General features: G+C 49.1%; 77 protein-coding genes across 77 annotated transcripts; 37 read left to right on the top strand and 40 right to left on the bottom strand.

Annotated features, from left to right (window-relative positions):
- Positions 1-2792: 2792 nt before the first annotated feature.
- On the top strand, positions 2793-6443 carry clcA (putative C6 finger domain protein; the record flags this gene model as incomplete). The annotated part of the gene is given in 5 exon segments (XM_056883082.1): positions 2793-2970; positions 2985-3343; positions 3398-3510; positions 3572-6175; positions 6236-6443. The coding sequence occupies 5 exon segments, from the start codon at positions 2793-2795 to the stop codon at positions 6441-6443; spliced, it is 3462 nt and encodes a 1153-aa protein (XP_056744923.1).
- Positions 6444-7213: 770 nt separating this feature from the next.
- Positions 7214-12622, bottom strand: N7443_003025 (uncharacterized protein; the record flags this gene model as incomplete). The annotated part of the gene is made up of 15 exons (XM_056883081.1): positions 7214-7430; positions 7501-7893; positions 7968-8561; positions 8626-8767; positions 8830-8945; positions 8993-9064; positions 9127-9244; positions 9345-9686; positions 9736-9898; positions 9967-10499; positions 10614-10844; positions 10926-11159; positions 11225-11507; positions 11565-12317; positions 12398-12622. The coding sequence occupies 15 exons, from the start codon at positions 12620-12622 to the stop codon at positions 7214-7216; spliced, it is 4416 nt and encodes a 1471-aa protein (XP_056744922.1).
- A 1391-nt stretch (positions 12623-14013) lies between these two features.
- On the bottom strand, positions 14014-14431 carry N7443_003024 (uncharacterized protein; the record flags this gene model as incomplete). The annotated part of the gene is made up of 2 exons (XM_056883080.1): positions 14014-14294; positions 14362-14431. The coding sequence occupies 2 exons, from the start codon at positions 14429-14431 to the stop codon at positions 14014-14016; spliced, it is 351 nt and encodes a 116-aa protein (XP_056744921.1).
- An 814-nt stretch (positions 14432-15245) lies between these two features.
- Positions 15246-16332, top strand: N7443_003023 (oxidase ustYa family protein; the record flags this gene model as incomplete). The annotated part of the gene is made up of 5 exons (XM_056883079.1): positions 15246-15528; positions 15584-15748; positions 15816-15895; positions 15954-16077; positions 16130-16332. 5 exons carry the CDS (start codon positions 15246-15248, stop codon positions 16330-16332), a joined length of 855 nt encoding a protein of 284 aa, XP_056744920.1.
- Positions 16333-16926: 594 nt separating this feature from the next.
- Positions 16927-18067, top strand: N7443_003022 (oxidase ustYa family protein; the record flags this gene model as incomplete). Its single annotated transcript, XM_056883078.1, has 5 exons — positions 16927-17203; positions 17272-17433; positions 17486-17598; positions 17657-17732; positions 17784-18067. 5 exons carry the CDS (start codon positions 16927-16929, stop codon positions 18065-18067), a joined length of 912 nt encoding a protein of 303 aa, XP_056744919.1.
- Positions 18068-18123: 56 nt separating this feature from the next.
- N7443_003021 (uncharacterized protein) lies at positions 18124-19716 on the bottom strand (the record flags this gene model as incomplete). The annotated part of the gene is made up of 4 exons (XM_056883077.1): positions 18124-19030; positions 19089-19295; positions 19348-19387; positions 19449-19716. The coding sequence occupies 4 exons, from the start codon at positions 19714-19716 to the stop codon at positions 18124-18126; spliced, it is 1422 nt and encodes a 473-aa protein (XP_056744918.1).
- A 2791-nt stretch (positions 19717-22507) lies between these two features.
- Positions 22508-23343, top strand: N7443_003020 (cutinase family protein; the record flags this gene model as incomplete). The annotated part of the gene is made up of 3 exons (XM_056883076.1): positions 22508-22864; positions 22932-23111; positions 23173-23343. The coding sequence occupies 3 exons, from the start codon at positions 22508-22510 to the stop codon at positions 23341-23343; spliced, it is 708 nt and encodes a 235-aa protein (XP_056744917.1).
- Positions 23344-25073: 1730 nt separating this feature from the next.
- Positions 25074-26342, bottom strand: N7443_003019 (TauD/TfdA dioxygenase family protein; the record flags this gene model as incomplete). The annotated part of the gene is made up of 4 exons (XM_056883075.1): positions 25074-25237; positions 25318-25692; positions 25751-26074; positions 26132-26342. The coding sequence occupies 4 exons, from the start codon at positions 26340-26342 to the stop codon at positions 25074-25076; spliced, it is 1074 nt and encodes a 357-aa protein (XP_056744916.1).
- A 417-nt stretch (positions 26343-26759) lies between these two features.
- N7443_003018 (O-methyltransferase) lies at positions 26760-27029 on the top strand (the record flags this gene model as incomplete). Its single annotated transcript, XM_056883074.1, has 2 exons — positions 26760-26815; positions 26870-27029. The coding sequence occupies 2 exons, from the start codon at positions 26760-26762 to the stop codon at positions 27027-27029; spliced, it is 216 nt and encodes a 71-aa protein (XP_056744915.1).
- Positions 27030-27043: 14 nt separating this feature from the next.
- N7443_003017 (aminotransferase) lies at positions 27044-27396 on the top strand (the record flags this gene model as incomplete). The annotated part of the gene is made up of 2 exons (XM_056883073.1): positions 27044-27130; positions 27172-27396. 2 exons carry the CDS (start codon positions 27044-27046, stop codon positions 27394-27396), a joined length of 312 nt encoding a protein of 103 aa, XP_056744914.1.
- A 283-nt stretch (positions 27397-27679) lies between these two features.
- N7443_003016 (uncharacterized protein) lies at positions 27680-29054 on the bottom strand (the record flags this gene model as incomplete). Its single annotated transcript, XM_056883072.1, has 3 exons — positions 27680-28656; positions 28724-28857; positions 28924-29054. The coding sequence occupies 3 exons, from the start codon at positions 29052-29054 to the stop codon at positions 27680-27682; spliced, it is 1242 nt and encodes a 413-aa protein (XP_056744913.1).
- Positions 29055-30424: 1370 nt separating this feature from the next.
- On the top strand, positions 30425-31219 carry N7443_003015 (2OG-Fe(II) oxygenase family oxidoreductase; the record flags this gene model as incomplete). The annotated part of the gene is made up of 1 exon (XM_056883071.1): positions 30425-31219. The coding sequence occupies one exon, from the start codon at positions 30425-30427 to the stop codon at positions 31217-31219; it is 795 nt and encodes a 264-aa protein (XP_056744912.1).
- A 900-nt stretch (positions 31220-32119) lies between these two features.
- N7443_003014 (HpcH/HpaI aldolase/citrate lyase family protein) lies at positions 32120-33234 on the bottom strand (the record flags this gene model as incomplete). The annotated part of the gene is made up of 3 exons (XM_056883070.1): positions 32120-32797; positions 32849-32915; positions 32969-33234. 3 exons carry the CDS (start codon positions 33232-33234, stop codon positions 32120-32122), a joined length of 1011 nt encoding a protein of 336 aa, XP_056744911.1.
- A 411-nt stretch (positions 33235-33645) lies between these two features.
- N7443_003013 (HpcH/HpaI aldolase family protein) lies at positions 33646-34704 on the top strand (the record flags this gene model as incomplete). The annotated part of the gene is made up of 3 exons (XM_056883069.1): positions 33646-33831; positions 33881-34265; positions 34352-34704. Coding segments are annotated over 3 exons (924 nt in total), but the record flags the coding sequence as incomplete, so codon positions are not given.
- A 998-nt stretch (positions 34705-35702) lies between these two features.
- On the top strand, positions 35703-37014 carry N7443_003012 (uncharacterized protein; the record flags this gene model as incomplete). The annotated part of the gene is made up of 2 exons (XM_056883068.1): positions 35703-36003; positions 36080-37014. The coding sequence occupies 2 exons, from the start codon at positions 35703-35705 to the stop codon at positions 37012-37014; spliced, it is 1236 nt and encodes a 411-aa protein (XP_056744909.1).
- Positions 37015-37180: 166 nt separating this feature from the next.
- On the top strand, positions 37181-37703 carry N7443_003011 (uncharacterized protein; the record flags this gene model as incomplete). Its single annotated transcript, XM_056883067.1, has 2 exons — positions 37181-37187; positions 37264-37703. 2 exons carry the CDS (start codon positions 37181-37183, stop codon positions 37701-37703), a joined length of 447 nt encoding a protein of 148 aa, XP_056744908.1.
- Positions 37704-37928: 225 nt separating this feature from the next.
- Positions 37929-39471, bottom strand: N7443_003010 (aryl-alcohol dehydrogenase; the record flags this gene model as incomplete). The annotated part of the gene is made up of 3 exons (XM_056883066.1): positions 37929-38060; positions 38131-38907; positions 38980-39471. 3 exons carry the CDS (start codon positions 39469-39471, stop codon positions 37929-37931), a joined length of 1401 nt encoding a protein of 466 aa, XP_056744907.1.
- A 4933-nt stretch (positions 39472-44404) lies between these two features.
- On the top strand, positions 44405-45297 carry N7443_003009 (Intradiol ring-cleavage dioxygenase; the record flags this gene model as incomplete). Its single annotated transcript, XM_056883065.1, has 2 exons — positions 44405-45013; positions 45067-45297. 2 exons carry the CDS (start codon positions 44405-44407, stop codon positions 45295-45297), a joined length of 840 nt encoding a protein of 279 aa, XP_056744906.1.
- Positions 45298-46396: 1099 nt separating this feature from the next.
- Positions 46397-46819, bottom strand: N7443_003008 (uncharacterized protein; the record flags this gene model as incomplete). Its single annotated transcript, XM_056883064.1, has 2 exons — positions 46397-46479; positions 46507-46819. 2 exons carry the CDS (start codon positions 46817-46819, stop codon positions 46397-46399), a joined length of 396 nt encoding a protein of 131 aa, XP_056744905.1.
- Positions 46820-48719: 1900 nt separating this feature from the next.
- Positions 48720-49382, bottom strand: N7443_003007 (Sodium/calcium exchanger membrane region; the record flags this gene model as incomplete). The annotated part of the gene is made up of 1 exon (XM_056883063.1): positions 48720-49382. The coding sequence occupies one exon, from the start codon at positions 49380-49382 to the stop codon at positions 48720-48722; it is 663 nt and encodes a 220-aa protein (XP_056744904.1).
- Positions 49383-52102: 2720 nt separating this feature from the next.
- On the top strand, positions 52103-54015 carry N7443_003006 (uncharacterized protein; the record flags this gene model as incomplete). Its single annotated transcript, XM_056883062.1, has 3 exons — positions 52103-52127; positions 52216-53708; positions 53761-54015. 3 exons carry the CDS (start codon positions 52103-52105, stop codon positions 54013-54015), a joined length of 1773 nt encoding a protein of 590 aa, XP_056744903.1.
- An 833-nt stretch (positions 54016-54848) lies between these two features.
- On the top strand, positions 54849-55873 carry N7443_003005 (sodium:calcium antiporter; the record flags this gene model as incomplete). Its single annotated transcript, XM_056883061.1, has 2 exons — positions 54849-55016; positions 55073-55873. 2 exons carry the CDS (start codon positions 54849-54851, stop codon positions 55871-55873), a joined length of 969 nt encoding a protein of 322 aa, XP_056744902.1.
- A 2762-nt stretch (positions 55874-58635) lies between these two features.
- N7443_003004 (putative translational activator) lies at positions 58636-68242 on the bottom strand (the record flags this gene model as incomplete). The annotated part of the gene is made up of 6 exons (XM_056883060.1): positions 58636-58785; positions 58875-59295; positions 59453-59608; positions 60122-60675; positions 60727-68069; positions 68122-68242. The coding sequence occupies 6 exons, from the start codon at positions 68240-68242 to the stop codon at positions 58636-58638; spliced, it is 8745 nt and encodes a 2914-aa protein (XP_056744901.1).
- A 246-nt stretch (positions 68243-68488) lies between these two features.
- N7443_003003 (putative ATP dependent RNA helicase) lies at positions 68489-73145 on the top strand (the record flags this gene model as incomplete). The annotated part of the gene is made up of 6 exons (XM_056883059.1): positions 68489-69251; positions 69304-70846; positions 70903-72206; positions 72258-72471; positions 72537-72867; positions 72936-73145. The coding sequence occupies 6 exons, from the start codon at positions 68489-68491 to the stop codon at positions 73143-73145; spliced, it is 4365 nt and encodes a 1454-aa protein (XP_056744900.1).
- A 1104-nt stretch (positions 73146-74249) lies between these two features.
- N7443_003002 (KilA-N domain-containing protein) lies at positions 74250-76930 on the bottom strand (the record flags this gene model as incomplete). Its single annotated transcript, XM_056883058.1, has 4 exons — positions 74250-75682; positions 75734-75928; positions 75983-76702; positions 76927-76930. The coding sequence occupies 4 exons, from the start codon at positions 76928-76930 to the stop codon at positions 74250-74252; spliced, it is 2352 nt and encodes a 783-aa protein (XP_056744899.1).
- A 1984-nt stretch (positions 76931-78914) lies between these two features.
- On the top strand, positions 78915-79957 carry N7443_003001 (uncharacterized protein; the record flags this gene model as incomplete). Its single annotated transcript, XM_056883057.1, has 2 exons — positions 78915-79795; positions 79849-79957. The coding sequence occupies 2 exons, from the start codon at positions 78915-78917 to the stop codon at positions 79955-79957; spliced, it is 990 nt and encodes a 329-aa protein (XP_056744898.1).
- Positions 79958-80374: 417 nt separating this feature from the next.
- N7443_003000 (DUF803 domain membrane protein) lies at positions 80375-82851 on the bottom strand (the record flags this gene model as incomplete). The annotated part of the gene is made up of 2 exons (XM_056883056.1): positions 80375-82054; positions 82108-82851. The coding sequence occupies 2 exons, from the start codon at positions 82849-82851 to the stop codon at positions 80375-80377; spliced, it is 2424 nt and encodes an 807-aa protein (XP_056744897.1).
- An 882-nt stretch (positions 82852-83733) lies between these two features.
- On the bottom strand, positions 83734-85704 carry N7443_002999 (putative Patatin-like serine hydrolase; the record flags this gene model as incomplete). The annotated part of the gene is made up of 3 exons (XM_056883055.1): positions 83734-84961; positions 85015-85591; positions 85638-85704. The coding sequence occupies 3 exons, from the start codon at positions 85702-85704 to the stop codon at positions 83734-83736; spliced, it is 1872 nt and encodes a 623-aa protein (XP_056744896.1).
- Positions 85705-86528: 824 nt separating this feature from the next.
- N7443_002998 (MOSC domain protein) lies at positions 86529-87868 on the bottom strand (the record flags this gene model as incomplete). Its single annotated transcript, XM_056883054.1, has 3 exons — positions 86529-86551; positions 86653-87802; positions 87854-87868. 3 exons carry the CDS (start codon positions 87866-87868, stop codon positions 86529-86531), a joined length of 1188 nt encoding a protein of 395 aa, XP_056744895.1.
- Positions 87869-88210: 342 nt separating this feature from the next.
- On the bottom strand, positions 88211-90008 carry N7443_002997 (serine hydroxymethyltransferase; the record flags this gene model as incomplete). Its single annotated transcript, XM_056883053.1, has 5 exons — positions 88211-89355; positions 89412-89549; positions 89603-89696; positions 89747-89803; positions 89865-90008. 5 exons carry the CDS (start codon positions 90006-90008, stop codon positions 88211-88213), a joined length of 1578 nt encoding a protein of 525 aa, XP_056744894.1.
- A 2223-nt stretch (positions 90009-92231) lies between these two features.
- Positions 92232-92762, top strand: N7443_002996 (putative GPI anchored protein; the record flags this gene model as incomplete). Its single annotated transcript, XM_056883052.1, has 2 exons — positions 92232-92455; positions 92519-92762. The coding sequence occupies 2 exons, from the start codon at positions 92232-92234 to the stop codon at positions 92760-92762; spliced, it is 468 nt and encodes a 155-aa protein (XP_056744893.1).
- Positions 92763-94109: 1347 nt separating this feature from the next.
- Positions 94110-96415, bottom strand: N7443_002995 (putative acyl-CoA synthetase; the record flags this gene model as incomplete). The annotated part of the gene is made up of 4 exons (XM_056883051.1): positions 94110-94615; positions 94680-95546; positions 95593-95988; positions 96040-96415. The coding sequence occupies 4 exons, from the start codon at positions 96413-96415 to the stop codon at positions 94110-94112; spliced, it is 2145 nt and encodes a 714-aa protein (XP_056744892.1).
- Positions 96416-97395: 980 nt separating this feature from the next.
- rasB (Ras small monomeric GTPase RasB) lies at positions 97396-98179 on the bottom strand (the record flags this gene model as incomplete). Its single annotated transcript, XM_056883050.1, has 3 exons — positions 97396-97767; positions 97809-98048; positions 98102-98179. The coding sequence occupies 3 exons, from the start codon at positions 98177-98179 to the stop codon at positions 97396-97398; spliced, it is 690 nt and encodes a 229-aa protein (XP_056744891.1).
- Positions 98180-101581: 3402 nt separating this feature from the next.
- Positions 101582-102692, bottom strand: N7443_002993 (uncharacterized protein; the record flags this gene model as incomplete). Its single annotated transcript, XM_056883049.1, has 2 exons — positions 101582-102580; positions 102633-102692. The coding sequence occupies 2 exons, from the start codon at positions 102690-102692 to the stop codon at positions 101582-101584; spliced, it is 1059 nt and encodes a 352-aa protein (XP_056744890.1).
- A 597-nt stretch (positions 102693-103289) lies between these two features.
- Positions 103290-109579, bottom strand: N7443_002992 (uncharacterized protein; the record flags this gene model as incomplete). Its single annotated transcript, XM_056883048.1, has 2 exons — positions 103290-109091; positions 109148-109579. The coding sequence occupies 2 exons, from the start codon at positions 109577-109579 to the stop codon at positions 103290-103292; spliced, it is 6234 nt and encodes a 2077-aa protein (XP_056744889.1).
- Positions 109580-110547: 968 nt separating this feature from the next.
- Positions 110548-111831, top strand: N7443_002991 (GNAT family N-acetyltransferase; the record flags this gene model as incomplete). The annotated part of the gene is made up of 1 exon (XM_056883047.1): positions 110548-111831. The coding sequence occupies one exon, from the start codon at positions 110548-110550 to the stop codon at positions 111829-111831; it is 1284 nt and encodes a 427-aa protein (XP_056744888.1).
- Positions 111832-113745: 1914 nt separating this feature from the next.
- N7443_002990 (enoyl-CoA hydratase/isomerase family protein) lies at positions 113746-114615 on the top strand (the record flags this gene model as incomplete). Its single annotated transcript, XM_056883046.1, has 1 exon — positions 113746-114615. One exon carries the CDS (start codon positions 113746-113748, stop codon positions 114613-114615), a length of 870 nt encoding a protein of 289 aa, XP_056744887.1.
- A 1579-nt stretch (positions 114616-116194) lies between these two features.
- Positions 116195-118133, top strand: N7443_002989 (uncharacterized protein; the record flags this gene model as incomplete). The annotated part of the gene is made up of 4 exons (XM_056883045.1): positions 116195-116412; positions 116475-116745; positions 116801-117140; positions 117202-118133. 4 exons carry the CDS (start codon positions 116195-116197, stop codon positions 118131-118133), a joined length of 1761 nt encoding a protein of 586 aa, XP_056744886.1.
- A 292-nt stretch (positions 118134-118425) lies between these two features.
- Positions 118426-119541, bottom strand: N7443_002988 (glutathione S-transferase family protein; the record flags this gene model as incomplete). The annotated part of the gene is made up of 3 exons (XM_056883044.1): positions 118426-118533; positions 118584-119465; positions 119530-119541. 3 exons carry the CDS (start codon positions 119539-119541, stop codon positions 118426-118428), a joined length of 1002 nt encoding a protein of 333 aa, XP_056744885.1.
- A 310-nt stretch (positions 119542-119851) lies between these two features.
- N7443_002987 (haloacid dehalogenase, type II) lies at positions 119852-120631 on the bottom strand (the record flags this gene model as incomplete). Its single annotated transcript, XM_056883043.1, has 1 exon — positions 119852-120631. One exon carries the CDS (start codon positions 120629-120631, stop codon positions 119852-119854), a length of 780 nt encoding a protein of 259 aa, XP_056744884.1.
- Positions 120632-124498: 3867 nt separating this feature from the next.
- N7443_002986 (putative nuclear migration protein) lies at positions 124499-128460 on the top strand (the record flags this gene model as incomplete). The annotated part of the gene is made up of 3 exons (XM_056883042.1): positions 124499-124767; positions 124839-127540; positions 127598-128460. The coding sequence occupies 3 exons, from the start codon at positions 124499-124501 to the stop codon at positions 128458-128460; spliced, it is 3834 nt and encodes a 1277-aa protein (XP_056744883.1).
- Positions 128461-128902: 442 nt separating this feature from the next.
- On the bottom strand, positions 128903-129285 carry N7443_002985 (cytochrome b5-like heme/steroid binding domain-containing protein; the record flags this gene model as incomplete). Its single annotated transcript, XM_056883041.1, has 2 exons — positions 128903-128980; positions 129109-129285. 2 exons carry the CDS (start codon positions 129283-129285, stop codon positions 128903-128905), a joined length of 255 nt encoding a protein of 84 aa, XP_056744882.1.
- Positions 129286-129701: 416 nt separating this feature from the next.
- Positions 129702-133103, bottom strand: N7443_002984 (putative mRNA splicing factor RNA helicase (Cdc28); the record flags this gene model as incomplete). The annotated part of the gene is made up of 1 exon (XM_056883040.1): positions 129702-133103. The coding sequence occupies one exon, from the start codon at positions 133101-133103 to the stop codon at positions 129702-129704; it is 3402 nt and encodes a 1133-aa protein (XP_056744881.1).
- Positions 133104-135009: 1906 nt separating this feature from the next.
- Positions 135010-138204, bottom strand: N7443_002983 (tyrosine protein kinase SWE1; the record flags this gene model as incomplete). Its single annotated transcript, XM_056883039.1, has 1 exon — positions 135010-138204. One exon carries the CDS (start codon positions 138202-138204, stop codon positions 135010-135012), a length of 3195 nt encoding a protein of 1064 aa, XP_056744880.1.
- A 1778-nt stretch (positions 138205-139982) lies between these two features.
- Positions 139983-154293, bottom strand: N7443_002982 (uncharacterized protein; the record flags this gene model as incomplete). The annotated part of the gene is made up of 6 exons (XM_056883038.1): positions 139983-140138; positions 140207-144918; positions 144968-146996; positions 147066-148262; positions 148317-150701; positions 150754-154293. The coding sequence occupies 6 exons, from the start codon at positions 154291-154293 to the stop codon at positions 139983-139985; spliced, it is 14019 nt and encodes a 4672-aa protein (XP_056744879.1).
- Positions 154294-156417: 2124 nt separating this feature from the next.
- Positions 156418-157983, top strand: N7443_002981 (lysine N(6)-hydroxylase/L-ornithine N(5)-oxygenase family protein; the record flags this gene model as incomplete). Its single annotated transcript, XM_056883037.1, has 2 exons — positions 156418-157271; positions 157362-157983. 2 exons carry the CDS (start codon positions 156418-156420, stop codon positions 157981-157983), a joined length of 1476 nt encoding a protein of 491 aa, XP_056744878.1.
- Positions 157984-159544: 1561 nt separating this feature from the next.
- On the bottom strand, positions 159545-162040 carry N7443_002980 (palmitoyltransferase AKR1; the record flags this gene model as incomplete). The annotated part of the gene is made up of 6 exons (XM_056883036.1): positions 159545-160206; positions 160259-160371; positions 160431-160695; positions 160744-160816; positions 160870-161673; positions 161762-162040. 6 exons carry the CDS (start codon positions 162038-162040, stop codon positions 159545-159547), a joined length of 2196 nt encoding a protein of 731 aa, XP_056744877.1.
- Positions 162041-162880: 840 nt separating this feature from the next.
- On the bottom strand, positions 162881-163636 carry N7443_002979 (putative cyclin-dependent protein kinase complex component; the record flags this gene model as incomplete). Its single annotated transcript, XM_056883035.1, has 1 exon — positions 162881-163636. One exon carries the CDS (start codon positions 163634-163636, stop codon positions 162881-162883), a length of 756 nt encoding a protein of 251 aa, XP_056744876.1.
- A 777-nt stretch (positions 163637-164413) lies between these two features.
- N7443_002978 (uncharacterized protein) lies at positions 164414-165120 on the bottom strand (the record flags this gene model as incomplete). The annotated part of the gene is made up of 2 exons (XM_056883034.1): positions 164414-164890; positions 164944-165120. The coding sequence occupies 2 exons, from the start codon at positions 165118-165120 to the stop codon at positions 164414-164416; spliced, it is 654 nt and encodes a 217-aa protein (XP_056744875.1).
- A 1856-nt stretch (positions 165121-166976) lies between these two features.
- N7443_002977 (uncharacterized protein) lies at positions 166977-168693 on the bottom strand (the record flags this gene model as incomplete). Its single annotated transcript, XM_056883033.1, has 4 exons — positions 166977-167591; positions 167648-168124; positions 168178-168457; positions 168515-168693. The coding sequence occupies 4 exons, from the start codon at positions 168691-168693 to the stop codon at positions 166977-166979; spliced, it is 1551 nt and encodes a 516-aa protein (XP_056744874.1).
- A 367-nt stretch (positions 168694-169060) lies between these two features.
- N7443_002976 (hydrogen/calcium exchanger domain-containing protein) lies at positions 169061-170518 on the bottom strand (the record flags this gene model as incomplete). The annotated part of the gene is made up of 3 exons (XM_056883032.1): positions 169061-169468; positions 169491-169653; positions 169716-170518. The coding sequence occupies 3 exons, from the start codon at positions 170516-170518 to the stop codon at positions 169061-169063; spliced, it is 1374 nt and encodes a 457-aa protein (XP_056744873.1).
- Positions 170519-171601: 1083 nt separating this feature from the next.
- N7443_002975 (cystathionine beta-synthase CYS4) lies at positions 171602-173364 on the top strand (the record flags this gene model as incomplete). Its single annotated transcript, XM_056883031.1, has 4 exons — positions 171602-171858; positions 171915-171949; positions 172011-172687; positions 172741-173364. 4 exons carry the CDS (start codon positions 171602-171604, stop codon positions 173362-173364), a joined length of 1593 nt encoding a protein of 530 aa, XP_056744872.1.
- A 543-nt stretch (positions 173365-173907) lies between these two features.
- N7443_002974 (signal recognition particle receptor subunit beta) lies at positions 173908-174920 on the bottom strand (the record flags this gene model as incomplete). Its single annotated transcript, XM_056883030.1, has 2 exons — positions 173908-174648; positions 174708-174920. 2 exons carry the CDS (start codon positions 174918-174920, stop codon positions 173908-173910), a joined length of 954 nt encoding a protein of 317 aa, XP_056744871.1.
- Positions 174921-175215: 295 nt separating this feature from the next.
- N7443_002973 (putative beta-1,6-glucan biosynthesis protein (Knh1)) lies at positions 175216-176278 on the top strand (the record flags this gene model as incomplete). Its single annotated transcript, XM_056883029.1, has 4 exons — positions 175216-175398; positions 175464-175564; positions 175627-176155; positions 176210-176278. The coding sequence occupies 4 exons, from the start codon at positions 175216-175218 to the stop codon at positions 176276-176278; spliced, it is 882 nt and encodes a 293-aa protein (XP_056744870.1).
- Positions 176279-176618: 340 nt separating this feature from the next.
- On the bottom strand, positions 176619-178093 carry N7443_002972 (glutamate 5-kinase; the record flags this gene model as incomplete). The annotated part of the gene is made up of 5 exons (XM_056883028.1): positions 176619-177425; positions 177489-177584; positions 177638-177748; positions 177815-178002; positions 178057-178093. The coding sequence occupies 5 exons, from the start codon at positions 178091-178093 to the stop codon at positions 176619-176621; spliced, it is 1239 nt and encodes a 412-aa protein (XP_056744869.1).
- Positions 178094-178302: 209 nt separating this feature from the next.
- On the top strand, positions 178303-179136 carry N7443_002971 (mitochondrial inner membrane protease ATP23; the record flags this gene model as incomplete). The annotated part of the gene is made up of 3 exons (XM_056883027.1): positions 178303-178531; positions 178592-178851; positions 178909-179136. 3 exons carry the CDS (start codon positions 178303-178305, stop codon positions 179134-179136), a joined length of 717 nt encoding a protein of 238 aa, XP_056744868.1.
- A 308-nt stretch (positions 179137-179444) lies between these two features.
- On the bottom strand, positions 179445-180717 carry N7443_002970 (aurora family serine/threonine-protein kinase; the record flags this gene model as incomplete). The annotated part of the gene is made up of 2 exons (XM_056883026.1): positions 179445-179570; positions 179623-180717. 2 exons carry the CDS (start codon positions 180715-180717, stop codon positions 179445-179447), a joined length of 1221 nt encoding a protein of 406 aa, XP_056744867.1.
- A 102-nt stretch (positions 180718-180819) lies between these two features.
- On the top strand, positions 180820-181960 carry N7443_002969 (TIP41 family protein; the record flags this gene model as incomplete). Its single annotated transcript, XM_056883025.1, has 4 exons — positions 180820-180822; positions 180876-181333; positions 181405-181795; positions 181847-181960. The coding sequence occupies 4 exons, from the start codon at positions 180820-180822 to the stop codon at positions 181958-181960; spliced, it is 966 nt and encodes a 321-aa protein (XP_056744866.1).
- A 417-nt stretch (positions 181961-182377) lies between these two features.
- On the top strand, positions 182378-183454 carry N7443_002968 (uncharacterized protein; the record flags this gene model as incomplete). The annotated part of the gene is made up of 3 exons (XM_056883024.1): positions 182378-182446; positions 182501-182867; positions 182937-183454. The coding sequence occupies 3 exons, from the start codon at positions 182378-182380 to the stop codon at positions 183452-183454; spliced, it is 954 nt and encodes a 317-aa protein (XP_056744865.1).
- Positions 183455-183674: 220 nt separating this feature from the next.
- On the bottom strand, positions 183675-186113 carry N7443_002967 (bifunctional aminopeptidase/epoxide hydrolase; the record flags this gene model as incomplete). Its single annotated transcript, XM_056883023.1, has 10 exons — positions 183675-183795; positions 183854-184341; positions 184399-184627; positions 184681-184694; positions 184747-184872; positions 184942-185061; positions 185117-185234; positions 185288-185507; positions 185564-185648; positions 185715-186113. 10 exons carry the CDS (start codon positions 186111-186113, stop codon positions 183675-183677), a joined length of 1920 nt encoding a protein of 639 aa, XP_056744864.1.
- An 840-nt stretch (positions 186114-186953) lies between these two features.
- Positions 186954-190476, top strand: N7443_002966 (uncharacterized protein; the record flags this gene model as incomplete). Its single annotated transcript, XM_056883022.1, has 2 exons — positions 186954-187748; positions 187804-190476. The coding sequence occupies 2 exons, from the start codon at positions 186954-186956 to the stop codon at positions 190474-190476; spliced, it is 3468 nt and encodes a 1155-aa protein (XP_056744863.1).
- Positions 190477-191058: 582 nt separating this feature from the next.
- Positions 191059-193040, bottom strand: N7443_002965 (Zn(II)2Cys6 transcription factor; the record flags this gene model as incomplete). The annotated part of the gene is made up of 2 exons (XM_056883021.1): positions 191059-192849; positions 192927-193040. The coding sequence occupies 2 exons, from the start codon at positions 193038-193040 to the stop codon at positions 191059-191061; spliced, it is 1905 nt and encodes a 634-aa protein (XP_056744862.1).
- A 665-nt stretch (positions 193041-193705) lies between these two features.
- On the top strand, positions 193706-195085 carry N7443_002964 (uncharacterized protein; the record flags this gene model as incomplete). Its single annotated transcript, XM_056883020.1, has 1 exon — positions 193706-195085. One exon carries the CDS (start codon positions 193706-193708, stop codon positions 195083-195085), a length of 1380 nt encoding a protein of 459 aa, XP_056744861.1.
- A 174-nt stretch (positions 195086-195259) lies between these two features.
- On the top strand, positions 195260-196754 carry N7443_002963 (aminopeptidase P family protein; the record flags this gene model as incomplete). Its single annotated transcript, XM_056883019.1, has 3 exons — positions 195260-195420; positions 195468-196500; positions 196554-196754. 3 exons carry the CDS (start codon positions 195260-195262, stop codon positions 196752-196754), a joined length of 1395 nt encoding a protein of 464 aa, XP_056744860.1.
- A 133-nt stretch (positions 196755-196887) lies between these two features.
- On the bottom strand, positions 196888-197934 carry N7443_002962 (uncharacterized protein; the record flags this gene model as incomplete). Its single annotated transcript, XM_056883018.1, has 3 exons — positions 196888-197385; positions 197463-197557; positions 197691-197934. The coding sequence occupies 3 exons, from the start codon at positions 197932-197934 to the stop codon at positions 196888-196890; spliced, it is 837 nt and encodes a 278-aa protein (XP_056744859.1).
- Positions 197935-198348: 414 nt separating this feature from the next.
- Positions 198349-201579, top strand: N7443_002961 (uncharacterized protein; the record flags this gene model as incomplete). The annotated part of the gene is made up of 7 exons (XM_056883017.1): positions 198349-198900; positions 198957-199098; positions 199153-199820; positions 199880-200264; positions 200675-200740; positions 200793-201118; positions 201187-201579. 7 exons carry the CDS (start codon positions 198349-198351, stop codon positions 201577-201579), a joined length of 2532 nt encoding a protein of 843 aa, XP_056744858.1.
- A 256-nt stretch (positions 201580-201835) lies between these two features.
- Positions 201836-204067, bottom strand: sac6 (fimbrin; the record flags this gene model as incomplete). The annotated part of the gene is made up of 5 exons (XM_056883016.1): positions 201836-201867; positions 201920-202902; positions 202979-203682; positions 203747-203957; positions 204045-204067. 5 exons carry the CDS (start codon positions 204065-204067, stop codon positions 201836-201838), a joined length of 1953 nt encoding a protein of 650 aa, XP_056744857.1.
- Positions 204068-205164: 1097 nt separating this feature from the next.
- N7443_002959 (DDHD family phospholipase) lies at positions 205165-207906 on the top strand (the record flags this gene model as incomplete). The annotated part of the gene is made up of 3 exons (XM_056883015.1): positions 205165-206609; positions 206668-207097; positions 207160-207906. The coding sequence occupies 3 exons, from the start codon at positions 205165-205167 to the stop codon at positions 207904-207906; spliced, it is 2622 nt and encodes an 873-aa protein (XP_056744856.1).
- Positions 207907-208462: 556 nt separating this feature from the next.
- On the top strand, positions 208463-208897 carry N7443_002958 (PaaI family thioesterase; the record flags this gene model as incomplete). The annotated part of the gene is made up of 1 exon (XM_056883014.1): positions 208463-208897. One exon carries the CDS (start codon positions 208463-208465, stop codon positions 208895-208897), a length of 435 nt encoding a protein of 144 aa, XP_056744855.1.
- Positions 208898-209358: 461 nt separating this feature from the next.
- Positions 209359-212418, top strand: N7443_002957 (uncharacterized protein; the record flags this gene model as incomplete). Its single annotated transcript, XM_056883013.1, has 2 exons — positions 209359-209912; positions 209973-212418. 2 exons carry the CDS (start codon positions 209359-209361, stop codon positions 212416-212418), a joined length of 3000 nt encoding a protein of 999 aa, XP_056744854.1.
- Positions 212419-212593: 175 nt separating this feature from the next.
- Positions 212594-213124, top strand: N7443_002956 (transcriptional coactivator p15/PC4 family protein; the record flags this gene model as incomplete). The annotated part of the gene is made up of 2 exons (XM_056883012.1): positions 212594-212830; positions 212912-213124. 2 exons carry the CDS (start codon positions 212594-212596, stop codon positions 213122-213124), a joined length of 450 nt encoding a protein of 149 aa, XP_056744853.1.
- Positions 213125-213534: 410 nt separating this feature from the next.
- Positions 213535-217800, bottom strand: N7443_002955 (uncharacterized protein; the record flags this gene model as incomplete). Its single annotated transcript, XM_056883011.1, has 5 exons — positions 213535-214209; positions 214275-214456; positions 214515-215000; positions 215054-217700; positions 217759-217800. The coding sequence occupies 5 exons, from the start codon at positions 217798-217800 to the stop codon at positions 213535-213537; spliced, it is 4032 nt and encodes a 1343-aa protein (XP_056744852.1).
- An 858-nt stretch (positions 217801-218658) lies between these two features.
- On the bottom strand, positions 218659-219819 carry N7443_002954 (RNA-binding protein; the record flags this gene model as incomplete). The annotated part of the gene is made up of 5 exons (XM_056883010.1): positions 218659-218711; positions 218764-219199; positions 219253-219352; positions 219407-219463; positions 219737-219819. 5 exons carry the CDS (start codon positions 219817-219819, stop codon positions 218659-218661), a joined length of 729 nt encoding a protein of 242 aa, XP_056744851.1.
- Positions 219820-220681: 862 nt separating this feature from the next.
- On the top strand, positions 220682-221979 carry N7443_002953 (putative mitochondrial carrier protein; the record flags this gene model as incomplete). The annotated part of the gene is made up of 4 exons (XM_056883009.1): positions 220682-220786; positions 220841-221500; positions 221556-221692; positions 221754-221979. 4 exons carry the CDS (start codon positions 220682-220684, stop codon positions 221977-221979), a joined length of 1128 nt encoding a protein of 375 aa, XP_056744850.1.
- A 394-nt stretch (positions 221980-222373) lies between these two features.
- On the top strand, positions 222374-223211 carry N7443_002952 (60S ribosomal protein eL18; the record flags this gene model as incomplete). Its single annotated transcript, XM_056883008.1, has 4 exons — positions 222374-222377; positions 222481-222585; positions 222692-223059; positions 223134-223211. 4 exons carry the CDS (start codon positions 222374-222376, stop codon positions 223209-223211), a joined length of 555 nt encoding a protein of 184 aa, XP_056744849.1.
- Positions 223212-223522: 311 nt separating this feature from the next.
- On the bottom strand, positions 223523-225016 carry N7443_002951 (glutamate-5-semialdehyde dehydrogenase; the record flags this gene model as incomplete). The annotated part of the gene is made up of 3 exons (XM_056883007.1): positions 223523-224436; positions 224498-224650; positions 224716-225016. The coding sequence occupies 3 exons, from the start codon at positions 225014-225016 to the stop codon at positions 223523-223525; spliced, it is 1368 nt and encodes a 455-aa protein (XP_056744848.1).
- A 283-nt stretch (positions 225017-225299) lies between these two features.
- N7443_002950 (putative COP9 subunit 3) lies at positions 225300-227060 on the top strand (the record flags this gene model as incomplete). The annotated part of the gene is made up of 5 exons (XM_056883006.1): positions 225300-225518; positions 225577-225827; positions 226139-226316; positions 226375-226527; positions 226581-227060. Coding segments are annotated over 5 exons (1281 nt in total), but the record flags the coding sequence as incomplete, so codon positions are not given.
- Positions 227061-243793: the final 16733 nt, after the last annotated feature.

Genomic DNA, 243793 nt, shown 5'->3' with positions numbered 1-243793 from the left:
AATGGAGTCAATGGAGATATTTCTAAAATAGTGCAATTCTGAGGACACGTCAAATAATAAGTCTGAAAAGTAGAGTGGAAAAAATAGGGAATAGCTTGCCTAAGATGGGGCCGGGTCAGAACTATTGTACTGTAACTTGCCGCGCATGCGGGTATCATCGCCATCACGACTCCACCGAGCCCACCCCGAATCCTTCGTCCTGCCTGGATTTTGATCCTCATTATGGGCGGCTGCACATACAGCCAACGGCCAGAAGGAAGCAATAGCCAGTCTCTGGGTTTCTGTGTGACTTGATTTTGAGATTTCAATGTGCCGAAGGGCTGAAGGTTGGAATGGGTCTTTTTTCGGGTGATCTTCTGTGCCACCGTTGCTTTGTCTGGTGCCCCCCTTTAGTTGCTGGTGGGTTTGATGGCCGGATTCTTTAGATTAGGCTCCAGTTCTGAAATCATGGTTGTTGAGGTGTAGGCCAATAATAGGGGAGATCACCGTGGTGGACACACCGCGGGTATGAAGTCATCCTTGGTTCAGTTCGGGTCGCTCCTTATTCTGCTACTAGGGACATGATTCGGTCTTTCTTGGCTAGGGCTCTATATAGATGGTGGCTTGTGCTCACGGTTAGACAGATTATTTGGATTAACCCTCTTGAAGTTTTTTCCCAAGTCCTCGGCAATTTCAAGGGTTACAAGGTCTAGGACGACGTCTAGGTGCTGTAGAGTCGATATGGACACGATATATATGCTTAGCAAGCTTGGACTGAGACCGGGCCATAATTACATGTCGTTGCTCCACAGCTAGCCGTTCAAATGTGACCTAAATACTGTTAACATCATCCTCCACATTATTGTTTACTCTCTCGGATTCTTTGTGGAGACTCCCGTGGCTCAACCCATGGGCGAAGTTACGGGTCCCTGGATGCAACCATGGACGGTAAACCCTTCGGACTTGACCTGTCTTGATCCAAATTATGAAATAAGATTCGAATTTTCACACTCAGATCAACCGAGATGCTGGGTCAACCACACCCGTTGATCTGCCAGAAACCACACTCCTGGAGCCGCCCTTGGGAGAGGACGGCACGGGATTCGCCGGGTGTTTTCGAGAACTTGGCCGATCTGGAGTTGTATCCACTTGATTTGTGAATCGAGAGTCCAATAGAGTTCGCTCAATGCCCAGCGCCCCTTGCGGTGCGGTAATCGAACTTTGATCTCTTCGCTTCGCACCGTGTGCAGGATCCCCGAGCCCTGATCGAGATGAGATCGGACACTTCGTGAAGACGATTGGACGAATGTGTTGATATTAATTGTCTATCTCTTGTAAGGTGTTCCCAAGGACTGGGTCTTGGAAAGTGATCCCTGCTCTTCTCGTGGTAAATGCGATGATAGGCCGGAGAATGGAATACCGCAGAACACTAGGACTGGAGCACGGAGCAGGCAATGGTCTTGGTCTTCCTCGGTAGAACGGAGACGAAGCAGAACACTCTGACTAGCCCTGCCACCTGGGAAGGCGCGACTTAAAAAAGCAGTCTAAATACCGTATACCGTATAGCAAGTCTAGGAAATCGGGCGACTACGAAGCTAGGTAGAAGATGGTCTCACTGTAGCATTACACTTGCATTTCATTTATTCCAAATGTCAAGAAAAATAGAAAAAAAAAAAAAAAATCCTCCACCTGGACCCACCGTGCGGTCTGTCATGAGGCAAAAAAGGAACGGGAAAAGACCTGTCAACTCTGGCGTTTGCGATCTCATCAGGGACTGGACTGACTGGACCAGGGACTAGAGGAGTGTACTGCATCCTATGAGTTAATCGAAAAGGAGCAGACCATGGAAGGGAGGGGCAAACACCGGGCCGATCCCACGTAATTAAGATGATAATGACCATGTTAGGCTGTACTTATGTCCTTTCCCCCCAGTTATATTCCCGCTCCCTCGCTTCTTTACCTTTTCCTTTCCTTCCTGACCCAAACTGCTGGAACCTCGTTGTTTTGCTCGCCTTGAGGACCCGCCAGCCTGGCTTAGCTTTCCTCCCACTACACTAGAGCCTTCGAACCCAAGGATCTGGGTTCCACTGGGATTAAGAGACTATTGGGTTTTACGATCAAAGGTAATTTGACTAACATTTTTGTTTGCTTGAACTTGAGTCCATGGACCCCATCCGATCCCATCCCCCATCACCCGTCACCCGTCACCCATCACCGCCCCCCCCCAATTCAATACCCGTTACATACCAATACGCGGTACATCACGCGTACGGAGCGTACACTTGTACACTCCGAGTGCTCAGATGCTCCACATCCACCTTCCCTGTACAAGCTTCCCTTTTCCCCTCCTCCACCTGTGCGATCTATCTGATACGTCCTGGAACCTTTTCCTCCCGTTTCTTGTTTCTCGTCATTTTTCAAGGTTACTCTACATCTCTACCTTTGGCTCGATCATCCTATCTGACTTCTTATTCTTGTTGTTTCTAGCTCCACCCGCTTAACAAAGAGCTTCCAACGGGCATCCCGACCCGCACCCAATTTTTGCGCCAACACCCCGGCTCACCGATCTTGTAACCGGTGCGGCTAATCTCACCCTCGATCTTGAACTCGACCTCGACCATCTCGACTATTTCGGCCTGGTTCTCTCCCTTGGTCTCGTCATGTTCATCTAAGCGATCTTTTCAAGCTATATTGCTTCTGTAAACGGTATGCGACCTTGCATCACTGGGTGATTTGAGCCGAATCATTGCGCCTGACACTGGGCTCAGAATTCTACCATCTTCGGACGAGGACTCGACTTCCAACTCAACCCGATGCAACGCATGCCACCTCCCGATGGGCACCATGTGCCTCCCGGCCCGCATGGTGTCTACGAGCATGCATGGCGCCCTCCATACCATCCTGCACCCTACGACGGCCACGCGCCGGATTCCCGCCGTACCTCAACCGCCTCAGCACCGTTGCCTCCCCAATACCCAGTCAACCCCAACCGTGAGCTACCGCAGCTTCCCCCTCCGGACCAGAGGGTCCCTACGGCCGACCCAGTAGCTTATCAGGCCCTCCTCCCCACCCGGCACAAGACTTAAGTCCAGTACACGCAAGCTATCGTCCGATAAATGGAACACCACACGAGTCATCGCCACACTCTGCCCCACCAGACTATCGGGCGCGCATGGGCTTTCAACCGCCCGAGCAGCTCACCCCCACTGAGTCAACACCGACATCTGCTTCTCTACCTCCATCATCTCAATTTATGACACCGGCGCCACCAGTCCCTCCGGGCACGCCTGGTCCCTATGACCCGGGATATTATCAGAACCCGGCTTACGGGGCGCGCCAGCGCAAGGCGGCGCGAGCAACCCAAGTCAGTTTTGTGAGCATGCTGTTATGATGATCGACTAATTTGAGATCGCTGTAGGCTTGCGATCAATGTCGTGCGAGAAAGGCTAAATGCGACGAGGGACGACCGGCTTGTAGTCACTGCAAAGAAAACAACTTGATTTGCGTGTACAAAGAAGTACCACCTCACAAGTCTGTGCCCTCCCCAAACGATGAGGCAAAACCGGAAAATTAACATTAATTCAATGAACAGGCAGGAGAAAACGGCTCAGTTGTTATTGGATCGACTGATGGAGATGGAGGACAAATTCATCGATCGTATTGGCAGAGTGGAGAAGTACCAGGCTGATCAGGGCCAGATCCTCGAACAGCTTCTGGGTCAGGGGCCGAGTGAGACAACCCGCGCGCTGAAATACCGCGCAAATGCTCCTATCCCGCCTCGAGACCCGGTCTTGAAGACCGAAGCCCCCGCTATGCAGGCCATGCAAAGCATGCAGGCTATGCAGACTATGCAGCCCATTCAACCGGACATAGTTGACGACAAGAGTCCATTCTTCGGACAGCCAGCACAGCCTGCTCTGAACCCTAACTCGAGTTTCGACGATGTGAAGAATGACAATGAGGGAGAGCTTTCGATACCGGTGGAGCATACAACCGCCGCACACAAACTTTTGATGTGGCCCTCTATTAAGAGACTAATTGTCCCTCACGAGTATGACGAGGACTACGTTATGAGATTGGAGGAAGAGCGCGGCCTTATCAGTGTATATGGACAGGGCGAGATTTCGTCGACAGCCGATGACACCCAACTTCCTTCAACCCCAATTACTCGCGACGGCGGTAGCTTTGATGAGACCCGTATCAACGGAGACTCCAATGTTCTGACAGGTGCGACATCGGATCCGGTTGACGTTGATATTGACAGCTTCGGCCGGCTGAGCCTAGATGCGAAAACGGCTCGACGGTACTACCAAACTTACCTGGAAAAGATTCATCAGCTTCATCCTTTCCTCAACAAGCCAGAGCTTGATGGAAAGGTTGAAGCTTTCATCAGATCTTTCTGCCCCCGGGACACCTCGCCACTTCAACAGAACTCTACTCTTTGCCGAGAGAACTCTCGTCCGATGAAACGAAAGCGTTCCCATGAAGATCTGCAGGGTATCCGCGGTGGGTCTGTGGACGCTGCTGCTGCCTCCGTTCGGCCACGCGTGGGCCGGAATATCGACAATGCTATCATTCTGCTGCTTTTTGCGCTCGGTGCTATCTGCGAGACCAAGTCTCCCCTTCCGGGGCCCATAATGAACAGACCCGACTATCTCGACGAAAGAATCCCTAAACCCCTTCCGCCTATTGGGCCCCCTCCTGCCGTGAATGGCACCCATGTCCATAATGGTGTTCCCTCCCCTGCAAATTCGGATTCTGCTCTGCCAACATCAGCATCGTTCTATAACTCGCAACTTCATTCTACGAGCCAGTCCTTCCCGTCCTCAGTAACTGAAATTCGAGGTCAGAACTACGCGTCAAAACGATCTATTCCACGTACGAGGAATGAATTTGGTCATGTCAAAAATCTGCAGGTTATTCCAGGCTTGTCCCTTTATGGTTACGCAACCACCGTCCTAGGTCTTCTCCAAGGCGGCGTTGAGCTAGAGCATGTACAGGCAGGGTTACTTGCTGGACTCTATGCTGGCCAGCTAGCACACCCTTTCCAAAGCCATGGCTGGATCTGCCAGGCTGCAAGAGCGTGTCAAGTCCTCGTTCGACAAAAGCGATATGAGCGACTTGACGATAACAACACCATAAAGGATCTCTACAACTTTGCCTATTGGACGTGCCTGCAACTGGAGAGTGATCTGCTCGCGGAGCTCGATATTCCCGCAAGTGGTATTTCCCGTTCCGAGGGTCGGATGGGTCTTCCTAAGGGGGTATTCATTCCTCTACCCGACGAGAGTGGCGCACCTTCAACCATCATGATGATGTTTTACTCGGCCCAGATTCACCTTCGAAAAGTTCTCAACCGAGTACATACAGATCTATACAAAGTTGAAAAGCAGGGTCAAACGCGCTGGTCATCCAATGTGCAGGAAGCTCTTAGCATGAACCTCGACCTCTGGCGAACTAGTCTCCCCACCACCATGAGCTGGACCGACAAGGAACCGCCCGCCAAGGACATCAACGCTGCGCGTATGAGAGCCAAGTACTACGGAGCTCGGTATATCATTCACCGACCTCTGCTATACCATGCGCTCCACTATGGTCAGACAGGCGCCCGCGTCGGGTCCGTTGCCCAGACCTCAGTCGATTCACCCACCGGATCTGCCAACAATTCGCAAACACAGCAGATGTCGCCTTCAATGACGCAGGCCGGCCAGCGCGCCCCAGGCATGACCCGGATGAGCTGGACCGACAAGGAACCGCCCGCCAAGGACATCAACGCTGCGCGTATGAGAGCCAAGTACTACGGAGCTCGGTATATCATTCACCGACCTCTGCTATACCATGCGCTCCACTATGGTCAGACAGGCGCCCGCGTCGGGTCCGTTGCCCAGACCTCAGTCGATTCACCCACCGGATCTGCCAACAATTCGCAAACACAGCAGATGTCGCCTTCAATGACGCAGGCCGGCCAGCGCGCCCCAGGCATGACCCGGATCATGAGCAACATAGGCAATCCGCCCGCCGAATTCAGTTCCTTTGCAAACGGCTGGACCCCACCCACCGTTGCCTTGCGCGAACTTCCACAGAAACTCCGCCGCGCTTGCAAAGTCTGCATCGAGTCCGCAATCCTAAGTACCACAGCATTCGACGGAATCCCCGATCGCCTCGTCGTGACCAATATCTTCGGCACAGCCCATGCGTAAGCGCCTCATCTCTACCACCCTAACTAAAACTACCCAGTAGTACTAACTCGACCCAGTCAATTCGGAAATATGCTTGTCCTCTCCGCAACATATATGTCCAGCCTCTCCGAGCTCGTTGAACGCTCCGTTCTTGAACGCCTTCTCAAACGCACAATCCGCTTCCTCCTCCGCAGCGAAAACATCTCACCTACCCTCCGCGCCGACGCAAAGATCCTCACCGAAATATATAGGAAGATCTTCGGCAATGACCCCGTTCTCAACTAGCCTCGCTTTTCCACGATGATACCATAGCCCTGTTTCTTGATTTAGGTTCCTGGTGTTCAGTGTTCAACCGGCGTGTATAACCCTTTATCTTCACTTCCCCTTTTCATTACCTCGAATGTGGAATGTGCAGGGTGGCCCCTTCTGCGTTTTTACTTTCCTTTCGTCCTATCTGTCGATACGGACTGGATATTCCATTGGAAATGGATATACCGAGGGATCTTCCTCGACTTTGGATTTTCTCTCGGAGTTGGAATCCCACTAAGGCCATTATACTTTTTGCATTGCGATAAACCATCGGTCTGAGATACATTTTTCTTCTTTTTCTTTTCTATATTTGGGTTGCATTTTGATATCTCTGGTTGGTTTTGGTGTTACGTTTTTTTTCATATATATCTATTCCCAATGAGACTGCCGATGCAGGTACCAGTTATTGAAACTTTGAATTTGAATCTTCTTTGACGTGCCTTAGTAGATTGTGGTGCCAGTAATGGATTCATGAATCGCAAGAGTGATGGATGAAAACAGTAAGAAACATGGCATAAACAAGATGAGGAAAACATTACTCTATTAAAAAATGTTGACTAGAGGAACCACTCGACTGAAAAAGCAATTGATTTCAATGACGAATGATGGCTATCAAAAGCGAATTGCATGTTTATCTTTTGAGTATTCCAAGACCAGATAACGCAAATTAAATAGAAAAGCAAGAATAAAAAGAAACCCGGTTGCAAAAGCAAAACCCGAAAGGCAATGCCCTAGAGCTCTGGATGTCACGGCTCGAGGCTCAGCAGCTTCGAAAATTCCCCATCAGGCTTATCGAGTAGATCATGAGGATTTCCGACCTCCACAATTTCACCACTTTTCAGAACAGCAACCTGATCGAAGTCAAGCAATGTGTGGATTCTATGCGCCACCATTATTACGGTGCAGCCATGGAACGACTCCCGTATGACATTCTGTACCTTGGCATCTGTTTCAGAGTCCAGGCTACATGGTTTCTCGTCAGCTACCACACAATGAATGGAATGAAAAACAAGTCAAAACAACACAAACGTACCTGCTTGTTGGCTCATCCAAAATCAATATCTTGCTCCTCTTCAGCAGAGCTCTGGCAAGACAGAACAGCTGCTTCTGGCCCAGGGATAGGATGCTGTCATCTAATTTTGAATCCAGCACCTCTTCGTCGGTACCACTGTGGCTTGCTGCCAGGATGCTCCAAATCCGCACAGATTGCAGAGCAGCAACAATCTGCGCATTCAAGACCTTGCCCAAGGGATCGGCATTTTCCTTGACTGTACCGGGGAAAATGAAGGGTTCTTGGCTGAGACAGCTAATGCGTTGTCGAATTGATGATCCGGGCACTAAGGAAATATCTTGTCCATCAATGCGGATTTGGCCGGATACAATCTCATTGAGACGAAGGAGGGACAGTGCCAATGTACTCTTGCCACTAGCTCGAAGTAATCTGTCAGCCCAATTGTTGGATAATGAAAAAGGATGAATTCCACTGAGGACAATTATCACCTTCCGGTTCTGCCACACAAGCCAAACTTCTGTCCGGCTCCAATTCGAAGATTAATGCCGTTGAGTAGAGGTTTCGTCTCACCAAAATTCCAAGCAATTCCTGCATCTAAAAATTCGACCTCGCCGCTTGTCGGCCATTCCGAGACTTCATCATAAGTCTGAGTGGCCATGTTACTCTTTTCATGAGGGGTTTCCTCGGCAAATTCTTTGATGCGTGAAATGGCTCCCAGTGACGTTTCAAGCAATGTCCAGTTTTGGATCAGCTCTGATAGAACCAGTCCCAGATCCATCATCAAGACAAGGGCAATCCCTAGTAGACCCGGGTCCAAGTGAGAGTGAAGAACGACGGATGCTCCAACCAGAAGCAATGTTATGCCGGCCACAATCAGGTTCAGCACAAGACTCAGCCAGCGTTGGATACACAGGAGGAGGTAGTATGGTCTTTGGGCGCTGTCTAATATAGAAAGCATTCGATTTGTCGTAGCATGAGTCCAGGAAAAGGCACGAATAGTGGTGAGTCCCGCCAGTGACTCGATGAAGTGGGTGTAAAGGGGGCTCTTGAGCTCAATTCTGTAGATGATTTGCATGAGTTTTCTGAATCGTATAATCAAACATATGAAGCATGTTAGTGTTAGGAAAGCACATAAAAGCAACATACTCTAGTAGTCGCAGCTGACGAGATGTTTGAAGATAAAACCTCTGAATCAGATAGAGGACTGCAATTATAATAGGTAAAGCGGCTGCTAAATAGGGCAATGAGGCTATGGCAGTGGCGCCCTGAGCAATAGCTCCGAAAAACTCTAGAGGTTGGCAAAGTTAGCATACCAAACATTTTTCTTTCAAGCTTCATCGCTGCACTGACGGAACCCTGTAGATATGAAGCCTCGAGGCAGGATCATATCAACTAGCCTCATGTCCTGACTGAAACGTGTTACTAGAACTCCCGTATCGAGGTTAGAAAGAAAGGATAAGGGAGCACTACCATTATTAGCTAATTATCGCAACGAGTATTTAGAGATACTCACCCAATACAAGTCTTCAGCACGGTTGTATGAAGGTTCCTGGAGGCCAATGGGACAATAATAACCCATGTCCAGCTATAACTAGGTTAGAGAGCTCATCGAACGCACACATTGATCGAAGGGGATATTGAACACACAATACAGCAAGTACAAGCGCAAGGGCTTGGACCACAGAGAATGCTCCATACAGTCCAAGCCAGTAGCCTAGGCGCGAATCGTTGTCACTGCTGGAGGACCAGATGCTGACCCAGACATCTGAGAAAGAATCAGTTTCAAGTTGCCGAGTGCACAATCTCCGTCGCGATTGGGTAGTTCTTGTCAACGACGCACTGTGGGGCATTTTATTATAACTTACAGCGGAATCCGCCCATACCGGCATCTGTAACTAGGAAGAGAAGCAACGAAGCAATTCGTGACCAACCCAGTGCAGAAAAATAATACTTATATACAGCAAGGTCGGTTGTCCGTCGACTGTTATATGTGGAAGAAGAAGCACTAAAAGCGGCAGTCGGAGGCTCTACCACCACATCTGCGGACTTCTTGCCTTCTTCTGCCTCATCTGTTTGTGTGAGTTGAGCATCATTCAGCTGAATGAAGCCATCAATGCCGTCTCGAATTTGGGCATAGCTGCCTTGCTTGGCCACTTGACCATTGTCCCCGAACACCATGATCAAGTCAGCCTGGGGCAAATTATGGGCTAGAATGTGGTTAATCAGGTCAATAGTCTGGAAACAAGGTATACATACCAGTGTGAGTAGCCAAAAAAACAGTACAGCCCAGCTGACGCAGGAGCCCAGCTGTGCCGAAGACATTTTTAAATACAATTCGGGCCGTGACATTGTCCAGGCTACCTAGAACGTCGTCAAAGCAAGCGATGCGTCTACGAGCATAGACCGCTCGTGCGATGGCCTATACACACCAGAATTTAATTGAGAGGCCGAATCTTTCTGGATGTATAGACATAAGTCATCACTCACGATTCTTTGTCTCTGTCCTCCACTCAGCTTAGAACCTTTACTGCCGACTAGTGTTTTGTCGTTCGCCGGCATCTTCTCAAGATCGAAGTCCAGCGCACATGCGCTTACAACGGTGCGATACCAGTCAGGATCAAAGGTAGAAGATGAATATTCGCCAACAATATTACTCCGTATTGAAGAATTTGATAGCCATGGTGTGTCTTCACAGAAGGCCAAGTCTGGGTACTTCACGAAGAGCTCCCCTTCCAACACAGGCGTGTCACCTGCCAGACCCTTGAGAAAGGTAGATTTTCCGCAGCCGACTGGACCAACAAGGATGACAAGTTGGCCAGAATCGGCATCATTCAGAGTGAATGTTACACCATTTCCCTCTGATATAGAAAGAGGTTTCCAGCCAAATTTGACATTCCGTAGAGATAGGACTACATCTCTCTCGCCGTGTGGAAGCTGTGAGAGGGGAGACAATTCAATACCAGAGATGTTGCTGGATGATGTGGAGCGAGCCAACAATGGACGGAGAAGCTGTCTCTTCTCTGTGTTATTCAGGGTCCTATTAGCTCTCGTTGACAAACTTAAGAGTCTGATTCAGGATCCGGGAAATCCAGAAAACAGTCAAACAATTTAAAATTGGGGATTGAAGCTCTCACCACGGCGCTTCTGACTCTTAAGGAACTCCTGTATTCTATGCAGGCATCCTACTGAAGCAAATGTGTCTGGAATCGCCAACAAGAGGTAGCTTAGTGGTGTGATCATCAAGCTAATAAGCGACAACGAGGAGATGGCTTGATTTACAGCAAGGCCCCCAGAGCCCTGCAGTAATGCTACTATCGCATATGCAGCCAATGTAGCAAGCTGGCCGATTATTATGGGGGAGTTGACTGGAGTTGAACATCAGTACGATCATGTGCTGATCAGAGTAATCCAATGGGCTTAGGATAGGGGCGAATGTAAGCACGCACCCATGCAGACACGAATTGACTGGATCCGGCGGAACCTCTTCGAAACCTCAAGCTCCTCCACGCGCAATGCCTCGATCTTGGAACTCATTATCTCGGCTAAACCGAGAAACTTAACGTTGCGAATAGACCCAAGGATGGAAGTTGTGAAGTTGATCCGCTTCTCGGTGGCCCGAAGCCATTCCTTTTGCCGAGTGGAAACAGCATTGCCCATCGCAAATGAGGAAGCTGTGAATACTAACATGATGTTGTCAGATGATTGGAAGTCTGGGAGACTGGTCAGGGAAATGGACAGAACTAACTGGTCACTACCAAAATCGGAGCAATGCAAACCGCACCGACCTGGGTTTTTAGCAACCACGTAGCCAGTGCTAACTGGAGCGCGTTTGCCCAAGTCTCACAGACGACCGAATAAAAATATTCGGCAAGCATTTCTATGTCAGAGCCTATAAGCGACATTGCACTGGATTCGTCTGTGCTGCCCAGTGGCAGATCCATCATATGCTGGAACACAAGACTCATCAGACCTCCTCGGATCATAGTTGTAGCACGGTATCCCAGGTGCTCATAAGAAGCTCTAGAAACCTATAAGGCAATGTCAGTGTTACCTCCAGCAGTGCGACGAGATGACAACAAGCTTACAGCAATCCCGACAAAGACGATTGCAGTGGCTCCAATTAAGCCATAGCTGGTGTCGAGTGAGAAAGAGTCAGTCCGTTGTAAGACACTGACCACTTTTCCAATGAGGAATGGCTGCGCAATACTAAATCCCACTACGCAAAGCCGCGGGAAGGCGATCGCTACCATTTCCCAGCGGAGGCACTTGATCACTGCCCAAAGTAACGCATTTTGTCCAGCCTTGTTGGAGCAGACCCACGCATCTGCAAATCGGACAGACAACCGCGAAGACAATAGCTTCTCGTGAACGGCAGGGAGATCACCTTCAGCCAGTGACGCTAAGTGCCCTCTCCACAGCAGCCCATTCAGCCAGGTAAATAAGCCTCGGGTGAAAGGCCCACTCACGCTCTCAGTGGAATAATACTTCTCGGTAGTTAGAAGCCATTTTTGCTTTTCAACGCTAGCTAGCAATAAAAGAACTAATTTGATGGCCAAAGAAGTAGAAAGAAAAGCAGAGTAGACCTTATTTTCCGGTAGCAGCCACGCTGTGCGCACACGCGCAAGGTCAAAGAACAGTGTGATGAACAGATTCGCAGAGACAAGGAAAGATGGCCGAATTGACCGGACGTGCTCTAGGTCAAGAAGCAGTATAACTCCCAGCGCCGATAATAGGTCGAGAACGGCACTTGCAAGCAGTGTGCGCCCTCCAACGGGGTGGTTTTTCGCAACAAGCACAAGCAATGCAACTTGAATAGCTGCAAAAATCACAGAGACACTCTAGTTTAAGATAAATCTTAATACTTGGTCGTCCCCGTATTGAGACCACACATAGGTAGTGGGAAGAGGGGATTACTCACCAGTGTGACCACTCGGACTGTCGAAGAGAGCACCTTCCGAGGCTGTCTGAGCAAGTGGGGCAGATGAATAGATGCCACAAGGAGAAAACAAACGGCCGGAACGAGGCTCAGGATACCGGCCTCGAAAATGACAGTGAAGTCGAATCCTCCGCGACAGTCCGCTGCAGTGACGATAGGCCCAAATTGGTCATCGTCGCATGTGCCCGTGGCCCGCGTCAAAAACATGGCGAGACCAGAGTGCGGGCAGGGAAAGGGAGAATAGAACGTTGAATTGAGAGAGCTGATGGAGGTCCGGTAAGAATTAGCAAGGAAGTTGCTCTCATCTACGAAAAATGGTGCATTTGACGACTCCGAAAATGATCAGCTGCTGCCCCAGGACCCTTTGCACAGTGATCTGCAGCTTTGTTATCGTCTTACAAACAGCTCGCAGTTTGTCTTTTGAGACCCTGATAAATGCGGGCTCTGTGCTAGTGTTACGATGCAGGTGTAGCCCGCTAAGTATTGGGGACAAAAAAGTAGCCTGCTAGAGAGGTTATATTAAGGAGAGGTCCAAGGTGGGAGCTAAGCACCTTTATCTGGCACAACTCACTAGCTCAGTTCTGGCTAGTTTTGATAATTTTCGTCTCGATTTTATAGTAGATTAACAATATAAACTTGGGGAGAGAGTCTCCGATTGGCCGATAAGATACATAGTGAATTTGATGGTTATAAGTCCGGTTATTGCAACAATATTGACGAAATATTGTACTTTGTGAGCGAGATCTGTCAGTTGGCATGTATATAGGCAATCATGATCTCATTCACATTTTATGTGGTCATTCGGTATCCTGGGGTTTACACAAAGACCCAAATGTGCCAAGGCCGTGACGACCAATCGAAGGCTCTTGGCACAGGAACCTGAGGTTCGCCGCCGGAGATCCGACAGCACCCCGAGTCCAGACCCAGAGCTGTATACGGGGCACATCTTGACAGCCAATCATTCCTATATCGACGGCATATGCATATGTGTATACCCTGGTCAATTTGGTTATGTTGTATCCATGGCCCCCAAAAGTTCGCCTCCTCTTTACTCTATCAGTGGCGGGTCTTTTGCCAAGTCTCACTTAGATTCGACTGTGCAGAATGCCCCGCCGGGGCATTGGTGTTCCGGATTGCTCCAGGTCGATGTAACAGGATATTATTAAGTTCATGTGACCGTTCGCTTTCACCCGCATATTCTGATGCTCGAACGCGGCCAACTGAACAAGGCTGGCTCGATAGGAGAAAATGAGCTCAGACCTTAAATTTATACCTAGCCTTGAAACGTAAACTGTTTTCTAGGAAAAAGGAACATGTAGCGTAGAGGCAAAGAGGTATTTTGCAACACTGAAGGAATTCAAGTGATTTCAGGCCGAAAGGTAAGACCCCCGAGGAAAAAAAAAGAATAACAACTTTAGAAGAACATGTTGAATGCTTTCTTGCTAAAGTTAACATGGACTAAAAACTAAGTAGAAAAAATTCCTATATTGCTCCCAGGGGCTGCAATGAAACGTTGATGAACCCCGCCAAACAAATCTAGGAATTGATGATCAGAGACCCTTGCGGATGATCCCGCACCCTAGAATTTAAGCCGCAGGCTAGGGGGTCTCAGTGTATTTTCCGTAGAAAGCCTGACCCACAGCTGAATCCTCCTCTGCATCCTCACGCTTGCGCTCCTCCTTGTATTTTCCGTAGAACGCCTGGCCTACAGCTGAATCCTCCTTTGCATCCTCACGCTTGCGCTGCTCCGTATATTTTCCGTAGAAAGCCTGGCCCACAGCTGAATCCTCCTCGGCCTCCCCACGCTTGTGTGCCTCCTTGTATTTGTCGTAGAAAGCCTGTCCAACGGTTGAATCCGCGTCTGCAACCTGAACTGAATCTGTGAATATCTTCATCAGCAATGCAAAGAGCCGCAGCAAGAACGAAATAAAAAGCATGGATAGTACATTCGACAGGCGCAGCCAGACTAAGACTGGCGACAAGAGAAGCAGTGAGGGCAATGAGCTTGAGATGCATCTTGTCAGGCTATCAGAATATGTCTGACCTAATGAAGATTTGAGGAAGTTGGAATTTATGGGATTGAGATTTAGACACTTTATATTTTCTCAAGTGGTTGCTGGTTGCCCATCTGCCTTTATAGAATACGGGCTGCTTTAACTACTAATATCGAATGGCTTGGGCTTACTGCTGATCAACAACCGGTGCAATCAACCAAGCCCCGCACACTCAACTGTTTGTCGCTTTTGGCCTAACACAGAAAGTGATAATAGCGCAGAGGCCCATGGGGACAAGGTTGTGCAAGTCATCATCGATATGCTGACAGGAACTGCTAGATTAAGTGCCCCTCTCGTGAGGTGAAGATGCATCTCCCTGGGCGGGGCTCGATGCAAGCGTATATGCAAGTCTCAGCCAACGAGATGGGGAATTCAAGACGGGAAAATTGTGTCACGCTGCGAACCAGAGGCAAAGAACACTCCGAGGTTGTGATCGGCAACGCTCAGGCAGGGTGAGTTAGCTGGTTGATGGTATGCCTGACGCAACCCCTGTGTGGCAATTGCTCATCTCAACATCCTCGTAGCGGTCTACATTGACCGAAGTATATTGACCGGGGTCAAAATAATGCCATTTATACCTCTGCCTTGAGCGGGGGTAGCATTAGCCAAGGAAAGGCCTCCAAAGTATGGCATGCTTACTTGGGCTCTCGAGGAGAGATTGAATACCCCCCTTTTGCTTCTCCTGATTTGCGAAATTGTCTCTTCTTTCTCTTCTTAAGTCTCGTTCAAAGCTACCTATTACTCTTCTCTCTGTCCACCTAACTACAAGTAGCATCATGTTTCAAATTCGGCATGGAAATGATCCGGTGCTATCCTATTTGAACGGAGAAGAACATGAGGATTCGATTGGTATCAGGGCATCTGAAGAAGATGGTTTCATCTCGGGAGAAAAACGACACAATTCGTCTCGAAACACCTCGAGGCAATATTACGTCCGGTGGTTGACACATCTCTTGTTTGCCGTGGTATGGATTCTATCCATTTTTGTTTCAATGTACATCTCAGGGCATAGAGGACACCATTGCGAGGGCCTATCTGATGTTGTTTCCACGGAGCTATGTGAGTGAGCGAATTGACAGTTCAGTCTTCATGATCAAAGCTGATTATTTTCTAGGGTCTGTGCAGCCTGCAATCGAAGTCACGAAAGTCCGTTTCAGTGGCACGCTCCAGTTCGATAATAAGAGTAATCTCATTTCTACATATTGGAACCCCGATGCACCAAAATATACCGGCGAGCCGAGTGAAGAGCTAGACAATCTCTGGAATACTCTGATACATCGTAGGTGAACCAGTGAAAACAACCGGTTCCTGAATGAAACAACTTATAATTGGTGACTGAGCGACAGCCGACGGGGTGGATCTTCGCGGGGAGGAAGCCAAGTCAATATACGGAAAGACTTTTGAGAAACCGGGAGGTTGGTCGATTGTAAGTCTAGATGTCTTTCATCAGCTACATTGCCTGGTAAGTATGCACCTGTTTGTAGCCTTTGCTTGACCGGAAAGCATCTAATGAAAAACTTCGTCGCATAAAGAACCTACTCCGTCAAGCTTTGCGCCCAGATTACTATACCAGACATGATCCAGAGCCCGAATACACGACACATATACGTAAGTTCTTATACTATAACGAAGGCTTCACTAGGCTGAATTTCTCACCTAGACCATTGCCTTGACCATCTACGTCAGGCACTGATGTGCAACGTTGATGTGACGCCAATCCCCGTCCTGTGGGCTGAGAAAGAAGATCGTCCTCTGAATGACTTTCAGGTGGAGCACACATGTCGAAACTTTTGGAAGATCAAAGATTGGGCTAAACAGCGTAGTGCGCACAAGCATGGGTACAAGGGTCTTCAGCCTCATTAGCTCGTGTGACCTCGGTCAAGCGTGCATATTTAACTTCATGTAGATTGCTTGGCGAGAGATACGAGAGTTGAATACTACCTAGAGTTTAGACATGAATTTATTGCTTCCCATCGCCGCCAACGCTTGAGCGTTCACGCAAAATGACCCCACAAGCACCAAAGACGTCTACCTAAGTACGTTGGCAGCGTTACATCGAATTGCTGCATGCACTAAGCCCTGCATCTGGGCTCGACATGAACTGAATGAAATTTTCCACCAAGCCTAAATTGTATGGCTTGTAAGAAAATCAAATTTGGGGCCGCCATAGTTGTGACCTAAAGTACGTGCAGATGGCCGAGGCTCCCTGTGGATCATCAGAACCCGATGCGTCGCTTTCCCCTCTCTTATGCAATTTGCCTCATACCGGCACAAAGACGGAAATTAATCCCAACTCTTCGGGGTATTTGCTTGGGCAGGCTGGCTACCTGAGTAAAAAGCTCAGATCCCGAAGCCGTTGGCAAACAGGTCTTCTACACTCTCTTGTCACAGTTCTTCTACCTATCAACACGTATCTCTTTGCTTGATCTTAGACTCAAGCTGTGCAGATGTACTAAAATGGCACTCAACTTTCAAGATATTAAGTTGTGGTTGAAATCTCCCCGCCCTTTATGGGTCCGCCTTCCATCCTCGGATGAGGAGACAGAGAATGAAAAAGCCCCAACACACAATGTCCTCAAGCGCCAATTGATTCAGGAGTATTTACTCTACCACTGGCCTTGGATTTTATCTACATTTTTCTTCGCATGTCTTACTGTGATCCTATACATTGTCTCTCTATCGGACAATGGGCCAGCCTGTGCACCAGCTTGCAGGTGGCGAAAGACAGATCTGGGTGGGTGATGCTCAATACAAATAAGACTGCGAACGTACGCTTGAACTAATTATGCTATTGGTTTATAGAATCGGCATCAGAACAATTGAAGGAACAGGAAATGAGATTCAGCGGAGCCCTCGCATACAATGAAACTGGGAACTTGGTAATAGAGTTTACTCCTGGTGAAAAGAAATGGGTGGGAAATCCCACTCCTGAGATAGACGCTCTTTGGGATCGAGTGGAATCAGGTAGGAACTCAACTGAATTATCTCACGCAGATCTGACCTGCTAAACTGCAAGGATCGATTATCCTACTCGAGGGTTCGGAATCCGACACCGTGAGAGATAAAACCTTGCTATTCGACGGGTACTGGCTTACGGGTCTTGATGTAATCCATCAAATTCATTGCCTGGTGTGATCAAATCTATCAACGGGATACTTGACGAGAACTAATCTTGGTTCCGATGCAGAACAAGATCCGGAAGGCCTTATATCCCGAATACTACAAACCCGAGCAGTCAGCATCTACCGAAATGCTTCATGTTGGTAAGCGTGAGCATCCCGTGGGTACTTTGAGTCCTGAATTGATCATTTTAGAACACTGTCTCGACTACATCCGGCAAGCCGTCATGTGCAACTCCGACATCACCCCAGTCCCACTCACTTGGTACCAAAGTGCCCAAACATTCGGTCCCGATTTTCGCACGACACATACATGTCGTGACTTTGAGGCATTGCTACAATGGTCCTTGGAGAGGACTTCAAAAGCATTGAAAGGGAAAGGTACTGGGATGGAACATGCCAAGGACCATTCACTGAAGATGCCGGGGAGTTTACAGAGGTCAGATGGGCTGAGTCATGGGGACCATCATGGACAGTGAAAAGTTTGATCCATCTGGAATTGAACTCTAGCACATTGTCCGGACTTTTTCGTAAACTAGTCACTGGCACTCGCCCCTTCCGAGGAAGGGATCTGGACAAACAATAGATCTATTAGGCAGAAGACGAACGACCCTGCAAGACCAAAATAAGGCAACCCAAGTGACATACCTCCCAACCTCATTCCCGTCTCAAACAACCAGGCAAGGGCAGGCCCAGCCAACAGCGAGCCTGTTGTTTCAACTATACCAATGGCCGTGTTCAGTTTAGACGTGTCCTGCGGTGCCACATAGCTTGTTGCTAGTGACCGACACAGCGCGGTCAGACCCGACCCTAAACTATGCACTGCCAGCCCGACCATTACCATCCCTATCTGTGGTGCCGCCATGCAAAGTGCCCCGACAGCGGCAAAGGCAACCGATGCACGTGCGAGTATTAGATCCTTGACGGCTGGATTGCGATATTGCAAAAGCAGCTTGGAGAGCAAAGGAAGTATGAACAGGAGGACGACCATGTGAATGACTCCACGGAGAGTCAGTAGATAGCCCGTTCTAGCGAGTGATAAACCAAATCGCTTGCTTATGTACTGGGCCATGAACTGAGAAGTGCCCAGAATCTCGGGTGCAACCGTGAGAAATGTGGCCAAGACGAGGATTATGGAGTAAGACTTAAGCGACGCAAAGGAAACGATGAGGAGTTGAAAGGACTGAGATAGACAGAACTTAAACGTGTTGGGATGTGATTCTTCCGAACCGATATTATCGTTGGCGGTGGTAGAAGCCGGCTTTAATATAGATAGTGTTTCGGGTATAAAAAATAGCGGAATCAAAGCGATCAGGTTGACAAAGAAACTGGCGAAGGCTGCAACCCAAGGAGAGAATGTTTCCATAAGCTTTACGGAAAGCGCTGGGCCAAGAGAGGCTCCCGCTAGGCTAGAAAATGCCATCAGGAAGAAAGCGGATGCCCTTATAATTATATTAGTTAACTCACAGTTTAGTGAAATTAGTGTCCTTAAGAGGGTACCTGTCTGATTGAGTCACCAAATCCGATGCGATCGAGTACAGATTAGCGAGGAGCACTGTATTTCCACCCCCAACTACCGTAAACAGCGGACCAGCCAAAATTGCCTGGACTCGAACTATCTTTGGAAACGCTATAACAGCTAATTCCCAGGCTAAGGCAAGTGAAGCTCCTATTACCGATAGAATCATAACGGGTTTTCGCCCAACTCTGCGAAGTAAGTTCCTAGTCCCCTATAAGTGAATTCGAATATCGCTCTCACCTATCGGCCAAGACACCAAATGGAAATGCAACAAAAAGACCTTAGGTAATAAGTCAGATCGGAAGTCTTCCTGCAAATGTCGATACTAGGGCGATCTATACCGACTACTGCCTCCACGAGGGAGAGGTTGCCATTGAGATAGGCTAACTCGGACTGTATATCATCAGTTTTGCAGTGCCTTTCAGTTGGAGTGCCTTGTTGAGCATATCGACTGCAAATGTTGTCCTCGATGAGTTGCGTTAGAGGAACATTGAGAATGGACCCCGCAGTGGACAGGCAAAAGACGACGGTGGACAGCCAGTAGATTGATACCCACTTCGGCGTCGCTTTCTGCTGTCCACCAAGTAATGGGGAGGCCTCTTCAAGCATCGTCGCCACCTGATCGTGTTGTGCGAGAAGAGAGTGTCGGTGAAGCATGCGACCTGGGATGCGACCGTGACCCTTCACACCCTGCCAAGTTGGGCGCTAGCTAATATTGGAACATGGAAATTCCAATTCCTGATTGGAAGTTGAACCTCTGCTTATCTCTTTCTTCTTTTGTTTTTGAAAGCTCAATTCTTATTCCGATGTCTTTGTAGATGACAGAGCCCTCGAGCGTGCTCAAATCTAGAAGTACACTTATACTCTTTCTTCAAGGACACGTATACGCGCCCGTCAAAGAACCGTCTACTCACCTTTCAGCTTCCTCTGCGAAGGGCACATTGCCGATGGGCCTAGGGGCGCAGCCGTCGCAACCAATTTCGCCGGTGCTCTTTGCGCGCTGAGGTTCTTGTTGTGGACGCCCTCCAAGGAGTCCACCATGCCTCCGAACTCACGGAATTATGCAACAGCAGCAATGAAAGAGTGGTTTGCGCCTGATCGCGTCGCGGTCGTATCGATTTCTTTCCGGGCGCCCGGTTGCTGCTTGTACCGTTGCGACGGGTTTTCTCATCGGCCGGTTCCAGCAGAGGCACAGTGTTAGTAGCGTTGCCGTTGCTTTTGCGCCCTGTCTGGCAGGGAAAAAAGGCCATATTCTGTGTAGCAATTGAGGACATCATGGGATACTCGTACAGTGTGGGCATGATACCCCCTATGTATCCCGAGAACGTGCGACATGATTTACGCGGCTTGAGACTATTTGTCTCTCGGTGCCTTCAACGTTTGAACGGTGAGATTTGATAGTGTTAGTGATTTATCCTATATGAGTCTATCCAGGAATAAAAGAACGACACTTGTCTTTCACCGTCCGATGATTACAATGGCTATGTCAAGCAGCGAAAAGCGCGCATTGGAGAGAACCAAATGCCGAGAAGCTTTAGCGGCGCACATCCGTAAGTCCAAATTGAATCCAGTCGACTGGTGAGGCTGACAACCCCAGATTTGCGACTTGGTCTCGTCGTCGCTCCCAACCAGATCCGTCTCCAGCCACGAGCCAAGGACGGATACGCCTGGTCCGTGACCGAGCCCAATAAGTATCTCTTGAAGTCGAGCCTCAGTAGTGGGAACGTTCGCCTGTACCGATCTATATCCAAGGAACTCGCACGATCGCTCGAGGCCGTTACGCCAGTCACTCTACAGAACTCCCCTTTGGCTCCGGGGATAAGTTTGGACTTGACTTATTTTCCGCTTGAAAAGTGCCCAGTTATCCCTGTTCGCTGTGAATGAGGGATTCTGTCCCTATTCACCGCATCCCTTGCCTTAGCCTCCATGATAGATCTATATCCATAGCTTCTATCTCCAGAATCTATATCTCTCTCTTTTTCTCCTTCCTTCTTCCTAGTCCCAACCCCTATTATGTTGATAATAAGTCTACAATTTGGACATCAGGGTCATCCCCCAAGTTAATGACCTTAAAACAGTACCTGGATTAGCCTGCGCTTTGCTTGGCATCTCAAACGTAAGTGGCTTTCGGACATATTAGTAAATGACCCTTATTCTGCGCCGCACTAATGCAATTGTCACCCGAGTTTTGGCACATTTCCCTTCACTTGTGTCACGCGTGCTAATGCAACGATGTGGAGAGCCCTGCCTGGATCAAGTTCATAGCCCTGCATGATTTCTATTCCGTCACACGACGATGGTTGAAGCAGAGAAGCTAGGCTCCAACAAATGACTCGCCAAGGGATCATCGTCCGCCGGAGAACTTGCAATTCCAGGGTAAAACCATTCTCGTCTAGAAAGTAGCGCATGTAGCCAAAGCGACGTCAAAGAGTTTTACATGTACTCAGGGAATTATTCAACTTTAATTTCGGCAACAAAACCAATCGTTTTTGTCACGGCCCTACGGACTCTTCAAAGTCTAAAAAAGAAGCATATTTCCTCTTTAGGTTGTGATGCATGTATTAGTCAAACACATGTTTCAGCGAACATGGCTCTGTTTTTAACGTTGAAATACAGATACATAGGTAACGAACAACCTTTTTCACGTAGATGTGGCACGTTCCTTCTTCCACTTTCTTTCTCTTAATAACAAAGACTTGAATGACTTCATCCAATTATTATTCACAGAATTCGGCTCTGCTCTGCAAGGGCGCATTTTGTGCTTGAGTTGACTAATAGCCGACCTGATATCAGGCCCACGTTCCTTTGTGGGTCTCCCTTTCGGCAAATCCTCAAGCTTCATATTTAGAGGAGCGGGATCTATATGCCCCGTACCTAGTGCAAAAAAGTCGTTAGGTTGAATCATAACCAGCAAATCATGATTCGTCTCCACCAGATCATCCGGATCGGAAAATTTCGGCTGCCCAATCGGGAGGATCTGCGAATTCATTACTCGAAATAATGCGGGGGATTTCGAAAATTGGCATAGTTTTGCGTCACATAAGATAACAATAGCCTGAAACAGGCCGGCCATCTATACTAAAACATCTTGGCCGGCACGCGCCGAAACGTCAACCGTTTCAGGCTAATTTTGATGCTGCTAATCCTCCGGCTAAACTTGACACATCGTCCTTGAAACCTCACACTTGCCTCGACATTAGGCAAGTCTCTGTCTTCGGGCCAGAGGATTACGCTTCGTATCCTGATAATAGAGCTCTGCGGAAACAAGGAACGGCTTTGTACTCCGAGACTCGTTGATTATTTAAGTGACCGCCTCCGTTACTCAAGAATCGCATTAAATTCACCACAATACCAGCACTGCGATAGCATATTGCATCGTTTGAATTTTCTTATAGAAAAAATGCTTTCCAATCTTGTCGCGCTATCCTTACTTGTCAGTAGCAGTCTGGCTATTCCACTTGACGTCGACCTTGAGAAGCGTCAAAGCTGCCCTGGCGTCCATGTCTTCGGTGCTCGCGGGACCACTGTGCCTCCGGGTTACGGTTTAACCATCACAATTGTCAATGAGGTTCTGAGTGCTTATCCAGGCTCCACGTCCGAGGCCATCAGCTACCCTGCATGCGGTGGACAATCCTCCTGCGGAGGCGCCAGCTATTCTAGCTCAGTTTCTCAAGGCATCCAAGCTGTCGCGTCAGCTGTCAACTCCTTCAACTCGAAATGCCCCCAGACAAAGCTTATTTTAGTTGGATACTCCCAGGTCAGCTATTAGATAGCCGCTTACATTGAAAGTGAAATTTTCTGACGTGACTTGATTCCTATTATAGGGTGGTGAAATCATAGACGCAGCTTTGTGTGGCGGTGGTGTGCCCAACCAGGGATACACTGACACGGCGATCCCGTTGTCTTCTTCGGCCGTAAATATGGTAAAGGCAGCCATCTTCATGGGTGACCCACTGTTCAAGGCTGGCTTGCCGTACGATGTTGGAACTTGCGCTGCAGGAGGTGTAAGTCTTTTGCTCCCTACCTACCCGTTCTTGAAAGTTGAGTCTGATAATTGGAATTCAGTTTGACGCACGCCCCGCCGGCTTTTCATGCCCGTCAGCTAGTAAGATCCAGTCGTACTGTGACGCTGGCGATCCGTACTGCTGCAACGGCAATAACGCCGCAACTCACGCGGGCTATATAAACGAGTACGGATCACGGGCATTAACCTTTGTTACAGCCCAGTTATCCTAGGTTATATTGCAGTAGGGGAATATTTTTCCCTAGAATGGTTCACATAGTTCAATGCCACCATCACAATGCCGAAGAGGTTGAGATTTCATGTCACCGGCCTGAAGGGCTGGGGGTCAAGTAACCTTGTCAAATTCTCGAGAAGATAGAACAGGGAGTAGAGGTATCGCTGACGCACTAGTCGTCAGTCTTTTACAGTAGAGCCTCTTCAAATAAGTGGAAAGCTAGTTAGAGTACTGCCAATGAACCTCCGCACCTTTCTTTGACAACCAGAAAAGTGGCCAAAAATAATTTCAAAAATGGACATCAGAGCAGAAAGACAACAAAAGATGAAGCGATATATTGAGTCGGAGTCGCGTTGATTTTAGACATGGTCCAAATACTTCATGAGTGACACTTTCTACACATTTGTGTATCGCGTTGTCCTGGTACTGCATCTGTCCCCTGAGGGGGGATAGTGGCGTCCGTTTGTTGGACTCCTCTTTGGAGCTTGGAAGGACTGACAAGATGACACTTGACCCATGGAATTTTGAAGGCTCATTACTTGTGGGGCGCACGAGGAGGCTTTGGCGGCTGTATTAGTTGGCAGAATATCTCGACCTAAGCAAAGACGTTTTACGTTAAGAGCTCCAGGGTGTAGGCCATAATGCTTTTCGTGATATCGATATGGCCAGAGCAGGGCTTCGAAACCATTGATACACAATCAAGTTTATATATTTTTGTACGCTTGAGAAGCAGAATTGGTAGAGCGAATCGTTGAAGCTGATTAGGTTGTAAGTTCAAATCTCATCTCGAGCAAAATATAGTAACATGGGTATGCTGAAATTGATAACCGAGCACTGTATGCTCACTGGAGCTTACAAAAACATAAGCGGACTCATCATGATGCTCTCGAATCTGGGAGTATCTTCTTAGAATTTTTGGGTAATATTGTCCCTGCCTAAATTACGCCGGCCTTGAGGCATTGATCTCTGTGTCCTGTGACACTCGCGTAGTCCCGACATATTTTCAACGGTTGATCTAGCCACCTAAAGGAAGTCGTTGTGATATCGTTTCCCTGAAGGCGGTATAACACCTGGCATTAAGTATGTACTGAGAGCTTCTCTTCCGGCTAAGCCCCCGTGTTCCCAACGGTAAAGACCGTTATTTTTCCTACAAGTGTACTATTGTATTATATTGAAGCACATGAGAAATGGCCAAAGCCAGGAATAATGACAAACGAAACGTGAGACCCTGCATCAAACACCATGCATCCTGCGGCGCATATCCATTAACAGTACACACCACTATGGCAATGGAGAGCTGTCTCAGGGAAATTGATTGACAAAAGGCACTGCATAAATGAAATTCAAGCTAGCTATTTGGCAAGGCATTAATCCGCTCCCAACCGAGTTTCTAGCAGGAGAGATACTCGCACCCTCGGATTCCGGAAGTTCATGGGCAGTCTGCTTCCTGGCTCGAATAGTACGTTTAAGAAGTATGGGCTAAAAATGGAGCTATGTTAAATCTACGTTTCAAATGGTCAACAGTAAACGGTCATGCCCATTAGGATAATCCGACGAGGCCAGTGTCATACTACGGTTTACCAGTGGATCTGCATGTTGTATATTGCGAAACAAGTTTCCTCTTCGATAAATTCAGATTCATTCAAACAGAAAGATGAACATCCTTCACGAAATAGATAGGCTCTGCTCGGCAGAAAAACAAAACAATTGCTGGCTAATTACTTAGAACTAGCAGCCCACTCCTTCCTCAGCAAGTGCCTCGCGCCGGGTCTTGCTGTTCGGGTCGAAGTAAGGTTTCTCGCCGATGCCAACCGCCCGATGACCGGTCCGAGCACCTAAGCCAGCGAAATCGAAAAGGGCAGTGTGGTAGACGGTGCGGTTATCCCAGATAGCTGCGTGCATGATTAGTGTTAGATCCATACGTGCAAGTTGTACGAGATGGGATGAAGGACCTAGTAAAGTAAGTACTGACCGATATCATACTGATTTTCCCACCGATGCCTCAGCTGAGCATCATGCTCTTCCACGATCATCTGCAGGAACCAGTCGTGCAGCCGCTTGCTTTCGCCAGGGGTCACATCGTTGATATGTTCGACGTGGTTTCCCACGGCAAAAAGACTCTTCCACCCGGTAACCGGGTTGGTGCGAACAACTGGGTGGATGGTACGAAGGGAAGTGCCGACGTTATTTGGGGACCCACGAGGCTTAGAATAGAGCTCAAAGCCCTTTGCAGCAGCGGAAGCGGGGAGTCTGGACTGGGAGAAGGTGGCGGTTAGGCCTTCGAGGAAACAGCGGTAGGCGGGGGAGATCTTGTCGTAAATTTCGCAGGATGAAGCCCACATGGTGTCTGCATGCTAACTATCAGGATGCGTATCATATAGATCATTGTGGCAGATAATAAATACCTCCGCCAGTTTCGGGCAGCTTGATGAGCTTCAAGATCGAGTAGTCGGCGGGATTAGGCTCGTAGCTGGTATCCGTATGCCAGCTGTTTCTGATGTCGGCGGGTCTGTTTTTCCAAAGGTCTTCTGCAGGATTTGCAGCTTGGTCGGTCGTGATAACGTTAAGTTCTGGATCCTTGTCAAGGTTGTGGTAGGTCAGAGGGTGGATGTGCAGTCTTGAGGAGTCTGGTTTGCCTGTGAGAACACCTAGACGTTGGGCCAACTCTTTCTGAAGCTCGTCAGTAAGGTCATTTTGGGCACGAAAGAAAACAACGCCTCGACGAGAGACTGCCTCTCATTAGCTATACGCTATATTGCTATTAAACGAAAGATGTGTATGCTTACTGGTGACAGCCAAGTCGCGGAGGAGCTCATCTTTGTTTGCAGCTTTCATCCAATCTACCACGTTGGCGTCTGGAAACTCTGTTCCGATTGTGGGTGTGACGTTGAAAGACTTGTAGTTGTCCAGGAGACCCTTCAGCTTTAGCGGTTCCCTGAGACATGTTTTCTGGCCGTGGACATTCGGTGCCGGGGGCACGTCCTGAGTGACGGTCATAGTGAAACAAGTTGAAGTGACAACCCCATAGAGAGGAAGAATGTTGTTATCTTCCAAGAAACATCGGGCCCCTCTTCCGATCGAGTTCTATTTATGCTTGAGGTGGAGATGACATGAGGTCATGATGCAAGTCGCCATACAGCCACGGGCTTTCTCACTTCCCCCCCCCCCCCCCCCCCAGTGTGGCGGGAAGCAAGGATAAAATATGTACCACTAAATTCAAATAAATGGTGAAAGGACAACTATAAATTTGGACTACTTTTCCATCTATTGGCCTTCAAACAGTCTAGTAAGTCCTGGCTTCATGCACAATAATTACCAAGTCGCGCGCCCCGCCAAGCACCCGAATTGCTTTAGTATGTTATGACTAGTCACTTTAAATTGATTTCCCACCGTATTCATGATATCGAAGATAGGATGGCCTCGAGATTGATCTCCTCCATTACATCTACTCCCGGCCAGATCTTAAATAAGTGCGTGCAAGTCCAATAAAAGTCATCTCAGCCATTGATGACTACACGAATCAGTTCAACAAACTCCAATGATGACCATTGGTCCAGTCAACGCCCCTTCATCAAGAAACTGATCTCTGAGTGCCGGCCCTCTTCGATGATGGAGCTAGACACCTGCATTGGCTATTCAGTCATTTTATTTAGTGAATCTGTCGTCGCTCATGGTGGCAGGTGAATACCTAAGCATTGATGAAAGCCCATAACTGGCGGTGGTGGCAAACCAGCTTGTTGACCTGGCCAGACTGCGCGATCATGTTCGGATTCATGTCTGCTCGCGTACTGAGGTACTGGAGGAGCCGAATTGAGACCGGAAAGAGATTAAGCAGATCGATTTTATTCTGATCTACCATTGCAAGGAGGCGTATTTGCCGGATCTGTGGTGGCTGATTGACGAATTAGATATCTTGACACCAGGGCACTTTATGTTTATCGCTGATAATACGATCAATCCTGGTAATCCGGAGTATTTTGACTGGGTGCAGGCGAGTCCGGAACCGAAGGGGGAAATTGTGAAGATTTCCACGTCTGCGGTTGGACCTTGAAGGTCGAATACAGATCTAGTATACCGGACGGTTTTGCCTGACTTTGATACCAGTTTTGGAAGGTATGTTGTAATATTTTAATTTCTTCCGAGTGACAGAAATGGCTAACGAAGTCTACTAGGATGGGATTTTAGTTACTGAAGTCGTCTAGTGAGCAATGGACAGTGGGTTGTACCTACATAGATCTGTTAGTTTTATACCTTGCTTACTGTCTACCGATGTCCATGCTTTGATTTGCATATGTACATCATAAAAGCTAACAGTCATTGCACCGAGGTGACAGTCATTGCATCAAGGTACGTACTACCTGATCCAATGTTTGTATAAAGGCCTTCATCTCACCCACAGTATTATAATGGACCAAGCTTGTCCGAATGATACCAAAATCCGGCAGTCCAAGAACATCATTAACAGTACGAGGAGACCAACAATCACCAGTGATTAGCCGAAAGCTGGAGGTTTCATGAATCATCTCTGCCACTTTGTCAGACGCAAGTCCATTCGCTGTAAAGCTGATCAAGGAAACCCGGACGTCCGGGTTTGCTGACTGCGATCCATACACGGTGTAAAGGTCTGGATGCGCCGTCAAGTAGCCGAGAATCTCTGCTGTAATGACTTGCTCGTGCATGATGAGAGAATCCCAACCAACCTGGTCGACGAGATAACTGATAATCGGGGTAACAGCATGTTCGAGCTCAATGCAGCTGTTCCCCAAGCCCAGTCTCACGTGTAAAGCGGTAGGGTCAAAGAAGTAGTGATTGAGACTGGTCAGGTAGCGCTTCTGAACGCCCCGGCGAGCATAGACCTGTGCAATATGAGGGCCAAATACCTTGTACCAACTAAAAATGTAGAAGTCAACGCCCAGGTCTTTCACGTCGATTGGGCGATGAGGAGCCCATGCCACTCCATCCACGGAGATCAACGCGTCAGGGATTTTGTGGACAAGGTCTACAATCTCTTTGATAGGCTCGATGGTTCCGGTAATGTTTGAAACATGTCCACAGCATACAAGGCGGGTCTTGGGGGAGAGGAGAGGTCGAAGTGTTTCTAGGTCGAGCTTAGGATCTCTGTTATTTCCCATCCCTCCGGCTGGCATCCACCACTTGATGGAGATCCCCAGGCTCTTTGCCAAGGCAACCCACGCCGTTACGCCGGCCTCATGGCAGAGAACAGATACTATGATCTCTGAGTCTGCATTGAGATTTGGACGGAGAGCGGCGGCAAGATTTCTTGAAAGGCCCGTCGTGGAAGGTCCAAAGGCTAGTAAGAGGTGATCAGCCGCCGTCAAGGGCTGTAAGAAACTTTCACTATAGAAGGGATCTCTTACCAATTTCATCCGGGTCAGCATTCATAAATGAAGCGAGCTTCGCGTATTGGGCAGTACGCTCCTTTACGTCCACCAAGCTTTTTGAGTCCAGACCTCGCAGATTCATATGAGGTGCAGACATGGTACGAACAATACTATGTATTGTTGATTGTCAATTAATACAACATTCATTCTGTATCATAATAAAGGGAAGAACTTACCTCTCAATGGCGCCTTTGTACACAAGAGCACCAGAGCCATTGTTCAGGCAGATGAGTCCTTTGTCAAGGCCCGGAAATTGGTTCCGAACCGCCTCGATGTCAAAGCTGGGCAGGTGTTTGGTGATAGCCATGATTAAACAAACGGCGATAAACTGAGCAAGATATCAATAAGATTTTAAATACTTGTGCTGACCAAATAAATCTTACAATAGTTTAAAAGGAGTAAAAGGTTTATAAATAGGGCTGCACACTGAATGCAAAGAAATTATGTCGGAACGTGGTCATTACAGTACGGACTAGTACGTGCATATCCAATTAAGTACTTGAGAGTGTGATGATGACAATACTATAGAACGTACATTATAAGCTGGAAGTGGGTTTATCAAGGTTGTTGAGGGCCTTACGGACCATTGTTGAAGTCAGGCAGAGTAGCGAAGACAGATAATCAAGCTCTTTATCGTATATATTGTAGAGGGTCAAAGGAGTACCGTAATGATGTCGTATTGTTCTCATACAACTTGTGTAAACGTGATGTTTTAAATGAGTAACTTCCTGTCTCTTTCACCGCCCTAACCGGTAGTATCCAATATGGACCGTACCGCATGTAAATGCCCGTAAACCCATCATGCAAATCACGACAACACTAGTGTGGAAATACTGAATATTCATCGGGCACACTAGCAGTACATTATGTAATTAAGGGCTCCCGGGGCGGGCCGGAGGGGAGGGGGCACCAACACTTCGGAGGGGTCACCGTCTAACCGGCCACTTTCGTAAATTACATATATTACCGGACCCTCGCCCAGGGCCGGTTGAGCACTAGAGAAACGTGCTGAGAGGAATAGGAGACGTGGAAGCAGATCTGAGCATCCAAGTGATCGGCCTCAGCCTGCAGCTTCTGGCCGAGCCTATCTTCAGCCATCGACGGTTGAAGGCCCCACATACTCATGATTTTGCTCCAGATTCATGCATAAGTGGGTTTACGAAGTGATGAGTACTGCCTGCGTACAGACATAGATGAAGGTGATTCATCAGACACACGAGATCTGTCTTTTGCCTTGCGCCACCTCCTCAGATAATCACCGATCGTCCTCTTGGGGGAACATCGGTGGCTGGCTGGAGGGATTGTGAGGAACTTTGCAATCAATTTAACAGATGGCGATAACGACTGTGGAGCTGGGGTTTCTCAAGTTCTCAGGATGAGCTCGGAAACAGAGCTACAAGACCTGCTTGTCCAACTCGCTAGATTCTACAGGGCGAACGAGACCAACATCTCGGCTGATCAAGTATCGAAATGCCTGGAGCTTCTTCCAGCGAGGGAGAGCGCAGCTTTAGATCGCCTGCTCGGCTTATTGTTAGACCACAATTGGGTCAGTGCTCCTTCTTTCCTCTGTATCAGTTCCCTATCTTGGACTCTAACTCTAGCTCGAAATGATAGAGCCAGACTATCACCTGCCCTTCTTCAGCTGTAAGGCGAGACAATGCGCCTTCGGTGGCGAAAATGGCATCTGCAAGGGCATCCAATGACCCTGTCCAAGAACAGCAGTCTCTTCCTATTTTGCATGCTACATGCGACCGTCAACAAAGGTCGCTCGAAGACCATCGTGCCTTCTCTTCGATTTCTGGAAGAGATAGAGACCAGCAAGATATGTCCATTGGTAGCTCGAGGCCAGAAGAGTTCGATACTAGTAGCCAGAGCACCACTGCCTGTTCGAATTTTGATCAAAATACCATTACAACAACTCCAGCTACCAGTACAACACTGCCGACTGCAGGAGAAACGACGACCCTCCATGTTTCAACCGAAGATGACACCTTTGGCACACTCAAATTCGCACCAATGATGAAACGGCTCTTTCAGGACTGTAAGACAGATCGCGGAGAATTCTTGCGTGCAATCAGAGAAGCAAAAGCGGCCTTCCCAACCGGGCAAGGCTGGGAAGCCGCGATAGCCACCAAGGAGGAGAATGCTGACATGCGCGACCGTATGAAGATCTACCATAGATTTGAATGTTATAACATTTATTGGCACGTTGTTGAGGCCGGGTTCCATACGGGCACATACTGGATCAGGGACATGCGCACTGCATTGGCGAACAAGCTCTGCCAAGACTTCCCCAAGCGGTTCCAGAACCAGAAGACCGCGAATAAGTGCTTGAACTGGGTTGATCAGGGCTGCAAATATCATGAGTGGGCTGGACTGTTCAGTAGTAGAACAACAGACTTGGGATATCTCATCGCATTGCCTCTAGATGTGCCTCACTCAGCGTATGCCTTCCCCCTCCAAGCAACTTAAGACTCACCCCGAGCAACGCAAGCTTAGCAAGTCGATCCAGGTACACATCCAGATGCACCAAAGAGCGAATGCACGCAGCCGCCCTCAGACTTAAAAGCCAGGGCATCGATGAGCTCGTGAAAAGCTTAGAACTATCAGAATTGGGCAATCACATGGCAACGACTTTGAGGGCAATGACAAGTAGGAAGCGGAAGGATGTTGGCAAGCTCTTCAGTCCTTGGGGTGATACATCACGATGCTTATACCTACCCAATTTAGGAGAGACAACTCAGAGTCTTCGCAAATTATCACGGTTGATGTCGGGCTCGAGTACACCACCGGCCCCTCTTGCCCTTGCTGGTCATCCCAGGCAAAACCCTACGCCCCCAAGGTCGCTGGCAGCCAGTACCGACGGAAACCCCACGCTGGCAACGGAATACTCAGTTGACCACCGCCCCGGCGGTCATTCTACCAGCACAAATCCAAGCAGGTCTATAGCAGATGGTTGTGCAGTTGCATATGGTGAATCTCTCAACAATAGTACGCATGATCTTTCTTCGTGTTCAAATTCTGTACGCTAATGGAAGTAGTTGATTTGAGCCAATCTACGTATTCAGGAGTTTTGCTCAGTCCGGGGCTTAGTGCCTCCTTGACACCATTCTTTGAGTGGTATCAGGATTCATTATACGGTGGATTTGCTGCGAATTAGCATGAGTCCTTAAGGTCATCTACAAAATACGAATTTCCTCCCATAGCGGACAATAAAACCATGACCATGCTGTTCCGATTCTAAAGCGCTATATCCTCAGGGCTTGTATTTGATCAGAACTTTACTGCAAGTTTCACTCGAAAGCCGATATATTGAACATGAATTGACACTTGATTAATAGCCAACAACAATGTAGAATAGCCAACTCACTACTAGACATTCTGAGCAGATGCCCCAAGATACCCGTTGCGCCCCGTCAACATCGCCCCATGCTGCTTCGCATCAAGACTTGCCTCCCGAAACAGAGCATACTTCTTATTATGCCACTCCACGCTATTAATCTCTTTCCCAGCATGGTCCGTAAACTTGGCTTCGAACTCCGGCCGCAGGAAGTAGATGCACGAAAACTTATCCTTGCCGGGCGAATGGGGCGGAGGCGGCACAACACGGTGCAGAGACGAGGTCAGAGCCCCCTTGGACAGAAAGCGTAGCGAATCGCCCACATTGACCACAGCATGCCCGGGGTGGGGTGGGATGTACGACCACTCATCCGTCCCCGAACTTCCAGGCAGTAACGCCTGCAACCCTTCAGACTGAGTGAAAACAACAGTCAACGTCCCCATGTCGGTATGTGCCATGTTCCCGACTTTCTCATCGCTGCTACTCCAAGGGAGGTATTTGAGCATGGCCATGTTGGCGGACGAGGGCTTATCTTTGTGATGGCAGTCTTTCAAGTCAGAAGGAAGATCAAGGGCTTTTGATAGGATCGACAGAATCCGCTCGGTGTAGTTGTGCACTTCGTTCATGAAGGTCGTCACCAGCTGTAGGTTTTCTTCAAAGGCCTGCGGGAGTTGCAAAGTGTCCTGGCCAAAGATGCCGTTGTTGTGAATCTACATGTTAAGTTAGATAACCTGCGGTTGGGAGGAATGAGTGGGATATACCGAGAAGCTCTCATAGCCATCCTTCTTCTCAGCAAATGGTCCAACTGAACAGCCGGCCCGTTTGTATCTAGACTTTTACTTTAGCCTCACAGAAATTGCAAAGGGAAGGAGTGAACACACCCCTGAAGCCTTGATGGCAGGTGTTTCTCAGTGCTATACCTCTCCTTTTCTTCCAACGGTAGCTTGAACACTTTGTTTCCAACGACGACAAGGTCTTCGACGTCCTTCAATGTCTTGCAAGTGGAATCATCACGGAAATCGAGATAAAAGAATCCGTTTTCTTTACAGGCAGACACGAGATTGTTCACGGCATCGATGTTGCCCTCCAGAAGGCCGGCCAGCGAGATCGACTTCAGCTCTGCTTGTTTGCTTATGGAAGACGCCATTTTCGAAAATGATTCAGTTGGTGACGTTAGAAAGAAGTATAGTGAGTGGTTGAATTGGAAACTTGAAGAGATATCTGCTTTAAATCCTCACGCCTGTTCATTCTCTCCATGATTTTCTTTGACAGCACGCATAGTCTTTCAATTGTTCTCGGTAATAGTGATGTGGGCCAGCAGCCCTGGTTTACCGTGCTATTGCATATTCGTTGCGCGTTATCATCGCCTCATGTGGCCACAATCTACCCACCAGTGGGATATCAAAGAAACTTACGTGCCGGAGCATTACAAGAATGAGGTAGAAGATCGTCCATTCTTTCTGGGAGAGTGTCAGTCCAAGATCATACATACATAAATGAAAGGGTACGCTTAGTCTCTCGAGATCCAACGAATAATCACTATTCTCACCAGAACACAATGCAGCAGAAAGCCAAAATGCTCAACACAAAGGACTACAATGCCTTGAGCTTGGCTCAGCCCACTAATTTCAAGGCCATGTTGAACTCCGGCGAGCTACTCTGGGGCACTGGATGCCGAATCCCCCATCCAGAAGCGGCGCGAGTTGTTGCTGCCACGCCATTTCATTTCTGTTTCTTAGACGCCGTAAGTGCTTATTAACATAGTTTACTATTAAGTCTAATTGACTGTATAGGAACACGCGCCTCTTAACGCGACTTTACTCGTCAGTCTCATCCGAACGATCCAATACCACTCAAATGGCTCGATGGTACCATGTGTCCGGATCCCGAGATGCTCACCGGAACTATACAATTATGCTCTGGGAGCGGGGGCCGGTGGGGTGGTCATGCCTCACATCCAGAATGCTCAGCAGGCAGAGGAATTGGTGCGCCTGTGTCGGTTTCCGCCACAAGGGGACAGGAGCTTTCCTCCAGCCGCTCTGATTGGCGATTTGCAGAATCTAACGCCAGAAGGCAAAACGACGTATAACGTGTGGAACGAGCATTGTGCTGTGATTTGCCAGATTGAAGATCTGGAGGGGCTGGAGAATATTGAAGAGATCTGCAAAGTCCCCGGTGGTGTGTACTGCCATCCCATTCCAAGTTTTAAGCAAAACAAATTTCAAGGATATTTATGCGCTGATACCCCATCTTCTCCACTGCAGTTGACGGTCTGTTTATCGGCACCGGCGATCTACGCATGTGCCTGCAATTAGCCCATGGGTCTCTCGACGGTGACGAACCAGTCTTTCTCTCTGCCCTTCGCAAGATCAGGGACACAGCCAAAACCAATAATCTTCCAATTATGGGATTCGGCATCTCACCTTCCGGCGTGGAGCTTCGGCTCGAAATGGGTTGGAATGCATTCATCATCCACGGGGACATTGATGCCATATGCACATCGGCGGTTCAGTCTCTGCAGACATACACCAATTCTGTCTGTGAAGCTGGATCTGTCTGTGAAGCTGGAGCCAATGGCCATCAACGCGGGCAAAATAATAATGGTGCTCCGGCTCTTAAGTAGGTTAACGGGAAGTGCAGCTGCAGCTAGCGAAGTCGAATGAAATTATTGCCAATTGTATGCATTATTTGGTAGACGTTACTTTACTGTTTTGAGCTACATCAGTGTTGTCATATAGCGTTACCATACTATTTGCTTAAATAGGCCCAATGTAAAGTGTGTTTATCTGAGTATCTGCGATTCTCCTCTTTGCTACTTTAGAATCTCAGAACATCCATCGTGGGCTTTTGATTTACAAAAATGGCTTTTCCAGAAATGGCGAATCTCGAGAGCAACATGAGAGCTATCATTGCACAACAGACCAACGTGCCCGTCGATGAGGTATGAAGCTTTATTGCTCTAAAATTTAACCACCAGAGCAGTGCTGAGGATGATCTCCGTCTAGGTGACCACCAACGCCAACATGAAAGATGACCTGACCGTAGACAATCAGAGAAGGTCGCGGATATTAGCCGCAATTCGAGATGTTTGTTGTCTAACACGGGTGAATTCTTTAGGGGATATCTTGCTGACCTCGAAATTAGAGGTTTGACATATACATCACAGACGAAGATATGGACAAATTTACGACAAGTATGGCATATTTCATTCCACTTCTTTTGTTATGGTGGCTAAGTTGACACACTTTCTGTCTTTAAAGCTCAGGATGTCATCGACTATGTTGGAACAAAGCTGTGGTGGTACAGCATTTAGAAGGTGATAAAGATGGAGGTGGAGGTACTTCATAGTGTCTGTCAACTGGTGGTCTGATTAGTTAAATTTATTTTCTTGAAATGGTGGTATTCTTGCAAAATATAGTGATGAATTCATATACAGGATACGAGCTGTAGGCTGGAAGCACTGGAAGGCGAACACCACTGTTCCTACTTCACGGCATGATGTAATTTTACTGGAGCACGTGTCCTGGTCCATATAAACATTTATAAATCCGCAAGTCTTTCGGTTTTATTGAACCCTTATAGCTGAATCATTACAATTGCATACCTCTTGCGACCATGACGGTCCCACAAACCCCTACCCTCCCAAAGGACCCTCTCTTTTCCAGACTCCTGGAAATAGCTGCTCAAAAAGATGACAAAATAATCGTCAATGACTGCAGCCGTGGCACACAGTTCGGCTATCGTCGAATCCTTGATGGCACTGTGAAACTTCAACAAAGGCTGCAAAGGCTCCTCGACAAGTCTATATTGGACAACCCCGGCGGCTTCTACATCGCTCTCTTAGCCCCGAATGGCTATGAATTCATCACTGGGGTTCTTGCTGTGTTGGCGATTGGTGGAGTAGTTGTGCCTATGCGTGAGTCCCTGTCATAAAGGGTGTATGTTTTGACTGGCATGGAAAGTTAACTAACAACGACTCTACTCCATAACAGCAACAGGCGCACTTCCAGCCGAAGCGTCGTACATCCTTCAGCAATGCGATGCTCGCTGCCTTCTTGTTACCTCAGAGCTAGTCAGTCTCGCTGCACAGATCAGAGAGGAAATCAATATTCCTTCGCTTCTCATCGACGAGAGCACTAGTGATGACGCCAAAAGTCTGTTTCCGGTCACAAGCTATATCCTCGATCCAGCGCTCGCAGTTTCCGAAGAGATCCCTAGTATATTATTCTTCACGTCAGGAACGACAGGTCCTCCCAAAGGCGTTCTGCACGCCCGTCGCACAATAAACAAGTATGCCCGACAGAAAGAATGGCCCGAGCCAAACGACGAGCTATGCATAATCCCCCGAGGCGCATTCTGGTCCATTTACTTCACAAAGCTATTCCAGATGCTTCTCACAGGTGTTCGCATTGAGGTCCACAATTTCGGACGCAACTACAATCTCATCTGGGAGAAGCTTCGTGAGCAAACGGCCACCAAGATCGTCTTGTCTCCGACTTTCTGGTATGGAATGATGAAATACTTCCAGAATCATATTTCGGTCGAATTGCCGGAGGATGTGGTTGCTGAGTATATTAATGGAGCCCGTTACCTGCGCGATGCGTGCGCAACGGGGGCCATGCCTTCGAGTCGAATCAAGGAATTCTGGCAAGATATGAATGGTGGGCGGCCGCTCAAGGTGTTGTATGGGTCTACGGAAACGCAGGAGATAGCTGTTTGTGGTATGGGGTTGAAAGGTCTAGAGGTGAGGCATTGCCGTCATCGCCATCGCCATTTGGCTCTGGGACGCTATCTATACGAAACGGCTAATAGCTGGATGCAGGATGACTTGGGAACGCCTCTTCCAAATGTAGTTATGAAGCTGTCCGAAGGAGAAGAGGGAGAGGTTCTTGTCAAGACGGCGTCTCTATTTCTTGGGTGCGTGTAGATTTTCTTGAAATTTGGTCAAAAAAAGACACTCATAAAGGTTCTACTACAGGTACTTGAATTCCCCCGATGCCACGGCTAAACGTTTAGATCCAGAGGGATTTTTCAAGACTGGAGACCTCGCCATCCTCCAGAACGGGCGTTATATCTTCAAAGGAAGGGCTAACATGGATTGTCAGTATTCCCATCTCTCTCTCTCATTCGGCCTGTTTTATACAGTATGCAGCTGACATCCATTCATTTTTGACAGTATTCAAATTCTACACATACAAAGTTCCCCGAGGAGAAGTCGAGGCTGCTCTAACTGCCCTCCCATACGTCGCAGAGGGGTATATCCTGCCAGTCGCAGATCCACAGTGCGACACGCGAACAGCTGCGCTTGTACGATTCCACGCCAGCAATAACTGCCTGGATAATAAGAAAATAGATTTGCATACTCTTCGATGCGACCTAGCCATGAACTCACGCATCCCGGCGTACCAATTACCCACTGTGCTGAGGATTTTGAAGGAGCACGAATCTGTTCCCCGGACATGGTCGGATAAGACTGCTATGGCGAAGGCGGTTCAGGCATTTTTCCCGCAAGATAGCGAGGACCAGATTTGTGGGGAGGAGACAGAGGTTATGGATGTTAGTGGTTTCATGAAGATGAAAACTACGAAGTTGTGGGAGTTGTCGGGGATGCGGTAGGACATCTTTAAAGATTATTAGTCCAGAATAAAAACCGGTATGCTGGAAATGTCATGGAGATTTCTGGTACTAAGATATTCTATATTTTCCTTGGCGGTTTACAAATGTCTTTGTTCAGGGAAATTTAATTGGTAGCTTATGTACTGTTTCTTTGGCGTCCCAAGGAAACGCATCTCCAATGTCACTGCCCCTAAGCCTCCATCCTGTCAGGAGGCTGATTCGGTTCTACGTGTCTCTGGGGAGGCTAGAAAATTCCTCTATGGATTCCTTGATAATCCCGAGCGCCCGCCCGAGCTCATCCTCGGAAATGACAAGGGGAGGCGCGATGCGGATGACGCCTGTCCGGCTGGATTTGAGCTAAAGACAAGCACCATGAACCAGATATACTAATTGAAGAGATGAAGAGCAGAGAAGGGTGGCTGCTTACCAATAGACCCTTTTGTTTCATCATCTCGCACAGTTCTATGCCAGTATGTCCATTGGTCTTAGTCTGATCAATAAGGAATGCGTTGAGCAGCCCTCTTCCGCGCACTGTTTGGATAATGGGGCCCGGAACCTGGGCTTGAATGGCCTTCAGACCATTGCGGAGGATATGACCAAAGCGATCCGCGCGTTCGACAAGGTTTTCCTCCTCGACGACTTGGAGAGCACGCATGGCGACTGCCGCTCCAAGCGGGTTCCCACCGTAGGTTGAGCCGTGGGTCCCGGGCTCGACGGTGAGCATCACCTCGTTATTGCCTAGAACACAGGAGACGGGGTACATGCCACCAGTCATGGTCTTGCCTAATAATATCATGTCAGGCATATTTAACACACAGGAGGACAGCGCGGCATAGATAGTCTTACCTAGTAGCACCATGTCAGGTTTGATCCCACTCCAGTAGTGACCAAGTAGCTTTCCGGTTCGCGCAATACCAGTCTGGATTTCGTCGCAGACTAGCAGACTATTATACCTGTCACAGAGGGCTCTTGCCTCTTGGAGATAATCATCATCGGCAACAATGACGCCTGCATCTCCTTGAATTGGTTCAATCACGAAAGCAGCCAGGTTGAAGCCCGCTGCCTCAAAGGCTTCCCGTAGTACTGCCTTATCGTTAAAGGCGATTGGCTTGTTGGTTCCAGGAACGAAACAGCTGATATTAGGAACTAGTGGGCCATAGCTTTCGCGCGACATAGCATCAGAAGCTAAGGAAATTGAGGCCAACTAGAAGGACATGTCGATGTTAATGATCTCCCACCCAGATTGCATTTTGTGAAGGCAAGCTAAATTACTCACTGTCCTTCCATGGTGATTGCCTGCCGCACCAAGAATAATAGCTTCATTCTGAGGAACACCCTTGACCTTATAAGCCCATTTCCTCGCCACCTTAATTGCAGTTTCAGATGCCTCCGCACCTGTGCTCGAAGGCAGGACTCTATCGTAGCCAAAGACCTTGGTCACCATCTCTGCAAACTGAGGGTATACGTCGTTGTGAAAGGCGCGGGAGGTAAGGGTTAGCCTTGAGGCCTGTTCGACGAGCGCGGCAACGAGTTTCGGGTGACAATGGCCATGATTGAGGGCGGTGGAAGCAGAGTGGAAGTCGAGGTAATGATTTCCCTCGGGATCCCAGACAGAGGCGCCCTGAGCGCGAGCAAATACTATAGGAAGCGATTGATAGTTCTTGGCCGAGAAGTTCTCCTCAGCTAGGAGGGCGTGTCTGGAGGTGGCAGCTCGGTTGTTTAGGAGGCTGGCATTTATGTGTTCGCCGTTGGGACTCTTGGAGCCCATGATGAGGATATGAATGTGGCAGATTCAGAGGCAGGGGAAACAGATTGAGGTGAGGGTAAAAGAAAAGAGGCAGGACTTAAGAGACTTAAGAGGGAGAGGAAACGGAAATTCATACTGCGGCAGAACTCTTCACCATCCACTCGCTTGCGTATCGTAACTTGATTGCTACATTTGACAGGTGCATTAGCCCAACAGCCAGCGCACTGGCTGCGATTATCGGCGCTAGACTACTTGGGATTTTCTGCCGGCCTGCAGCTTGGAGGATGTTTCGGAATACGTAGGAGGACACTCAGGCTAGTAATTAGTTAAAGGGCCAAGAGAGTGTGGGTTAAATGATCGTTGTTGCGGGGTCTTTCCTGGTGGAGCTAGAATTATTACACTGGCGCTCCTTTGTCCCGTTGAGACCCGATTCACAATACAAAACAGATTCCTTTCACATGATTCGTCGAATAGATATGGAATGTATTACTCTTCGACGTTATCGATCAATTTGACTTTGTCGATCAACGCGAGGGTCGTTTAATGAATTTGAGGGCCTTTATTTCCAGCTTGACGCAAGGGTGGCTTCACTGTGCTCAACCGCGGAGTGTGCGGAGTGTCTATCTTGGCTATCTTTTATGACGAATATATCCTGTCTACTTAAGCTGTCATTCACTCAGCCAAAGCCGCGATATCTACTTCTGCAGAGCACTCGGTCATCTGTGGATAGCGTTCCTCGGTTATTATTCCTCTAATATTAGCGAACAGATATTGTTCCATATAGGTTCCCGGTACCGAGTCTTCCCTATATACTATATCAGCCCCTTCTTAAATACCCATCCGAAACGCCCAATACCGCCGCCAAACTGCTGAGTGTCCACGATTTTGTGATCTTCATCTGTTCCCCTGTTCTTGTCACTCATTCGATAAATGCTGGGCCCATTGCTGGCCGGCTTCCTTTTGGAAACATCGGGTATTATTACATCAACATTTTTTCTGATAGGTGGTGACAAGTTTCTTGCTTTCCAATGTGCCTTTGTTAATATGTGCTCTAGCTGCTATCTGCCTGGTCGTGGCATTCATCACGATTCTTTCCAATCAAGTTGGTTTCTCGTATAAACACCTCGAGACTTAATTCCGATGGTGCAGCTTGGTACCTGATTCGCACCAGCCTCTATCAAAACAGAAATTAACCACTTGGTTGCACAATTGGTGTCCAGGTTGGCTAACACCAATGCCTCGTGCTGCATATTCATATTGTACCATTGACCATCAATTATTCAAGTCCGCCAGATTGTGTCCCCTAAGATTCATGTAAATTGCTATATGGTAATATTAATTTTGTGGCCCGTAAGTAAGCTTATTAATTAGCTCATGTCTCTGTTTCTCTTATGCAACTATTTCGCCTTGATCTCTCATTCCTCCCTCGTCCAGACTCAGCCTGCAGCATCATTTTTGGCTGTATCCTCACTACTTATCATCTGCTACTACTTCAATCCTCAAAAAACGTAACCGCGCTAAAGAAGGCTACATCATCACTCTTTGAGGGGGTTTTCTTCCGACAAGCTTGCGAAATTGGCACCTGGCAATTACTTCCCTGTAATGCGATAACATCGCGACAATGAGCAGCACATGATGACAGTTTATTGCCGCGAGTACGATATTTTGGTCAATAAACGGTAGAAACAACTCTATTTTACTATCTTCTTAAACTAGCAGTCTTTAACTCACGTAATTCAAATGCAGTGAACTGCCTTCCACCAATGTTCTAGAATATAGGCTAACGGTGGATCATTTGAAATACTATCTCGTACCCTCGGGAACTTCAGTATAGGTGCTAGACTTTGATCCGAACAGAATAATGACTGTGGATGTGAAAGCAGTGGAGGAAGCTGTTGCTGCTTTTTGGGTCTATGGAGATAGAAGGAGGAAAAGAGAGAGATGTAGATTCTGGAGAAGGAGGAAAAGAGAGAGATGTAGATTCTGGAGATGGAAGCTATGGAGCTAGATCTATCATGAAGACTCGAGGCAAGGGATGCGGTGAAGAGGGGCAGAAGCCCTCATTCACTGCGAACAGGGTCAATGAGGCTCTTGTCGCTTACCCCATATACCGCGGTGAATACTCAGTGAAATTGTAGATTCCAAAGCTTCAATTACCGTCACTATAAAGTATTTCTCGTTTGATGCACCATCGCCGATGCCAACCATCGGGCCTATTCTGACGTTGGGAAAGCTGTTCAACATGCTCGTTGCTACGCTGGCTGCGGATACTGTTCTATATTCACCACTTGGCAAAGCAGCGAGGATGACATTATGTTTTCCCATTTTGCCTAATGCGTAGTTGTCCGTATCATTTGACGATAAAGAATCTGGCCCTTCGGGCTCTTCATCAATAAAATTTTGCGCAACAACATATTCGGTGGTTATGCCTGGTCGCGCGACGCTAAAGCGGCTCTCACCCTACATTCAGTGTTAGTATACTGATCAATACTTATAGATATGTTTAGAGTATGCAAGTACATACGACCATAGGGTGTGGAGAACAGGGCTTCCCGTCCGCTCAGCCGTACTTAAGCCACACGCCGGCAGGTTAGTAGTTGGGTGGGTGACCACCAGCGAATCCCTGCTGTTGTATGTTTTTTTTTGGGTCCTTTCTTTATCTATTTTCTTTTTCGCTTGGATCCAATCAAACATGATTCGAAGTGCCTCTTCGTCGGAAGTTGGCGCCCAAATGGAGGCTAGATATTCGAGGTCTACCCTGGAATTTCATAAAATCCATTTCTCATTGGATTGGATCACCTTGTGACTTTTGTGAACTTTCTAACTCACTCAACCAGGACACGAAGGTAAGTATACTCAGTAGCCTAATTATCTGTTTCTGGCTTTACTTCGTTGTAGTTCGGGTTGACCACTGGCTGGGTTGCCATAATCGAGGAAAATAGGTCCGGCACGTATACGAACTGCCCCTTCAAGGTTTCTGGCGGCTGAAAACATGCATCGTTAGTAAAGTTTGAGCAGAGCTCGCAGGCGATGAAATGAATGAGCTCGATCCATGAAAAGAAGCCTCCGAAGGCTTCAGCTCATGCTGACGCCTGTCATTCTGTCCGCAAGTCACCATGATCGGCCTTCTCGCTCTCCTTCTATTGGAGCTGCTTCCACAATTTCCTTGAGCAAGTTTGCACAAAATAATTTGTCAAGTCTGATCTCCAAACGTCTGACGACCGTACCCTCTCCGGGGACTACCATTGATAAGAGTTCCGTGCCTGCCAGCAACTACTCAGTCGTGGATGCAATCTTCTGAGGAAACAGGGTTGTTTATTTTTGTGAAGTTTCGTTCGCATACTCCTACGATAATCAGAGCGTCCGAATGGTTGTCGAGTACTAGTGTTTCCTTGCCGAGAACTTCTAAATAGGTTTCTGCCATTGGTGGTACCGGATCAGCAATAGATCTGGCGAAGCCGACATTTCAGGTGGCGTTCGTTGCCTACGGAGCTGTCACTGGTCGACTTGGTCGTGGCCTCACTTATTGGGTAAGTACCGAATTTGATTACGTTGTCCACCTTAGCAACGGCACTTCGAAATGGTCTGCCATCTACAACTTCACCTACCAGTCAGCCCGTTGCCAAGATTGAGATTGGAAAGATTTGCGATTTCCGGAAGATCGAACACTCACGTTTCTGGTTGGAGTTGGCTCGATCAATTGCCTCTTGTGAATGGACTAAACCAGTCTTGAGCAATTTGCAGTGAACCTTTCAAATAATTGAACATAAATTTTAGTTATTCTTAGTCGTGTAGCTTTGAGGATGCTTACGTGCCTCGTGAAATACACTCCTGATTCTCCTTTTCCAGAATGCTCCCAGAACAACGAGTCATGAAGTTTACTTTGGAAAAAGAGAAGCAAAGAAGGACAAAAAAAACATACAACAGCAGGGATTCGCTGGTGGTCACCCACCCAACTACTAACCTGCCGGCGTGTGGCTTAAGTACGGCTGAGCGGACGGGAAGCCCTGTTCTCCACACCCTATGGTCGTATGTACTAGCATATCCTGAAAAATCATTGTAACCTTCAGGACGGAGATCCGAGAAAAGAGAGAAATATCTTGCTGGTGCCATTTTTGACAGTCATGCGCTGCTGGACTTCATCGAGTGCGTGCATTCTTCTTTCCAAATCAATTGAATAGAATGAACGCCAAGCTATGGTTATGTCACCTACAAGTTGTTGGCTCGACTAGGTTTCAATCCGTATGTACGTTCATATTGAGTTTCTCTTCACGTCACTTCATATACGTAGATAACTATCTATAACCGTGAGACGCGATAGATACCATTCCCGACATCTTTGTTACTGTTGGTCCGATATTGCTGAGCCGGCTTCCGTTCCGCACCCGGTGATCCTACAAACACTCAGAGCCATCTGGGTAGCTAAGCAGATACTAAGATTCCATATCGGCCTGCCAGCCTGCCAACAGGTACAAGCTACGTCTCCTGGAATGGAATATTCAAAATTGCTACGGAGTACATTATCTTTCACCATAGTGACTTGCAACAATTCACAGGGGAAAAAAAATCCTTAGCTTCCATGCATATTATTACCATTTATTAATCTTTCAATCACCAGACACTAGGAACGGAGCTTTTACCGCGCAGACTACAAACCCCTTTTTATATTCCTACACAAATCACATTACACTTTATGCACATATGTGCAAAGTATAACATTTGAGTCCCACTTTAGCATCGCCTGACGGAAAGTGATGGGGACCGCAGTTACCGCACTGTATGTACGAGGGCGGGGTCCAGGTGTTTGCGCGGCCCGAGTTCTAGTTAAAGAAGGTATCGGCATCCCGCATTACCGAGGTAGGCAGTTCCGAGCGAAATGATGTCATAGCTTCGATTTAAATAAACACGCTGGCATTTTTAGGGAGAGATTGCAATACCATTATCATTCTTCGAAATGATACCTCGTCGGGTCTTGAAGCCCTATCTGGCTGAATTTCTCGGGACAGCCCTGCTAATTGTCATCGGGGATGGAGTCGTCGCCCAATGCTTGCTGTCCGACTACCAGTACGGCACCTGGCTGTCCATCAACATCGCCTGGGCAGCTGCTGTCTGCCTATCAAGCTTCTTGTCTGATCCCAGTCCGACTATTAACCCGGCCGTGACTATCTGCTTGGCTCTTGTACGCCCATCGGCGGGACAGTGGAAGACAATCCCGGGCAAGCTGCTTGCGCAGTTCCTCGGTGGGTTCGTCGGCGCTGTCCTGGTGTATGTGAACTACCGGTCGGCTATCAATGCTTGGGATCCCGAGTATACCATTCCCGGCGGGTCAATCTTGAGCCCTACCGGTCACCACTCAGCGGGCATCTTCTCGACCTACCCAGCTGCCGTATTCGCGTCGAACTGGGAGGCTGTGTTTTCCGAGGTGCTGGGCTCAGCTGTGCTGATGTTTGGTTGTCTCAGTATCTCGGATCCAGGAAATGCCCATCGATTCCCTTCTCCGCATCTCTCTCTTTTCCTGCTCCTGCTTATGATCGGTGCGGCATTGGGCTGGCAGACCGGCTACGTATGTTCGCCGGACTGTCAGGTTATGAAGTCATGCTAACAAATATGTATTAGGCTCTTAACCCTGCTAGAGATTTCGGCCCGAGACTTTTCTCTGCTATTGTCTACGGCTCAGAAGTGTTCACGGCGGCCAACTACTATTTCGTTGTTCCCATTTTCGGCCCTATTCTCGGCTGTGTTATTGGCGCGTTGACTTATGACGGGTTTCTTTTTGAGGGAGAGGGGTCGCGCATTGCCGATGCGCTGGACAAGGCCGAGGCTCACGGGTCTCTCCGCCTGGACTGATGTGTGGTCTTTGAAGATCGAACGATAGATATACCAGAATAGGTAGAAGAAGAACCGGAAGTATGTAGAATGGACAAATACCTTAAACAGGTAGATGCTATATGGAATAAGCAAGGACAGTTAAGTGACAGTATAAGATTGATATAGAAAATGATTATGCAAACCTTGGAATCATTAAAGGTTCCAAGGTTCAATGAAAGATTATATCGAGATTCCAAGATTCCGGAAGTCAAATCCTATTCTGTAATTTATAAAACAGTATGACAGCTGTTATTCAAAAAGCTGCTTGTACTCCACTTTGTCAAAGTTCTCCATCAGTCCTAGCCATGAAATAGATTGATGTAGAGAGTAGACTTATCGCTCGGTAGGACGGCCTCATCGGCCATCTCCAAGGTTGAGTGGAAATAGATAATGTCACACTCGCCCCTTTGATATATCAATTCTAGATACAAATAATTTTAAGCTGAGCTAATTGGTTAATGCTCCGCCGCAATGATATCTTAGTACAACCTCACTCTTGGCTGTTACCGTTTGTTGGATACCATCCTTGCCAAAGAATTGAACCCCCATGGCAACAAAATCCTTGTCACTCATGTTTTCAAGAAGAACCTTTTTCTACTACTGCCTCAGTAATGACTCGCAAATTTGCTCTCTTGGCCACTTCTTCGTTGTAGTATGTCACATCAGCATGGCTGCGCGTTCTGGTAATGGGGTGAATCCTCCCTGTGTCACAAAAGGCTCCTTTCGAGACACCAGTTATAGGATGGCCAGTGATCGGTAACTTGAGGTTCTCAAAAACCTTGGGCCAAGCTCCCAAGAAAGTCGGAAATGGACCATCGCCAAATGAGACCTGGAGCGGACCGGCGGTTCCCTGAACAGCTTGGTCGATATAGTGCAGAGAAAATTCCACCTTAGTCTGGAGAGAAGGCGGAATAAGAGTCTGCGACTTTTTCAGATATGGCGAAAGTGATTCTCGGTTCCACCCTCCATTCCATCATTTCTCCCTCATTTCTCCCACGAGTTGAGATCGGCTCGGCTGGGGTAGATCACCATCCCAGGGTTGATGGCAGAATAACTGCCCAGTGACCGTCCACAAGGCTCAGCGAGACATCATCCATTCATATGTTCCTATATGCACACGATAGTCAGTTAAGAGGAACATGCCTTCGGATTGCGACTGGCCTGGAAGCTTAGAAAAGGAGTATTTACCTGGTTGGAGTGGTAATACACCAATCGAAGTAATAATCGAAGTAAGTGATCGCCACAAGGCCAGGAGCGGCAATTCTGGGATCATTGACACGGTTGGCTCCAGCTTCGAGAACAAGGACACTGATGGAGTGTTCTCGGTCAAGCAAATGGCAATTACTAGGCCAGACGTGCCGCCACCGACAACAACGTAGTCATACTGCTGACGTATTCCTTCACTTGAAGAGCTGTCGCTGCAATTACCTGTGGCCATAGGCGTCGTCATGGGGACCACCACATATGCCTTGAATACGCCGTTGACTCGAAGTCCGGTCATTGCGGTGACGTTTCTGGGTGCCATTGCCACAATAACCATCATTCTCCGGCTTGTTGCACTTCACTCAAGACGAGTAAATCTCGGAGTGCCCGAGTATCTCATCATCGCCGGAGCATTGATAAGTCATCTTCTGACCCTAGTCGAATCATGCGCTCTAACTTTCACTCGCAATCAATTGTTGACGTGGATATTGCCATTATGTTCATTCGTGAGTGTACTTCTTTGCTGGCGTGTCCTGTTTTCTGCCTCTTCAATATAGCTGACATCAATTTGAACAACCTACAGGGTCTGAATTATCAGCGTCATTCGTCTCATATCGTTGATGGAGATTGACATCCGACATCACATATTCGGTTCAGATGGTTGTTATGTGGACAACAATTGAGCCTGAACTCGCTATAATTTGCGCAAATATGCCTTTCCTGAAAACAAATTTGTCAAGAATGATTCCTGGCTTATTCTCGACTGGGCGCGCCAAGCAGAGTATGTCCGGTCAGCAAACGTTCGAACAACTCGATGAACAGCAGTCGAACAACAAATATTCGATGAATCGAATGGGCCACCCGGCAGTCCGCATAAACATCTCTCGCACGAATATTACCGAATATAAAAGAGATTTTTGCAATAAGGATGATGAATAACTTGTCTCTTCGAAAGAAAGTCACGAAGATCTTCGATCAGAAGGGAAACACGGCCGCAAACCTTCTGCATCGGGCGGCACTAATGTGACTCGAAATTTCGTTATACGTATCGTTCTTGGTGAAGACAACCATAGAACTATCGAGTTCCTTCTATTTCATAATATTGGACTGATTATGGCAAGCTATACTTTGGCAGTCACGTGGACGTTACGGTATTTTTACGGCCATCTGCTGTGTCACTGTAGTTACGTTCGAGGGATAGATAGGTATCCTGGGCCATACTTTCACATCTCCGGCTCTTAGCTTATTTTACATTTCTGATTGGGCCACGAATTATGACCTTGATGGCCAATAAGGCTATCGGTATCATGAAGGAGAAGTTCGGGCGCTGATGCAGCCTTATTATCACAACAATGACGAAGGGGAGGCAACTAGATAGTCTGTTCGGAGTCAAACACGTTCGCGTACGTCATTTTTGCAGGGGAGTCAACTGTTTATCGCAATGTACTTGTATTAAGACCCCGGGAGCCGATTTTCTGACACATTTTCATACTCAATAAGTCGAAGCCTATAGCGCCCGAGTATTCTAGGAGTACCCTGTCATCGTATCTTGAGTGAACCCTAACTTCTGAAAAGGGAATTTGTCTTAGGATTGGTTGAAGTTATTTCCGGTCGCGGTTACATAAGAAATGGGCCGTTAGTATAGTGGTAGTATGCGCCGTTCGGATTATTAATTATCCAGCTGGGTTCACTCAGTGTGATTCGGCGCGACCCGGGTTCGATCCCCGGATGGCCCCCTTTTTTGGTTCTTTGTATCCATGGATCGACAAAACTTTCAATTGTTACAGAGTATTTACGGCGTATTTACGGAGGGCTAACTGAGTATCTCTGATTTCACCTTGCTTTTTACATCTGACTGGTCTAGGTGCCTTGCATGTCGTGGAAAGACTAGAGCCAACATCTTTCTAACAAAACCTAGTATAGATCATCTCCCCCCACCTGTATGTCTAGATCGCTTGCTTCTTTCTGCCTTGTGGTGGAGCCAGAAGTCTCGATTGCAGATAGTAAGCACCTGGAGAGAATGAAGCAAGCATTTCTCCTAATTACCTCGGCACTTTAGCAGAATGTTTGTTCGGTACTCACATAGTTACCTGTTGAGGAGAACGTCACAGTTTCTATACCTATCATAAGGCTATGTATAGGTATCTCGCCAAAAAAAAGTTGAAAAAGTTCTCACTTGCGGTACCAAATACTGAAAGTTAGGAGTCGCCAACATAGTTGTCACCGTGCTTAATAGCAGTAGTATCCTTGCCAAGAGTAATGTAACCAATCATTCCATTCGTAACATTCTTTACATCAACAGGGATCACATCAATGGGAGGACTAAAGCCACCAACAGTGTCATACGAGTACATAGAATCCCCGGCATTGGTAGGGCGGTTGATTTGGGTATGGGAAGAATAAGGCTCCAGAGACATTATGTTCTCCTCAAGGGCTTCATCGAAGCCAAGCTGGCCAGTGCTAACTGTATTTCCAGTAGTGAGAGTTCCATTCTCGCGCAGATTCCAGTCAGTGTGCACCTGGACATGGATGTGGATAGATCGTTCGATGTAGAAACCGGGGAAGATGGTCTTCATTTCCATCATGCCGTTTCGGTTGATGGGCCACATTACTCGCAGCCAGGTGGGTTTATCGGTGTGCGGGTCTGTAACTCCAATCTCGTAGTCGGACTCGTTGATGTTGAGCTGCCGAAGGAGTTCAAGGAAGGATGCATTAGGCGAGAGCCCGGTAAAGCCGGAGTAAGATCCAGTGGCGTTGCAATGCCACATATCGACCAAGAAATCCTCAAGAGGCTCGCAAGTGGCCATGTCTAGGACTCCAATATCCAACCAAAGGGGAACACCGACCTGGTCTTCAGTCATATCCTGACGGAGGGTCTGTCAGGGAGGATATACGTAAGGACCCTGGGTAACCTCAGGGGTCAAACCACAGGTATCGTTCCGGGTGGTGCTGAAGAACGGTGTCTCAGTGTGGATCAAGTATGTGGTGTTCTGGCCGTGCCATCTACGCTCAATGTTACGCTTCCAGCGACATTCATGGAATTGAGAGACCTTGTCCCGACACTTCAGACTCGGCACCTTGGCCGGGGTCAATGGCCATAATTATATTAAGCATTCTCCATATATTGTTTTCCAGCGAACCTAAGGATCGAAGATCAATTCTTCCTGGCTCCTTCTGGGCACATCATCAGTTTGAGTCGGTGGGTATCATTTTGGGGATAGTAGATTGAAGAAGTGCCGGAATTCTCGGCTCCAGGATATACGGCCTGAACGAAAGTGGCTATCGACACGGAATTGAGACCCATAGGTTGCCCTCATACCGAATCTGTCCTATCCTCGCCTCATATGTTCAAGCTTTCCAAGTTATCGGAAGAATACATCTTGGCAGGCGGAGACGCTAAGACCTCAGACTTATGAAATTAGAAGGTGATTCAATGACCATGCTGTACGATGCTGACGACGCTGAGCTGCGTGGCCACGTCTCTTATGATTCGATGGGTATCCTATCAGATTGAACCCCGCAGAGAAGCATGCAGAGTTACTAACCTTGTTAATTGAAGCGCTTTCAGTCCCTTCACGGTATGTACGAACTAATGTCAGCCCGGTACAGTCTGGCTGTGGAAATTGTTTGGTCTCACCGCCGTTTCCTTCTGACTTGCTTTCTTGATAGATTGTAGCTTCTTCTCTTCTCTTCTTCCTTCCTCAGAGCATCAATCTATCGCTTTCTTTTCTTTTTCTTGCTCCTTTTCAGAAATCATTAAGAGCTCAAAGACACGACACTCAAGCGTTGTAGGAATATGCTAGGTTTCGAATTCAAAATACTGGGCTACGTACCTGCAGCGAAGCCCCAGCGGCGATCCTTGATACTGAGCGTTATTGTCGATCCTCCCCAGCCTATATTCCGCTGAATCAGAATTGGCACTCTAAGCCGAACCAATCATGTGTCTTAACTATGAAATTATCGACATCAGTCCCGCTTTGATTCACAAGTAGAGTCAACCCTAGGCACGCTTGGTCTAATTGATGGGCATTCTAGCTCTGGTCAGGCTACTACTTAGACAACGCAGCATCTAGACTAATTTCGCTTGATAAGAACTATCTATGTGTCAGGCACCAGTTACGCAACGAGTTAGTCAGCTGTCGCAATCCAGAACTGAACTTCCGAGTAAATATTCATGTTTAAAAGCGAGAAAGGGGGTCGCGGGTGGCCGGGTACAAACCTCACCCGGGAAACTCCGGTTGTTGCAAGTAGAGAACCAAGGCTGATGCCATGGAAAGTATTTTGTTTTCCAACTACCTATAGACTTCAGAATAACTGCAGCGTCATGGAATTACAACAGATACGACCCAATTATGTGTGTGTGTCAAAGCAAGCCCCGTGAAATTTGACAGCGCCCATCAAGGTCATCTGTCCCACTGAATGAACATTCTCGGAGTTTGTCCAGCGACACTCACATGGGAGTCCTTATATAGCTCAATACTTCACTTGTTCTGACTTTCCGGGCTCAATTTGCCAATTGTTCTACACTGAGTTCCAGACTAAGCAGAAACGGATACTATGAAGCTCGATTTCATCGACCTTACCTCCATAGGAATCTATGCAATTTTCACGAAGACCTTTGTCGCCTCTAAGAACTTCCCAGATGCACACTCAAACGATCAATGAACCAAATCCTGGCCTAATTGCCTTAGAAGAGATCTATTACTGGACAAGATACCTGCCCTGCCTTGTATCTGCTACCTAGAATAAGCATGAAGTCAAGTCGCTAATCTATTATCGCCTACAAGTACGTGCACGTGCCGAGGTACTGCCGCAATCAATGCAATACTATGTTGGTACATTATTCGGTCTCTGCTGGGCCTTTTTCGTTCGCATTTGTCAAATTGATCAGCCTCCAGCGATTGGACACGAGGGAAGAAGAGGGCCTGCGTTCTTCCTCTCCTTCCTGACAGTTGACGTAGCTAGGACCTATGGACGACGGTCAGCGGATGTATTTTGAGCTGCCTCCCGGTCATCTTATATCCATTCCTTACAGGATGCTTCCTCCATCGGGTATTCTGGCCCCCAAGTTTTGATTTTTTAATTTTTTTTAACAAATGTTAATTGATTTGTGGGCTCCCATTTGAGTTCGCATATTACTTTTAGTTATCCGAAGCTGATGCATTCTCAGAGTACGAAGTATCTACTGGTAGTTCTATCCCCGCGAATGAGATATCGCTAAAATGCCGATGTCTCGGTCAACTAGTGGCTTCATGATTTTGGGACGTAAGTGGACATGCGACCCCTCCTGGGGTACATGTGACCTTGGAGTTTCTTCTCAATGGGCGCCTATAGAGGTGCACCTCCGTACTCTAATCTAAGATACAGGATCGTGGACCAGTCTCGCGCAGGTGTAGAATGGAATAGTTGACATACCAGATTGTGACGGAATGGGAATGTGGTCTCAGTGCATCACGCGGGATTACATTCGTTCCCCACTTGACAAAGTACCGCGGGTCCAAATAGGAACAACCTTTGTTCCTGACCTCTTGTCTCCTACCCCTCGCTCTCGAGCATGTTCATGTCGACATAATCTCTCATCATGTTTGGCTGGGGTCCTGGATTGGGTATGTTTCTTCTTGGCTTCCTGGAATGTGGCGCCGTGTTCCCCTCATTGTCCACCGCGACACACCAACGCTAACCCACGTTCTTCAGCCTTGTCTTCGGCCTCCTCAGAACCTGAGAAGGAACGCACTCCTCCTACAGACGCTACACCCCTTGACTTCCCCGCTTACCGTCTCCCCGATGTCGTCCCTAACGACTCTGCCTCGACCCTCCGCGACCTGTTCGTCCAACTAGCCTCCATTAAGCGACCCCAGGATATCTCCATTGATCGCTTCAAGTCCCTCAACCTCCATGTCGACTCCGATGTCGACGTCCAGCAGATGTTTCCCGCTGACCCGGCCGGCTCTTTGCCCCCGCTGCCCTGGGAGGAGGAGCCGGAGATCAAGTCCGCTGAGGAGGGCGAGGATCAAGCGCGCCCGCTGATGAGCAATGGACTCCCCTACCCTCCCAGAGACCGATTCGAAATCCTCCGTACCGAGTTGTTGCTTGATCAAGATGATACCTTCCGCGAAGTGGCTCGTCTTCCACCCCGCGAAGGCCGGAGCCGTGTCCGGATAACACAGTCCAGGAAGTTCTGGACTGGCTTGGAGCGCATGGCGCAGTACTGGGATACAAGTATCGATAATTACTTCGAACGACCCGTTACGCCGGAGCCGACGCCGCAGCAGACTTCGCCCGCGGAGTGTGAGGACCAGGGAGACGAGATGCAGACCGATGGGCCTGTGCTCGATACAGTTCAAACCGACTCGGTGGACGTGATGGACGTGGACGGATCTGAAATCAATGCTGGCACACCTTCCGCTGGTAGGGCGCCCGAGGCAAAGATTCTTCATCCAACAGTGCCTATGTACACGGGTCGCCGTATTGGAGCCGGCACGGAGATGCCCGACGACGTGCGGGATGAAACCATTCGTTCCTTTATTGAGATGGCCGCATGGCCTTTTGGGTGCCAGGTTACCATTCCAACATTACCGCCCCGTCTGACGGTGGGAAATCTGCTTTTTCCTGTGCGGCAGTCCTTCCAAGTAGCCCGCTCTCCCAGAGACCGGCAGATCGCCCGACAGGGTATTCTGGAGGGGCCCGTCCTGATTGCGCAGTGCCGTGCCGAGACCACCTTCCGAGCCACTGGTGACGAGAAGGGCAAGGGAATTGGCGAGGTGTGTGATCTATTCCGCGAAGTTGGAGGCATGCTTCTTGCCGCACAGGAACGTGCTCGCGAAGGCGCAGCTGAGCTGCGTCCTGGTGAGAATCAATGGTGGACTACAAAGCCCCGGTTTGGCGGTGCTCCTAACGACGGGATCCTGGATGATCTAGTCAGGAATGCGGGAATCCCCATTCCTGACTCTATGCTTGGGGACAACTCGTCCGCCACACCCGCCCCGGAGGCGGAGACTGCTCGCAAGCGGCACAAGTTTGAACACTCCCAGGGCTCGTATTCTACGTCTCTGGCGCGTCGGCCTAGTGCCATGCGCAAGCTCTCAAACAGTGAAAAGTGGAAGATCCTGCAGCCGGGTCCGAGTCTGTGGGATAAGCGCATGGTCTATCAGCAGATTGGCAGAGCGATGGACAGCCCTTACGACAATGTACATTCCCTCATATCCACATATTCTTTATAACCTACTAACCTCCATCCAGGTATACATGGTCTCCTCGATTAACCACCACATCGCCATCCTGCACCTCCGGGTCCACCGCCGCTACCTCGAAGTCTTCACCCGAGGCGACAGCACATACCCCACCGACTCCGACCCTGACCAGCTATGGCACATCCTTAAGCTCCAGCGTACCAGATGGTATGATCTGTTTGATGCAAACGACCGCATCGAGGCCCTGAAAGCCACTTGGAGTCTCTTCCACTACCAGCTGCGTACGACTCACCGCGAGGGTTGATCATGAGTTCCATTCGCCACCAATTTTTTCTTAGATCCCACCCACGCCTTTCATGAAGATTTGATGCAGCGCATCATGTACATACATGGCCTCGAGCGACGGCCAGCATCTGAGGCTGCGTCCTGCTTGGTGACGACTCGGTCATAGCGAGCTTGATGTTCCGATTACTACGTTGTACATAGAACATTGGCCATTCTTCTTTCAACATTGATCGCATGAAGCATTGTTCATGAATAGACTACCAATTTCTTGTTTTTCCTGAAGATTTCATGGGTAAAGAGTGTCGTGATAGAGGCGTAGCTCCCCGTAAATGGACGAATTAGCCCGAGATCTCCAGCCTCAACGAAGATCGGAGTCAATACTTTAGGTGAGAGGGCTCGAAATGACCAGTATAAGTAAACATATGGTCAGAATATTGGTTCTGGAGATACAGTACGTCCCATAACTGGTGTCACCGTCTACACTCTTCGATTCTTTCTCAACCCCTAATTGCCAAGACACTCTAGACCATATTAGGATTTTTCGAATTATCCCTGTCAGTGGGGTCTGTGTTGTTTTTTATAGAGTAACCAGGACATATGGCGGGGTGTATTCACTTCTACCTTCGATACACTTAAGAAAGTACTCAGGATGCCATAAGTAAGCGAAATGAACCAATGAAAGGGCTAGCATGATATATCATGGGAGCTGAAAGCGATGCGTTGAGAGCGGTAGCCGCGGATCAAACTTGTTCCGCCTGCTCACAACTATGTCCAATCGAGCACTCGATAAATCTTCACTGGAATACAAGTTTTGAACGACTTTGCAGAACTAAACATACCGACACCTATGTAATGGATTGGGATAGTCTATTCTTTAACACAGCAGCGTTGATTGCCGGGGTCTTTGTCCTTGACTATGGTGCAGACAAATTTATCGATCACACTGTGATCATAGGACAGCGACTGGGCATCTCACCGACTCTTATTGCCCTTTTGACTGCTGGAGCTGAATATGAAGAGGTATATTGGTTCGAGCTCCACTCTCTATCTGGTCGGTGCTAATAAGATCTCCCTAGCTCGCTGTCGTTATCGCTGCAATCCTAGAAGGCCGCACTCCTTTAGCCCTGGGCAATGTTATGGGATCTGCAATTTCCAATATCCTCGGTGCCTTTTCGCTGGGGCTTTTATGTTATCCGGGCCAGGGCCCTTTTGATAGCAGTGCGAAGATATACTCTGCGCTCCAATTCTTTGTCACTACTCTTTTCGTCATCTTGGCATATTTTCAGCAACTAAATAGAGTTACCGGCGGCCTTCTCATTGCTCTCTTCGCACTCTATATCATGTCTATTTGCTATACCATCTATAGAGGTATCAGTGAACCATCTCAGCTGCCAGATAGTGAAAGCGACGATGAATCAACCGTTGTTTGCGCTGAACAAACACCAGGGCAAAGTGCCGGACCGTCAGCTTCAGAGGCTTCTCCTCTGTTAATAAATACGAATACGACGCAGGAAGTAGCGAGTGCACCCGTGGATAAGGGCAAAAAGCTTCCGCAACCGCTTTATCATCATGTTCTCCAGCTTATTTTTGGACTGCTCGCACTCTCGTTGTCGGGATATATTCTTGCCCGGAGCGCAGGCACTATCGCTGATTCTCTCCATCTGTCAGGAACTGTCTTTGGCTTGACCGTGATCGCTTTTGCCACAACCCTGCCAGAAAAGTTAATTGCTATGCTCAGCGGCTTTCGTGGACAAGGAGGCATAATTGTTGCAACCACAGCAGGGAGTAATATCTTCCTGCTAACGCTATGTGCCGGTATTGTCGCGGTGACGGGAAACCCCTCGATCGGTCAGATACCTTTATTCTGTTTGATCTAGTGACAGTTTGGGTGTCCTCTGTGTCCCTTCTGGCGGTCGTCTTTCTGGGGCCCCACCGAATTGCTGGCCTAGTACTTCTCGCTGTCTACGTAATTTTTCTAGTCATGGAGTTCACCGTGTATAGTCGTTAAATCAAGGCACTCCTCATCGACACAATAATCGCAAGCCTAATTCGGCATAAACACCTAAGTGTACAAAGTAATATATATATCGTCTCCCCGAAGGTGAGTTATGCGATAGATTCAAATAGAGCCAGTAAAATGATATTACAGTATGATTTTGAAAATTATACAAATATATAAAAATCAGTTTGCTAATATAGGCTATTCTCTATTTACTGGATTGTCTCTAGGTAGGATTAAAGTGATTTCTCTACATCGCTTCACCTAAAGACTGATATCGCGTACGAACCACTGGGTGGCACCTACTTTCATACCACGCTTAACGAAGAAATCCGGATCCTAATCCTGATAGATCTACGTGAGTCGTGGGCTTTCTTATTGCCTCGCGTAACTGCTACTATTCGGTACATTCCTCTATAGCTATATTAAGCAGCCCGTGAATAGTGATTGGTTCAATAAAGGCGGACTTAGAAGATATAGTTTTATTAGCAGGACTGGTAGGAACCGGTTGTTCAGATACTCTGGCCGAGAGGAAATTGGGATATTGATCGAAGGATATATTAACCTAATAGTGGAATTATCTGAGCTTTTCTTTCTTTTTTTAAGTCGTTAATTCTCCTCAGTATAAAGCTACTCGCGAAGGCTATCGGGAACGTTATCATAGGTATTGAAGACTCTTCCTTATTCCACGTATTTAACGAGGGCTTGATCATACAAGGGCGAGACATGAGTCATATAATTGTAGAAGTATAATACTATTTAGGTAACGATACTGGAAAATAGCTATTCCGAGACTGTCCTTAAAGTAGTATGGTAGGTTTGACATTAAGGTTCGAGAAACAATCGAAGAGTGTAGGTGGTGACACCCGTTCCGGGACGTACTGTAAAGATACTGCCATTCACTAAAGTTGACGCGTGTGTGTGAGTGTGAGTGTGTGTGTGTGTGTGTGTGTGTGTGCCTTGGGACTCTACGGCTCTACATACAGTGTCTGCAGCTCAGCCTCTCTCAAAAGCGTTTTAGTTTTACCCGACTTTTACTCTCCGAGTCCTGGTTGTAGTTTTGTTCTATTCTATTCACTTGAGCTCGTGACAGCGGCATTTGAAATAGATCATCCCATACACAATTTTTACCGCCGGTTTGACTGCAATCTCCTCAGACATTCTAGTCTGTATCAAACGAAGACGTCTAATTTTCCGGCGCCTAGTTTACCGATCCTCGTAGTGATTTTAATATGAGTGAACCATACGCATCATCGGTCTGAGAGAAGGAGGCGAAATTAAGAGTCATACCTTTACCCCCAAAAGAGGCACTGAACAATGGACTCAGCTTGTTCCTACGACTGATCTTCAGTCGATTTCCTCATCATCGCCTCTACACCTTTCCCTTATCCATCATATAAAAGGCGGAAGCGAGCCAAATCATTGAGTACTCTTTTTTATTCATGAGACTGAAGTTGGTAATATCTACCCCAAGTCAAAGGAGATGCAGGGCATATAACATCAGAACCCTCGGATGAAACGATTGATTGTGTTCTAGTGGAGGCTTGTCCGCATCTATATAACTTGGCCAGATTGACTTGAGAGCAGGGAGAGATTGTGAGGCAGGTCACGGAAAAGGAGATTCCTTCGAGCGCACCGGGTCGTCGTTTTGTTCGGGAGAATTCTCAGGGGTGGTCGCGTGTTATTAGCCAGCTGATGGATATGGAGTCTGTTCAGCGGGAGAAACACATATGGTGAAAGATATGCTACAGCCTTTTTGAGGAGAACGAGCAGATGGTTGTTCTCTTGTTCTTATTGCCGTCTTTCTCTATGTCTTTCTCAACGAGCGCGAGGTCATGTACCTAAGCCGCCAGTTTCGCCAGCACTTGAGACCCAGTACGGATGTCTTCAGTCTAGATCTGTTGTACTGCAAGTTCCAAGATTTTTGTCCTACTTCTGTAGTGATGAGTGAATCCTTGGTACTTTCACATGCGCTGGTGGGTGTATATAGTATGTAGTACTGTTCTGCAATCAAGTCCTTGGAGCATCTCCTGATCCAAAACTTAACGACACGCCCGGGCATGACGTGCGGAACGAAAATATATCCCCGCACCCCAAGATCAGCATTCCAACGAAAGCCGTGATGTATTGGGATCATGACAGAAGTCTAGAACCTATGGCACATTTCCGACACAGGCAGCACAGCACCACTTGACATCTAGATGGTCTGGGAATATGAGAGATGGACAGACACCCATGGCATGCACTACAGATAGATCTACGACAGCCAGCATGGCAGTTGTCTGGGTCAGACTGAAACCTTGCAAAGGAAACGATCACATTCGTAACAGACAAGCGCCGTGCCGAAAGAGAGAGAGATTTTAGTTATTTTTGTTTTTGAAAAGAATTTCCTTTTGCCTTCTCGTTATCAACAAGAAAAGCTTGAGTATCACATCATGCATCTTCCTGCCCCCAAGACCCATTTCCCATCGCTCCCAGAAGCCCAAACCCCACGCGAAACCGAGAAATGAGTAGGCGTGTCGTAAATAAAACAGGGCTTGTAGGAAGAAGTCGAAGGCCGACCTTTATTTCGGGGGGCATCCCAGAAAGTTTTTTAAACCTCCAACCTCCGCACCGAGAAAAACATCATGCTAGAGTAATTTACTCCTGGGTCTCCTCGACCAGAGCGTTGCGCTTGGCCTCAACACGCTCCGCCCGACGCTCACGGAGAGCCTTGTTCTTGGCACGCTTAGCGTCCATCTCCTCCTTGAGGACACGCTCACGGGCGCGCTCAGCCTTGGCCTTCTGGATCTGTAGTGGTGAAGACGAGTCAGTCTTGTTCATCTCCCAAGGAATCGAGACAGGTGGGTATGTGGCCCAATTCGAGGGGTGTAACTTACGTGCTCAACCAGAGCGCGCTTGTGCTTGAAGGTGTTACCCTTGCTCAAGTGGTACAGCTCGTGGTAAAGGTGCTTGTCGATCTTGCCGGCGGCACGGTAGCGGACGAGCAGACGACGGAGGACACGCATGCGGCGCATCCAGAGGACCTGGGAGGGCATACGGGCGTCCTTGGTACCCTTGCGCTTACCCAGACCGCGGTGACGACCGATGCGGCGGGCCTCGTTGAGCTCACGGGCGCGGGCACGCGAGTGCATGGTGACGGGCTTGCGGATGATGAGGCCATCGCTGACGAGCTTGCGGACGGTCTGACGGGAGTTGGCGTTGGAGATCTCGTTCATCTCATTGGGGTCGAGCCAAATCTTACGCTTGCCGCAGCCGACCACGGAGGCGGCGAGGCGCTTCTGGGTGCGAAGGTTGACCCTGTTGGAAGGAAAATGTCATGGTCAGCCTTTGCACACAATCGACTCTCCACTCAGTTGTTTCCTCCAGGCGTGCCCTGCTCGTAGGCGACGAGTGCGGGGAACATGGTTCACGGTGTGTGTTTTTCGGGATGGTGAATGCAGGGAATGAGACTCACATCTTGATGTCGGCGTATGGTCGTTGGCGGATGAAGTTCTCGTAGCACTCGACGGGAAATCCAGACGGTGAGGAGTTTGGGGCGGGCCGATTAGCTAATGTGCTGTAAGCGAGTCCGTCCACTTTGAGGGCTTGGAGTGCGCTTAGGGCTGATACCCTGATTAGTAAGGTGACAAACCGGACTTGCCGCGATGACGAGGAGAATGACAGTTATGGTGGTTGTAGTGGTTTTGGAGAAACTTTGGAAGTAAAATGACTCTTTTAAAATCCCTCGAATGATTTTTTATTCCTCCCAATCTGCCTAGTATGTAGCATCGCAAGGAAGAAGCGATCTACGATCTCAATCACGTGACTATAATCATGTCTCTAGGTCACATGATCTATAATGCCCAATCAGGAAGTGACTTTGTATACACTGGAGAAGTGGATGCAAGCCCCTACCTAGATCCATCTTGATCTACCGAGCTATCCACATGCTCTTTACAGTGTAAAATGAACAAAAAGTATATGCATAGCACTCCAGCCAAAGACCAGGGAATATCAACATTCAGCCATAACAACTTTTTATGCGAATAACAAACAAGAACAAAAGGAGCCCAAGGGTATATCTATAGACACAAGAGATGCGTGTAGATGCAGCCTTGGGATGCTCATCAAAACATATCATCACTCATCGCCAAACGAATCATCCGTCAGATCCACTTTGCCAATACTCCACACTTCCTTCTCATCATCCACCTCATCCTGAGACAGTCCAAGACCACCCTCGCCACCTTCAGCAGCTTTGCGCTCACGAGCCTGGGTAGCAAGTCGGATAGCAACACGCTTAAAGTAGTCCGACATGCTGCGCTTTGGGCCGGGGGGCAACGAGGCACCAGGTCCGGCCATATACTTGTCGAAGACTTCGCTCTCGGAATCCTCCACGGAGAAGAGAGACAGGAAGGCGGCTTCCGCGGCCAGTTTCACGGGGATGACTAGGTCGCGGACACTGGCGAAAATTGGCGGTGCCAGCATGGCCAGGTGAGGGCGAGTCAACTCGGGGTGCAGACGGCTGACCGTTCGGATGACAACGAGGGTCAACCGGCGGGTATCGGCATTGGCGCCGGGGGGGATGACGAGCGACAGAGCTTCGAAGATGGTTTTGTGTGTCTCGAAGCTGTGGTTGCCATCCTCAGAGAGAAGGAACTTACCAGCAGCGAGAACGCTGTTGTCGGCCACATAGGGCTGTTTATATGTTAGCAACTTGATCGTGCAATCGCAAGAGAATCAACTTACATCTTTGTCCGCAACACCCTGGCAAATAGCTGTGATGGTCTCGCTGGGGAAATGCTCCATCAGAGTGGCAGGAGCTTCCGCCAAGAGAGCATTAAGGCCAAGCACAGAAGCGTGCGAGTACTCTCCGTTAAGAATGCGGCTCTTGATCAGGGAGACAGCACTCGCCTCGGGGAGGACCTTGACGAGGGCACCGAGGAGGCGGGCGTTGGTCATTGCGATCGCATCATTCTGCTCGCTGGAATCATCGTCAATCAAAGCGAGAATGGCCGTGCGAGATGCCTCGCTCATATTGCTACCGGCCTTGCCGACAACCTCTTTAAGAGCCTTCATCATAGCATTCTTAACACCGATATCAGTGGTCTTAGATCCTGTGATCAGCTCCGCGATAAGCGGGTCGACTCTGGGTGTCAGAGTGATCAGGATACCAAGACCCTTGGCGGCACGGTTGCGCAGAGTCTCGCTAGACGGATCAGCCAGACCACGGGCAAAAGTACGCTGAAGCTGGGGCAAGAAAGGCTTGACGGCCAATGGAATTTTCTCCAAGAGCTTGTTAAGGGTGAAGAAGATGGCACACTTGATGTCAGTGGAACGCTCAGACACGACACGAATGAGCGGACCAGTGATTTGGGTGACGAAGGGCTTGAGCGAGTCAGAGCCAGTACGGTCAATGACATCGGAGATGGCAAGGGCTGACTGGGTACGCTGGTCGGGATTTCCGTTGAGCAGACCCTGCAAGAAGATCGGCAAGATGGCCATGATACCCTTGGGCAAACTGAATCCAGGCAGATCCGCACCAGGCACGCCGACTTGGCGCAGGATCTGGCGGGTGGGAATGGCCAGAACCTCCATCTCCTCCTTGCGCATGGAAGAGATGAGACCACTGAGGGCGGCCCATGCTGCCTTCACAACGTCCTTGTCCGAGTCGTCGAAGGAAATCAGCAAGACGCGGATCAAGTCGGGGTAATAACGCGAGAAGTCGGCCTCGGCATCCGAGAAGAATGTCTTGAGCTGAAGAGCGGCCTTGGCGCGGCGACGGTGATCGTCGTGCTTGACAAGACCGATCATCACGTTCATCGCCACGTTCAGACCATCATACTCATCCACAGAGCGCAACACGGTATCGAAAGAAGTGCTGAGTTCCTCGCGAAGCTCTTCGTCCTTGGTCTCGATAATTCCATCCATGAGAGAGTTGAGGATGTTGGGCAGTCTCCTCGTCATGGCTGAGCCAGCAACCTCGGCCAAAGATGCCAGGGCTCTGGCATTGAAAGCGGAAACAGGAGGAGTAAGCAGCGTGGGAATGAGGTTGGGGAGAATGATATTGGCACGGGTTTGCTCGGTCAAGAGAGTCAGCAGAGCAGACAACGCTTGCTCGGCATCCTCGTCGTTTCTCAACAGGTGAAGAAGGTAAGGCAGAACCTGGTCCACGGCCTTCTTGCCCAGAATCTGCTGCAAAGCATCGAAGGCTTCGGCAGCAGCATCTCGCACGTCCTCGTCGTGGTCGACCAGAGCCACTCGCACAGTAGAGATAAGAATCTTCTCAAAGTCCTCCAGACCTTCGGGGGTGGCAGCAGTGATAAGCTCACGCAGAGCAATACAGATACCCTGCTTAACGTCCACATCGGGCGAGGTCTGAAGACCCTCCTCAAGCAACGGCAACAAGGTGGCCAACACAGACTCGCCAGCCTTCTTGATAAGGTCGCCAAGAGCGTTGCTGGCAATAACCTTCTGCTCCATGTTGGAGGATCCGAGGCGGCGAATGATGAGCTGAGCTAAAGTAGGCACCATGTCCTTGAGGGTCTTGGGGGAGGCAACAAGGGCCTTCCACACAGCCATGGCGGCACTCTTGACGAGACCAGAGGTATCGCAGCGACAGATGAACAGGGCAGAGAGGACCTTGTCTCTCCGCTCCTCTCCAAGAACCTCCAACAAGGACTGGCCAGCCTGGGTTGCTTCCTCCTCCTCTTCCTCAGCATCGGTCTTGCCGGAAATACCAGTAAGACTGAAGAGAAGATCTCCAACCAGCTCGACGGAGCTGAGACGGATGCGGTAGCTGTCGTCCGCCAAACCACGCTCCAGCTCGGGAAGAAGAAGGTCGATGGCCTTGGTGGCGAAGTTCTTGACGAGCAGACGACCAGCGCGAAGAGAGGTCTCACGGATCGACTCGATATCATCAGCCAGACCAGCAAGGATCGGGGGAATGATCTTGCTGAGATAGTTGGCGAAGCTGTTACCGAAGCAAGCGGGCAAGAAGATGAAGAGGGTCATGAAGCCTTCACGAACGGCGGGCTTAGAGCTGGAAACGTTCTGGAGGATGGTAGGCAGGGTCTCCTCGAGTCTGGCAGTACCCAGACCAGCAAGAACTTCCGAAAGGGCCTGGGCGGATCCAAGGCGATCGCCAGCGCCAGTGTCTGACTTGAGAGTAGTCATAAGGTTGGGGATGAGGTCAGGCAGAGCATCCTCTCCAAGCTTCTCGATGAGCGAACCAAGAGCCTTTGAAGCAGTAGCACGAGTGGTAGGAACAGGGTCGATAATAGCCATGTTGAGACCAGCCACGATGATAGGCAAGTGTGCGATAAGATCCTTGCGTTCGGTAAGATGAGCCAAGCTGCCAATAATCTGTGCAGACTTGCGCTTCGTGGCAGACCGGTCTCCAAGACCACGCTCGAGGATGCGCACAACAAGAGCCAGGGAGGGAGCATCCAAGTAGTGAACGAAGGACACCTTGATAAGGGAGTCCAGCGCCTCGTCGGTGTACTTCGTGGGGTCACTCAGGGCCTTCAGAAGCACGTTGACCAGGCTCTTAACTTCAGGGTTGCTAATGACCTCTCCAAATCGCTGCAGACTGCGGTTTGCTGCGTTACGGACTTCCTTGTGCGTATCGTTAAGGACAATGGTAAGAGGCGGGATGATATCAGGCAGACTAGCAGCAAGCTGTTGCGGGTCGAGATAAGCCATGGCTCCGAGAAGGTCGCAAGCACCTTTCTGACTACGCCATTGAGTATCGTCCAGACCGTCGAGCAGTGTAGGAAGAATCTTCTTCACACCATACGAGCTGAGGTTCTGGAAGCAAGCCTTGGAAGCATCGAGACAGGCATCACGGACATCAATGTTGACGTCGCCGAATCCTGCAAGAAGCTGGGGAACGATCTGGACGACATAGGGCTCAAAGGTACGTCCAAGGACGAAGGCGAAGAGCTCATATGCCAATAGAGCTCCCTGTCTCTGATGAGGCTCCTTCTTGTTTTCGGTGGCATCGGTTAACAGACTCATGATTCGGAACTCCCGTAGTGTTGAAATGCCCTTGCCAGCCACAATACCTGCGAGACCGTAGGCAGCACCGCGCTGAGTGGCGTAATTCTTGGCATTAAGGAGTGAATCAATCATTTCCTTGACATATTCTGCCGTTTTGGGACCAGAAAGTCTGATCAACGGAGGCAGACACTCTGACACAGCGGATTGAACGCTTTCGGAGGGAGTAGGGAGGGTAGCAAGAAGCTTCTTGACGACGGTCTGCAGACGAGGGTCCTCGGCCTTCAAATGCCGGGCCAGAGATCCGTAGAGTACCACGACCGCCTCGTTCAGCAGGTCAGAGCTCTGGGTCGCCTTATCAGAGGTTTCTAGTGTGGTCTCAAGGAGCTTCATGAGATCCTCAACCTTTTGCTGGGCACGTTCAGCAATAATGGACTTGCCACTCTCCTGCATCTGAGATCGGACAGAAGGATTCTTGTCGATAAGAGGGCCTCTCTCTATCAAGAATTGAAGGAAAGAAATGATCTGCTCGCCTTCGAAGAAGCCGGTCATGGCACTGAATGCAAGAGCGATACCGCTTCGGGGCTCCCAAACGTCGGTGTTGTCAACCTTCTTGGGCATGCCATAAGCATCCTTTTCGGGAGCCTTGGGTTTAACCTCGTTCGAATACTTGGCCTGGAGTTCAGCCAAGATACCGTCGAATTTGCTCTTGTCGGTCTCGATCGCAGCAGCCAGGGCACGGGCGGCGGCACCCCGGAGTTGACTGTCCTTGGAGTCCAAGTATTTCATGATCTGAGCGTAGGCAGTCTCATCCACCTCCAAGGCGTTCTCCTCCCAGATCGAGTCTGCGATCACAGCATTCTCTTCCACGTGGTCGTGGCGGCTCAGCCAGATGTGCTCGGAGAAGTCAAGATCTGTCAGATCGATTTCGTCGTCGATCACTTGGAGAACAGATGTCCTGACAGAGGCTTCGGAGACAATAGTACCCTCCAGGAGAACATTCAGTTCCTCGCTGGTGAGATTGGGAGAAATACAGCGGCAGATGTCAAACAGAGTATCCTTGATCAACTTGTAGTGCTGAGTATATCTCTGCATAGCGGAGAGAAGCTGCTGGAGAACTTCAACACGAGGCAGGCGGACATCAGCAAAGGAACTGGAGTGGAAGGACAGGAATTCAAGAGCAAGTAGGACCTGCTCGCCTTCGGTGTCACCCTTGACTTCGTTGATTCCATTCCGAGTCAGGATCAATGAGATCAAGGGGAACACATAGGCGAGGGACGGGATGTCCAGAGGACGCTGTTCAGATGCGAATCGCAAGCGGTACAGAATTCGTGTAACAAGTTCTCCAAGCTGCTCTCTCTCCATATCCGCGGGCAGATTGGTATTTCCGATGGCGCGCAGGGTTGCAATTCCCACGAACGGCCGGGTGTTGCCCAGGCGCGACGACAGCTCGTTGGCACAGACGATATACGCCTGAGACACAACATCGCCAACAAACAGGCCAGCGCCAGCATCAGCAAGAGAGAGAAGGCAGCTAACAGCGGCGTTGATCCACCCTTCGGGGTCATTGGCAGGACCAGTCGCAAGACCGCGGATGAGGCCAGCTCCTCGTTCGATTCGCTTGACTTCTTGAAGGACTTCCTTTCGGATCTCTGCTTCCTTCTTAAGTTGAGCATTGACCTTGGATTGCTCCTCCGCAGTGAGCTTCTTTGCCTTCTGGCCCTTCTTCTCTGCCAGCTGTGCCCGGAGCTCTTCCTCCCATTTCAAAGTATCGTAGTCCTTGGTGCTTCTGTTGAAAGTAGGCTGCTTAGACTTGCTGCTCAACACATCAACAAAGACGGTCCCCTCGGGAGTACGGGAGATAGCGGCGTCGGTGGCAGTAAACTTGGCAAGACGAGCGCCGTCCAGGTCTTTTTTGATTTGCTCGACGAGACGGGGGATCATGACATCGGGAGCAACGAACGCCAGATCACCTGCGGCAGACCACACAGCGACGTTGATGTTCGGTACAGCTGACTGGACAGGGTCTGTGTTGATACGGACTAATTGCTCGATGCACTCTGCGGGGTGAGCGCGGACTAGGTTACCGGGATCGGTGCTTGTCCTCAAGCACAAATCAATCCAAGAAGCACTCGGGATCATTTCTTGACGGCTAAGGACAAGGATGCTGATAAGTTGATTATCAAGATCAGGAGAAGGACACGCAGATCCTTCCTTAGGAACAGGACAGAGGCCCTTCAGGACCAGATGAAGCAAACGCTCGCTCGCGGGTCCTGCAGAAACAGCAGCCGATTCCTTCTCCGCGGTGCGGAAAGACACCATCCAAGCCCAGAGTGCGTCGACGACAATACGTCCGATGGATGCAACATCCTCATTGTGAACTTCGGACAGGGTTCTTACGGCAAGTTCACGGAATTTGGTAGACATGGAGGGACCGGTAATGGCATAAATAAAGGCCTGACCCCAAGCAATCTTCGCAGAACCTTCAGCCTCCTTGAACTTAGCACCAGAAGTGACAGCCCCGAGAGCTCTGACGAACCATTGCATCTCAGCCTGGGATCCCACTTTGGAGTAGGCCTTTGGGTTGAGAAGGAATGAGGGCTTTGAGCCCATGATCATGGATTGCGAGGCCTTCTCTTCCCATGTGGACTTATCGGAGCTTGAAACGTCCGCAATACGCTGGAATAGAGACAGGAAAACGTAGGCGGAAGACAAGGCACCGCTTTGGGCGGAGGGGAGCGGGTTGGAGGCAACCTCTCCAAATAGATCCTTCATCTTCGACATAAACTTGGTGACGAGGGGCTCAACCTCGGCGCTCTTTAGAGCAGCAACATCGGATGTCCACAGCACTTCGCCGACATTGAGCTGCCAGATCTTCCGGAAAGGAATTCGCTTTTCGGAAATGCCCTTGACAATGGTGTTGATAATATCGTCGCTGACCTTTACGGAGGATTTGATAAGGAAAGCAAGATGGGCGTCGAAGGCTTTGAGCTCTTCTTCCAGAGCGGCCTCGTTAGACTCTCGCGCGAAGAGAGGTCCGAATCCCTGGACAATTTCTTTCGAGACGTTCGCAGACAACGGAACAGCCGAGAGCGCCTGCGCATAAGCAATACGATGCTCAGGAGCGGTAATCTTCTGTGATTTCAAGGGACCGATAATTTCGGTAGCGATCTTCTGGACCAAGGACTCGGTCTTGCAACGAGAGAGCAAGGATTTGAAGGAGTCGGCAGCTCCTTGTCTAACTACCACATTGTTCGACTTCATGCTAGTCAAGAGGTGTTTTGAGAAACGAGTCTGGACCAACTCTGAGAGGTCAATTTCTTCCGGCAGAGAGGAGCTGAAAGGCGGGATCACGCCTGTCAAGATCACCTCGGGTGCTCGCAGCATGGATTTCTCCATCGGAGGTACCAATTCAGTGGTCACATCTTCGGCGGTGACAAAGGAGGCAAAGAAGTCCGTCATTCCACCGGCTATATGTGAAGGCACCGCATTTTTCGAGCTGATAATCTCCTTGACATAGTAGGCCAGAATTTCCTTCTTTGACTCCGCAAGAATCGGCTCTCGGGCTGGCAGTCGTGCGCAAACTCCGGAGATGACTCCCAGAAGCAACGCATTCTTGGACCCTGCCGCTGTGTCTGCAGTCAAACGGCTGACGGATTGACGCACAGCATCCTCGCCCCATGTCTGGTTGGAAAACACAGCGCGGAGAGCACGCCTGGTAACCCGGAGAGCCGATAGCCTCACTGGAGGCTTAGGTGTGTGCGCGAAGCAGTTTTCCAACGCCTTTGCATCCACCGCGATCAGGTCCAGAACACTAGCCAAAGGTGTGGCCTCATCCTCGCTAATCTGCTGCAAGAGAACGCAGCACCACTCCAGTAGAATGAATGCAGAGGCCGAGTTCAGACCACCTTTCGCTGCCTCAATCTGCAGTTTTTGCGTCAAATATTGTAGGTGTTCTGTGGCGGCTGGTGCTCGGAGGATGTTGCGGAGGCATTGCTGAACAGCCTGTCGTGATGGTCGATCAACGTAGCGGGGGTAGGTTTGGAAGAGTAGCACTAGGATATCGTGGTGGAATTCCGGAGACAATTCGGATCCTACAAAATGTCAATTCCCATCCCTTGCCCGCGGAGAGTAGATTAGTCTTACCGATCCTATCGCGAAGTTCTTGCAGGGCCCGGAGCCTGCGCGAGGTCGAGCTCGAAAAGAGCGCGACCTGCAAGGGCTCCAGATCCCCGGCCTTGACCTGGTCCCATGGAATTCCATCCATGGTAGGTCAATACGGGGGAGGTGGTGGGTGGAGGGAGGAATTTGGTGAAGGTGGGCTGGGATTGAATGCTGTCATAAGAGTTTTGTGTGGGGACAAGAGCTGGTTCCGCTCTTAATCGTCATGTCCGCTCGACTTATTTCCCTTCACCACTTCACACCCCCCTGGTAAGTCTCTCGAACTGTTTTCTCTCCTTGATCGCCTCATCCAAATTCTTATGAGTGTGATCGCCCACAGATTCTTTCTATAATGCCGCCAAACAATAAGAAAAAGAAGAAGGCCGTGTCCAACCCGGCTCGCGGCTTCGCAACTGTCTCCGTGCCTTCCAAACCCAAATCAGAGGGCACAGAAACTCCTTCTACAGTGACAGGAGAGTCGAAATCCACGCCGCAGAATGAACCGCAACCCGCACGTGCTGAAGAACACCCCGCCGTTGCGGCCACACAAGATGCCGCCCCCTCATTACAAGATTATTCGCCCGAAGAACTCGAGAAACATTTGGAAGAGGCCGAACTACAGATCTTGGTCGACAAATATGCATCGAGGTGCAAGAGCGATGGCGTGCGCCAGGCCACCAAGTTGGAGAATGAGAAGCGAGTCTTTCGACAGCAATCGGTGACATTGAATCTGCTAGAATGGCTTCCGATCGAGATGCAAGACAGAATTATGGAATTGGCTAGTACCGAGGAACACGACTACCTTATTGCAAACGCACGAAATGTTAGCGCCAAGCAGGCTGGCTCGGAGGAGGAGCTCTACATGAAGGTGTGGACTTTGAAAGAAACTCTCCTCAAACTTGGATTTCCGGAAAACCGCACCGAGGAAGCACTTAAACATGTTCTACAATACTTTTCTGGGAACCCAACCAATGCCAGTCGTGATGTGGTATGGAACTTGGATGAGGCTCTTGAGTGGTTAGCCACACATAGCGACAAGAAGGAGCTTCCTTCCTATGTGCAAACAACACCCCGGCCCCAAAAAGACGAGAACAGTGTAACCTCGTGGATGATTGGTAAGTCCAGACTATGTCTTTGTCGAAAGAACGAAATGCTGACCTCCTGCAGAAACAGAGCCATCACGGTCCTCCACTCCCAACAAATCAAATGGAAACAAGCAAGGAAAGCCAAAGGCCGATTGGAAGTCCGCAAAATCTGCGCCTCTTATTTCTTACGACTCCGATAGCTCGATTGATCCCGATACCATGGTTCCAGAATGGCTGGACATGCAGACCAAGCTCTACGGTTTACAGCCAGACCTGTTCGATCGCCCCGGTAAGGGTAAGAAAGGTCATGGGCCAGCAGCAAGTCAGTCTGACGATCCTGAGGTGTTTAAACTTCAGCGAAAGATCGCAAAAATCGAAAACGATGTTCTCTTTGAGCGTCGCGAAGCTGAATACTTCTGGAAAGACAAGCTTGACGAGCTCAGAAAGGATGCGAGCTTTATCCGTCGGCCGCCTGAGAAAAAGAAGGAGGAGCCGCCCGCTGAGGAACAGCCAGCTATGCCAGCACTTGATGGACTCGATTTGAGTATGCCATCAATGGACGAGTTGGATGGTGCTGGGCTAGGTGACATGTTCCAGGAGCAAACAGAAGGTTCCGGATCAATCCTTGGTCTTCCTACCCCTACGACTGGAATTTCCACCACTCTTCGTGACTTTGGGAAGACTACGGGTCTCAGTCCTCGACGTGTGCTGGAAGAGACTTGCAAAGCCAAAGACTCGGCATGTAAAGTTGTCTATCGGGATACTTCTATATCGGGTCATCATAACAGGCAGGCAGTCGAAGTGCGGTGGTCCAAACCGCAGGAAGCCCCGTTCCCGCTTGTTGTGGAGTCGGTTACTCACAAGTCGAATGAATTCGCTACTTTCGTTTCAATGGATTCTTTGGCAACTCCGACTGCTCAGCAGGCAGAAGGATATGTCTCGACTCTTGCTCTGTTTATCTTATTCCCCCAAAGCTCCAAAGAAGGCAAGGCCTACCTGCGTTTGCCCGCGGTGTGGAGAGATCTTTGTACCGAGTTCTCCAATCTCAAGAAGACCCAGGAGGACGAGGTTGACAAGAACGCAATCAAAGACTTGAAGCGTCTGGTGCAAGAGAACCAAGGCAGCTTCGAGGACGATGTGGTGCTATTGGACAATTTCCGCAAGAGGAATGGTAACGGTAGCAAGCCTGGCAGCCCGTTGAAGGGTCCTGCCCGTGATGGCTACTTTGGCCTCGACGAACGGTTACAGGAGGCTTGGGCAGCCAAGTCATCTACCCCGTCTTTCCACCGCATGATGCAGGGCAGAATGACCCTCCCCATCTGGAACTTCAAGGATGAAATTTTACACACCTTGGATACTCACCGCGTCATTATCATTTGCAGTGAGACGGGTAGTGGAAAGAGTACTCAGATTCCTTCTTTCATCCTGGAGCACGAGATGCTTCAGGGCCGTCCCTGCAAGGTCTACGTGACGGAACCTCGTCGTATCTCAGCCATCTCATTGGCACGACGTGTGAGCGAAGAGATGGGAGAGAGCAAAAACGATGTTGGTACTATTCGTTCTCTTGTTGGTTTTGCGGTGAGGCTGGAAAGCAAGATCAGCTCTACTACTCGGCTGGTTTACGCGTAAGTAACTGCCTTACTATGATTCGAGTTTTCGAGATGACGCTAACATATTTCAGGACTACTGGTGTTGTTGTTCGTATGCTAGAGCGACCAGAAGATTTCCAAGATATAACTCACGTTGTTTTGGATGAAGTCCACGAGCGCACGATCGATAGCGATTTCCTTCTTGTTGTTCTCCGAAGACTTATGCAAAAGCGCCCCGACCTGAAGCTCATTCTCATGTCCGCTACTGTCGATGCCCAGCGCTTCTCAAACTACCTTGGTGGCGTCCCAATCATGAACATCCCCGGACGGACGTTCCCCGTGGAAATGAAATATCTTGAAGATGCAGTTGAGATGACAGGCTACCGATTATCCGAAGATGACTCGAACGGAACTCTGGACGATGATCCGGATGAAGTCTCCGATTCCAACGGAGATACCGCCGTCGGCGGTCTTCAAGCCAGTCTCGAAGGGTACTCCAAGCAAACCCGTGAGACCATTCTCAACTTCGATGAGTACCGGATGGATTACCAGCTGATCAAGAAACTGCTTTTGAGAATTGCTACCGCACCTGATATGGAACATTACAGCAAGGCAATTCTGGTTTTCATGCCCGGTCTTGCAGAGATCCGCCGTTTGAATGATGAAATTCTCGCCGAGCCAACCTTCCAAAGGGGATGGATTGTGCATGCCCTTCACTCCTCGATTGCCAGCGAAGATCAAGAAAAGGCGTTCAATGTGCCTCCCGAGGGCACAAGGAAGATTGTCATTGCGACCAACATCGCAGAAACGGGTATCACCATTCCAGATATCACAGCAGTGGTTGATGCAGGAAAGGAGAAGATGATGCGCTTCGACGAAAGAAGACAACTCTCTCGACTGGTCGAGTCTTTCATCTCTCGTGCCAATGCGAAGCAGAGACGTGGTCGTGCGGGTCGTGTTCAGAATGGTATCTGCTTCCATCTATTCACTAAACATCGTCACGACAAGCTGCTCGCAGAACAACAGACCCCCGAGTTGCTTCGTCTTTCTCTGCAAGATCTGGTACTGCGAGTCAAGATTTGCAAGCTGGGTGAGGTTGAGCAGACCCTTCTCGAGGCCCTGGACCCACCGTCTCCAAAGAACATCCGACGTGCCATTGACTCTCTCAAGGAAGTCAAGGCTCTAACGAGTAACGAAAGCTTGACACCATTGGGATCGCAACTGGCAAAACTGCCGCTGGATGTCTTCTTAGGCAAGCTGATCATCCACGGAGCTTTCTTCCGCTGTTTGGATGCCGCAGTCAGCATTGCCGCCATTCTCTCATCCAAATCACCATTCGTGAACACGATGGGCTCGAACTCGCAGCGCGATGCCGCCCGAAACGGCTTCCAAAGAGGTATGAAAACTACACCAAGTCTTTTGACAAACCCCCGCTAATCATTCTTAGGTGACTCCGATCTTCTAACTGTGTATAACGCCTACTGCGGCTGGAAACGCGCCAAAAGCACCCCCGGCTCCAGCGAATACGCCTTCTGCCGCAAGAACTTCCTCAGCCCGCAAACCCTCCAAAGTATCGAAGATGTCAAGCTACAACTAATCACCTCAATCGTCGACGCGGGGATGATCAATCTAGATGCCTCCCAAAAGACAGCACTCAGCCGGTAACAACCCCTCTATTCCTCCCATACCATTGTTATCAAAACACCAAACTAACAACCCCGCACAGAGCACGCTCAAGTAACCGCCAACGCCAGATGTTCACCATCCCCGAAGAACACGATCTAAACAGCACAAACGACGTCGTCATCAACTCCGTCGTCGCTTGGAGCTTCTATCCCAAACTCATCACCCGCGAAGGTAAAGGATGGCGTAACGTCGCCAATAACCAGACCGTCACGTTGCATCCAACATCCATCAACAAACACGCTGATCACGCTATCAAATGGCTTTCTTATTACCATATCATGCAAGCGCGGAATCGGAATCTGAACGCTCATGATACCAGCGCTGTTGATGATTTCTCTATTGCACTGCTATGTGGTGATGCTGAGTTCAAGGTACGTCTTCTCCAAGACTCTACCCCCGTCTCTCTACAAAGTAGAGAAAAGGTACTAAACTGGCTTAGTTATACTCGGGCGTCATCTCAATCGACGCAAACAGAATCCGCTTCTCACTGCGAGACTGGAAAACTATGCTCACGCTAAAAATTCTCAATTCCCGTCTTCGCGATCTTCTCGCGGCCACATTTAAGAACCCACATAAGCCACTTTCTTATAAGCAGCAGCAGTGGTTGGATGTTTGGCAGCAGATCTTTGCGCAGGCTTGGAAGCGGTGAACTTGATTCGTTGAAGCTAGGCTTGTTTTGGTGTTGTGCACTTTGCATTGGTTATCCTGCATGAATATCTGGGTTTGATTTTTATTTGTATGTATGGGTATAGTGGTTGTTGCATTGTACTAGTGGTTTTGCTTGGTTTATGTCTTGATGAGTGTCATGATTGGGTGTGCATATGATAGATGACTTCTTTTCTTCTTGGTGGCGCTATGATAGACTTGGATAGATGGGTGGTTTTGCACAGTTGGGTTTGAGTATAGTTTACTATGGTACCGTGCACAAATGCATGTGAGGTCAAAGGCAATCTCCAAATGCCATTCCATCCTCCATCGTATTCCACTACCCGGAGTCAGGATTCATGCTTGGCATGAGTCGAGTCATTACAAGGACTACAAGCCTACTTTCAAAACTACTAAATTGCATCAGAATAAGTCATCAATCAATCCATTGAATTTGCAGGCCAAAAAAAAAAGAAAACCCAGGCAGACATTGTATATCGCTATGGAGTTCATACCCGAGGGGTAAAGGTTTCATGATCAATCATTACCATCATATCGTCTCTCTAAAACAGAACCAGAACGTAGGTCGTTTGGAACCCACGTAATGCCAAGAAAGACCCATTTTCTGACCGCACAACAATAAAATGGTAGAAACAGTAAATAAAAAGAGAACAAAAGCCAGCGCGATGTAGGAAATCGCACAAAATAGAAGAGATTCGTCATAAGAAAATGTTCGTCACGTCATGGTCGTTAAGGCCGGCCTCAATGAGAGGGGAGCCGTTTCGTTTCGTCACTTTGCTGAAACTGGATAAAAAGGACTTTAAACCCCGTTGTGGGGTGGCTGCTCGAATCCGCGCCGGGGATGAGTAAAGCCATTGTGCAAAAACCGGAGATATGCATGCCTCGACGAGTGCGATGGGGGACGAGGAATTTTGAGTCTCCCAAGGCAGGAGGTCAGGCGAAAGTGGCGAAAAGACGGGTGCTAAGCTGGAAAATAATAATCATAATTGTCCGTGTCTGCGGCTTGTTGGGTTTGGCCGCAGATCTATTTCAACAGAAACAAAACTCCGAGGGTTGAGGGAAGAGGCGTGACATGGGATCAAAGTATTCACCGGCGGCGGCTCATCACACCGCCGGTTTTCATGGGCTGGAGGAGAGGAGCACCTCCGATGGGACCTCCGAGAGTGGCGTCAGTGATGGTCTTGCGGCGCTTGCTTTCGTATTCGCCGGCGCTCTCAGGGCGGATGACGTCGTCGTCTTCACGCATGCGCTTGCTGCCTGAGCCGAGGGATCCGTTGACGGTGGTCGAGTACACAGGGGTCGACGTGGAGGCCATGGAGTAAGGATCCGATGTTCCGTTGGCGGGAGTACCACGAGTGTCACTAACTGCGTTGTACAGAGTCGTGGCCGCGGGAGGGCGAGGAGGAGTGTTGTATCCAGAAGCCCAGTGAGGAGGCGGGCCACCGCTTGTGCGAGGCGTCATGCGGCCCGAGCCGTTTTGCTGCGGGGATCCGGTCATCTCAGGAGTCAATTGCGAGTGCTCGCCGGCAAGAGATCCAACTGACGGGTTGGTCGTGTAAGTGTACGAGTTGCGGTTGGCGCCGTACGCGGATCCCTGGTCCTGCAGATATTCAGGTTCCTGTTCTTGGACAGCCTCGTTGGCACCATTGCCCTGGGAATAACGATCAGACTTCAACTCTGGAGTGTCGGCCTCGGAGCCAGGAGCACGGCCAGTGGGAGGGGCCATCTCGTTCTTCATATAGCCGACCGCGGGAAGAGGTTGGCCATAGCTGGACATGCCCGACTGAGTCATTGGCGTGTGCGGAGCATACTGAGAGTGGGAATGAGGCGCAGCCGAGTAGTACGGCTTGGAGTTGTCATATCCGGTATGGCCCTGGTACGGCGGCATTCCCTGCATGTTATTGCCGGGGGGAGTAGTGGCTGGAGTTGTCGGCATCGAGCGCTGGTTACTCAATGCAGTGTCAATCGACAACGGCTGTGTATGAGGGACTCCCGAGTTCATGCCCTGGCCGCCCCATTCGTAGGAGCTTCCCTGGTTGGTCACACCCATCAGGCTGGATGCACTCGCGGGGGGAGTAGGGAAGGTGTTGGCTCGATCAATCCCCGGACGCGGTCCCATAGAGGAAGGCTGGGACATGTGCGAGGACATGGGGGTCTGCATGGCGTGGTGATGCAGTGCCGAAGACTGAGGAGCAGTCGGAGTACGATGAGGGCCCGCCGGAGGACCTTCCATGCGGCGCTGCTGCGATTCCTGCACGACCAAGTTGGTCCGATTTTGGTTGGCTGGGTGGTACAGCAGGCCACCGATGTTGTGCACAAAGAGCGGATACAAGAGATCAGTGATTTTCTCCTTGTTGGCAAATTCCAAAGCGCGCTCAAAAGGAATCCAAACACCCTTCAGGTGCATGGGGCCAATCTTGACCACGTGGCGAAGCTTCTCGCTCTTGAGAATGCCATCGCGGCGGCCGCGAGTCATTCCTGCAACATTGAGCAATTTCGTCCCGTTGATCATGTGATTATCTGTCAATCAGTTAGTTTGCATCGTATGAAACTTGTCCATTCACTGCTAACCTTCTCTGCGAGCCACACAAACACCCTTCGCCTCGACCTGGTAGCAGAGACTGCCCTCGTCCTCCCAAAGGGTTGCTGTGACGCGAGGCTTAGCTCCCGGAGGAGCGACCTGGCCGGTGGGATCATAAATATAGCCTTGCAATGGGGCACCAGTGTTGTTTCCGTAACCTGCAGGAGCAACAGGGTGGTTGGAGACTGCACAATGGTTAGCAAAATTGATCTCCACTCAATCGATCTTTGCGAACTAACCTGGAATTGGTAGCAACTGCGGATTCATCTGACCTCCCATGGAGCTTGCCGGCGGTGGGTGACCGGTCGGCGGTGAAGTGATACCGCTGGGATATCCGTACTGCGAGTAGGCAGGACCATATGAAGAAGCCGGCTGCAGCACCGGAGGTTGCTGATGGTAGGGATAATGCGACATGGCGCCGGCGGTCGCACCTTGCGAAGCGTATGATTGAGCGGACGACAAATGGGAATGTACATCCATGTACGGATGAGTCTGATTCATGCTCCCGAGCGAAGTCGGACTGGGGTAATAACCCTGGTGGCCGATGTTATAGTCTGAATCCAGGCCTTGGTTTGCCAGATCCGAAGGCGGTGGGCTCCTGGGTTCCTGGACCGCAGAGACACCCGACAGACTGCTGCGGTCACTGGATGTGGCCGAGCTTCCAGACACGTCCTGGTAGAGAGAACGGGACGGCGCCTGGGTGGCAGTGGGCAGGCTGAGCGCGGGAAGCTTGTCGCCCGACAGTAGCGGACGTTCGGCCGCGTGGTGACTGTACCAGGGGATGTCAGCAGGACCGCGGGTGTGGACCTGCGAGATCGACGGCAGCTCCAGCTTTTCGGTTTCACGGGAGAAGAGGGAAGAGAGTAGGAAGAGAAGAGAGGCTGTCGGACCTGAAGACAGGAATCCGGCAAGCCGTTTGAAGACTTTGTGCTTTTTTGTTGAAAGGGTGAAAGGTTGCACTGCGTCTGAGTAGAGCAGAGGGGAAGAAGAACAGTAGGATCAAGCAAGTAGGCAGTGAGGTAGGTAGCAGGTAGCAGGTAGCAGGTAGCAGATAGCAGGGAAAAGACAAGAACAAGATCAGAGCGGAGTCATCAATGTCATGAAATCGTAGACAAACGAATGCAGGTCAAATAAGGCCGCAGTTATAGAAAAAAAAAGTATCAGAGGCTGGCGTGCAGCAAACGCATCCCTCTGCAGGTGAAGAAGGGGGAACACATAAACGCTGAGCCGCAGGACGAACGGGAAGATCAGTGGGCTGGATGACTAAGGGTAGAATGTGGGGGGGGGTCAAGAAGGCTGGAAAAAGGCTGGTTCTAAAAAAGAGTAGAATGCAGAAATCCCGGCAGCCTTTTGAGGTTTCTCCTCAACAGAAATAGTATCGAATCATGCCCAGTGGGGAATTGGGGGGGATGGGAAAAAAAAGACACTATGGGGGGGGGGATCGAGTCTGCCGCCACCAAGCAAGGACTGACTTACCCAAATGGAAGAAAGAGAAATCGAAAAATCGAAAATAGAAAATCGAAAGAGAAATGAAAAACCGAAAAGAAAACCAAAAACGAAAAAGAAAAAAAATGCAGGGACGAGAAGAGAGAGGGGAAGGGAAGGGGACTCCACCGAGCTGAGGATCCTGGTCTGTGTGACAAGCAAAACGCTGATCGGCCGGGATAGGCCTGAGGATCTGGTGGAGGCCGAGATTATGCCCACGCACTTGTCTACCTACTGTAGGATTCTATGCTATGGACTAATGGACTAATGGACCATCCACTATCCACTATCGACTATATTCCCTATACTCTAGGATCCCTATGGTCGACTCCACTCCGAACCAGGGATGACCTCCCGGCCAACCAACACAATGAGGTTGGAGTCGAGACTTCGATCGACGGGGCCCCGTGCAAGACATAGCGCCTGCAGAGAACTAACCGCTGCACGGTCGATTACGAGGCGGAGGTTTCAAGAGCTCCCTAGTGCTCTTAGTGCTCTTGGTGCTCCCCTTAGTGCTCTTAGTGCTCTAGATTCTGGTAGCTCTTCCAGTGTTTACCCGATGTCGGTGCTCTAGCCCCCATTATCCTCATGACTCGTGATTTCCATTATTCATTATCCTCGCTATGACGGAATAGTCCCGGATCGATCACGCCCTGTCTAATCCATAGTCAAGCGGCCCGTCGATCGCAAGGCCACGGCTATAGCCGCTCAGTAATGCCACAACCGACTCTCCCGGAGTACCAGACTCGCGAGGTCCGTGAGTACAAGCGCGTCACACCCAAGGGATGCTAGCAGTGCTGAGGGGGGAAATTAGTGGCCCAGAGTGCACCACGAAACACGGGTGGCTTGAGTCGATCAAGGGCCTGTTCTCTCGGGATCCCTGCCAGTCCCACGACCGAAAGGGTCGGTTGAGGACCGCCCGAATTCAAATACCTCCAGGCCCCGTGATGTGTGATAGCGGCACGGCGTGAGGTAAGTCCATGACGTTAGTTCCAGACCCTTAGCCTGACCTCCGGAGTATCGTAGTCTCGCCTCTCTCTCTCTCTCTCTCTCTCTCTCTCTCTCTCTCTCTCTCTCGATTAGTATCAACTATGAAGACATCCGAACATTTGACATAGGTGCGACTTTGCCGCCACACTATCATTTCGATCCTACCACTCGTGGTCTACTGTTCATGGATGGCTTCGGTCAGAACTTGGCTCCTTTATTCGGCTGCATTTTAGTGCTGATCGTGAGGAGTCATTGTAGCAGGATGAAATCGACGTTTGTATGCCCAGGTGGTGCCAAAGCTAGAGATCTTTTGGAATGTCGATGTTATCATCCTCCACCTACTCCGCCCAGATATATACATTGCTCACCCCGCACTCGAATCGATCAACAAACTCAACCCCACAACCATGCAACCATGCGACCAACACTTAACCAGAATCGTACTCCTATGTATGAAGGCAGAGATACCTTCCAACCCATCCAGATGTCGAACATGGGAACAATCAACCCAAGCAACAATGGCACATACCAGCCCCACGTGATAGCAACGACCCTATCCCAAACCAGCAAAACCAAAACACCTCAACCACGGTTCACAGCATCCACTCCCAACGTCACTCCAACTTCCAAGATCGCAAAAAAACCACACCTCACCCCTTCGCCCTCCTCCTCCATAACAAATCCCAGCTACGCACAATGCCCGACCCGCCGAAATTTCTCAACCGCCCGTGGCCACCATCCCCAAAGAACCACAAAATCTTCGACTCTTGGAACTCTTCTTCTACCGGGCACCAGCGCGCAGATGGAAAAGAGCAAACCACCACATGGAGAGATACCCGCACCAACAAACTAGAGCGACAGTTCAAAAGCGGACATTGCGATGACTCGAGCGGGCCTTCAATGGCCTTTGATGGGACGTGTGGATCATCGCCAGAGGAACAGAAAGGGGGAGAATGGAGGTGGGCTGATGAAGATGAGGCGAAGCGTGCAGAATTAGGTGTTATGGATATTCGAAGTTTTATGGGAGTTAGCAAGCGCAAAGCACCTGCGCCTAAGATTGAGATCGAGGGAAAGAAGCGGAGAGTCGATACCAGAGATGCCTTTGCGCAAGTACCTGTGCCTGTGCCTGTGCCTGTTTCTTCTACATCTTCTATCTCGATTTATACTTCCAACTCGCCTACCGATAGGTCATCTAAGCCTGCTACCTCTGCATATACATCTACATCTACATCTACATCTACTTTTACATCTACTTCTACATCTACTTCTACATCTACTTCGACCTCAGTTTCAACCACTGACCCCACACGCCTCCAATCCAGAATCCTCACTGGAACAACAATCTACATAAACGGCTCAACAATGCCTCAAATCTCAGACCACAAGCTCAAACACCTCCTCGCTTCCCATGGCGCCCGAATCTCCACATTCATGGCGCGCAAGACCGTTTCCCATATTATAATCGGACAACCGGGTTCTACGTCCGCCGGTGCAGGCGGAGGCCTATCAGCGAGGAAATTGCAACAGGAGATTGAAAGGGGTGGGTGGAAGGGTATTAAAGTGGTTGGTGTTGATTGGTATGCTTTTCTATTCGCCGATATAATTCCTATGCTAACGGGTTCGATGGCAGGGCTCTGGAGAGTATCAAAGCGGGTAAACGGCTTGCTGAGTCGAGGTTTGCTATCTTGAAGATTGCGCCGGAAGGGCAGAGGAGTGTTCTGGGTATGTTTGCGAAGTAGATAACTTTGTGGTTATGTTGGTCTACTATATACTTTCTTTTTCTGTTTTATGAGGTGGTGCATGGCATTAGCATTGGTTTTTGGTTTTTCTGCATAGTACATAGGTTACACTGGCGTTATGCTGGGTTAGTCGTAGGACTTGGCTAGCTTGGCGATTTGATAAACCCCCCTTGTTCTTATATTAAGATGTTGGAATATATCAGACTTGAAGTTCTTTGCTTGATTGTTTCGTTGCTCATTACCGTCATCTATCATGACACAGGTTCCTTATATATACAGTTCAAAAGTTCAAGGCCAGCTGCCAATAGATATACAACGAAGTGATCCCAACGCCGGTAAATGCAGTGCAGTTATGTGACAAAAATTGTCCGCTTCGAATGGAGACATGGAGACATGGTTCAGTTGAAAGTTTCTCTTTCAGACGAATGCTCCGCCGTTCCCGGATCTACGATCCGGGTGCTCGCCGTCGGTATTGGCATGATCGGAAATATGCCGCCTCCAACCGCTCTGTCGACGGACGGGATAGGTGGGCGGGGACTGGGCATGGTGGTCATCGTCTCGGGCTTCGGTGGATGTTACCGAGGTCACACCCATGTCGGATGAAGCTGCTGAGGCGGATCTCATGCCTAGTTCACCGCTGAATGCTCTCTCGTCTGGGAGAGGAGGGAGGGGGTTGGGGTGCCGGTGGGTAGAAAAGGAGGATGAGGAGGGTGGCGGGGCGCGGGCGTGGGCTTGAGAGGAGTTGCTCCTGGTGCGGTTGTGGTTGCCAACAGGTTGCCAATCACGCTCATCAACGTGCTCTGGCGAGGCGGCAGATTGGCGGCTAGGTGGGAGGTAGTACGGATTTGAGACGTTGCCGTGGGAGTATAACGCATGATGGTCCTCGTATGCTGGGAAAGCAGATGTGGACATGCTTGAAACGGAGTCTGCCTTCGGACGACTAGGGTGCATGGGCTGCACTTCGTCAAGGCCGGACTCGCTGCTCGACCAGCGTTCCAGCTTCTCACCGAAAGTCTCTTCCGGCTGAGAAGCGCGCGAGTCACCCTTTACCAGACCGAGTCGCTCTTCTTCAGTTGCAGACTTGCGCAGATCACCGCCTGAGAGATGCGAGCGGCGGAGGATACCCCGAGGCGGACTGGCAGGAGGCTTGGGGGAGTTCTGACTGCCATTCCTGATTCGGTTGAACATGGTGTTAAAGGAGAATTGGCGTTGTGCAGCATGAACCGGAGACTCAGAGCCATGATCATCGGCTCTTTCGTCAGCCCAATGAATAGACCGGGGAGTATCACTGCGCTCTCGGCCAGTGGGACGGAAGGGAGCTCCCAGATCTCCGTCAGCAGCGCCATGGTACCCAGTGTCGACTACACCACCTGTCATTTCAGTCATGGTCACAGGGGTATTGTTCGCATTAAGGTATTTTTCGTCATTTTCGTTCAAAGAGCGCCACTGAGGGTGAAGCACACTTCCTGTCCGCGAGCGGAGGTCGCTGAGGAAAGAGCGTCCACTTTGATTGGTCTTAGGTCGCTGTTCCTCCTCATCTTCATTATCGGGGAAGCGGGACATGCCCAATGGTGGCAGTTGTTGCTTGAACGATGGCGAGCGCGGAGTGACCGATCGAGACATGGTAGGTCCCTCGCCAATGACGGTCTTCCTTCTGCGAATGCCATCCCATTCGATAATCTCATTATCACCAGGTGGCTTGAGGAAGTCTTGATTCTTTTCATGAACAAAGCGACGGGCCTCATCAGCCTCTGCGTCCCGACGAGTAGTCGAGATACGTCGGAGAATGGATGCAGCACCTCGAATGGAGTCTGCCTTGGGCTCATACTCAGGTTCTTCTTGCGCAGCAACCTCTCGGATCTGATCAAGATCACCCTTGAATACCGCGGCATCGGGAACATCCTTGGCAGATTTGGACAACTGCAAGAGAACGACACCGGAGCAAATCTGCAGGAAACCCATGATGACCGTAGTTATCTCAATCGCGGTACCTTTGAAACCCCGGAACAACACAGCCGAAGCAACGATGGTGGAGCTAGTAAACATGACATAGTAAGTCGGAGTGACGAGCGCAGCATTGAAGAGATTCAACGCTTTCTGCAAAATCGTTAGCTCAGCTCAAACAAACATCGAACCAAAGGACAACTCACATTGAGATAGATAATCTCCGTCAGCAGTGTGCAAACCACAAACACAAACAGAACATAAAGGAACCAGTGTTTAAACTGCTCCTCGCCGTTAATCTGAGCCAGAATAGCCGACCCAAGACCCTGTGTCGCAACCACACTCAACCCACCAACCAAGCTGCAAATGCCGATATAAACAAACATGCTCTTCTTGCCGTATTTCGGTGCAACCCAGATTGCGGTAATAGCTGACCCAACCAGAATAACACCCCCATATGATAAAAAGCCAGGGCTGATCACAAATTTCTGCATCTCCTGGATATCACTGACAGATGACTGCGTCGGCGCATTCATGGCAATCACCACCGACCCGATAATACAGCAGAAACACCCCACTTTCCCAACGAAACTGAGTCGTTCTTTAAGGAATATCGCAGATAGGATGGTCGTGATCACCACCGATAATGCGCCGAGGGGAGTAACAAGGATGGCGTCGACGAAGGCATATGCGACAAAGTTGCAGATCTCACCGAGGATCATGAGCGTCATTCCCGTCCACCACCAGACATTTTTCAAATAGCCGTATCCTTCACCTGCTTCTTCGTTATATTTGACGTTTGCCTTCAGCAGGCCATGTTTCTTCAACACGAAGGAAACGCCGATGAATATGCCTGATGCAACGGCGAGTGCGATACCGACGGCTTTGTAGATCGGTGGGCGGCCGGTGGAGTCGCGCGCGACGAGGCTCGAGGTGTGTAGGGAATCCATTTTGAAGTGTTGACGAGGGGATCAAGACCACTGGCCAGCAGTGGGAGGACGTCACAAGGACGGAGGCGTCCGAAGACGTCGGCGACTACTGAGACACTTTTTCAGGCCAGTTTGCGGGCGCGAATGTGCTGACGTGTGTTTCGGCCCAAACCACAGATCCAAGTCGAGGATATGTATCAAGGTGTATATGCAATGCAAGGTCAAGGTGTGATAATGCGTAGGAGATCTGGAATGCTTCTGGAAATTCCACGGAGATTTGGGGAGGCGAAAAGATCAGCGCCGGAGACGTCAGTGGTAGCTTGCTAGGCAACCGCACGATAAATTCCGGGGAAAGTGGAAGTGAATATGTTCAAACGCAGGAATCAAATATTTAGGAAAGAAAGGAAAAAGAAGAAAGCAGAGCGTTCAGGAGATAAACCGAAGAATAGGGGGTTTGAAACAAAGAGGCTGGGCTTGTGGGGAAAACGTAGATACGGTTGCACGGTGGGTCGCACTGCTTGTTCCTGACACTGGTGACATTGGGGGTCTTGTTCTATTTCAGGTCCTCCACTACATTACGCTACACTACACTATATATTCTAGATATAGCCCAGTTAATTCATGAGATGTTCAGGTCTATGGCATTCTCCGCGTCATTACTATACACCACAATCCCACCCCCTGAGGTCATAAAAATCGTCACATCATTTCCCATCAGGGATGATCGTCCCCTCTGCCATCCTAGAATAGGAAAGTAAAAATAAGAATAAAGAGCACCATGACACCGTGTTCCCCGTTCTTCGATCCGCATAGTTCACCATCTCGAGTGAAGGGTATCCAGTAGAGAAACACAAAACGACAACGAAAAGAGAAGAAAAAAAAAAAAAAAAACAGCAGATAAGATTACCTCACGTGGTAGCTCGGTTTCCGTTGCCGATTCACGGTCGGCGGGGGCTCATCCACAGGGTACGGTGGTCGGACCTTGCCACTGGAGGGTCCTGGTGGCTGGGTAAATAGTGGCGCCGGCATAGATACGCTTGGAGGGTCTTCCTGGGCGGGGTACGGGATCGGGGTCTTGGGAGGGATGGGTGGAGGCATGCCGTTGTAAGTCATGACCTGATCTCCACTATGCCGGGGAGAAATATGTTGCTGCGAAGATGGTCGCGAATACTCATGGCTGGGACGGAATCCGCTGACCTCGCCGCTAGAGTGTCTTGTAGGCGACACAGGGAGACTGTCCTGGGGTGTGGGATGCGTCGGCAGTGAATCTTCTCCGGGCGGCGCAGTCACAGTCACGCCGGGTGACATTGGCGCAGGCTGGGAATACTCCATAGGCTCGGCGGGGAGTTCGGCGGGGAGTTCGACTGCGCCGGGGTGGGAAGTAGGAGGGACATGATATTCCGATGTCATTTGAGCGACATTGAGCTCTTCCCGCTCAAGATCGAAGGACATATCGTCCCGATCACCACCAGCGGCCGCGTGAGCAGCCAGGCGCTTGTTCATGCGTTCGATCTTGGCAGACTTGACACCCGCATCCAAAATCATCTTCTTCACCTCGGGCTTGGATAGATAGCGTCGCGTGTTGGTACTGATGTCCGCCAACCGATTCCATTCGTTCATGCCGAACTCGCCCACTCCAACTTCGACGTTGAGACGGTAGTAATTGTCGATGGGGACATTGCGCTTGGCGAGGTTATCTATCAACATGTGCTGGTGAATGTCTTCACAGCCCTCGATTTTCGTAATGAGACGTCGTCGCGCCTCGGCAAATGTGCCCCCCGCACCACCAAAGAAATCCTCCCACCACTCGTGAGAGCGGTTGTTCGTTCCCGAAGGTCGACGACCAGTTCCAATAGAAACAAACACGCCAACCTCACGACCAGGCCACTCATTGACAACAGCTTCGTCAAGAACCTGCGGCGACGGGTTATACGTTCCCGGGCCTTCGTCAATGAAATTGCTCTGTCCGATCCGAATCGGCTTGAATGCAAGTCCGGTAGCCGAGGTGGCTCGACCAGCCTGCCAGATAGTACAGTCGAATTCCGGCGGAGGTTCGCGGCGAGAGTCGTAGGATCGCAATAGCACGGCCGGTCCGTTCTTTGGTGTGCCCTTGTAGAGCGCAGTGACAGCACTAGTCGCGTGTTAGTTAGCATTGCATGTGAAATTTCGCGCGGTAGAACTTACGTCTTCGTCCGATTCTCTCGGTTATCATATAGCAGCGCATCAGGGTTTCCCCAGCGCAAGCCGTTAAGAAAAGTGGAGCCTCTTTGGCTTGCGGGGGATTGAGGATGTGACGCGGCCGAAGTGCTGAAGCTTCCCCGGCTCAATGAGCGCTGGGGTACCGAATTAGGACTGTAGGGAAGACTTGCAATGGATGACCGAGGGTCGCCGGACGGCTGGTCATTCCCTTCCCCTTCGAAAACCGTGTGTTCGCGCACACATTCCCGAATTGCCTCTTCCAGCTTGGAAGCCTTGAACAGGGTTGATCGATAAGGAATACCAGCAATGGTCTTGTCGGTTTCGAACACTTTGCGGGTCATGCGCACGTAGACTTCTTTGCAGGTTTCAAGGTCGAGTCGGAGACGTCCCAGCATCAGAGCGATCAGGCCGCCCGTGCCGGTACCTGCGATCAGGTCGAAATGGTCGCATGGTTTGGGGATCTGGTCGCGACGCGGTGGCTTTCCTTCGCATTCGACGTATGTGCGGTACATGAGTTCCTGAAGAATGATGAGCATGGAGTAGCCGCGAACACCGCCTCCATCTGTGTTGGTTAGCTGTAGTTCTGTACAAGGTGAGCCGGTGCTTACCGAGAGACAGGATCCGTAATGGGGGACCCTTAGTGGTGTCCTTGCGGCGCAGATTGGCTTCGTCCATGTTGACAGCCGCTGTTGGTGATAGAGCGATTGAAACGCTCTTTTTTTCTTTATCCGCAGCGCTCCCGCCGCGGGGCTCGACGCCTTATCGAAGTCGCAGGACTGGCGCCTGACCGAGATCAGAGGGTAAAAGGTGAGAAGCGTGACACGGGTGCAACCACGAGCGAACAACTTGCAGCGCGAGTCCAAGAGTGTGACAAGGGCCGAGGTGAGGGCTGATGATTCCAGGCAGCGGCGTAAGAGGGGTATCCGGATTGAGGGTTGCAAAACCTTGGCTGTTCAAGCCACGAAGAATTGAGGTGAGATGCAGAGTCTCCGGAGCTAATCGAAAGACAGGAACACAACAGAAGCACAAAGTTATTCTTAGAAAATGAATCCACTCGCTGTCGCTTTTCCATGGATTCGGAGAAAGTCAGGTGACGTGGCGGTGCATTCTGTTCTGATGTCACTGATGTCACTGTGGCGGTGTCACCGTACAATCACGAAAGCGAGTACGACAATAGGGCTGAAGGTGGGTTCTGTCCCTGCAGCTTCCAAGCCGGTGCTTCCGGTGACTCCATGATCATTCTCTGAAGTCATTGGATTCATTTGAGTTTATCCGAGGTTGGGCACGATCGTATTGGGCTTAACATCGGTTGCCTAAACGAGCTTACAGTACAGTACAGTGTCAGCTAGCTAGCTATTATTGGCAAAGTATAAATCTGTGTTCCAGTGGAGCATGATTTCTCATCCAAGGTTCTAGTGTGATTTCCCCGACCACTTAAGGCCGCCTATTCAGGCGCGTCTACATTCTCTCGGACTGTAGTGGGAGTATATACTTGGATCTTAATTGGTAAGACCAGGCCAATCTAGCAACCCGTTAGCATCCCAAGGTCATCAACTACCTTGGGCCCTTCCAAGTAGAAGAAAGTGAAAAAGAAAAGAAAGAAAGAAAGACCGGTAAACTCACCAGTAACTGTATGCTCCTTCGCACGCTTAACAACCACCACCTCATCCCCAACTCGAATCCTCTCTCCACTTCCCCGATCAAGAAACGAATACCGTCCAAAAACGGGACTAAACCTAGCCCCCCGATCCACCCTCCTATCCTTCATCAACTTCTTCAACACACTCCCCGATTCCCCAGTTCCTATCTTCCCAGTCCCATAATCCACGTTCAAACTCTGACACCGAACACAATTCCCCGTCAACAATAACCTCGCCTTCCCCCCAACAGCCAACTCCGTCCAATAATCCTCCTCAAAGGCACTCTCAGCCCCCGAAACCACAATATTCGGCCGGAACTTTGTTCGATCCATTTCCTCGCTTTCGGGTAGCCGCCCTGAGACATTGTTCACTGATGTCTCGGAGATAATTAGGAACGGTGCACAATCGGCGAAGCCGATTCTATCTTCCCGCCGACGAAGTGTCATCCAGTGTAAACCGGATAAGGTAACCACCGCGACGAAAGTATTGAGGTATGTTTTCATATTCAGTGCGGGTGTCACGCCCTGGAAAATGTCATACCCCTTCCAGAGCATACTCCCGATAACACAAACAGCCAAAAGACCAATTAAAAAATCCTCTTTTCCGCGCGGATCGCTGATTTCACGCCACCATGTCTCCCAGATGGGTTCTTTATTCCGCTTCCGTGGCGCTAGCGTTCCTAGGATTCCTCGAGTGTTGGCCCCCAGGTAGGCTAGGATAACGGGATATCCGAAACATGCACTGAACCACTCGTTATACTCGGATCCCATGTCGTACCCCGTTGTCGGGCTTTGGTGCATCGTGACGGTGAACTTCTGCATGGTCTTCACTTGCTGGCTATTCATGTGGAGCGGAATTTCGAGTTTTCGCATTTCGTGTTTCGGATCATCTGCGGGGTTGTAGGTCACTGTGATTTTCCCGGTATCTGCGTCGTTTTGCGGGAGTTTGATGGCGGTTTGAAAAAGGGACATCTCCGGGTAGTGGGGGACGTGCATGTTCTTCAATGTGGTTCCGTCTTCGGTCGGTTCGACTTTGAGTAACATGAAGCGTCGGTCCCATTCTAGGCCTAGGGAGGTGAGTGTGCCCTCTGGGACGGTGGTGCCTCGGAGGGACTTGATGGGGTACACGTAGAGCTGGTTAACTTAGTACATGTAGCACCAGCGTCGCGATCGAGCGGGTTTTACCTGGCTGACTTTCATTGTCGCGGTCCTACAATAACTGGGTAGTTTAGGTAAGAGACATTGGATAATGAGTGAGAAGAGCAGGCTTGCGGGGTTATAGAAGGATCAACTCTTTGTTGGGGCGATGCGCTTATCGAGGAGTCGGTTATCGGTTATCAATTCTACGTCAGTGATTGGGGTTTGGCTTGTGCATGGTTTTACCCAAATAGGGCAATGATTTGAGAAAGAAATTAAATGTGTATAGTCTTATCATATTTCGTGTTGAACCATGCTGGGAAATGTACATGACGTTGAAAGAGCCCCAAATATAAGGAAATGGTTGAAAAAGGAAAACAAAAGAAGAAGAAAAAAAGGAAATGTCTACTGGTCCTTAGCCCAAGGCAGGCTAAAGGTGCCCACCCAGTCCTCCACCTCCTGTCGGAGCATCACGATTTCTGAGATCTCCTCGCCCTCACCCAGGTATTCATTGAACGCCTTCACGGTGCCTGGGTTCTTGGCGCCCTTGGCCTGCGCTTGCTCCCGCGCAGCCTTGTCCAGCTTCTGGGTCAGGGTGACGGCGCGGTCGACGATGTCAGCCACACGGCGGAAGTCCTCGGGCTGGAAGCCGCGAGACGTCATGGCCGGGGTACCGAGACGAAGACCACCGGGCTTGAGGGCAGACTTGTCACCGGGAACAGTGTTCTTGTTGCTGGCGACACCGCACAGCTCCAGCACGCGCTCAACGCGGGCTCCGTCAACGCCGCGGTTCTTCAGGTCAACCAGCACCAGGTGGTTGTCGGTACCGCCAGAGACGACGTTGTAGCCGAGACCACCGTTGCTAGTGGACTCACCCAATCGCTCAGCCAGAGCCGTGGCGTTCTGCAGAACGGTCTTCTGGTACTCCAGGAAGGAGGGGGACTGAGCCTGCTTCAATGCCACGGCCAGCGCGGTGATGGTGTGGTTGTGGGGGCCACCCTGGTGGCCGGGGAAGACAGAGGCGTTGATGGGGTTCTCGAGATCGTACATCTCCTTGTTACCCTTCTTATCTGTACGGCGGATGCCTTTGCGGTAGAAGATCATGGCACCACGGGGACCGCGCAGGGACTTGTGAGTGGTGGTGGTTACAATGTCGGAGTAAGGGAAGGGAGAAGGAAGGACGTCAGCAGCCACGAGACCTGAGATGTGGGCCATATCGGCCAAGAGATAGGCGCCGACGGAGTCGGCAATGGCGCGCATACGAGGGTAGTCAATCAGACGGCTGTAGGCAGAGGTACCGGCCACAATCAGCTTGGGGCGGTACAGCTGAGCCTGCTTCTCCAGAGCATCATAGTCGATCAGACCAGTCGACTCATCCAAGCGGTAAGGCAGGGTCTCGAAGTACTTGGAAATGGCGGAGATCTTCTTGGTAGGGGTCTGGTAACCGTGGGACAGATGACCACCATGGGGCAGATCCAAACCCATCAGGCGGTCGTGGGTGTTGAGAACAGCGGAGTAGGCCATGAGGTTGGCGGGCGAGCCGGAAAGCGCTGCAATGATGGTTAATGCTCTATCGCGTGCGATTATAAGCAGATCGACAACTTACGCTGCACGTTCACACCCCACTCCTCGGGGTTGAGACGGAAGGTCTCCAGAGCGCGCTGCTGGCAGAGACGCTCCGAAGCATCAATGTGTTCATTTCCTCCATAGTAACGAGCACCGGGGTATCCCTCGGAGTACTTGTCTGTATTGTGATTAGCACGTGGCTATCAAGGACTCGGCCGGCGAGGTACGTACTTTGCATCACACTGCCGAGGGCATCGAGGACGGCCTGGGAGGTGAAGTTCTCGGAAGGGATCAGGTTGATGAAGTGCTTCTGGCGGTTTTTCTCCTGGAATTGGGGTCAGCAATTGCTCCGCGCATAGTTCCGACATGACGTACCTTCTCGAGGATGCTGAACACAGCAGGGTCGGAGTCCTCAAGGGAGGAAGAGAGAAGCTGCATCGAATGTTAACATTGCAATTCCGACCATCTGGAAATCCATTGCATGCCACAATACCTTTTGCTGAGCATCCCGGCTGGATGACGCTGTTCCCCGCGCGAGAATGGCTCTGGGGATAATGGGGCGAGCGGAAAGAGCAGCAGCAGGACGAACGCTCCCGAGGGAGAATCGGGCAAGACGCCCACAGCGAGCGAGAGACATGGCGTACAGGAATTCACGACGTACTCACGAGATAGGAAAGCGCCGACGCTTTATATCTGAACACAGCTTGCCAACAGTTCCTCAGGTTCCCCGTTGCCCGCGGAAAGCGGAAAACCACACTATTCCTGATCGGGCTGACCGCCTCCGGCCGGCCCTTTTTCTTCGGCAAATGCTAGCTTCCCCTTTCTTCTTCACACAACTAAATCCAAGATGAAGATAAGGCGTTCTATCTGTGTCAGCACTCGTCGGTGACAGCCTCCGGGCTGGCACTGGACGGGCGCTGCTGAAAGGCCCCGCGCCTACTCACCATCCATTGGGGATCTTGTTACAATCGGATTGGACAAGTTGTGTTCGACTCTTAATGTTGGGTCGCGTGTCGCTCTCCTCCCGGGGGCTCAAACGGGTCCCGCGGTCGGGGGACCATGGATACCAAGGGAAGACCCGCTCCGGACGGGTTGTAAAAGCCAGATTCATTGGATTTCAGATCTAGAGCCGGAGTGAGGAGTGGAGTTGAGTGTTTTAAGGCGGAGGGTTGGACAAGGATAGACTTCGTAGGGTTGTTGCTCTCTCTTATCTCTTGTTATGATGAACTACATCAAATGTGCTCTTCCATCGTCTATCACAGTAGTAAAGCAATTAATTGCGATTTCGCGGCAGATTAAGTTGAAAATTCCCTAGTCACTTAGAGCCTACGGTGCGAACGAAGAAGCAATGCGAAATGGCCGAAGCAAATGTAGCTATAACTTAAGTTACATTTTTGTTTTAAGGACTCAGGAGGTAATATTTCTTTTTTCCGTTGAAACAGGTCGTGTGGCCCAGTGGAAAGGCGTCGCTCTCCTATTTCTGTGGATTTCCGCTGGAATAAAGCGAAGATCCAGGGTTCGATCCCCTGCATGATCGATCTTGTTTGTTTTTTTCTTTTGCTCCTATGTAAGCTCTACAATTTTTTCCTACATTACTTTCTTCTCTCCAATTGAACACAATCTTCGCAAGATTTAGACAATTTGGGGAATGAACACTCCGTGAAATTAGAGATGGTACATGGAGCGAGTATTATGACCGGTACATGCAAAATATGTTCCGACCATGATTTTCGGCCTGTCCCGGTTAAATTATATATAACAAACAGACTTAAGGAATACTCGGTCATTATTCGGCTAAGTAGTGGGATATCGATCTGGCCTAGGCAGAACATCTGAATCAAGCCTCCGAAGCGCCAAGTGAGAGAATACCTTCTCCAATCTAAAGCTGATCTACCACATGCAGAGTGACTCCGCGAACTTAGAGTCGACTGCACGTGCAGCCTCATTATTTGTTTTTCTCTAGTTCCTAACTGAGAACTACCCGTTGAGACAACAACAAAGAATAGACTCAATGTGACGTTATTCTCCCCTCACTGGTAGATCCTGGAAGCTCCTTGCCTAGTGTTTAATGAACTCCACACTGCATTACATCTGCAGCGCTTTGTTTTGATGTTCCAAGTCTTTCAGATCTTTCCTATCCTTAAAAATTATGGATCTAGATCCAATCAGGATACTTGTGGCTAGTGCGAAAAACATCATGGAGGCCCCACTGACGGGAAATGAGCTGGCGTAATACAAACCCTCAGGCACCGGGTTGGTTTCCGAGTTGGGCCTCGCGAAAACCATATCTTCAGGCAAAGATTTTCAACCTTTCGAGCCCGATCATCCCATAGACGAGTTAATTGTTTTGTCTGACGAATTTGACTCGGTGGGCATGTCTGATGCCTATCTCAATTGACGAGGACAAACATGGCCTAGACTAAAGTCGACCGAAAATGCCCAGAACCAGACAACCCTAGCATCTACGCCCCGAACAGGAAATAGATCCTCAGGAGCGGGCCATGCAGGCAAACGGGTGTGCAGCGTTCCAGCCACGACCTTGGCTTCTCTATGGACACGGACATAGGGGAGTGTGCCGTGCATCGGCAGAGACCAGCCCGGTATAATTGCCAGGTGAACCAATTTCCGGGCAAGTGCCACGGCCGCCCCTTTTTCGCCCTAGCGTACGGGTACCTGAGTCTGACCATGGTCTTCCCCCCTATAAACACTCGTCTCGCCCCCGTTCCCATTTCTCTTCCCCATCCACATTCTTTTGATCATCCCGGTACCTCGTGTCCGATTACATTCTTTAACGTCAAAAGCCACTCTTTCGACCTGTCTTATCCAAGGAACATTCCTCGAACCTTTTAACACCTTCAATATGCGTTTCTCCATCGCTGTTCTCGCCCTGGCTGCCGGTGCCTTGGCCGCCGACGTCACTGAGACTGTCACCCAGTACACCACCTTCTGCCCCGAGGCCACCACCATCGCCCACGGCGGCCACACCTACAGCATCTCGACCCCCGGTCACATCACCATGACCAACGGTCCCTACACTGTGACCCGTCCTCTGATCACCCAGACCGTGACTCAGTGCAACTCCTGGTATGTCAATGTCAATTCGGGATAGGCAATCAATCTATATGTAACCAGTACTGACCTCCTCAGCTCTTCCACCATGGTGCCCTCCTCCACCCCCATTGTCCCCAGCGCCCCCGCTTCCACTCCTCTGATCCCCAGCGGTGCTGGTGCCACCGGCTCCTCCGTTCCCTCCGGTGCTGCTGCTGTTACCGCCTCCGGCTCCCCCGCTGCCTCCTCCCAGCCCGCCTTCAACGCCGGTGCCGTGAACGCCGCTACTGGCGCTGGTGCCGGTCTGGCTGCCGTCTTCGGTGCCGTCGCTCTCCTCCTGTAAGCGCCAGCTTTCAGCTAGTTTGCGATTGGGATCGTTCGGTTCTCGGCGTGAGCGCTGTCAAGTCGCTGCGCGGAGTCGGTTCCCATCTGCTGTATGGTCCCGACCTCGCTCGGTGATATGATGCGTGACTTACGTTGGCCAGGCGTTGGATGGCCTTGGAGCTCTGGGTTTAATTTCTGGGTGTACATGTCTTACATGTCTTGTCTATGTCTTTATTAGATAATACATAATGTACCCTTCCCTGGTCTCCTTGGGGTTGGGTCTTCTTATGTTCTGCTTCTTGTCTGTTCAATTCTGCGATATCTTCCTGGACATAACGTTTCTTTGCTTCATTAAACGACTTTTATTCGATCTGATCTGTGTTTGGACTTGCGTAGTTAATATGAAGAGAGAGTAAAAAAAGAGTCCTTCAAATAATTACAAGTTCCTTCCCTTTGTTCTTTCTTGTCTTGGCACTCAAGTGTACTCCAACTTCGACCTCCACGGCAAGTAGAGTACACTATCCACCCTATCGACTTCCAAATAGCCTGAGTGTCTTAACGGGCGTAGACTTAATATATTGGTAATGTCGATTATTGAATCAAGAAGCTTTGCAATTTCTTTCGCCTGCTTTATATGATCGTTAGCCTCCCCGAAGGCAACACGATAAGTCGATTATTCTTAACATTCTCTTCCTGTGGGAGAAGCGTCGGTCCGAAAGTCATTCAATTGTCATCGCAGACTCAATAGACGTCTGTTTAAAAAAAGGAAGGTAGCTAGAGTGAATCTGAAGCTACTTAGGCCTATCGATTCACTCTCTAGGTGTTAGTATGGAACTCCAGAAAGCTATGACTATCGATCCCGTCCGTTAGAGGTTAAGTGACATAGAAGCAACAATAATGGGCAATGGCGACGAGAATGTTTGGGCAAGCGAAGCATTAGGAAACGAAAGATCTGTATCGAAGAAGATGGTGAAGAAGAAAGAGAAAAGAACCAGAGTTAATTGAAGAAAGGCATCCAAAAAAGACATCTAGGGCCCAACGGCATTCAATGTCACCATGGTACTTATCATTTTTCACCATCTCACGATCCCAGTACTGTTTACGAGGATTAAAAAGGGCTATATCTAGGCAGGCAACATACTTGCGGAAAAGAGACTATAAGAAAGACGCCCAGACAGATATCTTCGGCCCAGCCGCAACATATCAAAGAACTTTCTCGGCTGCAGAGTTTGTAACCTGATGCAGGGAGCGGAGTGAGCCCATTCAAAGACGGTAAAAAGTGTCTGGCTTTGCATCCAGGAAAATTTATCTTACTCGTTACTTACCTATCATCATCGTAATATCCAAGCAATCTAAGCACCGCCTATTAACTACCCTCTCCCAATCTAAGCCTTAAGGATTCTAAGACCCTACCATCTCTCAAGCACAAGATATTCAAAAAAGAACCTAAAGCTTCGCCTTCCCAACCCCCTCTCTCGAAATACTCCCTAATCCTCCCCCTCGCAACCTCAACAACATCCGCATCCTCGACAGTAGGCGGCACACTGACCACCTCATCATATCTCCCCTGCACCGCATTCTCAACAAGCTGTCTCAAAACCCGTCTAAGCGTCTTCCCACTCCGCGTCTTAGGGATCATCCCCCGTCCCTGAATCATCCCGCCCAATGAAGCGATGGCGCCTATCTGCTCGCGCACGAGGGCGTTGACTTCGCTGAATAGCTCTGTTGATGGTGTCGCAGGTATTTGTATCGAGTCTCCATGGCGAGGCTGGATAAATGCGAATGGGAGGTGGCCTTTTAGGGAGTCCGGGATCCCGACTACGCTGGCTTCGCCGATGGAAGGGTGGGAGAGAATTACTTGTTCGATTTGGCCTTGTTTTCATTAGCGTTCTTTTCTTCTTTTCTTTAATGGGTTGGATGTGAGGGGGGAATATACCGGTACTGAAGCGGTGCGCCGCAACGTTAATGATATCATCGGATCGAGACATGATGTGCACGTATCCATCTTCATCAATCAGACCTGCATCGCCGGTATCCAGCCACCGGCCGTTGAATCGTTTCAAGTATCCCTTGTAGAAGCGTTCTTCGTCTTGGAAGAGACTTGTGAATGCGGTTGGGGCGAGCGGGAGTGCCATTACGATGTTACCCATGGTTTCGGGTGGAACTTCGTGGCCTTCGTCGTTGACGATTCGAACGTCGAATCCGGGCATGGGGAGACCTGCTGAGCCAGGCCGGATGGCGAGTGGACTGCTCGATCCTGCATTTGAGGGTAAGGCGGCATGTGCATCTAGGGCTAGACCTGAGATGGGGGAACCAGACTCGGAAGACCACCAGTTGTCGATTACAAGGGTGCCTGGGGCAGCGTATTGGGATAGGAGGTCTTGGTACGTGCGGATAATACTTGGTTCGCTGCGTTCGCCAGCTAGGAACAGGGCTCGAAGGGATTTGAGGCCGCCTCGTTGACCTACTTCTTTCAAGAACTTGTCATTTGGGTCGTCTTTGCGGATGGCTCGCATTGCTGTTGGTGCGGTGAAAAGAGTATTCACTCCGTGTTTCTCAATTGTTCGCCAGAATGTTCCTGCATCTGGTGTGCCGATGGGCTTGCCTTCGAAAAGTACGGTGGTCGCGCCGACCAGCAGCGGCGCATAGAGGATGTACGAGTGACCAACGACCCAGCCGATATCTGAGGCGCAGAACATCACATCTCCGGGCTTGATACCGAACAAGGACTGGATAGACAGCTCGAGACCAACAGCGTGGCCTCCAGCTTCTCTGAGGACACCCTTTGGCAGACCCGTTGTACCTGTTTCTATCAGCAACGTGACCGAGACAATCATGATTCAACCTACCGCTCGTATAAATGATATACAACCCATCGGTACTCTTCACAGGCACGGGTCCAGCCCGAATACCACGCCCACGCGCACTTTTAACCAGCCGCTGCCAGTTTCGCTGACCACTCAATTTATCTGGGTTATTCCAACGCATCTGGTCCCGCTGCCACACGATAACCTTCAATGGCTTGAACCGGCTCGCCTCCACGGCTCCCTCCACCAAAGGCCGATACGAAATCGGCCCCTTGGAACCTTCAACCCCGCACGACGCCGTCATGATTGCTCGGGGTCGAGCTGCTTCGATCCGCTGTGCCAGGGACTTGGCAGCGAACCCGCCAAAGACCGCAGCATGGATAGCTCCAAGTCTGGTGATAGCCAGCGCTGCAATGAGCGCGGCTGGAATCATCGGCACTGCCCATTGTCAGACAGTTCATTTCCACTCTGCAGGTATTCATAGCATACTGTAGATGATAACCACATCCCCTTTTCGTACACCTTCCTCTCGTAAGACGCCAGCAAGAACCTCCACCTCATCCAATAGCTGCGCATAGGTATATTTCTCCGTCGTGTGTGTCACCGGCGACTCCCAGATGATGGCAACCTGATCGCCCCGCCCACTAGCAACATGTCGATCCACACAGTTGTACGTCGTGGAGATCTCTCCATCCGGGAACCACGACCAATGTTCATGCTGGGTTCCACTGGGGAGGGTCTTAGTCTGACGCGTCAGAGCTCGACTCGGCTTGCGGTGCCAGTGGAGCCTCTCCGCGTGACCTGACCAGAAGCTCTCTGGGTCGGTGAGGGACTGTTTTAGCGCGGCTCGTTGCGGGTGTGCCATTGTGCGTTGATGGAGGTTCAGAAGCGCGGATTCTTGCCGGTTATTAATCCCTGTCGGCACCCGTGGTCTCGGTTGGGCGGAGGAGATTCGATTGGAGGGGTTGTATGCAGGGATAATCCCCCTCTGAGAGCTTGGGGGCGAGGATGTAAATGCGGGGAGGAACTGCCCGAGGATGTCCGTGCTTTCCCCGCAATTAGGTGGTACTTGGCAGGTACATGTGAAAGCTGAAGGCCACCGTAGACTGTGATGTATTTATTGCGTAGTGCGAGGCTAAACCCGGCTTGAGTTTCGTTAGCTACTTTCTACGTCCCGTGGTTGACCGAGATCTCCGAATACGTCTGGGTATCAGTCGACACCTCGCACGTCTCCCTGTGAAGCATTGAGTTCAAAATCTGTATTGTCTATATACTCGCGGAAATGGCTGGCACAAATTCAAAAATATAAAATGACAAGCTCAGTCGTAGGGTATCATATCGAAATGCCTGCTAATGCGCGACTGCGATCTTCTGGCTTCGTCGCCTGGGAGGGTTTTGTTTTTGTTTTGTTTGTGGCGTCGGGTGCTCTGAGGAAATGCAATGCCTCAATCGTCCGTGGGCCCGTATGCCACCAACGTCCCAGGCATCAAGCGGGGGAGATATATCGGTGCGAGTGGGGGTTGCCTTAGATACAGGATTTGCGATTCAGCGGGGGCCGAGTGCCGCGAGTCCGGTGCCGATGGACAGAGGTGCAAAGGTGCAATCCAAAGAAAAGTCGAGAAAGAAAGCGTAGAGGGTAGCTTCTCATCTCCAGTCTGCGATGGCCGAGCGCAGCAGAAATGAAGCACGATCGAGGGGAGAAAGAGGCCGCCGACGCCAAACGAGGTCGTAACCAAAAGACAGAACTACCCTCCAAATGCACCCGAGACCAACAGAATTATAAAAGAAAGGAACAAGGAAAATTAGGCCATGGAGGCACGGAATACCCTCCCGGACGGACCGGCCTCACAGGAGAACACACTGCAGCCGACTGCGATGCCGTGTTCGGTCTGTCCGAAAAGGCTTGGGGTACTCGGCCTCTGCGTTACGGTCGCGTCCCGATCCGAAGCCAGTCGGACGACGGTCCTGACCCCGACCGCCCTGTGCCTGCTGTCGCTGCTGCCGCAGCATGCGGACGACGTCATAAAAGGCCTTTTCGACATTGATACAGTTTTTCGCTGACGCTTCGACGAATTCGCAGCCGAGCTCCTTGGCGAGGGCCTGACCTTCCTGGGCGGAAACGGCGCGCTCGACCGCCTTGTCGCTCTTGTTGCCGACGAGCATCACAGGCACGGGTAAGGGGGGGCGCCCGAGGTGTTCATCGGGGAGGCCAGGTAGCTGGGACCGGAGGGGGATCCGGAGCTGGATGATTCCTTGACCATCTTGATCTGGTTGTAAAACTTGGTAATGCGCGAAAAGGAAGCGCGCGATGTGATGCTGTAGACGAGAACGAAACCTTCACCATCACGGATCCACTGGTCTCGCAGCGCGGTGTATTCTTCTTGGCCCGCGGTGTCCAGCACTTCGAGCATGCATGACTGACCGTCGATGACGACTTGTTTGCGGTAGGAGTCCTCGATAGTTGGATCGTAGGTTTCGACGAAGTGGTTGAGGCAGAGCTGCAAGCTCCAGGGTCAGTTTCCCGTTCGGATCCGTTGAGGATTGAACCAACCTGAATGGTAAGGGCCGTTTTGCCAACACCTCCGTCGCCCAAGACCACCAACTTGTACAATGTCATTTTCCCCGACATGGCGGGCACGAAAGAGGGGAGATGTGTGTGGGAAAAAGGGAGCTCACAACAGATGACGCAGGTTGTGTGAAGGGGGAGGAAAAGAGGGGGGCTCCAGTGTGCGAAGTCTGGTCCGGGCAGTGGCTGGAACTAAGTGGAGAGGGAGGGGTTGGTGGACTTTGTGGGATATGGGAAACTCTTAAGGCCATCGAAACTCCATTCCTTCCATCATTCTGCTCTACCCTGGTCAATTGCTATTCCGAGACCGTCTCGGGTACGTGGGACGGGAGGGGGAGAGCAAAAAAAAAAAAAAAGAAAAGAAAAGAAAAGAAAAAAATGCTAAGCCCCTCTACGGAGGAGAGATAACTACAGATCGGGGACTAACTAGATATGTCGAGCGATAGAGAGTAAAATGGTGAAAAGGAAAAGAAGAGGTGCGCCCTGTCCATGAGATCATACATTCTCCCAAAGGGGGGGAGGGCGTGTTTGCCCAATGCCCAAGGCCCTATACCAGACCCTATACTAAGCTCTGTCTGTATCTCCCTCGTCGTCCACGATTTCTAGTCTTTTTGACTAGACCTATAGGTCCCTATATTCCGTACCTATGCTCGATGCTCTATGGTCTACGTTCGATCGCAGAAAAGTCGGGTCCCCGGGAAGAAAAGGGGATGGGGAACTCGCACAGGGCACAGTGGATAAGAAGATTCCGGACCCAGAGCCACTCAGGGGGTCGAGACGAAATTGGTCTTGCCTCTATACCACGACAGGAAGCTGCTATGGCCTTGGTGGATCCCGGTCCAAGCGAAAAGGTTTTTTCACAAATCTCTATGTGTATGTTCGGATCTCGCACGTGGGAAATCTCAAGTGCCGTTCTGTTTCGGTTTCGGTTTCTTCATACTCCACAGAGCGCGTTCCATCAAGATCGTGAACTGGTGAACTGAACTGAACGCGGATGAACCCGGTCGTTTCATCTCTAGTCCTGGACTCCGTCACCCTATCATGATCGACCGTAGACCTTCACTAGACACTCACTAGACATTGACTAGACAGTCAATCTCCTTCTGGAATGGCTCTAAGCCATGCTGGAACCGGACTAGAGCCGTCTCCTTTTTTTTCCCCCTTCTATCTTCGCCTGGTCACCGACGGAACCGGATATATGGAGAGTATGTCCCGACACGTTGGACTGGATGCCTCCTCGACGACTCGAGTGGTCAGGAGGCATCCACCCGGCGGAACGGCGCGTGAGTTCCCGCTGATAGATCGTCCCCGAAAGCTGCCTGGATGAGTACAGTGGAGCTGCCGAATTTTCTGTCTTGAGAGACGACACTTAATTTCCCACTCTGCTGCCAATTGGAGCCCAGGCAGCTTTCCGGCTACTCTCCGGCGGGCTGCTCCCACAGTCGTCTGGCCGCGGGTCCTAAGCTAGGCCAGGTATGAGACTCAAAGGTCCAGACTCTGGGTCCACGAGATCCCTCTCCTGCCTGCTTCGCCCTTCGCATGACCCGGCCACTTTGAACTCCTATATTCCCCATATCGTAGTGATGTGCTCTTCCCTCTTTTTCAAATTTCAGCCTTAATTTTGTACACATCCTAGGATTGTGATTGTGGCATGATCTCACCTCGTGCAGGAGCTCGTACCTGGCCCTCCGGCCGCGGTAATGCCCGCGAAAGGTGACTAGGGGTTAGAGACAATTAATGTCTTCCAAGCCAATAGTCGCCGTTGCACTTCGGAAATCGACCGGGGTCCCCGGCCGTTAGATGGAGACGCCATATGACGTTCAACGGCCCGCTATGGTCTCGTTCTGGTCAGATGGATATCCGCTCGAGCTGGTCCTTGCTCGACGAATCCGCTGGACGGACGTATCCCCATCTAATGGCCTTGTACGTGTCTGTTTAATGGCCCCTGACATTGCCCGGGTGACATGGAAGATCGACATGGCAGGTTCCGGTGGACTGGCTCCTGGGTAGACTATATCAGAATTGGACAATCAACCGGATCACGGGGGATTAGAGTGGACATGAAATCAGTGGCATTCTTCCCTTTGCGGGCTTGGCTTTTGGAGCTCATTTCCAGGGGTGTCAATAGTTCTTGGACTAGTCACAGAATTGCCTCCATTTAACCGTTGAGCTCTGAAGGATTTGATTGATCTGCTACGACGACGCTTTCCTAGGAAAGTCCTTGGAATTTTTAATACTGGGAAAGACGTCGGACCCGAGCCACGAAACATGCCTGTGCAAATTGAATGAAGGCTGTCCAGAATTGTGTCCCAGAGAAACATGGAACGTCATACTTGCTCAATGCAGTAGTCTAGAGCTGGAGGGTCTCTTCCCATCTAATATATTTTATTTATTCACTCCAGGAACTGAGACCAGCATGATACAATTGTCGGGTTCAAATGGAGACCAGAGCTACAAGAGTAGGCATGTCGAATGCGTGAAGCACATGTCATGCTAAGGTGTTCAATTGCACACCTGAGCACCCACTTGAGACATCTAATTTGGTCTGCAGTCGGTGTTTGTGTTATCCATATCAGTGAAAAAGCCAAAAAAGAAAAAAAAAAAGAAGAAGAAAAGAAAAGCGAAAAAAAAGATCACCCGACCGGGGGGTCGAACCCCCGAACCTTCCGATTAAAAGTCGGACGCTCTAGCCAATTGAGCTAGCCGGGTGAATCATGTAAGACCCCTTCTTTTCTTGGAACTCATCACACAAGAGTTGTTTCCACTTTCGTGATTTTTTTTTATTTCCTCAAGGCAGTACATTCCAAGTTCGGGATATATGACAACTGTTTGCTTTTGTGTGGGAATAGAACTCATAAAAACAAAAGCAACAAGCAGTACAAGCCGGCACTTCGTTCGTGGCACCCAAGCCACCACAACAGTTGTCTTGTCTTCGCCCGTAATGAAGAGGAGGATCGGTTACTCCTGGTCTGAATAAGCATCTTCAACTATGGCTTATTCGAAAGTCGATCAGATTTTTATTCGCTTTCAATTTTCGGCCGTTTTTGAAAAAAAAAAAAAAAAAGTTGGTAGAGGAACTTCCCGCTAAAAATATAGTCTAACTGAGCTAGATGGTGAGTATCAAAGGGCCTAGGCGATGGGTCGCTTTCAGCTGGACATTTCTCTGATATGATATCAAAATAACCTAACCTGGCAACTCGGTCTATTTGGAAGGATAGATTTGAATGGTGCAAAGTCATCTATGGGATTTTCATGCTGTTCACTCCGCACGTAATGGTGGAGCCTTGTTGTATAATGTGAAACAGCGCCTGGTAGTGCCCATAGAGGCCATCGAATTCAAGACTGACAACAGGCCGCCCGGATCAATCATACTAGGGCGTTCTCACGCCCAGAGACCCTGTCAAGTTATCAATCCATCGATTAGGTTTGGCTATTTGGTATATAAATAGTATGAAACTCGCTAAGCTAACCCTTCAGAATATCATTTAAATACCCAGTCACCCTCTCCACCAGTATCCGTCTTGGCTCCTTCTGATCTGAATCACTCAAAGCATGCGAAGCACCAGGAATAACCATACTCCATGGACTCCAGAAATGTGTACCGTCTGCATCCATGGCCTTCTCCCACCGCTTAATCAGCGCCTCCTTGTTCACCCACGGAGGCACAGACTGGTCCCGACCAGAATACAGCACCAACAACTGCTGCTTCAACAAACCCCGCACCCCAACTTGTCCAAAAGTTTCCTTCAACCGCTGGTCGCTTAGATCTGAACTAAAGAGATCGTCTTCCTCCGGCTTCTCGGGACTGTCCGGGCTGACCAGACTTAAGAATCGCCGGCTACTCACAGGCGCCGAGGTCGGGTATCCAATACGGCCCGTCACAGAAAGCGGCACAACCGTGTCAACAGAGTTGTGATACTCGTATGTGTGTCGTTTTGCATCGTCAACCGCTTTATTGTAGATCTCGCGCATCGTCTCGGGACTATCCCGCTCCGTGCCACACTTGATCACCCATAGAATGCCTTCCCGATCCGATACAGGAGCTTGCATAATAGCGCCATCAACCTCCGGCCGGGTAACAGGCGTCCAGTCCTTGTCGAAGACAGGATGTGCCGGACGCGGGTTCGGGCAGTTGATGTAATGCATTACATCCTGGCTACCAGTCGAGTGACCCATGATAACCACCTTTCCCGGTCCGAACTGCGGTGTCTTATATTCTCGAACGTAGTTGACTGTGTGTGCGATCTCGTCAATGTCGTTCCCTAGTCGGCCCATGCCCCAGCCTCCGTACGAGCAGGATAGAACCAGCCCAAAGACTGTCCATTGCGTTGGGTCTAGGGCTCGAACGATGTCGCTTAGATATTCGACTGTGCCGAGACCATCGCCTAATCCTCCTACAAAGATGAGGGTGTGTGGTTTGCGGATTGCACCGCGCGTATATTCGAAAGAGATCAGGCTCGGAGTCTGGTGGTCGGATTAGTCGGGTGGCGGGTTATGAGGGATGGGGCGGCTTTACGATGTGGTGGAGGATGCCTGGCTGGCCGCGGGCCAGGGAGGTCAACGCTTTGATTTGCATAATGTGAGCCGTGGTAGGAAGCTTGGAGACGGAGACTGGAGACTGGACTTCGAGTATCCGGAGGAAGCTGTCGTCAGATCAGATAAGGGGCCATCAGATAAGAAACGCCGATAACGGGGCTTTTCCAAGTGTGGAATTAGGGCTTGTGCTGTTACTTGACGAGTACGCGGTATAATTACGTTTATTACGCGTAACATTACACTGCAGGTGGGCCGAGCCAACTGACACGGCACAAGGTGGGTTCTAAAGTTTGGATACTAGGTTTTCTCTAATCTCTTTCCAGAATGATCTGATTGATAATTTTCATGTAAGATTTGCCAGGTGTCCAAGGCTACATGCAAGGTAGATCCAGAAGGTCTATGTCTGTGGAAAGAGGATTGGTATTAGTTAGAATGCTCAGCGAACTGTCGGGAGTTTACCCAAGTGACCGGAGAGCTTAGGCTTCCAGGAGGTCAAACATGGATCGTAGCAAATTTAATTGAGGAGAAAATTAGATGAATACTAGGTAGGAGAGAACTGTGCAATACAATGATCTAGTAACACAGAATGGCAACTGCTATACAGATATACACAAGTTAAAAGAACAGCGGATTTGAATCAGACCACAGCGGTAGGATCACGTACAAAACCTTCAATGGCAACAGCTAACTCTTCCAGCCTCGCCTTCCAGAAATCCATTCTTTCCTCATCTGCTTCAATTCCGACAAATGTCTCTCCAGCCTCCGTATACGAGACAATACGAGTTGGACTGGGCGGCTCGGGGTGCGGGTTCGTATAGTCAACACCACACTCGGTACCCGCAAACGGAATCTTGTCAAAGTACTCGATGTCGTGGTGGTGCACTATAGACGAGAAGAATGGAATAGTAGGGGACCAGCTTGTGCAATTATCCGAGATCTCTTGGAAGCCAAGCGTGGCGTGGCGGCTTCCTTCGAGGAATTGGTTCCGCACGCCTTCGAGGAGGTCTTTAACTGTCCAGCCAGGCTGAAACTTGACTCGGAGTGGCATATATTGGTAAGTTGGTCCCATGATGCGCTCGACACCTGGGAGGTCGACAGTGCGACCTGATACGACGCTTCCGAAGGTGATGTCGTCTTTGCCGAGATATTGAGCCAGCACGCGAGCCCAGCTTGCTGTGAGCAGGGTGGCCATGGTTGTGTCCGGAGATCGGGCAGAAAGGTTGGCGGCCCTCTTGATAAACTTAGCTTTGCTGCCCACTGCAGGTGCTGGGAGAGTAGTCAACCAGGATCCCTGCAGGACGTTGCGCCAGTATTGAATATTCTCAATTTTGGAGTCAGACTGGTATTGTATGTAGTTGGAGAATGGCGCCAATGGAGGAATTTCCTTGTGATCATATTGCATTTCAAGCTGTCGGAGAATTTCAGGAAACGAAATTCCGTCGTATTGAGCGTGTGAGATCCTTATCATGAAGCCTGTCTCTTCAGCACCATGGATGATGAAAAGGTGCAGGAAAGACGAGCCAAAGACAAACGAAGTATTGACTTCGATGTCTTCACTGGCTAGCTTCTTGCAGAAGTCATCCACAGGCCCGTCTATTTTATGCTCGGAGACGGGGACCTTGAGGCTCTTTAAGACTACCTGCATAACGCGGCGGCTATCCTTGATGAACACGGTACGCAGAATTTGGTAAGCAGAGATGAGTTGCTCAAATGAGCTGACAATGTGCGTTATATCAACAGTCTTGTTGAAGTACAACATATTGTACTGAACAGCGCTCCGCGGTGCAAAAACAGTCGCCTCCACATCACACTGTTGTGTCTCTGTAGCCGGAAGTACATCCTGAATGACCCAGGAAGAATCTCCCAGAGCAGGCTGAATATTGGCTAAGAGATAAGGCTCGACATGCTCGACGTTCAGAAGTGAGAATGGCTTGTATTCCTTGGCCACGCGCTGGCCCTCTTCAGGCAGCTCCTCGAGGGCACCAGCCATGGCACGCAGCTGCATATTGCGGAAAATCTTCGTTACCGACAAATGGTAGCCGACCAGACGGAGTGCTGAGACTAGCTTCATAGCCATGATAGAATCACCTCCCAGCCGGAAGAAGTTGTCATCTAGAGCTAGCGTTTCTTCTTCCATGCGAAGTGATTTGGCCCAAAGACCACGAAGTACCCGCTCCTTTGCCGTCAATTGCTTCATTCTTTGGCTAGAACGCAAGTTCATGAATGCTGTTCGCAGCTGCAATAAGAGCTCTTGGGTAACGTGCTCCGCTGTAACTTGAAGTGACACCACATCAACTTGCTCGCCAATGTAAGGAATATTCTCAAGAGGAATGTAGACGGAGGGGACCATATAGGGTGGTAAAACATCAGCCAGTTGCTTCTTAAGACTCACGATGGACTCGGCAAGCTGTGGAGAGATGACTGTGGACAGCGGAAGCTCCGAATCCTTGGTATTGATGCCAAGCTCAACCACGGTGGCACCTTCCTTGGAGCGAGCCTGGCTAACAAAAGCAACAAGCACCGGGAATTGAGTATCGTGGCCTTTTGGCACAATAAGCTGACTTGCGACTTCGGTATTTGGGAGGAAATTCCGCAGCTGAAGATCGATGGCAGCAAGATCCATGACATGGCCATCTACTCTTCGGAGACTTTCTTTGCGGCCCATAAAGACCAAGGACTTGTCATCAGCGTATTTGACCAGGTCACCAGTCTGGTAGAGCTTGCTGTTCCGGCCCGAAAAACTCTCTGTGCCCTGCTTCAGCCACTCGGGGGCGTCGACGTTTGCAACATCTCCAACGCCTTCTAATAGCAGCTCACCCACTGTTCCAAATGGCATCAACAATTCGTGATTGAAAGGGTGCACAATCCACGGGACAAAGCTTGTGGAGTATTTTTCTGCAAGCGCCTTCGTTTCCTCGTGAGCTTTATCTTCTGAAACAATAGGCACCTCTTTGTTTGCCTCCCAGATCTCGGCGAGCTCTTGCTCGCCCAAGTAGATGATACTGCTCAACTGAGAGTTCTCGTTATCAAGGAGCTGGAAGGCCACATATTCAAGCTGTGCAAGTACCCGGTTCATTTGCGGCTCGGTGATGAGACCAGAATCGAAACCAGCAGTCACCTCAAATCCATCGGAGCGCAAAGAGCACGCGAGCATCAATGGGTAGGAATTAAATCGAAGGGCCTCATACGCTGCATCCTCGGCCCGGAACATAGGAAGGTCGTCTTCGGCCTGATATGCCTTCTCTGCTGGTCGTGGCTGAATGACCAGACCCATCTTAACCTCGCAGGCCAGCTGGGCATCAGCGCTCACACGACGAATATTCTGCATGCCGAGATGCTCGTGCGCAGCTCGTACAAGGCCTTGCTCCTGGATAGACTGCAAGAATTCTCGCATGGGCGCAGATCGATCAATACGCACTCTTACAGGGACTGTGGTGATCATTGGACCTTCAATCTGCTCAACGCCAGGAATGCGGAGGGTGCGTCCAGCAAATGTTTCTCCAAATACCACGTCGTCGCTCATAGTATATTGCGAAGCCACTAGAGCCCATGCAGCTCGGATGAGTGTCGCTGTAGTGGTGCTCGATCGGTTGGTTTGCCGGACAGGAACAAACCTATGAGCAACCGCGTTGGGCTCGGGGATGTACATCCGAGACGGCAACGCAGGATACTGGGGACCAGTAGCACCTTGCAGTTGGACCCGCCAGTAGTCCTTGGAGCTTTCTCTGACTGGATCAGTCAGATACTGAATAAAGTGCTTGAATTGCGCCGGGCGTGTGGTTGGAAGAGCCTTGTATGCGTTCTGCGCATGCTCGAAGAGTAGGTCTGTCGACCAGCCGTCGTAGACTGCGTGGTGAACCGTCCAGACAAAATGAATCTTGTTGGTCGACTCGCTGTGGACGATAGAATATCGACTCAGTGGCATATTGACCGACATGGGAGTATTCTGATCTTGTTTCAAGAATTCGTCCAAGTTGAGACTAATGTGTTGCCATTCTGGGGTTTCGTTGATGACAACCTGCATGAATCCGTGTTCCTTGAACTCAGCCACGCGAGTACGTAGAACTGGACTCTCTTGAATGACGGTACTCCAGGCCTCTTTCAACCTCTCTGTACTTTCTCTGCTTGGGATCTCTGCAACTCGCTGTGCCACATGACTCTCAGCCGAGCGAGCAGAGAACGCCATCAGGATCTCTTGCAAAGGTGCGCATGGGTAGATATCCTCGACAGAGGCTTTTCCAACACCACATTGGCTAGCTGCCTCTTCAAGAGCGGCATCACGGTCCCAAGCAGGGTCAATCAAAGAGAAGGGGGCCACCTCGACCTGCGAGTCAGCCTCTTCCCTTTGCATAGAATTTGCCATATCCGACAGGACAGGGAAGCTGAAGATATCCGCAACAGTCAAAAGGAATCCTTGGTCGCGCACTGCGGGCACCAACTTCATTGCCAGGACAGAATCTCCGCCGAGAATGAAGAAGTTGTGAGTGGTGCTCACTTCATCTACAGTCAGCCCAAGAAGACGACACCAAATCCCATGCAGGCAGGTCTCTGCCTCGGAGCTAGGATTCTGTCTTTCGCTATTTGACGAATCGGCTGAGTTTGATTGCAGGTTCAGTTGGGATCCAAAAGAGCGCAGCAGCTTCCGATCGGTCTTTCCAGAGACGAGCATTGGCATACGGTCGATACCGACGTATGCTGATGGGATCATGTACACCGGAAGGGTTTTGCCCAACTTTTCATTAAGGTCCTTCATTGCCTCCTGAACAAGAACCGAAAATTCGACCTGTTGAAGCCCGCTATCCTCAGCGCCTTCCACCTTTTTACCATTAGGATCAGCAACAAAGGCCTGCAGCATCGACTCTTTGCTCCGGCCCTGAGGCGCAATGACTTCGGCTGCGATGTCGGTTCCAGAGGGGAGGAGTCTCCGCAGGTGATGCTCAATCTCCCCGAGCTCGACTCGTTGCCCACGAAGTTTGACCTGCGTGTCCTTACGACCGACAAAGATGAACCCTTTCTCTCCATCTGGATCGTAGCGAACAAGGTCACCAGTCTTGTAAAGTCGGCCACTACGTCCGGGTACACCATCGGCACCAGCCAGGAGCCATGTAGGATCCTCAATGAAGGAAGCCGCTGTCTTTTCAGGATCGCCAAGATACCCTTGGCCTACAATCGGGCCTTCGACTAGAAGCTCGCCGACTGCGCCGATTGGCATCAATTTGTTGTGATCATCGGGGTCCACGAGCCAAATCACGCCTCCGTTGCCGGGTCCGATACTAACGTAGGACTTTCCTGCGGCACTTGGGTTGATCGTGCATCCAACAGTGCACTCAGATGGGCCGTACCCGATCACGATTCGAGTGTGCTTGCCCCATTCAGAGACGTCACCAACAGAGCATGATTCACCTCCAAGACCAAGACTGTGCAACGAAGGAATAATGTCGTCATCCAAAATTCGGGCAACTGAAGGTGTCATGTTGGACATGGTGATTTTCATTCGACGAAGCACGCCGCTCAGATCATTCAGACGGTCTTCATCGGAAGGAATGCAAAGACACCCACCTCGGAGCATCGTGCAGAGCATACTGTCCACACTGACATCAAATGCATATGAGGCAAAGTCAAGCACTCGAGTATCTGATTTGTAGCCCACAGCTGCACTACGGGCAATGGCACTCGTGGTATAGGCGACATGATTGATGATCACCCCTTTCGGCTTGCCGGTGCTTCCAGAGGTGAAGATCAGATAGAGAATGGAGTTTGTCGGGACCTTTGGAAGCCCAGGCTGGGTATTGTTGGACGCTTTCTCGGCCAGCTCATGGAGTGAATCTTCAGCAATGGCAACCGTAGTGGCACCGGGGGCAATCTGGGAACCATAAGGACCATGTTTCTTTGATGTGACAATCAAAGTGGCGCTGACTTGCTCCGCAATGGTCTGTCGTCGCTCCAAGGGTTGACTGGGGTCCATAAGGACAAATGCACCACCAGCCTTTATTACACCAAGGACACCAACCACCGTCCAGCGCGACTTTTCGAAACAAATTGGCACGATCTGCCCGATTTTTATACCGAGTCCAACGAGATGATGCGCAAGAATGGTCGAGTGTCTCTCCGCCTCTCCATATGTGAGGTTACCATCCCACGAGCAAACTGCCTGCGCCTCAGGTTGTTGTCGCGCTTGCTCCGATATTAATTCCTGAATACATGTGTCTTCGGCGGGAGGTAAGTCTTTGTTCCAGCGCCAAATTTCAGACCGGTCGAGTTCGCCCAATTCAAGTACGGACGAAACCGGCCTGGACATATCTGTAAGTAGTGTATTGAGGATCTCCACCAACGCATTCGTAAAGTGTGTCGCGATGTATTCGGCACCGCGGGGCTTGCGCCAGCACGGGCGCAGCCACAGGTTACCATCAGACATAGTCGCTTGAAGTTGGATGTTTCCCTAAATTCCGCGCATTGGTAATTGATCATATAGTTTGCGGCTAGGAGTTCTCTTACCCATTCCATTCCACTTTCGAGCTCGTCGCTATCGCTAACTCTAGCATTACTAGGCAAATCGCTAGGCGCGCATTCATCGTTGAGGAATAAAACCGCATTGTCCAATGCGACTAGGTTCCCTGCTTGTGTTTCCTGGCGATAAGACTGAACACTCTCCAGGGCCCTCGCGACCGGATCGGACGCGTCCCAAGAAACAGAAGTGTCGAAATTGGAAGTGAAACCCGCCGTCGTGCCATTCCGGCCCCAGGTGAACTGGACGTGATTGCCATTGCTATAGCGATACAGCAGCAAGGCCCAAGCTAGCAGCAGGAGTTCAACTTCATGACCACTGTATTCGCTAGCCCGCACGATAGGTACATCAAAACGCACAAAAGTGGCTAGGTACTTCTTTGGAGCCTTGCGCTCAGAGGAAAGAACGGCGCCTGAAGCCATCATAAAAACCCTGGAGTCCAAGGGTTTGAAAAATCGCTGGGACCTGTCGATCAGATAACTCGCAAAGATCAGACACATCCACCAGAGCCCGGGAATTAACCCCTCTGTCGGGTTGCTTTGGCCGACGACATCGGTGCTTCGCGAGACCCACGGGCTTAGATGTGTCACCGGTCTACAGAAGAAAAAAACACCAGAATTTTTGGGAAGGGGCATAGCCCCGGCTTACTTGATTGAGATCAGGTTTTAACTGGGAATTGTGAATTGGGACATACGTATGAAATGTACAGTAAAAAAGTACCGTACGTATGTAAGTAACATTAATATTACTTAGATATGATACTGCACGGTAGTTAGGTATTTATATGCCGACAACTCACACGGGATGGCGTAAGACTCCACAATCTCTCCCGCTTATGCTTATTCTTAGTCTAGCTTTAGGAGCTACACTCGTAGATGAATAGATGAACCTTTCGGGGAGATGGCGTCGAAATTTTTGAAACATTTGGACTACTCGAATACTTACAATCAATACGATTCCAAGTTAATCGCAACCTTGGGACCAACAACTTTCGCCGCTGCAAAATCTTTTGGATGATCGGCAAGTCTAAGTTTGTAACATGGGCTTGGCGCATTATTACGCCCTCCACTTGGGAGACACGGCCCCGATCTCTTTCAATCTGATTATTATTTTATCTGTACAATTGTACAATTACCGTCCAAGTCCGCGTATTCCAGCTGCGTAACGATCGTCCCTTGGGACTGCCTGCTACGTTAATGCGAATGCCCGGACCCACAGGCGCATGGCTACTTCTGGATGCTCTGGAGAGCAATGAAACCATGAATGCGAGTTCGGAGCCCACGGGGCTCCCGGCTAATTGACTTGCATTGAAACCGAGCCAAGCTGCAGACTTTCCCTTTACAAGTCCCTGCAGAACTCTCCAGAATTTGACTCTTCGTATCGAACAGCCATGGTAAACTCTCAGCAATTGGCGCCCGTGAAGCTTCGCTTGCCCCATCCTTATCTCACTACCTATCACCTGGAGCCCTCCGGCAAGTTTCAGGATGGCAGTCAATTGTTGCAGCTGCGCAAGGGCGAAGGAGCGGCTCGGCCGCTTCCTCGAGCCTTGCACAATGACGAGCTCTATTTCACTGCGCTGCAATCAGTGAACCAGGAAACTGCAGAGCCTACATCAAACAACACAGCTTGGGCCCGCGCGCAACGCAGCCCGTTCTCCATCTGTACCTGGGAGGGTTCTGTACCAACTGTCGGCCAGGTCTGGCTATATCTATATGCCATTTTTACTGTGCAGGAAGAGATTGAGACATTCCGTCTCCAGCTAAACGGTCACGATGCCGAGTCTCTGGCACATGCTCTCCGAGTATCAATGGTGGCTATCGATCACCCGACACCTGTCAGCAGCGTTACCCAGTATACGCCAGTTCTGAACGAGCTGCTCATCATGCGCAGCGCCTTCTGGCAGGGTGCTGCCTCACCATTGGGCTCTCAGCCTATCTGGCTTCCTAACTGGAACCCTGCTTCCTCCGTTCCTATCCTCGACTATACCATGACCTCGACGAAAAATGTGCACCGTCGTCATCCCCGCCGCAACCCCAAGCCCACTCCTGGCAAAATTGTATACAGCCGTTACATTCCTTTCTTGGATGAGCATTTCTCGCTCGTTGCACTGGACTACCGCAACCCTGAACACCTCAACCTCTTTCACACTTGGCAAAACGACCCTCGTGTCGCAGCCGGCTGGAAAGAAACTGGTACCCTGGAAGACCACCGCGAATATCTCCGCCGCCAAGACGAAGACCCCCACACTCTGACCGTCCTCGGTCACTTCAATGATATCCCATTCTCATACTACGAAATCTTCTGGGCCAAAGAAGACAACGTGGGCGCGCACTACGCATCAAAAGACTTTGACCGAGGCCGCCATACTCTAGTCGGCAACGACGCCTTCCGTGGCCCCCACCGCGTCATGGCATGGTGGCCCAGCATGATCCACTATTGCTTCCTCGACGACCACCGCACTGAGAATATCATCGGCGAGCCAATGTCCACCAACGACAAGGTTCTCACCTACGACTACACTTTCGGTCTGCACCAGGCCCAGGTGATCGACTTGCCCCACAAGCGCGCCAGTCTGGTGAAGTGTACTCGCGAGCGCTTCTTCCAGCTCTGTCCGTTTAACCAGGGCAGCCCGCATATCGCCGGTACCGGGTTGGCTTTCAAGCCGCGCCTGTAGAGTTACGATACCAACTTTGCATATAGATTATGAATAAAAACATGTTTTTGACTTTTGCATCTTGCCGATATGTAGATCTGGACTTTGTGTCAGTCCCACTTCATCCCGTGCCAGATCTGAACAAGAAGGATTTTGCAAAAGTTTGGAGCCTAAGCTTTCATAATGAGAGAATGGGTATATATGGTTTCTACTCTAGATTCAAATGTCTGTTACTATGAGAACAATGCAAGACTTTTCTTGAGAAAGCGAGAGTGAACTTGTTAGGTGCCCACTCAATACAATGCCAAAAGAGTACGGCAATGCACAATTAAAGCTTGGCCTCGAACAATTGGGATGCGATTGTGTCGAGAAAATGGTACCGATGACCGATCCGCTACAACTCGAAATCTGGTTGCCATTGCTAATAATGTCTACGTATCCAAGCAAGCCCATAGGTTCTTGACTGACTGACTGGGGCTGGGTTAAAAGCTTTTCAAGTAGCGAGCGGGAAAAAAGGACGCGAATGTTGTAGATGGGTGTCTCCGAGTCCCAGCTGAATCCTATTCAGCTCGTGATGTTGGCAAAGAGCTTGACGGTGGCTAAGATGAGGAACATCAACCTCAAGAATGTGCTGCGCAGCTTTCCGAATTGAATTTATCGATAAGTTGACCGAAAATGATACCCGGAAGTGGGAAGGGTATACCAGCCGCAATGGCGCAGACAATACTAGTAATAAGAGCAATATCGAGCTCGGCCGTATTCGCCACGGCGTATATTGAGAGATAATTAAAATAAGTTTTTAGCCATAACAAGCGCGCGCCAAGTCATTTTCAAATTCTTCGCAAAAGATAACAGCAACATAATCTTCTCGAAGACCATCAAAGTCGTCTTTTTGGGGCGTCTTAACTCCCATCATGATTGCCCGCTTCGCACAGTTGCAGCTTGCTACTGGAGCTCAACTGTGCATCACTTGGAACCCTCCAAGCATGGAATGAGTATGGCGCAGATTGTGTGCCAGCCCGACAAGCCATTAACTCAACAGAAATAGTCCACGTGAAGTGGGCCGATTTCGCATCGACCCTGCTCGAGCTGTTACGCCGCGGGGAATTAAAACTGACAAGATCTTCATCGAAGTTATTGAAAAGGCGGTGGCGATGCGATATGAATTTCTGAATTTGATCATCAGTGAAGCTGGCTGGACCCAATGAAACCTCTCGTGCTCGAGCCGAACAAAGTGGACCTCTTTACTGGGATTACACAGGTGTAATCGGTATTTCCCGATACCCTTAACCATGAGTGTCTCCCTGGGGCTACGCATGAGATCCACTGAAGGAGCGTCAAATCTGGTTTGATACGTCCTTGGCATTCACGGCATTCTCGGGCTGTGCGACATGAAGAGGCTTGTTTGGGTGCAGATCCTATCGGAGAAGATACCCTTTGCGACAATGGGCGTGCCGTACGCAATTTTCAGGAAACAATTTCTTCCTTGTCTGGTTAGTGCCAAGCATGAAGTGGGTTTAATCCAGTTTGAGGGAACCTAAAATAAGGCCAGAGCTGAAAAGTTAGTCATTTCCATTTTATCAGATTACAGGTAATTATCAGTCTAATCAGATCGTTTAGGCTTCCGCGCGTTCCGTGGAACATTGCGTTTCATTTCTGTGCAACGGTATACTGTAATACATTTACCGTTCCAACGATACTGTTTGAAAGTTATTACGTTGAAATCGATCTGCATCGGAGACACCCCAATAGTCAAGCGTGTTAAGCATGTTATTCAGGTACAGCGAATTGTGCGTTCGCCAAATGTACTTGGCTTTTCGCTTTGACCTTGGGTAGCTATTAAGCATCAGAGCCAAGTTTATCTTACCTCAAGACCAAGGACTATCAACCGAAACTTTTACTGCCACTTGCGTTTATCATTATATCTCGATTGAGATGAGTTCACAAACCTTCAAGCGGCAATTACCGCCACAGAAATACGGAGATGTGTCATTCCCAGCTCCGCATATCATGCTGGTCATCTTCAATCGGCCCCAAGCACTCAATGCCATGACCAGTGAAGCGCAATATGAACTCGAGTCACTCTTTTCATGGTACGACAGCGAGCCATCACTTCGCTGCGCCATTGTTACCGGCGCTGGACGGGCATTTTGTGCCGGAATGGATCTGAAACAATGGCATCGGGCCACTACCTGTCGTGCAAACGGAGAGCACGACGGTCAACAAATGATGCCTCGGTCGGGCTTTGGGGCCCTTTCACGGCGTCACGGCAAGAAGCCGGTCATTGCTGCTGTCAACGGACTGGCTTTTGGTGGTGGAATGGAGATTGTCTCGAATCTGGACCTGGTGGTCGCTGCCAAGAGCGCACGATTTGCACTCCCTGAGGCTAGGCGAGGCGTTGTTGCCATGGCTGGCTCCCTGCCAAGACTTGCAAGAACTATTGGTCGTCCAAGAGCCACAGAGCTCGCATTGACCGGGAAGGTTATAACCGCTGCTGAGGCTAGGGAATGGGGGTTGATTAACGCCGTAACGGAGGATGGTGCGGCTGACTGCGCTGTCCTGAAACGTCCGGTTGTTAAGGCAGCCTTGGGATATGCGATGGATATCATCAACAATAGCCCCGACAGCGTAATTATCAGCCGGGCGGGTATCGTGGCTGGCTATGAAAATGGGAGTGCGGAGAATGCTAGTCGATTGTTGAGCGAGAACATGGACTCGGCTTTGAAAGAAGGTGAAAACTTTCGCGAGGGTTTAAAAGCATTTGCAGAGAAACGGGAGCCTCGGTGGGTGGACAGCAAGCTGTAAAACAGCTTGTACGTTTATCGTTTTAGCGTCAGCTGGTTCTGAGCATATTCATTTCTATATTACCGTCGATACCTTGAGAGCACAGCGAGAAGCATAATTCTTCTAATCACGTTTTCATATATGGGTGGAGCCAAGTCGGATGCCTACGTAAAGGAATACATAAAAGCAATATCGAAGCTGCAGACGCGTTCAGCGCGACCAAAACAGAGATCGTTGTTTGTCGCATGTGCATCAGGTACACACCAATAACACTAAATGACTTTATGGTGCAGAAATCCACTTCCCCTCAGCAGTCAATGTCTCTTCTTGTATTGCATGGCCTTGCATATAGAGCGGCAAGCATTGCAACTGGAACACTACTTGAATACAACGTTGGTTGCCCAATCGCTCGATGCGCTGGGCACCAGCATTGTATCCAGCCCACTAGATTCATTCACGCCACTGATCAAATCTGAAAATCGGAAGATGCAAGAGAGCTTTAAATCTTGCAAATGGTCCCGGAGGACGCATTTGCCGATCATGGCATACACTCCACCACTCATGGCCTGATGCCATGAGATTGGTAGTGGAGGTTTCCAGATTGTGACTCTACTAGTATTCCATTACCGCATATTGTAATGTAGAGAGATATTGTGCGTGTGGAAGTGTAAAAGTGTAATACCAAATTTCTACACATTCGAATGACCGGTAATACAAGCAAATGATAAGCTCCATCTCAACCCCTTGGCAGCCTTCGGCACGTGAAATCGGGTCAGAGCAACTTGCTTACTTAGCGGCACTTTTCGTTGAAGCTTCGATGTGATGTTCTTGGCCTGTGGCAGTCACGAGCTGCTTGTGGCATATTTGCGGCATATTTGCGGCATTCGGCCTCGACTCTTCCGCTCCGACACCTCGTACCACTCGCTTGCCCTTGCCAGGCCAAGCCTCTGAATCTTGGCTTCCACTTATCTGATCATCTTTCGGAAGATTAAGGAATAATCCAAACTAGCGCCCCATGTCTGTTGGGGTCGCTTTCCTGGGCATTGGGCATTGACCGAATCGCCGCCGCTGCCCAGCTTTTTAGTCACACCCCAACCTGGCGCCCCTCGCTTGGCATGGAAATGCCAACCTTTTCCATATTGCTATGTCTCTGATTCTTTTTGCGGCTTTCCTCGCGTTTAACGCTGCAGATGGATACTGCAGACCTCTTTGAGCGTTTAAGGCTTCTTTTGCCTGACGTGGTTGGTTTTATAGTGGATTTCCGCTCCTTCACTTACCTGTGCCAAGGTTTTTCCGCCATGCTCAGGACTCCTACGATGCGCAAGACTTAGCCAATTCGAAGGCTTGGCCGTCGGTTAATGAGTCGGCTAGCCGAAATACTTGGCAGGAAATAGCGCCACGTTGTGAAGGGGGCCTTCCTAGAGCAGACTTTTTTTAATTTCCGGTGTCAGTCGATCTGAACTTATTTAGGCCATATCCGCCTGTTCCTGATCTCTCGGCGCTTGATCTTATCTCTTCGTTGATTTCTCTTTTCTGTGTCTTGGGTTTTTTGTGGCTATATACGCTACAGTCCAGGATCTGGTCGTGGCTACACGTCGCTATGGCAGAACATAATACCTTCCAGGAGGCTAATGCCACCAAGACTGAGATGAATGTCAATATTGAGGGCCAGCAAGAGGAGGAGCCGGTCAGTTACGGCCCAGATGGAGAGAAAAATCCTGAAGCTGTTCCAGATGAGAATGCACAGGATGGTGTGAGAATAGCGGAAGCAATGACTCTGTCGTGGTCGAAGTCTTCTCTGATCATCGTCTACATTTGGTGAGTGGTCGCATGGGTTCTTGTCGCAGAAGCCTAGAAATTTACTAACGAGAGGTTGGCAGTATGTGGTTGCTTTACTTCAGCAATGCCTTTGAGGCATCACTTTCGTATAACCTGGATCCCTTCGTGTCCAGCGCGTTCCAGGATCACTCGCTACTTCCAATTATCTCTGTCGTGGCCAACGTGATGGCTGGTGCCACTTACCTGCCGGTTGCCAAGATTCTGAACTTGTGGGACCGAACTGTCGGCTTCGTTCTGATGATGGCTATTGCTACCCTGGGCATGGTCCTCATGGCAGCTTGCAACAGCTTCGAGCTTTACGCTGCTGCAAACGTAAGTTTTTGGCCATAGAACCTGAAAAAATACCAGCTGACAATGATTGCGATAGATTTTCTACTCGGTTGGTTTTACGGGCATGATTTTCTGTATTGACGTGGTCACCGCCGATACTTCTTCCCTGCGCAACCGTGGTCTTGCTTTTGCCTTGACTTCTTCGCCTTATATTATTACCGCATTCGGTGGCCCCAAGGCAGCAGAGTCCGTATATGCCATTAACTGGCGCTGGGGATATGGTGCTTGGGCCATTGTTCTTCCCTTCGTTGCTAGTCCCATGATTGTCATGATGCAGCTTGGTAAGAGAAAGGCAAAGAAAAACGGACTGGTCCTCAAAAAGCCTAGCGGCCGTACTTGGACCGAAAGTCTCGTTCACTACTTGATCGAATTTGACAGTAAGTGAATCACCTCTCCTTCTTTTATACTACCGACTGAGTCTGACTCGATTTTTCTAAGTCGTCGGAGTCTTCCTTTTGTGCGCTGGATTCGTCCTCTTCCTGCTGCCGTTCACTCTCGCCGCTTCATCTGCCGAGGCTTGGAGGTCCGCCCACATTATTGCCATGCTGGTCGTGGGCTTTGTTCTCATCGTCGCTTTCGGCTTCTGGGAAAAATTCGGTGCCCGCCACCCCTTCGTTCCATGGCACCTCCTGAAGAACCGTACTGTGATCGGTGCTTGCTTGTTGGATGCCAGCTACCAGATTGCCTACTACTGCTGGAACTACTACTTCACCTCTTACCTGCAGGTTGTCTACAACACCTCGCTTGCATCCGCCGGTTACATCGCGAGCATCTTCGATATCATCTCCGGCGTTGAGCTCTTTGCCGTTGGTCTCCTAATCAGCTACACCGGACATTTCAAGTGGGTGCTTATGTGGGGTGTTCCGCTGTACATGCTTGGTGTTGGCTTGATGATCTACTTCAGAAACCCTGGCTTTGATTTGGGTTATATCATCATGTGTCAGGTTTTCATTGCCCTGGGTGGTGGTGTTATCATCATTGGTCAGCAGGTTGCTGTTATGGCTGCTGCTGACCATGATGATGTGGCTGCGCTTTTAGCCCTGCTGGGTCTGTTTGGAACTATTGGTGGCTCTATCGGTGGAAGTATCTCGGGTGCTATCTGGACCAACACTCTGCCGGGTATGCTACAGTCTATGCTTCCCGACGACACAGTTGGCCAATGGCAGGAGATCTATGATGACCTTGCGGTACAGCTGAGCTACCCCATGGGCTCCCCCACCAGACTGGCCCTTCAGTACGCCTATGCGGCTACCCAGAAGCGAATGCTGATTGCTGGTACTGCCGTCATGGCCCTGAGTCTTGGCTTCATGATGATGATCCGTGACATTAATGTCAAGAAAATCCAGCAGACTAAGGGCTTGGTTTTCTAATTGTCTACACAGTTGTTGTTGGGCTATAATTTGTGGTCTGACGCTGGCTTTATAACTCTTTGACATTTTTGGAATGAGAATGAGAATGAGAATGAGAGACGTTTGACTCGACATTTCTGTGTACAGCATTTGAGATATTCCATTAGAGAATTGGGCTCGCGAATTAGACTGAGGATCGTAAAGAGTATAACAGAATGGAGGCGACTCGGCTTTATACATCAACACTTTGTCCAGCTCCCCGTCCTATTGCCGAAAGACTTCATCCCGTATGATCAGCCTTTGCCTGGCCACTCTACACACTCTTCTCGGGAGAAAAAATATCAGGAACAGGGCCGACGGGAAGAACGAGCTCCCGGTTGCCAGTTTTGTTTCCAACCGCGACGGCATATCCAAATTTGTACTGTACGTAGTTAGTCTCTTGTCTTTCAGCCTTGAGGTTATCACACGTACAATGTCAAAGTAAGTCGTCTCCTTAAATGCCCCTCTCGTCAATTCCGACTCATCATAGTAAAGCCTGCGGTACCAGCGATCAAGTCGCGGGTAGTCATGTCTGATCATCTTTAAATTGCACCGGAAGATCAAATAGTAAGCCACATCAAATCGAGCAATGGTGGTATACAGTCGAATATCAGCTTCGGTGACATTCTCACCGAACAAAAATGGCTGATTTCCCGATCGGCCCAGGTGTTCTTCGACGCGATCGAGTGCTTCAAAGAGTGGGTAGATATTTTCTTCGTAGGCGGCTTGTGTGGTTGCAAAGCCCGTTTTGTAGACTCCGTCATTGATCAGGGGATACACCCAGGCATTCATATCATCAATTTTGTTTCTCAAGTTTTCCGGATAGAACCCTCCGCCCGGTTTGCTCACTTCCTGTAGATTTTCAGGCAGGAAATCATCAAACTCGGTGTACAGCATGCGGATGATCTCGCTGCTTTCGTTGTTGACGATCGTCTCTTTCTTCTTATCCCATAGTGTCGGTACAGTATACCGTCCATCATATTCGGGATCGGCCTTCAGATATAGCTCCTTGAGGTATTTAAACCCGTAGAGGGGATCCTTTTCGGCGGATCCGTAGCGGCCAGAGAAGAACCATCCATCTGGGCCGAGCTCTGGATCCAGAACCACCATCTGAATCACACCTTTTAGGCCTTTCAAAGTCCAAACCAAGTTGGCTCGGTGTGCCCATGGGCAGCCGTAGTTGATGTATAGCACATAGCGATTCTTCTCGGCGGGAAACTCAGCTGATGCATCCCGAGATACCCGGGACCGAAAGGAAGAGTCCTTACGGCGGAAGTGACCGTCGGAATCGGAATGTTTGTAGATCTTGATATTCTTTAGAATTCGCAGATGGGTTAGAATTAGTTACAGTGTACTTAGGTGTGTATCGGAGGCTTACTTGGTCAGCCATGCTTAATGGTTGCTTGGCGGATACCGTGATTTGATGTTCAGAACACCCCGAGAGGTGCGACACGAACTAAGTAGTGGAAGTAGTGAAAATAGGCCTTATATCCTAACATCGACCAGGCAACTTACGACACGTTATAAGAAAGTAGATCTTGTAGAAATCAGTGGTGGGCAAATCACGACGCTGACAAATCCGGAACAATTTCCTGCGTCATCCCAATGGATCACATCATCAAGTTACAAAGCTAAGAACTATCGCGGAATTAACCTTTCGATGATTTTAAATATACATCTTAGTGACAATTATGGTACCGTCATTCAACCCCGAGCTGCCGAGCCACCTCTAGAAAGCCCCCTATATTTAAATCAACCCAGTGATCAACAAAGCCATCCTTCTTGGCCTGTTCCACTTCATCAGCAGACCAAGCCTCTTCGAAGTGCCGCTCGACGTATATAGTTTGAAAGCCGCAGCTCTTGGCTGCCTGAAGATCACTGAGATGTGCGGCTACCATGGCGCATTGCGAGGCTTCCAGTCCAAGCAGCTTGGCAGCTCCATTGTAGACCAGAGGCGAGGGTTTGTAGGCGCCGAAATTCTCGGCGCTGGTGATATGGGTGAAAGGCAGAGATCCGTGTCTTTGAAGATCCTCAAGTAGTGTCACATTTCCATTTGATAGGGTGGATGTGATGAATCTCTTGTTCAATAGATTGAGTCCCGGGACACTATCCGCCCAGGGATCAAGCCGGTGCCAGGCGAAGGTCAAAGACCGTAGCTCACTATCAGTGAACAGTTCCAGGATGCCCTGTTGACTGAGTAGATCTTGCAGCGCAGAGTAGTGGTGCTGATCTACCGATACGAAATCTTTGGATGGATCAAATGTGCTCGTGAATCTTCCGTAAGACAGCCGCCATTCTTCGGCGAGGCCGAGCCAATCCCCCTCGCTCATAGTAGACGCACGACCTCGTACATCAGCCGGGACATCCCTGCCAGACTCCAGCGCTTGCTGAGCGGCCGTGGTCAGGGCTTTGGTTACACAAGTGCGCCATTCCACGACCGTGCCAAACGTGTCGAAGAACAGGGCCCGAGGTGCCGTCATGGCGGGGCGGTCTGCAGGTGATGGATCGTTTAAACTACCCCGCAAAGGTTGCAGCCAGGATAACGCAGATGAGACTCGGTCAGGTATTGTCTAGGACCAGCCAGAATGTCGAAGGGTTGTTCCTCTGAATCTATATATGGCAGAACTGCATGCCGCGTACTCGAGCGAACCGAGGCCAAACACCAGCTGCGCTGGTTGGTTCAGGCTGATCGTTCTCTCCACCTCTAAACTCATTGCAACCACATGGCTTCAATGACGAGTCGAAAGTTCATCAATCAATTGCCGAAGTTTCAGCGATACTCATAATCGTGTGGGGCTCAATAAATTTAATGCCAATTTATGTAGAGGCGAATATTGAGCGTTCTGGAATGATCACGATATGCGGCTGGGATGCGGAACCTGTTTGACTATTCGTTTACCATTAAACTTGCTCGATCGTCATCTAAACCCTCGATGGTGTAGTTGGATATCACGTTCGGCTGTAATGGATACATATAACCGAAAGGTCACCGGCTCGATTCCGGTTCGAGGGAACATTTCTTTTTTGCCCCTCAAATTATAATTTTTTTGCCACGACAAGATAAAAAAACCCCCCACCACCAAGGGACATAAAAAAGAGACCATTCCCCCGAGCCGGAATCGAGCCGGCGACCTTTCGGTTACATGAGAATCCATTACAGCCGAACGCCATATCCAACTAGACCATCGGGGGTATTAGGTGGCAACGTTCGATTTTTCTCAATTCATCAGACTCCACGTGTGCTGGAAATTCAATCTGACAGCGGGTGGCCGCATATGATAATAAGAAATTGAACTAACTGCCGGATTTGGTTTGAACTGACCCCCTGAGCGTTTTATGAAACTGGGATTTTTAAGACTGGCATATAATTCACCGAAGCCTGCGTTCAAATGTTTGACTGTCCCATAGTTAACCAGTATTGGAATTGACATCTAATGTCGAGCTGGTGCGTTGGTGGCCTTTCCAGTGGATGATATAGCAGGCGTTTTGGTTGACTGTGTAGGATTGCACCCTCTTACGTTGGACGGGCAGAAATTCCAATATCGAACTTGCAATGCTTGAATCGAAGGAAACCCAAGTAGTCCCGGGAGTGGATTTACTACCCTTCCAAAGCATCAAATATAGGACCATGGTCCGTCGCCCGCGAAGTTGCTCGAATACCTTATCAAAAGGAAACAATGGAAAGAGAACAAAAACCTTTATCACGGCATAAAAAAGCATTCAGGATTTACCGACCCTGCGTGAGATTATCATGGTGGATAAGATAAAGAAAAAAAAAAGATGTGTAAAAAAGATATGTTCCCTCGAACCGGAATCGAGCCGGTGACCTTTCGGTTATATGTATCCATTACAGCCGAACGTGATATCCAACTACACCATCGAGGGTTTAGATAAAAATTTTCTCCAGATTAGTAACTAGGAAGGTTGCATACGAGTGGTTCTACGAGCATGCAATGCAAGTTATGGCAAGCGCTATGAGATGAGAATTTTTACACTGTGACATCGCAAATTCGATTGAAGCTGGTCATGCCAAAAATGCCGGTCGCGAACCCAGCATTCCTCGCCTCACTCTTATTCGTGCCAGACCTCTTCAATCCCAACTCCACATGCACAACTTATCCCCTAACTTGGAGCGCCTCCCAATTTGGCAATCGTGTTAGCGTCCCTGTCAGAAAGAAAGTCCCGGATTGACTTTTCAATCGATCGAATGATGAGTCGCCGCTGCAAATAGACCTGTCAACGGCCCGTGTCAGCTTGCACAAACCCCTCGCCTCGACACTGCCGGGTGGGTTATGGGCCGGTGGTCGCAATGGTTTCGCGGAGATGCTTCCTGCTTCAGGGCCTGTTGCGCTTCATGGTTTAATTGCCAATGGGCCCGGGAGTGATTGGGCCGCATGTCCCCCCGGCCCAGCGTGGTCTGGAACAAGTCATTGCCAATAAATTGGTCCAGGGGTAGCTGATTGGCGACAGTTTAATTTTTTATTTCAGCCACGTTCAACGTCTGCGATCCGAGCGGCAGATACGGACTATGGAAATGACCTATGGACGCGAAATCTCGAGGCCGGGGAACTCGTGTCCGCGTACCAGACTTGGAGGAACCGAAAAGGTGAAAAACAAAACAGAGCAGATTCAGTCCTCATTTCGGAGGTGGATGCCTCTCTCGTGGTGGAGACTGATGGATCTGGCGGAACGGAGTCTCCGTTCTTTACCCCTGATTGAACCATCGAACACGCTTGGACTTGAGCATGCATGTTACATGCTACATTTTCCAAGGGAATCAAATCGTGAGGATATCAAACAAAGAGAATCAGGTCAGATGCAGCTGGGTCACATGAAACACCTCAACACAGACCAATGGCTCTCGACGAAATTGCCCTGGACGATCATGAGCGAACCTTACGCTAGAGTGGACTGGCCAACGCCTGAACAGGGGACGCTCCTCCTCAAACACGCTAGCAGCACGCTGTCCAATTTATTCGCGTTTCGCCTCTGTTTAGTGTCCTAACAGGGCTCTGGCCTCTTTTCTTATTGGCCATGTCCCAGGCTTATTTGATTCCCATCAGGCCATGGCCTCTCATCCACTAGGGGCCCGCGCAATCACCGCAATCAAAGAAAAGGGGGGTGGAAAGGAACATGCAATTTGCACAGCCGTCCAAAAAAGATCCGAAGGCGCAAGCTAGACGCGTTGTTTGGATCCATCAGCGCGGTGGAACCCTGATCCGGGTTTTCATCACGAACGAACACCTTCCCCATATCGCCCAACTCAGGAAGTAGACTTGACGATCCCAGGATATCGGCAAATCCATGACTCCTTTTCCTCTTCCAGCCCCGACTGTGAATCCGAGGTATCTCCAGACCCTCTTCATTGACTTTTAAGCCCTTGGCCATAGACCTCGTGGCTATGTATCCTTTTTATTTTGTTTTTCCTTTTATATTATCTATACCCGAAGCTTTGCACCTGTGGGTTTGAACAGGGACCTAAGGTAAGGTTGACCAGTAGATGCCCGCCTGTCATACCTTTGAATTGCCTTTTCCCGCGAAGATTAAGAAGCATGAAGTTGACCGGGACCCAGCGTTAGTGTCTTGGTTGGCAGCTTCCAGTGGATCCAAGTGCATCCTGGCTAATCGGGTGGATTTCTAGCTTCCCCATCCCCCTAACGAACACCCCTGGACCTCTTTTTCCCCTTGTACTACCGTTAGGACAATCGTATCCGGCACGGTTCCGACTATGGCAAGGCTGATCTCACAATTTGACCTTAATTAATCTATATGCCTGGGTCAAGGGCTGCGCGTCTCGGATCGTTGCCTTCTTCGTAAACCCGCAGATCGCCCGACTTTTGTACCTTTGGCCCCATACTAATTGGGTCTCGAGCGATCGCGATCGGCCTTTCTCGAAGCCCGCTGAGGTCCCAGGGGCGCGTTGACATCTGACTTGTCTCCTCCTCTGTGATCCAAAGATCTGCCTCATCTTCGTCCTCGGTAAGTAGATTTCCGGGCCCCCGTGCATATCGAAACCACTGCATTGGCTCTCCTCGCGCTCAGGCGTGCATCCCGCATCTTGCACTTGCATCCCGCAGTCGCAGACGCGCTATAGTGGCTGACTGACTCGTTCCACAGCCACTGGAATATTTCGCTGTCTTGTGCCCAAAACTAAACGCACGGGGTCTGGTCTGGCCTGTCCGGTTGCCCGACGAAACCCAACCTCCTTGTACCATACACCTCTGGCCGGATGATTGAACCAAGGTAGACTTCAATTGAAGGGGTCCGGACGTGTTGTGCTCTGGTTAGCACCGGGAATCGAAGATATCCGGGTGGTGCTTTGACGGCTCAGCATCCCCCCAACAGATATGACGGACTTGACGTCCCCGGCTACCGACATGGCCCAGCCCTCGCCGGCACCACCGAGTACATCCCACATTTCGAAAGCGAGATCAAGATCTCGACCAGCCCGCCGTCGTCGAGATTCGTCCCCCGCACCCTCCTCCTCTCCTCCCGGCCTGCCAACACCAGCGTTCTCGCCTGATGGCCACAGTGATCTCGACGATGAGCTTCTCGAGGACGAAGGCCTTCGCCCTTCGACGCCCGCCGAATTACGCCTACCCTCCATGCATCACTTGTGTCCGAGATCCTTTCCCTTCGACGAGAGATAGAAAACAAAACCAAGGCTATCGATTCCTTAGAATTGAGTTTGGACGAATCACGAACAGAAAATGAAACGCTGGGTGAGAATTTGTCTCAGGCCATGCGCGATGCGCGGTCCTTGAAGCATCAGATCCAGCTTCTGGAGGGCGGGACGTCATCTGCGATGACGGAATTGGCCCGCGAGCGAGACGATGCCGTTGAGGACATCAACGATGTCCGCAAGAAATTAGAACAAACGCAGAAACGGGTGCGCAGCCGTGAAGAAGATACCGAGCGCACTCAGATGCTATGGGATAGGGATCGAGACAAATGGGAGAACGAGAGGAGGAATATGGAACGCAAGGTCCATGTGGTGGAAGGCCGTCTGAAGACGGTGCTGAATGAGGTCGCAGCGGCTCAAGAGGCTAAAACTCTCCATTCACAAATTCATGAAAATGACGATACCGCAAAGGAGAAGAGCAAAAACAGCGACACAGCAAGTGTGGCCTCCAGCAGCCAGGGTCGTCGGCGCACCAGTATGACCAGTATGACGTCCGATGAGGGTGAGGGTAACGATTACGCTCGAGCCGATTATCACAACGTGCGCTACTCGGTTATGAGTCTTGCTCCTGGTGCTAAGAATGATTCGGGTCTGAATTTGGCTCAGGAATTGGACTTTGATGAGGAGGATGAGTTTGCTGCTTCCGATGAGGAGCTGCCCGAGGAACGTCCTCGCTCACAGGCATCTCATACGGTCTCATCGAAGGCTAGAAGGATCCTGGGTCTTTCTCTTCAAAGTGTTGGGTCTGTTACAGCAGCCGAGTACCGTGCTTTAGACACACCCAGTCCCGTGAAGGTGCCGGGGGTATTTGTTGAGTATCGTGACGCGGGTATTCAATACTCTCCTCCTCCATCACCCGAGATTACGGCCGTGAAAGAGGATGGTCTTGCTGCCGTGCCTGTAGAAATAATTGCACAGCCAGAGCGAAACGCACACAAGGATGAGAGCCCTGAGATGAAGGATTCTGCGACACTCACCAATGTTGTCGAGATGGTATCCACGTCAAGCCAGACAATGGGCGAGCTTCCAAACCCTCCATGGACGCCCAAGCTGCCTGAGCCTGTATCGCCGGCTCAATCCAGTGAAGAGATTCCGCGGCCAATGGAGATGACATCGATGTCTACCCAAACTGACTTTGATCGTGAATCTGAGCCAGTCAAGGACGAGAAAAATACCTTGTCACCCAGCAATATTCCGGACCAGATGGGCATTCCAATGATCGCTATCCACCCCCCAGGCTCGGAACCACCTTCTCCACGGAACAGCGTTGTTCTGCCTCCCCAGACTAAAAACGTGTCTGTGCAGGCCAATTTCAGGTCGGTCATTGAAGGCCGATCTATCGCTATTCAGACTGAGGAGATCCGCATTGATACGCGCAAACTCCCTGCCAGCCTTCTTCCTTCTGCTATTCCAGACTTACCTACTCAAGCCGAACCCCGGGAAATTGTGTATCAACCCTACCGGCCGCCTGTACCTCCGCCGCGGTCTGCTAAGCGAGAACAGCAGCGTGCTAGACACCCTGAACATCCTATGCGGCCACCGCCCGCACCGCCATCCGAGCCTATCCAAGCCTACCCAGGCAATAATGATAATGGTCCACTGTCAGATGAAGTGGCTTCTGGCATTCGGAGACCTTTCCGGTCCAGCAGTTTGTTTGCCGGCTTCGAACAACTGAGCGATGATGAAGGTCCTCACGGGGAAGCGCGTGACATCTTCACTGATAACGAGCTCTTGAACAGACCATTTGCTGCATACAAAATTCGGCGTGGTAAATTGGTCAACGCCAAATCGAGAGCCAGCCTGGATTCCGTGGGTCTTCCGGAGATTAACGAGCATCTCTCTGATCCCGATTTTCGACCATCAGACCTTGGTCGCAGTTCTTCTCGCGCTACCCAACGGTCTGGTGCAACTGCTTCCAGCAGCCGCCAACCTGGCATGCGTAAGATGGCCATGATCTCTAATGGCGCAGCGACGCATCAGAGCATTCGTCCTCGCAGCCCTAGCGAACCAAGCCTCGATAGCGGCAGCGCAGGATCCAGCATTGCTCCTCCATTTCCTGTTCCGATTCGACTCAGCTCGCGCAAGGTCCCCTTAGATGGCAGTGATGGACCTCCCAGTCCTACTCGCTCTGCTGGGAGACATTTCTCAGACCGCGGTCGTGCGACGGTGGTCCGTCGACCGACTTTGCGCAGAGTTCGATCTGCAGCTGCAATGTCAAACTCGGATCTTCCAGAGCGTCCTGAGACTCTGTCATCCCCAGCACGTTCGGCGGACTCGTTTGTGCCGGACAGTCCGTTCCATGCACCTCCCATGCCATTCGATGATATCACGGCTCCTTATGAGCGGCGAAATGCCCAGAAACGGGTCTCACATCGTACGACGCCTTCTACGAATTGGGATCATGAGCGTCACGAGCGTCAGGATTCGACTGGTGGCGTGCAGCCAACCAGTGTCGTGGATGCCATTGCGCAAACTATGGTCGGCGAGTGGATGTTCAAGTATGTACGTCGCCGTAAGTCTTTTGGTATGGGCGAGTCCAAGGACAGCTGGGAAGGGAAGAACCCGGAGGAGGTATCGGCCAATATCACCAACAGTGGTGTGCGGCATAAGCGATGGGTTTGGCTTGCACCATATGAAGGTTCTATCATGTGGAGCAGCAAGCAGCCAACCAGTGGACCTGCTTTATTGGGCAAGAGTGGCAGGAAGTGTAAGTTGGCGTTTTATACTCGTTCTCATTTCGTCTCAACTAACCTGAAAAATCTAGTTACGATCCAATCCGTCTTGGATGTCAAGGATGATAATCCCCTGCCCAAAGGCGCCGGCTACCCGGCCCCCTTCAATCGCTCAATTCTGGTTCTGACACCTCAGCGAGCGCTCAAATTCACCGCGTTGACCGTTGAGCGCCATTATGTCTGGCTCACGGCATTGTCTTTCCTCAGCCATTCCTCCATTGGCCTGCACGAACTGGCCGCACTGCCACCCGCACCCCAAGAGGAGGCATCTCCCACAATCCCGCAGGCTTCCCTGCGACGTAACCCAATCCGCGACTCCATTCGCGTGGCCAAGGGCCGGCCCCGACCCATGCCCAAAGGTAAACGTTCTTTCCCGGGAACAGCGATGCCCGAATTACCACCAGATGGCTTGGACATGGCTGCAGATGCACCTCATGTCCCGCGCTTCTCCAAACACAACCGCAAGCGCAGCAACACCGCTCCACGGCCACCAGCAATCCCCACCATCCGTAGCTTCTCCAGTCAGGGCACCATGCCCTCATCACATAGCGGCACGACCATCGGTTCTGCAGAGCCACACTACTCTACTGGACCACCTCCTAGCCTTCCCCCAGGCATCGGCAGCGGACGCAGCAGTATTAGTCGTCGCACCTCCGAGGCCAGTGGCCGCACCACACACACAACTGCCAGTAATATGTTTGACATTGGCACCATGCGCATGGAAGCCTTTATTGATCACCACGCGCAAGAAATTAACCGTCCTCGCGGCGCACCGGTCGCCCGCTCGGGACACATCCGCAAGAGCTCCAGCAACTGGAGTGGACCTGACTACGACGCACCCTCCATCTACGGCAGTGAAACGTCCTTCCGATCAGACCCTTTCCGCGGCTTTTAATCCTTCATTCTTCACCAGTGGTTTTTTGATCACCACATTGGCCCTTTGCATGTATAGCCCATGATTTTTCTGGACCCGACCTACATACTTCTACTCCACATCCTATTCTCGCTTTCCTTTTACTTTGTTTGATTTCATGTTGATACCATGGTGCGAAAGAGGATACCAATTCGAAGCAGCGATGGACTCGGGGCGTTGGATGCATTGGAATCGGATGTCTACAAATATAATGTATACTGAACACATTGTCTTGTCTTCGATCACAGTAACAGTGTAGAATGTAACTCTAGCCTTATAGCGGGTATAAACATGGTTCTTCGCTGGCAACACGTTGGGTTGGGCTCTGAGGCCCCCCTCTCACAACCGAGGAGATTTGCCCCCTTTCACGCGAACATGGTAGGTATCAAAACCTTTATGGCGAGTCGTTTATCCGAATCGTAAATCACAACTTGGCGGCTTCTTTGACTTCACCGATTTTCAGCTTGGGCGAGTACTTCTTTAACACGGATTCGTTGTGGTACTGTCGTGTGTTAGCGAGTGTTCGATGAAGCCATAATCCGGCCGTGGCCAGGCCGTAATTGATTATTTCATGGCTATTAGGGCTCCCGTGTAGGGCTCTCTTGTAGGCAGGGTGTAAGGGGCATTCACCTTCCAGAATTGCTTGGACGCATCCTTGCCAGCAACGCGCTTGAGGATTTTCGCACCACCTGGGTGCTCGTCGACGAAGTTGGTCACGTCGTACACGTTGTTGTCGACGATGATGTACAGGCCCTTCTCGGCGCTATTGTGGGAGGCGACGTCGGCGGGGGTGAATGTCTGCGACATGATGGATGTGGGAGTTGACAAGGTGAGGTCTAGTGAGGTCTAGTGAGGTCATTAAAAAGCGGGAGTCTGGGGACAAAAAGGCGGGGCCGAGGTAATCTCGGTGCCTCGGAAATCGCAAATACCTTCCTTCTGATTGGACTTGAAGTGGAGCTATTGTGACATCTCGGTCGTTTTGCTGCCGATTTATGTTTGCTGTTACCTAGTTGCGTAGAGTAGAGGTCTTTTCAAATGGTGTTTTGTACTACTCACATGTTGTAGATGACCACGTAATGGCTCTTTCTTAGGGATCTACCATGGTAGGAAATCAGGAAATAAAGAAATAAATATATGGAAAAGAAACGAGTAGCCGCTAACAATGCATCTTGCTTCCTTTAAATTTGGTGAAATACTACATCCTAGCCTTTGACCTCCTATATTCAGGTTCGACTTTTCTCGCCCGTTGCACCCGTCCCCTTCGGCACTTTGCGATCCAGCCCCAGTGACTCCAGATCCTTCTTCTTGTAATAGTGCGGTGCCACTTCCACCAGCCATTCCGCCTGCAGTGGCATATTGCTGCGCATGTACTCCTTGCTGGTCAGAACCAGCTCGAAGTAGATCACCCATCGAGGGTTGACCTCGAATAGCGTGCTGGACGGGTGCAGGTACACCCCCTGGCCGGTCTTGATGGTGCGGTAGCTATCGCCGCCGCGTTGCAGTCGCGCTGCGTTGGGGAAGAAGCCAGCGGTGATGGCCTTTTGAATCGGGATAATGTTGGTGGCGCCGCAGGTACTGACGCTCACTTCGACTCGATCACACAGTTTGGCTAGTTGATCGCGAACGTCGCGGGCGCGCGTCAAGCTTCGCTGCTGCAGGAAATTCTCCTTGGCCCACACGACGCTAAAGTCTGAATCCACCCACTGGTTCCAGATGTTCAGAAGCGTCAAGTGATCGCCACCATCCTTGATGGTGAACCGGTTGCGTGCGCTATCGGCGTGGATCTTCTTGTCCTTGGGTCGGAAGAACAGTGCGCTTGACTCGCCCAGCATTGAGATGATGGAGAGCACCTCCTCCACACATCCATATTGGCCTGCTGCGAGGATTGCCTTGGCCAACATTGGGTCTGTGGGGAACTCAGCCATCTGTCGACCGACCTTGGTGAGCTCTCCACGGTCGTTGAGAGCCCCAAGTGCGTACAATTGCTCCAAAGCCCGGATGATTGTCTCCGCAGGGGGTGGGTCCATGAAGTCAAAGTCGAGTAGTTGGTCAATACCCAGCGATTTCAACATCAAAATAACGCCATTCAGATTGGTACGTTGGATCTCGGGGGTGGTGTTCTCTTCCAGCTCGTTGTAATACGCCCACTTGGTGTAAAGTCGGAAGCATTTACCGGGACCGACTCGTCCGGCACGGCCTGCTCGCTGGTTGGCCGAGGCTCGCGAGCACGGCGTCACCACGAGGCTTTCCATACCCGTACGAGGGTTGAACACATTCTCCTTGACAAATCCAGGATCGATCACGTAGACAATACCGTCGATCGTCAGACTAGTCTCGGCAATGTTGGTGGCCAACACCACCTTGCGTGCCTTTGGCGGCGTGGGCTCGAAGATCTTGGTCTGCAATTCTGACGGCAAGTTGGCATAGATGGGGCAAATGATCATCTCCGGTATTTTACTGCCCAGCTTTCGACCCGTTTCTTGTAAACTCTGCTCGGCAGCTTCAATTTCTTCTTGACCTGTCAGGAAAACCAAGATATCTCCAGGGCCCTGCGTGACGTGGATCTGGAAGACGGTGGTGATTGCTGCAGCCAGATAATTGGCTTCGGGCTGCGAAGTGTAGTGCACATCGACGGGGTATCGGCGACCGGGGATGTTGAAGATAGGTGCGTCGTCGAAGTACTTCTGGAACTTCTGCGCATCCATGGTCGCAGAGGAGATGAGCAACTTCAGGTCCGGTCGGGCCTTGGCAATGTCCTTGAGAAGTCCACATGCAATGTCTGTAGGCACTGTCCGCTCGTGGGCTTCGTCGATCATCAATGCTGAGTACTGGCCCAGATCTGGCTCCGTGAGCAACTCTCGAAGAAGCATGCCGTCGGTCATGTATTTAAGAATCGTCTTGTCGCTTGTATTGTCTTCGAATCGAATAGCATAGCCAACTTCGTTGCCAATTCTCACGCCCATCTCCTCTGCCACACGAGCTGCAACACTCATGGCTGCCACTCGACGCGGTTGAGTGCAGCCAATTTTCAAGCCATCTTTCGTGAAGCCGGCCTCGTGAAGGTACTGAGGGATTTGTGTCGTTTTACCCGACCCCGTTTCTCCAACAATAATCAGGACTTGGTGATCGTGCACAGCTTGTATTATTTGGTCTCGGAATTGATAGATGGGAAGACTCTTCCGAGTTTCCTCAATCGTGGCAGCCTTCTTCTCGGCTGCATCAACCTGCTCTTTGAACCGGAGCTGCTCCTGGGTCATCGGCTTCTGCGAGCCTTCAAGCTTAGTATCCATCACGAAATTGATCTGTTGTGAATCATCAAAAACATATTCATAGTCTCCTTCGTCGACAAATCCGGCCTTTTGGATTTGGGCCTTGGCCTTGGCTGCTTGTTCCAATTCCCATTCCTCGTGTTCTGTAACGAATCGCTCCTGACCGGCATCGTCGCGATCAACGTAGCGCTTGTATAGGGCATCCTCTTTCTTCTTGCGATCAATCTTGCCCTTCTCAGTTATATAGTCATCGGGCATCATGTAGCCATCACGGTGGTCATCGATTCGAAGTCGCTCCTCTGCGATGCGAAGAACTTCTCGGTTTCGCGCAAATTCCTCCTTCTCACGGCGTGTGAGATCTGGATTCTCGCGCAGCTCGGCAGTTTCTTCCGCGACTTGACGCCGTAACAGCGCCAGTCGCTCGGTCTCTCGCTTCTTCAGGTATTCCTGTCGCGACCGCAGACGCAGATCGGGCATCACGGCAGCTCGCGCATCGGCATTGTCGGCCAGGGCGCGACGCCGTGCTGCTTCTCCCTCTCTTGTTCGGTCTTCCACGATCTTCTTGGATTTGCTGTCATCCTTATTGGCCAGTCGCTTCGCAAACTCGTCTCGCTCTCGAAGGTCCCGTTGGCGGTCTAGCTCTTGCTTGGTTTGAGGGTCGAGGTCGTCAGCGGGAGATGCGGAGCGTGGGGAGGCAGATCCGTCTTCAAGTCTCGTCCTCTTCGAAGGGGATTCCGCGAATTCGTCCTGGTCGCCTTCGGCATACAGCTCGTCCTCGAGAATTTCCTCGTCACCCCACCTGTCGTCAAAGTCTTGTGAGTCCTTCTTCCGTAACTTCTTCGACCGTGGGGGATCCCGGCTTTCCGCATCTCGGCTGCGATCGCGTTTTCTGTTGTCGTCTTTCTCCCAGTGACTACGAGCTTCGGGTTCTCGCTTGCTCCTGCCCTGATCGCGATCGCGATCGCGATTGCGGTCTCGGTCGCTGTCCCTTTCTTTCTCCCGGCGCCGCCTCCTGTCGCGCTCTGCCTCGACATTGACAGGCCCCAGCGTGGATGCAGGGTCGGGGAGATCCTCGCCCATGTCTACCATTCGGTACTTCTTTTTCGGTTCCTTGCTCGCAGAGTTCTTCGTGGTAGATGCATTAGGCTGACTGCTCTTCCCCACACGGGAGAAGAGCTGTCCGCAGAACGTACCGATTTCATCAGGGCTGCCATCGAGGAAGGAGACCAGCTTGTCTTGTAGAGAGGATGACGATTTGGCAGAGGTGGCTTCTGCGAGAACGAAATCAACCGCGATCGGATCTGAGGCGCCGGTTAAGCGGATCAGTGAGTCTGAGATGAAAGTCTTGTTATCCATATTGGGTGCGGAAGTGCACAAGGCACACTGCTATAAGTCCGTTCACGGGATTTAACGGTAAAGAATTAAAAATCACGGCACATGGTGTCCATGAAGAAGAACAGAGATTTCTCCCACTTCTTGTGATGTGGTTGGGGGGTATTCAAGCTCCGAGAAAGTTGAAGCGGCTAGGATCATTCAGTGAGGAAGGTCTAGGAGTCCTGAGGCATATACACCTCAATTTTGCTATTTGTGGATCAATTAAAAATTAAGAACGCTATGTCTTCGCCCCCGTGGCGCAATCGGTAGCGCGCAAGACTTCTATGTGGTTTTCCTACCTCAGAGGTATCTTGAGGCTGCGAGTTCGACCCTCGCCGGGGGCTTTTTTTTTCTTTTTTCTCTTTTTTGTTGTTGAGAACAACATCATCATCTCAATTTTAGTAGCCCATTTTTGAAATAAAGTATAAATAAGTAAGAGAGATATTGGGTAAGAAGGCCTCCCAAAGCCGCGCCATAGGCGGGGTTGAGTTGACAAAACGGAACAGATTATCAGTGTAACGTTCAGAAGAAGGCGAGAAATAAAAATGTTCCAGGCCAAGACGGCTCCGCTTCGGTGTCTACGGTGTGCTATGTTGTGCTACTACTGGCTTCGTGTGCCACCTCGGGACGTTGTGGGCATAGTGTCTATGAGAGCCAGGTAGAGTCTTCGGGTAGTACTGGCATATATGGATTAGAAATAGAATATTGCGTATGTATAGTGAACTCAATAGCTATTTATACTGAATAAATTAGTCATAATGCAGGAGGCAAGATGAATATATATCGATGCCCATGGGAGCCCGCTTGGGCCTAGGTTACAGGTAAAGAATAATAAGGCCACGACGTCAGAGATTATCATGACAACCCTCGCACATATTTTATTAGTCGCGCCCGAAGTCATTCAAATGCTCAAAAAGATATGTTTTAAATAGACCAAACAAGGCGTGTATAAGAGCTTCAAGGAAATGCCTAGAAATATGGTAATGAAGATTGAACAATGAAGCGTGGAGGCCCTCCATAGGCAGAAATCGTCCACACTCAATAAACTTAGAATTATAAAGGAGCAAAGTTTTAAAAAAAAAGGATTGGGGGATATCATTGGGACTCCAGGCTGTACACTGACATGGAATCAAACTAGTCAAATAATAGACACACAACTCAAGCAGATCTCGCTAATCCAACACAGCATGGCGCAGTCGTTCATCGTCACAGTTGCAGGAAAGAAAGAAAGAAAGAAAGAAAGAAAGAAGGAAACGAGTAGACAGGAAAGGATGGGAACAAGATAACCCAAAACATGCGACCAACCGGCCCAAGGTCCACAACCGCGCGCCCAGAGCTAGGCAGCGAGATTGAAAAACCCATGAATACAGAGTTAACACGTATATAACAAGTTGGAACAAAGTACGAGAGCAAGTCCGAGTAGGCAAGGCCGTCGGAAGGTCACAGTGGGTTGGATCATGGTACATTCGTGACACCTAGTAATGCTAGGCTGGAACAAAGGAAACGTAAAGTAAAGACGCCGCAAACGAGGGGCGAAACGCCACACCGAAACTCCAGGGTATTGAACCCTCTGTAAACTCCACCGGGTCATGACGAGGGATGGACAAATAGTCCGAGAAACTGGTAAAGTGGCTTCAAATCCCAGAAGATTGGGATCAAGAAGCACCCCACGAGGAAGTTTCCGGTTCATTAAAAACAAAAATTTCGGCTTCAAGCCGAGAAGCCCGGAAGAAACAAGGTCGTGATCCGAAAACATGATGTCAAAGATAGGAAGAAACAAAGCTGCGCCGAGTCGTAATGAACGCCGGAAAATGACAAAGGAAAAAAGGGGAAACATAAGACACAGAACACCCTCCATATGCACAAATCGCGGAAAGGGGAGCATAGATTACACGTCAATCATCTCGGCATCTTCGGCGAGGATCTCATCGGCAGGGCCCCAGTTGCCCTCAAAGATGGTAGCGCCGGCACGACGTCGTCGACTGACAAATTGGACTCCGTACGTTTCCAGGATCTGGTCGGCTGTAGGTCGATCAATCGGTTCAGGGGAAATCATCCAGCGGACAATCTTGTCCAATGCCTGAGGGTGATGGGAATGGACCATAAAGTCCGGAGGGTTGACAAGCTCACCGCTGCGCTCTAATGGAGTTGGATTTCCGGCGCCCAGCTTGCGGCTCGTCAGAAACTCGTCCCCAAAGTCATCGTCACCTAGGTCAGAGGCACAGAGCTCTTCAAAGGAAGAAGATTCCGAAACAGGGTTGCCTGATGCATCGCGGAAGATGCTGGTTTCTGAACTCCAGGTCAGACTGGGGACATCGCTCATGTCACCGTTACGGAGCTTTTGCCAAGACACTCCGTTGTCCGGTAGCTCCACATTGCCGGCGATTTCAAACATGATCAGTCCGAGAGAGAAAATGTCCGCGGGCTTGTCGAACCGGCCCATGAGAATCTCCGGTCCAATATACTCGCGATCACCTTCCCCCTCAATGCCATCCTCAGCGGGCCAGCGTGCAGCCATGCCAAAGTCTGCGATCTTGAGCACACCCTCGAAGGTGACCAAGATATTGGCGGGCTTTAGGTCAAGGTGGATGAACCCCTGGTCGTGAATTTCCTTGAGACCCAGAGACATTTCGAGGAGAATCTTCCAGATGCGGAAATCATCGACTCGAGCCTTGAGGCCAGCCTGAGCCAGGAAAACATCCAAGCTGCCCTCCTCGCAGAACTCAGTTTGGATGTATAGATGACCATAGTCCTCCCAGCTGTCCACGAAGGAAATGACATGGTCAGAGTGGATCAGAGTCTTCAAGATGTCCACCTCACGGATGCGGCGTTCACGATCCTTCAGGCCCAGGTAGGGCTGCTTGCTCTTCTTGACAGCCCATACCTGGTCAGGCAGAGCAGTGGGTGACTTGGGGCCACTGGACGGTAGAGAGAAGACAGAGGGGAAAGAGGATTCATATGGCTGAGAAACCCGATAGACCTGAGAGAATTCACCAGTGCCAATCAGCTCGGCTCTTTCAAAGCGCGACGACAGGCTGGAATCAACATCGGGAGTGTGGAATCCACTGAGTTGGAGGCTGGGTCGCTTGCTCGAAAGCAAAGAATCGCGGGGGCCAGTGGGGGTGGCGGGAAGGCCTGAATTGCTAAAGTCAGGCTGAAATGACTGCTGCTCATTCGGCACCGAAATTGACAATCCACTGGGATCAGGAGGGAAGAACTGATCCCGAGGAGTGCGAGGCGAGGCCTGCAGGAACCGATCACGCAGGGGAGTCGAGTGGGAACCGGCCCTGGACTCCGACAAGCGCTCCAAGGGTGCGATCTGAGAAGTAGCAGGAGGATAGGTGCGAGAAGGGAGGAAGGTCTGTTTAGTAGGGGTAGGAGGGAAGTCGGAATCATTCAAAGGTTGGCTGTCCTGACGCGAAGACGGAGACTGAGCTTGAAGCATGTCATCACCATCCACACTCACAAAGCTGCCCCGACGCGAGGGCTCTCCAGGGCGATTAAATGAATTGCTGAATATCCCTGCGCCGCGAGCAACCCTGGGACGCGCTGTCGAGAAAGGAGGATTGAAAGGCGAGGGAGGCAGATCGTCGGATTGTCTAACCAAGCGTGACTGGTCAAAGAGGCGGTCCGGGGCAGGATTAGGACCTGCAGTGAACAGATTGACAGGCCGCTTACACGGAGTGTCAGGCATGTTCTTGTTGAAGCCCGGCTCCTCAGCATTGCGATTCTTCTTCGAGATCAGTCCAGTCGACATGAACGCAGCCGGCAGTGGCTTGACCAGCTTGAAATTCTCGGGTGTCGCGAATGTGTCAGAGCCACTTGAATCCTCCCGCGTGATCCGGCGCACTGGAGCGGGACGAGTTGCACCAGCCGGTAGAGACTTGGAGAAGTTGAGAGGGCGAGGTGGCCGTTCAGGCTTGGGAGCGGGTTCGTGAGTGGGCGAGTCATCGAAACTGGACCCGGATGAGGATTGTGTGATCGTACGCGAGAGAGGATGAGCGGCAGGACGAGGGGGCTGAGTAGCAGCACTAGGGTTGATGCCACTCGCGTTGGAGAAAAGCGGACTAGCAGGCGCAGGGAGAGGTGAGAACAGGTTATCATGACCTGCATTAAAGAGACCGCTGTCAAAGGACATGCGAGGGCGAACTGCAAGCGGAGTACCAGGTATCTCTCCTTCTTCAGCAGCCCTAGGTCGTCCAAATAGCGAGCGCTCACCTTGGCGCTGCTGCAGGGTGGATCGTCGCAACGATGATGAGCGTTTGGGAATGGTCGCGAACGGGCTGAATGATTGAATCGGGGTCGGTAAAGGCGAGATATCACTTGCGGAAGCATCAGTGGGCGCATGTTCTTGATCGGTATCGAAGATGCTGAAATCTGAAGTGTTGGGTGCATGTACACTGCGCCTTTTTGCGGAGGGACTGCCCCGCGAGGCCTGGTCCAGATTCATTATACCGTCACTGCGTTTCAACGGACTAATGGTGGCGTAATTTCCGAAGGTACCACTTCGACGCTTTTCGATGCGCGAGAGAGTGGAGCGAGGTGCGAGTGGTGTGTCAGACGGAGGGACACCTGGAGTGGTTGAAAGAAAAGGACTGGCGCAAGTATTGATCTCACTTTGACCCATCAGGTCATCTAATGTGAGCGCATTTTCCTCATCCTCACCCATCCTCATGGAAATAGGCTGAGTAGGAGTTGCATTACCACCGTCCGTTGATAAAGTTAGAGCGCGTTTAGCCGGACTGCGCGGAGAGGTTCGCCGTCGCATCACCGGCCGAGTGATTTTCGCACTGGGAGGATAGGGAACCGCAAGAGGTGACTGTTGGCCCGAGGAAGGAAATAATACAAAGTTGTTCTGTGAGGATCGGCGTGAAGGTGAGAGAGGCGAGGAGATGTATGAAGCTTTAGAGGGTGAGGCGTTGCGAGAGTTTAGGAAGAAGCTGGAGCTCTTGGAAGGAGAGCGCGACAAAGAGCGCCGAAGCTGGCGGATAGCGGAACTGGCATCGACGTGGTGAAGTCCAGAGTGCGATGGTAGATGGAGCGTGCCGCCGGAGTCCCGGTGCGGCGAAAAGGTCGCAACCATGACTGGGGAATGTGAGTCCACCGCGCAACAATCCCAGAATGACAGGTGAGCCAATCCGCGTATGATGATCTCTGCCCACCAACGACGGGCTCAGAGATCACAGAAATCGATACCGATACTCTCCAGCAGAGGTTCTTGTGAAAAGGCCAAAGTCTTTCGACGTCGGACAAGAGGTTCTAAGAGAAATCACCAGGGTGACTCAAGGAAGAGGGCAGGAACGCTGCTCTGGAATGCTAAGAAGGAAGGCGCAGCAAGTGGCAAAGCAGGCAGCTTCATCCATGCATGTCGAGACACAAGGAATTCCGAAGGTTTACTTGTGGCCTTCACCCGGATTGGTCCCTCCGAATCAGGCCGAGAGGGGGGAGGGGAACAAACACGGACACGCGCTGGTACTGTCCAAGGACGCGCGGGAATGTTTCAGGTCGGGCCCACGGACATTCGGTGATGGCCTTAACACTCCAGGCAAAATAGGGCGTAGTTGGCGAGGAGTTGGATTCTTTATTCCAGTCTATTCAACCAAGCACGGAAGCGTAAGGGGCAGATCCCCTCCAAGACTTATCGTGAGTCTCACGCGAGTTATAAGGTCGAAAGAGGATTGGAATGTTATGGCGAAGAGTTGACGAGAGAGAGGGAGACCGGAGAGGGGGGTGGAGAGAGAGAGAAAGGAGTGGTCTCAAGGGAGATCGATGACAGGAATGTGAAGAATGGAGGTGAAAGTTAATGTACAAGAAACGCGCACGTCGCGTTGTTGATCCTCGATGCCGTTTTGGGGTTAGCGGCGGGGACGCGTCGTGACATAAACAAATAGTGGGCTTAGTCAGATCTATACCGTCCAAGTATATGGTACGATGGTACGATGGTACGATGTACGATCTCATGAGAACAATAGATGCACAGATCTATTATCTGCGTAACTACGACGACCCTTCGTGCCCGTGTGTACTTGATTATTCCATGTTTGCTTTTATCATTGTTTCCATAGTTATTCCATTTTCCACTTTTTTCATTTTGACTTCACGGACCCTGGGTCCGGGGTTCGCCCCTGCGCCAGGCAGCCACCGCGAGATCTGCGCGTCAAATCTGCCGTTGTCCACTCGATGGACAATAACCCATGCATCAGAAAGAGGAGACATGGGTTGCACTGGGCCGATGGCCCTGGCCCCACGGTCAGATGGCTATTGTTGCGACTCGATAGGCCACGCGGATTGCCCTTGCTTTGGTGGCTTCCACCCATGAGTCCCACTCGACTCTTAGGGCGTTTTCATCTGATTCATCAGTTTTGCTCGGCACTTGCAGAGAATATGAGAATTTTCCCCATTCCATTTCTGCAGTGATGGAGGCGCATCCGGCTCCCGAAAGAGTTTTACACTATCGTGTCCTAAAACATGGGCTACTCCTTGATTCGGACTCGGACTCAGTATACTGTACTATCGATTATCGACCCTGTCTTGGTGGGGAAACTGATAAACGAGACTCCGATCATCCGCGATCCGCGTGGGTCTTGGTTGCCCCTCTGGTTCTATGAACATCCATTTATTAGACCGAACACATCCAACGCCAAAAGTACCGTAAAAACAATATATGCACAGGAAAGGAGATGAGCGGCTCGCCCGTAACCAAAACTCTAAACGCTGGAATGAAAATGAAAATGAAAATGAAAATGACTAAAACAAATGGTTCCCAGGGTTGCGGTTGCGAAAGGGAGGAGCAAACCCCCCCCCAATGAGGGTGGTGGTGGTAGTCCGCAATTTCCCTTCTTCCTGGGCTCTCTATCATCTCTATACAATCTCCAAGGTTTCCACCAAGGCGCCCATCTCCTGTCGAACTTTCTCGATCATCTGCTCTGCAGTGGAGTGATCGAGTCGAGCTTCGGGAGCAAAAATTCCAAAGTCCAATCGGGCGTCTCGGATGGCTGCCTCCACATCGATTGTAGGCTGTTAAAACACGTAGAGAAATGCATTAGTGCCGGGTTGTGGTGGATTGCTGGGATCTGTCAACTTACCATGAAGACATCTTGCATCGCTGCCGTGGATCCAACATGTACGGGCGGGGCTGGGCTCAACGAGGCTGCAGTGTCACCGTTGGTGCGCGACTGGTCAGGCCGGCTCAGAATAGATAACCGGAGGCTGGACAGCTTGTCGCGTCCAAGAGGCTTGAATTCCACACGATCGGTGGCGTCCGCGGCATCGGTAGACTCTTTTTCGGGCAGTCGCAGGAAGTTGACACATGTGCTGATTCGCACCCCGGTCCATCTGGCAATTTCTACGAGAGAGACGCCCGAATGCTGGATCATGCTGATCTCATTGATGTCGTCTTGGATCTTCCGAGCGGCAACAAAGAGTGACTCCTGATCGTGGCTAAGCTTGTCGTCCAGACGAAGCGGCACGATGTTGACAGTGGGAGCCATGAGTTCTGACAGCCCCTCCAAATCATGCGACCGATTGGCGAGATACAGCCCGACCACGAGCTGTCTCGGGATCTCCTTACTGTCTACACCCGCCGCAGCGAGGATCTGAGCATGCACTCGAGCATAAACAGCCAGGAAGATCGATTGGACACCGAGGCCCTGTTTCTGGGCGGCTATTTCGACACGAGACATGTTCGAGACTAGACCCGGTCGGTAGTGTTGCTGAATAGCGCCAAAGTCACCCCGGCATTTGCCATTTGCACTATCGATTGAGATCTGGCCCAGGTATTTTTGCCAGAACTGCCGCCGGAAATCCACCGGCGAATGAATCTGTTGGAACGCCACGAATCGCGACAGATCATGGGGTTCCGATCTTGATTCGGACGAGATAGAGCGGCAAAGATAGGCAAATCTGTCCATCATGGATGGAAGGCTTATGGCGTCATATAGTGCATGATGGATCTGCAACGCAAGCGCCGTCCCTTCCGAAGTCTGGCAAGCATGTAATGTAGCTGGCAGCGCGCCAAAGGGCTGCTTGGTATTGGGCGTGACAAGCTCGTCGACATTCTGATGCCAGACAGTCGGGTTGTGTACGTGCTTCAGCACAGCCTGGACATAGGGTAGATGCGGTTCTTTGTCTGCTGGCATAAACACCGTCCGAAGCATGGGTGTTAACTCGGCGAGACGTGCCCATGCACCGTCGAGAACATCCTGGTGCAGTTGTGATGCCAAGTAGTGGAATTCGGGATAGAAGATGCTTGGGTTCAAGGTATGCATAGCAAGGAAGTATGTCTGTCCAGCAGTTGCGGGCAAAACAATCTCAACTTGATCAAGATCAATGCCATAGGATTGTAGGAGTGAATCTGCTTCAATCCCTTCAAGCGATCTTTCGAGGAAGCTGGCAACTTCTGTCGAAGTGAGCTCTGTATGGTGATTGTTCACCGCAATGGCCATCTTCTCGACGGTGCCGGCTCTGAGCATGTCACTCACGGCCAATTTGATCGATTGTTTTTTGAGGAGTGCAGCAACCTTGATAGCACTGATACTGTCCAACCCGAGCTGGAAAATGTTCGCTTCCCTCTCAATCGAATCTCTGGGCACTCCCGACACAACGGCGAGGACATTGCGGATCTTCGACTCGAGCGAAGTCCATGGTTGTTGACTTACGGTCTTGCGGATTGTGCTGTTTTGGACAACCTGTGAAGAGGCGTCTACAGTGAAGAACATGCTGCAAATTTCCATCCTGTCTCCTTCAAAGCCGACAGTCTGCTGGGCGGGCTCATCGATAATGGATGTCAGGACTTTGCCCATCCGTTCCAAGAGATCAAGCGTACCCTTTTCTCCAAGAACATGCCCACTGCAAGCAACCCGAGCCACGAGGTTTGCTCCGACACCTTCAACCTCGACGCAGACTGGATACTCGACGTCTGATGCACCGCCAGTGGACTTGTATAGAGCCAACTCCGGGGTGCTGGTCTCCGATGGCTTCTTCTGGTAGATGAAGAGAGTGTCAAACAATTGTTGAGATCTCGTATCGGGTCTTGCGCGCCGCAATGGGAAATGCTGATGCTCAGACATTTCCAACAGGGTCTCTTGCACATACTTCAGCAGTTCCAGACGAGCACCGTGAAGGATGACTCGCATAGCCGCCGTGTTCATTGTTGGGAACATCACATTTTCAGAGCCAGTCACATTACGGCCAGAGAGAACAAGACCAAAGACCACGTCTAGTTTCTTGACATAGGTAGCTAGCACGAGGGACCAGCAGCTGACCAGAAGTGCTTGCATTGTAATGCCATTGCGCTTGCAAAATGACTCGGCCTTTTCAAAGGAGATTGAGAGCGATTTTTCTGCACGATAAACGACCCGAGAATCTTCCGTGGAGTCTTGTCCTGACGGGAAGGTCACTGGCGTGCAATTGGATAGTGTTGCTCTCCAGAACTTGAGAGCACGATCACCAGAGGACGCGAGAATTTGCTCCAGAATGGCGTCAGGTGGTGAGCGGGCGTAGTCTTCTCCAGCGTAGGATCTGGCAACGTCTTCATGAAGCAGATTGATTGACCAGCCATCGTAAAGAGCATGAGCAATTGACAGAACAAGGTAACGGTCCTCACCATCCACCGCGGACGTTATAGTAAGGAGCGGCTTTCCGGCAAGTTCAGTAGATGCCCTGGCACGTTGAGCTTTGATGACCGAGTCCACGTTTTCTCCATCCAGCTGCACTGCCTGGAAATCGAAGGTGTCTTCGGTGTGGACGACCTGGGCGTAGGAGGCGGAAATTTCCGGATCCCAGACTTCAACAAAGGATGTGCGAAGAATGGGATGGGCCCTCACGACCGCTCTCCATGCTTCTTGAAGCTTTGTGACATCAACATGAGGCTCAATCTTCAAAATGTCATGGTTGTAGTAATGCTGGTACTCGGAGGCAGACATTTCGGCCATCATCGCCTCCTGGATCGGTGTGGCTGGAAGGATTCGAGAGGCACCCTGGGGAACAAGTTCCTCACGATCGAGGAACTCTTTAAGGGCTCTCTCCATCTGACCCAGCAACGGATATGTACCATTTTGTTCCTCGTAGACTGTCTCCGTTAATTGACCCACCATGCCCTTGACACTGCGGTGGCGCATGATAGCGCTAACTGGGAGCTTGATGCTCAGCTTACTCAACCGTGTGGACAATTTGATTGCGTCAATACTGTCGAGTCCAACCTCGAAAATAGATGTATCTTCTCCAATTGACTGCGCGTCTACTCCGGCAAGAGTTGCAATCACATTCCGGATTGTGCAAGCCCGAGGAGTCCATTGGAATAGAGATTCATCACCATTTCCAGAAGAGTTAAGACACTCTTTTGGCTTCTCAATTTCTTCTCCGTTTGGTCGGGCCTCATGCTCGTCCATAAATCCATTCATATACGGTAATTGTTGTTCCGGATTATCTGCAAACTCTGACAAAATTTCCTTGAATGTGGCGAGGATCTGCTGAGCCGCCTTAAGAGACAAGACATGGCCCTTAGCAGCAAGCGTAGCAGTGAGGTATTCGTCTCCATTGCGCACAATCTCAAAGGCCAAGGGATACTCGTGCTGTGCTTCCGAGGCCAAGGGACTCCAAAGGCCATCTGTTGACGAGTCACTTTTGGAGTTTTCTCTTTGAAAGACAAAGAGAGACTCGAAAAGTCGCTCATCGGGATTTTTTCCGAGCCATTTGGAAATATCACGGAGAGCGGTGTATTGGAATGGGATTGTTGCCACGTGGTATTCATGGCACCACTGAGCAACGTCGGACCACGACTTGAGACCATGAAGCTGGAAGTTGCTGGGAATGGTGTTGAACAAAGGGCCAACGACATTTGCAATTCCAATGACATCGATCATTCGACCAGAAGCAATGATACCAAGGGATGGTACAAATGAATAGTGTCGGTAAAGAGTCAATAGCCAACAGGCGTGAAGCACAGCTTGCTCGGTAACATTGAGAGAATTCCTTAGGCGATTCAAATGTTCCGTACTATCAATTCGAATGTTCTCCAGGATGGGGCTGTTGGATTTATCTTCCGACTTTGGCAAAGCCCGACTTTGACGATTGACGAGATGTTCTTTCCAAAATGCCTGCTCTGAGGGGTCTTTGCAAAGGGGGCCTAAATGCAGGACATCCAAGAACCCAGGAGGATGCTCCAAAGCCATTTGGCTGTCAAGGTAGATGTGCGCAACCAGTTCAAGTAGAAGAGCTAAGCTGTTGCCATCGTAAAGGGCGTGAAATATGTTGAGGTTCATCACCGACTTCTCTGGAGAACTGACCACTCCGACCTCCCAGAGCTGTGCAGAGAGATTTCCAAGAGAAGAAATCCATTTCTCAAGGTGCCTTTTGTGTGAGATTTCGATTTCTTCCTCGGAGTCAACCTTTGTCTGGAACCAAGGAAGAACATCCTTCTTCAAGACAGCTTGAGCATAACCATCCGATGATGGCGAAAAGCGAGCTCGCAGCATTTGGACTTGGTCCTGAGCCTGGCTCCAAGCATTTTGCAATTTCTCAAGGACAATTTGGGAGTCGAGTTCAAAGGTAAAGGATGAGCAATACAAGGGTGTCGTGCTCGACAGGAAATGGTAGATAATACCCTCCTGGAGTGGTGTGCAAGGTGCAATTTGCTCAACATCGCTGTCGACCACCCCGATACTCTCTATGACAGAGTGCGAGTGCTTGTGTGCAAAGGCTTCTATATGCTGTCTGGCGTTTCTGTGGAGATTTTCTAGAGAGACAGATGGAGCCGTGGAGATTTTTAGGGCCAATGCCATGCCTGCAACAGTAGGGTCTGCATCCGTATTAGCTAAATGTCTATACAAACAGGCGACTCAACTTACGCTTCATGATCAGGGATGGTTGAGCTTGAGAAAAGCCAGCTTCTCTGAGACTTCTGGAAAATGATATCACCGAAATAGAGTCAAGGCCAAGCTCGTAGATGCTCGACCACGAAGAGATAGCTCCATCAGTTGACCCAATGAACTTGGCCAAGATGGAGATGATTCTTCCTTCCTGCTCAGTCCTCTTTGACCCATCGACAGTCATAGACGTCAATTTCTGAAGATCTTCAGGAGAAAGCTCTTGATAAATGCTCTTCAGGACGTTTATCTCTGCCTTGTTGTTTGCTGATAGAGCGAAACGTGTCATCGGGATGATATGTGTAGGCACCATGTAGCCTGGCAGATGAGTGTGGCAAGCTGCCTTGATCGTGGACAGAAGAGCCCGGTGATTTTCGTCGGCGCAAACTCCAACATTTCGAGACTTGTCAGCATCAACCCTCGTGATAAAGGAGACCAGCTGATCTTTGGTCTGCTTTGGATGCTTGATGACCAGTGTAGCCACTTCATTCAACTCAGGAGTAGCTTGCTTGATGACTTCGTTGATCTCCCCAATCTCAAGCCGCTGACCACGGAGCTTGACCTGGTCGTCGATCCGGCCGAGGAATTGGAAACTGCCATCATATAAGATCCGAACCAAATCGCCTGTTCGGTAAAAGCGATCTCCGTATTCAGGCAGCTCTTGAAAACGTTCTTGGGTGAGCTCCGCACGATTCAAGTACCCCTTTCCGACCAAAGGTCCAGACACGCATAGCTCACCGAGCCCACCGCGCACAACTGGTGTGGAAGTTCCAGGGCGGAAAACATATGATCCCACGTTATCGAACTGTGGCCCAATGTTGGAAGGCTTGTCATTAGCGCGCATTCGTGGAAGCATGGTACAACCGATGGTGACTTCTGTTGGTCCATAGCCATTGTAAATGACTCCATGCTTGCCCCAAGCATCGAGGATCTCTTGCTTGAGGGCCTCACCGCCAGTGATGAATACTCCTCGGCACAGAGAGGGAACTTCATCAGGGTGAACCAATCGTGCCAAGCTGGGTGTCAGATCGATATGTGTAATTTGGAGCTTTTGAATCGTGCCCGGCAAATCCTCAAAGAGAAGATCTCGAGGACATGAAGTCACACAGATTCCAACACTCCAGCTCCAGTATTGTTCAAGAACACTGACGTCGAAGTGGAACGAGGCAAATTGTAGCCATCGGGAGTCTTCGTCCCAGTGTAGAGAAAACAGCCTCTGGAATGCCAACATTGCTTGGACGGCATTGTCATGGGTGATCTCACAGCCCTTTGGTGTACCCGTAGTGCCGGAAGTGTACAGGCAGTAGCATGTGTCAGAAGGTTGGATTTCGCGTGAAAGCACTGGTGGAGCAGATGAAAGGCCTTCAAATAGACCGGGTTCGTCAAGCACTTGGACATCAATGCCGGCAAGACCCTCTAGCTCCGTCTTTCTTGCCTGATTGCAAAGTAGAATCTTGGTTTCGGAATCTTCTAAGATGAACTGCTTGCGAGAGATAGGAGCGCCGGGATCAATGGCCAAATATGCGCAGCCTGCTTTCAAGATCCCAAGGATTGCGATGGAGGCTTCAGGACACTTATCAAAGCAGATGGCTATCATCCCACCAGGGACGACACCCTTGTCTTGCAAGAAGTGAGCAACTCTGTTACCGTCCCCGTCGAGTTCACAATATGACCATGTCTTTTTCTGTAAGCTGTCTGCAGTGGCACCAGTCGCGAATTCGAAAGCCGCTTTGTCCGGAATCCTTTGGGCGTTCTCTTCAACAAATTGGTGCAGCAAAGACAATGAAGTTGGGATTTTTTGCTCCTTGGCTGGGGTGATAGAGAGCAGATCATTTCCAAGACACATATAGTCGTTGGAATCAGACTCGGGTGCAAAGATAGTTTGTTCAAGCAGTTTATCATATTGGCTCAGAAGAGTCATGGCTTGCTCTTCAGGGACAAGGTCGCTCCTATAGCTGATTCGAATCTCAAGATCGGTAGACTGCGGGAGCAACTCGATGGACACAGGGTACTATGTACTGGGTCAGTATCTCTTCTCCTAGTGCGGAAAAAGGAGTTGCGAGGCAAAGGAACAACATACATCGATTTTTGTCGCTTCATCAGCGACAATCCAGGCTGCAGGTCTCTTTGACATAGATGAGAACTTCTGGTAAACAAACAGAGTATCAAAGAGTGGTTCATCACTACCAAGCCATCTTTGAATCTGCGCCAGAGGAGCAAACTGGTTCTTGACCAAAGATGAGTTACTCATCAAGGTTCGGCCCAGAAGCTCACGGTTAGTTCCTTCAATACGCGAAGGCGATGGAACAGTCACCAAGCATGGGAAAACAGCTTCCTGAGCAGCCGCAGATAGACTGCGACCAGAAAGAACAGTTCCGAAAACTACATTTCGCTCTCCTGTGTATGCAGCAAGCAATCGAGCCCATGATGCTTGCGCAGCTGCCTGCAAGGTGACACCGAGCTCACGACAGCGGCCCTCAAGCGTCTTGAGAGGATGCGAGCAGCGAATGGAAGTCTCAAGCAAATCTTTTTTTTCAGTCCGAATAGGGTGCAAGTCTGGAAATTTAGATGAACGGACTTCTGATGCTAGCCCCTGCCAGAATTCTTGGCCGCTTTCGATTTGCTTTTGACTTTCGATGAGGATGGGTCCAAGTGTCGCGGAAATGGCAGCAGGCTTCTTAATGGCCTTTCCTTCATATGCTGCCATGACATCGGAGAAGATCATTTCCAAACTTTGTGCGTCATAGATCGCATGAAGTGCAGCAAAATGGACCACGTCGATCTGCTCACCTGAGTCGACGGTAACTTCCCATGGTGGCTGGTGGAGATTTTCCAGGACTCGCTGCTCTTGGACAGAGCCATTGGAGGTGGCCTTTGAAGTTTCATGCCAAGGAATTTCAAAGCCATCGTGGTATGTGATCATGGCAAATGGGTACTGTTGATCGAGCAGTTGAACGAAACCAGTTCGTAGCATTTCATGTTCAGCTGCAACCTTTGACCAAGCCTCCTTGAGTAGCACTTTGTCCAGAGGTACTTTTGACTTCAAGACCATTTTATTGAAGTACAAATCGCCGTGAGAATGGGTGAACAGTGCCAACATGCCGTTCTGAACGGGTGTGCAGGGTCGCAAAGATTGCACAGCCTGCACAGAGAGGCCAAGCTGGTTACAGACAGTTTGCAGATGGTTGTCCTCGAATGATGAAAAGTCAAATTCATCTTGCTTGTTGCCCTTCTCGCTGATCTCAAGAAGCGAGGCAATTTTTTCAATCGAAGCAGCCTTAGTTAAATTAGTATTGAGCGAAAATCAGGAATTTGAGAGTAGCTCTCATACCTCAAGAATATCACCAGCAGATATTTTGTAGCCCAGTCTGCGAAAGGTACCCGAGATTTGAACAGCGTTGATACTATCCAGGCCCAATTGGAAGATAGTCGTATTGAGGGACACAGCCTCTGTATCAATCCCAGAGAATTGGCAGAGGATATCCCTCAGTGCCTCTTCTTGGTACGACCAGGCACGAATGGGTTCAGACTGTGTGGAAGACATTTGGATTGAATTGACTTGAGAAGAACTTTTCGTTTCAAAGATCTGCAGTTTATCCATGCCAATTGCATGTCTGTCAGAAGCCTGGGCTGAAGGATATTGAGTGGTATGCTCAACAAGAGCAACGAAGTCCTGGGCAAGTTTCTCAGTAGCCTCACGAGTCAAGTGTGAGACTTGGTAATGGAGACAGATGCGAATGCTGTTGTTTGGTTCGTCAGGGACGACCTCGCAGATAAGAGGGAAACCCATGTTTCCTTCATCGCGAACAAGCTCCCAGTATTGCGGATCAAGCTCATTGTTTCTAGTCTGAAGAATGACCAGCGTATCAAAGAGACGAGAGCCTCCTTGAAGTACACGTCTCTGGATGCGACGTAGAGGGCTAAGTTGATGAGGTAAGATATCACTGTTATGCTTCTGCGATAGCTTCAGGACATCTGCATTTGTTGAATGGGATGAAAACTTGAGTCGCACTGGTAGTGTGTTGAAACAAGGTCCAACAATTTGGTCCGCGCCCTCAACAGGAACAGTTCGACAACTGAAAACGTTACCGAAGCAGACATCAGATGAATCGGTATGCAGTGACAGCAACCTTGCCCATGCAGCGTGGAAGATATTCAAGGGTGTCACAGATAGCTCTTTGCATCGCTGTTTGAAGGAGCCGAGAGGAACTTTGAGGTCTGTATTGGTCTGCTGCGAGGTAGATTGGTTTATAGAGCTCTCGGCCTGTTCGGGGGTAGGAATAAGACTCGGAGTCACCCCTGACAGGTATCGGTCCCAATATTGATCGGAAGTATCTGAGCTAGCAGAAACCATGTAATCAATAAATCGATGAAACTGGGTGGGTTCTGGCAGCTTTTGGCCTGCGAGAGAGAGTTGGAGCTCATTTAGCAACTGTGCAATACCTTCTCCATCGTACAGTGCATGGTGAATAGACAACAGAAGGTGTGCGCTCTGCTCAGCGGGACTCAAAAATACAGTTAAGCAGTAGGGAGGGTTGCCGCCGACGGGAGATTGGCACTCAAACTCCGCTTTTCTCTCCTCAACGTGCTGGTCAACTTCGTCGGATATCTCGACTTCAGTCCAAGGCAAGACCGCTTGGCTTAACACCACTTGGGCAAAGGCAAATCGCTTATCGTTGGTTGACCGGAAACAAGTTCGGAGGATGTCATGTCTTTGCAGCATCTGGGACCATGCGGCTCTCAATGTCTCAACATCCGTGGTCACACGAAGTAGCAGATGATTGAAGTAGGCTGAGTCAACATCGGAATCGGAGGCCAGCATCGCTTCCTGCAATGGCGTACATGGATAGATGCGATCGACAGGTATATCTGTGGTATCAAATTCATCCTTGACTGCAAGTACAAAGGTCTCATCCAGCGTCGGCATGGAATTCTCCGCCGGAGGCTGCTCGGCTTTATGTCCATTTGTCAAGCTGGGAACGACTGCAGCCAGCTGAGTGACAGAGCTGTATCTTAGAATCGTCGAAATAGGGAGTCTTCCACAGCCATCATTTTGTAATCTCCGCGACAAGGAAATGGCACTCAGGGAATCCAAACCAAGCTTGTAAAAGGATGTGTGTTTGCGGATATGCTGAAGGCCGACTGCAGTGACAGCTGATAGGGCCCTCGCAATAGTGCTCTCGATATCGGTGAGAGGATCATCAACCTCAGCTACACCAAGCTTGCGCGAGAATATTTTGAGATCTTCCGAGGTCGACCGTTCGAGCTTGTTAAAAATTTTGGCATAATCTCTCCGGTGGGCTTCGGTCATGGGTATCTCATTGACAGAGACAAGAAGGGACGGGATTTCGGAAAATGGAAGCCTCATGGAAATCTCAGAGAAGAGGCGCTCTGTCAATGATTCGAGCTGCACGCTGTCCAAAATCTTCTCTTTAGAGACCCAAAAGGCTGCCAATTGCTGCTGGTTCGTAGAAGGCTCGTTCCAGACAACACTGCAAGCATTCTCAACCAACTCTGACGAGATAATGGCTCGATCTATCTCAACCAGATCGATACACTGGCCATGCAGTTTGAGCTGGTCACGGCTTGGAAGGAGCATGATCGAGCCGTCTGCAAGTAGCCTTCCATATTCTCCAGTCATGAACAGTCGGCCATGCTCACGGTTCTCAATGAACCTTCCCGCATCTGGGATTTTCGTATCAGGAAGAACATTTGCCTTTCAAATAATATTAGTCTTTGCTCGAATAAGCAAATTTCAGAAGACTTACCATTTGATCGCCACCAAAGCATATTTCTCCATATGCGCCGCGGGGAAGAAGGCCGGTGGCAGTCTGATCTGTCACAACCATGGCAAACGTCTTTTTGATCGGCATTTCCGTGTTTCCTGGGGATGTAGATGATGGGAAATTCGGGTAGATAGTGCAAATACCTGTAGCAGGATTGATGGACGCAATTTCAACCCCTGAAATGAAACATGGAAGTTCCTGCTGGCGTTCGAACTCAGAGGTGGAAATTGAAAGGGTTGCCTGAGGAAGATAGCCGCCGATTTGGTCGATGAGAAGGGCAGGAAGGTCGATAAAGATGGATGCCACATGGTCGATCTGTTCCAAGAGAATCTGTGCTTGTTTGAAGGGCAGAATAGAGCCCTGGCAAGTGGCCTTCGCAAAAATTTTGTCTTGTCTGGGCTCAAACTCGAGCAAAAGGGCGAACTCTAAGAATTCCGCAGCCCCAACTTCCCAGAACAAGTCGCGGTGTTCGTCGTTGGACCAAATGCTTTCTTGCCACACGAGCGCCGTGTCGAACAGGCTCAAGTGCATTTCAATACCAGAAGCCTTCTTGATGTCTTGCAAAGGAAGGTTTCCATGCTCCAGAGACTTGAGGTTCATGTTTTGGATTGCCAGTAAGAGATCCGTCACATTTTGCATCTTGCCGAGATCCATGCGCGTAGGAAGCGTTCGAATACACGGTCCCAGGACCGTTTCAATTCCTTTGACCGGCAAGGTACGACCAGAGAAGACCGTACCGAAGACGACATCATCAAAGCCAAGATAGGAAGAGAGAATGTAGCAGTATGCGGCCTGAAAAATTGTCTGTCGGCTCACTCTTAGATGCTGTGATACATCGTTGAGTTTTGATACAGAGACCTCGAGCACCCGGGTGGCCACGTGGGTACTTGCAGAGACGTCAGTTTTTCCATGAAACTTAGGAAAGTTCGCGCCAGAGGCACCTTGCAGTTGATCACGCCAAAATATAGAAGACTCGTTGGTGGATCCGCTCAGTTTATGCTCGATGAAGAAATCAGTTACGATGTTGTATGCAGATTTTGGTGGCAGATCTTCCCCAAGCAAAAGGCGATGAAGATCTTGTAATATTAACTGCCAGGACCATCCATCGTACAAAGCATGGTGAATGTGCACCAGTACTCGGATGTGCTTCTGTGATTCCCTCAGCTGAATCCGAATAGGCTGGAGGAGATCTAGCTCTGCAACCAAAGGGAGATCATAGTCAAACGTGTCGCGCTTTAGAAACAGCTGCTCATTGAGAATTTTTCTTGTGAAGCGAGCATATGAATGATCCTTGAGACCGATCTCCACGAACCCTGATCGCAGCAGATCATTTCGTAGGAAGAGCTGGACAAATGCGTTCTGGACAGCGGTGTAATCAATTGATTTCGAACGTTGAAATTCCAATTCGATCCAGTTACAGTATGCTTTGGCGTCTCGGGCGGTTTCCAGTATCATCGCCTGTTGAATATGGCTACATGGTTCGATCTCAGACACTTGTGCACTCAATCCGAGTGACTCTATCCTTGAAGCACCGGCATCTGCAACTAATTGGCGGATTTTCACAAGGCCTGCTTGGGAAGCCTCGGTTGTCTGCGTCTTCTCCGTATCTCTCGCGAGCTGCCATATCCCCTCCACACAATCAGCTTCCAACAGACGAGCCACGTCCGAAGGAATACCAGCACCCAAAAGATGAGAGGCAAGCCGAATCGCGGCAAGAGAATCGAGACCAGCGGCTGTCAGAGACTCCTCTGGAGAAAGTTTCCTACCAAGCACGTCGACCACACACGAGACGATGGTCTCTTCGATCTCGTCCCGGAACTGCTGTTGATCCACAGATTGTGAAGTACTGCGGAGGCGGATAAAATCAGCTTCCAGGGCCTTGCGATCAATTTTGCCTGATGGTAGCTGAGGAAACTGATTGACCAGGATGAATTCACTGGGGACCATATATCGAGGTAACCATTGACGACAGATATCTCGTAGGGCACGATCAGTGGTACCTTTATCGCTGACAAGAACAAATGAAACCAAGCTTCCGCCACTGACAATGGCAACAGCACTTCGAATGTCCTGGGCTCGGCAAATTACATGTTCAATTTCACCGAGCTCAATCCGCTGGCCTCGGAGCTTGACCTGACCGCTGGAAAGACGGCCAAGGCATTCGATCTCTCCAGAAGGCAACATACGAGCTTTGTCACCAGTCCGGTAAAGTCGACCATATTGGGGACTCTCGATGAATGCCTTGGCGTTCTCTTCAGGCCGATTGATATAACCATCAGCAAGCTGGGGACCGCCCACGACAAGCTCACCAATCTCACCCAGCGGAAGGGGTTGAAGACCCAAGGAAGATTTGTCGTCAAAGTCCATAGACATGATAAAAGCAGAGACTGTTTTGAAAGGCTCGCCAATCAAGTTTACTCGGGAACTGGCCGAGAAGTGTGTGGCCGCGGTACAGTGAATCGCAGCTTCGGTTGGTCCATACATTCCATGAAGAATACCCACCGAGTCCTCCGACTGACCAAACTCCTCCACAACATGTTTGGTGAGCATTTCTCCAATGGTCAGCAGAACCCGCAAAAACGGCGCGGCTGCTCGTGTGCGTAGCAGTTCTCCTGCCACGGTGGGTGTCAACTCCGCACCGTCAACTTTCATTTCGGTCATAACGTGTGAAATGTCCAGCAGCATCTGCTCTCTCTCGGAGCCGATGAGGGTTGCTCCTCGCATAAAAGGGAAGAAAATTTCAAAAACGGAAACATCAAACGTGGGCGATGCAAATTGCAAAAACCGATTGAAATGGGGTATCAAGTCATTATGCGCAAGTAACGATTGGGTAGCAGCCAAATGAGAGACCCCAACGCCTTTGGGGCGGCCTGTAGATCCGGAGGTGTACATGACATAGGCCAGATCGGTAGGGGAGCTATGCACCACCGGTTCTATAAAGTTCGGGTCGTTCGTCTCGTTCGTTTCAATTCCATCCACCTTGATCACAGCCAGATGCTCGTCCTGGGGCATCCTTGTGGCCAGGGCATCCCGAGTAATTACAACGGATGCTGCTACATCCTGGATGATAAATTCTATCCTGTCCGGAGGTGCGTCGGTGTTCAATGGACAGAATGCTCCACCGGCCTTCAAAATTGCCAACTGCGAGATGTACAACTCCACAGACTGAGGCAGGAGCACGGGCACCACAAACCTCTGTGCATGATTAACCTGAGCTGCAGAAGCCGAGAGGATCTTTGCCGCAAGCTTCGAAGACAGTCGATCCAAAGAACTATACGTTAGACAACGAATGCTTCCATCCGCCGCCAAGAATTCAATGGCAGGGGCGGAGTCGTTAGCACCGCTGAGAGCTAGCTTGTGAAGCAACTGTGGCCCTGGCAATATGCACGGTGACGGATTGGAGATGGACAGAGCAGGAAGCTCGGCAGTCGACAGTTCTAGCTGGAAGCCCGACTTTGCAACCTGCTGTTGGACAATTTGCGTTAGCTGGTTTCCCAGCTGCAGCAAAAAGGCCTCGTCCATGCCTGCTGATGAATGCAGCGTGCTCGTTTGGGAGAAGAGATTCAATTTCCACGCCAGAGTAGAGGAGGATACTGCGTGGTCCTGGTCTGATGAATCTTGAATGATTACCGCGGTATTGTTTACTGAAGTCTCAGACAATGCATCCGATGCAACAGGACGGATCGTCCGGGCTATCAAGTCTGCTTTAACGGGAGACTCGTTCAGTAGAAACACGGGATGATCTTCGGCTGTGAACGATCGCAATAAAAGGGCCCAGCAAAGAGCGACCAAGTTGGCGGGAATACGACAATGATCCACCGGGCATGAAATTATAGCGCGGGCAGCGCTTTCATCGCCCGTGACGGCCGGGAAGGTAGTAAATCGCTCCATCGGAGGACAGGTAGGGTTCCACTTCGGGTCAATAGAGCATCCTCGAATGTTGCTTATAGACTGCTTATTGCGTGCACTGTGAGTGGCTGCTCGGGCCCGATGGTCTGCGACTATATGCAGAGGGAGCCGCGAAGCAATGACCAAGGCGTCTGACAGAAAGGGCCCGTGGTTTGAAACTAGTGATGGATGGGAAGGGAACCTGTAAAAAGCGCGAGCAGATGAGGGGTCCAGAGGTCGTGGATTTCCAATCGTGGAGTCCGATGATCTGCTGGTCGCAGACACCGAGACAAGCGCCAAAAAGAACACTGTGGATGCCTAGCTGGGAAGCAAGCTCCGAGCGCGAGACCCTCTTGGAGACCGATTATTTTTATTTTGATGTGCCTATAACTTATGTATTACCTGAATCAATGAATAAAAAGGTAAAAGTTGCCCTACGAACCTTAGAATTATTGTTTAATTGTTTTATAATTCTTCTCGGCAACCGCTGCAATATTTTCCCCCACTAGCCACAGCATGAAACGGCTCGATGGAATGTGGGCCAAGATTGTTTTCATGACCGGTTCACGGGTACACAAGTTGGATGACGTACGTAATCTCGCACGAAGTCTGTCATTTTATTTTTTCTACTGTAAGGGTTTCCTCATAGGGAAAGTAGAGTACATGGAAGAATAGAATTATTTGATAGAACGTTGGAAACTGTAAGAGAAAAGAGAAGGAAGATGGACGATCCTACGTTGTACGGTGCGTACGATGCCCGTGCTCATTTGCAACCCCACGTTTCGGGAAAAATCAACGAGAGTCAAAAAAAAAAAAAAAAAAAGAAAAAGAAAAAAGAAAAAAAAGTTAAAATTAAATTTAAAAGCAAAACAAAACAATAAAAATTCAAAATAAAAAACCGGACTCGCGGTGAAGCCTCAGGAGTCCTTTTCCCAGAGCCCCTCCCCCCACTTCCACGAATTTTCCCTCGCCCAGTGCGTTGCCAAGCCACCTACGCGGAGTCACTGGTACGCGCACCTTGACTAGCCGGACGCCCTCCGCTAGATGTACTCTCTACCCAATTTTCCCGATGTCGGGCATCTGCGGGTAGCGTTTAGCCTTCTTGCTTTTGGTTTTCGTCATCTTGCTTTCATTTAATGGGTTTTCCGATTTGGGAACCTGCAAGGTTGTCCCTTGTGCAGGAACCTGTTGACTCGCAGGTGGGGAACCGTCGCTCTGTTGGTGTTTAGGAACATAACTAGAAGCAGGAGATATATAAGTTGTGCCGTTTCCCGGGATTCGCCTGGGATAAACGAAGGACAGTGGAGACTGATTGATAAATGGAACCTTTGGAAAATAATACGCCCATCTTCCCAGCAACAGAAAACGCCCAGACGTCGTATCCACATGGTGATTTTTTTTTATCTGATCCGCTCCCGAAATCTGGTGAATAAGATCTCGTCATACCACTTCACTCGAGTTTTCCTTAGCTCCGAGAACCTCCCTGGTGGAACCGGAAACGTATCGTACGGCACGTCAAGTTGAATCCCCATTCGCTTCGATCCGACTGTGCCCAGGAACAGAAATCTCCGGAGAGTGGGACCTGCTGATGAGATCGGCTCGCTTTTGTACATAACCGACGCTTATTGCCTGAAGCTGCTCTCATTTTTTACATTCTGCAACAGCTTAGCTTCTTGGTTCTCTGGTCCTTGGTTCCTGAAGCCCGGGCTCTATTTACCTCTTCTACCTTTTCCCTACTTGTCCCCTCGAGCTTGAACCATGGAGCCTATGTCCCGAAAGTCCGAGCTGCCCTTTGTCGACACGCAGCCGCGTGGGCAGCCAGCTGCTGCTCGCTCCATGCTGCGCGCGACCCCCTCCAATGAGATGCACGACTTGCTCTGCGTGGGCTTCGGTCCTGCCTCTCTAGCAATTGGTATCGCCCTGCACGATGCCATTGACCCAGCCCTTAACCGTAACGCCCCAGCCGGCTTCAAGCCCAAGGTGTGCTTCCTCGAGCGCCAAAAGCAGTTTGCCTGGCACTCTGGTATGCTGGTCCCTGGCTCGCGCATGCAGATTTCCTTCATTAAGGACCTTGCCACCCTCCGCGATCCTCGCAGCAGCTTCACCTTCCTGAACTATTTGCATAGCAAGGACCGCCTTATCCACTTCACCAACCTGGGCACTTTTCTGCCCGCTCGTATGGAGTTTGAGGATTACATGCGCTGGTGCGCCCAGCGGTTCGAGAACGTTGTCTCCTACGGCGAGGAGGTTGTGGAGGTGGTCCCCGGCAGCAAGACCGACGGCAAGGTTGATTTCTTTATTGTTCGCTCGCGCAACTCTGAGACTGGCGAGATCTCCTCCCGGAGAGCTCGCAAAGTCGTCGTGGCTCTGGGTGGCAAGGCCAAGATGCCCCCAGGCTTCCCCCAGGATCAGCGCATCATGCACTCTTCCAAGTACTGCACCGTCCTCCCTACCGTTTTAAGGGACGAGACCAAGCCCTACAACATCGCCGTTGTTGGAAGTGGCCAGAGCGCCGCAGAGATCTTCCACGACCTGCAGCGCCGCTATCCTAACTCCCGTACGACTCTGATCCTTCGTGATACCGCCCTGCGTCCCAGTGACGATTCTCCCTTGTATGTTTTACCCATTAGAACACCACCTGACCAAAAGCTACATATATATATATATATATATATATATATATACTAACGAAGTGATTCCAGTGTCAATGAGATTTTCAACCCCGAGCGCGTGGACAAGTTCTTCAAGCTGCCCACGGAAGAGCGCCACAAACGCATTGCTACCGAGAAGGCCACCAACTACAGTGTGGTTCGCCTTGAGCTGATCGAGGAGATCTACAACACCATGTACCTGCAGCGCATCAAGAACCCCGACCAGACCCAGTGGCAACACCGCATCCTGCCTGAGCGCAAGGTCGCACGCATCGAGCACCACAACCCTGCCAACCGCATGCGCATCCACGTTAAGTCGATCGAGGACGAGCCTACTGAAGGCAAGGAAATCCTGGAGGTGGATGCTATCATGGTGGCCACTGGCTACCAGCGCGACGCGCACGAGCAGCTGCTAGAGCAGGTGCGTGCCTTGCGGCCTGCCGGCCAGGCGGCTTGGGCCCCCGGCCGGGATTACCGCGTCAGCCTAGATGGCAGCAAGGTCAGCCAGCACGCTGGTATCTGGCTGCAGGGATGTAACGAAAAGACCCACGGCCTAAGCGACAGCCTTCTGTCCATCTTGGCGGTTCGCGGTGGCGAGATGGTCAGCTCTGTGTTCGGAGAGCAGCTGTCGGGAGCTCTGGTGCAGGACACCCGGTTGCGCGCCATGCTGTGATTTATTTTTGTTTGTTTTGAATTACTTTAGACACCCCGTCCTGTTACTCTAGATCCTTGGATTTAATGAATGATGCTCCAATTGATCCCTACTCCTCTCCCTAAAAAGAATTACTGGGAGGGACTCTGCAGCCTGATACACTTTCCCCCAAATCTCTTCCCACACTGAAAACTTTGCACATGGATGAAAGGACTGAAGTGTGGAGCCCCTAAGAAACCCAAGACCAGAACCAAGACATGGCAATCCTACTGGGCAGAGCTTGAGGGGTACTTACCAACCCTTCATGTATTGCACTTGTACCTGAAACCGCTGAACGCCATCTTCACCAGCGAATATAGTACCTACGGCTGGAAGCGACAACCACGCTGATCACGACCCGATCATGACCAAATATTCTGACGATCGGCAATGCTAAGTAGCTCGGGTCCAAACCGAAAGGACCAGACCCTCAAACAGTAGACACGGAGACCATAGAAATTACACCGATTCCCTAGATACACCGATTACATACGGTACAGCACCCGAGACATTGAGTGGGTCCAACTGCGTGGCGCCATCAGATAACTTGTGAATTTTTTTTATCTGATCAGAAACTCCGATTTCCGGTCCGTGGTATGTAGCACCGCCTCGTATTTGTGTGGCAACTGTCGGTCTTGCTTGTTCCGTCTGGCGACATGTTCCTGATCTGGCCACTCTGACATCCCATCCGGACTGGGTCCGCAGACCATACCCCGTCAATCTTTTACCTACTACGTGTCTAGCGAGATGGAGCCGTCTCCTGGCAGGTTTCCTCCTGGTCGTTCCGGCTACCGGGGACCCGCTACCAGGCTAATGGCCCGACAATGTGTGGCTCTAGGATTTCTCCCTTAAATGGGGCACTTTGCGTGTGCCCTAGGTGGTATCCTATATGCTTGTTTTGGTTGAAAAAGCCTAGAACTGGCGAGCTCGCCAAGATGCGATCTTCGCTCACTCGTGGAAGTCCGGAGGGTCCGCGCCTCGGCGATATCGGATCGGCTTACTGCTTTCCCTTCTCGGTCGACGTTTTCTTTCCCAGCTCGGACATTCGGGATGGGCCTGCCCACTAGGGGTGAGAGATTCAAATGGTCGACTGATTGTATGGCGGTGGACTCGGCAGCTTGGCAGTTGTGTCCATGCCCCCGAGGCAGGATTGAAAGTGGGTATCGCTGGGCCGTGGCCTCGGGTCGGGGCTGGCAGCGGAAATGGACAGCTTCCTAGAAGAGCCCCTGCAGAAAAGCCGCAGGGATCGTCCTACGCAGGAAGAATTCCCCTGCAGGACCCTAAGATTGCACTAGGACTCGAGAAAGACGTACGCCAGTAGTCACAAAGAAGGCTTCAAAGAAAGATAGTTCATTATGTGGCGTTCACTGTACAAGTTCTAAATGTAACAACATGAGATAAAAACATCAAATGCAAAAGGAACATGCCACGCAATGCAACACCGACGCTGCAGTCATATAGTGAAACTTGGAACTGAAACCGAGTATACAGACATTAAAATGCAAGGCTCCAAAAACCATTGTTGGAGAGAGCTCATCATCATTCAAACCATGTGTTCGGAATCTTCAGCAGCCACGCTGTGATAGGCTCCCCCATCACGAGCTCCGGCGTGCATGCGCATCGGGGTTTCGTACATGTCGTTATAATTCACCACCTCACCGCCCAGCATTGCAGCTCCAGTTTCACGCTTGCCAAAGATCGGGGCCGGATCGCACCAGAAGTCGCGGCAGTTGCCTACCACCCCGCGTGAGAAAGGGTTGCGGGGCCGTGCGGCATGAGGTCCATCGCGCAGTCCATCGCGTGCAGTAGCGAAGAAGGTGTCGATACCCAGAAGGGATGACCACTGCTGGAAACAGCCGTGGCGGCGACGCGGGGCGGGAGGTCGTGCCAGGGCCGGGTTCGGTCCCTGTCCGGCGGCGGTGAGACCAGCAGCGTCCAGCGAAGTCGTGCCAGCAGTCATGGCCGAGGCAAAGGCTTGAGAGCTGGGATAGGAACGGTCGATGTGGTGTCCTCTCATGTTCTCATACGTCGTCTGGTTGCGCGAAACCTGGACGAGTTGAACAGCGCACAGCATCGTGACCCAGACCAATTGAAGAATAATCCAGACGTTGATGACCAGGGCGAAAGTGTCGCGAGTCACATAATCGCATAGAGCATCCTTGACTACGCTGCACTGGGAATTCGTCGATGGCAGGTTGTTGATGTCTAAGGCAATTAGTCAACTTAATCATATTAATCGACAATCGGAAATACTCACAGCGAATGGTGAGCTGCACAAAGAGAATAATGCCGATTTCGAGACACACAATGTAGAGAACGAAGTGACGAAGGTTGTTCGCTCCAACGCAGTTGTCGATCCAAGGGCAGTGGCTTGGAGATTGTAAGTATGGGGCCAATAAGGAGCAGGTAGAGCAGGTAGAAGAACGTACTGGTCGTGCTTTGCGACACAGCGGCCGCAACGGCGGCAGTGCTTGCTGCGAAGGGGCTTTCTCGACATGCAAGGAACACAGAAGTTTTCTTCGTCAAATTTCCACAATTCAAAGAGCTGGTTAACCATCTCTCTCTGCTGGTTTCTACTGCTAATCTTCGGGACGTATCCCGGGTCTCCAACCATGGCCATAATATAGAAAAAGGCGGTAAGGGCGTAGAAGATGGCGAAAAGGATGTTCAAAATGGGAGACGAAGAATATGTACCTAGATACAGTCAGTCAAGGATAAAAGGGCATTCTGCATTCAACTCACCGGGCAAAACCTTGAAGGCATAACAAAAGCCAACCCAGAACAATGTACCTGCGAACACACCAGCCAGATATGGCTATAGATTGTCAGTCTCTCTGAAGGCATAGGCGTTTGGACTGGACGATATACCGTTTTTTGCAGAATGCGAAATTCAGCTGGTCCACGATTCGCTAATTGCTGCGCAACCCATTGCATACCAAACAGCGTTGCCAGTGTGAGTGGAACGCTGATAAAGATGGCTAGGTTGCTGAGTATCCATACAGCGACCAGAATGGTCAGGAAGGGCCATAGGAAGAAGAATTTCGCCATGAGACTCTTGTTCCGGACCCAGCCAGACAATCCCATAGGCACCGTCTTCTGGTTGCCATCGGGCTCGTAGCCACGCTCATTAAGAGCGCGTGTCCAGATGCGCAAAGTGTTCATTTCCTGCGCCACGGTCATCGGAGACTTTCCGTCTCTGGTCTTTGCGAACCTGTTCGCACCGTATTCCAGCATCTTCAGGACACAGGGCAGGGAGCCTTTCACTAATGCCCAGTGGAGTGGCGTCAGGCCGCCCTCATCCACCGCATTGGTATTGGCACCCCAGCGCAAGAACAGATCCACCAAAATAGGATATCCCTTGTAGGCAGCCCACATCAACCCAGTGTGACCTTGTTGGTCGACCACGTCCACCGGGATTTCTTGGTGTAGCAGCAGCACCAGGAGGAACGCGTTTCCATCGATGGTCGCGAGATGAAGAATGTTGTAACCTTGCACATCGGTCAAGAGGGGATCCGCTCCGTGGTTGAGCAGAAGGTTGACAATATAGTAGTGGCACCGTTGCGCCGCCCACATGGCCGGGGTAGCCACCGACTCTCCACCCTTGGCGTTCACGTCGGCGCCGGAGTCAAGGAGGAACTTGCACATCGCATATTGGTTGTTGATCGCGGCCCACTAATTAGAATTTATACAATCGTTAGCTATGTGTCCTGTCGCGTCTCCTATCCCGGAGACACAACCCGCCAGGAGAGGGCAAACAAACATGTAGTGGGGTGATTCCTTCCTCATCGCGGTGATTCGCTGTCAATTTTTTGGTCGCAAACAGATTCTGCATGGCGCCAATCTCTCCAATTCGTGCCAGTTGCATAATGTCTTCCCCCAGGGGGATTGAGCGCTTGGGCGCACTGGGCGCCATGGTCTTGAGTTCGACGTCGGCATCCAGCGAGTTTAAGATGCCCTTGTCGTTTGAGGATGTGGAACCGGAGTTCTGGCCCGAGGGAATACTGCCCTGGGTCTCTGTTGGGGAGGACTTGGAAGACATTGGATATTGTCGTACAATGGGGAAGCTGCGAGGGAGGACAAAGGAGTCGAATTCGGGAACTTGAATGAATTGCGGCCTCTAATGGTACATGGCGGAACCCTATCACCAGCGCACTTGAAACCCGGTTGACAGTGAGTGTAGAGCTGACGATGTGGAAGGAGAGTTGGCGTCGGGGGATCTGGGGATCGGCGGCTAAAGGGCGGACTTTTTTTGGAGTCGGGGAAACGTTTGAACGTTAAGGAGAGGAGACTCAAAAACGCGCTATACTCCTAACGCTGACACGATAAGCTGCGGTTCTTATGGATGAACTCTCTTCGTTTCACCTGGATTCTCTACGAGAAAAGAAGTATCTTAACTTTTGGCTTCAGATTAGCGACACGCACATGGCCGATTACTCAGCCACATAGGCAGCCGCATTCTACGACCTAGGAGAAGTCATCTCGAATAAGTCAAAATTTAGAAATTTGGCACTTTTGGCTCTCTATCTCTTCACTTCGCCGAATAGGGCAGCCACTATTGATAGGAGAAGAGAAGCAGGCATATAATGAAGTTGGAATATAGAAGACTGATGATAGTATATCAAGAAATTCGCCGTTTCCTGTTGGCTGTAGCTATCCTCAGTAGCTCTAGCTATTGTTAACTAGGCTATTAAAGTTTCGTAGATATATATGAGTCTCCTAAAGGACTGGATTGTGGACAGAGGAGCATGGAGCTCAGGAAAGTGCGGATCTTGGGAACGCAGGAGCTTATGACCTGTCAGTCGCACGATAGACAGACCAGTCACATAACGGTAGAGAAAGTTTTGATATTTACATGGCGACTCTTGATAAAAGATATGTATTATATAACTGTGCCTTCTTTTGTGATCTTGTGAAATGTGATCTCGTCCATCATCATCTGCGCATCCACGCGCAATTCAAAGTTGGCCAAAAAGCAAAAGCTGATCTCCAGTTTGGACAGCTCATGTTCACTGACTCCGCCCACTTTAGCAACTCGGCCATGTGGATAGCTCAGATCTTCCAGAGCTTTCGTAGCCACGAGAAGGCCCGCGAGGACAAGCCGGTGCATGTTCTTCGGTGTGACGCGAAGGACTTTCTCTGAAAGCGTCATTCTTGTGATATAATGGCTTGCAGCGAGTAACACGGCTGTAGACATGGGACAATACCGATGCAGTCGCAGCACGTAGTCTCGTATCGAGATCGGAGGGATCTTCTTTGATAGGAACTTCCTGGCGAGCAGTGCTAGTTGGAAGGCTTCTTCGCGGGTCCGAACAGCCGGGTCCTCCACATCTCCGCAGTGTAGGCCCACTGCTACAACGGATGACCCTTCATCCCCTGGTATTTCGCCCTCCACGGGTGTGGAGACGAATGAGTTCGGGTCTGTGCCGCCGGGATTCGTCGCGAAATAGCTATTCAACTTCTCGACATTGTCGCATAGCCGATGTAAAGCCGTCTCCGGCGCAATGTCAAAGACCATCGCGGCTCCATTCACTGGAGTTTGAGATATCGTCGTCTCTGTTTTACCGGCTGGGGAGCCCAGTTTCAGCATGGATCGGGGGGATTTTGCGCTCTGGCTCGCGCATTCAGTCTGCACCATGACGGCGGTCATGCTGCCGTGGTTTATTGCCCGCGGGAGTCTGCTAACGGGGTGGAGCAAGAGGAAAGAGCGCACCCGGGCCTAGAGGTGGACGGATACTCCTTGAGTAGGTATCTCATTTTAGGACACCCAAAGACGCGAGAGCTTTGTACTGGCGTGGCGATCCCAGATCACGGCGAGGGGTAAGATGCGCAATGATAAGCGAGCGGAGTGTAGCAGGAAGAGCCGGTCAGCGGAGATGTAATCGATCGAGAATCTGTGAAACGTAATGGGCCTGACAGCCTGACGGTGGTTAACGTGGTATGCCCAAAAAAGCCACCGCGCCATCGCCGCGGAACTCACTATCGTCCAATCAACCCCATGAGCAACCCTGGTCAATGGTCAATCCCGATCGAAAGACAAGAAACGATGGAATTTGGAAATTTCAAGATCCAAGAGTACTGGGAAGAGACTGAAGCAGAGCAGAAAAATGAAGATCGGAAACTGGAAACTGGGAACAGGGAAAACTACAGGGGCGAAAGATAAGGTGATGTGACCCGCTTCGGGACTTCAACACCGCGCATTTCTCCACTACTTCACACCGGCTTTCACTCGGACTCGGAACCGTCTGTGGAAATGTGGAAATATGAAAGAACAACAAAAAAGAGAATTCATAGAGCTCCAAGTGAAACTCCGTACTCCAACCCCGGGTATCATGGTATCATGCGATGACGGCAGACACATCACTCATTGTGGCCAGATCACGACTTACTTCAAAACACGCTCAATCATCTTGCTTCAGCAATTCGGTCCATAGGGACGGGCAGCTCGTTCTCCATTGCGCCGTGTGTTGCGATTCGTTTCCGTCTCGACCCATTTATCATCCCGGATTTGTATATCGCCCTGACGAGACCGGACCCGAGTGAGGACCTCAGTACCCGAGTCCACGAGTCCGCCAACTCCATATTGTATAATTCGGGGCTGCATTCTAGGTGATCGCTCTTCAATGTCAATACGAGGGGCTCTTTCCTCGACATTGCGATTCTCGCGGCGTTGGGGCCAGGGGGATCTCGCTCGAGGTCGCGGTGCGCGGTGCACAATCATGGTCGGTTCGGGCCCGTTGTTTGGGCGTGCATAGCCTCCCTGTCTTGGTAATCTGGTTTCCAAGGTTCGACCTCTTTTGGCCGATGTTGACTCGTTTGGCATGGCCTCTTCCACTCTGGTGTATCGGCTGGTTGTGGTTTCCTGGAACGCGCGCGCGCTTTCACGGCCTACCTGTTGAGCCCAGTAAGAACGAGGCTGTCTCTCAAGGGTGTGATCTTACGTACCTCAAATGTGCGTTCTGGAGGTTTCCGCCGTCCTTGTCGGAGTGGCCTCCGCTCAGCCCCTATGGACACTTCTCGACGAGACCGATATTCCCGGGGCTCTCGGTTCTCCGAAGTCCTAGGGTGGTCATCTCCGGACCGACGACCGCTTTGTAGCTCAGAAAGGGGTTCTGAATCCATTCTGGGTAGCCTATATCGAGTCCTAAAGGTACGCCGTTCTCGACGAAAGTCCGGTTCGCACAGTTCCTCTCGAGGGTCGACCACAAATTCCCGTGATGGACACTTTCGGGATGGCTTTTCCCCCTCCCTTCTATTACTGCTCCCCTTCCTTTTCTTGAGAACGTCTAGGAAATCCAGGCCCAGAAGTAAAGACAGCCACTTTCTGGGCCTGACCATGTCTAGGCTTGAGACGGGCTTAGAGATGTATTTCCTTAACTCGTAGAACGAGCAGTCTGATATCACAGAGTCACAGTCTCTGAGAGTATCAGATCGAGAGTACTCTGTGTCGTTAGAGTATCGATCTCTCGGCAAAGGTCTATTGCGGACCGGGGACCGACGTCTGAGACGCCTTGGAAGTCTTCGAGGGAACGGGTCGTCGTAGGTTCCTGAGAAATAGGTGCTGTGCTCGCTACATAGATCGGTTTCATCAATATCTGACAACATGACAGCAAGCACCAAGGCAGATCGGAGGGCAAGATGGAGATCGGAAGTCTCAGGGCAAACAATGCCTCGACATACAAAGAGGCAGTCGAGCAAGATATTCGCCAAAAAGACAATATCATGATCAACGGAACTGATACTAGATGTTTCGTCGTCCCGCAGATAAGACATAAAAGACCCGCGTAGACAGAGTAGAAAGGAAGGTGAAACGAGCAGTAGAGAAAACGATGCCTACCTAAGAAGAACCCTCAAAGGCATGTGGTAATGGTCATAGGCGTATCGCAGGTGATTTTTTTGATCCGTCACAGAGCTCAACCGTCCTTGTCTGGAGCACAGTATAGCGAATCTAACACGGGACAGGTAATCTATTCAGAGCCATAATGAAGAAAGAATATGGTTTCCAAACCCGCACTGTTATATGCGGTTGTTGTTGGGTCTCCATTATCAAGCGTAGTATAGTGAAGGCAGCAGTGTCCTTTTTGCAAGACCTTTTACAGCTTTTTTATTTTATTTTTTATTTTCTATTTTCTGTTTTCTGGGTTTTTTTGGGTGGAGGGGGGGGGGGCTTTCTGGTGTGGCTGATAGATAGTCGGTCACAGGGGCGCAGCGAGTCAGCAGGGAGAACGCGGATGACAAAGTGACCTCTTCGAGATGATGTCTGGTATGTTGGATATATTGTAGGAGACCTCACTGATTTCAATACTTGGCTCGGCTCAGGTCTTGGGGTCTTGCCTGGCTTCTCTATAGTATACTTCGCGAGTCTGGTGAGACCGCCATCGTCGGGCAAGAACTTCTGTACCAAGCGATAGAGTTAGGACATAAACTTCAATTTGTTTCAACATCAGATAACTATGAGCGATAACAGGACAAGGTATTTTCCGACTATTCCAAGCGCACTTTTGTTGCGGATTCTCTTTTCTACGTGTAGGGTTCGAATTGTAGAACTTTCCAGTTTTCCTAGCTCAGCCCAGTCCGCCTTGCGCGAGGAAGGCGATCGACACACAGAGAAAGTCTTCGTTTCCACTAGAAAAGTATTCAAAGAAATGAGGCTCTGGCCCAAGAAGACATGGGTCCCGGCAAATTTGACATCATTTGGGGTTGACCGGGTGGAACTCGATCGCGATCTCCCGCGCAACAATGCGCGTCACAGAGCCGATGCATGCAGGACGTGGTGGCGTATCACCAGCCACAATGCAGGCCGAATCACGGTTGCAGATTCTTGTTGGTTGTTTGAAGTCTGTCCCCATCAAAGAATAAATGACGGGCTGAGGTGTGACGAGAGCTTATGGCTGACATTGTAATGCTTCTATGATTAATGGCCCCCACTGACTTTGTACGATTTATCGGGCCATACATTAGGCAACAAGGCCCCAGATCTAGCTCCATCGCTCGAGGAATCTATCTTGTGCCTTGTCTCGCTGGTGGAGTACTTCCAAATCGAGCCCTTGCACGCCTCTTTGAAGTTGGGCAAGTTGGGCCTGTAGGCCTGATAATGCTTCTTCTTGACCGGGGTCGCGCAGTGACGTTTCAAAGTGCGAATCGGTCTTCAATGAGGAGAACAGAAGTTGGGATGCATTGTCCACCGGAGCTAGCTGTGCCGCCAAAGGTGATTCTACTGCTGCCCCGAAACTCCGTAATGTTTCCGACAAGTGCATCCGCTTCTCGTGGAGTTCTTGAGCACTGCCGCCCTCCGCACGTGGCCGAAGTACAGATTCGGGAGAAACCCCGACACGGCGCAGGAGGCTCTCCAGAACGGGCTGTTCTGGTGCCGGAGCCGGGTTGTGACTGGCCGCAAAGATAGCACCAGGCTGTATTGACCGCCGTCGGAGGGATTCCCGTCGAGAAGACGTCTGAGACACCAGAGCAATGGCTGCTTCGGCCTGATATAGTGAAGCGAGCTGCTCTAATAATTCACATGAAGATTCGCGGGCCCCAAGTTGCTTCGTCAATGTCTGCCTGGACAGAGTCATGTCAATCAAGGTATCAAGTGTCTGTTATATATTTTTAGTTTAAGCCGGGTCAAAAAAGGGCAGGAGATGAGTCTCACCCGTTCCAACCTTTGCTGCGACGCTGCCCGAAGTTGTCCTTGTTCACGGTGAATCTCTCGAAGAATGGGTTCATGGTATTGTTGCTTCGTGGACATTTCGGCCAGGATCTCAATTTCAGGATATAATGATTCCAGTTCTTCTTCAAGTGCTGAGAATGTTTCGTCTTCTACAGCCACTTGGCCATAGTCTGACTTGCTCGATTGTATTGCTTCCAGATACAATCGGTCTAAGCGGTAGTGGATCTCTTGTGCAGTGGTCTCAGCCAGCATTGCACTCAGATCAGCGGTCCGCTTGACGGTAGATGCATCGCTGCTATTAGACTTAATGCCGGCTATGAGGGCCTCTAGACTCGCAAGTACCTTATCATCTTGCTTTAGTTGAGTAGACAGCGAGGAGAGGATGCGTTTGTTTTCTGCCCCCGTTTTGTCCGTCGCATTTCTGAACCTTGTCTCTAGCTCGTCGGAAAGCTCGTTGGCCTGTGAAAGATCAGTAATATGCTTCCCATGGCCCTTTTGCACGGTGAAATTACCGCAATTGTCGTGTTCTGCCTCCCAACTTCATGTTTCTTCCGCAGCCGTCCGAGGTCCCGACTTCGTTCTTGATCCAAGTTTCTTTGCCGTCGCAACTGGCTTTTGAGAGTCTCGCATTGTAGTGAGAGTGCTTCTGTCTGTCTCTGAATAGTAGTTGTCGATGACTCGAAGGATTCGATCGCCGTTCGGATGTCGTCCTCTAGAAAGGGGCGCGTCGCGTTCAGGCTGGGGGAGCGCAGAATGGGCTGGAGGAGGCCCATACTCTCGAGCTTGGTATATCTTATTCATGATGTCAGCTGCCGTCCAAGCCAGGCTTTGTTAAATTGAGGAGCATACAAGTGCAGTTCCTCTCTGGAGAGTAGAGTCTCCGGCTGCAGATGCCTCGACACCCACTCCGCATTGTTGTAACCAGTAGCCGGATCCTCCAAAGCAGATTCAATCGCGTCCTTCTTGGCGATGAGTTGCCTCTCCTTGAGTATGGATAATATCTTGTCCGCCGAGATTCCAGACCCCATTATCGGCGGGGATGCCTTTCAAGCGCGTGGAATGCGGCACGAAGGTGGAGCTTAAACTCCCCGACTTGAGTCCGATAATTGTTTATCTTAGCTTTGGCCGGAGCTTCTTCGGGCTCCAATTTGGGACAAGAGATGATGATTGTGCTTAGCCTCTAGCGATTTTTCATTCTCTTTTTGACTATTGGGGGGTGGGTTACTGATGCGGAGGATAAGTGAGGTCACGTGGCTGTAAACAATTTTCCCATTTGGGCCATAGTTGTGTGACTATTGTACATTAGATTTTCTTTTATTGTAACGCTAATAACACATAGTATAGAGAAATTTAAATATCAAGATTGACTTTAGATCCAGTCGCTGGGAGGGCGTCTTATGCCTGGTTGGTCGAAGCTTGTTCCACTCCAGGGTAGTACCAGGATGTGATGGCGATGATGACATAGACGAGCACACACAAGGCTCCCTCCAAATAGTTGGACTTTCCATCTCGCAGGAAGTTGCCGACGACAAGGATTGAGAGCACCAGGAGAACAACCATGAAGATTTCGAAATTGAGACTCATTTTCTTGTCTAGACCCCAACCCGCGATGACAGCGAGCGGGGCGTTCAGGAGAGCTGTTTGGATCGAAGGACCCAGGCAATGGAAGAGTGCAAAGTTCATCTGATTATCCCAAGCTTCGTCCACGGCCGTAAGGTGCTCGGCAGCCTTTTCAACCAAAGGGACCAGAATCAAGCCCATGAAATTGTCCGAGACGCCAAGGGCCACAATGTACTCAATCTCCTGCACGAGGAAGACGGCAGACATGCATACACAGGTCAGGGGAGATTACAATGGCCACGATGCATTCAAAGAACGTGAGCTTGGCCCTCAGGAGCTCCTGGTCTCGGTCTTCATCTTGCGCTTCGTCCGACTCGAAAATCTCGTCGAAAATGGAGTTGTGACTGTGCAGGTTGAAAACGAGATATCTAGCAACAAGAGTCAGCTGTAGTTCTACCGATCAACTGTCTTTTCCAGACATCAGACTTACACGAAAAATGCGACGAGAAGAATAACAGCAGTTGCACGGCTAATGGTCAGCGCATCCTGTTCCAATTGGTGCAGAGTAAACTCTGTATTAACGGAACCTTTCAGCGCAGTGTAGAAAGCGCTCGGGATTAGCAACCCGAAACCTGCGACCAGCAGCAGTCCGGTTCCAACCTCACTGACCGCCTCGTGGAACACCTGCTCGTTCCGCCTAAGACCTCCAACAAAGAAACAAGTCCCTAGACAGAGAAGCAGGTTGGCCAAGATGGAACCAAGAATGGCAGCTTGGATGACGGGAATGAAGTCCTGTTCCTCGGAGGAGTTGTGAAGCAAGACCATGAAGAGCACAATTTCTACCACGGCGCTTAATGCCGTTTCCAGTAAGACACCGAGGACTTTGGGTAGCTTCTTAGACAGCTCCCCACCGGCAAACCCGAGCAAATTCGCGGATGGCACCATGGCGATGTAGTTGAGGGCAAAGACCCAGACGTGAAGATCAGGACGTGCAAAATGCATCACAATTGCAGCCGGGACAAAGGGCCAAAGGATGTTCACTATCATTGAAGCTGTACAGACACTCCTAGAGCATACGCGAAGAAAGTGGGCGGGATGGAATCCCTTACGGCCGCTCTCACCGGCACTGTCGACACGGAAAAGGCCCAGGACATAGCGATGAGGATGCGTTTTTCTTTCGTGAAGAGGCAACATCGGATTTTCCTGGAGATCTTTCTCTTGCGGCGGCGTCAGGATGTCTCCACTCGCCTGCGGGTGTGGCCCCCTTGACGCGGAGGAGCGGATAGAGCCCATCTCGCCAAAAGGACGGCGATGCCAGAAAACTGATGCGACCGGAAATGAAAGATCAAGGGTCAAGTCAGAGAAGATGCACGAAGTCTGCAAAAGGGAAGTTCAGTAGCGCTAAGGGGGAGAAAAAGACCAGGGCGACCGTCTATACAAGCGAAAGAAAAACACACGAGCCGTGTGCTCTGACAGAGCCAATCAAGCCATGCATAAAGCAGGAAGATGGGTCTAATGGATACGATGGATCTGGAGGAGTCCAGAAGGTCTTGGCAGAAGCCACTGCCTTGGTGCTGGAGCGATGTCGTGTAGATTCATCTCCGTTGGCTCGATCGGTGTCTCCGGTGTCGCATTTGCTGTCATGGGTGATCCCAGCGCGCCCTTTGAACAAGTCCCTGATGAATTGGCATCTCGACTGGAAGCATGCCAGAATGTATCACCTTCCCCATTGCAGGGGATAAAACCTCGGCTGTGGAGATAATTTGTGCACAGCCACAAGCTTGGCTCCTGCAGACGAAGCTGGCGGAGCTGAGCGGAACCCTGGGCCCCCGCGCAGATGATCTTCACGAGAGAGATCTGAGAGTCTTCAATTAAGAATTGATATACCTGCATAGGTACCCCAGGCAATCATCGTGTCTATCTGTCCGGGGCATACCGGAAGACCAGCTGAATCAAGGTGGGATAGGAAACGTTCGGAATTGAATCAGAAGATGCCTAGCGAGACCCTCGAGTCAATGCCCAGATAGAGAGAATCAGCAGGGCGCACTTAAAAAAAACACCTCGATCAGGCTGTGTTCCTCCAGCCCACAAAAAACAGACAATTGCTGAGGCGTAGATTGAAAGGGAGATGTGGCGTTGCATGCTGCATGCTGCATGTTGCATGACGCGCAAGGCATGGGTTTCACAAAAGCCTCGACTTGGAAAAGTTGGGTAGTTTAATTACTGAATTTGGGATCAGAGACGATCACGGGCGAAGACCGGTTCCACTGTTTGGCGGTTATCGTCGGGCGGGGCAATAATGGCAAAAAAAAGGTTCCGAAGATTTCGCAACCTTCATTCTTCACCATTTCTTGCAGAATAGGCCCTTTACAGATCATGGCTACCACCAAACCCTCTATCCCGCCCGTGGTGCTGGATACTATCACTCAGCAGATTGGCAACACCCCACTGGTACGACTGAACCGTCTGCCCCGCAGCCTGGGAATCGATGCCACCGTCTACGCTAAGTTGGAGTATTTCAATGCTGGTGGCAGTGTCAAGGATCGCATTGCCCTGCGCATGATCGAGGAGGCAGAGCGGTCCGGTCGTATCAAGCCGGGCGACACCCTGATCGAGCCCACCAGTGGCAACACGTAGGTGGTTTTGTTTCCCTTCATCGCCCATGCAATGTGCTAACTGAGATTGTCAGTGGTATCGGTCTGGCTTTGGTCGGTGCGGTCAAGGGTGAGTTCTCTGTGGGAGATGAGGTGTGGATGTTCAGAACAGACTAACTCGATCGCGACAGGATACAAGACTATCATCACTCTGCCCGAGAAGATGTCCGCTGAAAAGGTGTCCGTTCTGCGGGCCTTGAACGCCACCATCATCCGAACCCCCAACGAAGCCGCCTTCGATTCGCCCGAATCCCACATCGGAGTTGCCAGGCGCCTGGAGAAGGAATTGCCCAACGCTCACATCCTTGATCAATACGGCAACGAGAACAACCCCAATGCCCACGAATTCGGTACCGCCGAGGAAATTTGGACGCAGACCAACGGCGAGATCAAGGCTATTGTGGCTGGTGCTGGCACCGGTGGTACAATCACTGGTATCGCTCGGGGTCTCAAGAAGCATAACCCCAACATCGAAGTGATCGGTGCCGATCCCCACGGCTCCCTTCTGGCTCTGCCTGAATCGCTGAACGACCCGCATATGAACGAGCCCTACAAGGTGGAGGGCATCGGTTACGACTTCATTCCTGACGTTCTGGACCGCAAAATTGTTGACCGGTGGTACAAGACCGCCGACAAGGAGTCTTTCCAGTACTCGCGACGCCTGATTGCCGAGGAAGGCCTCCTGGTTGGTGGCAGCAGTGGAAGTGCTGTCGCCGCTCTGGTCAAGGCCAATGAGGAGCGTAAGTTTTCCAAGGACGACGTCGTCGTTGTTGTCCTTCCGGATAGCATCCGAAGCTATTTGACCAAGGTAAGTTTCGCTTAAATAATCTCTGTCAATCATTCATACTGATTACTTCCAAGTTTGCCGATGACGACTGGCTGGCTGCCAACAACCTCCTGTCATCTTCTCCCATTGCGGACACTCCCACCCAGCAGCCCCCGGTCTCCACCGATCCCTTGGCCGGTGCGAAGGTCAGCGCTCTCCGTCTGAAGCCCATTACCACTGTGACTTCCAACACGCCGTGCGAGACCGCAATTGAGACCATGCGTGAGAAGGGCTTTGACCAGCTGCCCGTTCTCGCGCCCTCTGGCCGCAGGCTTGTGGGTCTGCTCACTCTGGGCAACGTTCTCAGCCGATTGACTCACGGCCGCGTGTCTGGAAAAAGCCCGGTGTCTGAGGTTATGTTCGATTTCTCCAAGATCCCGGAGGTTGTGACCGATCCTCGCGACATGGGTGTTACCCGTGCCTCGTCGGGCGCCAAGTCTAACGGAACGGACGCCACCCTATTGCAGACTAAGCATCGCCAGTTCATTGAGATCACCATGGACACTCCGCTCAGCGTGTTGAACCGATTCTTTGAGTGGAACAGTGCTGCCGTTGTCACGGAGAAGGACAACACCGGCGCGATGAAGCCTCTGGCTATTGTCACCAAGGTTGATTTGCTCACCTGGATGCTGCACCAGAGCAAGACCAACGACGCTTAGTCGGTTCTGCCACCTATTACTTGGCTTGCATTCCTGGAAGTATTTTTGTTTCTGCTTCTCGGGTGGAGTTTCAACACTGGTTCATGGTTTGTCATTGTTCTTTTGGGACCGGCGTTTCTCCTGCGTCAATCAGATGCCATGTCAAGGCTCCGGTTGGATTCAACTCACTGTGGAATCTACATAGATTGTGCAGCGCGGGATTTTATCGCTGCACCTTTGCATAATATTCATAGACTCGTTAATATACAAGTGAAATATATTCGATTTGTGTCTCACGTGCTTCTTCCTACAATCTCGATTCGACTAGATATCCCGTATGATATTCACTCCATTTGGCACCGAGGCACTTGGGTCATTAGGTGCTCGTTGTTTGTAGATTATAGAAGAGTAGAATTTTTGTAGCTAGGGACGTGGGCCTTCACTATACAGCGCCCCCGTCCATCTATATGCAATCGGAAAAAGATGCTCGGTCCGCTCACACAAAGGGGAATCGACGCTTTTGAAACAAGGTACGAAGAACAAGTCTGATATGTCAAGTCATGCTCACAGACACATACCGATCCATTCTTCCCAGCGACGCACACCGGATCCGTACTCCTCCTGCGGATCGCCCTTGACGGCACCACCCACGACATCAACCTTAATTCCCACTTGTTCAAGCAACTTGAAGGTGAAAACACCCTGGGCATCGTCATCACCCAACACATCTTCTTCAGCATCCAGTCCGCTGTCCATGCTAGCATCCATCAGACCCTTGGTCTTGGACTTGCGAATTCGATCAATCTCGGCTTCAAGCTTCTCCCGCACGGAGCCAGGAGGCAGAGATGTAAACAAGTCCTGCTTGTTCGCAGCAACAAGGACGGGGATATCAGCCTCCCGCTTGGTAGAAGACTTGCCCTTGCCCATTGACCGCTTCTGAAGAACCAGCAAAACATCGTGGAGGTAGGTTGCGGCGTCCCGGAGGTTGGCTTCGTCCACCAGAGCTGCAGTATCAATCATGAAGAGCAGTCCCCGGATCTTTGTTTTCACATCCTTGGACGAGGACATGGACTGAAGCTCCGCGATGCCCTGAGAGGTACGTAGCTTGCCGTGGCCTGGGGTATCCTTCAGACGGTACCTGATCGGGTTCCGCGAGGCCTCTTTCAACGAAGGGTCATTGACAGAACGATACCGGTTCGAGGCAGTGGGGACAGCAGGCGGCAAAGTGACGGAGACCAGTGTCGATGCCTGAGAAGTGTGGGTAAGATGCGACTTCTTTGAAGCCAGCGAGGACTTTCCTTCCAGCTACAATATATCCAATTAGAATACCGAAAGTCCCCTCATAGGTTGAGAAACAAGCATACCAGAGTTGTGAAGGCCGTTTTGCCAGCTCCGCCGGGGCCTAGGAGAAGGAAGTTGCATGACGGCGGCGACGCTGCAGCGCGGTAGAAGACGAGGTGCAAGAACACCGGAACACCAAAGGTGATGATGATCGCAATAAAGATGGCTAAGGGGCTGCCATCAAGCAGCTTGGTGGCGATTCCCGTCACCGAGTTCCATCCGGCTTGACTCGACATGGTGGGCTGATGGGGAAGCTAAGTTTCAACAGTGGAGTCAAGTCAGGGAGAACAGAATACGGCCGCATGTGATAGCACGGACCACTCCTTATCTTAGTGCACATCATTTGCACTCGTTGCGTCTTTTGCATCTTTTGCACCTTTGGCACCAGTTCAAGGGACAAGGGCGCTGGAATGGACAACACAGTCCCGCATACCTCGCATACCATGGAGATGGCAGGGGGGCTCCCCCTTTGGTACACTTCATCCTCGACTTGGATCTGGTCCGTCTTCTCTCTCTCCCAATCCACTCAGCATGAGATTCGACCGTCTGCTTCCTGCTCTATTGTCCCTGTTGGGTACCGTCTCGGCTCAGACCGTGAGTGGACTGACATTTGATGGCCGAGACTCGGTGAGTCTTGTCTGGGCTTTTGATGGGGAGACCTCTGGGCGATATGACTTCTACCTGTGTGCAGGCGATGAGTCTACAGGCTCATATGTAAGTGAAATCGGCTTTCTAAGTACATACTTTCAGAGCACGGCTGATGGATCGAATCATGAAAGGAAACGCTGTTACAAGTTATCAACGATGGTGTCTACAACCCGGGAGATTTGGTGTCTTTCCGTGTTGACCCAAGTGTTGGCGGAAACGACCTGAATGCATAGTATGGACAACTCTCAAATCTCGAATTGAAAGGGGCCGAGTCTGACTTGTGGCCATATTTAGCTTCCTGAAGGTAGTTCCTTCGGATCACAAAGAGCACTGGTCCGGTTTCACCTCCCATTTCACCCTGACCAATATGAAAGGCACCTTTTCGACCAAGGTATCCAATGCACTCAAGTCAATGCAATCCATCGAGATCTCCTGGGCCGCGGAGGCAGATGCCAACATCCTCAAGGCTGCCGAAAGTGGTCCTGTCTACAACGAATCCACGCTCAATGGTGACATCTATGGTGAGGCGACCAAGTCCTTCCTACAGTTCCCCACGCCAACTATTCCCAATGAACTGGATCGACATGAATTGCGGAAGCGTCTCGGAATTGACCCGCACAACATCCCCTATGGTGAGCAGACAGGCCTAACGAAGTATGCCCCGATGCCCAAGAGGGCCGGAAGTACGATTGCGGACAAGTCGCCGACGCCTCAGTACCCGCCTTTTCCTTTCTCCATCGCAACCGCCTACCTTCCTGCTCCTACGGTTCAGTATACGGACACTGCATACCTTACATGGACTACCCATAGCATTGAGAACACGGTATGCTCGACTTCTTCATGCGTAGGTGCTCGTTGAGCTGACAATTGTTTATAGGCTGCCCCTGCGGCTGCTCCCACGCTGGACAAGAGGATGCAGGCGTGGCTCGAGCGTTGGAAGGATTAACTATAATCTTCATCTACAGCATGTATATTTCCCTGATGTTTTGCGATCTTGAGATGAGAACTTTGCTTCAACATTTCCTCCAAACAATCATGTATGTTTTGAACATGTCTATGTTGGCTGGTATCACTTGAGAAACATGGATCATCTTTGTGCTTTTCCCACTAAATTTCTAGGCTGAGCCTTGACCAGAGATTCATGTCAATGCCGGCCCATGTATGTTGAATATGCAGTGCTATGTTCGATAAATCACCATTTTATCTGCCCTAGACACCAATGGTCATCGGGGCGACTTCGCTTCCTCCCTTGCGGACGTTATTGAGGAAATGGCGGGATGACAGCATCAGTCTTCGGGGTGGAATGAGATGTTTTCACGCAAGGCAACGTAGTCGCTCTCTGCATAACCAAGTAATGACTCAATTGAGTTGCTGCGGTGGCCCTTGATATGCGCAATTTCAATACTACCGTAGTTTACAAGCGCACGGCCAACTTCCCGCGGTTCTTGGCCATGGTGAAGAAAGTCTCCGTTCAGGGCATCTGGATCCGGTCGTTCCACAACCACCAATCGGACTGCTTCCTGCTGTCCGAAGTGGCCTTCAACACCGAGTACTCCGGCCGGGAGAAGACTGGCCTTGTTGAGAAGAAGTGCATCATACGCTCCTTGGTCGATATAGATAGTACCGTGTGGGGTGAGCCCGTGGAGCAACCAGAAAGTGCGGGACTGGATTGGGGTATCAGATGGGAGGAAACGAGTGTGAAGAGGAGGAGCGGGGATATCCGCCAACTGGTCAGGCAACGTATCGTTTAACCCCGAAATCTCCCGTAGTCTTTGCAGGTATTTCACAATATCATGAACGTTGCCGGGCTTTGAGCTCTTGGTAATGATTGTGGTCACACCAGCACTGGTTCCCAATTTTGCGGCCACGATTTTTGTGCTCATGCCACCTGTTCCCAAGGAAGACCCGGCGGACGAGACATCAGCTTCCAGCGCTGAAATATCAGAGACAACCTCAATAGGTTGCGCATCGGGGTTATTGCGCGGGTTGGCAGTATATAGGCAGTCGACATCAGTCATCAAGAACAGATAGTCGGCCTTGACTGTTGCCGCAGTGATCGCGGAGAGGGTATCATTGTCGCCAAATTTGATTTCCTGTAAGTCTCAAGTTAAATCGGAAGTTCAGAACATCGTATTCAACAAGAACAAAATGCGTACAGAAACAGCCAGGGTATCATTTTCATTGACAATAGGAATCACACCCATGTCGAACAATTGCTCGAACGTATTTTGGGCATTAACATATTGTGCTCTCTGTTGTCTGGTTAATGAACGGCGAGGATAAATTGGGCGTATGACAGCCTTACATCTGCAATATCGTTTCTCGTCAAGAGAATCTGGGCCACCGGAACTCGAAGATGCGAGAACAGATTATCCCACAGACTCATTAGCCGACATTGGCCAACCGCAGCAAGCGCCTAATATCACAATCAGCTCCATTCTAGATGTGAGATCCACTCAGCAATCAAACTGCAAGTTCGCACCTGTATTCGGGGAAGGTAGGTTGGTCTTTCGTCCACGTCCATTCTGCGCAAGCCAACGCCCACTGCGCCTGAAGAGACCAGCACAACTCGGTGGCCATCTTTGCGTAACTTTGAGACCGTTTCGACAATCAGAGTCAAGATCGATAGAATGGGCTCATGGGTTTTCTCGTCGACAATGGAACTTGTCCCTGAAAGAACATATTAGCTTCGTTCCGCATTGAGTCACATATATCTCCCCGCACCGAGTTTAATCACAATCGTCAACCCTGAGGTCGCCATGTTGCACAAGCCAGTCTATTCAAGTTATTATGACAATTGGCCCACCTTCAAACGCACTGAAAGGAAGAGTTCCCCGCACGTTGTCATCGAAGTGGGAATTGACGAATCGCGATTCCCCCGGGGAAATCTCCAGTTTCTGCCGGCGGCGTCCGCCTCTGCGGAGGTTCTTCCTTTCCGATTGCGCGCTTCCTTCTGTTCGTGAAATCAAAATGTCCGATTCTCAGTCGCCGGGTGCGACCGCACCTTCAAATGGAAAACCGGATACCGGGTTTACTCCAGGTGATGATACGATGACACAGTTCCGCAACATCTACTCCATCTTGACCGGGAAGATGTCATCCGAGGGAATTGAGCAGTTCCGCGTTGCGCGAGACATTCGAAATGAAGCTGCTGACTGCAAGCGATGTGATGAACAGCGTGACTACCTACTTCAATGGAGTGAGTTGTCTCCTTTCCGAAAACGGGTCAAGTGTACAAGGCTAACAACCTGTAATAAAGGTCCGACAATTCGCTTCCTCAGTGACAACATTCGGCAACTTGGTGGCGATCTTCACAGTCATAATATCTATTGCCGCCGCTGTACCGATCGAAAAGGTGGTGGCTTCGATCCCGAATATGGAATTCTACTTTGTGCAAATGAGATGAAGGACCAGGGGCATTTAGAGGACACAATGGCTCATGAGATGGTTCATGCCTACGATCACCTGCGATTCAAAGTCAACTGGACCGACAACTTGCGACATGCTGCATGCACAGAGGTATGAGCCTTGTTTTTAACACTGGCGTAGCGGGTCACACCGGCTAACCCATGCTAGATCCGAGCCAGCTCACTCAGCGGCGAGTGTAGATGGGCGCGCGAATTTTTTCGACGAGGCCAATGGAAGCTCACCCAGCAACACCAGGAGTGTGTCCGGAGAAGGGCTGTCTTGTCTGTGAGGGCACGGCCTACTTGCAGAGACGAGGCTCATGCACAGCAAGTTGTCAATGAAGTCTGGGACAGCTGCTTCAGAGACACCAGGCCATTTGATGAAATTTACCGATGATACCGATCCCACTGCGCTCTGTCCTCTTTACCTCCATGATTCCACTCAGCCTTGCAACAGTTTACCCCCATCTGTACCATAGAGTTTTGAATGTACCATATTTCATTAGCATTGGATAAAAACAAGATTAACAGCCCAGATGACCCCGTATCCTGACCGGCTATACTCCAGAAGGAAGACAAAAAAAAGACTCCGAAGATGCGAAAGTACCCAACGCCTTGAAAAGAAGTCTTATCGTCCACACAGTGGACATAACAAGATAGAGAAAAAAAAAAGATACAAAAACACCATTTGACATGCGAAGACAATCATGCTTTACCATCCTTGGACGAACCCGAGCTCCGCTTTGCATCTTTCACGCAGTGCTTGACAATCCAAGGATGACGTTGGATCTCGTCCAGAGGAATCCGCTTCTCAGGGTCCAGAACAAGGAGCTAGAGCCAGTCAGTACTGCGGGGTTCAATACGAATGAAAATTAAAACTAACCTTCTTAATGAGGTCCCTAGCCTCCGGGCTAACAAAGGACGGCACGGACATATCAGCCCTCGTAATTCGGCGCTGGGTCATCACGGGCGTATCTTCGAAAGGAGCCTCGCCCACCAGGAACTCATACGCCAGAACACCAAGACTCCACAGATCCACCTTCTCGCTGTAGTAGTTGTCCTGAGAACCAGGCTTCAGCATCTCCGGAGGGAGGTAGTCGAGCGTTCCGCACATGGTTTGGCGTCGGTTGTTGGGGGCGTGGACACTCCAGCCGAAGTCACTGATCTTGATTTCTCCATGAATACCGACAAGAATGTTCTCGGGCTTGATATCACGGTGCATCACATGCTTCTTGTGCAGGTACTTCAGCGCCGCTGCCATCTGAGCAATGTACTGCGCAGCCTTCCATTCAGGAAATCGGTGCTCTTTGCGAAGGTGCTTGTACAATTCACCCCGGCCAGCGAATTCGAGGATCAAGAAGATACGCTTGCTGTCATGGAAATGGCCGTAGAGCCTCAGGACGTTCGGGTGACGGAGGTTACTCTGAATCTCAATTTCACGGCGGACTTGCTTCTGGACGCCGCCCTGCTGCAGCTCGGACTTGTGAAGCACCTTGAGAGCGCAGACAAAGCCCGAAGATCGCTCCTTGGCAAGGTAAACACGACCAAACTTGCCCTTTCCAAGGGGTTTACCGATCTCGAACATTCCGAGATGCAGTTCCTTTGGCACAGAAGGTTCACTCAGCGACGTAGACGTACGCTGTTCTCCATTCTCGTCCGTGTTTCGGGATGCTCTTGCGCCCTGAGAACTCCTGACAGGCGACGGAGGGACGTTCATGGAGTTCTTGTTGTCATTGGTATTTTGAAGAGCCAGCTTCAACAGATGGGCCCGGTTCGGGTTATTCATCTGGGCCGCACCAAGACCGGAGAGAGAGACGGCCGTCGACAGAGAGCCCTGAGACAGATAAGCAGGCTGCATTACGGATTTGAAGGGGTGTTCCACTACCTTTTGCTTTCCATAGGTGCGGTCGCCTCCATTTTCCTTCTCGTCCTTGACAGATAGATGCTCGAAACGAGCTTCCAATGTCTTGGTTGCCATGGTCAGGATAGGTAGAAAGGATGCGAGGCGAGGAAAATGGGAAGAGAATAGATGTCGATAAGCAAGCACAGTGTCAAAAGGCAGATTCAAGCCCGTGCAAGCATGGTCAGTTGGCGTAGAGTCGTTGTCGAGTAAATTAAAGAGTCTAAAGAATCTAGGCGAGGAACGGGTGTTTGGGGTCGATGGTCGCGTCTCCCGGGCAACACCTTCGGTCCGCCTCTTTCTCCGCCCGCGGGGCTCTATCGCCATATCGCCGTATCGCTATCAGCTCGGGCTCTGCGACATGGTCTAGCATGTATTCCACGCCCTCCACTGTGCCCAAGGGGCATTTGGCTGTCTCTCCAGAGGCCAAGAGGCCCAATGAGATCTCCACTCATGGCTTTCGAGTCTCAACTCAAAAGCAGCCCATTCTGAAAGCCGACCCCATCGAGGACATGACCAAAAAACTCGGCATCGCCCCGCCAGAGATGATCTTTGGTGATAACTACGTGATGATCGAGCATCATAAGAGTGGATGGGCTATTAATTTTAACTCATTTGATGCGCTGGATCTGGTGGACAAGACCGGGCAGTCAATGCTTCAGGTCGCATATTCCAAGGAGTGGCAGAAGAGCAGGTACAGGGCTCCAACCTCAACCCATTGCTCTCACGGCCGACTTTGATAAGCTAATATTGATTCACTGATAGGGAAAGCACACATGAAGGGATTAAGGAGGTCGTCAAGCCGTTCGACTGGTCCTACAGCACAGACTACAAGGGTACTCTCAGCCCCAACGCGAAGCCATTCGAAGAGACCACCCAACCGATCCCCATCGAGCTTTTGAAGCGTCCAGACCCAATTCTATTCTTCGACGATGTTGTCCTTTACGAAGATGAACTGGCGGATAACGGTATCGCTATGCTGTCCTGCAAGATCCGTGTAATGCCGGGGAGAATGCTTCTACTGTCCCGATTCTTTATGAGACTGGACAATGTCTTGATTCGTCTTCGGGACACTCGTGTTTACGTTGATTTCGAGACCCGTGAGGTGATTCGCGAATACCAGTCCAAGGAATGTGAATATGAGAAAGTCAGACAGGTATGATCGTGGATCTCAAGTAGTCCTGCTCATCCCGCTAACACTTTCCAGATGCTTGCAGGTACCCGGGACGACATCCCGGCATTGATGAGAGACCCTAATAGACTCTCCGAGCTGCTTCCTATTGTAGCAAAGCATTCGGAACGTGTTGTCCTTGATGCTTGAAATTCTGTCTTTTGCCGAGATCTTCAAGCGGCGCGCTTACCATGCGAAAGCAGAGCTATTGGATTTATCAAAAAGCAGACAGCATAGCTGCCTCGATTGTCTGAACTCCTACGTGTTTTGTTAAGAAACTTGTCCCATGAATAGACGAATATGAAATGATCCTTTTATGAATTGCTTTGGTACTGCAATTACACTACATTAACTTCAATGATATTGGCCGTCAATATCCTTTGATCAAAATCTATCCACCGAAGTATCTAGTTATACAGATGCGTAGGCATTGCTGGCCATCTGTTGTGTAGAACTGGGTTTTGGGGCAATGGCCCCGTCATTGATCGCGGAGGCAAACGGTGCAAACGCCCCCGATCGCCGGGCGAGAAGAAGCAGCTTTCAAGAAAAACTTCAACACATCGCAAAATGTCGACCACAAGAGCAACAAAGTTTTGGACGCGGGAAATTCGCAGATCTCAGATCCAGAGCCTTCAGGTATATACTTCCATATCTCTCGCGCCCCGAGAGTCGAGTGCTGACCTCCTATAGCAGTCCTTCACCCAACGCGCATCCATCTCGACTACGTCGCAGAAGCCCATCAGCTGCAATGCTGCTTCAAAGCCCACCTTGATGGCATCTACGGCATGGTCGCTAAGCCGGGATATGCTGTCGCGTTCTACATTACTTGTTCGATCCTACTCTCAGGGATCTACCGTCTCTCGCCTCGCCAGGAGTGCTGTGTCTCCTGGAGCTTCAGCCGAAACCTACATTGCATACGGAATGACGCAGAAGCTTTTTGAAGCTTGCTCAATTCAGGCAGATTATAAGATCCCTCAGGCATCTCAGAACGGTGTGGCCGTTCCTACCACCGAATCCGGTGAACATCTTGGTGTTGGCGACAGCTGGTGGTATCGAGGTTCGTGAATGCCACAAGAAAAAAAACTCAAGTCTGCCCGAGTACAGGGATTAATACGTGTGTCTACAGAGCTCGGCCTTGTCCCGACGTTTTCCACCTGGTCGCAAATCACCTTCCTCCACATGTATCTTTTGACGGTCCGATTGCGCGCGCTTCCCACCCGAGAGAGCGTACAGACCTACTCCCGCCACCTGATCGATCATTTCTCGCACAATGCTGAACACCGCATGGATGTCCTTCATGACCTGGGCAGCCGAACTATTCGAAATAAGTACCTGAAGGATCTCTTTATCCAATGGCGCGGAATAATTGCTGCTTACGACGAGGGCCTGATTAAAGGGGACGCGGTCTTGGGGGCTGCTGTCTGGCGGAACCTGTGGAAGGCGAGCCCCACGGGACCTGATGGCCAGGAAATTGACTGGACAAAGGTCGCGTGGGTGGTCGCCTACATGCGACGAGTCCTGTCAGAGATCTCGAAGATGGACGAAGCGGATTTGGTCTTCAGTCTTAGTACTGGAGACGTAAAAAGCTCCGGTATCTTTGGCTACTCTGCGCTTGATAAGAAAATGGCCGAGGGAACCAAATAAACCCAAGCGGTCAAGTGTAAAACAACTATCCCTTCTCTTCAGCATCTTTGTCTTACTCTTAAGTACATTCGGAATTTCCGCTTTATCAGATTAATTGAGCCATGTACAGTAGTCGATCACATCCAGCTCTATGCATTCGTTCGTTCGTTCGTTCGTTCTTTCTTTCTGATTTCTCATCGGAGCCTATAGTATCTGTTCTCTTGAATAGCCTGGAGCTTGTTTACTTTTTGCCAAAGAGGTCCTTCTCGACCATGCCACGGCAGATAGGGTGGTAGAAGTCCTTGTACTTCTCAAAGGTCTCAAGAGCGACGGGGCGGTTAATCTTCTGAAGATTGCGGAACCTAATTCATGCACGTTAGCTAGCTTACCTACCAGGGCCATCAGGGTCGGTGATCTTACAGTGGTCGAACAAACTTCATTCTTCCGATTCGGCCCAGCAGTTCTGTGGTAGGCTCGATAACACTCTCGTCGCCAGCCTTCATGCCAACCTGGAAGTACAGGTTGGAAACTTCGATGTTGTCACTCTTGGCCAGTCCGTAAACCTCCCCCATCAGCTTCGAGAGCTCAGGGCGGAGGGGCTGCTCCCAACGCAGAACCTGTTCCAGGAAAACGACGATCTGGTTGGCTGTCAGACCTTCTAGGTCGCTCGCCTGCGGCTTGAAGGAAGAATTGTGGAGGGTTTCCCATTTCTGTGCCAGAGAATAAACGACATCCACCAGCGAAGTGTCAAATTGCGGCTTGGGGGGCAGACCAGGAGTGTAGAACCACTTGTCCCAATCCAATTCATTCAACAGCTTGGATGCCTCAGCATCCGACTTGAAGAAGTCCAGAATCGTCGCCTTAAACTCGTAGGAATCGAGAGACTTCATCTTGAAGACAGTAAAGTACTAAAAACAAGTAAACCAAAGGCTGTCCCAAAGATGGATACTTGGGGGATGGCATACGTGAGGAATGAATTTATCAAACTTCGGCTTTCCAACCAGATTCTCGAGATGGAACAGGAAGTTGAAACCTTTCTCATAAGGAATGCTAGAGAAGGCATCGTCAGGGTCCTTGCCCTTGAGATCGGTCACCAGCTTGGTGAACTCATGGTCGTGGCCAAAATGCTCGATGGAATCAGTCAGCGATTTCCAACCGATAATAGCAGAGAAGTGGCGGTATGCCTCTCCATGACTGTAAAAGTTAGTGACACCAAAGAGGAGACGGTCAATTCATAAGAGACATACATTGCAGCCAGGATCTATACACGAGCCAGTCAGAATGGTCAGGCCAAAAACAATGAAGTCACATACCCGTCGTTCGAGGTACACCGTCCAGCCCTCGTTGAGCCAGAAGTGCTCCCACGAGGCGTTGGTCACAAGGTTACCGCTCCAGCTGTGAGCCAGCTCATGCGCAATGACATCGATATTTTCACGGTCCTGGTGCCTCGTGTTAGTATCAAAAAAAAAAAAAAAAAAAGACCTGTCTAATTTGCCGGTGAAGCCCACCTTGGAGATAATGCTCGGAGTAGCAAAGGTAAAGATGGGGTTCTCCATGCCACCATAAGGGAAACTCGGCGGCAGAATCAAAACGTTGTATTCGCCCCAGGCATAGGGATATACGATTTTCTGCATTTATATCAGCATTGACGGTAGGCAGAGCCGAGGAAGTTAATTGAATTACCTCGATGGTGGTGATGAAAGTTTCCGTGTCTGCCTCGAGCTCCCATTTACAATCCTCCAGCTTATCAGGGCTGGTGGCGACCACACTTCGGGGGCCAATGGGAGCCTCAGAGACATCACTGTTACGAGATTAGTTAGAAGTGTTTGAGTACGATTAAGGTGATTTTCTTACCCGCTTGCAATTGCAAACAAATAGCTAGGAATCGGAACCGACTGGTTGAATCGGTACAGGCGGTTTCCTGATTGAGGGTTCTCCGAGGAATCCCGAAGGGGTAAACCACTGGTCATGACCGGGAGAGGAGAGGTAATGTTAAAGTCGAAGGTGCTCTTGACATCCGGCGTATCCTGGCAAGGGAAGATAGACCGCGCGTGGATGGCCTGGCATTGCGAGACTAGCACCGGGTAAGATAGAGGGTTTTGAAATGACAGGGTGTTCCTTATCACCTACACATATACGGATGTTTCTTGTTGGAAGTTTGGGCGGGAGTCAACCACTGGAGTGCCGTGCACTTCTCAGTGGTCTTCACGGCGATCTACCCCCCGGGGAATGTCAGTGACTGGAGGGCAGGGCCACAGGCATATGAAAAATCAAAACATACATCAACCTCAATGGTCTCATTGAGCTCCACGGCCTTGTCCAGGCTGATCTTCAGCGGGGTTCCGAAGGGTGCCAGTGGGGACATCAGCTCCCACTTGGAGGGCTGGCCATTGACCTTTACGGAGCCGATGTCGAGATAGCTGGTATCCAGGATAATCTCACGAGACTCGGCATCGGTAGTTGATTTGAAGCGGTGGACGACATTTCCCACGAGCTTCTTCTGGTCGAACAGGATATCGAAATTGGCCGTGATGTGGGTGGAGCGCCAGTTGTTGTAGTTGCTCAGCGTGTTGGGATCACGCAGATTAGTAACCACGGCCATTCTGCGTACAGGAGATGATTTCAGGACTGAGAAAGATCGCGACAGAAAGCGATGAAGTCTGAGCGGGGAGGGTATCATCGTTCCGCGTAACCAGCTAACCACGTAACCACTGGCAATATTTTTTTTCGGTGGTCCCGCCTCTAAGCGATACACAATGCAACCCCCGTTGGACGAGTCCAGGAACTCCGAAGATAGGCCCAGAAAACCAGCTTAGTTAGACTCTTTCAGAGTTTTGCCCCTTGATGTATATCTCGCGTTTGAAAGGATACTTCAGATCATTGATTTGAGGTGTATACTTCTCCCCCCCCCCCCCCCAGGTTGCGGCTGTCGCTCCGCTAGGGAGGAAAACAACAACATTTCCCCCCTTAACTCCCTTTCCTTTTCCTTTTCTCTCTCTCTCTCTCCCTCCCTTATCATTCCTGGACCCCTCCTTTGCTCTCCGGGGGTCACCTTCGAGGAATCGAACTCTTGATTTCTCCCCGCAATCGACATTCCACCGCCCGGCAAACCCACACGGGCCACCCCTGAACCCGGCGCGGGACTGCGGCCCCCCTGAACTCTTCACTGTGTCGCCCTCCGTGAGTGATTCGGCATCTTCCGACTTGTGCGCATACTCACTATCGTCCAGCCATGTCTCTTCCTGCGCGATAGATCTTCCTAGCACTCCGAACCTCTCCAAGCGATGCGTTGAAGCGCATACTTGCCAGGATCCACTCCAGTTCTCTTGAACGAGCCCACGTTGAAGAATGAGTCGAGACACCCGAACTCGATTTACGACCACCGATCAATTGCCTGGAATCGTCTCTTGCGAATAACGGTCTTTGTTTGGAACCTCTATCGTGAAATTTGGCCCCGGGTTCTCAATGCCCGGCTTCAATATCTAAACCAATCCGACATCGAACCGCTCCGTCTTCAAAAATGCTACACCGCTCAGCCCTAGAAGATGAAGCCAGACCGTTCCACACCAGGCGTCCATCGGGCCCGCTCACAGAACCGCCCTCGGCACCTGTTCCCAACCGGCCCTCCTCTCGCTCATCCCGGCCTGGCTCCCGCAATCGAATGGCCAAGTCTGGAGCCGTGACTCCCACAGGACTGGGGGTGGTCACGGAGAACGGCCCCGAACTTCATCCTGAGAGTCTCAAAATGGCTAGCCCTATCAAGGAAGGGCTGGGTAGCCTGAACCGTTGGTCTCAGTCAACAACCTCGAGCAAGAGCCCTTCTGAATGCACGGGCCACCGCCGAGGCAGCTCCAAAATATCCATATCAGGCCACAGCCCTCACGGGGCCCCAGGCCTAGGCGAATTACCCGAGTTGAGCCTTCCTGAGTTTAGGACATCGGACATGTTATCCACCGATTCCCCTGCCTCTCAACTTGATCTTTCCTTTACGGCCTCTAGCCATGTCTTCCAAAACCCAGCAAATGATTTGAGGGATAATGCACAATCCTACCAACCGGACTATATGGTTGCTCGTGCTAGTGAAGGCGCGTCTTCTTCGGTAGACGGAGAAGGTGAGGCAGACCGGCAGCATGGCCAAACTCAAAAAGCAATGCTTTCGAAGGCCCTACAAAAGGCAAACACAGCAGTTCTTCTTGATAACGCCGCCAACTTTGAGGGCGCAATGGAAGCCTATACTGATGCATGCCAGTTACTGCAGCTGGTGATGCTACGTAGTAACGGAGGCGATGAAGAGAAGCTCAAACTGCAAGAAATTGTACGCACACCCATTTCAGCGCCAAATTGGGCTCGTTCGATACTAACTGTCTCAGCGCGATACCTATATGATCAGAATCACCGAGCTCCAGCGCATGGACTTTCCGCTCCCAGATAACGCCGATAAGGCTCTTCCTGAGCGCCCTATTAGTCAAGAGTCTTACGGTGAATTGATGCATTCATCCGCGACCGATAATTCTCGTACCGGGAGCCAACAAAGCTCTGCGCATTCCAGTCTCGGTCTCCAAATAGCGACCGAAGAAGCGAAATCCTTATTTTTTGAGGCGGTCCCACCTCGCCGCCAGTCTTTGCGGCCATCTGCGCATTCGGACAGAGCGACTCCCTCGAGCGGATCCAACAATACGTATAATGGTCAGTACTTGGACACATCTGCCCAAGAAACTAATGAATCAACATCTTGGCTGGACACGATTGATGAGTCTGGCGCGTCCTCGCCATCGTCGGCGAAGTCAAAGGCGTCTTCGGTATATCTACGCCAGCGCACAAGCCGTCGCATTAGCACTGATACGGAAGCGGAGTTCGACGCAGCACTTGATGCGGCCGTGGAAGCTGCGTACGACGAGGGCCTTGAGCCCGTCTTGGAGTACCATGAAGACCAAAGTTTTGACGTCGTGGCCAATGCTCGCCGGAATATCGAGCTCGCAAAGCAGCGGGTGCGGGAAGCAGAAATGGAAGCTGAGGTCGCGATGAATCGTGGCCGCGAAATGCGTCGCATCCAGGAACAAAACTTGGAACAGGACCTAGAGCCCCAACGTGATTCCGACTACCTCGACGAGGAGGCGGAGGAGGAAGAGCGCCTTCTTGAAGAGATGACAAAGGGCTACGTTATGGACGAATTCGAGTTTGGTATCCAATCCAAATCTGCTCTGCCCCGGGAATCCGACTCGAGCAACATGTCGGGAAGAACGTGGGAAAGTTCAGCAGCATCTAATATCACGGGCAATGGGGCTACTCTTTCTACCCTCACCGAGGACGATGACATCCTACCACCTGACCAAAGACCAGACAGGATTGGTCTTCCATCTTCCCCACCCTCTGTGGCATTGCCTCCAATTCCAGTATCGTCAGACTTCCCAGCCTTGCCGGCTCAGAGGATTTCTCTAACAAACCCCCCTCCTCCCATTATGGGTCCGCCTCCCGTTCCGGGTGTGCGAGCCCGGAGAATCTCGAAGCGGGATTCTAAGGATCTCACGATCGAAACAAGTACACGTCCTCGCGCAGACTCGAGTGCCTCGGGGTTGTCCTTCTCAACTCCTTTGGCGAGCCGGCCGCCACCACCCCTTCCCAAAGACGATATGTCCTCTGACACCCCCAAGACTTCTATGACCGGGACCAGATCCAGCTCCAGCTTGCATCCTTCCAAACGCAATCCGTCAGTCAGCTCGTTTATGGATCAACCCACCCTCGCCAGAACACGTACCCATGAGGATGACGAACTTGGGCTTTCACCTTTACCTTTATCCGCACGGCCCATCGGCAAGGTACCCTCAGCCCCAGATGGTCTGGACAAGATTAATTCCAACGCCAATGCTTTCAGGAACCGCAATGTGTCTGTTCCCAACCCTGAGACAGCACCTGTGTCTCCAACCACGCCATGGAGTGGTTTATTCCCGGGCCTGGATGCTCAAAAGGCCGCCACGGCAGGGAGCATCCCCGTCATGCCTACCCCCACCGGGGCCTACTTCACGCAGAATGGGTTACCCACGGGTGGTCTCAATATTCTGGACTGCAACATTCACTCCCCTACCGCCTTAGGCCGCCCGAATTCACTAGTTGCTAATGCGCCGCTACCGTTAGAGCCATGCCCGGAGTCTTTCCTTCTGCGCCCATTCTGGCTCATGCGATGTCTGTATCAAACACTCGCCCACCCCTATGGCGGGTATTTATCAGCGAAGCTATTTGTTCCTCGGGATGCGTGGCGCGTGAAAAATATCAAGATCAAATATCTCGAGGACAAAGTGTCGAATTGTGATCTTCTTACGGCGGCTCTCTTGAAGCTAGCCCAAGTTGATACATATGACGCAGATGCTGTTTTGGAAGAGATGCAATCTTTTGAGTCTGTTCTTGACCAGGTCCAAACTGCTTTGTCCAAGAAGCTAGGCCATGAGGTCGGAGTTCACACATCCATGCCTCTCTTTCGATCAAATCCTACGTCGGAAGATGGCGCCCATCCTGATCCTCCCCCATCCAGGACCTCTGGAACTTCTAACAAATCGTACTTACCGACTTGGAAGCGATTGCGAGCAAAGACTTCCGGTATTAGTACCACCCCGTCATCTACTCCAAGCGCCCGGGAGAGCAACAAAGAAAATTTCCTATCAAATTCTCTGCCTATGGCACCGGGCCCTACACCTCATGCAAAGCGTAACGTCACTCACCTCGAGTTCTCAGGCCCGAGTGCCAATTACATGGGAGCCCTGGCACGTCTCTTCGATGCTGCTCAAGTGATAGGTACGTATCAAATTCCGGGGGGGGGGGGTTTCTTTTCTTCGGTGGTTGCCGTCCTAACCGCCGGATTAGATCAAATCGCTCAGCAAGTTGAAGATCCTGGGCTCAAACATTCCTCCTCAACCCATGTTGGTCTGGAGCTCAGTACACGACACGCCGCCGAATTCTTCGGCTTCTACGTGTGCCGATTCGCTCTGGTCGATTTGGGCATGATGCTTGACAAGTATATCAAGCGAGGCAGCGAGCATGTTTTGATCTAGGGAGGTACACGAAGTGATACGACAGATTCCTGAAACATTCCCCATCCTTAATTCCTATGTGGTCTCACGTACCCGCGTCTCTGAACTTTTTTTTTTTTATCTTCTTTTTTTTATTTGCCAATATTGCTTTGACGTCTATATTGACCCTCCACCATGTCTTTAAGATACCATGATTTGCCTCGGATATGATTTGAAGAACATAATTGTTACGAGAAGGACACTGTACCTATTATTTGCCTCTTGTCCTGTATATTTTGTAAGCCACGAGTTTGTTCTCTTATTCCTCAAGACTATCAGTTGCCCTGAACATATTCAGCAAAGATAAATTTGGGGCAAGCACCATCGCATTAGATGATTGGTTTGAATATATTGGAGTTGAATAGAATGGACACACATTATGATAGAAAATGTGACATACAAATCGGAATGGTCTCTTTTTAAATGACCTCGAATAAGTCTTAGTCCTGTTCCATACTGGTTCGGCTGTAGCTGTACATCTTCACATTTAAAACCCTCTATTACAGAAAACTTAAAGTCTTCCTATACATACCTATAAAAATAATCGATTATGGGGAAATGCACTCAAATCCTAATTCCGGCCGACCGAAGGCAGACCTGCCGGCGTCTCTCGGCGTCCCGGATGATCTCAGCCGACAACTTCAAACTCGGTGCAAGATGCGCATATCGCTCGACTTCTACAATCACGCTAGAAATTATAGCATCCGTGCTCGAAGGCGGAGAGAGGAGTGTTGAGAGAGTTGGCGACATCGTGGCACCCATGATCAAGAGCGTCTGGGACACCATCGATAGGGCACCCTGCCATAGATACGGGAGGTGGCCATCACGATGGCTGGTGACGTGCTCTAACTGCCTTAACGTGGCATCCAGACATCTTCGGCAACACTCTCGAACACCTGGTTCTGCGCCCATCTGCTCCTGTTCAAAGACTGCCAGGATATATGGACGATATATGATCGTGCGACATGCATGGTAACGGAGTCTCAGCACAGTTTGTACTGGGTTGGAGAGTCGCGCCGGGGCAAGAGGGAATCGGACAGGCCGAGGTAAATTTTCGTACCACTGCGACAGTTGGAAATCCAGTTCCGAGACAATTGGGCCCAAGGATGAGAGGGTATGAGCACTGTCTTTCTGGTAGATGAGATGGCTGACTCGGTTGAGCAGTCTCCGTAAGGCAATCTCGGCTAAGAAGTACCAGAGCTCGTCGCGCCCTGCTACCTCTTTGGGAAAGCTGACGGTAGAGCCATCTTCGCCTTCTTGATTTCCCCCATGGTTTTCATCGTTGTCGTCATCGTCTTCATCAAACCCGCCAGGCAAATCCACGTGCTCTTCGAAATTCACGATGCCAGAATGAGGAAGATCCAACTCCGCAAGTAGATCACTTTCATATAACAGAGTATTCCAGTACACACGCACACTGAGCTCTTTCCACTGGGCTGGTAGACGGCTCGGGTTGCCGAAAAGTAGCTGCAGCTTCATACTGACGTTGGACAACACAGTCCATGCCTCGAGAGGTCGAACCAAGTAGAACAGATAAGCCGAGGCGAGAACCATGCACTGTGCTGCAGTGGCAGAGTTGCGTATCATGACAGATGGCAAGAGGGCCCAGGCCGCAGCAAAATACGCGAGTCCCGGGGGCTCGCAATCCGGTGGCACAATGGCAATGCTGCCATTCCGACTGGCCTTTCCCAGAGCCAGAACAAGCAGAACTAGACAGCTTACGGGTCCATCTTGAAGCCCCTGTAAGGCAGCAGACTTATAGTGTCGATTGAAGGTATGGGGATTCACGCATGCATACCAAACATTTGCATGGTGGAAAAACGCTTCGACATAAGCTGGCCCATCTACCAAATCCAGGCCGGAATTTGGGACCAGTCGCAGAGGTTCTCGAGCCATCTCGAGCTGGAGCAAATTTTGCGGGTCGTAGGGCCCCGAGACCAGATTGCGAATGAGGGGCCACTGCAAAAGATGCAAGGCCGGAGTGGTGTGAACCTTGGGCATTGTCGATATGCTAATGCTTGGGGGTGGGTTGACCCATGACCCCAACCCCACGGCTGACAATGTTTCAGACATGGAAATCCCCTTGGGTATCCTCGCGGTTGGGTCATCGCCTCCAATGTTGGTGCTGTGGCTTGTTGATGGGGAAGAAGAAAGGGCTACATGAGACCCTTGGCCGGACAAACTTGAATGGAGTAGGGCTTCAATCCGCGTCAAGTGCTCCAGTATCATCCTATCGCCAGCATCGAGCTTAATACCTGGTTCTCTGTACACGCATTCGGCACCCAGGTCGGTGCATAGTTGGCATTTGGGGCGAGCTCCGTTGCACCGTGTCTTGCGCAAGCGGCATATCTGGCACTATTCATTTGTCTGTTTCTTAGTTGAACAGGATTCTCAAAGGGTTTCCAGAATCCCGGGAATGGCCAGGCGCCTACAGCAATCGTTGCCCGTCTCCGCGGGTATTCTGTCGCATCGGAGTTGGAGCGCTTTTTCGTGCCCGGTAGATCGATCTCACCATCTGGATCCATCTCGATTCGAGATAGATTCATGGGCTTTGGAGATGATCTGGGGAGACAATTGGAGTTGAATTAGATGACACCAGACAGAGGGTGCAGCTCTCATACTGGAAGACATTAGGAAGATCAATCCAGGCCGTGGGTTATCAGACCCCAGAGTTACCGAGTTCCAGAAATTCGGGGAATAGCGGGGGTTGAGAATCCTCGGTTTAGCCGCTCAGATTGATCACGGAGCTTCCGTGACTTGTGAGGTTGACATAACGGTAGGGTTGAGGGATCGGATTAGGACTGTAGAGTGTATCAGTGAACCATCTCTCAAGTAACAGACTACAGAGCAGAGTGACTATCTAGAGCCTGTGGGTTGATGAGTTCAACATGAAGAAACGTTGCATACATGCCGAGAAACATCAAATGCCCAGGAAGATAAAAAGAAGGAAAGACGGACACAATAGAGTAGAAAGAAACAAAAGAATCTAGCATCTAGCATCTAGCATCTAGAATTCCAAACCTCTCCAATAAATAAAATAAATAAATATAAAAATCCGGTTGGGCTCCGCTTCCCACGTGGACGCGTCCCAAAACAAATCAAAAAGTCAAAAACATCGCGTTGCTCGCGTCCTTGGTGCTCGTTGCTCCCCCGCAAATACTCTGACTCTCAAATTCTCTCCAACCTTGACTCTCAAGTCTTTGCTTTCGCCATGCCTCGCCCTGCGCCTAAACGAAATCGATCCACCAAGGCCAAGGCCAATGTCGGCGCCGACATCGAACCGCGCGACCCCGATGTGGACGCGTCAAAATCTCCCGAACGCGGCTCTACCGACCCTCGAGCCCTACGCAGCCAGACACCCTTGTCCAAGAATTATGAGCAAGCGATTGAGTCGTCGCCTGGTGACCAACCGGGTACAGGCAGTCGCCCTGGCACCGGTAGTCGGCCTCCCACCAGATCTCGCGGATACTCATCTACGCTTTCTCTTGCTGGGCGCAACGGTGATATAAGCTCGCGCGTGCCCGGTACGCCAGGTTACGAGAGTTCGGTATTGAGCAACTTCCGACGCCGCCCGCGACAGCAGAGTATTCTCCAGATGATGCAGGCGGAGGATGGCTCTTCTGACCTCGATGATGACGACTTCCTAGGCAGCCTCAGCCCTCAGGATGAGTCTACGCCGCTGAATATTTCCAGAGGCAAATCCTTACTCGGCAGACCAGCTGAAGACTCACCGTCAGATTCGCCTCCGTCCTCGGCCGGATCGCGCAAGCGTAAGCGCGGCGTGGACATCCAAGTGTCTGGGTCACCTACCGCCCAAGAGATGGTCGAGGATACTCCAAATGCGACGCCAGTTGCCCATGACCAATTGTCGCATATCTCAGAAGCGACACCCCAGCCATTGCAATTCCCAGAGGTATTCAGTCAGACCATGGCACCCCCTGACAGCAGCCCTATGGGCTCTGTCGCCCCTCAGTCACCAGTTGTCGTTGCCCAAATCAACTCCGAACCCAATAAGTCCAAAAATCCGACTCATCTCTCAACAGCAGCACTACAAAGCAGACTTCTACCGCGACGTCGGCAGCGTCAACGCAAACGCCATCCAGTTGGCGGATCCGAAGATCCCATTGAAAGTGATGAAGAGATGCATGATGCTGCATCTGGCGATGAAGATGAGCTAAGCTACCTACCTGCAAGACGTTCACGGCGAGGACAGTCTGAAAAGCGCAAGCCTCTTGGCAACACGCGAGAAAAATCCAAGCTCAACAATCAGAAACAAAAGAAGAGCAAGCTCAAGTCGGCCCCAGTCCCCAAATCGTCAGGGTCGCAGACGCCGGTCACATATTCGCGTGCGCGCCAAGGCGGAGGAGTCGACAAGGAAAATCAATTGCTATTATCGTCACCCTCCTCGTCGCCCTTATCATCACCCCCTGACTCAGACGCGCCGGATTCTGAAGGAGAGACCCAGCCAACGCGACGGTATGTGAGTGACGAGCTACGTGCCGCAGCCAAGAAGTTTGCCGAGGTCGATAAGTGGAAGATGGAGTTCGAAGAAGTCTCTGCATCGGAGACCCAGGGTAGTCCGGTCCGTTGAAATAATGTATATTTTGATGTATAACGAAAATGAATAAGCGGCATTAGCCGCGTTCCAACGTTCGGCTCCTGAGAGCCCCGCAGCAATGCAACAGTAAATTTACTAATTTTGCCCCGCTACCTACTCCGCAGCTTCCTCCGCGGCTCTTTTCTTTTCTATCCTCATCTGCCCATCATGACTTCGGTCGATTCCATTCTCGCTGCCAAGTATCCGGCCAAGGCCCACGCGCGCCGTGTCGCTGAGGCTCTGAAGGCCCACGGCGATGCCGGCGCTATTTACCTCGAGGCACAAAAGACTCGTCTGATCGAGGATAACGATGAGGCGATGCCCTTCAGGTACGTTGGTGGCCCAATTGAGCCGCGCATGTTGACTGAAGGTGTAGACAACGTCGCCCTTTCTTCTACCTCACCGGATGTCTTCTGGCCGATGCGTCCATGGCCTATGATATCAAAGCCGACCAGTTGACCTTGTTCGTTCCGCCTATCGACCCTGATTCCGTCATTTGGTCCGGCCTGCCTTTGTCGGTGGAGGAAGCTGCGAAGCTGTACGACGTTGACCGTGTTCTGTACACCACCGACGTCAATGCCACTCTCACCTCGATTGCCTCGGCTCAAGGTGGAAAGACCGTGGCCTTTGCCATCGAGGAACAAATTTCCGAAGGCATCGAGTTTAAGGGCTTCGCCGAAGCTAAGCTATCCGTCTTGAAAGACGTGATTGGGGATGCTCGCGTGGTCAAGGATGCCTACGAAGTGGCGCTGTTGAGGAAGGCAAATGATATTTCTGCCAAGGCACATATTGCCGCCATCAGGGCTTCCAAGACAGCCACTAATGAGAGGGAGATGGAGGCAGCTTTCCTAAGCACCTGCGTCGCCAATAACTGTCGCGAGCAGTCTTATCACCCCATCTTTGCCGGGGGTGAAAATGGAGCTACTCTCCACTACGTCCGGAACGACGAGAGCCTTACGGACGCAGCAACTCAGAAGCGGAAGGGTAACCTGTTGATTGATGCTGGCTGTGAATACCAGACATATTGCGCGGATATCACGCGTGTCATTCCTCTTGCTGGAAAGTTCCCCACGGAGACCCGTCAGATCTATGAGATTGTTCTCGAGATGCAGAGAGAGTGCATTGCAGTGCTGAAGGAGAACGTCCGATGGGACGATGTGCACGCTTTGGCGCACCGCATTGCCATCAAGGGCCTGTTGAAGCTCGGTATTCTGCGTGGCACCGAAGATGAACTGTTTGAGAAGCGCGTCAGTGTGGCCTTTTTCCCGCACGGCCTGGGCCACTACCTGGGCATGGATACCCATGATACCGGTGGCTATCCCAACTACGATGACAACGACAAGATGTTCCGGTATCTGCGTGTTCGGCGCAACCTGCCTGCGGGCGCCGTGATTACGGTTGAACCCGGCGTAAGATACATTCTCTCAGCCCCAGACCAGAAACGTAACTGACAATGTGTTAGATTTACTTCTGCCGCTTCATTATCGATCCGGTCTTGAAATCTTCAGAACTTGGAAAGTACATCGATGCCGATGTCCTGGAGCGGTACTGGAGCGTGGGAGGCGTGCGTATCGAGGATAACATTTACATCACCAAGGACGGTAGTGAGAACTTGACTTCGGCCCCGAAGACCATCGAGGAGGTGGAGAGCCTCGCTCAATAAGATTAGTAGGTCTATTTACTTGTGTAGACAGAATGAATGGATCTCGAATTTTGAAATGACCGACATAAACAGCCTGGTTCGCATTGTGCAGACTGTACAAGACGTTTCGTTTCCCTGGATCCCTGGATCTAGATTAGACGCCACTTCGGGGATGTTTCCTAGCACTACCTCTGCCACTCGATTCTGCCTCCAACTGACCGGTCTTCTCTTTCTCCTTCTCCGTCCTCGGATGGTCCAGAACGACAGTCACTACGTCGTATGTAAACTCGGGCATCTCGAAACAGAGTTTCTTCCATCCTTCCTCAACTTCATACCGCAAAACATGGCCGCAGGAGGCCCAGAACGACGCGATGGGTCCGCGTATCGTGGTGTCGTTCTTAGGAGTGTAGGTGTAGATATAGCGGGCGTAGACCAGCTCGTCGCTCGGAGTGCCCTTGAGTCCGTGAATTTTGGTATGCGCCAAGCATTTCAGCGCAGGCAACCCCAGTTTCTCCGCCAGTGTGTAAATTCGCGCGTATTGTCGGAGCTGTCGACCACTTGAATCTGTTCCTTCCGACGGAGTCTCGGCTTGCGGTACGGTGTAATCGCGGGTGTACTGGAACTGCAAAAAGCATCCAAGAGCTTCGGCGTTCTCGTCCGGGAGGTGAATGCGCCACAGATCACAAATTTAGTATCCCAGAAACGTTTCTCTGAGAATGAATTGCTCACTGGGCCCGATGCATCAAACTCATTCACGAATGCCTCAAGGGCGAATCCAGGATGAAATTTCGATGCACCTTCAGAACAGTCTCTCCAGCGACTATCTCGACAATTGGCGAAGTAAGAAAGCTTGGGAATATGAATTAGCGGTTCATCAAAGCAACCGGTCCGTAGCAATACGATAGCTCTGGCATCCTAGCCAAGGGGTGATGAGGAAAGCCGGTCGGGAGCACTTACTGTAGAGCATAAAATTGGAACCAGCATTCTTGTTTGCGGGGGTTGGAGGTTCTATCTCACATTGCGCATCGGGGAGAATGGCATCTTCCCGTGTTTCACTTTGCTCTGCTGATGCCGGGCCAGAATTCGTGTCGATCACCGCGTCCTGCATACCGCTCAACTCGATTTCGATGGAAGGATTGTTGACTTCTGTATTTGCCTTTGGTTTCTCGGCACCCAGGACTTGGCCTTGCGGTTGGTCCATGTTAGATCGGTGTGGGAAGAGAATTGGGGAAAGGGGGTGGAGGTTGAGATTAAGATTGAGGTTGAGATTAAGATTGAGGTTGAGATTAAGATTGAGGTTGAGATTGAGGGGGAAAGATGCAAGTGTAGCTTCTAATTGTAGCTGATCGTAGCTTCGGGCGAGGAGTGCGCACATAGTGTCTTGGTATACTGGCTTACCGGTATAAGGCTGAAACATACACAATTTCTAATTTCTAATTCTTACTCCATCACATGTTGCCCAATCCGGAACTCCTAACGTCATATGTTTACCTCCTCGCCACTTGACGATCCGAGTCACCCGGGCTCTTTGAGTTATAAAGAGTCCTAGACCTAGACTTGGCACTGATTTGGACTTGTACTGGGCCTCTCGATCCTCTATGATCGTATGTGGGCCATGGATCAGGACAAGCAGGTCGATTTACTGCAAGGGCACCTTGCTGCCACCCCGTCCAGCTCCGAGACCGAGGCAGCCGAAAGAAGTGTACCGATCAAGCTTCAGGAAACCGACCGAGTTGGACAATACCTGCTCACCACAGAAGATGCCAAGCTGCTGAAAGAGGTTTTCCGGCGCAATGCGTACTTGGAGAGGTCGGGAATGACGGAGAAGCGTCGCTTTCGCTTTCGAGACCTGGAGTTCACCCGACAACTAAGTACCTTAGATCGCCAGAACCCCAAGTTCACGTCCTCTCAGTTCCACGGCTTTTTCACTCTTTTCTGGCTGGGAGTGGCCTTGCTGCTAGTCAAGGTTGCGGCCAATAACTGGAGAATCTATGGGACCATCTGGGGCAAGAACGAGATCATCCGACTGATGTTTCGTAAGGATGTGCTGGTTCTGGGGTTGACCGATTTAGTCCTTTGCTTGTCGACAGTGGTTTGTCTTGGACTTCAGCGAGTTATCTGGCGCGGATATTTGCGTTGGAGTGGCCTTGGATGGGTGGTCCAGAATGTATAGACCCCAACCCGTCTCCTCGGCTTTCTTTTGGCTTTGCTAACACACGATAGATCTGGCAGACTGCATACCTTGCGGGCTTTATCTGGTGGACATATCATCGTGATTGGCCTTGGACACATACCGTGTTCATAGTCCTGCATTGCTTGACGATGCTGATGAAACAGCATAGTTATTCATCCTACAATGGCTACTGTCAGTAACTATCCTTTCCGATTATCATCACATCGCTAAATGAAGCCCTACCAGTATCTGAATTGTACAGCAAGCGTGACCTGTTGATGACAAGACTTAAGCAGCTAGAGAAACAAATCGATCACCGTTCAGCATCTACCGGGCATACCTCCGCAGTGCACACCGACCTCGGTTCTGAGCTCACTCATCTGAAGCGGCAGGATGATGCACAGCGCTCAGCGGACATGGAAGACCTTCATGGAACTCGCGACACTGACCATATCCTGTCGCTTGCTGAAACCATCGAAAATGGGACACCTCTAGAGCCCTCTCAGATGAAATCACTCAAAGCGCTCCTGGAACGGGAAATTGAACTCTTGTCTGAAGGCCTCCGGGGTCAGTTCTCATCCTCCAACCATTACCCCCGCAACTTGACTCTGGGCAATTTCTGCGACTTCATTACCTTGCCCATACTCGTCTATGAACTTGAATATCCGCGGACAGAGAGAGTCAATTGGTCCTATGTTGCCGAGAAGACGGCTGCCACCTTCGGCACCATCGTGGTCATGATTGTCGTTTCGCAAAATTGGATATATCCGGTCGTAATGTCGACCCTGCGAATGAAGGAGGAGGGGCTCACTGTACAGCAGAGGCTCCAGGAATTTCCTTGGGTACTCAGTGACTTACTATTTCCCTTCATGATGGAGTACTTGCTAGCTTTCTATGTGATCTGGGAGTGTGTGGTGAGAGCTCCCGACTTCCTGAATGTCAATGACAGACGTCACTAACCATTGAACCTCAGCTCAATGCTCTGGCCGAGATTACCCAATTTGCAGACCGTGGCTTCTATGCAGACTGGTGGAATTCAGTCTCTTGGGACCAATTTGCTCGCGACTGGAACCGTCCAGTTCACAACTTCCTGCTGCGACACGTATATCATAGCTCTATCAGCTCTTTCAAATTGTCCCGGGTCTCTGCCAGCCTAGTGACATTCTTCTTATCGGCGTGCATTCATGAGCTGATCATGCTTTGTATTTTCCGGCGCCTGCGAGGCTATCTGCTCTTCCTCCAAATGTCGCAGCTGCCGCTTGTCTCGTTAAGCCGGACGCGCCTTATGCGTGGCCGTCGACTGATAGGGAACATCTTCTTCTGGCTGGGCATTTTTACGGGGCCGAGTCTGCTTTGTAGTTTGTATCTGATTATATGACATAGACTTGAAGATACTAGATACTCACTCTTGGCCTCTTAGCTCTCTGTAGATTAGGAGCCCAATAGGCAGTCGCATTCCACGGCCTAGGAGAAGTCGGTTCTTTTAGCTATAGCTATCCTCAGTAGCTCTAGCTATTGTTAACTAAACTATTAAAGGTTGTGACATATATAGGAATCTTCAAACAGACTAGATTATGGATAGAGGAGCATGGAGGGGAGCTCAGGAAAGTGCAGATTTTGGGAAGGCAGGAGCTCAGGACAGTCAGTCACATTTTGCCGAGAAGGGTGACCCCACATTGATCTCATTGTTCATCCCTGACTACCCCACTCCCCTCTATACCTCTTTTCTGAAGTCGAATAAAAATTATGGCATCCAATCCCCCTGCAGCTTGCTGTTCTGTTGGTGTTAAGCATGAAGGCGAGGCTAAAGGCCAGTTCCAACAGGTCGGCGATGGTATGACATCGTCCCCTCTCTGACCCCGAGGCATGACGACTAACCATCACAGTTGAGGCATACATCTCGCACCCGGCTGATCACTCTACTAAACGAGCCATTCTTCTGCTCACTGATGTGATCGGACACCGATTTATCAACGCCCAGTTGATTGCGGATCAACTGGCAGCAAATGGCTACTTCGTTGTCATGCCGGACCTATTCCACGGTGATCCGGTCCCCCTCAATCGACCAGATGGGTTCGATTTGATGGCCTGGCTAAAGGGTCCACCCGGACATCTGCCTGACCGTGTGGAGCCAGTGGTGCAGATGGTGTTTGAGGAAATGAAGTCCAGCCTAGGCTGTGAGCGTATCGGTGCAATTGGATACTGCTTTGGAGTAAGATCCGTCGTCTATGTTAGCACATTTTTGACAGTAGGGTGAAATATTAATTCTGTGATTTATAGGCCAAGTATGCTATCCGTATGCTCCAGCCCGGTGGCTGTGATGTCGCCTATCTGGCCCATCCTAGCTTCGTTGAGATCGATGAGCTGGCAGCAATCAAGGGCCCTCTGTCTATTGCTGCAGCCGGTCAGTTTTTTGCCTTGTTCTTCAAACGTTTCTATCTGGTCACTAACAAAGACATCCGAAACACAGAGACCGACTCCATCTTCCCTGCCCCGAAACGCCACGAATCCGAGGATATCCTGGCCAAGACAGGTCAGCCGTATCAGATTAACCTGTTCAGTGGCGTGCAACATGGGTTTGCCGTCCGAGGTGACATCTCCAAGCCGATCATTCGATTCGCTAAGGAGTCGGCCTTCACCCAGGCTGTGGCGTGGTTCAACCAGTATCTTTAGGCTACATCGGTCTCTACGGCAGTTCTTCTTATTGGAAATAACTTTGAGATCTTGCATTTTGGGCTCGATTCACTCCCTTCGTTTGCCATGTTCCAAAGCAGACTGTACATGCATCGAAAAGACAGGAGACACAAACTAAAATACTCGTAAAAAGCTGCAGCAATGGCACATTGGACAGGAACTATCGCTGCATGCTCAGTAAAATACCGTTGGAACTGTAGATAAGTAAAAGCGCAGTCGAAGACATGGGTCATCGTTACATCTTCTCATGCGTGGCCATGAGCGAACCTGCAAGCACGGTGAGTAAAGGAACATATGAAAGAATACAAGGTAAACATACCGATGAAGGTGGTGACCAAGCGAGAGCGCACTTGGCAGATATCCTCGGGCACCAGCCAGATGGTGGCACCCATCTTTCTGGCAATACTGATGCTCAGCTTAGCGTTGGCATATGCCTCCTCATCCGAGCGGCCAGGGGTGACCAGGTCGTAGTCTACGTAGCTGCTCTTCATGCCGTTGAGCACATCCAGGAGGAATAGTCCAGTTCCAATGGATGAGTCCTTGAAGCTGCGGATCGTAGAGGACTGACCGCCGCTCTTGGACATGTCATTTGCCCATCGAATCATCTCAGCATCCGTGATCTCGCGCTTGCCCAGTCGCTGTGCAAGAGCAGACAAGGTTCTGGTGATATCCCGGCGCATCAATTGCCATACCAGGCCGAGTGTCAGGGTCCGCTGGCCGTCTGTGATATCGGCACCCTGCACACCCACCAGAGAAAACCCGTGGTGCTTTCCAAGTTCGATGGAATAATTTGTGTTTTCTACCGCCTTGAATCGCATCAGCTCGGCACCCGAAGCCGGACGCTTGTTAACGTGTCTCCAGTTGACGCTGCCCGGTATAACCTTATCGTAGGCCTGTAGCAAAATACTTCCATCACGCAGGTCGTCAAACAGCGAGTTGACCGCGGGCTGCACATCCAGCGAGTTGAGCCAGAGGGTGAAAACTCTTGCCTCGCGCTCACCTTCGGCGTCAAAGTCCTCAACCTCGAGCTTCTCCTCTTCAGTGATAGGATCAAGTCCAGGATGAGTATTGAACAAATTGGCAACAAACGCAAGGTTGAGCTTTGGGTTTCCAGCGACCAGTGAGGTAGGGGTCAAGAACTTTCGGCAGTCCAGCTTCTCCGCATTGGTGAGGACCTCCTCTGCGCGCTGGAGCAAGTCTGTGGTCTGGAGAGGTCCACGGGAGCAGACATCAGGTGCCAGCTGGTTCATGAGGACTGTGTAATTTTCACCATCCTTCACATCTGTGGAGAAGTTGGTCACCCTGAAAGAGAAATGTTAGCCATGGATTTTCTGATGCAAGGCCCAAGAAGTTCAGTGGAGCGAGGGGGTTGATTTACCGTCTATCCCATTTCGCGTTCTTGAGGTGGTAGTTGAACCAACGCAGCAGGATCTGCTCCGGGGGCAAGCGCAGGAACTGCTCCAGAGTCTCGTCTTCCTCCAAGAGTCGGTAAAGCTCGGGGTGCAGCTTGATATCAATCTTGCCCAGAAGACCACGGCGAATGATCTGCCAGATCAGGCCAAGAATGAGGTGCTCGCGAACCTCGATGATGTCGCCACTTCCAATGTTAACGACGGAGCAGCCAATGCCCTTGGCCGAGTTGATAACGATGTTGTTATTTTCCGTCATGTGGAAAGCATTCAGTTGTTTGATCTTCTTTCCGGCCTTGTTGAGAACACGTTCATCGATAGTATCCGGCACACTGTCATTGATCAGCTTGGCAAGGACCAGACCGTCCTTGCATTTGTCGAACATCTCGAACGTGTCGGTGGGGAAGGGCAAGAGGTTTCCAATGTCCGGATCGCCGGCCAAAATGGCATTGATATGTCTCGTAAATTCGGTTCGCTCATCCTCGTTAATCGTGTGGGTGACATTTGCGGAAGATCCTTGGACGTGAATCTTGCCTCCAACACTACCCTTGGATACATGCCGGGATCCGCCAGCGCCGGCACCGGCTCCAGCCTGAGCTCCTTGGATCACAGCCGCGGGGCTGGAGCCCCCATGGGCACCAGGAGCAGGTCCTGACCGGAGTCGCGACACCAGCTGCCACGCATTAGCTTTGAATCGGGTGGAGGTGGGGGCATTGTGTTGCGAAATGACCACCTACATCGATATAGTCCTCGAGCTCGACGCGCCGGGAGCTATCGAGTTCCACGCCCTTCAGAGTCTGCCGTACGACATCATACGGCTGTCGCTCTGACTGCTGAGTTGCTTTGATCACGGAGGCTTCGTCAAGGTAGCCACGATCGTCCACATCAAGTTTCAGGAATGCATCCTGGAGAGCAAAAATCTCGCCCTGATCCAGCTGCGGAAAGCGTCTACCGAAGATGAAGAGTCGTGGTCAATTTGTGCCATTGAAGGATAGGCGGATAGGGGGGAGGGGGGTTGGTCCGGAGGCCACTCACTTCTGCAGCTTTAGGGCGTTCATCTCGGGATGGAGGGGGCGGGGGAGCGCAGAATAACTCCGAGACTTTGAGAGGGGAGAGGAGGATAAGGGAGGAGGGTGTAGGGAGTTTCCCCGGGATATAAATGAAGATATCGAGCAAAGGAAGAATTGGACGCAAGCGTGCTGGGCAGTGCAAAGATGGAGAGGCAACCGGGTATACACAAGAGGTGGGGGGCTCAACGAGCCACTGTGTACTGCGCGCCCCGTAAAGGGGCTGTTTTTTACCGCACCGGTACATCTCGGGTACTTCTCCCAGAGTGTAACTGCTGGTTTCCACAAAGTACACAGCTGGTATCCCTCAGGCATTTCCGTTACGAGCCGCTTGAACGCACCTGTCTTTGGATGACGTCGCTACATTAACTTCATTTTCTTCTTCTCTCTGCGGCCTTATACGAATCCGGCAGCAGGCTACATCTTTGTTCTTTTATCGCGTCTCGCTCATTCATTAGTCCATGGTCGGTTTCGCCCATCAATATTGTTTTCCCGTTCCCGCCTTCGTGTTCCATTACGAAGTCGAACATGTACCAGGGTTTAACGCTCTTCCTTCACCTGGCAGCTCTGGACCTGGGAGGACACGCAACCATTCTTGCATTGCCGTGCTCGTTCCCGTTGCTCTGAATCGTCAGCTAGGGCTAGAAAATTGGAATACATTCAGGTGTTTAAATCTCGCATTGGCCGTAATGAGTTTTTGTCCAGGCTAGGCATGTACAGTGGATATATTTGGCCTGCTATTGGCGAGAAAAATCTAGCAAATGTAACCTCGGGAGTTCAGAAACATGCATCTATGTTAGGATGCTTAACAAGGCTGTGAGAAATATGCAGCCGTAACATAAGCATGAATATACATGATTTAAATGGACTAGACGCTTCGTTCTGTATTAGAATTCACCGCAAGTCGAAGCTCCAGAGTGGAAGCGGGATTACATCATGCGGGACTAAAACAATGACACTTGGACACTTGGAGTACACTTTGCTTATTCTAATCCATCACTTACCACGTTTTGGAAAATTTCTCTAGGATCACTCTGACTCACTTCACATTGGTTCGCTCCACCGTTTTAAGGGCGCGTTCCACGTCCATGGCCGCAGCCGACCAGAAATCGTTTCTAGGGACATTTTCCCCGTGGAGTACCCCGAGAAGTTCGACCCCTCAGCCCGACCGTTCACTAGGACCAGATGTCCTGCACCGTTCGCAAGGAGAGGATCACACAGTGACACATAGGAATAGGCTGAGCCAACGAAATTACCCTTCCGACTGCCCTCCACTGAAAGTGAGATGGTTCTACGCTGTCGATTCCCCGAAACGAAAGCCTGTCTTGAGCGATCAAAACAAGCCGGATCAGAAACCACCGCCACCACCCAAGAAGTTTATTCCGTTCTCGTTAAAGGATTCGCAGGCAATCGAAGCAGCCTTCCAGAGATTATCGGACGTCGACGACGCCCAGGGTCATAGCCCAAGGCAGGAGTCGGCACAACAAGTGCCAACCAAGGTTCCCGTGAACGAGGACTATCTTTTCGATGTGGATGTCGAACAGCGAGAGCTCGGCCCGGCTTATTGGATAGGCCCCGTTTATGAAGTTCGTCGGGGAACCTGGTTTTTCCAGGACGGGTCTGGCTTGAGGCCATGCGAAGAGAACCTGGCGACTCAGCTCGAGGAAGGATATCTGAAACTACGACCATGGAGGACGGGTACATCTGATTCTAGGAGTTCCCAATTGTCCACATTGGACGAACAAGATACTCAACCCAACCTCCAGGGATTACAAGATCCAGACTCACCCAGGTCTCATGCTCAGCCCCAGAGTGGGAATGGATCGACTGCACCTCCAATGGACCACCAGCAGTACCGACTGTTTGGGACATACATGAATAGAATTGTCGCCTACCAAGATAATTCCACAGCTTGGCTCACTACTGATGACTTTATGTCGCGGGTCAGTACCGCTGTATATCAGAAACTAGGCGGCGTCCCCGGCAACAAAGTAGTTCGCGGGCTAGTTGAACCTAGTCGTGCAAAGGAGTCCTCTGACTCGAAGGGGTCAGAACGAAAGCCTGCCGAGAAGATATCAAGCGTTACCGACTCTGAGACATCCCCCGCAGAGACCAAGAGGCCGAACGAGCCACTTCCGGTGGATTTACCTGCATCTGAGATCACGACTGAGTTACAAAGTGCAGAAAGGCGGCCAAAGTCGACATTAGAGCGGCAAATGTCGTCGCTTGCAGGAGAACTTCAAAACCCGGCCGAGTTGGAGGAGCAAGCCCGTAGACAGGAAGAGCAGGAGATGGAGGATTTGAGAGAAGTCGACAATGACGATCGAGAGCGAGAGGTTGATCATTTGATCCTGGTGACTCATGGCATCGGTCAACGCCTTGGATTGAGATTGGAAAGTATCAACTTTATCCACGACGTGAACGTGCTACGGAAGACACTCAAGGGAGTGTACAAGGCCTCTCCAGATCTCCAAGCCCTCAATTCTGCTTTTGCGGACAGCAATGGCAACTGTCGGGTTCAAGTACTCCCGGTGTAAGTAGAACATTCGCCAACCGGCTGTCCAAGGGAAAGAACTGACGCTCCCGTATAGATGCTGGCGGCACCTCCTAGATTTTCCTTATCGAGGGGTTCGGCAAAATCGAAAGGAGCTTGATTTGACTGATGCTGATGCCCTTGAGGATGATGCCTATCCTAGTCTGGCGGATATCACACTGGAAAGTGTCCCTGCCGTTCGGAATCTCATTTCTGACCTGGCGATGGACGTTCTTCTATACCAGAGCGGGTATTGTGAACATATTTCCAATATCGTGAAACAAGAGTGCAACCGAATTCTTCAACTCTACAAAGCGCGCAATCCGTCTTTCCAGGGGACTGTTAGCCTCTGCGGCCATTCCCTCGGCAGCGCAATTTTGTTTGATATTCTATGTCACCAGCCTGCTGAACCCGATATCGCAAAGGGGGAAGCAAGCCGGCGGCTCAGGAAAGCGATGATCTTTCGGACCAGCGAAATCTCGGTCGAAGTGCATTGAGCTTTGAGTGCGAAGAATTCTTTTGCCTGGGGTCCCCCATTGCTCTCTTTCAGATGCTGAAAGGGAAGACTATCGCTGGTTATTCTCCTCTCCGTGCGAGAAACCGCAACAGTGCTCTGGAAGTCGATATTGACCCTACAATACTGGGTTCCCTAAAAGCTTCCAAAAGAGACTCACGTGGCAGCACCAGGGGTGACATAGGTGACAACTCAGCCATCATCTCAGCCCCAAAATGCCGCGACATTTACAATATTTTTCATCCCTCGGACCCGGTAAGTTATCGACTGGAGCCTCTCATTTCCCCTGCAATGGCAAGCTTGAAGCCCCAACCCTTGCCTTCAGTCAAAAGAAGCCTGTGGGCGGCTTCAGGACAAAGCCTCTCCATCCTCGGAACTCGCATGGGCCAGAGTGTGGGTTCGCTGTGGAGTAATTTTACATCCGGCGTGGCGAGCAGCTTGCTGAACCGTAGCCTGGGCTTGAATGCCGAAGAAGTCCCATCAGTCCCTGAGAGGAAACCAACGGATGCATCCAATGGGCATAAACGCACTCAGTCCGGCTCGCTTCAAGATGCACCACGGGACTCTGAAGATCATTTCCCAATTCTGATTGACCCCGATATCGAGACACTTTACGATGGGTTCCAAAGGAACAGGAACGTCCACAGGAAAGATCATGCTCGCTCCTCGGAGGCTGAGCCCGACATGGACGCCGAAGACCAGGAGCGGAAAATGAAGTTTGAAGACGCCAAGGTGCGTTCCCTAAACTCCAATGGTCGTGTTGACTACAACATACAGGAGTAAGTCAATCATACATCTCTCGGTATATGTATATTACTGATGCAGTCGATCTCGCAGAGGAGCTTTCGACATCTCGTTGATAGCCAGTATCGCCAGTCACCTTACGTACTGGGGGGACGAAGACGTCAACCACTTTATGCTGTCTCAGATGCTTTCGAGGAAGTCAAGGCATCGGAGTAATCGAAAGCATAGAAGCCCTGAATAGACAGTATTGATTACTGGAGAGTATGAGCCCCAAGAGAAAGGTAGAAGACTAAGTCTCTGGATGTCGATAGAGTCTGAATAGGCGACCAAATAGTGGCTTGGCTCTTGCTTTAAGCAAATGTATTAAGGATTTTCTAGACATCCACCTTTTCTGTATCGTCTGACACCTCTTCCAATCTTAACATACGGACAGTTGGGGCCTGAGGCTTCAAATGGCCTGGCTGTAGTCAGCGGCGGTCTTTGCCTTTTGCGGACTAGCTCTCGGCTATGAAAACGACCACTTTTCGCTTGCCGCAAATTTCTTCTTCTCCTTCCTCGCTCCACTTCGACTCTCCGACCTTTCCCCCCCTTTAAAATGAACGCTGAGCTCCAACAGGTCTTGAAAGTGTGGGAACGCACTCGGCCCAACAGCCCCATCTATGAGTTTCTACTGAGTGAGGTAGAGATCTATGATGCCGAAAAGGGCGTTGTCCGGGCTCGACTACAAGTCGGCCCTCGCCAACTTAACTCCAAGGGCAGTCTACATGGTGCTTTTTCTGCTTCCGTGACGGATTGGGCCGGAGGAATGGCCATTGCCTCCCACGGACTGGACTCTACGGGAGTGAGCACGGACATTCATGTCAACTTCCTGTCTGGTGCCAAGGATGGCGACTGGATTGAGATCGAAGGTCGGGCCAACAAGGTCGGCAAGTCACTCGCATTTACCACGGTGACGATCTCTAAAAATACCGACTCTGGGTTGACCATTGTCGCCCAGGGATCTCACACCAAATACGTGCGGACACGATGAGTAAGGTCCTCGATGTGATGTTCGCGAGGCCCCTGCAGCATTGATTCCGTGCAAGTAGATATAGAACACGATCCCGCAATCTTCTTTACATCTGGCATGACTCACATTCCTCTTTGAATGACCAGATTCACTCGGATAGCGGAGAGCAACTCCATTCTGTTTAGCTTTAGATGCCTGGCCGCCCTATGGCAGCGGGGCAATTATGAATGGGTACATATATACAGTTTTTCTCGTCAATGTGATTTCGCATTGGAATCTTTGATCATCCAGAACCACATAGAGAAGATAAAAGTAGAGTAAGTTGGTTCACATACTCAGCAAAAATCATGTGAAGAGCTCCATGCGGAAAGGTTCCCGCACTGACCACCTGCATTCGACGAGCTCCGGCGCCTCCCCTTCTCTTTGAATCAAGTTATGGATCTGAAAACTACCACCTTGATCTTCCCTGATGAGCTCTTATAATGGATTCATCCAGCGATGATGTGGTCACCTCCACTGAGTCCAAGACCGCGCCTTTGGACTTGGCGACTCCTTCCGATCAAATGCGAAACGACTCGGTGACCGAACAACGTGTTTCGACGAGACTGCTGCAGGAAGCGATAGACTTTGCCCTCAATTTTCTCTCGACCTCGAGTAACGAGAAGCTAGCGGCCGTGTGCGCCCTCCTGACAGTCGTTACATACATCGTCCTAGGACGAGTCGGCCTTCTGTTGATCGGTGTTGCCCTCGGAGTCATATTACATGCATCGTGGGAAGGGACTCACAGCCATGGGGAGGAAGGGTTACAGTTGCCCAGAAAAAGAAGAGAATTGGCCCTGGAGGTTTCCAAGAGGCTATTGGATTGGCCCAACCGCGTCATTTCCACCAAGCTTGACACCCAGGACAAGGACAATGGCAATGCCGCCACCACAGCGGAAGACTTGTCTGCCACAGACCTCGATTTTAAGACCTTCCGGCCAGCGACTGCTGCAGCGTTGAGGTTGCTCACCGACGCTGTCATTAAGGACTACGTAAAGTAAATACACACTCGTCCCTTTCCCTACATGTCCGGGCCCAGCTAACGAGACTTTCCAAGGTATTGGTATGAGCCAATCCTTCCCAAAGAATCAGTATTTCCGGATTCCTGTCGGAGGACTCTGACCTATTTTGTGACCGCTGTCTCATCTCATCTTTCGCGGAAACGGACGGAGGATACCTTCTTGCAGTTCCTCACCAATTCATCATCCATTATAATCGTATTTTTAAACGAACTCGCCGCTGCATTTGCTGCCGGGTCTTCCTCCGGCGAGGCCCAGGAAATTGTTGATCAATACCTCGAAAATGCCCCGGACAGCAGCCTCGCGAACGTGTTATCGGAAGAACAGCAACGAAAAAAGCTCAATATGATTGCGGATGATATTCTGTCCAACTTTCTCGATGCAAAATCGTATGGCTGTTCCCCCGTGAGGGATTTCCTCCGCGAGATCTTCTCAGGTGTCATTTTGGAGTCGACTGTGATGAGCCTTTCCCGCCCTGAATTCATCAATGAGTGGATCATCTATCTTCTGGAGGATGGCGAATCTGAAATCATGCATGCAATCGATGCTGGCGTCGAGGGGGCACGGAACCAGGGCGTTGGTACCCCGAAGGTCTCAGAAGAGACCAAGGGTGGGCCATCAGAACCGAAAAATGACGAACTTGCATCTCAGAATACCGTACAGCAATCCAACCATACGGATAAGGCAACGGAAGAAGCCATGCTAGAGGCGAAGCGGTTGAGTGCCATGATTGCATCTCAAGACGTACAGGGAGCTTATAAACAATTCGCCGAAACTGCTCAATCTATAGAGGCGCGTCAATCAACAGATGAGACTAAGAGGTCATCGATGCAGCCTGGGAATGCCGATCAAAAGTCGGAAGTTTCTGCCCGGGCGGGCATGATGGAGAATCAACTACCATTCACCAACTCGAAAATGCCATCATCGAATCCTATGTCACATCCTCGGGAAGACGCTCCGGCGCCCACTTTGGCCCTTCACGGTGCCTTAGTCATGGTGGATGACGATGGTGCCCAGAGTGAGAAGGGAACCATCAAATCACGGCCTACGTGGGATTATCTCTTGCAGGTCGAACCCACGTCTACTCGCTCTACCGGATGGATGCTATTCCGAAAATATTCGGAATTTCAATCTCTCCATGAAATGCTAGAGACGGTTTCACGTTTGAATCAAATAACCAGCTTCTCCGAGCGGTTTCCAATTCTGCCCGCCTGGAAAGGCCAGACCCGAGAGGCGCTTGCGCGAGATCTGGAGCGATATTTACAGCATGCCATGAAGCACGAACTCCTTGCGGAAACAGACCGAATGCGACGGTTCTTAGAAAAGGAAGTGGGAACCAGTGAAGTCCCCTCTGTCAAGCCGGGTTTTTCTTTCCCGAGCCAGAGCGCATTCGAGAACATGGGCAAAGGGGTGCTGGGAGCACTCACCAATGCCCCTAAGGGTGTGGCCGGAGGTGGCAGAGCGGTCTTCGACGGCGTGACCGGGGTCTTTGGGGGCGTTGGACATAGCAGAAAGCCAACAAATAGCGACCGACAATCCCACCATCAGAAAACCTCGTCTCAGGTAGAGCGTGAACTCCCTCGGAGCTCTAGCTCTGCAAGTGATATTAACCGCATCAATCCTTCTCCAGCAGAGCTTAGCCTGGAAGATCACTCTATCTTGTCTCGGACTAGCGAAGACGAGCGCTCGACCCAGGCCTCACCGCCAACGGTTTCCTCACTGAGCGTGACGACGGAAGAAAGTCCCAAGGCACTTTCTGTGAATGATCCTGGCAATGATATGGGCCAAATGGTTAGTGAACAGGATGCATGGACCTCAGTGTCGACACCAGCGCCGTCTGAAGACCGGAATTCGTTTGGGTCGATCGGCCGCGGAGAGGCTGTCGGGGTCAAAGAAGACTCGGTTCTGGCGTTACCGAAGTCAGCAAACGAGTCCGAGTCGACGGGGGAGCCGTGCTCTGGTTCACAAGGCTTGCGCCGACAACGACAACCTATCACCGCGGATGAGACTCAAATCGCAGTTGAGCTGATATTTGCCGTAATCAACGAACTCTATACTCTGTCATCTGCGTGGAACATTCGTCGGACCTTACTGAATGCCGCCAAAACGTACATCCTTCGTCCTGGAAGCCCTACGCTCGAGACGATCCGTGAGTTGCTGCAGAATTCCATGATTGAAAGCCACACGTCGGATGACGCACTTGGAGAATATCTGAAGAAGCTGCGAGAGAATGCTCTGCCGACAGAGGATGAATTTAAGGCCTGGCCTCCCTCGCCAACTGAACAGGAAAAGGCGCAGTTGCGTAATAAAGCACGTCGGCTGTTCGTTCAGAGAGGAATCCCCCAGGCACTGACAAGCGTCATGGGTGCAGCAGCCAGTCGGGAGGCGCTTGAGAAGATCTTTGACAGTCTACAGGTGCAAACGGTTGCACGAGGATTCATATTTTCGGTGCTCCTTCAGGGTTTACGGGTATTGACATTGTGATCACTTGAAAATGAACAACAAGCTTGAGTTGTTTGCGATGAAACGCGAAAACCGTTGACTTAGTAGATAAGACCTCTCTAATCACCACGTGACACTACGCGTTGCTCCCCGCACGCGCACCGCTTCTCCTCACTTGTCTATCTCCCCTACCAGCCAAGACTCTCCTCAATTCGCCATGACATCCCGGAAGCGCTCTTCAGAATCTCAGGGACTTGGTGAAGATGTTGGCATCCATTCGAAGAAATCCAAGGCCAACACCGGCGAGACGACGAGCAAGGTGGATACCAATGGAGACCGTTACTGGGAAATCTCCAAAATGCGCCGGGTGACCATTTCGTCTTTCCGTGGCAAGAATATGGTCAATGTTCGGGAATATTATGAAAAGGACGGCCAGGAACTTCCCGGCAAAAAGGTAAGCGGGATTCTGTTTCGCTCACCTAGGTTTCGGTGATTGTAATTCCCATAGCATCCTGATTATTGACGTCTACTCTAGGGAATATCGATGCCGATGGATCAGTTCTCTGCTTTGATCAAGCTTCTCCCTGACATTGAGCAGGCCCTGAAACAACAGGGCGAGTCTTTGCCTCGGCCGATATACTCCAGTTGCGCAGATCAACCGGGCGACGGCAACGACGAGCCGGAAAGGACTGCCAGTCCTTATAAACAGAATATTGAGGCCACGAGTGACGAGGAAAGTGAAGCTTGAATTTGATGTTCGGCAACTGGCGAAGCGTGATGCTTCTGTTTAGCATTTCATAGCCTTATAACTGCCAGGCTAATGGCTACGCCACAATGCAGTTCTTGAGCGTGATTACAACTAGCCTTGGTTACATTGATACATATATCATTCATAATCCATTAAACAAGCAGGCCAAAATATGGGAATAATAATAATAATAACAATATATGTTGGCTTTGCTAGGCGGGTCATGGCTGTTTGTCCGGGCACATTGAAAGAGCAGCCCAACAGGATCACTTGCAAAGGGTACCAAAGGATGCCTCAAAGATAATGCCAGGAACAACCCGGAAATGGGTTGATAAAAACTAGAAGAATCAAGTGAGGGTGGTGGCCCGTTTAGAAGATCGCCCTGGTCCAGCTGAACGATAGCTGCCGGTCTACATGCTTGCTTCTTGAGTCGCTGCGTGGGCGGCAATAGAGCCACCACGCCAGCTATGACAAGCATCTTGCTCGCGTGAAAGCTGTGATTGACCTCCAACTCTACCCCATCCTCCGCCACCAGGGGTTCGAATGATGATCCTCTCGCCCGGTTCCATCTGGGCAGAGTTTTTCCCCCCTAGACTGATATATCTTTCCACCCAGTCCCCATCAGCATTTTGCACACGGCGGACCCAGATGTTCTGACCGCATTGAGCGTCCTCGCCCCCATACAAGCCATAGGGATGGTAGATTCGACGTTCAGAGAGAATTGAAACCTGCACTGGGATGCGGAACTCAATATCCCGGACAACACCGTCTCCACCGCGGTGCTGTCCATCACCGCCGGAGTTGGCTCTAATGCTGAACTCCCGGAGCAAGACCGGGTAACGTCTCTCAAAAACCTCGGCATCGGTGATACGGGTGTTGGTCATATGTGTGTGCACCCCCGAGGTGCCTTCCCAGTCCGGCCCTGCACCGCTTCCACCGGCGATCGTCTCGTAGTATCCGAAGCCTTTCTTTTCGGCCTCACCTTGCATGTTACCACCAAACCCGAATGTCAAATTGTTGGTATCACCCTGGGAGGCAGCGCAGGCCTGGAAGCATTTCAAAATCACGTCGGTAACGCGTTGACTCTGGCAATTTGGGGAGCCAAGGTCAGTAATCTAGGTGACGGAAACGACCGAAAGATTCATCTCACTGTCAAAACATTGCCTCCAACCACCGCTGCGGATTCGGAAGGAGAAAGAAGACTTCCGGGTGGAATTATGACATTGATTGGCTTCAGGCAGCCTTGGTTTAGCGGGATGTCTGCCGAGATGAGACACCGCAGACAGTATATGATCGCGGAGTACGTGACAGCCTCGGGAGCATTGACGTTGCCTAGACTTCGCCGTTAGCAAAGGCCTGAATAGCACTCTATCTATATCTGGAAACCTACCGTATACCTCCGGACCCGTCCCATCAAAGTCGAATACTGCCTCACCCTTCTCGGCATCAATGGAAATCTTCAGTTGGATGGGTGTCCCGTCATCCATATAGTCCACGGCGCCCAAGTTACGACCCGCAAACTTCTCGCTGACCTCTTTCAGCAAATTACGTACACTAAGCTCGGCATTGTCTTGAATTTGACGCATATAGAACAGCACCACATGTTCACCGTATTCCTCGATCAAGGTGCTAATCAATTTGATTCCTTTCTTATTGGCGGCAATCTGAGCCTTCAGATCGTTCAGATTATCAGCAAGACAGCGAGTTCCACTGCAATTGGGATATCGGGCCGGCTCGTGGTAGAGCAGCTCCGTGATACGCTGCTCATTGAATTTGCCTTCGGATACCAGTTTCTCGCTTCTTATCGTGGCTCCTTCCTGGTAGAGTTCTTTTGAATGGGGAGGCATGGAGCCGGGAAGAATACCGCCAATATCGGCTGGGAGAAAGTCAGATTGAATAGCTATCTTGAAACTGGGCGGATTTACTTACCATGATGTGCCCGGGAGGCCACAAAGAAGATGACCTTTTCCTGGCTGAAGGCAGGCTCAAGAACTGTAATGTCGGGCAAATGAGTCCCTCCAAATTCTGGGTGGTTTGAAACAATGACATCGCCAGGCTGCAATTTGCCTTGCCATATCTGTGCCTGCATCCGAACACACGTCGACATACTGCCCAAATGAACGGGCAAGTGAGGGGCGTTTGCAACGAGGCCACCTTGCGCGTCGAAAAGTGCACACGAGTAGTCAAGGCGCTCTTTGACGTTGGTGCTTACACTTGTTTTCTGGAGTGCACGGCCCATCTGTTCGGCAATGGCCATGAATCGATGGGAAAAGACACTCAGTAGAATAGGGTCTACCGTGTCCGTGCTAATTTGAGGAAGATTGGCTTCTGAATCGCCGACGTTGATCACAACATGAGTCTTTGTGAGAAGAGCCGAGGCCCCCGGGGTTATCACGATAGTTTGAGTGTCATCGGCGAGCATGGCTGGTCCCTTCACCCGATCGTTCACCTGCAGGTCATCGAGTTTGTAGATGGGTGTCTCATGCCGGCCTCCTTCAAAGTACACCTCAGAAGTTCGATGCTCGCGACCTACGACATCCATGGGCTTCGAGTCTTGAAGCTGTTGGTCAATGGTCTTCTCGGATGCCTTGAAGCTCTTTCCAATCCCTCTGACGCGCACATCATCCACAATGATGTCGCGGTCTGGGAGAGTAAAACCGAACTCCTGGTCATGCTGTCGAACAAATGCTTTGCCAAAAGCCCATTCGTCACCTTCAAAGAGGCGATCAGCTTCTTCCTTGCTGGGTTTAAGAATCATCAGAGCAGATTCCGTGCCGCGGTATCGCATGTTCAAGTACTCTTCGAAGACGACCGACTCTCCGTCAAAGTCCTGCTCATGCAATCGCCTCGTCGATCTCTGCTTCAGCTGGTCCATCTTCTTTGCAAGCTCCTGTCTCACTTCTTGACAATCGCCCCATGTCTTCGATTCTGGCTCCTGATTTTCATCAACCACATCTGCCAGGGCCATTCCATATGCAGAAAGCACAGATGAATATCGATGAATCAGAATTTGACGAATACCCAGATTCTCTGCGATAGCTACGGCATGCTGCCCACCTGCACCTCCAAACGTGGCCAGCCTATGCTTTGAAGTGTCATGGCCCTTTGCTTCGGTTAAAGACCGAATCGGCCGAGTCATTGTCTCATTGGCGACCTTGATAAAGCCAAAAGCCACCTCATCCGGGGCCATTCTCTTATTTTGTCCACCTCTGGATAGTTCTTCATTGATCTCATGTGTCAACTGCTCGAATAGCTTCCGAGTCACCCGTTCATCCAACCCCTGATCCTCGTTTGGACCGAAGATGTTAGGAAAGAAATCGGGGATTAGTCTACCGAGAAAGAGATTGGCGTCTGTCACGGTGAGAGGGCCTCTTTTCCGATAGCACGCAGGTCCGGGGTGTGCACCAGCAGATTCTGGGCCAACAACAAAAAGGCCATTGCGGTAAAAGAGTTGGGAGCCCCCGCCAGCTGCTACGGTGTTGATATCTAGCTGCGGCGACTGGATCGTGACCCCAGCCGTGGTGGTCTCTAAGACATGTTCATAACGGCCGGAGCCGTACCTGCTGACATCTGTGCTTGTCCCACCCATGTCAAACCCAATAACTGGGATTTTGGACACGGGGTCGTATGAAGTCAGGGCGTAGCCAACTACTCCCCCGGCAGGGCCGGACAGGATTGCTCGCAGGCCTGAGAATGAGTCTACGTCGACCAAGCCTCCATCCGACTGCATGACTTCACAGCGGGCACCTCGAGCACCTTCCTGTCGCTTGACACTCGCGCTTCCGAGGCCGCCCTCAAACCCTGCTTGGAAACCAGAGATATATTTCTTGATAGTTGGGGTCAAATATGCATCAGCACAGGCCGAAGTTGCTCGAGGTACAAGCTTAATCATTGGCATCAGCTGGTGACTTAGGCTGACGTGATGGAAACCGATTTCAGTTGCAAGTCGTCCGATCAATGCCTCGTGATCTGGAAAAGTATAGCCGTGCATGAGACATACGGCGATGCTTCGAATTCCCTTTTGGAAGACTTTCTGGAGCTGTGATCTCACCACACTCTCGGACGGACGTTTCAGGATACGAACGGCCTCGGAAGAAAGACCACGGACAATCTCAGCATCAGGGGTCTGCGTATCAGTGATCTCCGTGATATGGCGTTGCGGATCCTCCGCATAATCCTCCAAAGTAACTCGTTCATCCACTTCTACTACTTCCTCATACAGTACGTCGGGACGCTTGATTGCTAAATCAAAGATCCGGGGTCGCGATTGATTCCCAATCTGTAGGCAGTCACGGAAGCCTTTGCTGACCACGAGCACAATCGTTTCTCCTTTACGCTCAAGCAGGGCGTTCGTTGCAACGGTGGTGCCCATGCGGATGCTCTGGATCAGCGATGTATCAATAGGGACCCCTCTAAGGATCTCGCGTCCCGTGAACCTAGAGAGAATTCTCCGAATACCTTCAAGGGGAGCATCCTCATAATTGGAAGGGTCTTCAGAGAGAAGCTTGATCACAATGTCATCTTCTAATCGGCCGGTTCCGGGGTTTCCTACACAGTCAGTGAAGGTGCCACCTCTCTATAGTTACCTGTCAGCGCAACAAAACGCTTAGGCAAGGGATCGACTATTCTCCTACATCGATAGCAATGCTGATTCCCCTCTCGTTAGATGGCTCCATAGTGTTTTGGTGGCCTTCCGAGTCAGAGGAGAGGAAATGGGGCAATATGAAGGGCCTCAGTTCCCCGCACGGCAACTTCTCTACGTCATCCGGGCCGAGAGAGAACATTGTTGGTATATGCATAAGACTAATCGTAATCGGATAAAAGAATATAATACACTAGGGGACTCCGGAATTGAGGGCGGTGCCTGTGTTAGTCTACAAAAATCCCATAGTGAAATGTCTGTTGCATCGTCAACAACAATACCTCCAGGCCAGTTATGTCAACTTTCGGGCCCTTAAAGCTGTGGCGCTCCAATATCGGCAGATGAACCAGGGACATACGACTCTACGAAACGATTCGAGAAGGGACACGGAATCCTCGGAAACGACCGGTCGTACAGGGCGGGGGTGGAGGGTGCAGGGTATGGGAAATGGAGAACCGCTTTCATATTAAATCTGCGAATAAGACGGTAGGCGGGCGGTATTCATGGTGGAAACGCAAGGACGGGATGAGACGATAGACGGGCGAGGACTAAAAGAAACACGATCGCTCGACGTTCGTTTCGGTGGTATCCGAGCTGCTGACCATGATAAATACCAACAGATAGAAGAAATTTGTAAAACACGGGGAGTTAACAGGATCACTAAAGCCCCAGCTAGAAGCAGCTGCAAGATCAAGCCTCGAAAGGTGGAAATCAAAGAAGTATGGGGGAAATCCACGATTTGTACGTGGTCTTGTAAAGCAGGAAGGGCTTGAAGTGGGTGCCCTTTTTCAGAACGTCAGACAACGATGCCTCGTGGGGAATGCGGATTGATCGACGGTTATTCCCGGAATAAGAAATGACACGGCTCGACTGGACGTGGCACTGACTTGATCTACTCAGCGGTATCAAGCTCGTCATGAGCAGAGGGAACGGGATCCAAGGGTACTGTTTGCTGTAAGTACGAATTTCTCGATAGTTGGCCGGAGTAATGACACACCTTTCCTGTCTTCGCCATTGGGAACATTCTCTCCGTCGTCACGGCGCTCTCGGTCATCCTCACGTCTTTCACGGTCATCATCGCGTCTCTCCCGGTCGTCCTTGGCATCACGATCACGGTCGTCGGGGGTGCGGGAGCGGTCACGGGAGCGTTCACGATCACGGTCCCTGCGGTCATGGTCCCGGTCACGAGTACGATCATAGTCGCGGTCCCGGCGATCGTAGTCTCGGTCTTCGCGACGTTCGTAGTCCCGTTCGTATCGATCCTCACGTCGGGGAGAGTAGTCACGAGGGCGACGCGGCGAGACGGAGCGACCCCGGCGAGGTGAGCGACGGCGTTCACGGCCAGACTCCCGACCGGACTCCCTACCGGAATCACGGCCAGATTCTCGACCAGATTCAAATCTCCATGATGCAGAAGGCGGAGTACGAGCCCACTAGGAACGAAAATGAGATAGATCCTTTACGAGTAGATTTCAAAAGAGCTTACCTCGATTTTCAGAAGGTCGTCACGCCCAATGCGCTTGTTATGCATCTCATGGTAGGCGTCATCCGCATCTCGGCGGCTCTCGTATTCGACAAAGGCGAAGCTAGATGATTGTCAGAAGCAGGAACCGAAGATGTCGTGAACGGGTCGGTCATACAGGCGGCTCGATTGAGTACGCGGCGCTGGGATGTCACAACGGACCAAGCGGCCGTAGCTATTGAAGGTATTAGTAAGGGTGTGGTCGATCATGGAGACGATTGAGGTTCTAATGACAGATATCCAGTGAACAATGACCCACGACCATGACTAGCATTTTGTTTCTTGTCCCAAGGCGCTTGTGGTCAAGAGAAGCATTACTCTATCACCAGCATAGACCTGGTTGAATGATTGAAAGAGGGGAAGTCATCGTCGGCGCTCGGAGGGATGGAGGGGGGGGGGCTTTCGAGAACCGTGGATTCAACAGGGCGGATGTGTAGGCGGCACGTACCGTTCGAATTCGTAGGCAAGGTCGCGAGCACGGGTGCCATGGCCGAAACCAGTGACATAGAGGGTGGTTCCCGATCGAGACATGGCGGAGTTGTAATCTAAGATAGAGGGGAGGCTGGAAAAGGAGGATAATCAGTTCCCTACACGCGGGCAAGAGGAGGAAGAGAAGAACGGAAGGGGAAGAAAGGCGAAGAAGTGGTTACGGCGGAGTATAAAGACCATAGACGCCAATGATGAAAGCGACGAGCCCACATCATCATGCGGTATGCGGTATGCGACTAAATCAAGAGCCAGGCCAAAAGGAAAGAAGGCAATTTTATGTTTTACTGGAAACCAATGTACTCCCTGTTCAACATCAAATATGCTCTATAGATCATATCATCGGAGGGCACTGCCCCCTCGGAAGGTACCGCGTAGATAGTCGTCGGCAGTCGGGATGATGTTTTCCACCTCTTACCCACTGCATCTCAACATACTCCTGTATCTTCTCATTTTAGTTCGCTTTTACGTCTCGGTGTTTTCTTTTTCTCTTGCTCATCTATCATTCATAACTGTCCTCGAGGAAAGTCTCGACAATTCAGTCCGACAACTTGACATTGTACCCCCTTCGTCCTTCCCTTCCAAACCGGGCTTCGTCGATCCGACCTTGCTGCGACGTCAACATCTACACCGAAACGGCTGGGTCTGTGACCAATTATGGATCTGTAGGGGTCCCGCAAGAGACAACATACAAACTTCATGGCCGGCGCTTTGCACCTATTGATTCTCCGTGCTTTCATCCTCTCGTCGCGTCGCCGACCCCATTTGTCTACCCACTCATCATTCAACTTTGGACTTTCCTTCCTGAAGTAGGCCGCCACTTCCACAGGAGACTTGCGGAAGCATCTCGTCGCCGGTGCATACTCTACCCTCTACTCAAACAGATTCGGATGCGCCTACCGTCACGATGAGTCTCGATCGCCAAAATGGGTCTCAGAAGAGTGAGCTGGAAACAACTGCGAAACCTACATTGCAGGGTCTGCAGCTGCCCTCATCTTCCAGCCCGGTCGAGGTCGGTGAAATGCAAGGCTCCTGGGAAGTGTAAAAGCTGACCGTTCATATTCAGGACTCCGACCGCGAAACGCCGTCAATACTGCACCGAACGAAGAGCAGGCTTGCTGAACCGGTCGTGGCCGCATTTATGGCTGGTGGCGTAGCAGGTGCTGTTTCTAGGACTATTGTGTCACCCCTGGAGCGGTTGAAAATCCTGCTCCAGATCCAAAGCGTCGGTCGAGAAGCATACAAGTCGTCAATCTGGAAAGCCCTTGTAAAAATGGGACGTGATGAAGGCTGGCGAGGCTTCCTGCGAGGTAACGGCACCAATTGTATTCGCATCATTCCATACTCCGCTGTGCAGTTTGGAAGTTACAACTTCTACAAGAAAGTAAGTGATACTTCTTCCCTCAGTCCTCAGAAGTTGAGTCTCGACGCTGACCAGTTTGGGTGCAAGTTTGCCGAATCACCAGAAGGTGAAATGACCCCCGTAAGCCGCCTTATTTGCGGTGGAATCGCAGGAATTACATCGGTGACTGTCACGTATCCGTTGGACATTGTTCGCACGCGACTTTCAATTCAATCCGCTTCGTTTGCCGAGCTCAGGCAGCGAGACCACAATCAAAAACTGCCTGGCATGTTCACCACAATGGTCAGGATATACAAGACGGAGGGCGGCATGATCGCCCTCTATCGCGGAATCGTTCCTACCGTCGCAGGGGTTGCTCCTTACGTGAGTCTTTGGCAAACGTGTCCAATTGGCATACCGGAGCTGACAGAATACGCAGGTCGGCTTGAATTTCATGACTTACGAGTCAGTGCGCAAGTATTTTACCCCGGACGGAGAGAAGAATCCTAGTCCGGCCCGAAGATTGTTGGCAGGCGCTATCTCCGGCGCTGTGGCTCAAACTTGCACATATCCCTTGTGAGCTTCCTGCATTGTCCACTTCAGGCTCCTTAGGAACGTAAGGCTGACTAATTTCTAGTGATGTGTTGCGGCGACGCTTCCAGATCAACACCATGTCCGGGATGGGATACAAATATGCCTCGGTCTGGGATGCTGTGCGAGTGATTGTGGCCGAAGAAGGTCTGCGAGGACTCTTCAAAGGAATCGGACCCAATCTCCTCAAGGTTGCTCCCAGTATGGCCAGCAGCTGGTTCAGCTTCGAGATGACGCGGGATTTCCTCGTGAGCATGGAGGATAGAGATTAGTTTGCAATATACCTAGACCAGTTGCCCTCAGTCCTTTAGGCCCTTTGTCCAAAGATTTGTATATAGTTAAGAAAAGGGGAAATTCATGAACTGGAATACGATGTTAAACTTGACGTTTCCATGCACTCGGTGAAATACAATCACGTGGCCATGCATCCAAGTCTTTGGGACAAGGCAGCTTCGCCTCACATCTCTCCACTTTTGCCACCTCGGGATGGGCCCTAATATAGATTATGTAATATGTGCTCTGTATCATGTGACTGTATTTCCGAATTGGGGCTAGCGTAGGGCTCAGCCCACACACACCCGCGCAGCCGAAAGTCCTAGACCAAAAACCTCCTACACTTTCGCGACAGCAAGCTAACTCCCAGGTGTTCAATCCATATCAGCAGCCATGGGTATGTTCATTCCCACGGATCTCATGCTCTTCGTCAGAGCATACAGAACTCGAGTTCCGTTCTCGTCTCCCATTTCTCAAGGCTGACCACGTCGAATTTTCAGGTATCGACTTGGACCGTCACCATGTGCGCAGCACACACCGCAAGGCTCCTAAGAGCGACAACGTCTACTTGCAGGTGCTCGTGAAGCTGTACCGCTTCTTGGCTCGTATGAAACCCTCTCCCCCTCGATCATCGTTTGCAATGCCACAAATTTGGAAGGCGAATCTATTCGGAAGCGAAGAAAAAAAAAGCTGATTACGGATTTTGGATAGGCCGCACGGAGTCCAACTTCAACAAGACTGTTCTCCGCCGCCTCTTCATGTCGCGCATCAACCGCCCCCCGGTTTCGATCTCGCGCATCGCTTCCAACATCAACGAGGCGCACAAGGGCAAGACCGTCGTTGTTATTGGTACCGTCACCGATGACAACCGCCTCCTGGTCGTCCCCAAGCTCTCCGTCGCTGCTCTGCGTGTTACCGCTACTGCTCGCGCTCGCATTGAGAAGGCTGGTGGTGAGATTCTCACCATGGATCAGCTTGCTCTCCGTGCCCCCACCGGTGCCAACACCCTGCTTCTCCGTGGACCCAAGAACGCCCGTGAGGCTGTGAAGCACTTCGGCTTTGGTCCTCACTCTCACAAGGTACGTTAAATCGCTTGGAGGACAGCCTGTTTACAATTTGAACGGAATATGCTAACCTATCTGCAACTTGACAGAAGCCCTACGTCGCCAGCAAGGGCCGGAAGTTCGAGCGTGCTCGTGGTCGCAGACGCTCCAAGGGTTTCAAGGTCTAAATGACCTTGTGAGGATAGTGGTACAGGTGTCACGAATGCGTCGTGGGTCCTTCGCACTGAATTGTCCGGATGTCTTATCTCGCCGTGTCTGGCCAGAGGTTTTTATTCGATGTACCTAAAGTGACAGGATGTCTTTGGTTGGGCTGGGCGATTCAGATTTTATGATTGAAGGGAGGCGCGCAAAAGAAAAATGCATCCGGGCTTATTCCTCATCTTTTCTTACGACTGCGAAATGTTTCAAAAGAAAATAACTCCTGTTTGGATTCTAGATTCCTTTTTGTTTCCTCTTTTGCTATCCACCAACATAGCGGCTACTCGGCAATAGGCAGGCTGGTATGAAGGTACTGTCGTCCCCCTTGACCTTCATGGTAATCTCCTGCACCGTGGCCATTCCCTCGGACCAAGTATTTGTAGATCGTCAAGCCCTCTAGTCCAACTGGACCCCGAGAGTGGATTTTGTTGGTACTGATGCCCACTTCGGTGCCGAATCCAAATCTCATGCCATCGGCAAACCTGCTCGATGCATTCCAGAATACTCCTGCGCTGTCAATTCCGCTCATGAATAAGGTTGCCAAATCCCGTGATTCGGTCAAGATGATGTCCGTGTGTTTGGATGAGTGCACGTTGATATGAGCCATGGCTGCCTCTACCGCCGATGCAGGATCGCCTGTTGACGGGACGGTCTTCACTGCCAACACAAGGTCCAAAAACTCTGTGTCGTAGTCGGTTTCGGTTGATGGCTGGACTTTTGAGAGCTGATCACTTAATAGTGTGCTGGCCAACGCTGCCATCGATGCCTCATCACAACGAAGCGACACCCCCTTATCAATGAGTGCCACGGCAACTTCGGGGAGGATAGTTTCCAGAACATCCTGGTGAACCAGCAACGATTCGAGTGAGTTACACGCCGCGGGATAATCTGTTTTCGAATCCACGATGACTTTCACGGCCATTTTGGTATTTGCATCCGAATGGATATAGGCAGAGCATAGGCCATCAGCGTGTCCGAGAACGGGAATCTTTGTGTTTTCCTTCACATAGCGAACAAGTTCATTAGATCCTCGGGGAATTACTAGATCAATGAAGGAATCCTGGGCGAGCAGGGATGAGACAACGTCCCTCGTTTTGACAAGCTGGATCGATGAGACTGGCACCTGGCTGCCAGCAATGGCTTCAGAAACGACATTGGCTATGGCCACGAAGGACTCCATCGACTCCTTTCCGCCTGTTTCCGTCAACTGAAAGGGCCCTCAAAGGGAATTGTGAGGGGATACAAAAGACCATACCTTTCAAGATAGCAGCGTTGCCGGACTTGATGGCCAGAGCAGCAATGTTCGCGATCACCTCTGGGCGAGCCTCGAATATAATCAACAAGACTCCAATTGGGCAACTGACTCTTTCCAGACTCAGTCCCTCATCCAGGAGGGTGCGTAGCGTCACTTTGCCAACTTATCACCCGTCGAAAATCAGCTTGATTCTCATCCAATAAAAGTGTATTTCTTACTAGGATCATCCAAGCCTCGCACACTCAAGATCCCCTCAAGCATATCGTCATACTTGCCAGGCCGTGATAGATCGAGTCTTTTAAGTACGCTATGGTTCAGATTACCATTGTTGGCATCGCGTGTAGCAGCCTCCACATCCCTAGCATTGGCAGCAAGTATAGTGGCTCTGTTCTTATCCAGAGCTTGGTGGAGAGCCGTCAAAGCGTCGTTTCGGGCAGTATTCGGAAGCGTTGCGAGGCGACGAGAAGCGACCAATGCGCTACGGGCAACATCAATTGCGGCTGACCCGGTCAATGACATTGTTTGAGTCAAATGTGGTAGTATGGGGAGGGGAGGGGAGGGTTGGGAGGAGCATAGGAAAGATCAAGTGAAGGCAAAACCTTCTACATGGGGAGGATTCCAGATGACTCAGTCGGAGGGGCATAGCAGTGGGGCTCTTCCCTTCTCCGCCTTGGAGTTGAGCTTCACTTGTGATCTACACTCACCGCGATCTCCCTACCTTCTCCCCACCTACCTTTACCCCTTCAATCGACTTTAACTCGTGCTATCTTCATACCTTGTGCCTTGGTGATCCTTCGATCAGAAAATCACCCCTCCGAAATCCCTCGGTACTGTCGGTGTTGCCATCGTCAATATGGCTGCAGTCGAGGCTCTTGCTTCCGCCTCAGCAAAGTTACGAAACTTCACCGGCTTATCCGGTGAAGAATACGACCGCCAGATACGTGATCTCGTTGCACACTGCAGACATTTGCTCTCAACCAATGCTCTCGGCTCTGTTTGCCGTGATGAGTCTACGCTGGATGTAAGCACTTGTCTGCTTCATGGTATTTGTTTCGAACTAACTTTGATTTCGTGGACAGCGCTTCCATCCAGGGCGGGATTCTATCATCTATCTCTTTCTTCTTCGTCTACAAATTCAAACCCTCCAAGAAACAAGCCGTGGGACGTTGCCATATGATCTACTACCCCCAGGAAAGCTATGGTCGAGAGCTGTGCGCTATCTGGAAATCTTCGATCCGGTTCAAATTAGATATGCTGGTCGGGAATTTCGCCAAATTATTGAATATATTGGACAAGCCTCGCAGGCTGCGTCAAAGGCATGGCTCTACTTGTCCTATATTTCCCTTCCTTGACTGACTTGTAATAGCCCTTGCTAGGCACTCGCCCAATCCGGGAAGCAATCCTTCGACTTGACCCATCGTGTGCTGTGTTCACATCAACTCATCTTCTTTTCATTCAGCTTTGCTTGAGAGCTAGGGCATATGCTTGCGCATTGCCCGTTTTAGACAAACATATCTGCCATTTCCCAGCTCTGCCGAGCCGTGCCTCTTCAAAGGTCTCTTCTGATCTTTGCGCAAGACATGAAACAAGCCTCTTGTTTATCACCGATTCCTCTGGGCTGTCGTCTAAACTGACATACAGGGACTATCTGCGATATTTTCTTTACGGCGGAATGGTTTACATGGCGTTGAAGGAGTGGCGCAAGGCATTTCATTTTCTGAGCGTTGTGATCTCGGCGCCTACAGTGGGTTCTATCAGTATGGTCATGGTAGAAGCCTACAAAAAATGGGTCTTGGTGGGACTGCTTGCCAATGGCAAGGTGGGTGATACTGAATGCATATTTTTGTCTGTTTTGACTAATAATTACTCTCTATCAGCTATTTTCACCTCCAAACGTGACTTCTCCTAATGTGGTCAAGTTATACCAGTCACTTGCCAAGCCCTACGTCAGTCTTGCTCAGATCTTTGAGCGTGGTGACATGAAGAAGCTTGTGGCAGAGGTAGATACTGCTCGGGAAATTTGGTTTATGGTCCGTCTCAGGTTCTCCTTTGCATGTTGGTGCATTGCTGAAAATTGTCATAGGATCGCAATATGGGCCTGGTCTCCCAGGTTGTGAATACATTTTCGGGACATGCCCTCATCGGGCTACGCAAGACATTTGCTGCTTTGACTGTGACCGAAGTCCTAGAGCAAGCCCCATATTTGCCTGCTGATGCGATGGCCGCCGAGACATCGATCGCGTCTTTCATAATGTCTGGTGCTATGAATGCAGCATTGGTGCATTCTTCATCTCAAACCAATGAAACAATGTTGCGGCTTTCAGGTGAATCTTTGTCCTCTCGAATGTCGTATGAAAGCCATATGCAGATACACTTGAAGAAAGAGGGTCAGTTGATGACTGCACTTATGGGCAGTATCGAGGAAATTAACCATGCTATGGGCTTGAGTGATGAATTTGTGGACAGCTCCAAGGGTCAAACATGGACAACTTCCTCTGATACCAATCAAGGCCCAGGTGAAGATTTCGGGCTCGACATGGATGAGGACATAATGGGCGGTTAATAGCTCCAGTCTTCACTACTAGAGATATGCCTTTGGCCATTTGCTACAGTTTCTTAGCCAGGCGCCGGATTTCAATTGGTTTCTCGTATTCGCATGTTACTAAGTGTAATGTTCACATAAGTAATGTTCAGTCCCCGCCAAACACTATAAGGAAAGACTAAGAATACCTAGAATCATGAACTTATTTCCTTATTCATTAGACTTAAGACTTGCTACTAAATATTACTATCAAGCTTGTAAAATACTCATGAACTTATTTCCTTATTCATTAGACTTAAGACTTGCTACTAAATATTACTATCAAGCTTGTAAAATACTATAATTTAGACTTTATATCTAAAAGACGTAATTGTATTTATATTATAATGGAGTTAGCTAACTAACTAAGCTATCTAAGATAATTATAATATTCCATAATGTTATTTAAATATAATATAAGCCGTAGAGTATATATATTTTTAAAGTAAAGACAGAGAATATTTATATATCCCTATAGTAGAGAAGCTACGATAAAAATTAAAATTTGTTATAATAATCCATCAGTAAGACATTTTAGTTAAAACTACATTATTGAACTAAAATAAAATATAAATTCTATTAGATAAATCTTATTAGAGATACTATTTGAAATATTAGCCTTATAATTAAATTAAACTAAAATTCAGCCTCTCTGAGGGTATTATTTCTAATTAAAGTCTAATATTTATGAATAAATTCTATTTAAAACTAGATTTTATCTTCTATATTATATTAAAGTTCGCTTATTAATAGTACTTTAACCCTAACTCAATTTTTAAATAAATGGATGAATAATACCTTTAGATACTATCTTTAATACTTTATTAATATAGTCTAAATAGCTATTATTCTTATTTATTGTTAAATTATAATAAAAGATACTATAATACTAATTATAACTAATAAAATTAAAATAAGAAGACTTAGGAACTTTATTGATAAATATTCTCAGGTTTTCAAAGACATGATTAAAATTCTTTTCATTATTTGTACCTTCAAGATGTCCTTTAGCATTATTAAGTTTATTAGTTTTAGTAGAGTTTATATTAATAAAGAATCTCTATAAAGAATATAAGAATTATCCCTATAATTTATGAGGCTATTTTTTAGATATCTAATTAGATTAGTTAGTAAGCCTGGTAATTTATATTGTTGAAAGTTTATAATTATATTTCCTAATGAAATAGAAAGGCTAAGTTAGCCCTTAGAATATAATTAATAGATACCTACCTATAAAATGGAGAATATATAAGAGAGTATTAAGAAATTTTAAAGACTTAAGAGTTAAGAAAAGCTAATATATTAGGTTACTTAATAAAATTTAAAGCTTTAAACTTGATAAAATGAAGTGAAAGTAGTGTTAATCTTTAAATAAAAGGGATTGACTATAATATGGAATAACTTAGTCACTTTTTACATATATTCTAATAAGTTACTTATATTATTTATTAGTCTTACCTCTTCAGCAGAGTTACTAATATAATCGCTTAGATTGTTATTCTTACTATTACTATTTTATATAAGGAGTAAGTAGAATTCTAAAATAAGCGTAAGTTGTATCTAAAGAAGAGGGATACTATACATGACTCAAACTATTACTAAACATACCTTTTTCAAAGAGATTTTAGCTAGTTTCAAGGATTTATACTATAACCTTTGCAATATTGATAAGTTTAATAATATAGATAATACTAATTTAGCTATTAAGCTTCTTAACTAAGTTATTAAAATAAAAATAAATGAAATATATTATAAGAATTTTCTTAGTAATAATAAAATTATAGGCTATTTAGTAGCTTCTCTTAGCTACTTTGAAAAGTTAATAGAGCTAAACTATAGTATATTCAATTTCTCTAAGAAATAGTGTTGGCCGCGGAGGGAGGCGGATACCACGAAGCTTTTTATAGCGCGAGGTACACTTTTACTAATACTTCCTCCCTATAGACCGTTAACTATCCGACCAAGGAAGGCTTAATCGGATAAAGAAAGAAAATAATAAGATAGAGTGCAAAGGGCTTATGCACTCTAAATCAGTACAATCCACAATCCTCAAATAAAGGACTAAAGAAGGCAGAAGGATAGAAGAATCTTTGAAGAGAGTGAAAGGTCTGTCATTTCTACTTAGTGTCTCGCGCGTATTTATAGACAGAAAGTAGTCAAAGTCACATGCTTTATATCAGATAAACAGAATAGAATCAGGGAAGGAAATATAATAGAACTTATGGCGTGATGAGGGATATGTCATCGATCTGGTGGGGTAAAGAGGGGTAAGCGGTTTGGAGGGGTAAATCATATTCGCATTTCTTTTCTTCTTCTTCTTCTTCTTCTTCTTATGTTGAATAAGAGGATACCTTCACCTAATGTAGCATTGGTCCAAATTCCAACATTATCTAATATTATTATCTATAATCTATATACTTCTATTTAGTTCTATCACTTCTCTTTAAGGTATTTCCTTTAGTCCGAAGTATATAATACTAGGGTATATTTATCTATAAATACGCGATAGATTACTAGGTAGAAGAATTAGACTTTTTACTCTCTTTAGAAACTACCTAAGTTCCTTTCTTACTTATCTTATATATAAAAAGGGTAAAAGTAACCCTTAGTGTGATTATTCCCCTATAAGTTAAAGTGTGAATTATTCTCGTTTAGGCTATATTAGTGTGTAGTCTATCCTAAGAGTCTTCCTTTGTCCAACTTGGATCGACCAGTTGGATAGAGCGATATACGACACTAAGGGGGTACGTAAAGCCTAGTTGGCGCCACGAACGGCTTCGTGGTATCACCGCCCTTATTGTCCAGCAGTTAGGTAGTCTAATAGTCCGTAGTAGGGAAGTATTACGAAAAGCTTTATAGTATCCGCCTCCCTTTACGGTCTAATAGTTATAAGCCCAGAGACACTCGCCTAAGTCCTCCTTAATTAATTATTACTATATTAGTTTAATTACTAACTAATTATTCTATCTTCCTTTTACTAGCCTTATTAACTAATATTTATGAGCCTAGTAGTTCTCTAAGCCCTCTAAGAATTATTAATACTATTATTCTTTGCCCTTACTTTATTATTTTACCTTACTTTATTACTTTACTTTATTCTTATTTTATTCTCACTTTGCCTTCACTTTATCTTTACCTCTACCTTGTTTTTATTATACGAAATAATATGTATTTCTATTAAATTAACTAAGATTAATACTATATTAGATTTATTAGACTATTATCTATAGATTAATTAGATTAGATCCTGTTGGAATTTGGACCAATGCTACATTAGGTGAAGATATCCTCTTATTCAACATAAGAAGAAGAAGAAGAAGAAGAAGAAAAGAAATGCGAATATGATTTACCCCTCCAAACCGCTTACCCCTCTTTACCCCACCAGATCGATGACATATCCCTCATCACGCCATTAGTTCTATTATATTTCCTTCCCTGATTCTATTCTGTTTATCTGATATAAAGCATGTGACTTTGACTACTTTCTGTCTATAAATACGCGCGAGACACTAAGTAGAAATGACAGACCTTTCACTCTCTTCAAATATTCTACTATCCCTTTCTATCTGCTTAGAAAGACCTTCTGCTTAGTCCTTTGTTTGAGGATTGTGGATTGTGCTCATTTAGAGTGCATAAGCCCTTTGCACTCAATCTTATTCTTATTATTCTTTCTTTTAGTCCTTTATTTGAGGATTGTGGATTGTGCTTATTTTGTTAAGGATAGGTTGGACTAGGTAAGGGACAAGATGATAAGGCACGACAACACCAATCCTATGATAGAATAGAACTGAACTAATCCTTACCGAAGCAAGATTAACTAGATATATTTATCTCCATTCTGTATATTTATGGGATCACGTAACACTCGCTTCTATATAGGTTTTCTATATGTTATGGGGGGTGTTTCTCCCTATATCCCAATACGGATATTAGATACCTTTATATTGTAGGTTATACTATAATAACTATTCCCCCCGTCTTTAAGGATAGTCCGCGATCCTTTTAGGGGCGAAATGAGAACGGTAAGGTAATTTAATTAAGTTCTTTATTGTCTTTTTATAATTAAGGGGATTTTTTATTTATCGTTTATATATATAAAAGTCCTATAATTTCTTTATTATTATTAACTATAATAACTTTCTTCCTTCTTCCCTCCTTCACTTCTTTATATCTTTACGCTCCCTTATCTTTATATTCTACTTTTCACTATCTTCTTAGACGTATTTACGCGTTATTTCTGTCCTTTATTAATATTATTTTATCTATATTATAGTTATTACGCGTACTCTATAAGTTAACCCTATTATTATTAGTATCTTTTACTATATAACTATCTTTATATTTTAATTAATAATTTTAATCTAGGTTCTAGTATTTCCTTTATTATTTCTTATATTTAGGATAGTGCCACTTTAACTAAGTATTACTACTATACTAATAGTATAAAGTTATATAGATAGGCGTATTTTATCTTACGTTTCTTTAGTTTTATAGGCTAATGTCTTTTTATTAATAGGTTACTAAGGGAATAGTTAGTAATATATAATCTATATCTATTATTAGTCTTGGCTAAGAGCTTTTAGGATAGTAATTTTAAGGAAGTCTTTATAATAAAGGTTAGAGGGGCTATAGTTTAACTTTATTAAGCCTTTAATGTAGCTAAGAAAAGCTACTAAATAGCCTGTAATTTAATTACTACTAAGAAAACTCTTACTATATATTTCTTACTTCAAGTTTAGTACCTTTTCACTAATATTTTAATAAGTTACTTATATTATATATTAGTTTTATCTCTCTAGCTAAGTTACTAATATATTTACCTAGGTTTTTATATCTAATTCTATTATTTCATATATAGAGTAATTAGAATTCTAAAATAAATATAAGTTATATCTAGAGAAAGGGAATATTATATATAAATCTTAGACTATTACTAAATATACCTTTTTTAAGGAGTTTTCGCTAATAATCTAAGATATATATTATAACTCTAAGGCTACTAATAAATTTAGTAATATAGATAATACTAATATAACGTGGTCGGTAAGCGAGTGGGCCATGTAAGTGAGTGGGCCACCCAACCACTTTTTCTACACTTTTATGCATATTATTCAACCACGACGCCTCTATATTGATTAATCTCTAGCTTTACATACATTCCTCTTATATCCGATCTACCTACAGTTTATGCATCGGGGTGGACGTCGCTTCTTTGGTGCTTCTATGTCCCGCGGTATTAGGCTTGGTGGAGCTAGTATTACCTATGAGGGCTCCGTATAAGTTTCCTCGAGCTATAGTGCCTCTCGTACGGATAAACTGTTATCGTAGGCTATCTATCTAGTCGTACGAGCACGCTTTTGCCTTTACGTAGCGTTTATAGCGCGTAGCTACTTATTTTCTTACTCGAGAAGTATACCATTCTATATTGTGATCTAATAGCCTTTGATAAGCTGGTTTAACGCGGTTTGCGAAGGCGATAGCGGACTTTTTAAGCGTCACTTTAAGAAAGCTTTGATTAAGGATACTTATTTTAAAAGCTTATCGATATTCGCGGGCATATATAGGTTAAAAGCGCTCGATTGACTACCGTGGCTTATAGGAGGCGTTAGCGTCCGAAGCTAAATATTTAGCTTTAATATTACTTATTAAGGATTAATCGGTACTAATCCTACTACTCAGAAGCTATTTTATATCGTATTTAGTTTATATACGTTAACGCGAGCTTATAGATATATAAATAGGAAATTAAGTTTATCGATATAGTTAATCCTAAGCCGTATCTTTTAGTCGATTAGATCACCGTATAAACGCTTTAAAATAGTAAAATAATTAATATTAAGTGGCTAAAGTAGATACGAGGAATATAGTGATATATAGATTAGGATAATCTTATAATCTACGTAGATTTAATCAAACTCTGGTATAAGATAACTCCTATATCCGTTAAGGACTAAAAGTCGATATCTTCCGCGTATATAATAATTTATTAATAAAATAAACTATTTTTAAAGCTAACGAAGGCCTATCTTATTAGTTATCTATTTATTTACACTAACTTTAAAGCGCTAATTAGGTAGAAGGTCTTTAAACTATACTTAATTATATTTCTTGCCTTTAAAGATAAGCGTTAGCGGAAGCGCCTACCCTAAAGCGTTAATTAACTTAGTCGTAGTCACCTACTCCCAATTTCCTAGTTATAGAACTAATCTCCGACCGTAGTATTCTAATTAGGTAATCACTTTTTAGGCTATATATAGGCCTATTGCGAAGCTAGTCTTATTAAAATTATAGATATTGTCTAGTAGGATACCGTATTACTAAATTATAGCTTATACAAGGTTAAATCACGCTTAAATAATCTTTAGATACTCTTATTCTGCCTATTAGTAATTATATTGTCGAGAAAAGCGAGCTTTAAGCTCTGAATGGCGTTAGGTAAAGTTATATATCTATTTTTCGCCGATAGTTTCGATCGAGACGGAGCCGCGCTTCGTAAGTAGAATATTCGTTATTTCTCGTATATAAGCTTAGGTAGGGGCTACTCCGCGTAAGTCTAGTAATAATATACGTTGCTAGAGTATATCCTCTTCGATTTATGTTAACTTATAACTATTTACGCGATATTTAGCGCGATTTATAGTCCCGCGTAGGCGACGCGTGAGCGTATTACGGGGGACTTAGAATTGCTTCGTAGCCTATCGGATAGTGCTAATTTATTTGCTATTTATAGCCTAAATAGTAAGTAAAAGGCGACCTTCTTGCTGGATAGAATCCTGGCTAGATCTAACGCGAATTAGAGGCATAGTGCTTGATAGAAGATAAATAATTATACGGAGATGAGGAAAAGTGGTTGGGTGGCCCACTCGCCTACATGGCCCACTCGCTTACCGACCACGTTAGCTGTTAAATTTCTTAATTATATTTAGAAGGCTAACCTTCCTATTTAACTAAAAAGTCTAATTATTAACTAAATTATTTTTTATCTTTTACTTCTTTAATTTCCTATTCCTTATTATTTTGAAGGGATAATATTAATAATATTTTAGTAATATTTTAACCCCTCTCTAAGGTTTAAGGAGTAAGATATAAAAAATATTATAGATATAGTTATAAGCTTCTAATAGGACTAAATAATAGGCTTATTAATTAATCTAATTAAGGATTAAGAATAATCTAATAAATTATAGGGTTAGCTTTTATATACCTTATAGTTAAAAATTCTTTATCAATAAGGCCACTAAGTCTCCTTATTTAAACTCTATTAGTTAGTAGTATTTATTATACTATTTTGACTATAATTTAGTAACCATATAGTAATATTTTAGTAATATTCTATTAGTTTTTAATATAAATTTTAGAGCTTTTTAACCTATATAGATATCACTAGGGTCTCCTTCCTAGTTATACTATTCTTAGTACGGATTTAGAAGGATAAAGAGTATCTAAGAAAGGCACTAAATAATTAGATATTAATTATTATATGAAAGGTATTATTATACATAAGTTTAGCGATATATAATAGTAATAGTTATATAATTTAGGCTATATTAATAAAATATTAAAAGTTATATTTAAGGGTTTAGTTTTTATATTCTATCTAATTATTAGTTTAGGGCTAAAACCCTATTAATAATTAGAGTTTAGTATAATAGATAAAGTAAAGTTTTTAACTAAAATTTACTAATAAATATTAGTCCTTAATTAGATATAATACCCTTTAGGGGGCGAACTTTTAGGTTAACTTAATTATAAAATAATTCTATAAGTTCTATAGTATTTATTATCTTTAAAGTAAGGAAAGAAAGGTGGTATTTTATAAGCCTATCTATAATAATAAGGACTATATTAACTATTTTTAATTTAAATATTATTTTAGGAAGTCCTATAATAAAATCTATTATTAATTTAGCGAAAGGTTAGTGTTGGCCGCGGAGGGAGGCGGATACCACGAAGCTTTTTATAGCGTGAGGTACACTTTTACTAATACTTCCTCGCTATAGACCGTTAACTATCCGACCAAGGAAGGCTTAATCGGATAAAGAAAGAAAATAATAAGATAGAGTGCAAAGGGCTTATGCACTCTAAATCAGTACAATCCACAATCCTCAAATAAAGGACTAAAGAAGGCAGAAGGATAGAAGAATCTTTGAAGAGAGTGAAAGGTCTGTCATTTCTACTTGGTGTCTCCTGCGTATTTATAGACAGAAAGTGGTCAAAGTCACATGCTTTATATTAGATAAACAGGATAGAATTAGGGAAGGAAATGTGATAGAACTAATGGCGTGATAAGGGGTATATCATCGATCTGGTGGGGTAAAGAGGGGTAAGCGGTTTGGAGGGGTAAATCATATCTGCATCTCTTTCTTTTCTTCTTTTTCTTATGTTGAATAAGAGGATACCTTCACCTTATGTAGCATTAGTCCAAATTCCAACAGTCAGCAAAGAATTAATAGATTTTTAAGCTTACTATATGACTAATACCTTATAAATATCGCTCTTTAGTATATTGTATATCCCTTAATATATTCGTTAATATCCTAAGTAAGATTTACCTAATAGAATTTATATCTTAATAACTATATAATTTAGTTTTAACTAAAGTATCCTATTAAAGGATTATTATAATATACTTTAAGTAGTATTTATCTTAGATTTTTCGCTATATGGATTATAAAATATAACTAAATTATTACTATTAATACTTTATTCTTTTAATTTTATAGATTTAGTTCAAATTATCTTAGATAGCTTAATTAGCTAATTTTATAATAGTTCCCTTAGGATCTTTCCTATATTATAAATACTAAGATATGTATTCCCTTTAGATAGTTTAAGAATAATTAGGTCTTTTATATATAAAGTTTAAACCATAGTATTCTATAGGCTATAAAGTATCTTTTTAATAGTAAGTCTTAAATATAATAAGGAAATAAGTTTAGGATTTTAGATATCTTTAGTACTTTTAAATATTCTTAATAAAATATTTATAGGGTTAGTCTTCCTTAGATAGTATTTAATAGTGAAATTAAAAGTTATTAAAAATATATACTATCTAGCTTATCTCCTATTAAATTTAGGCTAATATGTAAATATTTATAAGTTAGTATAATTAGATAGGACTTTAATTATCGCTAATACTTAGAAGAGTATATAATAGCGAATAGTTCTTAGTCTAATATACTATAATTTATCTCTATTTTAGTGAACTTTTAGGACTAAAATATAATTAAATACTAATTATTCTAATTATTAGGTTATAATATTATATCTACTATTCTATATTTCAATATATTAGGTTCTAATTAGATAGGTTATTAGGCTAAAGTATTGAAGTAGTTAAGTAAATTAAAAGGTATTAATAAGGTAGTAAAACTTAACGTGGTCGGTAAGCGAGTGGCCACCCAACCCAACTGTCTACACTTTTATGCATTTCTATCAACCAAAACGCCTTTATATTAATCAAACTCTAGCTTTATATACATTCCTTTTATGTCCGATCTATCCGTAATTAGTGTATTGGGGTGGACGCCGCGGTAATTGGCTTGGTGGAGCTAGTATTACATATAAGGGCTCCTTATAAGCTTCCTTAATCTCTAATGCTTCCCGTACGGATAGACCGTTATCGTAGGCTATCTATCTATTCTTACGAGCATATTTTTACTTTTACGTAAGCATTTACGTTATATAGCTACTTATTTTCTTCCTCGAGAAGGATACTATTTTACATTACGATCTAATAGCCTTTAATAAGCTGATTTGATTTAACGTGGTTTATAAAGGCGAGGGTGGACTTTTAGAGCGTCACTTTAAAAAGGCTTTAATTAAAGATACTTACTTTAAAAACTCGTCTATATTCGCTAATATATATAGGTAAAATATACTTAATTAACTACCGCGACTCATAGGAGGTATTAGCGTTCGAAGTTAAATATTTAGCTTTAATAGTACTTCTTAGGGATTAATAGGTACTAATCCTACTACTCGGAAGCTATTTTGTATTATATTTAATTTATATATGTCGACGCGAGCTTATAGGTATATAAAAAGGAAATTAAATTTATTAATATAGTTAGTTTTGAGCTATATCTTCTGATCGATTAAACTACTATACGAACGCTTTAAAATAGCGAAATATCTAATATTAAGAGATTAAAGTAGATACGAGGAATATAGCGATATATAGATTAGAATAATCCTATAATCCGTATATATTTGATCAAACTCTAGTATTAGATAGCTTCTATATCCGTTAAGGACTAGAAGTCGATATCGTCCACGCGTACGATTATTTATTAACGGAATAAACTATTTTTAAAGCTAGCGAAGGCCTATCTTGTCGGTTATCTATCTATTTACACTAACTTCGAAGCGCCAGTTAGGTAAAAAGTCTTTAAACCGTACTTAATTATATAGTTTGCCTTTAAAAATAAGCGTTAGTGGAAGCGCCTACCCTAAAGCGTTAATTAACTTAATTATAATTACTTACTCGCGATTTCCGGGCTATAAAACTAATCTCCGATCGTAGTATTCTAATTAGGTAATCACTTTTTAGGCTATATATAGGCCTATTGCGAAGCTAGTCTTATTAAAATTATAGATATTGTCTAGTAGGATACCGTATTACTGAATTATAGCTTATACGAGGTTAAATCACGCTTAAATAATCTTTAGATCCTCTTATTCTACCCGCTAGTAATTATATCGTCGAGAAAAGCGAGCTTTAAGCTCTAGACAGCGCTAGGTGAAGTTATATACCTATTTTTTGCCGATAGTTTAGATAGGGGTAGAACCGCGCTTCGTAAGTAGAATATTCGCTATTTCTCGTATGTGAGCTTATGTAAGGGCTGCACCGCGTAGATCTAGCGATAATATCCGTTGCTAGAGTATATTTTTTTCGATTTAGGTCATTGTATGGTTATTTACGCGAGTATTCACACGATTTATAGTGCCAGCGATGCGGCGACAAAGGGTTATACGGGGAACATTAAAGTGATATATAGCTTCGGTAACTAAGCGAATTTCTTTCTTTTGAATCGCTTATATAGTAAGTAAGAGGCGGCCTTCTTCCTGAATAGAATCCTGGCTTGATCCGACGCGAATTGGAGGCATAGTGCTTAATAGAAAATAAAGGGACGCGCGGAGACACGAAAAAGTGGATTGGGTGGCCACTCGCTTACCGACCACGTTAGCTTTTTTTTTATTAGATAATTAAATATTCTTAGATTTTTTACTATTCTTACTTCTTTTTAATAAGTAAGCGATTTAGAAGTTTTAGACAAAGTATCTATAAAAGTTATAGAAGCTAATAAATACTTAAATATTATAGTAACTCTATAAGAGTAACTATAAATTAATAGTAAAAACCTACTATCTATTAAAATACTATCCTATAAAATAATATATCTAAGGAATTCAATATATTCTTAGTAAAATGTATACTCCATAGGCTTTATAAATAGCTCTATATTATATATATATTATAGAACTTAGTAAATATAAATAGTATAAGTCTTATAATTAAGTAAGAAAATTAAAATATTATTAAAGTAGGTAATATAGTAGATATCTAATAGTTCGCGTAGGGCTATATAGATATAATTCTAAAAAGTACTGGGCGTATTAGTTAGACTAAAAGGTATAACTATGTATTTAAAGTAACTATAGTAAGTATAAAACGCTATCTTCTATTTATCGCCTTTACCTATATTTAATAATAAGTATTCTAAATATTAATTTCACTAAAGTATTTAGCGCCTATTAAGCGATCTAAGATCTCTAAAATAAAGGTAAAAGATATTAGTTCTTTACTAAAACCTTATTTAGGCTATTATAATTAATATATAGCTGAAGATGAATATCTTTTTGTTAGTATAAAGAGAATTAGTATATTTATAGGGCTTTTAGAGGGTCGAATTCTTTTAGTAAGAAAGTTCTTATTTAAGTATTCTTATAAGGCTTAAAGCTTTATCTATAATAGAGGGTAAATAGGTCTATATAGGGATAATTTACTTAATTTAAGATTAATAGTATAATTAGTTAATTTCTAAGATAGGACTTTAGATTATTTTAAAAAAAAAAATTTAATACTCCTAAAGTTTAATAGGGATTTAATAGCTTTTTATTAGTATTTTATAAATATTATTAGATTTTTAGATTTCTTTAAGTATTTTAATTATCGCAAAGATATATACTTAATTATAATATAATAATCTTTAGTAAAGTATTTATAATTTAAATATTAATATATAGTATTATTATTAGCGACACTAATAAAAGATTAATAAAAAAGTCTTAAAACATAATTATTAAGAGGATAGTAAGGCTTTATTTAGTACTTAGATTATATTTAATTATAATATAGGGTATATAAAAGACTAGGTCCTTCTTTATATATTTATAGTTATAATAGAGACTAACTTAATTTTATAGGTAAATATATTTAAGCTATTTATAGCTTTAATTAGGGATCCTATAAGTTTAGCTTACTCTAAATTATATCTTTTAATAAATTAGTGATTAATTATATCTACTTTAGCGTAACTATTAATATTTACTATTATTTTAATATTATCTTAGATAACGTAATCCACACCAACCCGCCACCCGATCCAATTCCCTACCTCTTTACCTCCCTCACCACTTTAAAACGCCCACTATACCACCAATTCGGTCTCAAAAGAAGCAGAATTCTATCCAGCAAGAGGGTAGAATCGAGCTTATAATCCAGGCCATTCAGAATAAAGATCTTCCTTCTATTGCTGCCGCTGCACGCGTCTATAACGTACCGCGAACCACCCTACGCGACCGGATGGGCGGCCACAGTTTAAAGGCTACCAGACGCGCCTATACCCATAAAATGACCTAATTAGATAAGGATACGCTTACCTAGTGGATTCTATCTATAGATAATTATAGTATAGCCCTGAGGTATGCTATGGTACGTAGAATTGCTAATATTCTTCTTACGGCGACCGGATCTAATACTGTCGGTGTGAACTGGGTCAGAAACTATGTGAAGCGTATACTGGCTATTCAAATACGTTTCTCGCGCCGATATAACTAACTATTCACGGGCTAAGTAAGAGGATCCGCGGGTATTAAATGAATGGTCTTGGCTAGTTAGGGAGACTATTACGCGCTATGATATCCCGCCTAATAATATCTATAATTTCGATAAAACTGGCTTCGTAATAGGCCTACTTTTTACCGTAAGGGTAGTTACTAGAGCTAAATATTATAGCCGTCGATCAGTATTATAGCTAGGTAATCGTAAATGGGTGACCGTAGTGGAAATAGTTAATACTTTAGGCTAGGCTTTACCGCTATTAATTATATTTAAAGGTAAGCGCTATATTAAATTATGGTTCCACGATACCCTAAGGGATTAGCGCTTCGAAGTTAGTCTAAATAGGTGGACTTCTAATATAATTAGGCTTCGCTAGCTTCGAACGCTTTTTATTCCTTTAACCGTAACTGTCGGCCGTGCAGGGAGGCCGATACCACGAAGCTTTTCGTGGCACGGGGTACGCTTTTGTAGATGCTTCCCCACCACGGACCGTTGACTACCCGACCAAGGAAGGCTTGATCGGATAAAGATAGAATAAGAATAAGATAGAGTGCAAAGGGCTTATGCACTCTAAATGAGTACAATCCACAATCTTTAAACAAAGGACTAAGCAGAAGGTCTTTCTAAGCAGATAGAAAGGGATAGTAGAATATTTGAAGAGAGTGAAAGGTTTGTTATTTCTACTTAGTGTCTCGCGCGTATTTATAGACAAAAAGTGGTCAACGTCACATGCTTTATATCAGATAAACAGAATAGAATCAGGGAAGGAAATGTGATAGAACTGATGGCGTGATAAGGGATATGTCATCGATCTGGTGGGGTAAAGAGGGGTAAGCGGTTTGGAGGGGTAAATCATGTTCGCATCTCTTTCTTTTCTTCTTTTTCTTCTTCTTCCTCTTCTTATGTTGAATAAGAGGATACCTTCACCTAATGTAGCATTGGTTCAAATTCCAACAGTAACTCATATACGTGATTGGTATAGGCTATTAATCCTTAATGGCTATAGAAGCCACCTTACGCCTGAATTTAATCATCTATACACTAAATATAACGTGATACCTATATATATGCCACCGTATAGCTTATATCTATTATAGCCTCTAGATATAGGCTATTTCGCAGTTATAAAGCGATCATACAGTTAGCTAGTGGACTAACAGACGCGTATAGGTATAAATTATATCGATAAGCTTAATTTCCTTGCAGCCTACCTACGCGCGCGCGAAGATATATTTTTTGGCTAGAAGCATTCAAAATACATTCAAAGCGACCGGTTTAATACCTTTAAATACGACAGAAGTCCTCGATAAGCTAAATATTCAGCTTTATCCGCCTACACCAGACCAACTATTAAGCTAATTAAGTATTTATTGCCCTAAAACACCAAGCAATATCAAGTAGCTTTCAAAGCATAAGGTATCAGCAAGATAGCTTATTAAATATCGGTCTGATAGCCTACCTACGCCTACAAAAGAGGCATTTAATCAGGCTTATAAGGCATGCGAATAAGTCATGAAGCGCATCCTTCTATTGGAGCAAGAAGTAACGGATTTACGCGCCGCAAACTACAAGATAAAAAAAAGGCATTGCCTAAACGACAAATACAGCGCGATAAGGGCTTATTCGTTCATGAAGCCCATAAGTAAGGCATTAGTCTACTAGGTGGCACAGAAGGTAGTGGGGTGGACTCTGTAACACCCACGCGGAGGGCTTCAGCGACCGGTAATCAGCCCAATAGACGTCAATACGTATATAGTATATGCAGAAAGCCTGGCCATAGGGCGTATGTATGCCCTGATAAGGTTTAAATTGAATATAAAGGCGTTATGGTTTTATAAAAGCTTCATGAATAAAGAATAAGTGGATGGGGTGGCGGGTTTGGTGTGGATTACGTTAGTAATTAAGATATAAAATTATAATATAGTCTTTACTTAAGAATTATTTATTTTAGTAGTATTTTATAGGTAATTTATTAAATTTTTATTTAATAAAGTAACAACGAAGCTTTTCGTGGCGCGGGGTACGCTTTTACTGATGCTTCCCTACCACGGACCGTAGGCTATCCGACCAAGGAAAGCTTGATCGGATAAAGATAGAAAGAAAAAGATAGAATGCAAAAGGCTTATTAGTATTAGTCCAAATTCCAACATATTCATTATCTTCCGTTTCGGGCTTGGTTCGGAGCACCCCGTATAGCAGCGTGTTTCTAAAGCGAGCTTCACTGGGTTAAAGAATACCTACTACTAATTAGCTACTAATTTATCTAAGTATAGCTTAGAGTAAGCTAAGCTTAATAAATCTCTAATTAAAGCTATAAATAGTCTTAGAATACCTATTTATAGAGTCTAGTTAGTCCCTCTTATAGCTATAGATATAGAAAGAATAATCTAATTTCTTATTTATCTTTATATTATAATTAATTATAATCTAAGTATTAGATAAAGCCTTATTTATTTTAAGATTAATAGTATAGTTAGTTTAAGAAAGAGAATAATAAGTTACGTCTATATAGACCTATTTACCCTCTAGTATAGATAGGTAATATCTAATTATCTAATAAAAAAATGGCTACATTTTACTAAATTTTTGATACCTTTAAATATACTTTACTACTCTAATACTTTAACCTATAATAACCTATCTAACTAAAGCCTAATATATTAAAATATAGAATAGTAAGTACAATATTATAACCTAATAATAAGAGTAATTAGTATCTAATTTCTAGTCCTGAAAGTTCACTGAAATAGAAGTAAATTATAATACGTTAGACTAAGAATTCTTCACTATTATATATTCCTTTTAATACTAGCGATACTACCTCAGGTCTTTAATCTATCAATTACTTTCTATATCTAATTATACTAATTTATAAGTATTTATATATTAGCCTAAACTTAATGGAAGATAGGTAAGATAGTATATATATTTAATAGCTTTTAATTTTACTATTAAATACCATTTAGAGAAAACCAACCCTATAAATACTCCTTAGAGATACAGTAATAAAGATTTAGAATCTAAACTAAATCTATAGGACTAAAAGAATAAAGTATTGTTGGAATTTGGACCAATGCTACATAAGGTGAATCTATCCTCTTATTTCAACAATAAGAGGAGTTGTCAAACAAAGAAAGTTAAGCTTACCCCTCTTTTCGTTTGATACCAAAGAGATATTTTACCCCCTCTTCACCCCGCCAAATATATGAGTCATCGACTCAGTTATTTTATCATTGACAATGGTCTAGTCTGTTCTTTTTGTCATTGATTCAATTATATTCCTTTATCCCAGACATGTGACTTTGACCACTTTCTGTCTATAAATACGCGCGAGACACTAAGTAGAAATAACAGTCCTTTCACTCTCTTCAAATATTCTACTATCCTTTCTACCTTCTTGGAAAATATCTTATTCTTTAGCGATAATAATTAGTATTTAATATAAAAGGGATTGGATATTAATAAGAGCCACTTTATCTATTAAAGTAATATAAACATTAAGTTCTAATATATTTTAATATCCTATATAGGTATACTACTTTAGTCTAGAAATTAGAAAATAAGAAAATAAGAAAATATATAGTAACGCTGAGGGCTTATATTGATATAGATTATAAGGTTATACTATAAAGATTAAGTAGTTAAGTAT

This window comes from Penicillium atrosanguineum, assembly GCF_028827265.1.
Source record: "Penicillium atrosanguineum strain IBT 20685 chromosome Unknown utg000002l_segment0_segment0, whole genome shotgun sequence".
Classification (NCBI taxonomy): Eukaryota; Fungi; Ascomycota; class Eurotiomycetes; order Eurotiales; family Aspergillaceae; genus Penicillium; species Penicillium atrosanguineum.
Note: the sequence above shows the minus strand (reverse complement) of the source record. Positions and strands in the feature narration are given on the sequence as shown.